The sequence below is a fragment of the Cheilinus undulatus genome, linkage group 19 (genome assembly GCF_018320785.1).
Source record: "Cheilinus undulatus linkage group 19, ASM1832078v1, whole genome shotgun sequence".
Taxonomy (NCBI): Eukaryota; Metazoa; Chordata; class Actinopteri; order Labriformes; family Labridae; genus Cheilinus; species Cheilinus undulatus.
In genome coordinates, this window is record NC_054883.1 from 32,093,407 (window position 1) to 32,349,686 (window position 256,280).

General features: G+C 40.2%; 1 protein-coding gene and 1 pseudogene across 1 annotated transcript; both read left to right on the top strand.

The window, feature by feature from the left end:
* Positions 1–31,433: 31,433 nt before the first annotated feature.
* Positions 31,434–242,546, top strand: LOC121527710 (sodium channel protein type 4 subunit alpha-like). Its single transcript, XM_041814736.1, has 31 exons — positions 31,434–31,556; positions 31,713–31,856; positions 36,974–37,092; positions 50,620–50,709; positions 52,347–52,475; positions 65,206–65,297; positions 69,015–69,257; positions 80,376–80,439; positions 119,711–119,852; positions 120,326–120,523; positions 121,315–121,485; positions 121,575–121,832; positions 123,955–124,080; positions 132,822–132,942; positions 133,966–134,204; positions 148,766–148,939; positions 151,590–151,751; positions 151,847–152,041; positions 172,698–172,838; positions 172,933–173,053; positions 174,674–174,855; positions 195,550–195,670; positions 215,869–216,023; positions 216,657–216,830; positions 219,901–220,023; positions 224,000–224,275; positions 234,663–234,716; positions 235,063–235,204; positions 235,356–235,456; positions 235,778–236,048; positions 241,240–242,546. Exons 1-31 carry the CDS (start codon positions 31,434–31,436, stop codon positions 242,544–242,546), a joined length of 5,958 nt encoding a protein of 1,985 aa, XP_041670670.1.
* LOC121527212 lies at positions 214,804–215,601 on the top strand (annotated as a pseudogene).
* Positions 242,547–256,280: the final 13,734 nt, after the last annotated feature.

Sequence of the window (256,280 nt, forward strand, 5' to 3'; positions counted from 1 at the left end):
CTTTTATGAAATGCTAAATGTTTTCTATTGGTGAAAGGTCTTGACTGCAGGCAGGCCAGTTCAGGACCTGGACTCTTCTACTGTGGAGCCATGTTGTTGTGATGGATGTGGTATGTGGTTTAGCATTGTCTTGCTGAAGTAGTCAAGGCCTTCTCTGACAGAGATGTTATCTTAATGGAAGCATATGTTGCTCTGAAACCTCTATCTACTTTTCAGCATTGATAGTGCCTTTCCAGATATGCCACACCATAGGCACTAATGCAACCCCATACCATCAGAGATGCAGGCTTTAGAAGTGAGCCAGGATAACAAGCTGGATGGTCCCTCTCCTCTTTAGTCCACAGGACATGGCGTCTGTGGTGTTGAAAAAAAAAAACAGATTTTGGTCCATCCGACCACAGAACAGCTTTCTGTGTCTCCTCAATACATTTTAGATGAGCTTTGATCTAGAGAAGATGCTGGTGTTTCTGGATCCTGTTCACATGTCTTCTTCTTTCCATGATCCAGCTTTAACAGTCATATGTGGATGGCATGGCCAACTGTGTTGACAGACAGTGATTTCTGGAAGTGTTCCTGAGCCCATGCAGTGATTTCCAGTGCCCCTGAGGGCCCCTGAGGGCCCCTGAGGCCTCATCCCTTGCTCACAGAGATTTCTCCAGATTCTCTGAATCTTTTGATGATATTATGCACTCTAGATGGTGGTATATTCATAGCTCCACAATTTTTAGACACAGTTTTTCACAGATGGTAAACCGCTGCTCTCTTTACTTCTGAGAGACTTTGCCTCTCTAAAATGCATTCTCCTCCAGCTGTTTTTCATAAGAACCTCTTACTTTTCCAGCCTTCTGTTGCCATGTCCCTACTTTTTGAAATGTGTTGCTGCCTTCAAATTAAAAATGAGCTTATACTTTTGATGAAATAGTAAAATAACTTAGTTTTACCATCATATATGTTGTTTATGTTCTTTTGTGAATAAAATATTGTTGCTTTTAAAATATGAAAATAATTAACTTCTGTTTTTGAGCGCCGTCTGTTTTTGGAATTGGGGTTGTTGCTATAATGCATGTCTGTGTCCAAACACTAAGTCTTTTACTTAGAGTTTAGGAAAGTTAAATTTTTTAAAAATGGCACATAAACAGTCTTAAATGCAGAACAGGATGCGATTAATCACGATTAACTCGCACTAATCCCATGCCATTGCCATATGGATCGGTCTATCTGGTGTGACAGAGTGATCTCTTCCTGGTCCCCATCAGGAGTGATGATGTGAAGTCTTCTGAATCAACCTGTGACCTGGACTAGATGTGATGTGAAGTGGAGCTTTCTCTTTTGTTCTTCTGCTAAAAAGAATTTTTTGCTGCCAAACTCATCCTGATTGTTCCTCCTCTAAAGGAGGATGATTATGGGTGCCATTCCTCCTCTTTTCTGTCATAAACTGACACAGTAATTTATATTAATAGACATCAGTAGGTTTTAATACTTATAATTTCCAGTATGTTCTGCTGGCTTGTGCATTAATGACAGACACCTACACAGCTCTGCTTAAACATTAGCTCCTACCATCTGAAACCATGGTTAGCCACGTGCTAACCATCTGAAACCATGGTTAGCCACAAACGTGGCGTGTGAGGGAAAGGGGGGCATCCCTGAAACTGAAATCTGAATTTAGAAGGCTGGTGGTGGGTTGCCAGGTTTGAGGTTACATCCCACATTTAAAGAACACTCTCCATCCCTGCTACTGTACAATGTGTGAACAAACAAACAGCTGCAGAATGCAGGGTTGCCAGGCAGACACGGTTGCCAGGCTTTTGTTTATCCCCCTTTTTTGTCTGTATCAGGGTCATTCCTTTTGGCAAGAGCTGCCTCTTCTGCACCCACACATACACAGACTCATTAGGAGTAGGATGTGGGACGAGAGAGAGGAAACATGAGTAACAAAAATCATCAAAAAAAGTGTCAACACAACTCGCTCGTGGCGAAACGCAACACAGCCGACTTAATCAACGCTGTGCTCAGTGGAGAGGATGGAGCAGTCGACAAATCTCTTCATGCACTCTTACATTTTCATCCACACTCTCCATCCGCTGCTTTTGGACATGATGGTGCTAATTACCCACAATGCCGTCTGGCAGGCTGCACATGTGTGTGTTGTAGAGTCGTTCTCCAAAATCAGCAGCTGATGACAGAGAAGCTGTCTGTTAATTCAAGACCTCCTCTTCAATCTCTTCTCATCCTCTGCTCGCTCTCCTTTTAACATCCTCTTTCTTTTCTCACTCCTTTTGTTTTCTTTTTTACAGGTTTTTATCTTTTATTTTTCATCGTTCAACCTGCCTCTGTCTTTTTATCTTTGTGCCTTTGTCATTCTCTCTTCTTTTTCTGCTTTTTATTTCCTGATCAAAGTCATTACTTTTACAATTTTCTTTCATTTCTTTCTAATTGACAGCTTTAATTTAATTTTCTTTGCTCCTTTTCTTGCTGTATTTTCTTGCTTTTATCCTTTTTCTTTCCCTTTTGTCCTTTCTTTATTTCTGCCGCTGATCATCTCGGACCTTTGTATCCTTTTACTACCCACTCATTTAGGATTGAGGCAATGCCATGATTAAACAAGGATTTATGCAATAAGCTGGCTAAAGCAGTGGTTCTCAACTGGTGGGTGGGGACCCAAAAGTGGGTCACGAATGTGTATCACTTTTTGGGTAAAAAAAAACAAAAATTCCTCAAAATGTCACAAGCAATTAATCTGTCAGGTTGCACAGGGATCAAGCATGAACAGTCCTTTTCAAGTCCAGCCACTTATTCTCTGTTAGGTTGAGGTCTGGGCTTTGACTCGGCCACTCCAGAACATTCACCTTGTTGTCTTGAAACCATTTCTGTGTAGCTTTCTCTGTATGCTTTGGCTCATTGTCTTTGTGGCACTGTTCAAGCATTCCAGGACTGACTGCTAAGAAGCATCCCTACAGCATGATGCTGCCACCACTGTGCTTCACAGTGCGGATGGTGTGTTTGTGGTGATGTGCAGTTTTTGGTGGTCTCATCAGACCAAAGAACTTTCTTCCACTTGACCATGGAGTCTCCCATATGCCTTTTGGTGAACGATTGTCCAGATTGAATTTGAGTTTTCTTCAACAGTGTCTTTCTCTCTGCCACTCTCCCATCAAGCTTTGACTGGTGAAGAACTCAGCCAACAGTTGTTTTCACATTGACATTAAATATGTTTTTTTTGGTACCTTTTTTCCTATTGTCAAAAAATCCAAATTATATTGACCATGATTAATGTATGAAATCAATAAAAGGACATCTTTTCTTCTGTCTGCCCTTGTTTTGTCGTCTTAATTCTCTCTCACTCCTTTTTCCTTATCTTTTTTCTGTTTTTTCTCTGCCCCGCCTTTCCAGCCTCCTCTTTTGTTTCCCTCCTGTCTGAAACATTCATCACTCCATTCAGCCAAACATTTCCACTCATCCTGATCGGTCGGATGTTTTCTGGATCTTCTCCTGCTTCCTGATTGGCTGAGAGCAGAGAGCCACAGGTGTTTATGTCCCCCCCTCCTCTGTCCATGTTGTCCTGATTTGTGATTTCCCCTGGGTGTGTGTTTGTGTGTTTGTTATGGGTGTGTGTTTAATTAGAGCTGTGAGAGACCAGGACGGCACTGGTTTACTCATTAACACTAAACTGGACTGATCTGTGTCCGATCTGTGGGGAGTGTTAGCAGCAGGAGCCAGTGATCAGCATCACCACTGTGGGATAAAATCAATAAAATCTATCAAAAAAGCATGGAAAAGGGGCAGAAATGCTCTGTCTTTTTATTGATTAAGTGGATCTAAAAATTTTTTTGTGGCATATTAAATTATAGGATACTTTAATACTTTTCCAGTATGAAAAATAGCCCACATGAGAACATGAAGCTGGTACTTGACTTTATTGTGAGTTTTCTCTGTGCTTCATATTGACAGGTATGGTTTGTGGAGACAGTTTTAATTTATTTTGATTATTATTGAGTTTAGTTTTGACACTAGGCAGTGCTACCATGCTAATTCTGGACAATTTATTGATGTGCTTTATTTTTGTGACTATACTGAGACAGCACTGTAAATTTTCTGGTATTTGAAGAGTCATTCTCATTCTCATTCTGACCGGGACAGAGGCAGTAGTGACCAGGGCCAACCAGGGCTCTCCTGATATCTTATTGGTTTCCTTTAAATCTCTGAAATGACAGGGTGTTTGCCTTGTCAGTCATTAACTAGCCATTTAAGCTGAGCACAACTTCACCTAAATTGGACTGGATTGACTCACTTTGATATCATAAAGGTCAAAGTGGCCCCCACTATCCTTAAAATTTCTTGTATGTGGCCATCAGTGGAAAAAGTTTGGACACCCCTGGCCTAGCAGTTGTGTTGCGACCCATGGATGTGGGTGGCCCGGGTTCAAGTCTGGCCTGTGGCTCCTTTCCCACTTTTCCCCAGCCTCTTTCCAACTTTACCCACTGTCCTCCTCTATAAAGATCAAAATAAAAGCATAAAGAGCCCACAAATATATCTTAAAAATCATCTGCTTTGTGTTATCAAACATGTACCTTTTTTTAGTATTCCCTTATTTCCTTTTCAAACCATAACAAGTTCCTTTTTCCATGGTTCGGTCTGCCATAGTCTTCAATCTACCTGATATTTTGTATTTTCTATCAGGACTAACAGGAAGTCAGTAACACAGAACAAAAATCCAAATAAAACAGAAACAGTGTAAACATCAGCTAATGCTGGTGGGACGAGGAAGGCCGGCCCCTTCTCTAGCTTGACAAACATGCAATGCAACCCCCATAAGCTTTGGCAAAATCTACTATATTTCTATGCAGATGACATTCAAGTGTGTTTTTCAGTGAAGTCCCATGAGACCCATCAGGAGTATTGGGTGATATAAACTATTTTCGTGATAGACTTCTGCAGCACCACGAACTCTGTCAGTTAATAAGTAAGGGTTGATTTAAGGCCAGCTCAGACTACATGAAATCAGCCAGATTCTGACCAACTGCAAATGCAACATGGTGGAATTTCAACAAAATGTGAGATTAATAATAACTGCAGAATTATGAGATTAATTAGTGGGGATCCTGAGCATCCACACTTTTGATATTCGTGTCAGCCATTTTGTTTATTATTCTTCTCCCGCAATGGCCATCTCCTCCTTCATACTTTGTCGTATTGACACTGTTTAAACTTTAAAAAATTCAGTTTCTTCGTCATTCAACTGCTATGACTTTTCTCATTTCTTTTATAATTTTTAAATGTTGCTATTTTCATGTTATTTTCAGCTATATCTATGCTTTTTCAGCCATTGAATGTAATTGTCAGCTACTTTTAGGCCAAAATCAGCTATTTTTATTGCTACTTTTAGCTATTTTTATCCTTTGTTGAGCTATTGAATGCCATTTTCAGCTACTTTTATGCCATTTTTTGCTATTTTATGCTTTTTTATGCTGTTTTATGCTATTTTTGTGCTTTTGGCTATTTTCAGCAGTTCTTCCACAATTCAGCTGTCAGCATCCCCACGCAAGTTCAACTTAAATTGCAATTTTTTTTCTAGTTGGAATTGGAAACTTTAATCTAATCATCATAATCTAATCACTACTCATTTGACAGCTTTAACTATTTAGTGTTGAAAGACAAGAAATGATCAACTATTGGCCATTCAGGACTTATTTTTTATTGTGGTATGCAGATAGATGTTGATTTAATTTGATTTTTTAGTAAATCACAAGTACCGCTTCATATTATAACATTTCTTTCCTTCAGTGTGATTTGATGCCATGATGTGATGTGTCACATGGTATCCAGGTATTGTATTAGGGATATATCAGTATCAGCAGATATTAACATTTTCCTGATATTTACAGCTGATTTATCGGCTGTTTATCATTAGTCACACTTGGTGGTTATGCCGACTCATAGTCAGATCATTCATTGTTTGCTGTGCTGTGTTCAGTGGGATATACTCAAGCTGGATGGATTTCTGACATGTTTGATATTTCGGTTGTAGACACTCTCACAGTGAGGGCAGAACAACGAGCAGAATCCTTAACTATGGGGTATTTTTTTGTTTAGTTAACTGTCAGAGCATCATGACAACAGCAGGAATGACTTTCTAATGCAGGTTATGTGTCATATCCTGTCTTACTTTTTTATATGCTATTACGTCATATTTAACCACATTCCTTGTCTTTGTACCCATCCTGGGGTGAAATAAGTAAATTGCATGCTTATTCTTAAACAAGTCTACAAGTTTTGTCGGTAAGGTCTTATATTTATCTGCCACAACAGAAGTGAAACCTTTTTAAATATCTGGTGTGTTTTTTTGCTGGTCCCACTACAGACACCATTTCTTTATATGTGGACTGTTCTGCTCCTGTACTACATTATCAAATTTCCCAGCGAATATTAATCGTATATATGATGTATTTAGTGAATTTTATGTACCAGTCACACTATTCAAAACCAATACATCAGAACTTGAAGTTTATTTGAACTAGTTAAGCCCTCAGGAAGCTAGCTGATGTCATTAACATGACAAGAAAGCCTGCAGGAGACGGTAGACAGATCATCCATCTGACCTGAGAGAGGCTAGACTACATTTCACTTTGATACTAAACAAAGAGGCATGGAAATTTTGCTGCAACATTGTTCCATGTAGTTTGGATCTAGTTACTTTAGAGCTTATATTTGTGGGGAGTGATCAACTTCAGAGGAGCTTCCAGAGAAATCCCGTCTTAAAAAATCCTATAAACTCATTCTTATAATTAAAGTATCAAACGTATTATTTGTCACCCAGAACGACTCACAGAGCGTTCGCTGATAGGAGCTCAAAGAACAGAAGAAACATCATGAACTCTGAGAGAAATCAGCCACATTTGACAAACATCTCTGTTTAACAGTTTTCTTTTCCTGCATTCATTTCCATAATTTAAAACCAGCCTGTCAATCACAAACACCACTCATTTAGCTATCACTAAATCATTTTAGACTCAGATCCTGGTTGTAAATTTGATAAAGCAGTGCCACACAGAGATGGAGTCACTCCAGCTCTGAATTGCAATCATGGATCACCTGGACTCCATCTGTTGCCGTGGAAACGACACAAACTCTCCAAAGCAAACAGGGACACAACCTGTGACATTTTTAGCTGCTCTTAGTTCCCCTCTGAGTCAAAGCCGAGCTTTTAAAACAATTTTTTTCTTCCAGTCTCCAGCTTCTAGAGTCAAAGAACACGGTGATTCAGCGGACTGAGGCATGCTTGTGTTTTGATTTGGAGGAAAATAATCTATAATGATGATGAGAGAGTTTGAAGCATGGAAATGAGTCAGGCCGGCTGCAGAGAAGATGATTTAAAACCAGATTTTGGGCCAGATTTCCCCCCTAATGATATGATTGTTTTACTGCACCCAGTTGCATCAGAGCCTCCCTGATACAATTAATATTTGCTGACATTGCAAATCAGATGGATTGTCCAGATTCCATGTCTGTCATCAGGCGAGTCCTTCTTGCAGAGCTTCAGTCTGATTGGCTAGTTCCCGGTCAGAGAATGACCAGACTGATCGTTCTCATTTGAGGAGAAAGAGGCTTTAGCTGTAGGCGTGGTCTCGTAAAAGTGACTGCAAACTTTATATAGTTTACTCCTTGACAGATATTTTCTGCAGTGCTGTGCATTGCCATTTACACAGTGAAAAATGTTTTCAACACAATGTGAATGCTGAAATTCCAAAATTTATTCCAAAAATGAACATCTTTGTCAGATAATGTATAGATATATTACCTCGTGGTTACATGTGAGGGTTAAGGGAGCAATGCTGACTGAAATCACTGAAGGCTAATGCTGCTATGTACTAACCTTGCAAAGCAGATGGATATGCCCATTTTCTTGTTTTTCATTGGCGAATCCATCTTGTTAAGTAAGTTCGTAAGTTCAGAACTTGACAACAATTCTTCGTTAAAAGAAGAACAAAGAACAGCAGTGAGTTGTTTTCTTTTCAAAAACGACAAAAGTCGAGTACTGACGTGTCTACAGTCGCCATGTTTCACGTTATTCCTCGGTAGCTGCACACGCGCAGCTCGATAGGGGCTACGTCACGTGTTTTGTTACTCTTATTGGCCCGTAGAGATGTGACAGACAGGACGTTCATCCAATCAAACTCCGAGTTTTTTTCAAATCCTCTGCCTTTTCTCAAATGTTTCCTGTTGAAGCTTTCCCAGATGGTTGTGTTTCACACATCCATCTGGTGTGTCAGGTTAGTTATGTACCTCATATGACTCAACTTCAAAAATAGTGAAATGTCCCTTTAAGTCAGATATGTTGTGTATTTACATTCAGTGTCAATACTGAGAATGTATCACCCATTAAACTATGAGCGGTGACTTTAGTGAGACAGATCACATCACCTGGCTTTATGAGTGACTTCTATGATTCCTGGAGCTGTTCAGTTTAAACATACAGTAAAATTTAATGTGATAATCATCCACTTTCACCCTGTTTCTAAAACAGAGTCACTAAACAGTTGTGTTAAAGTCTTTGTCTTTGCACACACAGCTCGCATACACATGCAAGGACACATAACTTTCTATTTCTGTGTCTGATTCTCTTATTTCACTTTGTTGTTCTCTCTTCATCAATCCACTTCCCCTGGACTCAGTCCCGTACAGTGTTAATTTTGGCAGCTATTTTTAATTTTAGTCTTAGTTTTAGTCTTTAAATGAAATATATTTTAGTTTTAGTCACATTTTAGTCATTTCTACCCTTTTTAGTTTTAGTCGACGAAAACTCAAAAACATTTTAGTAGTTTTAGTCCATAAAAAGTCCTCACATTTTAGTCTTTACTTTTAGTCCAAGCATTTATTTTCTTGCCTAAATCTGGTACCAAATCATGGTAGTGTGTTCTCTGCACCCTGCCAAACCTGGGGTCCCTGCTTCCTACAGCTGAGAGACAGAATAGATACGAATGCATTGCATTTTGACAGATTTGACAGTGGAGAAATGTCACAGATTTTGAATGTCCGACAAAAACCACATTACATTTTAATCTAGTTTTAGTCATCTTGACAAAAACTAAACTTAGTTTTTGCAGATCTATTTTTGTTAGTCTTAGTCTAATTTTTGTCATGGAAAAAAAGGCTGTCGACGAATAGTTTTTGTCATAGTTTTAGTCGATGAAATTAACACTGGTCCCATACAAGGCTGAACCCGTAAATACCTTCATTTATCTGCCAAGGTTTATCTGAATATTTGAATCTGGAGTTCACATTTTCTGGGAAAAAAATCAATGAAAACATGTTTTTTAGACACATTTCCCTCATAAATAGATTATTATAATGTCTTTTGTGGTCTGATTGAGTTTTGACATCATGTACCTGGGATGTTTTGGGTTTTTTTGAACGTCTTTGAAGGAAAATAAAGGTGTGAAAGCGACAAATGCCTGGAACCAAACATCTCTGTCTCAGTTTCTCAGCTCTCTTCTCCTCGGCACAAACAAAAAGGTCTAATCGTGTGTAAGGATGTTTGAAGAAGTGTTTTAATGTCTTGAAGTTTTACTGAAATTTGAAAAGCTAACTAGAGCTACAGCCTGGTGGTTTTACACAATACCAGGACAGTGAACGTGGGGGGGGGGGGAGCTGTTAAACGACCTTTAGAGATGACCACAAGCAGCCATGACAAACCTGTGCTTAAATACATGAGGACTTAGGTTGTTAAAGTGCTTCAATGATTCTTAAGCAGATATCTTCTCATCTCTTTATTCAGTGTTTTCTTTTGGTAATGTCTACATCTGAACGTCACGGTCTGCTCCATTCAGAGCCTGTGTTGAGCTGGACAGCTGGCAGCCTGACGCAGATTTCCTTTATTTCTCTTTAATGTAATCACCAACACAACAAACCTGCAGCTGAGCTGATAAAACATACAGCGATAAAATGTAACGATAAAACGCCAATAAACAAGGAACCATAAGCGCTAATGAGGTTCAATGATGCTAAAGAAGAGATCGGCTCAGAGAGGATGGAGGGAGACAGACCGAAATATAACAAGGAGAGAAAAACCCACGTCACAGAAGAACAGAAAAAAACAAATGAAGGACAAATAAGACAGAAGAGAGAAGACATGACTAAAGAGTGTAAGGATAAAGGAAGCAGACAGTCATCCCAGAGAAAAGCAAAGAAAAGGTAAAAAAGAGGAAAGGAAGATGTCAATTAAGCAAGGAAAGAAGCAGAGGAGGCAAGGATGGAAGGAAAGGAGTAAAGGCAAGGACAAAAAAAAGGGAAGAAAGAAAATGAAAGCCAGTGCTGAATGGAGAAATTAAGAGGAAGTCATCTAGGAAACAAGGACAGAGGAAAGGAGGAAATGAGAGAGAGTATTAAAGGAACTCAAGGGAAGATGAAAAGAGCAAAAAAAAAAAAAAAGAAAAATGGGAAAAAAATGCCAAAAAAAAATGCAAGGACAGAAAAGAATGAGAGAAAACAACAGAGGAAGCAAGGAGAGAGGGAAGGAGAAATGAAAAAGGAAACAAGGATGGAGGGATAAAAGGAACAAGGGCAGAGGAGAATAACATAGGAAAGGAGACAAAGACAGAAGTAAGGAATGAAATAAAAAAGGAAGCACAGAAAATGGAGGGAGAATTTTAAAAAAGGGGAGCAAGGCCACAAGGATGAATGGAGGGAATAACAAAGGAAACAAGGACAGAAGGAGGGTAGATGATGAAGGGAGTATATAACAAATAAGTAAGGAAAGAGAAAAGTAAAGTGGAAATAGAAACGACACAAAGACCGATGCATGAGCAGAAAATAGACAAGTACAACAAAGGAATAAGGAATCAAGGATGGATGGAGGACATTTAGGAAACAAGCAATGGAGGAGGATAACGAGGAAAGAAGGAAAGGACACAATAAAGATGGGAAGAAAGAAGCAAGGAAAAAGGGATTTTGAAATAAGGGAGGCAAAAGAGGGATATTAAGGTACAGAGGAAGGGAGGAAGGAAGGATGCAGTGAGTAAAAGATAAGGGACAGAAAATAGGAAGGAGAAAGTACAAATGTGGAGCAAAGATGGAGGGAGGGAGGAAGGAGACAAGGGCAGGAAGAGGATGACAAAAAAGCAAGAAAGTAGAGAATGAAAGAGTAAAAAAAGAGAGATAAAAGATACTCAGAAGGTACAAAAAGGAAGGAAAGAAGGAAGTGGGGAGATGAGGGAGGAGAGATATAAAAAACAAGCAAGAAGGAAGAGATAGTGGAAATAAAAATGACACAAATAGAGGATAAATGACCCAGAAAGGAGGCAAGGATGGAGAGGAGAAAGATGCAAGAGAAGAAAACAGGAAAGTACAACAAAGAAGTTAGGATATAAGGACAGATGGAGGAGATAAGGAAGGAAACAAGGAAAGGAAGTGGATGATGATGAAAGAAGGGAAGGACAAATTGAGGGCAAATTTATAACAGAAAGTGAGGAAGGAGGGATAGTGGAAATGAAAAGGAGGGACAAGGAAAGGAAGGATGGAAGGAAGGATGGAGAAATTTAAGGATAAATGGTAATATGAAAGTATAAAGAGCAGCAAGGACACAAGGATGAATGGAGGAAATAGAGGACACAAAGACAGGAAGAGGATGATAGCAAAGCGGGAATGGCGGGAAAACAGAATAAAAATGGCAGCAAAAATGGGATAAACGATGTACAGAAGAGGCAAAAATGAAGGAGAGGAGGAAGGATGCAAAAGTAAAAGATGTAGGAACAGAAAATGCAAGCAGGAATGCAAGGAATCAAGGATGTATGGAAGAAATAGAAGAAACAAGGACAGGAAGAGGAGGGCAAAAATAAGAAGGAAGGAAGGAAATAGCCATGGGAAATAAGGAAGGAGAGATGATGGGAATAAAAACTGAGGCAAAAAGAGAGATAAGATAAAAAATACTTAAATATAAAATAGGCAAAAGTGGAATAAAGGGAGTAAGGAAGGACAGATGAAAGGATGCAGTGAGTAAAAGATGCTGGAATAGAAAATAGGAAGAATGAAAGCAAAGAAAAGGGAGCAAGGACGCAAGGATGGATGGAGTTAGTTGGAAAGGAAATAAGAACAGGATGAGGATGACAGCACAGGAAGAGAAGAGAGGTGTTTGATATAGAAACTGAGGCAGAAAGGGGAAGAAAGACGTACAGAAGAGGCAAAAAAGAAGGAAGGATGGGAGAATGCAGAAATAAAGGATGCAGGAACAAATGGAAGGAGGAATGTACCTAAAGGGAGCAAGGACACAAGGATGGATAAAGGGAATAAAGGAAGCAAGGACAGGAAGGCATTGTCAAAGTGAAGAAGGGAAAGACAAACGATGAAAGGATGGTAGAACTGAAAAAGGAGGCAAACAGAGGGATAAAAGAGGCAAATATGGAAAGAGGGAAGGACGCTGCAGGAGTAGAAATAAGAAATAAACTGAGTAGGAGAGAAAGATGGAAACAAGGAATAAATAGTGAAAGAATAACTGATGCAGAAAGTGAGGACAGGAGAGAAAAAAAGAGCCTAAAGAGAAACTACCAGTTCTTAGGTTATTGTCACCTTGGTCTGTGTGAATAGAGGGTGTGATAAATCCCAGTGTCTTTGAACGTGTTCCTGGAAAGTTTTGGCGTCAGAGTTGCTGAGTTTTTTAACTTATTCAGTGAAGAACTGTTGATTTAACTCTAGATTGATCTGGTTTTTGTGGTTTATTTGGTCAGTTTGAGTGGGTTCTCTTCAGAGTCTGATGGAGATTTGACGACGTCTATAAAACACTTTATCTTCTCCACGACCTTGACCAGAATATGAACCGATGGCGTCCTCACATTTAGAGCGGACACTCTCTGACAAACTGCAGATAGATCATATGGAAATCAGGATACAGTGTGATTGGAGTCTCTGAGAGCGTCTTTTATTTCACACTCTTACTCCAACGTCCTCCGTTAATTAACCTCACCGCTACAGAAACACAATAATCTCTGTTTATTTGTTTAAAGTCATAAAAATTAGTTTAGAACACTTCCTTTAATTTTGCATAATAAAATATTTATTGAGCTAGTATATGAGTAATGTCGGTTGTTTTAGAACAATGTCATGATGCAGATTTGTAAAAGCTTTGTTAGGTCCATCCTCAGGAGAAGACACTGGCTCTGAAGGTGTTCATTTGTTGAATGGTGGTCGTCTCAGTTGTTTCTAGGTGGAGAATCTGAATGCTGATTGGCTGTTGTCATTAAAGGAGCAGATCTGTCTTACAATTGACCTTCAGAAAACCAATCGATGGGCCAATCAGGTAAAAAAAAAAAAAAAAAAAAAAAGAGAGAACTTAGCATTATCTCAAAATCAGTGTAATCTTTGACAGGTTCCTCGTTGCATCCTTCTGGTAGTCTAAATGATCTTAAAAATGACCAAAACAAGCTTTATGAAGCATTATTAATGATTTCTATCCTCATTCTGTTGTTCTAAAATAACAGCTGACTCAGCAAACACCTGTGTAATCATCTGTGATCACAGCGCAGTAACTCTTCAGCATCATTTAACCTCTAAAATATCCTCAGCTGATTGTTGGTATTAATTAATGACTTGTTCCAGCTTTTGCTGTGCAGAGGGCAGCGTTTATTCACCGAGGTGAAGAAAAAAGCCAGTCCAGGACTGTTAAACCCCACTTCTGCTCTCTGTCTGTGTGAAACAGACACTAACTGTGAGCTTTTAATGAGATAATAAAGGGACTTAGTACTTGTATTTGCTGATCGGTGAATTAAACAGGCCACAGGAGTTTATGCTGAGTTAAAATTGTGTTGTTTGTAAGTTTTTTACAGTGTAACTCGGTAAAAATAATCAGAACATAACACAATCTTCGTCACTGTCTGTGCCTCTCTACTGAAGCTGGGTGATACGGTTTAAAAATTAAATCTCAGCTTTTTTCACACCAAACTTGATTTATGACTTTTTTTTCCCAGATGTAAAATAAACTTAAACAGACTTAAACAGGTTTACTTTGATTCAATCAGTTTTTTTTTTCATATAAAAGTAAACTGAATTTTAATCTCTACTGGTTAAAGTGTCATCTTTAAACTTTTGAAAATTGCCCTGTTGGTTTTATTTACATGAACACTCAGGCTCTGAGAGGTTTTATCTGTTTAACCCTCTGAAACCAGCAAAGAGACACATGTTATTCAAAGCTAAATAACCAAGCCCTCTGCTTGTTTTTTTCCTCTGAAAACACTCCATTGTGCTGTTCTAGTGACTCTATCCACACCTTTGTAGCTCTGACAGAGCTGTTTCTAGCGGGCCTGGAACTTGGATGACTTTCCAGGGTCTTTAAAGATTAAATCCACACCAGTAACTCCAACATTGGATGTCTTTATTTCCAATTGTAAGTCACTTTACAATTGTTCCCTAAGCTAGTGGGTTAACCATATTGCTATATTGTCTGTTTGTATCCCAGAATGCATTGCAACTGGGCTGACACGATCAATAGTCGGCTGCTCTGTGGTCACATCATGCTTTGCTGAACAGCGCATGTGCAGAGACTCATAAACTTAAGAAGAAAGCCTGAATGACTCATAATAGAGAGAAAGAGACTCAGAGAGGTTGTGACGTGTCTCTCTGGGTCTTTGCTGTCAGGAAATGATTTAAATAATGGCTCAAATTCCCAGAAGAACAAGGACTTTTTTGTAAAAATGTGAATTGTTTGAAAACTATTTGTCACGAAGTAATTATTTTTTAACTCTTTGGTCTTAATGAGATTGGAGGACAAGTTTTTGCCAAAAAAATAGAAAATAAAAAAAAGTAGTCATTAATGTTTTCTGTGTTCGATACATCAAAATCTTTGATTTCAGATGAGTTTTTTATTTTGACTTTATAGTCCTATAACATTTTTTTTTAAACTTCAGTGACATTACTGCAGCACACATATTTTTAAAGCCCAGGTTGTCCTGTTGTTTGGATGTTTAGAGCTTGACTGTACTCTGCAGGGTTGATGTTTTATCAGATTTAAAGAAAAAAATTCCAGGAGAGGCACAATGGTTAAAATGTTAGCTGAGGGCTCAGAGGTTTAAAACACAGACTGATAATGCTGATGTCTCTCCATGATCGATGCAAGTAAACAGGACCATCAGAATAATGTTAATTAAATCTTTAGTGTCTCTGCTATTCTTTACTTTTGTCATCAGTTTTCATACTTTTGATGCACATCACAACCACAGTAAGAAAACTATGATTTCAGAATTTAAAATCTCAGTCTCCTTCATGAGCCGGGCCGATAGTCCGGTGTATTTAGTTTATAGGTAATAGTAGTCAGATAGGAGGTTGTTCTGAGTACTATAGAGGCCCAAACAGACAGCAGCAGGTCGGACTCAGCAGGACAGACTTGATGTTAACACTAGCAGAGCTCCACGTGGCCCACAGAGGACTTTGAGGTGAAGTCAGTGGCGTCAGAGCGTTCGATGCCAGAGGACCGGCTGAGCTAATGAGTCAGGTTGGCTCAGCGTGAAGGAGCCGGCCTGGACTGTCTGCAGCCTGAGCAACAACAAAGCACAAAGAACCAACTCCTGGCAGTCAGGGACGATCAGTCAGCCCGCCGAGGAACAGAAAAGCACCTTCAGCAGCAGACTGATCCAACTCCCTGTGACGGGCCGGGACCCAGGAAGCTAGTGGAGAACGGGACTGTCTGAGAGGAGGAAGAGAGGAGAAACTAAGAGGAAGATCACAATGTCTCCTGGATGACTCACTTAAATAACTGAAGAAACTGAGGTTTATATAATCATCCTTTCATACTCTAATCAAGACTAAAGAGCACTCAAAGTTAAGATTTCCGCTTTGTTCTCTCTGACTGAAGTCTGTACAGGAGGAGCTAAAATCCTGGACTTTTTAATCAAACACAAAGCACTTTTACCACCAACCACCAGGACATAAACACTCCTCTATTTTATTAAACATTTAAATGTAAACGCTCAACTACTATGCAGTTTCTATGGAAAAATTTGCTCTGCGGATCTCTTTACCCTTAGGGGACATTTTGTGGCCATTTTGTCATTTGTATTTTCTTTTTTGGATTATTTTTAATGTGTTGATTTTATAAAACATACATTTTGGAAGGCAAGTTTTTGTTTAAATAGAATTTCAAAATTTTGATACTAGAACTTATATCAGTAATAACTGTAAACTTTTTGTACACACTCTGCCTGTTGGTGACCAAAAATGCCCCACTGAACCCCAAATTTTTGATCCCCCAGCCCTCACAGTAAAAAACAATGCATTGTATGATGTAAGGCTATCATTCTCAACTCATTGCTTTAAATTTGTAGATTTTCTTGTTCGTCATCCAATGTCAGCCATTTTCCCATATTTGGCATGATGGAAAATTGCATGCTTTTTCCTGGTTTCCTTACATGGATGTCTCAGTCTGTTTTGGGGATTATTTAAATGTAATAATTCATAAAAATCACTGTTGGTACTCATAAACATATTCAAGGCTGTATTAACCCCTTTCAATGAAATTAACTCTGCAAGAAGTAGCTGAAAAACATGTATCTCTTGTTTTTTTTCTGCATTACAAACATCAGGGTTTTGTGCAACTCAATAATAATTTAAAGAGTTAAGTCCCTAAAAAATAATCAGTATTATTTATGGATAACAAGGTCTAATCTTGATTTTAAAATTAATGCAAAAATGTGAAAAAAATATATATATATTTATGCATGGTATTTTTATTGCTACTTACAGTGCTTAGAAAAGTATTTGCTCCCTTGGATGTTTTACCTTTTTAGTGATTTTATAAATCAATCATGGTCAATTTAATTTGTTATTTGGGATTAAAAAATTACAAAAACACCCCTCTTTCATGTCAAAGTGAAAACAGAGTTCTACAAAGAAATGGCAACAAAATAAAAATCTGTAATGTAAAATAAATGATTGCGTAAATATTTACCCCCTTTAAAGTGGCTGACCTAATTCAACAGAGATCCAGTTGGTGCTAGCAGTCTCACAATTAGTGAAACAGGGATCACCTGAGTGCAGTGAATGTGTCTCAGTGATTGCAGTATAAAGACACCTGTGTCTGGAAGGTCCTGCCGATGGTTAATCAGTATTCCTGGCTGCCATTACACCATGAAGACAAAAGAACACTTCAAGCAACTCAGAGAAGGTTATTGAAAAGTATACGTCAGGAGATGGAGACAAAAACATTTCCAAGGCTCTGAACATCCCCCAGAGTTCAGTTAAATCCAACATGAAAAAATGAAGGAATATGGCACACGTGTAAATCTGCCTAGATCAGGCCATCTTTACAAACTGAGTGAGCGTGCAAGAAGGAGAGAAGTGAGAGAGGCCACCAAGACACCTATGACTACTCTGAAGGAGTTCCAAACTTAAGCAGCTGAGATGGGAGAGACTCTGCAGACAACAACTGTTGGCAGGGTTCTTCAGCAGTCAAAGCTTTGCGGGAGAGAGACAAAGAGAAAGCCACTGTTGAAGAAAATTCAGATTCAATCTGGACTCCATGTTTAAGTGGAAGAAAGCTTTTTGGTCTGATGAGACCAAAATGGAGCTTTTTGGATATCGAACAAGATGCCAAGCACTGCTTATTACCACAAACACACCATCCCCACTGTAAAGCACGGTGCTGGCAGCATCATGCTGCGGGGATACTTCTCAGCTGCTGGCCCTGGAAGGCTTGTAAAGAAAGAGGGTAAAATTAATATTGGAAAATCCTGGAGGACAATTTTATTCAGTCTGCAAGAAAACAACGACCTAGGATAAGATTTATTTTCCAGCCAGACAATAAGCCGAAGCATACAGAGAAAGCTTCACAGAAATGGTTTAAAGACAATGAGGGGAATGTTCTGGAGTGGCAGAGTCAAAGCCCAGACCTCAATCCAATAGAGAATTTGTGGCTGGACTTGAAAAGGACTGTCAGGCCTGATCCCTGTGTAACCTGACAGAGCTTGAGCAGTTTAGTAAAGAAGAATGGAGTAAAATTGTGGAGTCCAGATGTTAGAGCCTGACTGAGACCTATCCACACACACTCAGTGCTGTGATTGCAGCAAAAGGTGACTCTGATAAACACTGGCATGAAGGGGGTGAGTATTTATGCAGTCACTTATTTGATATTACAGTATTTTTCATCAACAAAGCAAAATTATATTGACCGTGACCATAATATACCACATAATAAAATGCGAGAGTGCAAAAGTGCAGCAACAAAAAGTGCTATCTGTCAGTGAAAGTAAGAAAATAGATAAAAAGCAAAGCTAAAAAGTTACAAAACAACAAGCCCATGAAGCTCTAAAAGCATGCATATTAAAAATAAATGAGCACATAAAAGAAAATTGTTGTACAATTAATGTCTGATAGATGCTGACGGGAAAGACTTTCAGTGATATAAAGGATTTTATTTACTTTTTCTTTTTTTTTTCATTACAGACATAAGGGTTTTATGCAGTTAAACAAGCATTTAAAGGGTTAAATTCCCCCAAATAATCTTTTTTTATATATTTATCATCAGGTCTGATCTTGTTTTTAAAGAATAGTGCTAAATAAAGGGAAAACATCCATGTACAGTATTTTTATTGCAGATTTTGTGTTGTTTCCATTTTTGGTCCCAAACAAACTCAGTGTAAGATTTTTTAGGGAATTTAAGGGTTAACTAACAGCAGCTGCCATTGTGTTAGCATCAAGCTAACAAACTTAGATGTGCATCCTGATGCATTAGTTACTGACTTTTAAGAGTATTTTCCCTTAAAATGCACGGCCCTACTCCGTGCTGAAGGAAAGCTGTCATGGCAAACTCTGGAACTTGAAGTCACAGCAGAGGAGAGTGAGGTTCAGGGGAGCTGTTGTGGCAGAAACTGACCTGGTTTAAACTATCCAGAGACCAACTTTGCCATTTTGAGGGCTGTGCTGCTGGTCGAGCTGATAAAAACTTGTTTATGTAACAAGATTTGGACGAATCTGACACTAAATGTCAGATCAGTTTAAACAGCTAGGATGAGGAAACGTATAAGAGGAGACAAACAGAGAAGTTCTGAAGAGGTGAGGGTGGGAAGCAGACCAGAAACTACTTTAACTTTGCTTGACTTCTGTGAACGCTGCTTTGACTGCATGTGTTTGCTTGTTGCATCATATTCATCCACCCAGCATTAAAGTGCTCATACAGAGATCATAATACTAAAACAGCAGCCCCACCGTGGAGTAGGACCAGCTCCACCAGAGGTAAAATTACAACACTAGAAGCTTCACAAAGATGTGATTTTGCGTGCCTGTGGAGGTGTGAAGGTTCCTCGTCCAACACAGATCTTCGATGTGACGCATGGAGGCGGCTCTGTGTCAGGGTCACCCCCCCCCAAACCCCCACCCCCCTCCTCACCAGCAGCCCTCCCATCCCGAAGCCAAACGGTCCCTGTGGTGGCCTGCCAGCTCAGCTTGGCTCTCTGCCTGATATCAGTGAATCATTTCCTGCGCTGGGCAGCGGCTGGGTGCGTTAACAGCAGCAGCAGCACGGTGACAAAATGTGTTTTCTCCTCTCAGGCTAATTGAATTGAAGGTGCTGCATATTCACTGCTGCTTCTGGACAGCAGTGTCCTCTTAGGAGAGGTATTTCTGTGAGAGTTTTCGCTCTCCATCACGCCACTGTGACAGGACACTCCGCTTTTAGAGCGGAGCAAAAGGGCTGATGGAATTGGTCGTGAGTGATGCCACACCTGCTGGGAGCTGTCGTCTGTTTCCAGAGGAAGATCTTTTCGGGACAAAACTATAGAGAGCACAAAAAGAAATGGTAATCAACCTGCAAGTCAAGGTTGTGCATAACTTATACATCATAGCAGCATCCTGTCCCATAATGGACGTTTTACATCGTCTGCCAACATTCAGCGCCGCAGCTGCCGTATGCAGTTTTATGTTGGAAGGCAGGAAGTAAGGGTCTGAGGTCTGGCTGTAGCAATTAATGTCCGCCTTTTTATGAACCATAACCATCGTCTTTCCCCGACCAACTGTGTTACTGTCCTTGTAAAACCTTAAACATGACTTTAAGCCTCCTTAGAAACTTCAGGTCTGTAGTCACATTTTCAAAGAAAGGACATTCATGTTCGTTTCAGTCTGAGGCCTGAGTCCATAGAGAGGATCTTTTTTAAACTAGAAGCAGTGGGAACAAAGCTCTCTTCAAGCAACCAGACTCCATTTGGAAATTAAACAGCAATTCAACCTCCTCTAAAGTGGGAGTCACTGATTTTCTGCAGCCAGTATTGGTTTCGTTTTGCTTCATTGTGTGTCTTTGCTGTCTATAATAATTTTTAATATTAACCTTTAAGAGATCTGAGGGACATCTTGTGCAATTCAGTTTTTTTCATTCATTTTTCATTCAGTGGTTAGAGGTGTGCCCCATGGGTCTGGGAACCTGGCCTGGGTTCGAATCTGGCCTCGTCCCTGTTTCCGACTCTATCCACTGTCCTCATCTATCAAAATAAGGCACAAAAATGGCCAAAAACAAATCTTAAAAACAAACAAACAAACAAAAAAATAGCCTAAAATGGCTTTGCTATGCAAAAACCAAGACATTTGTTTCTTAGGACAAAAAATGTCCCATTGAAAACCATTGAAAATGCCACTTTTGATCCCACATTTATTTTAACATAAACTAAGGCATTCCATTTTTCAAATAATAAATAATTCATTTTGTGTGTCAGAAAATGTGGCATTATGTAAATAAACTGGCATTTATAGGGTTAAATTATGAAAAGTAATACACATCTGCTACACATGACGAGGACTGGAGTTGAGGACCAAAAATTAAAAAAAAAAAAGTTCATTCATTTTTAATACTTTTAAATATATCCAATGTCCTAAAAGGGCTTTAAGAGGGAGAGTGTGATTTTTTTAAAGGAGGGCCTGAGGGTTAAACTATTTCCCTGAATGTGTCACTACTTTAGGGATACAAGAGTTTCAGATCGTTTTTGTTTTTAGCGGACAGCAGAGTTCCAAAGAACACCAACTTTGGCATTTTTCTGTAGCTCTTCTCTGTGCAGAAATCCAATCCTGCCCCCCATCTGGAGTTCTTCACTGGAATGGGGCTTTGCCTGAAAACAATCTATTAGTCAGTGCATCAAACTGAACAACTTTCCTTTATTTTAGAAAATAAATAACTGGATGAAACATGTCGGTGGCATTTGATATCGTCAACTTGTTTGTCATGTAGAACAGGAAGCCAGAGGCCTTTTTTGGTACCCTAAGAGCTCAGATTAAAATAGTGAGAAATGCCTTTTAATGAAACTGTGGCCTTATTATTTATTATTTTAAGGATCTAAATTTCTTCCATGTTCCCTTCCTTCACAGGAATTAGCAGTTTAATTGCTCAATCATTCGACCACGCAGCCAGAAGACTAATTTTACCAGGCAGAAGTGTTTATTCCAGTGGCGTCTGATGGTTGTGGAGAGAGTGATGTAACAGCTGTTAATGGTTAAAAAAATCACCGTCCTCTTTAACAAAAGCTCTGTCTCTGCAGGGATCCTTTCTTAATGTTGTCAGACACTAAGAATACCAATCTGAGCCTGTCAGTGACAAAAACAAGAATTTTGAGTGGATATTTCTGTCCCCAAAGGATTACATTGCAGTCATTTCAGCCTGTTTTACAGCTGCTCGCTTCAGCAATATGAACAATTTTAACACGTTAAGTCATTTAGACCTAAAATTTAACAAAAAATGGAGCTGAGAAACAGTGATTTCGAAATGATGCTTTGAAAAAACAGATTGTATGTTGGATCCTTCATGTTTCCTTTCTCCATAATTGCACTCATGAGATTGCTCTGCCGCTGAGTCAAAAAAGGAAGGCTGCAAAACAATTAGGATCTACTTTTCAATCCTCACCAGAGGAGTTTCCTCTTTTCCCAGATGAAGTCTTCGTCTGGTGGATTTAAAGGGACTAAACAAAAAGCGGACAGCTTTGTGTGAATGAGTAGAAAAGGGCCTGATGCTCCATGTCGGTGAACATAAAAACACAAGCAGCTGTCATCAGTTTGTCCTGAATCTCTAAACCTGTTAACACATAAATCAGTCCATACTGATGCCTTACTGACAGCTCTGTCAGAGCTCCATGTTTGTGTTTTAGCAGTTAATGATCATCTGCTTTTTCCACCTGAGCAGTGAGAGAACATTCTCCTTAGCAAGATGATTAACTGACGAGTAACTGACCCTTTGTCAAGCCTGGCCCTTCTTGGATACTGTAACAAGAGTCTAGTCCACACGTAGGCGGGTATTATTTTAAAAAATGACCCCATCTGCACACGCTACATTTTCACAAACCTCTGTAAACACGAGAAGAGCAACCATGTTCCTCTGCTCTATTAAGTGCATTTTGGTTTCATGGATGAATTTCACGAAATGGAGAAAAGCTGTAAAAGTGACCTTCTTGGTTCGCACTGCAGGATTGCTTGCACTTGACTGCCCCATTTCTAACTCTCTCTGTCGATTACACAGACATGGAAAAAAGATTACAGAATTTGGGGGATGATCAGGTACCAGGAGTGTCAGACTGGAACATTTCCTCGATTTTCTGTCACTTTACTCACTCACAGACTTTTTAGCAAGGGTAGGGTTAGGATTAGCTTTTGTAAATTGGATCTAGCGGTGTATTAACATAGCTGTCAAAGCAGTCAAAGGCTAGCCAGTACAAAGCTCCATACCTCAGATTGCCCACATTCAAATAAAAGCACTAGATAACACACTATTTACGAGGGGAGCCTGAATTTCAGGGGGCAGAGGATTGAATTTTTAACAGTGTAGATGGCTGGCTATGCAGTTTGTGACTCTTGCATATTGTAAGGACACGATTTCAAAGGGGACATATTATGCAAAAATCACTTTTTCAAGCTTTTCTAATGCAAATTTGTGCCCCTGGCCTGTCCACAGTACCCTCAAGTACCAGAAAAATCCATTCCCTCCCCCCTCTCTTTCTCCACTTTTCAGAAAATGTGTGCGGAAAAAAGCCGTTCTCAGATTTTACCAGAGTGACCTCACATGGGGAGTAAGCACCCGCTCCCAGGTTTGGTTGGCCTTCCCCCACTTGGAAGAAAGTTCTGTCTGGGAGATTGATGGTTTGAATCTCAGTCAGGTCCTAAACTTTGAATAAAAGTGTCTGTAACATCAGGAGTGCTGCATCCCTTTCCTGAGAGGGGTGTGGTCAGGGGCGGAGTCAGAGAGCTAATAACCATTTAAAGCCATAGACACAGAAAAGGCTCATTCTGAGAAGGGCTGAAACAGAGGGGTTTTTAGACATGCAAAAACCCAATACTGGAGTGTTTTTCAGCAATAAACTTCACAGGCATGTTTCTGAGAACAATACAAACTTGTCTTAAAAGGGTAAAATATTTCCCCTTTAAGGATCATCGCTGGTTCTTTTGTTGCCACCTTGTCAGGTTTCTAGGCAAGTGGTTCTTCAACACAGGAATCAGCTTTGTACTGGTGTCTGACTTCTCCACAAACTTGACTCCTCACTGTGACAAAGAGCTGCAGACTGAGCACCAGGTACACTATCACCTCAATGTCCTCCTTTGTTATTGCATAGGACATTACAGTAGTTTAACGAGCTTTGCTTTGGCAACCCAGCCTATGTTAAAGAGGTACTATATCATTTCTCACAAAGTGGAAGTGATGCTGTCCAGCCCTGCCTCTTTCTGTAAGCTCAGGTTTGTGTCACTGTTCTTTTGACAGTATTCATCAGCAGTATGATTTATAAAGATGATCAAATAACATCACTCAGCTTTTGAAATGTTTGACTCAGTAGTCTGCAATCATAGTAGGACCGCTTATTGATAATGAGTAAAGGATAATTTCAGCAGCAAGAAGCTGCAAAAAAAGCTGAATGGGTGTCGTCACGATCCCACAGTAGGGAATGACCCCGACCCCCTAACACTGCAGTGTAAAATCACAGAGCAGTTCATCTCAGTACAGTCTGTTTTTAGCTGATGTCACTGCCTCTATTGAAAGTTAACAGTCAGTTAAATGCTGTTTTTCTGTTCATTGTGAGGTAAATTTACTAAATCAATCAGCAACAGTGGTCTATGGATCATTTAAAGTATCATTACAGAGATTTAAGACAGATTTTTTTCTCTCCTTCTAAGGTCAACAAAAGGTCAAGGGATAGGCTAATGGTGCTAAAGTTTTCCTCAATTCAGATTGTAGCATTTTTTTAAATATTTGAGGATCATTTCTCTTGAGTGGGCGTGGCTTCAGCTCATTCAACAGACACGCCCCTACAACCCTAGAGCAGATTTCACTGCCTCATTTTGCATTATTTTGAAGCTTAATTTTATAAACTTAGAGATGATTTATTTGACTGAAATTTAACCTGGGCATTCATAACACAGTGACCTGTCATACAACAAACCTAAATACAGATCTATTTTCACTTTACAGACTCTTTAAATTTACAGTAGGGCTCTATTGCACTTTGCAGAAGTGCTTTTAATTTTAAAAGAAAAAACTTTTTTTGAAAAGTATGATTTTATTTCTATAGTACTGCTGAAAAACTTTAGGTTTTGTATTTTTATGCTACTTCAAACTTTCATTATTCTCTGCATTTTCACTGATAACCAAGAAAGGAGACTCATACCATGCGTGGATTATATTGTAACTGCAATTGAAAATTGCAGTACTGTGCAGTATGATGAGTTGCATATTATTACTGAATTATGCAGCACTAGTGATGGAAAATGAAGTGCCTAGTAACAGAACCGAGTGGATTCCAGTCATTCTGGTACCACACATGGAAATGCACGATTAGACCTACAACCTGAGACTGTTAGTATGAGGAAAAACATCCGGTTTATTGATTGATTAATCTTTATTTATGTGTCATGCAAACAATTTGGCCAAACGTCATGGATTTATAAGACAACAGAGATATTGTTTTATTGTTTCAACAATTCACTTAAATGTAAGCCGACAAGTTGCACATTCCTTTTTGCAGCTCAACATTAAATCGTACCTTCCATTTTTATAATCATCTAACCAGAAAAAAGTCTACATTAATGGAAGACATTTTCCTAGATAGAACATTCCTCAAGTCCTCATGAATGGAGATCTAAAACTTCCAAACCTGAAGGTTTTAGCTATTTTTAACAGCATTTTAAAACTTCATTCATCTAGCAAATAAAAAAATATGTTAAAATGGGACACAAGTTTTTAAGCTTCCAAAATAACTTCTAAAATATATAGAAATGCCCTTTTCTCTCAGGATGTACTTTGTCAAAAGGATGTGAGTATTCTCGTAGTTTGACCTTATTTCTCCAACGTGTTTCAGACGAGATGTTGTAACGCGGCTGCTGCAGCGAGGAGAGAGAGCGAAAGAGAGAGAGAGAGAGAGAGAGAGAGAGAGAGAGTTTGTGGCTTTCCAGAGGTTGGGAGAAACGCTCGGAGGAGAAAAGAGCAAGCCAAGCGTGCGGCCATTCTGTTCAAGCACACACACACACACACACGCACACACTCAGCAGATGGGAGGGAGAGGGAGAGAGAGAGGGCACATACTGTATCTGATGAATAGCTGAAATGGTATGGAAATAAAGGAGGAGGGAATATTCATGCACCACACCAGGCACATGGCTGAGAACACAAACACAGTCACACATCCAGGAGAGGAAGGGCTGATGACACAATCACAGCAAACAGATACTTCAGCTCAGTAAACAGGATTATTTTTATCTTTCAAAGTTTGGAGCATAAATCTTTGTCTGCTCGACGTGGGACATGATGGAAACGCCTTTATGTTCACCATATCAGTATCATGAATCAAGCATGTTTATCAAAATGCATGAGTGGTTTTGTGGCAAAGACTTACACATTTTCTAAAATACTCAAGCCAATCAGTGAAAGCGGCTCTTACTCGTGCCGCAGCTCATCCCGTCTCTCTGCACGCCGATGCAAACACACTTTTCTTTTTTATGTGGCTGCGTTGTGCTGGAAGTGTTCCAGCCTGCCGACCTTCATGTAGACATCCAACATAAAATATGACTTCACTTCCTGAAGTCCTGCCTGCATCAGCTGATCAGCTCTCTTTCTATTAATCACATGAATCTGCAAAGTAGCTAACACTGAAACACAGAGGAGAAGCGTAAAGTTGCATAAATGGGCCTCCAATTTTTTCTCAAGTTTACATCCAGCTGGTGGACAGGGATCCTTTCACATCATAGTTGCCCTTTTCACCAGTTTACACAGAGCATCACTCTGCTTTGTGTGGGGCTTTTCCCCCGTCTTTTGTGACCTTTTTATTCCAATTTAAGGTTTTGTCACGCTGTGCATCAGACCCAAGCCTTCATCATCCAGGCAGAGTCTGACACACTGGGGCCCAAACTTTTTCTGCTGGGCCCCCTGCTGGGCAAACAGATTTATTTTTATTATTTTTTTTTTCTTTTAAGACATGTTTTGGCTTATTTTGGGTGACAGAAATCGTCACATCCAGATTAGAGCATGAGATTGACAACTGTTTCAGACTGGCAGCTGCCTAACAGCTGTGTGATACCTGGATTTAATTTCAGCATGCATGCTAACAGCTTCAGACTACCTGTGCATCCCTCACACAGGTAATAGGCACGTCTTACCTGCTGAGAATTTAGATCCAACAAGATCATCCAACAAGATGACTTGTCTGATCATGCAGGGTTCCTTCTAAGATAAATATAAAACTTGCCTCTGGATCGTAGATCTCTGGACTCATAAAGTGGCTTTAACACTGGAGGCTCAGTCCTGGATCTGAGCACACTTGAGCCCAAATGCGGTTTGTTTTGGTCAGTGTGAATGCAAACAAACCACGCTCAGGCGCCAGGTCTGTGCCCACTTGGAGAGGTGGACTCTGGCGCAGTTTGGATGAGATGTGAACGCAACCGCGCCCGGATACCTCTCAACATGGACCAGGCAGCTCTGTAATACTTTGGATCAAACAGGAAAAGTCCATTTGCATGTTGAGGTGAATTTCCTAAGTTGATCAGGAAAGTCGACTATCATCATTTTAGAGCTGTGGAGAGCTCTGATGGTCTCAGCAGCTCTGATCAGAGAGGGAGACGAGATTTTCTTCAGTTTGTTTAAAATCAATTAAAATCACATCCCTGCTGGTTTTCGGGGCTGTGGATTCCACTGACATATTGGTGCAAGGCAGAGTAGATTTATGTTCATGATTTATGTTCATGAAGATTCATAGAAACATGAGCTGTGCATACACCTCTACAGTCTCTGATTCTCCCCGTCTTCATGCATGTGTATTTCCTCGTGTTTACCAGTGTGTCTGTGTGCATGTGTGAGTCTGTCCCTGAGGGAGGAGCTTGTTTGGGCTGAGAGTCGTCTGTGTCGCTGTTTTGACCCAGAAATTAAAGAATATCTCTGCTCTCTGTTTTCAGCCTCCTCTCTGCACTCTCAGTGTCTGAAGCAATAAAATCTAATCTGCCTGATTTAGTTCCTCATCCTGCTCACATTATGATCTTTGAGATGTGAGTGAATTAGAGTTGAACCGTCAGTAAAGAAGCTGACTGCTGCAGGATACTGTTACTATGTGGAGTTATTGTGTCAGTCTGACTTAAACTGGACTTTTAAAATCCATGTGAACATGTTAGTCTTACTGAAATTAGATTGATTCAGTGTTCTTGATTATGCAGTTTGAGATCGGTTTAGTCTTGCATGGATTAATTTCTATCTGAACCAAAAAATATGCACATTGAGTCCATTTTTCTTTCCAAAGTTGCAGCATGTTTATTGAAAAGGCAGGGTCAATTTTTGCATTTTTTGCATGTGTCCAAGATGTCTCTATATATACACTCCTCATCAAAATGTTAGGCCAGTTGAAAAATTGCAATAATTTTCATTTTGTACTGTTGGATCTTAAGAAAGTTCTAAGTAGAGTTTCAAAATGCAAAAAGAAGAAATGGGAGTGAGGAAAGCAAATTTGGCCTTAAACTTTTGATCAGCTGATGAGCAGCCTTTTTCAGTTTGTTTTTTTCAATAAATTGCTCACTCAATTTTTTGGGTCTCACTCCCATTTCTTCTTTTTGCATTTTAAAGCTCTACTTAGAACCTACTTAAGATCCAACTGTGCAAAATGCAAATTCTTGCAATTTTTCACTTGGTCTTAAAATTTTGATGAGGAGTGTATATACAGTATATATTGTTCGCCTGTTCATCCCAGCGGCTGCAGCTCCTTCTCTCTCCCTCTACCTTGCACTGAATACTCACTTTTTACACCGTATCCTTTATTGTGAATCAGTTTCTGGTGTTTTTTGTTGTAATTTCGGTAGAACAGCCTTTTGCATGGATAGAAGTCAATAAACGTGTCATTTTTAGTGCAGGATCTCTAAGATTGTTGAACTCCTACATTCATATGACACAGAATAGTTCAGTTGAGTTCAGCAGTCTTCATTAAAACCTTCACAAAGTTGGACACCAAGCAGCAAACAACAACAGAAACACAATGAGTCCAAAAACAACCGGAAACATCATTAAAAACAGTGAAACCACTGGAAGGCAGGAAGTAATGAAAGTGTCATTTCAGTAATTTGATGTTTGGTGCAGTTTGAATTCAGCCTGAAGCTACAGGAAAGTGCACAAGTCCAAAAGATGGAGTTTATTAACACGTGGAGCTTGTAATCCTGCTAGTTACTGTAGCTATAGGTTCTCTGCAGATGACGTCATGCAGGAGTGGAGAACTCCCCTTGGGGGGCAAGCAGTGATTTCTGCATAGAAACTCTCCCAAATGCTATGTTTGGAGCTGTTTAGGATTAAGCCAAGAATTTGAAGTGCAAATATGAAAACATTCTTAATTCCAGAGCTACTTTTGTGTCCTGAAAGTAGTGAAATATTCAGGGAGGAAAAAGAGTAAAAGAAAAAAACTTGAGGGGAAACAGCAGCAGAGACAGATTCAAAATGATCTGTCTAAAGCCAGTCCAGTTCTGTCCTGGTTTAGTTCTCTTAACTCTGACCCGTGTTTCCTCAGCTGATGTCCGCCTGGTCTCACTTGTGGGGTGAGAGACTGAGTAACGGTGAGCTGTTCATGAACGAGCCTGTTCTATGAAACGGCTCTTTGTGAGCCTTCTTAGCTAGCTCCCGTTTGAGTACCAGTTTCCTTTCCTCCATTCTTTGTCGTTGTATAATCCACATTTTAAAAGTCAAACTGGAACCAAATGAGGAGCAACCAGCTCTACTGATCTGAGCCAAATGATCCAGATCTCTAAAAAGACACAAATCTCCCATCACAATGAGCATAATTCAGACACAGGCTTTAATCCATGTCTGCTGCCTCTTCTCTATAAGACTTTAGCCTGAATGTGTCCCTACTTTTGGGCAGACCTGCCAACAGAGTTTACTGGGCCCCTGAAAAACCCAGAGAATGGGCCCCCCCCTTGTTGTGATTTATTTATGATACCAATGCTTGTGTGTTTGATCAGTAGCATTGGTGCTAGCATCCTGGCTAACAGTTACTTCATTTAGGAGCTGCAAAGTGTGACAAGCTATTATTGGGTTCTGATGTGGAAATTATTAAATTCAGACGACTTTTCAACCCCTTTTCATTACTGTTTCTGCCCACTTTGCCACATTTTTTCCAGATTCTACCCATTTTTGCCACTTTAAGCCAATTTTTGCTATTGAACCCCTATGCTACTTTAGCTGTCCATTTTGCCCTTTTTTGTGACTTAAACTCTATTTTTGCCATTTCTTAACCACTCTTTATCATTTTACCAACCATTTTCACCATTGTAAGCCAAATTCTGTCACTTTTAGACAGATTCTACCAGTTTTTGCCACTTTCAACCACTTTTCACTTCTTTTACCACCTATTTTTACCACTTTTCTCCTTTCTTAACCAATATTTGCTGCTTTTAACATATTTTTGCCACTTCTAACCAATGTTTTCCAGCCTTTAACCACTTTTAACCACTTACTTCTTTACTCTTTTGACCCTTTTAACCCATTTTTGCATCCTTTTAACTACATTTCACTTTTTACCACTGTTTTTCTTTCTAAACCCATATTAGCATATACCCTTTTTTGCCTCTTTTAATCTGTTTTGCCACTTCTAACCAGTGTTCGCCACTCTTTAACACTTTTAACCACTTATTTCTTTCCATTTTTGCCACTTTTAACATGTTTTTGTCACTTTTCAGCCACTTTGAACCATTTTACCGCCCATTTTTGTCACTAAAAGCCCATTTTTGCCTCTTGTCACCCATTTTGGCCTTTCCTTTGCTGCTTTCACCATTTGAACACCCACTTTTGACACTCTCAGCCAATTTTTTTGCCACTATAAATCAAGTTGTGCCACTTTAAACCCATTTTCGTCACTCCTTTACCACTTATTTTCTGCCAATTTTTTCCACTTTTAAACCATTTTTGCCAATTTTTGTCTTTACTGTGCAATTATTTTATTATTTTCCCTTAAAGTTATTTCAATTTCCTCTACTTTATTCTCTGGTATCCTGACACTTGTGCACATCATGGCTTAGCTATAAGTCTGACATTACTTTCCAAATGGTTTAGTTCAATGTGCCATCCACATCATTTATATCACAAATAAAAATATTATTCTGTTTTAAGAAAATGGGTTCATATTTTGAAATGCCATCTCATCACCGTACGCTTGTTCATCATTCATCAAGTCGGACAAACAAGAGTGTACGTGACCGAGCGTCAGAGCGGGATGGAAACCAGGGGCCAAGGTCTCATCAGGAGCCCCTGTACATGACGTGTCTGAGAAAGAGAGAGAGAGAGGATGACAGCTTTAGATAAGAGTGGAAAACAGAGCGAGATTTCCCTTTGATGTGGACACACACAGACACTAACACAACACACACTTCAGAAATCAGATTTGGGAGCTGTGAAGAATAAATGCATGAAGGCTTGAAAAACGAGGCCTGTCTAATCATTCAATTAGGATCCAGGCAGATGGTCCGGACATGCACACACACTCAGACCTGTTACACACTCCCTCCTCTCCCCATGTAACCTTATAATCTCTCTCCCTCTCTCTCTCTCTCTGTCAGTGTAACTCTATACTCGATAGCCCTGTTGCTGCGTGTTAATGAGACACTATTGAAGGCCTGCAGGGCGCTGTAGTACCTGGACATCCTATAATTATCCTCCTAAATACATAAATACTGAAACAGGATACGGCCACATAAACATTACACTCACAAGGACCGCTGAGATTTGTTTCCACACCTGATCGTTCTGTTGAAACTCTAAATAACACCATTGATCACCTGGAGTATTTAGGGGTTTTTATTTAGATTATTTTGGGTAATATGCAAACTAAAGTGTTGGTTCCTGAGTCCTGTGGAGAACCACTGATGTGAGATTATGTGTCGACATGCTGATGAATCGATGGATGATTGGTAATATATTGATCCTTTCTCTCTGTCATCCACAGCTGGTATACTGGGCCAGTCAGCAGCACGATCAGGATGAGAAGATGGCTGGCTGTGTGTTTCCAATGGGACCAGAGAGCTTTCAGCGCTTCACGCCGGACTCCCTGGCGGCCATCGAGCAGCGCATCGCCCAGGAGGAGGCCCGACGCAACAAACATTACCAGGAGGTACACACAAACATTTGCACACAGCGAGGCGGCTTCATTATTCTTCAGTTAAAAGAGAAAAATAAACGACGATGAAGTGTTAAAACTTGAATAAAAGAAGAGACGTAGGGAGGGATTCTGGATTGTGTTCATGTTGTTGTGTTTTCTGTGTCTCAGGACCTGGGCGACGTGGTGCTCCCCACGCCCCGGCCCGACCTGGAGGCAGGAAAACAGCTGCCGCGCATCTTCGCCGACATCCCGTCTCATCTGGTGGGCGTTCCTCTGGAAGACATCGACCAGTACTACTTCAAAGACAAGAGGGTGGGTGACCCAGAGAGCGAGTGAGCGTGTGTGAGCGTGTTTGCTCTGGTGTTTGTGGGTGACAGTTTTTGGAAAACTCCCCGTCTCTTCTGCGGGAGAATCCGTAGAAGATGAATTGAGTCTTTGGTCGCCTACTTCACAGGAGAGCAGAGGGGAGGTGACGGCGTGTGACACAGATTGTGTGTTCTCTCTTTTTAAGCTCTTACACCTTGGGTGCTGTCACACCTATAGCTGGTTTACTTTGTTCCAAATCAGATGATAAAATGAATTACTGATGCATTTTACTGCTGGGTCACTTTGTGTTCACACTGGGATATAGTAAAGTAGGCCAGCTGATTGGCTGTTCTTACATTATTATGTCACATCCTGCTGCATGAGTAACAAACGCCATGCCCAGTCCACTGGTTGCACTTTGCATCAGGATGCAACATGGGTTGTTTTGCCCCATTGGTAAGGTCAAACCAAACAGTCAATATTTGTGCAGAAGAGCATATTTATCAAAAGACTATTAGTGCATTGTCAAAGTAAACTATCTTCCATGAAAGCATTAAAAATAGAAAAATTTCCATAGTAATCTAAGATCGCCAGTATTATTTTAGTTCTTTGCAAGAAATATAAATTGAAATATAATTGACTAAAATAATGTTTGACTAATAGGTCACTGGCGATGGATTCACCGCTACTTCTTGTGATCTGTTGAGCCCTCGCGCTATCGTGGGGAAGTGGGACTGCAAACACTTCCTTAAGAGTCTTTTAGCCTGGCCAGATCTTGCTCCTCGGATCACCGTTAATCTTTTCAGGATGCTGATTTATCAAGTGGCTCCTCATGTTACTCGTATTCCCCATGAAGTGTGTCACTGCAGTCTGGCAGTGTCTGCACACTGTCTTTTGTTTGTCCGTCTCTTTTTCTCCTTTCTTATTTATTGACACCAGGAAACAAAAATGTTTCCGCACATCAGATTTAAAAGTCACGGGAGCCTCCGCAGTCTCAAACACTTTTTCAATCATCTCTCCTTCGCTACTCCATGCATCCACCATTTTTTGCGCCATAGAATCAAACAAATAAGTGCAGCGCAAAGCATGGGGGTACGCAAGGGCCAATGGGAATTGTAGTTTCCCTGTCTATTAGCGCTGCTCCACAAAAAAACTTCTGCCCTGAAGACATACCATTTGAAACGTCACATCCAGGACGGGATTTAGACACTTCTGTAACCGCGGTACTGCAATATTACCGATACCGTTACACCCCTAGTAGTTATATATGAATATAACCCTCAACAGCCTACATGCAACTTTATTTCTTTTTCTACTTCCATGCCAAACTGTTCCTGTTAGGGCTTAACAATTTTCAAAAATCATATAATTGTGATTTTTTTTTCCAATATTGCGATTTAATATGTGATTATTATTAGACTCCTTATCTTATATATTTTAATAAATTGTTCTATATCATAACCTACATTCAGCAAGTAACACTCTCATTATACATTTAGCCATTTTTTTTTTTTTTTTTTTTTGCAAAATGGATCCATGGTTTACTTGGCAGAGAAGGCTCTGCTCAAAAGATGCTTCCTGGATTAGTCAAGCAGCATGCTTTGACTTTCCAGGGAGCAAATAGCTAGAAACCCCAATATGGATAGATAAATTTATGACAATGCATATTGAAAACAATGAAAATATTTCAGAAACAAAGAATCCATAGTAGGGTGAATCTAAATGAGGATGCAACGAGCTTTATGCTATAAAGGAGGAGGCTGGGGTGGAGGAGGTGAAGCTTTGCCAGCAGCAGCAGCGTGGTGTATCAGCATTAATACAAGTACATCATACTTTAATGGACTGCCCTGTTAAGAGAAGGAGCTGTGACTGGCTGTGAGAGCTGGGAGGCAAGAGTTTTTATCAGCTGGCTTTTAGCTTATTGCTGCTAAAAAATATCTAACTACTATTATTGTAGTTCATATTGCAAATTATATGTCAACTGCTTTATTGAAGGGAGCACCATTTTTATGTTTTACATAAAACATGAAAAGGAGGATTATTATAATCCATAAAAAAAGACACTTGAATGCTTGCATAGCATGTATAAAATTTCTGCTGCTGCAAAAATGAATGTATTAAACTGGTATTTTGACACATTTCAAGTTAATGAAATATTGCAACTTCTGCGATTTGTAAATTGCAGGAGACCATAAAGCGATTTAAAATAATTTGTGACTAACTGCCCAGCCCTAGTTACTATGACATGCTAACTGCTACCCTCTCATGTTAACGCCTAGCATAGAGCCGAGGAAAGCTCTGACAAGAAGACATTTAACTGAAGCTACAGCGGCTACTAGTGATGGGAGGCTTCATTACAGTTGTAAAAGATTAGACTAAAAGAAAATCATAATTAGTTTAACCAACTTATAAATCTTGCACAGGCTAATTTGATATCTGAATTTAACAGTTTTGCAAACTAACACTAAAATCCCTAATCTGCTTGCAACATCTCCCAGTATTGAATTGCAGGCATCATTAATTGACCTACATCAGTTGAGACGGATGTAGCCGTCACCAGCTCGAAAACGGTCCTGTCGTGTCATAAATCTTTGGTCTGGACTGGGCTGTAGCGAATGTTTCTTTGTGTAGATTTCAGACAGATCTGTTGAGCTATCTTTGACTTGATAATGAAACAACAAATGAACCCAGTGACAAAACTGACAAATATTTCTTTTCTATTTTAGTGTCTGTGTGAGTGAAGGACAAGTACAGAAACTGACAAAACTCCAAATATACACACATAAAAAAGTAAGAATAAAAAAATCACGACAAATTTTTACAATATTGACCAATTTTGAGACAAATTCAAGGTCTTCTTCAGCAACATATCTGGGGAGTTCTTTAAAATAAAAGTTTTTTTTATTTGGTTTAAAAATCTTCAACTTTAACTGACACTGAACTGTTTGTTTGGTCTGCTTTTTAAAAAGCACATCATTGTGCTTAAAATACAATCACAATATAAACCATCATCACAAACTTGTACAGCCTGGTGGTTTGACGTATCTGTCTGTCTATGCAGTCTAGTCTTCTGAGTGCGATATCTCAAGATCTCTGTGAGGGATTTTCCTCGGAGCCTCATAAACACCCCCTGCTTGTGAATGTGACATCTTCAGAACCATTAAGAGATTTTCCCTCCACTTTGCACAGATGTACTCTGACTTGTGGATAAAGTGAATAGACTTTGGAGGCTAACGTCAAACCCGACCCAGCACTTCCTCTTGACCTCAAATGTACTTTCACTCTCTGGTTATTGTAAACCTTGCAGAGGTGTAGAACCACCAGGTGGCAGTTCTAGTATTTTTCCAGATCGTGTCCATCTGCGATAGCTCCTCTGCCCTTCTCCCTTGCTGGTCTGCTTCCACATCAGAAACATTGCTCCGTGCCTGAGCAGCGCACTTGTATTGTCTCAAAAACACTGAGGAAAGGAAAGCTTCCTGGACTCATTTTACACTACAGGTCACACTTAACCGCACATACCCATTCAGTCCACATCCACACAGTAATAGTGAAGGCTTATATGTAATCAGTCCTGCTCTTTGGCATGGGATTCATGTAGTCATAGAAATAAACAAGAAAAACTCAAGGGAGCCCTCATTAGGGTTGAAATGACTTTTTTATTCATGGAATGGTCAAGTAGACCTAAAAGTTACACTTTAATGTAGTTCAGCATCAAGCCGTCACTTACTAATGAAGGCATTTAAGAAATCAGAAAGTGTTCATGTGCCTTGTATGAAAGAACAATGAAATTTACAGAGCGAGGTACATCAAGTGGTGCATTTCCAACATTCAATCATTAATCATTCTAACCATTAAAGAGAGAGCCTGGGAGATTTTTCTTGTATTCAAGTACCCTCTCCCTACTCCCACATCTACCATGCAGCTAAGAGGATGAAATAGTTAAGCGCTGCATGGATACAACTATTTTTAGAGGAGTCTGGCTGCAGATTGTTCATCTGAGACGGTGTATATCTCAGAAAGGACGCGCCGTAATTTAATGGTACGACATAGTTCTAGTTTTAGATTTAAAAAAATGTTATTCTTTAACAATTATGTATAGACATGTTTTAGAAGAAGTTAAATAAGCAGTGGCTTGCTTTGGCTTCGTTAGCTTCAGCCAAAGCTAACATAGCCGTGTAATTAACATTACTACATAAGCCAGTGTAGCTAAAGCTTTATCAAACATAGCTAAAGCTAACGTAGCTACTTAGAAACCATACCTTCATAGCTTACATAACTGATTTATGACCTTAGCATTAAGCATATTAGCTATATAGCTGTACTAACTACATAGCTATGTTTGCTATGTAGGTACAATATCTGTAGCTAGGTCAGCTTTAGCAATGTGAGCTTAAGGAAACATAGTTAAAGCTGACTTGCCTATGTTGATAGTGTAGATATGTAGCATACCTAGCTGCATAGTTAACGCAGGCACATGGCTTACGTAGCTATGGCGCTGCTTTGTGAGCTTAGCTTTAGCTATGTTTGCTTTGAAACTACTTTAGCTTTGTTATCTACGTAGCTCAGGCAGCTAACATAGCAACATAAGCTATGCCTGCTATGTTAGATTGTTTTCACGGAGCATGAGCTTTTTCCTGTGAGAAGACTGTTTACTCTGCTTTATTAAATTTATTGTAGTCAGATTTTGCGATTCAGGTTCTTAACTTTTACTTTTGGTATCCTGACCATTACCTTAACCCTAAATGGAGGTTTAATCCATTTTTATTTTGTTAGCTTTAGCATGTATTTCTGTTCTGAAATAGATGCAGTTTTAGATAAACAGTCTGTGAAAGTGGCCGTTAGAGATGAATGCTCTGCTGCCAGACGGTCTTAACTGGAGAGACATGTCTGGGGTTCATATCTCCAGTGTACCATGCTTAGTCAATATCAATATCATAGTGCATGAGTACAGTACACTTGTGATTAGATGAACCAAACTCTGGGGCACATTGTTCTCAGGTCTGGGTCTCTAATGTGAAACAGCTCAAATAAATGTTGTCTGAGGTTATTCTATATATTTGTATGAAAGTTCCTTCTTTAATCGAATAAAAGTTTATTTTTCTCTCTCTCTCTGTTTTTTGCAGACCTTCATAGTCCTGAACAAAGGGAAGGCCATCTTCCGTTTCAGTGCCACGTCAGCTCTCTACATCTTCAGTCCGTTTCATCCTGTTCGCAGACTCGCCATCAAGATCCTCGTCCACTCATATCCTTTCATTCTCTAACATGCACATGGACTTGATCTTCTGCTGTATGAGCTCCTGACATCTGAACAGAGCAGTGATGTGCTGCTGGCTGTGAGACCAAGGCTGCAGGGAGGTAAGAGATCAGAGGTCAGAGGTCGGACTCAGGGCAGCGTCCCTGCAGCGTGTAGGGGGGTTCAAGTGTGTCTGTGAGAGCGACCAGGCCACCCTGACGGCGGTTTGGTGGTTAATGTAAATAAACAGAAGCAGGCGTGGGGCTTCATCTCTGCCGGCGTCTGCAACTGACAAGTTGTTAGTTTTGTGTCATAGAACTTCGTACCCAGTGTTAAAGAAAAAGATTGTATCAAAGGCATTGTATCAATGAGATTGTTTCATCGATCAGGTCATACAATGTTGTTTCAGATTGAAACATAAATGTGAGTTGCTGCAGCATGAATGTGAGCGACTAACTGAAATCAGACAGACGGCTGCTTGCATTCATGTTGCCGTCGCTTGTGTAAGTGTTGCAGCTCTCTCCTCTTGTGTTGCATTGATTATGCTATGACATGCATTCTTGTTGCTGCTGTTTGCATTAAAGTTTGGATTATTTGCATTAAGATAATTTGGCTCAATGAATGCATGTTATAGCTGTTTGCATATGTGTTGTTGCAGTTTGTGTTCTTGTTGCTGCTATTTGCTTTTTCTTGTTGCTTCTGATTTTTTATATGTTGCAGGTTTTTGCATACTTGTTGCTGTGATCAGGTGAAAGTTTTTTGTGTTTGTGTTGCAGCTATTGCATCTTTGTTGCAGTTGTTTGCATTCAGGTTGCAATTGCTTACATAAGTGTGGCATCTATTGCCTTGTGCTGCTGTGATTTGCATTGGTTATGCTATGGTTTGCATTCCTGCTGCTGTTTCTTTGCATCTGTTTTGGGGCAATTTTAATTTGTAATGCTGCTATTAGCATTCGTGTTGTGATTATTTGCATTCATTTTGGTGCCATCTTTGTCCTTGTTGCACTCAAACGCATTTGTGTTTTGTGTATTTTCATTTACGTTGCAGCTGTTTGCATTCATGTTTTGGCTACTTACATTTGTGTTTCTGCTCTTTGCATCCTTGTGACAGTTTATGTTCATGATGATGCTGTTTGCATTCCCGTTGCAGATATTCACATACATATTGCAGTTGTTTCCATTTGGTTGCAGCTTTTTGCTTGGTGTAGTTTTGTGCATTTCTGTTTTTTTATTTGCATTCATCTTTTCTGCTAATGCAACACACTTTTGGCATGCATTTGTCTTAAACCTCCCTACTACTGATAGTTAGCAATTTGGACTCAGTTCCTTTAAATTGATCACTTTATTCGACTTCTTTCATCAAATCAATGAATTGATAAAGGAATCATTGCGTGTTAAATCTCTGCTTTATTAGATATTTTTTCTTGTGACGATTATTTGACATAATCTCCAGATTATTGCTTATAAAAGTAGTAAACATACTTTTTACCCTGAGGTTGTGGGATGCTTTAATCTGCTGGTAAAGTGTCATTGTGAGGGTGGTGTTTTTGTGTGAATCTGACTGATGGTTTGTTAACAGTTATATTGATACAGCAGCACGTTCACTGACAGCTTTGTGTTAACTGTTTAGCGGTTTGGAGGCTGTGTGATGACAGGTTGGCATACACAGTGCTGAGTGATTAGCTTTAGGCTAACTGTTTAGCTTATATGATGTTTAGAATGATCTTAAATGGCATGCCAACATGCTTAGACCGCTGAAGAAACATTATTCTTGTCAGGTTAAAGAGGAGTGAAGATATTTTTAGACCTGGGCTTTATTTTTTAAATATTCAGGACATGAATGACTTAAAGGTAGGGGAACTTTACTTCAGATTGGAGGCAGATATGTCTTAAAAAGTTTGCCATGTAAAAAATGCATCTCATATCTGCAGAGTTAAAGGCAAAAAAATCTCCACATAAAGCATCAGTCAACAATACAGAAAGTTTCTCTTCAGAGAGACATTTAAAGCCTAGTCCACACATAGTCGCCATAACTATGTTGTCATGTGTTCCTTGCATGTATATAAATACAGATGTTACAGAATCAGTATGGTTGGAAATGCTGTGACTGCAGGATATTTCCACTAACAGATGTTATATCACTCCCCAAACCAGACTCCATGGACAGAAACTTACCCTTGCAGGATGTGACAGTTGCTTTTTTATATCTGCTTTGATAAGGTTTGTGTGAGTTTGACTAACTTTGTGTAAGAGCTAAACTCAGAATTAAACCATCATGGTCTATGAGACAGAAGCACACCGAATTCTGACCCTACCATCTGAATGTCACAGACTCATCAGACCAGGCAGCGTTTTTCCAATCTTCTATTGGACAATGTTGGTGAGCCCGTGTGAACTGTAGCCTCAGTTTCCTGTTCTTAGCTGACAGGCGTGGTATCTGGTGTGGTCTTCTGCTGCTGTAGCCCATCTGCTTGGGTTCTATGTGTTGTTTTGGCTATTCTCTGTGAACCCTATTGGTGGTTTCAGTCCGAGTAGATCAGCAGTTTTTGAAATACTCACACTAGCATGTCCAAAGTCACTTAAATCCCCTTTCTTCCCCATTCTGATTGTTCGGTTAGAGCTTCAGCAAGTCGTCTTGACCATGTCTGCATGCCTAAATGGCTCAAGTAGTTAGCATTTAGTCCCGTTGTTCCTGTGAGTCATTTACAGTGCATTCAAAAAGTATTCAGACCATCTTCACTTTTTTCAGGTTTGATGGTCATCCTTCTGGAATTTTGTCCCATCTCCAACAGGTTCTTGGTCACCTCTCTAATTAAAGCCTTTCTCCCCCTAATTGCTCAGTTTGGCCTGCTGACCACCTTTTGGAGGAGTCCTGATTGTGCCAATCTTCTTCTGTTTTAAGAATGAACCCATTTGCAGACATAAAACATCCTAATTATCATCCATCTATAAATTGAACTGCTTTATCAGTCATATAGAAGTCTTGATTCAGAGCAGCCTTCAGTAAACAAGTACACAATAGCATACAGACAACAATCAATCTTAATAGTGTCAGAATGGACCCTGTATATAAATTTACTGGCTAATTTCGAATGTTGTTATCAGGATGAATTATTTACAGCAACAGAAGGGCAGTAGTTAAAAATGGATGCTTTGTTTCAGGCTATAAGGACCAACATTGTAAAATCTGCATTAAAGAGAGTGTATACAGTCAACATAAATGAAGAGGAGATAAAACAAAGGCTCGGGATGTTAAGAAAGCAATGAAACCTCAACTTCAACTACTATATCCGCATTAAATACATTTAGAGGAGCGATCAGAATCCACATCAAAAACACTGAAATCTGTTTGCATCCTGATTTCTCTCTGAGACGAGTTGAAGCGGCCGCTGGACTCTTTCCAGGCACGAGTGAAGGGATGACACAGTATTTACCAATCATGTCAGCTCTCTGTGAGAGAGAGAGAGGGACTCGGAGCGCTCTTCCTCTCGCTCGTATTTCTAAGCCAGATATCATCCTGAGCTGTCTGCTCAGCTATAAACATGACCAGTAAATATTTCCCATCAAGGTGGTCTCTACTCACACACAGGTGAATTAACACACTGCACACACACACACACACACACCTTATTTACGTAATCTGCCGTCTGATTGGATCTTAGAGTCTCATAGATGTACTGCACTGCAAAAACCAAGCAGCAGCCTCTGCTGTTGGAAAATGAAGCCAATGTGGATGTGCAAAACAGATGCAGTCTACAAGAGGTTGTCTGCAGAAGTCACCTAGATGAGCCATGTTCAAATGTGAATTTTTACAGCAGGAATAAACATGTTTATTTATCCCTGTTTAAAACCCATTTTGGTCTGTTCATGTCTTAATGGGCTCACTCTTTGCAGAGTAGATTTTTTCCTAACTCATCTGTTATGGCTTGAAGGGTCAGTGTAGTTTCTGGTAGGTCCATTTCCTGGTTGAAACCAGACTCAGAAACCAGAAGAAACTCTTGTTATTCCATTTTTTTTTTCCATTTTGACAGAGAATAGAAAAAATGGAAAAATTAGCTGTTTTCTTGTTTTTTAAATGTCTGTCACAAAAGTGGAAAAAAAACAAAATGAATGAAAAAATCCTTTTCATTTCCCTTATTTTGCTTTCTTGTTTTAATGAAAAACTTAAGGAAAAGGACATCATGGGACCCATTGGGAAAAGAGAACATTTCAAAATAAAAGCCCTCCTATTTGCTCTATACAACGTATTAAATTACATCAGTGGTAAAAGGTCTGGTGATTTAATAGACTATAGTAATATTGGGAAGAAAATTAATTTATAAGAATGAATAAACCTGGACTGCTAGGCTGCTTGACTGCTAGGCTCTTAAGTGAACCATAAGGTGTAAAATCAAACCAAACTTAACAAAACTAGACTAAAATACCCCCCCTCTAAAAAAAATCTAAAAAAAAACATACTAAAAAAACAAAATCTAAACAAACAAACAGAAAAAAAGTAACTCTGCCACAGTGTCTCTTTTTGGCGGTTCCACGCCTGAATAAAGATAAACGCTTGGAATTGTGACATTAAAAAAACAAGAATGACAAAAGAAAGTTAATTTGTAGTTATAAATATTTTTAGGGTGTTTTTTACTCACATTTGTTTCTCTCAGTATGTTAATCCTCTCTCTCACGGCGTCCATTACAATCACATGCTCATGGCCAATTATGCAAATTAGGGGTTGACGCCATTAACCACTTCTAGTGACTTTTAGGACAGCCAATAGCTACTTTCCTTACTGGGGAGTTGGTAACTCTGCCAGCAGAGTGGTTTCTGCTGCATTCAAAGAGGATGTGTGGACTTACCTTGACTTCCAAAACATTGAAGACACCGCAAACCTAAACAGGAGTTTAGTTGTTTGCTAGATGTGCCACGCCAGAGTGAAATACTCGGACTACACAGCATATCTGTGAGCTAGACAACATAGCGATAGCATCACAGCTAACGGCTAAAGTAGCCTGTTGAAGCCACCACTGGTCTCTACTAATGCAACCAAATCTTACAGTCAATACTTCGTTTTATTTGTTAGGACCTGCGTCGTCTTGATGTCGTTAAAAATGATGGCTTCCATAATGCGATAAATACACTGAGGCCTGTCACGTCATGCCCTCCCTACAACACAATCCAGCAGTCCGTAAGACTGGACATGAGGACCAGCTTGTCTCCAGTAGTCTCCCTCCGCAAACACTTTGACTTTAAGTAATGATAAACACACTGATATGACGTTAAATATAAAAGGTAAGACTACATTTACTCTATGTAATTTTTTCTCCTTTTCTTTCAAAAAAGCTTGCAAACATTTTAATTCATTATAGCAAATGAGGAAAATCCTCAAAAAGATAGTTAAAATGCTGGATGATGCTGGACTATATTTTTTTAATTAATAGTTTAATTCTTAAAATTACATAGCAGCTATATATATAATAAAACATGTATGTTTACAATAAAAAATAATCACGAAATATCGTCTTGCTCATAGTATTGTAATATATCTCAATATATTGGTATCAGCACCTCTGTGTTGCATTACGAATTGTATCGCCAGATTCTTGCTGATACACAGCCCTACTCATTGCATATGGCTCAAGTGTAAAGGTCCTTTTGCATGTTGGACTCTTTATTTTAAAGAATAAAAAAACACATCTTAAATTTCACATTTGATCTAGAAGGAGATGTTTTCCCTCCCAGATGTTTGCTTTAAAGCAGTGGTGTCCAGCCTGTTTTATCTGAGAGCTGGTTTAATACATGTTGAGATGGTTGAGAGGCACTTACATGGGTTTTCATGATGCATTTATGTGGTTCCTTCCTAGAGAACAATCTGTAAACCTCTTGGCAAGCGACTGAAAAACACCTACATGATCTACCTTACAGGTGTCTTGTTGGACATTGTTGTTTAAAGCATTCAAGTGATTTGAACTTGAACTCCAGATGTTCCGTTGAGACTCCTGATTGAAATTTTGGCATGCCGCCCGTCCCACGCCGCACTCAGACTCCACGCCGACGTCCGTCTTTGGCACCAGACGCCAACCCAATCTGACAGATATGACTTCACACCCAAAACTCAACAGCCCCTCCCCTCCCCGTCCTCTCACCTCACACTCATCTATTTTTACCCCGGACGCTGCTGCTGGTGTTGAGAGATGTTGGACGGGCGGACACGCTGCTGTTGTCGGGGGAATAAGTGGGGGAAGAGGTCAGCGGTGGAGGTGTGGCGCTGCTGATGTGCGAGCTGTGGGTGTGTTGTAATCAGACAAAAACAAAAATTAGAACCAGTGTATGGGGGGGGGGGGTCTCAGAGTGAAGTGGAGTTGTTTGAGTGTTTTTATGAGTGTGTGCCATCAAGTGTGTCCTGGATCTGTGCCCAACCACGCTGGCGCCACAGTGACGATGAAGTGCTGGTGTGAGGCGGACGCAGTCACATGATCAACTCTGCTAATAGAAAACAAAGATGAACAGGTTAGAAAGGAAAGACTAAACGCTGCTTTTCTCTGTATCGACACCACTCCCAGTCTGTGACTGAAAACAATGTTTGACTACATTTCCCACAGGGCCTTTTTGTCTGGAGGACACACAGTGGACTTTATGTCCCATGAGGCTTTGCTCTGGGACCACGTTAATCCATCAGACAGGCAGCTCAAAAGCCACCAGCTGTGACTCTGTGAGGACTGTCTTTGAGGTTGCTGGGTTGAATTGATGTTGTCGTTAGCTCGTTGACTTTTTGTTGTCGAAGCTGAGCTGTTGTGTTAGAATGTGCAAAGTTTGAAATATCCTCTGTAGGGCTGAAATATGCAGCACCTCTGTAATGTGTTACTTTGTTAGTGCAATTATTTTACTGGACAGTATTAGTGAGTGGCTGGTTTTGAAGAGTTTAGACTCAGGGCTCAAGGAAGAGCTGGGAGAAGAGCTGCCATACCTCTTCCTGTGCTCAGCTGTAGTTTTTTTTAAAATTCTTCAGTGTTTAATTCTCAAACACTTTCTAGTTAATGTGTGCCATCCACCTTAGCTGATGTTGGAATTAAAGCAAGGAGGAAAAGAATCCATATTGATTAAATTCTGCAGGTTTTGATGTCAAGGAAAACTTTTAGGGACCAGGAGCCATCACAGTCTGTGAGCTGTTAAACCTAGGAAAACAGGTCAGGTCAGGAATGGGAGCATATGCAAGTTTAGCACATCACCACGTCAACCTTGGTCCTGTACTGCTCTGGCCAATCTCCAGGCCTGTGCCCCATCTCTCCCCCTCCACAATACATGCATGGCCCTTGGCATATGGACCAGTCCACTGGGTCCTGGGCATCTAGTATGCTGTGAGCTGGATCAGGCCCAGGAAAGAGTGCCAGCTGTGGTTCCCAGATCAGGCTGCTGACCTTACCAATCCTGCTGTCCTGAGCACATCAGCTTTAGACACACAGTCTAACAACGATACCCAAAAATTCGCTAAGGAGAAATTGCCATCAGTCATTGCCAGGTCTCTCAAGAGTAAGACTTGAAGGACCAAGGCCTAAAGGACTGACTTTTGTCAGCAGGCTCAATTACCGGGAATGCCACACTGTCTTGCTCATCGAACCAGTCGCCTCATGCGTAAGTCTGCGGTTGGGCTTAGCCTCTCAGTCAGCGGATTGATGGATTATGCTGCCAAGGTAGGTGAATTGCTCCACAACTTCCACGTCAACCTTTAACATTGGTTAAAGGAGCTTTTGGTCCTATTTTGGCAGCTCGATATTAAGATTCATGGAAGTTATGGGATAGTTCACCTTCACTGGCAGTGTAATCCATCGATCAGCCCCAGGCTTGGACTGCAAATATGATGAAAGCAGGCTGGCCAAGGCAGTATAGTGCTTCCGGTCTGTAGGTCCTTGGTCCTCCTGGTCTTATTATACCCTTGTGAGGCCTGAATGCTGACTGATGGCCAAAAGCACTGGCCAGACTCCTTTGTGACAACTTCTTTAGTCTTTTGGCATAACTGGTAAGACCGTGTGTCAAATACTGATGTGCTCAGGAAAGCAGGGATGGGAAGGGTCATCTGCCAGATACGCTAGCTGCAGCTGCGCTTCTAAGGGCACCTGGCATGCTTTATCCTGGGTGCCCTGGATCAGGTCATCTGGGAGGATACCTGGAGAGATGGGATATGGGCCTAGAGCAGTCCTGGATGATGGCCATCAGGAGGCCAGAGAGTATAGGACCAAGGCTGATGCGGCGACGTACCGACCCGGCATATGCTCCCTGGAAGCATTCTGTGGGCGTGAAAAAGGCCTTTAGGTTTATCCAAACAATAAATATGACCATACCAGAATTGGCTGATCTCACTCTTAGGGGATTGCTTATTGGTTACAGATCATCTTTTTCAGGCAGCAGCACATCATTATCTCCCGTGTTCTGGAAGTTTAAATCTGTGTTTTTGTCAGTGAGGTTTGGTGTTTTTAACGAGAGGGATGTAAATCAGTTAGTAGGAATCTAAATTGTACTACTGAATATAATATTCTGAGCCCTTCAGTGTTTGAAACAAGCTCTTAAATAAAACCTGATGTTTAAGATGAGGATTGAAATGTGAATAACTTCTGTGAGGTAAACTGTGGGTGATCAGCGGGGTGTCAGACTGTCACATAAACACACTCTGGTCCACAATCAGCCCCCCACCTGTCCTCTTAATCGAGTTTCATATATTGTGTTATTGTTTATTGATGTCACTGTTGTGTCAGCGCTGAATCAGCGTTATGCTAATTATGTCGAATTTATGGGCCCAGTTCTGGAGGCTGTTTTGGCATGGCAGGAGGACTCTGATAGACTCTTCTCTCCCTGATCAATAAGAAGGGTGAAATGTCACGTTTATGAGGTGGTTAATTGATCGTTGGAAGAACAGGTTGTGCTGCTACACTGAAAACAAGCAAATTTATACATTTTAAACCTGATTGCTTCGGGATTTAGATCAGTTTACAGTCGTTCTTTAGATAGAAACCGTTAAAAACTACATTTAGGGTAATTCTTGGTCTGTCCTTCTATTAAAAATCCTTAATGTGTCAAAATATAAAAACATACAATCAACTAAAACAGGATTTTTTTTTTCCTTTTTATGAATGCTTTATATTTAAAATACATAACTAAAGGCAAAAAGCAAAACTCACTTTGTTTTAAAGTCTAAAACAGGAATGAAAACGTCCAACATAAAGTCCAAGCGATCAGTACTGGAGGGAAAGATGCAACGACAGGAAGTAAAACCAGCTGTGTACTAGTGTTGGCTGGTAGACCAGTATCAATACCACCACCAGTGAAATTGCTGCCACAAAAACAAGCTTTGCAACCTTTTCATCACTGGTTTTAATACACGCAATGTTTTGTAGTGCAGTTGCAGAGTGATATGTGATGGACCACAGCTCAGTCTGAGTCCAGTCATCAACATGTTTTATTATGACGTGAAAGAGCAGCCAGGTAACAAGATTAATGTCCCCTGTTTGTGTCTGTGTTATTAATGTGCAGCACAGTTATCAGGTAAAAAGTGTTGTCTCTCATCTCCATGTTTGATTTCTGTAGTAGCAGCAACATGCAGCGAGTGTGCTCACTGTCTGCCTGTCCGCTGCAACAGATCTACTCTGTTTGACTTGAGCCCAACAGTGCAGCGATTTGTTTTTAACAGCTTTAAAAAACTGTTCAAAGGTGTGTCTGAACTACAGATACCTGATACGTATTTTCTTGTACTGATAATCAATAATTTCCCACTCCTGATGGCTGATAACTAATAACGGTGGTATTTATTATATGTATTTATACACATTTATAGACTTTCTCAACTCTAATTGTATGTTTGACAATCATATAGAAATAAAATCCTATAATCTTCATTTGGGAACCACCAGAATAGACACATAATTAACGATATGCTGGTGGGCTGAACTTGCTTTATAGTTCTAGCATTTGATTTCGTTTAGTAATGATAAGAACGATAAAAATAAAACTTAGTTGTAGTTGCATATTTGATATCTAATATTTTCTTCCTGCTGTTCCTTGATTTTCTACTAATTAGGGGCCCCTCACTCCTGAGAGAATCAAGAGTCTTTTATTTTGAAAGGGTCTGATTGACATGTGGCTGATGGAGTGTTTTCCAGTCAAAGCTCCACCGCTGATGTGACAGAAGAGAGGAATGAGCGAGTTAGACAAATGTGGAAAGGAGGAGGAGTGTAGATCCTGTTGTGGATGTGGGAGGTGTAATGACATTACCTGTACGGTGGCCTGGGAGGTCCACAACAGCAGGGCTATCATTACGGCATAATTAGCTCGTGGCTCTGCGGCGGTGGCAGCGGTTGCAGCGGGGGGACATTTGTGTTGTTTGTCAATCTGTAACCGTATTATCTCGCCGCCTGCCGCCGCGCTCCAACAACATCATTATAGCCGGCACTCAATCAACAATTACCCTGCAGCTCCGGCAACTTTCAGCTGGAGTTTGGGCTGCGCTCGCACGGGGAGCGTGTTCCTCCTGCCAAATTACAATAATTATGATTCATTTATAGCTGTGATTGACAGCTGAGCCCGCTCACACAAAGTGTCTCCCACCTGAGCGCGTGTGGCTGCAGAACACGGCGGCTAAAGGCGATATTTAACATGTAATTCTGCCTTCTGACAGTTTGGAAAGTTACTGCTCCCCATTATATGATGATTAGACAAGAGTGGGCCCGTTCTCCCATCGCTGCTGTTAATGGCATATTAATTTGCTGTATTGAAAGTGGCAGGCGTCGGAGGGAGCGCTGAAGCACACATGCTAACGTGGCACAGCCTTTCAGTTCACTTCGTCTTTATTTAGCTCTAATGGGGAATCAGTGAAAGGTATTTAAAAAAAGCACATGTAAAATCACTCCAGCATGTAGGCGCTCAGAAACACACATCTCTGCATTTACATTTGAGGCGTTTAGCTGAGGATCTGCAGAGAGAGTCACAGTGAGAGAACGAGCCGTAAAAGCTTCAGTCTGTCCGTGGAGGACTTCTCCATTTTACATTTCAGCTCATGCTCTTTTTCCACACTGACTAAGAGCTCCAAATCACACTAAAGTGACTTCTTTAATTCTCTCCCTGGCACTCATTGTCCTTTAAACTCCGCCCACGCCATCCAAGAAACCATTTACTTACTGTCAAACCTACGGCAGAAGACACGCTTTTATTTCTGCTACTTAAACTTGGCAGAGTCCTCTTATACTGCATCCAATGTCCAGTAGAAAATGCTGAGGCACGCACCGCTGTTCTGACCAACTGACACCTTTACCCACAACCAGATGCTATCAACGCTTCTCCCTTATTCAGTCAAACTTTTTCAATATTTCTTTATTGTTTAAATAAAAGGTAACACAGTAAAACACGCTGTAATAAGAGAATAAAACACCAAAGAGAACCCTGCAGCTAAGATGAAATGACATCAATCGAACAGACTGAAGCACTATTCGTATGAGATCAGTAATACCTTAGGACCTCTAATAACTTATGAATAACCCCCCCTTCAGTGTTTGGTGTGGTGCATTTGCATGGGATAAGCAGAGTCTGTTATTTACCCAAATTTACAGACATTTCTGAAGAAAATCATGACAGTGCTGCAGCAAGAAAGCAGGGATTTTTTTTCTAAAGATGCAATGTTGTGCACACTGCAGTCTAGGGAAGAAGTGCACTCCATCACATTTTAAAGTCCATTTAAAGTGATAAAAAAAAAAAAATCACTACTTTAGGTTTGTTGTATGACAGGTAATTTTGTTTTGAACCACCAGGCCAAATTTCAGTCATGAATAATATCTCTAAGTTTATAAAATTAAGCTTCAAAATTATGAAAAATGAGGCTGTAAAATCTGCTTCAGGATGGTGTGGGCATGTCAGCTGAATGAAGCAAAGGCCCCCTCATAAGATATACAATCCTGTCAAATTTTTAAAATGCTCAAACCTGAATGGAGGAATCGTCTGTCTGCTGTGTTGCAACTCCATTTTCAAGCCACCAGAGAAACAATCACATTTATGCCAGTTTAGAGGTAAAAAGTCTCAGTTTCCTTTTCTTCCTGTTTTTAACTCTTCAGGAATTACACAGATCTCATTTTCTGATATGTCGCTTTTCTTGTTTTCTGAGACATGTTTGTTGTTACATTGCTGCTGAGCACATGGTATTTCTCTTCAAAATAAAAGTCTTCAATTATAACTAGAATTGGAGGCTTTTATTGTGACAGATTTGGCAGGAATAAACGTGTCTATTGGAGACTCGACTAAACTTTAGTATGGTGATGCTAACAGACATGAGGGATTGAACTGTGGCTGCTTTGAGAGGGACAAAGCCAAAGTCTGCTTCTTTTAATCATCCATGGCTGAAGATAAGTGAAATATGGATTAAAACACACCTTCAGCAGGTAAGATGTTTGTTCCTGGTTATTCTCTTTTGTTCTTTTCCTCCTTTGTCTTTTTTCTTTTTTAAAATTTATTTTGTCTTTCTTTTTTTATGCTTTATACTTTGGTTGTTTGAAATAAAAACATAAGATAATAAAAATAATAAAAAAGTGAAAAAATAGACAAGCACTCCAGTAAATAACCTGCTCCCTGACCTTAAGGCGACCTTTGATCAGAGCTTGGCTGCTTGGCTCTGTGCCAGAGCAGAGACAGAAGTTGGGGATTAAGTTTACTGTTTTCTGGCACAAATCTCTCTGTTGTGATGCTTTTAATGACCCGTAGTCCAATGTGAGTGATAAATTTGGGAAAGCATGTTAACCCTTTAAAGCCTGAATACACAAATTACAGCCAGAAAATTCTCATTTTTTGGAACTGAAATATTTATTTCACTTTCTACTGACATCCAAAAAATTTAAAATTTTCATAAAATTTGACATATTGTATCTCATTTGATACAGTAGGTGTTTTTGGTAACTGATAATCCCCTTGAGGGCATTTTTATCATTTATCAGATTGTATTCAGAAATTTTTTTTGTAATTTATTGATCATATTGATTAGATAGAGATATCATAAAAGTATGTATCAAATATGATACAACAGGTTTTAAGGGGTTAACTTTTAATGAAGGCAGTAACATTAGCTAACTCACAAGATGAACTACTCAGTGATTTTATATCATTGTAGCGTTAGGGGGCGGGGCAATTCATATAGTAACCCATGATGTCATTGGACCCTACATTTGCCCTGCCCAAATTAAACCTAGCTAAGAGAGGGTTGAAAAACTTTCGAACGGTCACACGTAGGGCTCAGTGTTTTCATGGTTACGGCGACCTTATTCCAACATATCTAGTGTGTTATCACACAAAAAATTGGACTTTGCCTCTAAATGGTCTCAGAACTATATTTCCTTTAATACTGGCCATAAGGAAGACTGGGATCTAAGGTTTAAGGCACTTCCACATGTGCATTAATTTTGAAGCTGCTTAAACATTAAATCATGTTATAAAATGTTTCTGAATGTATAGATATAAAAAGACTTGTGCTGTGTGTGTATGTGTTGAAACTGTCAAACTAGTTTTTTTCCTTAACCTGCTCACATTATTCAGTTTGTTCATCATGTGCACCATCCTGACCAACTGTTGCTTCATGGCCATGTCTGAGCCGGCGTACTGGGCCAAATACCTGGAGTAAGTACATCTGTTCCTCTGTTTGCCTCTCTCTCTTTCTTTTTCTCTTGACCAGTTGTGCGCACCAATCAGAATCACCTACGGGGGGTTGAAGGGGATTCCCATGTTGAAAGTGGCACTGCCAACAGATGCCTGTACTCTTTGTTCTGATGGTGTAATGGCATCCAGGCTGGGGAGCAGCTCATGAGGGAGGAGGAGGACGTTTGGCTGAGCATTTGGCATAAACTCTGGTACCAAAAAACAAACAAACATGTTTTTATCTGCAAGAAAACAAGATTGGTTATTTTTAAACCTGGACGTTTATGGTACTAAATAGCCTGATATACACAGAAAGTTTTGGCATTGCTCTTAAAGATTGCTTCACCAATTAGCCAAAAGAAGACTACCTCTATGTTTTGCATATCATGGGGAAGAGTGTCCTGATTGATGCTGAATAGGAGAGGTAGGGTGAAGTTCTGGGGTACATGGCCTTCCAAACAGAGATTTTCCAGAGGCACACTCCAAACTGAGTTTTACAGGAAATCTCCCAGAGCTGTGCAACTCTCTAACAAGATTTGAAAGTAACAAGGAGGTGGAGTTTGCACCCCCCAGTCCCTGAAACTGCATCCCACAAAGACACTTACAATGAAGACCTAACTAGGGGAGTACTCCTGATGCTTCAGCTGTCTAAAGGTGGCTAAGAAAAGCCCTCAGGGCTCTCGTTGCCGGACTAGGAGGAAATCCCTGCACAGCTAACATATTGATTATGACCATCAGGAGGCCAGAGCAGTACAGGGCCAAGGTTTTTTTTTACATTTTCAACCATTGAAGCATATTTATGTGGCTAAAAAGGCGAAGGCATCCATTTAATTTTACTCAGTTTTCCAGAGTTCTTGGGGAATTATTGTATTATATAGGACAAACAGCTTTGTTGCCCTCAAAAAAGTAGATAAATGCATTAAAATGAGGAGAAAATAATCCAAATTGACCAATTATCGTGTAAAAAAGAATAAAATAAAACAAAAGGTTATATGTGCATGTTCAATTTGGACTTCTGCTTGTAATTTGGTGAGTTTCATGCTGAAGCAGAAGTAATGTTAAAAAAAAATTTAATGACTGTGCATCGCTGTGTTCATCTATACTTCAACCACCTTCAGGTACAATGGGGTTCCCTGGTCTCTTGCACCTTTATTATGGTTTAAAACCCCTGCTTCAGACCCCAGCATGTGTAAAAATGGACCCAGGTCAAAGAGAGGCTGCAGCAGAATTTCATCATGGTCTCCTAAAAGGCCCATGTCCAGAACTGGAACTCTCTGAATACCTTTTTAACAGGGGTTAGTGGGGGAAACATGTATTTTTGCCCCGTGGCTTCCAGCTGTGCAGCTGCTGCTGACGTGACTGCCTCTCTCTCTCTCTCTCTCTCTCTCTCTCTCCCCTGTCTGTCCGTCTCTGCACGGTTGAGTTGACACCCCGTCGGGTTAAAACTTGTTTCTGGGGACAAAATAAATAAATGAAGGATGTTTGGCTGCAGGTCTGCCCTTGTTATTAATATTTATTCTGCTCTTTTATTCCTTTACTCTTTTTTAAAATCATCCTTGCATATCCTCTCCTGTCCTCTTCCATCCTCTGATTATTACTCCATTGCTTCCCTCTCTCAGGTACACGTTCACCGGCATCTACACGTTCGAGTCCCTCATAAAGATCTTGGCGAGGGGTTTCTGTGTGGGGCCCTTCACCTTCCTGAGGGACCCGTGGAACTGGCTCGACTTCAGCGTCATCGTCATGGCGTGAGTCACACAAACACTCAAAAACACAAAAACAGCCATTTTATTCACTGTTACACACATTTAACACCCCCTATTGGACCCCAAAACAATTGAGCCCTTATTGAAGAAGTTTAAACCTCATATTCAGTACAACAAGGACAAGAGAATGGGTTTTAGTGTCTTTAATTATAGTAATATTTTTTGCATGGTCTTGTCTCGCCAAATTTTGGAAAAAACTTTCCAAATCCTCATCAAAAGTCTTCCTGTTTTAGGAATAAATGTAGAAGCTGTTTGAGATACTTTAGATCCTTTTATTTTCCAGCTCTAAGTCAAGGAAACAAAAAAAAGCATCACCTGTAACTTCATTAAATTTACCTGAACTTTATTGTTTTTAAGCTACTCTACTCTAAAGATTTCCTGTATGTTTCACATTAAAAGCCCCTTTAGGAAAGGTGGGTTATTCCTTCATTTTCATCTGAGTGGAGAGCTTTTACCGTTTGCAGCAGTGAAGCTGAGCGGAGTTTATCAGTGACTTTTAAAGAGAGCAGCAGAGTGTGACAGGGCTGTGTTGTACTGACGGGATTAGAGCTGTGGAATTAAAAATGAAGACTAGCACAAGCCCGTCTCTGCTGCCCAGGAACACGGCGTCGAACACGTCCGGGTTGAAGTCAGGCGTGTTTGTTATAGTCGGACACATTTGCAAAGTCAGGAGAAACTCTGCGTCTCATTGAGCTGTCAGTCGAAGTGTTGGGAGAGGAAATAAGGAGAAAACTGGAGGCTGCAGCATCATGTGTCATTAATAAAGTTAATAAGCATGAGTCAGGAAAGTCCACGTTTCCTCAACTAAGTGGGGGAAAATGACACAGCACATTTACTCAGCAGAAAATTCTGTTTACATTTGGAGAATCTTGGAGTTAACTTTGATTTAAGACCTTTTTTTTCTCTAATTCTTCAACATTTCAAAATAAATCACTGCATTTTCACTTTAATTTGATGATTCATATTTAAACGGATATAAAACAAACTAAAAGAGCTTCAGTCGTCACTGTTTTTGCGGCAGAAACAGTGGAGTTTTGTGTCTGGAATTTATAGAAGGTTTGGGGATTTTTTTATTGGATATTTTGGATATTTTTGACGGATTTCATGGAAATCTGAAAGAATTATTTGATTTTTTGAGGGTTTCATCTTTTTTCTTTTTCCTTTTTTTTGGGGGGGGGCATAATTGAATTTGGGAAAAATAATTTGTAAATTTTAGGACTTTATGAAAGTTCTGGGGATTTTTTTAACTGAGTTTTTGGGATAAAGCTTAACTGAACCACTTGGGAATATTTAAAGAAATTTTGGGATACTTTGTATGAGGTACTTTGAAAATATGCTTTAGAATTTTCACTGAAATTTTGGTGAATTTCTTCAAAATTTCACATAATTTTATGAATTTTGGAAAGCAAAATTTCCCTAAAATTCTGAACTTTTGGTGGAACTGTTATTGATGCTAGGCTCTAACCAGTCCTTGGGACTCCTCCATCCCTCTCTCAATGACTGACACCATTTCTTACTGACCAACTGAGTCAAGTCATATGATTAACGTCGATCCAGTGCTGTCTTTTCTGCAGAAACGTGACCTTCAGGAGATCTACGGACTTAGTTTGTGATGAAAACTGCTTCCTTTTCAGTGGCGAGGCTGAGCGTTTAAACTTTTCAGGTACTATTGATTCCAAATAAGTAGAGGAACTAAAAATGCATTCAAACAGAAGCTCAGTTCTCAGGTTAAGGCATTTAGCATAAACCTGCGTATAATACACAGCAGATTTAATCAGGATGGTTATTTAAAGCTGTTTTGAAATACCCCTGGATTATTTCTATATTACAGCCCAACCTTAGTGGGGAGCTCCACAGCAGCTGGCCTCCCGCTCAATTCTATGAAGTATATTTTCAAGAGTTTAACTTAGAATTTAAATAATTTTCAGTTGGGAAAGTCAAAGTTATAGAGAGTCCTTGAAAGCAGCACAAAGGGAGAATTCTCCGATAAAGCCTTCTCATTATTATTTTAACACACTGCAGACTAATTTTCATGCAGTAAACAAGTCTTAAAGTGAAAGTTTTGATCAGTGAAATGATAATGAGGTGTGTAGAGTAAGTATGAAACCACCTGAAAGCTCCTTTTATGAGTCAGGAAGCAACATATTGCTGCTGTCCTACTTGGATTGAGTTCAGTGCAATGATTACACAATCCCCTCTCTGCCTTGGAAACAGCTTTGTGGAGCGTTTATCTATACTTTTAGAGAGGAGAAACTGCACTTTTTGAAGTAGACTATCACAGATATCCGAGGAGAGCTGAAAACCTCCCAGAAAAATGTTTTTGTTGGGCTCCTTTAAAGAGAGATAACAGGAAAAGTTGAATCAACAAACAGACACAAACTAGCAGCCAATATGGAAACAGGAAACTGGGAAAAAAGGCGCTCCACAGAGGGATGAGCGAATAATTTCCGGTTGGATGAGAACTGGATGAATATGATGACTTGACTCTGAGTACTTTTCTCTATGACAGCCCCACATTTTCTAAATTATGGGTTTGAAAAGCTTCCTAACTCCCTGAGCACATCAGCGAGCGTCAAACCGTCAATTCAACCCACACAGATACGGCGGCTCTGTCTCCTCTGCATGCCACCAATCTGATGCTTTGTTTCAGAGAAAAAAAGAAACGTGACAGTCCACTTCAGTAATTGACGGATTGATGTGAAATCGCTGCGGTTTGGTTTGGTTAGCGATCAGGCGGCGATCAATCACAGCTGGAGGCGTGCAGTGAGGGACGCCGGCGGGAAGATAAATGATCAGGAAGAACCGATCGGATCAATACTTGACCCCACAGCTCGGCTCTGAGGTTAGCACGCGGCGTAATGAAGAGGTGTCACCTCCAGAATGGCCGCTCTCTAAATTGAAGCATGCTGATGAAGGTGCCCTCGGACGGTGGGAGTCCCGTCGTGTCTGATCGGTTACATAATGAGACCCGTACGACCCGACGGCGAGGCCCTCAGAGGGAGGGCGAGGGGAGATGGCTCCACTTAAAGGACAAATCCGCCATTAAAAGAGTCAGGGCTTAAACATGTAGCTGATGATGTGTGCTTAACATTCAGGCCATCACTGTGCTGCTGGTTCATGAGGATATCAAAGATACTGTACCTTTAAATCCTGATTTATCACACTTTTACTGATACTAAATCTGTTAGGGATGTGACTCTTTTAGGTTCTTATCATTCCAGTCTCTCTGCATTCATGGGGTCATGATTTCACTCACAGCTGATTTGAATTCATCCAAGATGCAGAAAAGATGACAAGCAAGCAGGATTAAGGCTTTCAAATAGCTGCTTATTAAAAATTCTGCAAGAATTCAAAAAAAGCTAGGGCACTGTGTAAAATGTAAATCAAAAAATGCAATGATTGCCAAATTTCATAAACCCATATTTTATTAACAATAGACCAAAAACAACATATACAATGTTGAAACTGAGATGTTTTACCATTTCACAAAAATATTAGCTCATTTTGAATTTGATACCAGCAACACATCTCAAAAAAATAAAGACAGGGCCAAACCAGTTCAGGACCTAGACTCTCTTCCCGTGAAGCCATGCTGTTGTAATGGATGTGGTATAAGGTTTAGCATTGTCTTTTCTGAAAATAGTCAAGGCCTTCCCTGACAGAGACGTTGTCTGGATGGGAGCATATGTTGCTCTGAAACCTCTCTCTCACTTTTCACTTTTCAGCATTGATAATTCCTTTCCAGATGTGTAAGCTGCCCACACCATAGGCACTAATGCAACCCCATATCATCAGAGATGCAGGCTTTAGAACTGGGCCAGGATAACAAGATGCTCCTCTTTAGTCCACGTTGAGGGTTTATGATAAGACTTTAAGAAATTTTGACCACAGAACAGTTCATCGTGTTGCCTCAGTCCATTATAAATGAGCTTTGGTCCAGAGAAGACAGCAGGGTTTCTGAAACCTGTTCACATATGGCGTCTTCTTTCCATGATCCAGCTTTAACCGTCGTTTGTGGATGACCTGGCCAACTGACGGATATTTCTGGAAGTGTTCCTGAGCCCATGCAGAGATTTTCAGTACAGAATCATGCCTGTTTTTAATGCAGTGGCCCCTGAGGGCCCCTTCAGCCTTGTCCCTTGCTCACAGAGATTTCTCCAGATTCTCTGAATCTTTTGATAATATTATGGACTGTAGATGGTGGGAGATTCAAAGTCTTCACAATTCACGTTGAGGAACATTTTTCTGAAATTGTCACACAATTTTTAGGTTAGTTTTTCACAGATTGGTTCATGAGATTTGTTTTTATTTACATGTAACACAGCGCCCCAACTTTTTTGAAATTGTAATCATTAATAATCATTGATTTTTGGGAGTACTTTACATTCAGCTGTCACCGTTCTGCTTGTTCATGTGGATACCAATGACCCTGTACTGTTTCATCCAGTGAGGCGGGGCTGAACTACAGAGCAGGGAGACAAAATAGCACACAATTATTACAATTTAAATTCTTCAGTGTCTTACTCTCTGACCTAGAATGCTTCAACGCTGACAGACTTTATTAATATCCCCACATCAGACTTGAATGCAGAGATACTCCACCTTCTAAGGGGCTTTAAATGTAAAGTATGTACAGGAAATGATATGTGTAGTGTAGCACTTCAAACAATCAAATAAACAGAGAATTTTAACTCTTTTCTTTCTCATCTAAGAGCTGAAAACTGAACCCTATCTAGGTGATCTCAACCAGCCTGTATGTTAATTTACAGGACCATGCACAGAAGAAAAAAAACATAAAGATGTGAAACCCCTTTCACCAGAGCTTGGACCAGCTAGCATCTGCTACCTCAAAATAGCTCACAGTTACTCTGATTTCATGGAATAATTTCTAGATTCTTAGCTCTGAAAGGGAATGAAGGCTTAAGCTCTGATTGGTTTGATTCATGTCACACACAAAACACTGGTAGAAGAATCAGGAGACCTGCGGCAACTTCTCTGCACTCTGCTGGTTTTGTGTCCTGAGTTTGCACCTTACCAGTAATAACACTGACATGCCCTAAATCACTTTGCACATGCTTAGATAGTTAGACATCTCAAGGGGCTAATTTAGGTCTAATATGAAATGTGTGTCTGTGTAATGGTGGGGTCTTGTTTCTCTTACTTTAGCTGTGTGAGGACTTCTACCGACGCAGTAGCCTGTGCCCTCTGTGTCCAAAAATAATCTCAAAAAAGTCTAAAAGATGGCTGGTTTTGTTGTCATTCATTGAAGCAGACTTCTGCACCGTTAATGAGATATTAGGGGGAGAAAAATAACCTTTAAAATCTCATTTCAGCAGGACTATGCAACCAAAAATCACCTTTTTATGTGGTACCAAACCAAACTTCATTTGTTTTTCTCCTTTAATATCTTAGAGGAGTCTTTCAGTTTTTCACTGTGGTTTGTGGCATGAAATTAACACTTCAGCAGATTTAAACCCAACATGAGAGGAGTAAGTGAGATAAATGTGACATGTTTTAATGGCCCTGTAGTGAGACTGTGGAGATAATCCAGACTAATTAATGAATCTGTTAATTTAACCATTTGATTTAGTAGTCCAATAACAGATTATCATGTGAGAGTAACCAGACCATTAAGGATTCATCGAAACATCCTGTTGTACATCAGCATATTAAGAGTTTATTCACCACACATTCAAATATTTAAGGTACAAACTGCAGCGTTTAGGAGTATTCTAACTCCTCACATCCTTCAAAAGATTGAACAGGACTCCTTTAACGGCTCCATCTCTGTTAAGACATTTATAGAGCTCAACAGTGTCTGCCCACTTTTTGGCAGCTCTGGTTCTGGAAGTAAATTTCTGCATTTAAATCCAGCATTGACATTTCAAAAAAACCCCACATCAGTGTTTTTAATCCTGGAACTAAGCCAATCAAGTCCATAAATATTTGAGAGTATCAAACATTCAGCACAAAAATTGGGTTTCAAAATGGAGATGAAAGGCAAATTCACAAGACTGTGTGACTTTTTCTTAAAGATGGAAGAACTGCATATCCCACAATCCACCAGAGCTTTATGGTGGAGAACTGTGTCTGTCTCTCCTGGCACTAACAGCCTGGAGAGAGACACTTCCTGACCATAACTGTAGTGTTCACATTTATTACCACGCAGAATTAAAGCATCAATGAGCACTGAGGACATTTTCTGACATAGCAGCAGTTCTAAACTAGGGCTGAACAGTTTTGGTAAATAATCTGGTGTGATCTTTTTTTTTTTTCAAAATATTGCAATTTGATATGCAATTATTTTTTAAGTTCCTCATCTTTTTTTTCCAACCGAACCAAGCAATAAAATATTCAATATTTAAACCTGCACAGTATTACAGAAATTAAACAATGGCTGAACAATTTTTTGGGGGGAAAAAATTACAATTATTTAAACTCAAATTCAAGATGATTTTTTATTATCATTTTGATGAAGAAAAACTTACAAAATCAAGGAATATGTTTTTTCACACTATTAAAATAATGACACTTCAGTGATTGTATGATGTGTAGAGCATGACATCTATGTTGCAAAAAAGTAAGAAATTTGTATCTTAAAACACATTTCAGGTTGAAAAAATATTACACCTTCTGCAATTTGAAAATCTCAAATTGCCCGGTCCTATTCTAGACCAGTGGTTACCAACCTTTTTTCCTGGAGCTCCCCTACTTATATGTAAGAAACGCCTCCCTAAGACCGCTTACATTCAAAAAACAACATCAAATTTAATAGTTTCATAGACAAAACCCAAAGAAAATAGATTTATATATGTCTATAATCTTAGTTAATGTATGCCAATCTAATCTTGAGATCTCTAGTGCCTCTCCTAGGGGGACCTGGACCAGGGGTTGTGAACCAATTGTTCTAGACGATGACGATTTTCCAAACAAACCTGTATTAATTCTTTAACTAGAGTTAGCAGCAGCTGAATAAAATAGGAGCATTACGCTTGAAAATACAATAAAACAAATACAACAACACTTTAATTTTTTAGAATTTGTGTGTATACGGCTGCATGTCAATGCTTACAGGCATCGCAAAAATTTCCAGGTTTGCTGTGGGCTCCACCAATCAGAGACTCTGCTCTGACACTAAGGATTATGGGTACTGGAGTGCTGTAGTTTCTTTAGAATGAGGCTGATACACAAACCTTTGTTTTCTACATGAGAATATCTCATCACTTCACGCTAAGGTAGCTCATAGTACATCCACTCTGGATGGTTACGACATTATGGCTAATAATCAAATCCACTGTGGGAAAAATGAATGGGAAATTTTCAGGGACTGTGAGAAAGGCATTCTGGGTGATTGAGTCCACATGGTAAATTTAAAGAACAACATAATTAAAACAGAAATGTTGGAGTAAAATCAGCTCTATTTCCTTCCTTTGTTTGGTGTGTTTATGGTTCAGGGCCAAGCTGTCGCTCTAGTCTGACCACAGACACACACACACACACACACACACACACACACACACGACTAGAGTGGGCGTCGTCCTTGAACCAGAGGCCGTTCCGCGGTCAGATGGATCTTTAGCCGGACAGGGACACATAAGTCACCTGGTTACACACTCAGAGACACGCCAAGGATGGAGAAGTTGTTAACTGACTGTGTGGTCCATGTATGAACACACACGTCTTTAACTTCTGTAAACACGCACACGCCGCCCCTGACACATCACCCCTCTGCATCCCAAGCTTTATTAAAACCAGAGTGATGGTCAGTAAATAGACACACACATCCTCACACACACACACACACACTATAGATGTCTGATTGATGCTCCCTTCCCCTCCCACTTACTCAGGATTCCCATGGTAACAGAGTCTATCACCTCACAGGCTCCGCCTCCGTGTTACCGATATGGCGGCTGTAATGAAGTGTTAATGGGTGCCATCACAGACCAGCAGCGGCAGACTCATCTGCTGTGTTTTTACAGCAGTAAAGACGCCACATTTTCATTTTTTATCTGAAAAAACTCATCAATAAATATTTTATCTGAAACAACAGGTCATTAAATCTCTGATAAGTCAATAAAAATCTTAAAACCTTTGGAAAACTTCACTTTAAAGCACTGTAGAATCATGCCTTATGTTTTTCTTTGTGTACCACAGATATCTGCTCAAATCATAACAAATGCAGATATTTCCTGCAGCACAAGAAACTATAAAAGGCTTCCAAGGTTGCAAATATTGTCAAAACTCCACAACACAATAAGCATTTAAAGTTTGTCGGCCTTCATGTTTTCTCTGTGATATTTCCTTGAAATTTCCTGGCACACAGTGCCAATTTAAGACGGTGTGACAGGTACTGAAAGGTGTCAACCTTGTAACCTAGCACAATGGTTGCAGGTGAAAATGGTCCAGTGCTACAACCACTGGCTGTGGACACAGGCCCTGAGCCATTTTTCAAAGTAATACTAACGGCATGGAAAAACACACTGATTTAAACCATCTGACCTGTAATGATATGTCTAATGCCATGACTTAGAAAAAGTCAGGATGCCAGAAAATAAGGAAAGTGAAACTTGTTGAAGAACATTTCAACCCAACAATAACTTGTTGTAATACTTTTCAGCTTCAGAGGGAAGCTAGCGTTAGCCAGGAGGCTAGGACTCATGCTTCTGATCCAATATGCATGCATTTATATTAATAAATCCCACCTGGGGATGGCCCTACTCTGAGTTTCTCAGGGGCCCGGCCAATTCTATGGACAGGCCAGAAAGAAAATAAGACTTTTTAGTAGATTGGAGATTATGACATTAACTTAACCACAGAAAAAAGAGTTTGTTATGGATTGAACACGAATAAAGTGAACATTATAAAGTTAAACATTTGAAATCACAAGGTTCAGATGTCTTCTGACTTGTCCACTGAGCTGTCTATGAGACATTAAGGAGCAGTGGTGGACTTATTTTACATCACTGTGGCTGCAGAGAGACTACTGAAAGGGACAATAAAGCATGAGATTGATCATCTTTTAAAAATCAGTGCAGCAATTAGTGCAAAATCGTGGATCTTAACTAATCTTGATTAATGGGATTTATTTTCACAACCTATTACTTGTACATAGAGTTGGTATTTATAGCTGATATGAGCCTATATCTACAGCTGATATGTTGGTTTTAAATAACAACCCATATGTCGATTATTTCTGGTGTTCCTACCTGGAAGTTTTTCTTTACAGTTCCCAGATTCCTCAATAAAAGGACAAATGTCTGCTAAAGTTCTAAGAAATCATTACAAGGTCCCTAAATATTCTAAATCTCTTGTGAGTTGGTTTCACCTTTTTTAAAAATGAAGCTCAAAATGGATTTTTACCGAACTTCTCATATGCTTCAGTATTCAGCATTTTTAAGGCCAAGAAAATTTCCTCTTTCTGCTGTCAAAGGATATTTAATAACTCTAATCATCCTAAAGTTTCATAAAGATGATGGTTTTTACCAAATGACAGCTTTAAACATGTAAAACATGAGGAATAAATGTGGATTTAGCTCCATGACGTGCAGAGCAGGCCTGATGTTTGCCCTCTTTGCTGCGAAGTGTCTTTGCTTTATCTCCTGGTCATCTCTGCCTGCATGTAAACGGCCTGTTCTGACCGTCGTTCCCCCCTCCGCCTCCACTGTAATTCAATCAGCCTGCCAGTCAACGGCCGGTGAAATATGAGCCGTAATGGTGGGTTGTTAGCAGCTCAGGATCAGATGACTCCATCTTACAGGGGGCCAAAAACGTCCATCGTCACCCGGCGCCCTTCGATCTGTTTTTTTTTTTTTTTTTTGGGGGGGGGGGGGGGAGCCGGATGTTCACAGGGAGGCTGTGTACAAACATGTCATCTTATTCTCATTAGACACTTACTTTAGGAAAATGACTGCTTTATGGAGTTTTTATTGGCTTCAATCACAGCTGTGTTTAACAGATATCACTGCTTTATTTATCATTAATCCTAAAGAAGCACCTACATGGGCTTTATCTGAAATTAGCATTCCTCAAACGTGTGTAAGCAACATTTTAATTCACATCAGAAAACAATTTAGAAAATCATCAGTACAGGACTCAGTGTGAAACAGACCTTCATGTCCTCTTGGACTTCATGAAAATAATTAGAAAACTATTATTTGTATTTTCTTTCCTCCAATGTTTTTTTGGGCTTATCAGCAGCCATTAGAGCTGTAGTCAACATTAATTAATGTCAATGCCCATGCATTTTTTTCTAGTGCAGAGTGGATGTGTTTAAGTTAACATTTTTAGTTTTATAGAGAATTTAAAGGTAGTAAAACATCTCATCTGTCCCTCTTTATATTTAGATTCAAGACACAGTTTTTATTTCTTGATGTGTAAAAAGAAAAACACAATAAGAAACACAAACTTTTTTCTTTAGATATTTTAAGATATATACATTTGGACTTCTCTGTTATACGACCCTGTTTCCAAAGAAGTTGGGACGCTGTCTAGAAGGGAATACAAACACAAGAAATGATGATCTATAAAACAGTGAAACCCCATTAGACATAAAGCTAGAAAGGCGCTCATGCTTGTTGTTAAAAAAAAAATGTTAAAGAGTGACCTTGACCATGTCTCAGCTTTATTGGAATATGCTGCTGACATCAAAATCAAAATGGGTAAAACACTCTCATATTTTTGATTGAGCATGTGATGTTATGTTTTTGTGCTTTTTCAAATCAATTATAAGGGTTCAGTGTTTAAAATCATCACATTCTGTTTGTTTTTCACTCTAGACAATGTCCCAGCTTTTTTGGAAATATGGTTGTAATCTAGCTGCTTATAATAGTAATAATCCAAATTCCAGTACATGTTTTATATTTGATCATTTTGGTTCTCACAAAGATCTACCCTGTGCCCATGGCGGCCAAGTTTGTGTGATATCACTCTCAGCATGGGAAACTAAAATGTTGTTATCATGTTATACTTATAGTTTTGGGAGAGTCTGTCATCTAAATGTTTGAAAAGTGATGACAAGGACAACAGAAGCCCAGAGAGATCAGACCACATTTCATATTAAAAAGCATATTTATTTAAACTTACCTAACTTACTGAATTGTACTACTTCTGGATGGATGGATGGATGGATGGAAGGATGGATGGATGGATTGAGGGATGGTGGGATGGATGATGGATGGATGGATGGATTATTGTTACATGGATGTGTGGATGGATGGATGGATGTGTGGAATGATGGATGGATGTGTGGATGGATGGATGGATGGATGGATGTGTGGATGGATGGATGGATGGATGGATGGATGGATGGATGGATGTGTGGATGGATGGATGGATGGATGGATGGATGGATGGATGGATGGATGTGTGGATGGATAGATGTGTGGATGGATGGATGGATGGATGGGTGGATGGGTGGATGGATGGATGGATGGATTAATTGTTAACAGTATGACATGAAAATAGGTAATTTCCCAACCTGACATCAGCGTGACATCACAGGAACTTGGCCGCCATGAGATCACGGTCTGTTAAGTCTGGTCCATTGTCAGAGCTTTAAAATCACATATTTCTTAAACCATTTCGATCACTACAGTATTTTCAACCTTTGTTATGTTTTTCTCCTTTTGTTGTATGTTGACAACCACCACACTGCCCCCTACAGGCTGTTAACAGAGTTTATCAAAGTAGGGAACCTGCAGGCGCTGAGAACCTTTAGAGTGCTGAGAGCCCTGAAAACTATCTCAGTCATCCCAGGTAAGGCCTCACCACCACCACCACCAGGGGGCGACACGGGATAGACAAAATAAGCAGAAACACTCGTCGTCGTGACTTTCGTCGTGAACGTCCTCTAGTGTTCGTCCACTGTCTGCCATGTCCTGCAGTACCAGCCCTGCCCACTTCCCACTCTTTGCCCAATCAGGAGTCAGAGGTGTTATCACCTGATCTGAACTGAGGACACGATGGAGAAGGAAAAGTCAGATGAATGAAGCTGAACACATGAAACCGAACTGGAGATGTTGAATTTTATCAATGGCTGCAAAATTAATGAAACAAAAGATTTGGAGATGTTTGATTAGATTAATGGCTGCAAATGTCAAATTTCATGGTAGTTTGCAAACTGCAGACCAGAGAATTAAAAGCTGGGCAGTTTGTAAAGTCAGCAATTAAAGTAAGTGTTAATGTTTGCTGATAATTATACTCAGCCATCGTAAACATTTCCTGAAGGAGCATGCTGTTGCAATGACAGAAAACTTTAAGCAAGCAAAATGTACGATAATTAGCCTAACTTGCAAATAACATCCTCTAAGGTAAAATAATAAGCACAGAAGTCCTCAAAGTTTAGCTCCAAAAATCAGTAACCAAACAATTTCCTTCATAATGTGCTTTAACAACAAACCTCTGAGGATACTTAAATCAGAAGTTAAGGATCAATTAAGCTTGAATTTTCAGCCAAAAGATGTTTTAATAGCTTAAAGTTCTGTGAAAGTTCTCCAGATCAACCTCCATGTGAGCAGCTTCCACCGTCTGATTTCACCTTCATATAAAGTTGATGTTTGGCTTGAACCTCCACACCCGGCGTGTCTCTGCTGTTTCTCTCTCTGTATCTCCATTCTTCTTCTCTCCCTCTGTGCTGGCTCGTTGTTGCTCAGTGTGGTCATACCCTTCTGTGTCTGTCTGTTTTGTGCTTCTGTCTCCCGCCTTGTTGCAGATATGTGACTGAGTTTGTGGACCTGGGTAATGTGTCAGCCTTAAGGACGTTCAGGGTGCTGCGAGCGCTCAAAACCATCTCTGTCATCCCAGGTGAGGACGCCGACGCAGGGGAGTGAACATCAAATGTCCCATCTCAGCCGGAGCCTTCTGGAAGCTCTGAATCATGGGCTGTGTTTGAGATCTCATCCTGCATACCACCTACTGAATGCTATACACATGTTTAATAAAGTATGCTTAGGTGGTATGCAGAAATAAACGCTAAAGTTTTGTTGATAACGGCTGTGAGTGGACATCAGAGGCTCAGCAAACAGCAACTTTACTTAAAAAAACTCCTGAGAGGAATCTTACCAATCAAAGAAGAGGGAAAGAGGGAAAATGGTTTCTAAAATTCTCACTCTTTGATGCTTAAAAGTAGAAACTGAGGCCAGTTTACCATAACATACCCAGTTTATGAATAGGAAGGTGTTTTTACCGAGTTTTAGAGATGTACCTTCTGTTTCTTCAGACATGAATTTCTTTCTTTTAAAACAATCTGGGCTGGTAAAGCGCCCTAAAGACACTAATGGAAGAAGACAAGAAAGACAAAAAAGTAATGATACAAAATAAAGGCGAAAGTTAGTTTTAAACTTATGATAAAGCAAGTGGTCCCCATGCCACAGAACCAGATCCTTTCAAAACCAGGTTTCAATCTCCGTCCTGACCTTTCAGAGCAGTATTTTCTCTTTCTACAGTAAAATATAGTCTTGTATTTCCATCTGACACACACAAATAGAGAGACAGTTCAGTTTTTTTTTTTTTTTTCATTTTTCTTGGTCAGTTTAAAACAAGAGGAATGTACAACCCCAATTCCAAAAAAGTTGGGATGCTGTGTGAAGTGTAAAAATCATGTCACATCTCATAAACCCACATTCTATTCGCAATAGAACATAAACAACATATCAGATTGTACCATTTCATGAAAAACATGAGCTCATTTTAAATTTGATGGCAGCAACGCATCTCAAAAAGTAGGGACAGGGCAACAAAATGCTAGAAAAGTAAGAGGTGCTAATTATAAATAGCTGGAGGTTGAATTTGCAACAAATTATGTTAATTGGCAACAGCATGACTGGGTGTAAAAGAAGCATTTTAGAGAGGCAGAGTCTCCCAGAAGTAAAGATGGGCACAGAGGTTCACCAATCTGTGAAAAACTAACCTAAATATTGTGTGACAGTTTTAGAAAAATGTTCCTCAATGTGAAATATCATCAAAAGATTCAGAGAATCTGGAGAAATCTCTGTGAGCAAGGGACAAGGCTGAAGGGGCCCTCAGGGGCTACTGCATTAGAAACAGGCATGATTCTGTACTGGAAATCACTGCATGGGCTCAGGAACACTTCCAGAAATCACTGTCAGTTGGCCAGGCCATCCACAAATGACAGTTAAAGCTGGATCATGAAACAAAGAAGCCATATGTGAACAGGATCCAGAAAAACCACTGTCCTCTCTGGACCAAATCTCATTTAAAATGGACTGAGGCTACATGGAAAACTGTTCTGTGGTCAAGATTCAATTCTTATCAGAAACCATGGCCGCCATGTCCTGCAAACTAAAGAGGAGAGGTACCACCATGTTTGTTATCCTGGCTCAGTTCTGAAGAGCCTGCATCTCTGATGGTATGGGGTTGCATTAGTGCCTATGGCGTGGGCAGCTTACACATCTGAAAAGGAGCTATCAATGCTGAAAAGTAGAGAGAAGTTTTACAGCAACATACGCTCCCATCCATCTCTGTCAGGGAAGGCCTTGACTTTTTCAGCCAGACAGTGCTAAACCCTATACCACATCCATCACAACAGCATGGCTTCACAGGAGAAGAGTCCAGGTCCTGAACTGGCCTGCCTGCAGTCAAGACCTTTCACCAATAGAAAAGCAAAGAAGACCCAGGACTGTTGAGAAGCTAGAATCCTACATCAGACAAGAATCGGACAACATTCCTCACCCAGCTACTTCCCAGACATTGACAGACTGTTGTTAAAAGAAGAGGGGATGCTACACAATGGTCAACACGGCCCTGTCCCTACATTTTTTAGATGTTTAGCTGCCATCAAATTCAAAATGAGCCAGTATTTTTCATGAAATGGTAAAATGTCTCAGTTTTAACATCTGATATGCTGTTTATGTTCTATTGTGATTAAAATCTGGGTTTATGAGATTTGACAATCTCTGCAGTTCATAGTCAAGACTCAGAAACATAGATGTGTAGACGTTGCTGGCTAGCCTCTGTATGTCTCCACTCTGCATGTTAGCATGCAGCGCTAACACCTTCTTTTCAACATCATTACACATTAATGCTACGGTAGGTGGTTATAACCATGTCTGACACATGTTATAACATTAAAAGCATGTCATTTACGCAGCTCTGACTAAAAATATTCATACTGCTCATTCATTAGCTTACAGACGCTACAATATGAACCAGGACGATGCTGAGTGTACGAGCCAGCATTAAAACAAAAGAGATGGAGGCTTTGGACGCTGATGAGAACCGAGGGTGTCTGTTTCTAATGAATTACCTTAAAAGGAGAACTGGTTGTTTCTTTGATTTGGCGAGATTGGCCGAGGATTGGCGACTTGTCTGCAGCCTTTGTGTTCGGATGGTGTTTTGTTCCTGCTGTTTTTACCATATCTTCCTCTTCGTTTGTGTGTGTCTTTATCTGAACATAACGGGGAGTTTGCTGCTTGTTTTTTTTTCTGATTTCTTTTAGTGATGTTAATGATGACTATTTGAAAAAAATAAAGCTGCTGTCAGATAAAAACCCTCAGATTACAAGGACTGAGAAAAAGTAAGAAGATGTGAAACTTTACCAGGTTTTATGAAAATGCTTTTCCTCTAGATGAGTCATAATGATGAGAGATTTTCATCTAACAGCAGAGCTTTTTCTACTGCCTGTTAAACTATTTTTCTTTGATGTGCTTTTTTATGGGGATTTATCTCCTCTTAGTTACTGTCTTGCTATCAATGGCTGCCCTTAAAGTTTGACTATACAACATTTTTGCATCCCTCTTAAAAATTTTGCACAAGGTTAATTAACATTATGTCTCTGCATTTGACTCTTACTGGCTTTGGAGTGAAATATTTATGTCTATGGATTTGATCAAGTCACCACCATGTTAAGGACTGTGGCCTCCGTATACGGGCGTCTGCTGCTCTCATTTTTGGCCCTTCAATGGAGAAACTCACCTTGTTTGTACAGACAACTTTACGTCTGAATTTGTCCGTTTCAATTCAACAACTAAGTTGTAAAACTTCCTGGAAGCATTGTTGAATATGTCACAATTCAAGAGTGTTTGTCGTATCTGACTATCATATTTGTGCCTGTCTTTTGATGGCATATTGGTCAAAAATAGCCAAAGAGCTAAAGTTAGCAGCAGCTTGGCTCACAGCCCCTAAAACCCAGCTGAAGAACACCAAAGAAACACTGAATTGTAATCTTTTTCTGCTTTTTTAAGTCTTGTAAGAGTTCTTTGAAAATACTTTATTTCCAACAAAAAATACTTGTGAAATTGAGGACTGAGGTCATTTTGAGACTCGTTTGTCAAATGTAAAAGCCTCTCAAAGCATTTTTAATGCAGCTTAGATTTATCAATAATGCAGAAATCTGACCTACAAAATGCGAGAGGTCTTGGCTTCCCTTTACTTCATGATTCAAGCATTTTTCTCTTTAAAGGCAGCCTGACAATTTGACTTATTTCCCTCATTAAAAGCATTTTTCATCACTTCTATAAATATTAACCCTCTCTGCGTGCTTACACCCCCGCCGTCCGGTAGGCCTGAAGACCATCGTGGGCGCTCTGATTCAGTCAGTGAAGAAGCTCGCTGACGTGATGATCCTCACCGTCTTCTGTTTGAGCGTCTTCGCCCTCATCGGCCTGCAGCTCTTCATGGGAAACCTGCGGCAGAAATGTGTCCGCAGCACGGCGCACTGTGTCAACGACACCCTGCCATCCAACGCCTCGTTCTTCTGCAACAACAAGACCTGGGCCTCGCTGAAGGACTTCATCAATGACGAAGGTAAGAGTCGGACTCTGGATGGGAAGATGCTTCATCAGATTATTCCTGTGTTGCTGGTGGAGGTATTGCATGTACAGAATTGTCTTTGTCTGCTGACATTTTATGCTATTGTTGTTTGAATACCAGGATTAAAAACTAGTTCTAACCACAGCAACAAACACAGAAGTTCTGGACAGGAAATGCTTGTTTTTAGTTACCAAAAACTGCAGGTAAACATCTGCACATTGCTAAAATTGCACATATTGTTTCCATCCCAAACGTTGCCAGTATGATGGATTTTGTGTTTGTGATGCTGCAGTGATGACAGTAGTGTCTCAGCCGAAGAACACCACCACGCTGGCTCTGTGGTTACAGCTGACATCAATAAAGACACACACACACATCACGTATGTGACCTGTGTAAAGAGATGAACACACATCGACACACAGAGGTCAGCCGAGGTCAGCTGGTATGTACTCTGTTTGACATGTCAGCCATGTTGACCAGGAACATAATATGTGGACGTAGAGCACACATAGATGCAGGTCGAGGTCAGGGTTAAGGAAACACTTAACGCTGCTGTCAGATGAAACCTGAGCTGCACACCGTCTTTTCTCGCCATGAAACCAAAACAGTCGACTGCTGATGTGTCACTCTACATTCATCAAACACACAACGCAGAGACACTTTAACGCTGCAGATCAGCCAAGGAAGAAACAATATGCATTTACAGTGCTGGGAAAAGTATTCTCCCATTTCTTGATTTCTTATCTTTAGTTTCAGATCATCAAACAAACTCTAATATTAGACAAAGATAACCTGAGTAAACACAGAGGCAGTTTTTAAATGATGATTTTGATTATTAAGGGAAAAAGCCATCCAACCTTACCTGGTTTAATATGAAAAGTAATTGCCACATTTTTTGTAAAGCTGAGTTCAGTCACACTGTCCACACCCAGGCCTGATTACTGCCAGACCTGTTGAATCCCAAAATCCCTTAAGTAGAACAAGTCAGACAAAGTGAAGTAGGCTAAAAGATCTCCAACGCATCATGGTGCTACCTAAAGAAATTCAAGAATGGATGAGAAACAAAATCACTGACATCTATTAGTCCAAAAGGGTTACAAAGACATTTCTAGCCATTATCCACAAATGGAGAAAACTGTGAACAGTGGTGAACCATCCAAGAAGTGACCAGCATATCAAAACGACCCCAAGAACGCATAGAAGACTCATCCAGGATGTCAGAAATGAACCAAAAACAACATCTAAAGATCCAGTGTGGATGGAATGTTAAATATACTTTGATGACATCATCTTAAAAGGCAAGGATGGAATAATTCATCAGCTTTGATAAAATCCTCTTGAAAATCGAGATTGGAATGTTACATCAGCTTTGATAAAATATTCTTAACAGGCCAGAATGGAATGTTTTAAAAGCTTTGAAGACATCTTGAGAGGCAAGGATGGAATGTTTTGAAATCTTGAATAAAACATCCTTAAAAGTCAAGGATGAAATGTTTTGAAATCTTTGATAACATCTTTAAAGGCAAGGATGGATTGTTTCATCAACTTTGAAAAAATCCTCTTAATAGTCAAGGATGAAATGTTTTGAAGGCTTTGATAACATCTTTAAAGGCAAGGATGGAATGTTTAAACAGGCTCAATAAAATACAACATCTGAAGACTTGCAGGCTTCACTGACTCATTTAAGGTCAGAGTTCATTAGTCAACAATGAGAAAAAGAAATGGCATCATAGGAGAGTTCCAAGGCCAAAACCACTGCTGACAACAAACAACACAAAGGCTTGTCTCACATTTGACTACAAACATCCTGATGATCCCCAAGGCTTTTGGGAAAAATTCAGTGAACTAATGAGACAAAAATGGAACTTTTTGAAGGTGTGCGACCCATCCCATCTGCAGCATTTCATTAAAGAACATCAGACCAACAGTCAAACATGGTGGTAGTGTGATGATCTGGACCAGGACCTGGACCACTTGCTGTAATGGAAAACTGTTGTTCCTCTCTTTTTAATTGGCCAGATTTGTTCTCATAACAAGGGAAACTTCAGAAAAATCGACTGTAGCCTGAAAAATTAAAGCTGCAAGTTTGTTCATCAAATTTGAAAGCATGCACTGAAGGACTGCAGCTTTGCTAAAAGTGATTACGTGCAAATTGATTTCAAAAATAAAACACAGCTGGTGTGAGAAGGCCTTCATTTTGTTGAGGATTTTGTGCAACTTTAAATGGTGTACATGGATCCAACTAAACATACCAACACAAACTACCAGGATTCAATTGCCTTTTCATTCAAAGAGTAAACAGGATGTTGTTCTCACTTTGATTCATTCTACCTTACAAGTAAAGTAAAAACAGGAGAAACACAAACACCTGGTAGCTCAAAAACATAAAAGTAACTTGGATGTTTTAATCATTCTGTCCAGTTAGGAGCAGTGGGAGCAGATTCACGCTCCTTTAAAAGACAAAAATCCCCCTGTAAAAATCACCTCCAGGACAAACAGGCTCCCTCATTATCCAGAAACAGACGTGTAATGATAATAGGAGTAATGATGCAGCACTAAAGAAGAAGATGAGGAGGTCAGTGGGCCGCCTGCTCTGGTCAAAGACAAAAGTCAGGAGTTAACGGGGTCAAACTGTCAAAAATAAAGACAACTTACGGTTTACAGTGATAAAGCTTTGTCGGAACCAGACGCTCTTTCGCCAATGTTGCTTCTATTTATTCGTTTCCAGTTTGCTTTGCCATCCATCACATCAAACACATGTCCCCTGCAGGCTCCCGTATCGACCTTTAAAAGCCTGAAACCTGAGAGCTGAGAAGAGCCGGGGTGAACCGGGGCGGGACGGGCGGTGGAGCTCATCCCGTCAGGCTGATCAAAAAACAGCCCTCATTCAGAGATCAATGCTGGATGTTCTCCGTGCTAAACAATTCCCATCATGCCGAGATTCTGTCTGCTCGGAGCCGGCTAAAGGCAGCAGTCAGGTGTCTGACAAGACTTCAAGGATCTTGTTGGAGAGAGACACTTTGGTCAAACTTTCATCCCTAACTTCATGATAAAAAAAACTTGAGAAAAAAAATGCAGCAGAATGTGGCAGTTGTTAGTCTACCTCATTTAAATTGGCTGCTTTTTAAACTTATTTTGTATGATATCAAAGACTGATCATTTTGCCAAAGATGATACCAAAACCAGCTGTGAGATGGCTGTTTTCAAAGCCAACAACACCATGGATTAAATCAGTAATTCAACATGGGAGTTGCTGGTCTAGTGCTGCAACAATTGTTTGGTTTCTCTCACTAATCTTAGTTAATTGGGTAGGGAGAATAAAACAAGAAATGAGAAAAAAAAACAAGTGTGTTATAAGCAGTTTATTCCTTTGAAACATTTTTGTCAATATTTTTATTCTTTGAAATAACAAAATTTGAAACACTTACTTTTCAAATATAATAAAGTGTTTAAAGTTTCAAAGTGACCAAGAGAGCAGTAGATCTTTAACTCTTGTTTGTGCAAAATTACATCATTTATGTTTCAAAATAGTCTGGTTTAGAATTAAAGTACTACTTTAGGGGGCGCACCGGTAGTCGAGTGGCCAAGGCGCGCACCACAAACGCAGGTGACCCAGGTTCTAATCCAGCCCGTGGCACCATCTCCTGCATGTCTCTCCCCGCTCTCCTCCCTGTTTCCGACTCTATCCACTGTCCTCTCTCTAATAAAGGCATGAAAAGGCCAAAAAATAAATGAAAAAAAAAGTACTATTTAAGGCATTATTTCTAAGGGATTAATATTACCTGTGACCTCTGATAATTAGGGAAATACTCCTGACATCAGTTTTTGGTGCTGTGCAAAGTTTGTTTTTTTTTTAAAATGAAAATGCTTCATTTTAGTTTAAATTTTTTCAGCCAGAAAAAGTCATACAATCCTACATTTCTAAAGGTATATTTGAACAGTCACTCCTCATCTTATTCATTCAAGTTTCATGTTTGAGTACAAGTCAAGACCTTAAATTATCATTGCGTGAAGTCTTGACCAACCAGGCCATTTTACTCTGCACAGCTTAGGGAAAAGAGTTGGATTTGCATTTTTTCTCACCATTAAATGTTTCAGATCTTCAAACAAATTTTGATTTTAGACTAAAATAACAGCAGTGTCAGCAGTGGTGTTTTCCCATGATGCCATTTTGCCCAGTCTCTTTCTCAATGTAGGATTATGAACTCTGACCTTAACTGAGTCAGGTGAGGCCTGCAGGTCTTCGGATGTTGTTTTGGGTTCTTATGGGACCTCCTGGATGAATCATGCACTCTTGGAGTCATTTTGGTTGACTGGCCACTCCTGGAAGGTTCAACACTGTTCATAGTTTTTCCATTTGTGGATAATGGCTCTCACTGTGGTTCGCTGGAGTTCCAAAGCCTTAGAAACGTCTTTGTAACCCTTTTGGACTGAAAGATGTCATGGGCTTCATTTCTCATCTGTTCTTGAACTTCTTAAGATGGCACCATAATGTGTTAGAGACAGGTCTGGCAGAAACCAGTATACCAGTATCTCTTTTTCTTCCAAAGAAATTTGTTTAAGAAAAGCCCCAATTTCTAAGTTTGGCCAGGAAAGAGTTCATCCAAAATGTGCCTTAGAAAAATCACAAAGGATGTATCATCCAGTCTGCTGCTGTCAAAGACAAAGACACAAAGACTTTGTCTCTAATTTTAATTCAGTTCATTTGTTTCTGAATCACACAATACAGTTTCATTTTGATTCAGTGAATTAAAATGATTTTAACATTTTAGTTTTAGTTACTTCAGTAGTTTTAGTTCATTATTATGGCCTCTGAACAAAGTTTGTAATACATTGCAATTTCTGACATTTCTGACTGAAAATATGGACATGCTGTATGACAGCAGCAATAATTGACACTATGCATTCTTGTTTTTAAATTCTATACAAAGAAACTACTTTCCAGGTGGCCAAATTTGACAAGGGACCCTTTTAAGTGCCCTGTAAGTTAGCAAAACTGTAAAAAGTGCCTGCTATTTTGCCCTCTAAGATGGCCAATTTTAACATAGTGCCCTCTGTGGTGCCCGCTTAGTAGGAAAAACTGAAAAGTGCTTTTAAGGGTGGGCAAAACAAAACAAAGTTCCCTCTCCTACTCTAGCCTGCACCTCAGACATTCTGAGTTTGCCACAGCCTTGCTCTCCAGTCTCATACTGAAATTGCATCGAGAGAAAGATGAGCATTGTATTGTCACTCCTGTTATATGAAATAAGTTTAATGTTTCAAGCTTAATAATGGCGTCTAAAGTCATTGTTGGGACTGTTTTCTGATGCATTTTATTCATTTTGAATTGTCCCAATATGCATCAGCAGCAACCCAAACTAGGCTCCAACAGCTGATCTGAACAATCACTGATTATTGAGTGACACATGTCAAAGTGTGACATGTTTGAAATGTCTGGCTAAATATAACTGTTAGGCTGTAGGAAGCAGAGCAGAAACACTGCATGTATGAAGAGAGTAGAGGTGCACAAATGCATCTGGTTGGTAGAGTTTCAAGGGAGTAAAGAAAGTAAACTAGTCATTGGTTTATATTATTGATATACAATGACCTCCAAAGCCTTGGTTATTGTTTTTGACAGTAAAGAGATGCAGAAAAAGTTGCACGAACCATAAAAAAAAGATAACAATATTGATTAAAAACCCAATTAACAGATGAGAATGTGCACAGGATATGGATGGTAATTTGCCCTGGAATTTTAGTTTACAAATTACAGACATGGTTCATTAATGTGGGATTAAAAATGAAGACCCTCCATGATTGGTACAAGTGATCAGAGGTCGCCTTATCCCTTGTGAATAATGCTTTAACAGTCTACAGAGACATTTGTGTATCTATTAGTGATTAAGACTGTGAAATATGTAAAAATTATTGTCCTGGTTTAAAAATACCAAATCCCTCTTCAGCGTGCCTCATCACACTTCACTCTGACCTATAATTCTCCGTCATGTTCCTGCAGATTTCCATCATGTAAATGAATTTTCTCTCAGGTAAAAATGCTCGATGGGGAGGTTGAGATGTATTCAGGCTTGTCACAGTAATTTGCTGCTCTCTAGTTTGAAAAGAAATGAAATTAAGCCCACTCTCTCGACATCCCATGGAGACAATTTTCCAGGTTTCTGCAGCTCTGTAACAATCTTCTCAGACGGGGGTCGCTCTGAAAAACCCTTTATTAAATGTCAGTCTCTGGGCTAATATGCATGCATTTAAGGGGAGTTTTGGACACCTGAAGTTTCAGGTAACAACTCCACTGTTCCTATGTGCTTTGTGTGGGGAGAAAAATGCTTCGGTGACTAATCCCAGAGCTGCCTAACAGCCTTTCGGTTACTTTGAGCCCGTGAACAAAAGCACTCCAGACTTCTGAAGTTTTTGTTTGGCGAGCGGGGATGCAGCCTCCCCGATGCACTCGATAACAAATGAATGGCTACGCTCCTAAAAAGGCTTAAGTGCCTTTGGTGCAGCGGCGGTCAGACATGGTCAGAGCCAGACAGAAGCACCAGAGAAGCCGTTTTGTTTGTCAAAAGGGGGAAACGTTGCACATGTGCAGCCATAATAAAGCAAAGAAGAAGAAGAAGGCTTTGGTTTTTCTCTGCTTTGTTTTTCCTGCAACCAGCTGAAAAAGTTTGTTTCTCAGGGAGCAGCAGCATCTTTTTTCTCCCAGAGTGCATTTAGTGCGGTAAGAGCTGGACGCCCATGTTAATATTCTTCTATCGGCACTCTGTGTAATCTGTCATAATGGCTGCAGTTAAATACATGTGCTCTGAATCGCGTGTTGAATAAAAGATTAGTTCCTGTGAGTTTGTTCCCATCAGGCGAATGGATGAAAATGTCAAGCTAGAATTTAAGGTCAGCATGTCTGTGGAGGAAGTTTCTTCTGATATCTGTCAGGTTCACGTCTCCGTTATGTAAGGTTGACTCACAGACTGACAGCTCCTCACAAACAAAGCAGTAAAACCTCACTGCTGATGCTACAAGTCATGAAAAGAAGGAGGTTTTTTTCACAGTTACACTGTGTTTTTAGGGTGGTTTTAAAGTAGGGACATGGACCTGAACCTGGGTACATTTGACCTAGAAAGCTGGTCACATAGTGGTGGGGATGTTGTGTAAATGTGAGTAAAAACAGAATGCAGTGATTTCCAAATACTTTCAAACTATAATCAACTAAATACAGCAGAAAAACAATATATTTTCTGTTCAAACTAATAAACTTTATTGTTATTCTTTGGAAATACAAACTCATTCTGAATTTGATGAAAGCTGGGATAGAAGCGTGTTCACCACTGTATTCCACCACCTTTTCACTAACAACACTCTGAAAGCATATGGGGACTCTATTGTTACATTATTAGGGCCCCAGCATCGACCTAGGGCTGGCGAGAACCCTATTGTATCTGTATGCGTCATTTTCTGTCAGAATAATCGCTTATTTGGGGGCTTTAACAAGCTCAAAAACTCACCAGACTTTCAGAAAATTGCCCCCCTATGGAAATGTTTATATTTTGGTGGAATTGTAAAAGTGGCCAAAGGGGCCCCAAACGTGACATAGGGGACTGGATAAGAGCTACATGCATGAAAGTCATTACACATATATATCACAGTTAGACAAAAACAATCAAACAAACAAAAAAAACCCCCATCTGTGAGCCATCCTTTAAAATGTACAGGAAGCACACTACAAACAACTAAATGTCAAATTTTTGGTGTTTTTGGGCGATTAACAAGTTTCAGATTTTAACCAACTAGTCTGAGGGGTTTTATCTGATTGACTCCAGAATTTTTCTGCTCACACTAGTAAACCTGGAGATCTAAGGTTGTGCTAACTGTGGGTTTTCACCATAGGGCGTGGCCATGACCGGAGCCCAAACTTTCAGTACTTTTTGTAACGTTCTTGCAGTGAAAATACACCAATAATACCTTAAAATTTTTTCATGCTAATGTCAGTCATCACCAGACATTACAGGGATGATGATCACACAATGATCCTGAACACATTAATATATCAATATCCTTACTTTGTCACAGCACCCCCTTCTGGATATTGAGTGTTTCTGCCTCTAAATTTTTAAAGGATTTCCCTCTATATATTCAGCCCCTGCATACCATCCAGCCTAGGCTTATGATTTTTGGTCTGCATATGGGTCATCATAAGACCTACAAAAACGCCCCCTGGAGTCATACCCTAATCCCAACAGGAAGTCCACCAGCTTCATCTTAATTTCAAAATAAGGCCTTTTTGATGGTGCTGAATGACTTTGACCTTTTACAGCTTAAGTTAATAATATTCTTTGGTCTTCTGCTCTTTCTTGCAAGACAACGGTATCACACTGAACACGCTCACATGCAAACATCGTCATAGCGCCCCCTACTGTCAACAAGAACTGACAGGAATGGGTCATATCTGCATACTACACACAGGCCCTTTAAGGTCCAGCCCTCTTTCACTGTGAAGCCATGCTGTTGTAACACTACAGAATGTGGTTTTGTATCATCGAGCAATGGCAATGTGCTGGAAGGTGTAACGTTCTCCTTTGGAGGGGCTGAAGTGCAGGAAACTCCTGCTTCAGCCTTGCACCATGATTGTGATTACCAATTCACCTACTTACCTGTGGAATGATCCAGGTGATTTTGGAGCATTCCACAACTATTCTTGCTCCTGTTCCAACTTTTTTGGAACATGTTACAGGTGCCAAATTCAGGATGTGAGTGTAATTTAAAAAAACACCAAAGTTTATAAGTTTTAGCATTAAATATATTTTATTTGTGTTGTATTCAGTTCAAGATAGGTTGAAAATTATTTGCAAATCACTGCATTCTGATTTCATCGACATTTTACTTAATGTCCCAACTTTTTGAGAATTGTTCTGATACTTTACACAAATAAAGTTTATATCAGACAATTAAAGCAAATGAATCAATCATGTCTCGTGTGAAAACTCCCTAAACGCTCATCTCTTATTGTGATGGGAGACTCTTTGAAGCCTGGCTGGTTAAATTCCTTTACCCTCCCTCTTCCCAAAGAAACCACCACATCCTGAGAACCACAACCAAAGGTATAAAGCACTTGTTGTCTTCCTGCAGACATGCATTAAAAAGCTTTTATACCCCTGTGTGTTATGGGTGGAGAGACACCCAAAGTACTCCATGATGATATTGAGTCGTGTTAATGTGCTTGTAAGTGGTTTGTGGTCGGATTCAGTGTTAAACGCTCTACAAACAGCGGTTCTTCTAATGGGTTGGTTTTATGCTCAGATGGTGTCTAACAAGACCAGTTTGAGGAGTTTATTGATCCTGCAGTTACACAAAGACGCAGACCGATAGAAATAAAGGTAAACCCGGTGTAAAAGCAAAGTTATTGAACTTTAAAGTCCTCAAACTTTCACTGGATATTATTTTTTACACTTTTGAGGTCTGTATAAAGAAATCCAGACTGCTTGTTTTTTTTTTATTATTATTATGGGCTGCAGTTTGCTGGTACTCCTATTTCTAGTGTTTTCATTTTTATTTGTTAGTTTTGGTCTGGCAGTTTTAACAGGAGATGTGTGTGTGTGTATGTGTGTGTGTGGGGGGGTCCTATAGCACACCATTGGGTTGGCCTTTCCCAACGTCCCATTGTTGTTTGTTTAGCCGGCCTATTTTTTTTTTTTTTTTTTTTTTTAGTTTATTTTCTATCATTTACATTATTAAATGAAGATTTTCATCAATACAGCCTGGATTAAGTAAATTATTGAATGCCAACTTTCACAATAAGACGGTTGGTGTAATTTCATTCCTGTTGGTTTTTCCACAGTCAGCTGTGATATTATTAGAAAGTGGCAGAGTTTAGAAACAACAGCAACTCCGCCATGAGTAAGAAGACCATGTAAAATCACGGAGCAGGGTCTGAAGAGTTCTGAACTTCCACTGTCATTAATGTAAACACTCAAACTGTGCAGTGGGAGATTCATGAATGGGTTTCCATGGCCGAGCAGCTTCATGCACCCCTCACAGCACAAAGTCCAATGGCAAGCATTGGATGCAGTGGTGTAAAGCACACCCACACTGGAGCAGTGGAAACGGGTTCTGTGGAGGAGGGATAATGGTATGGGGCTGTTTTTCAGGGCTTGGGTTCGACCCTTTTCTCCAGTGAAGGCCAATCCTAATGCTTCAGCATACCAAGACATTTTGGACAATGCTATGATTCCAAATGTTTGGCAACAGTTTGGGGAAAGCCCTTTTCTATTCCAGCATGCCTGTGCCCCACAAAGAAGGACTATGAAGACATGGTTTGATGAGTTTGGTATGAAGAACTTGACTGGCCCACATAGAGCCCTGACCTCAAGCCCATCCAGCACCTTTGGGATGAACTGGAACAGAGATTGTGAGCCAGGCCTTCTGGTCCAACATCAGTGCCTGACCTCATAAATGCTCTACAGAATGATTGGGCACAAACTCCCACAGAAACACTCCAAAATCTTGTGGAAATCCTTCTAAGAAGAGTGGAGGCCGTTACAACTGCAAAAGCGGGGTACCTCCATATTAAAGTACATGGATTTGAATGGCATTATAGTTCCTGTTGGTGTGATGGTCACATGCCTGAATATTGTTATGTTTTAGCCTTGGTTATTTAAATCTAAAGAAGCCGTAACATTCAGTGCCTTAACGCCTGTTCTCCATCATTGCTCACTGACAGGGAATCCTGTCATTTCAACCTGTAAACCTGTACACTTTTTTGTGTTAAACATGTCCCATTTCAGCTTCACATGGCTGTAGTTGTGTTAAATTTCAGCCAGTGGAGCAAAAAGTTGTATTCAAACAGAAATGGCCAAACTTTGACCACCATTTAGGTTAGGATGTGATATGCAAAAACATTTTAATGAAAGGCCAACAGATATCTATCCATGTCAGAGCTCACAGAGGTCAAACTCTCCTAAATTAGCTTGGTGTAACCCTTTCTGGGAAAACACTGGCAAATTTACAGATTGCTGCAAGAAAGACCAGTGATGTCAACTGAATCCTGAGATCCGGGGTGTGTTAAAGGGAGCTGAGTGTATACTTTAAGATGTGAACCTAAAGTCAAATGTTTTGTTTCTTTTCAGAAAATTTCTACAAAGTAGAGGGTGCCAAGGATGCCTTAATCTGTGGGAACAGCAGCGACGCAGGGTGAGTGAACACTCTCTTTATTGAAAGTCAAAGCTGGGAAAGCGAGGCGGTGGATGTGGAAGTTTGAGATGAATACACCTTCAGTCTAAGGATGGAACTGGCTGAGGTTTTGTGTGAAGACGCCCGAACTGTGGTGCACTTGTAATTGAAGGTGATTGATATTATCACTTCGTTTGAAGATCTTCTTGTTTGGCGGTTTTTTCCTTAAACTGGAGGCCAAACTTGCATATTAGTATTGATCCAGGAGGTGGGCTTAAGGATGTCTGCTCCATAAAAGTTGGGATTTTAAAGGCTGATTCTGGTCTGCTGCTTGTGTCAATCAGCATGCTATCTACATTGTTCCAATTATTATGCATATACTGTTTTTGTTCATGTTTCCTAGTCTATGTAACTAGCAGTCAAAAGGATTTTTTTATTCCTCAACAATTACAGTGTAATCTGGATTTTGTTTGACATAATTAATACAAAATTACCAGTGTTGACAATGGCACAGAGCTTCTTTTCAGGATGCTCTGCAGGATCTCAGTAGGGTTGAAGTCAGGGGATAATGGTGACCACACCTGGATTTTTTCTCCCTTTATGCCCATAGCAGCCAAGTCCTCAGTGGATGCTTTGCAGCATGGGATGATGCATTGTCTTGCATGTAAATGATTTTACTCTAGAAGGCATCGTTCATCTTTTGATACCATGGCAGGAAATGGCACATATTTAGTTTAGGCACCTTAAAGCGGCCTACCAACTCACTTCCTCTGATTCCAGCTCAAAACATCACTCCACCCCCTCCTTGGTGACGTTGCAGCCTTGTTGGGACATGGTGGCTATCCACCAACCATCCAGAACATCCAGTGTAGCACGGCATTCGTCATTGAATAAAACGGTTTGAAAATTGGTCTTCATCTATTTCTAAGCCCACTGCAGTGGTTTCTCTTTGTGGGCATAAGTTAAGTGTGCCACACATCAGCAAGCCAGTGGAGGTTCCTACACCTTGAGGTTCTTGGGACTCCAGAGGCACCAGTAGCTTCAAATACCTGGTTGCTCATCAGCTGCTCTCTTAATAAGATGAATTTACCTACCAGAAACTTTCCATCATATCTGAATGAACCCGTCTGTGCTCTTTATCACACACAGATATTTTCACAGCATAATGATCTCATTTTATTTTTCCTGAAACATCCAGTACCTTTACTAAGATACTCCAATATTTCATGCTTTCATCTGCCGAGAAAACTTTCTTTTCCCCCATTTTTATTAAACCTGTGACTTGTTTAATATAGAAGAACAACCTCCTTAAGTATTTTCCCTTTAATTTGAAAAGTTTGACTGAAAAACTAAAAATCAAATGTCTGTTAAGTTGGAATCGTGTTTGCATTTTAATTCAGATCACAATGTAGTGCTTGATGAGTCCCAAAATGAAACTTCTTCCCGTTGTTTTTGCTTTATAAAAGATGGAATTTTTCCTGTGAATGTGGAGCTTTCAGCTTTGTTTTCAGCTTTGCTGTTGTCTGCAAGTTTGTAAATGACAGGAAGTAGTTGTTCATTATGTAGTTTACTCACGGTGGCTGCGTGTTTGTTGCTCTGACTGGCCCATAATGAATGTGACAGATACAGTGATTGTCCAATCACCCTCCAAGTGATTTTTTCTTTTGAAAGTTTCCACCCTTTCCCATCACTGTCTATGGGGTGTTACCTTTCTTGTGTGTCAGGTCAATTTAGAACTCACATCACCTTTGAATCACCTGTGACGATCACACGACTGTTATTGACAGCTGACCATCATACTAGTTAACTAATCTAACAGCCTGAAGCCTTGTTTACTTCACTCTTCTCTTCCTAAATGATCAGATAAGCACAAATTTGTCCAAAAATCTTCATTGTTCAGTCTCCAGCTTCTCTCATGTTCTGCCTCCAACTCTTTGAAAAAAATATTTGCTCAACTAAAGACTCAATCTGCTGTTTATTTGGTTTCTGTCTCGGTGATGAGACGGGAACATGATGAAGCCATCTTTGTTCTGTTTACATTTTCTAAGAGCTCAGAAGCGTCAGCAGTCTCCTCCTGATGCCGTCGTGGTTATTGAAGGTTAGAAGTGACGAGCGTCCATGTTGGATGAGTGACAGGAAAATAAAGAGACAGTGATGTTTTGGCCCCGTCCTCCCTGACACAACAAAAGCTTTCACACTTGTCTTCTTTAGCTCAAAGCTCGTGTGAAGCTCGGCAAAGACGGGGAGCTCGGGGATATTTATCTGGAAACTCTCTCACTGTTCACACGTGTAAATATTGAACCAAAGCTCACATTTGGCTCCAGGCTGGAGGAGGGACATATCCTGGGGCTGATGGGAGACGCTCGTGTGAAAAAATCTAAAGAGTTTGGTTTATGGTGGACAAGATTCTGCAGAGTGACCCCAAAGAACCCAGGAGGATCCAGGTTTAAATAAGACGAAGTCAGGATGTTTGAGATGTGGTTTTATCAGGGCATGATTTTAGGACAACACCATTTAAAGGTAAAATGTGTGCAAGTTTTGCAGTCTTGAGGCCATCTTGTTCATGATTCATGTGTTCCCAGGAGATGTGAACCAACCACGTCTCAGTTACTCATCGGCAAGTACATTTGTAAGCATTTCCATCCCTTCAAAAACTGTTGTTTCTGTTCAGTGAGGGCCTGTTTAATTCTCTAAAATTCATGGTAGAGGGGAAAGTAACAAGAAAGTCCTTACTGAGGGTCTAAAAATATATTAAAACATCCACAGCAGAAGGAGGGACTCCATTGTTTGTATGGAACATTAACAAATGTTAATCTGAGAGGTTGGGATGGCCGACTTTTCTTCTTCTCTGCAGGATTATACATGCATATCACCACCTACTGTATTGGTTCTGTCTGTACCCAGGTGAGCTCAGCAATCATGCTCAGGCATGGTACAAAACAATCATGCTTAATGGTAAAAACACTCTTAATTTCTGTAATGTGAATAAAATTAGAATTTTCACCATACTACAAATTTGATATCAAGTTTAGATATCAAGGCAACAAGATGATCTAGACACAACAAACTAGTGCATTAAATCATGCTCTATATTCCCAACAAGCACATGAGAAGGTTTGACATAAACTGTTCGTAGTGCAGTGTAAGACTGAACAGCTGAAGGTTGTTAAAAATGAGTTATGTTCACTTAAAAATCAATTTTGTGAGTTAATAAAAAACATTATTAGTTTGAAGTGAATGGTACTCAGTTACATTTAGTATTTCTTGTCATTGTACTCAAATGATTTAACAGTCACCCCCTGATCTGCAGAGTTTTCCCAGAATGTCTTTGAGCATTTTAGACTTTTGCACCATGAGTGAAGTTACTGACTCAGTTAGGGTGGCATATTGAACATGATGTAAGAGGACTTCCTGTTTCAGTTAATGTCACCTGTTGTTTAACTTGATTTATACAACCTTGAGTCCTATAAATGTTTGGGATTAAAGTGACAGAAATAAGGGAAAATTGCAGTAAATGGAGAATGTATCTTAACAAAATGTCCTTAAACTTGACTGGGATTTAAACAGAATTGTAAAGTTTTCACAGTGTAGTTTAACCCAACTTAAATGTCAAGTAAAATGGAGTTGCTATAACTGAACATGGCTAAGTCTCTGCTCCTAAACAAATACCATTTATTCTGTGCTGTTTTATTCAGTTACTTAAATTTTTTAAGGAATCAGTTTCCTCTAATGTCTTCAGGGTTAGGGTTTCATCAAAACTGTACAGACTGAGCAGCAAATCTCTGGTCTCAGGGCTGCAGGCCTGCCAGGACTGCCCTTCACTTTCAGGCCCATTTGCATTGGTGATGGCAACAAATGCTCTGGAACCTGAACATGTGGAGGAACGTTATGTTCAGAGATGAGTCCAGATTCTACCTACGGCAGTTGCACATATGCTGTGAAAGCGAACAAGTTAAACATCCTCAAAATATTTGTTAACACTGATTATGTCAAAGTTTTAAAGTAGTGATAATAGATTTTTTTGAGTTATCATCATGTCAATCATTATGCAAATTATCATTTATGTGGGATTAACTAGACTTTTATAAGTCACACTGCACTATGGAAACAGTCCTATACTTAATAATTCTGTTTACATCCAAATCAAAACCAGACTTTTTAAGTACTTTTCATGGTCTTCTATCACTGCAATTTTTCTTTTTTCTTTCAAATACTTTAATCTTGAGCATAGTGCCACCATAGGTGGTAAGGGACTACAAGCTACAATAAGAGATAAGTTCACACTGAACCAGGAAGTCCTCTTCTAACACATTTAGTATAGCATCTGTATAATTCAGTTGCCCTCTACAGGCAAGACTTATCTAACTAAGTCAGTAACTTCACTCATGGTGTGAAAGTGCCTAATGCTCAAAAGGCACTCATGGGAACAATGACAAAAACCCTTGATGATTGAGTACTGTTTACTTAAAATTAAAAATGTGTTCAATCAACTCAGAAAACAGAGCTGAAATAGCTATTTAAGATGTTTAAGTTAACACAGGTTCTTTTTTTTAACAACCTTCAGCTGTTTGGTCTTATAGTGTAGGATCAAAGTGTGGAGAAGACCTGGAGAACGCTGTGCTGATAGGTGCACCAATAAAGTGACATCTTTTGGTGGAGGCAGTGTGATGGTGTGAGGTGGCTCTGAATATCTCTGTCACTTCAAAAGCCTTCGTATCCATGCAGCACAGGCTAGTTTTACCCTCTGAGCAGCACAGTAGATATATAAATACAAAAAAAATGATAAATACGAAATATTGCTCAGGTCTTCTTTCTTCTTCTTGGTGGATTTGCAAACTAGCTACATGCATACCACCTTTGGATTGTGCACATGTGCAAGTGGGCTTGGTACAGAATGATGCTGCTAATGGGAAGGTTAGCAGGAGAGAGGGAAGAGTGCTGCAGGGGGTCTAAACTATGTAAATGTACCCTAATGTTGCCCTCGTTGCTCACTTGTTTCCACCTTTCTCTGGTGTTTTAAAGGGAGAGAGATCACAAAATATCTTCTACATATAAAATCGGCAGTGATCCATGGACTTCTGTTTGTGTTTGGTTCACTAAATCAGCTCTAAAATCTCCATCTCACTGGACATTTGAAGCTTGGCTGGCGTCCCTGCTGCAGAAATGAATGTGTGTTGTGTGTCATGATGGCATCATTTGAATGTTGCTGCAGGTGTCGACTTCTGCAGTGTTGTGTGACATGTCAGGATAGACTAGTATCCCTGCCGACCGTCCACGCTGAGAGCAGGACACTGACGGACACTGAGTGACATGGCTATGACAATACCCTGTATGTTTGTGTGTGAGAAAGAGAAAGCGTAATCCAGCTCTGAGTGCCTCGAGGTAAAACAGTTAGCCTCAGTTAGCCTGCAGCTAGCTGGCCATGCCATGTGAAACCTGTCTGAAACGGGCGTACGGGCTACAGGAGGAAGATAACTGATGTGAAGGAAGCATGCTAGAGGGAGAGAAGAAGAAGGGGGAGGTTCAAGGGAGGTGAGGTAGAAAGGAGGAAGAGGAAGGGTAAGGAGGAGATAACAGAGGGGATGCAAAGAGATAGGAAAAGAGAACAAGGGGAGAAAAGAAAGATAAAATGTGAGAAAACGAGATACATAAAGGATAAGGAGAAGAGACAGATGGGGCCTCCAAAACCAGGAAGAGGAAGATCGTCTTATCTCTGTGAAGAGAGGAAGAGAATTGATTCTGTACAAGACGAGAAAGGTGAAACTAAAGGGAGAGAAAGGAGGAGAAAAAGTAGGAAGACAGAAACAGATGGGTTTACATGGATAGAAAGGAAGTAAAGGAAACAAAATTGAGAGCATAAAGAGAAGGAATGAACAGATGGGGATGTCTTAAGCCAGTAATTAGAAGTACAGTGAGGTACATGCAGGTAAGAGGGGTTGGAGGAGTAAGGAGAAGTAAGATGGAGATGAAACAAAGGAGGAAACTTTAAAGTGAACTCCTCTAGATCAGCTTTAGATCGTCATATGGTCATTTAGGTAAACTGTGAGTGTCTGTGCATTTTAAACAGCCTTTATTCCATCAGCTAAAACTGCAGAGCTTCATCAAGGGCTAATAAAACTTTAGGACACATTAAATGCTCAAATAAATATTCTCCTCTTATACTAGCCAGCAGAAAATGTAAGAAAATGCACAGCACAGGAAAACAAATGTATATATAGATGGATGACGCATCTCCAGTTCCCTCTTTTGTACAACAGTGAAGCCAAAACAATCCAAAACATGGGCTCATGTATTGCTCATTCATAGTCTAGGTTTTAAGATTAACTGGTGAAGCTTCGTCATTGTAGGGCGTTTTTGAAAAGGCGTGTGTGGTAATGTGTCCAGGAGATACTTGATGCGTCAACATTTTGTGAGCTTGTTTCCTTTTAAAAATTCTGATAAGAAATGGAAACAAGAAAGCACTGATGGCTGAAGGCGGATCGTAAGATGTGGACCACAAATCCCACTGGGATTGTGGCAAGCTGCTCACAAAGCTTTTTTTAAAACTCACAGTCCAAAGCAGATAAACTACAATCATAATAAGTGCTTGAATTCTTTTTTTATTGTGATCAATCACAATTAAATGTAATTGTTGTGTTCCAAAATATTCAGTTAAGGCAGGTCAGCGTCTGTCTGCAGCCATGGTGATACAAAATAAGTCCATCACTGCTCCTAAATGTCTCATTTCCCTTTAAAACTCAAAGACAGCTCAGTGGACAAGGATTTTTTAAATGCTACAAATAGGGTGCGATTAATCATAACTAACTACAGAAATCATGAGATTAATCGTGATTAAAAATGGGTATCTTTCGACACCCCCACTGTTTAGTAAATGCAACTTATAAAGGGTAGTTTTTGTTGGATTAAGCAGTGGAACTTAACAGCTCATCTCTACTGGACTTGGAAATGTCTAGTGGGGCCACATCTCTGTGGGGTATGGGGATTAAGTTCTGCATTATAGGCTCTGAACATGCAACTAGGAGTAGATAGTAATTTTCTTTTACTCATTGCAGCAGGCTAAGTGAATCAACCTGGACATCCCTCTCCTAAACGGTGCATTCTAGCTCTTCCTGGGTGGTGCTGGCTTTACCAGACCATACGAGTTGTTTATTCCCACCAGCAACTTCTGGTTCTACACCAAAGACTGTGGCAGTCTTTGGTATAACATCCAGGGTTTCTACAGCAATAACAAACCTGTTTTGTTTCTTATGTTGGACTGAAATGGTAGCTGCCATGACAAGACACATCCCATTACCACAATTGAAATGAGAGAGTTTTTACATAAGGCATGATTGTTATTTACCGTGCATGAATTTGAGAATGTTGCAAGCACAGGCGTGAATATATATTTATGCTAGTGGTTGCAACAAGCATGAATGCATGCACGCACACAGAAACTATGTAATCAGTGCCATTTAATCAATGCAACAGGCTCCACTGGACAAAAAAAATCAAGACCTACAACAACTCTATGATCCAACTCCACTAAACAGCTGAACAATGAATATTGTAATGCCATCTAGAATGAAGCTGTCCATGGTGCTGAAAGTTAGTGCCATTAGTCAAGACATGCCAGTTGGCTACTTATCAGTAACTGCAACACTTTTCATGAATCACTCATATTAACCCTGCTCTTACCTTTCACCACAGAGCTTTTAGGAGACAGATATGTCTGCAAAGCAATCAAAATTACAAATTAAAAACCAACTCCACCTTCCAAATCAACTGCAACACCAGCTATAAAACAATGCCTTCCATGTTACTTTAACAAATTTGTTTGTCACTCACCAATTCTGTTAATGCTTGCTTAGGAAAGTGTTGCTCCTTGTAGCTGTCTGATTTTTTTTAACTGCTTGGCGATTGCATCCAGATTCCTGTTCCTCAACAAAATCTTGTGACTGTTCAGTAGAGCGATGTGGTTCAGTTGTACATGTCCCATCGTGGACCATAGATAGGTTTTCAGGTGCCACAGGCCAGAAAATGACCACTCTGATGTTACAGAGGACAGCTGATGCAAGTACTCAAGTACTCTCCCTGATCCCCTTTTGGGAAAGAAGATTTTGGAAAGAAGCTAAGGAAACCCTGCGCCGTTTTGCAACAACCATGCACAAATCAAGATTCAGTATGAGACTGACTTCCTCAAAATCATCCCAGATGAACTGTAGGATGTTTCCGCAGTGACTGCACAGTGCTGGGCATTCTCTGTGGGTTCTCAGACCCTGAAGCACCCACGGAATTGGCGCCTGTGGTTGCAAGCACAGTTGTGTATGTTCACGGTCCAACACAGCAGAGACAGTACGCACATAGTTGGTTTACACGCTGGTCAAGAAGAAGAAGACGGGGCAAACATGAATACTAATTGCGTCAGAATTTGTTTGCATTCCTTTTGGAGTCTATTTTTCTATTTTGGATGTTTTTTTATTGTTTTTAAGATGCCAACAACGACCATCTCTGAAACCTTTTTGATCTTGACTGTTTGATATCAATGATGCCTGATCAGGCCACCTCCAACTGAATATTTGCGATCACAAATGAGAGCAAGCAGACCAGCCAGATGTTGAATACCTTTACAGCCAAGTGGGATGTTGACAAAAAAGACCAGAATGTGGATCTGTACCAGCAGCATTAGTGCTTTTTATAATGTCTTATGAAAGACATACCACTATAGAGCTGATATTGATTACCTTCACCTTTTTTTCGATGTCACATTTGATCTCGTGATTTTCTGTGAAAACATTTGGTGGTAGAATTCTCATTGTGAAATGATCAATAGAACCACTAAAAAAATAGTTGTGAAAAATCAGTTGAAAACTGCCGCTATGTCCGTGGACTCACATTTTTAAAGAATATGTTTGAAGCTCAAAAATGTCTGGATCAGTGGTTCTCAACTGGTCCACCTCTTTAGCATCAAATAACCACCCATTTTTTATGAATATTTTGGATCATATCTAAATGGTTTTAATGAAAAATTAACTTTAGATGGAACAAAAGAAATGGAGACGTCCTTCAAAATAAAAGCACATTATGGACTTTTTTCTCGTAATTTTTCCAATTCCACTGTTAATGACTTTGTGACCTACTTTTGAGTTCGGCCCACCAGTTGAGAAACCAAGTGTCTCGTTCACAGCCAGCTTTAGCCTTTAAGATGCTTTACTCAAATTTTAACAGTGGTGTTGTTACAAAAGTAGGTGGTGTCATCCTTAAAAAATAATCAGTCTGTAGAAAATGCCATAACAATCCATCTGATCATTCTGAGGTTTATCTGAGCTTTATGTGGCTAACAAAATAAAAGTCTCAGATAAAACAGAGGAAACCAGTAGTCTTTTACAACCCTTCACAATAAAATGTTTGCTCTGAGCCAGAGTCTTTGAGCAGGATGAAGTAACCGTCTTTGTCATGCTGGTTGTTGAGACTGAGATGGTGGAAGATTCTCTCTCTGCAGAGTTGGAGTGAGTCAAAGCATGGAGAGCGGTTGAGTTAGCAGCCAGGAGTGAGAGAGAGAGAGAGAGAGAGAGAGAGTCAGGGATGGGCGAGTGAGCGAGCGGTGGTGACAGTGACGTTGATCACATGCTGTTTGCTTCCTGTGCTGAAGCTGCTCCGCTCGCTCATCATGCTGATTCCTCGGGCCTAAAGGCAAAGGTCACTGAGCTAACCCACTCTGACACACAAAACACACACTCAGAGACACACAACCAGTTACACACTAACACACACTGAGAGACACAACCAGCTGCACACTCACACACCGTCACAGCAGCTTCATTAGTGGAGTACACGACGTTTGTCATGGGAACACAAGATGACTCTGTTTGTCTTTCAGAGGAGAAACAGGGCTTTTATTTTGAAGAGAGAGATGCACTGACTGTGTTAAAAAAGAGTCATACTTGTACGAAAACTTTAAATAGCTTAGCCATGTGCTGATCCCAATACCAGTGTGGGATAGGATGATCTTAGATTGTGAAGAAATAGACCGTGTTGATGATCTACCTAATGTTAGAGATCATAGTATCACTAGTGTGCATTCTGTCTGATGCAGTTCTGTGCTCATACAATTTTTCTGTTTGAAAAGGAAAGTGAAACTGGAGACTTGCTCATTAAAGAGAACTTTAACTCTGTTACAAAGAGTCAATGTGTTTTTCTGAATAGTAAGATTGCGAAATAGACAAACACTTTATGACCAATGTAGACAAAGTTTGCAACTCTGAGGGTCAAAGTGGGAGAACAGACACAGGCAGGATTGTGGTTAACTCTATTATAACAGCCTGTTTGTTAAGGAATGACAGGTTAATATCAAACAGTTGGAAACACAATACAAAAGGACAGTGTTGATGCACTACACCATATTAATTTACCAAAAAGAGATTGTTAAAAAAACATTTTACAACATTTTTCTGCAATTGTTCCTCAATTTTTAGATCTGTTTTTCGCATATCAGTGAACCTGACAACAACCTGACATTTTTGAAAACTAAAACCACCAAAGACACCAACCACCCGTGCACCTGTTACTGTGCACTTATTCTGTGTTTAAAAAAGCTACTAAATATACACTTCACATGCTTGAACGGTGTTATATGGCTCTGACCCACAAGTAAACTGTGCAAAAATCCAGTATAGCCAAAATTTATGACAAACTTATATCTACAACAAAATATAACTGTGAGCTAACTTACTTCAACTGATGACTCCGTAGGTGGCTGTGCACCGCTGTGCGCTGCACAAAGATTTGCGTCAAAGGCACAGTGTCCAACTCGTTCAAAATGTCCTGATGGACGTGCTGCAGAGCCATGTGTGTCAGCCTTTTTTTGAGTCACGGTGTTCCTAAACCCTGTTTTCAACCACCTAAGTGTGGAGAAAGACTTCTCAGAAGAGGCCACAGACACGGGCAGGCAGAGGCAAACTTCTACTAACTTTTCCACCTCTCTCAGCAGCTCCTTAGTTTGGGGATGCAGGCCAACCAGAAAACCTGCAACACCAATGGCTGTTTTTAATCCCTTTTCTTTCGTAAGATCCCACAGAAGAGTGAGTTGCATGCAGGCAAGACTTGTCGATGTGACTGACTTTCAACCTAAATAGTTGCAAAATGCTCCTGCTGCTGTTTTTCATTAGCACCTCTTGCAGCCTTTTGTTGTACTGTCCCTACTTTTTTGAGATGTGCTGCTGAAAATTTCAAAATGAGCTAATATTTTTTTCATGAACTGGTAAAATGTCTCATTGTAGACAGTTGGGTTGCTTCTCTGTTTGGCATTCAGATGGTCGAGTCTGGGTTTGGAAGATGCCGGAGAACATTGCCTTGCCTGACTGGAGGGATATTGGTTGGGGACTGTTTTGGTGTGATGATCAGGCAGCTGAATACTTTTGTCCTTATAATATATGTTGTCAGAGTTAGGTTGTGTAATAATATGGGCCTATGACACTGGAAAATCATTTCTTACATTCAACACTTTTTGGAGGTATTTTACAAGTCTTCTGCAGAGATTCATTCATATCATATGAGGCGTTTTAAAGAATTTCACCTTTTTTCAGACTTCTCTGAACCATTTGAACACACTAAAGATTATCTCTGAGCATGCAGGCAGTGGATTTCTGCTTCTTGAGGAGTTGAGTGTGGTTGATCCTGCATTTTTCCTGCACATGTTTAATCACTCAAAGAAAATATGAGGAACATCAAACCAGCTGAGCGACGTTCTGTCATCTTTTTCTGTTCTGGTGAGTTCTCGTCTTCAGTAAGCGTGTCGACCCGGAGGATAAGGAGGCAGAGAGAGACTTGGTGACAGTGGGAGCTTTGTGCTACAACAGTGAACTGGAGGGTGTTTACATAATGAGCCTGTGTGTCTGACTGTGGCGGAGCACTCACTCCAGGTATTTCCTGCATTTCAGCTGCGTCATGGCCTCGTTTAGCCCCGGGAAATGGTACATTGGCCCGGCTAAAGCAGTCTGGCAGCATCTGCTCGGCCTCGCTGTGCGCTTTATCCGCCCCGCGTGAGGCCGGGGACGCCGCTCGCCCGAGGGGAGGGGTTAGAGAGGAAACAAATGTCCGAGATTTAAAAAGGGGACATCAGTGTGGAAGTGAGGAAAGCGGTGCCGAGGGTGAGGAGTGTATCAGCGGAGAAATGTTTGATTTAACAGCTTGTGTTAAGTGGCTGAACCAACAGAGAACTGATGAACTGTAGGGATGTTTGACAGACAAAGTTTCTGTCTGTACTTCTGCCCTAAATGTTCAAACATTCAAAGTCTGCATTTGGCCAAATATGAATCATCTGGTTTGTTTTCTTTGTGATATCAAAATAAACCCCTTATGGAAACTTGCTCCAGTGTTTTTTCCACTTTTAGATCTTTAGAAGACAGAGAGATCATCCCCTCTGTGTTGATCACATCTAAACATGACAGAAAATGTCCTTCAGAAGATGTACAGTACTTTGTATCAGAAAGCTTCTAATCATGTATGCTAAATTTGGCCCTTTTGGGCTCTGTAAAACCTCTCTTATACCCCAACACCTCAGCCATGCAGTCTGTCACAATACCAGAACTTTAAACTTCCACGTGATACCAGGAAAAGCAAGCAATCTCAATAAAAAGATGTTATCCTTGGCACCCAGTACTGGGTAGTTTCTTTGACTTATTCTTCACATAAATAAATGCTAATATTTTGGTGCAATTTAGAAAATGAGCAGGACTTTCTTACAAATTTTAGTAGCTTCTGTGTAACTGTTTTATGGAACAGATGTCGTTTTTCACATTTTTCAAACTTTTGGCATTTTATAGGACTAAAAATCACAGATAATGTATTTTTGCACATGTATTGGTATCTAGAGCAGTGGCTCTCAATGTGGGGGTTAGAAAATCAAAAAAATGTTCAGTTTAATCTGTGAAAACTATGTTGGATTAGTGGCATTGGTGCTAGCTTCCTGGCTAACAGTTAACTCATTTTGGATCTGAAAAGTGTCAGACTTAACCTGGCATGCCAGATGGTTTTCTTTCACACATCCATCTAGTAAACCTCTCATAGACAGCATTTGGGAAAGGGCAGAGCCTTTGAAATAAAACTCGGAGGGTGATTAGATGAACGTTCTGTCTGTCACATCTTCAGAGCAACAAAACGTGATGTAGCCACTTCCAAGCTGCACCCCTACCGCAGGAGTAAACTCCATAGAGAGCTGCATAACTCACTGCTGTTTTTTGTTCTTCTTTTAACCAAGGAATGTCGTCAAGTTTTGATAAAACTGGCACTTTAGCAGCATCCACACTAATGTCTTCCACCATAATTGCACCAGCCTCTGTTGCTGCTTGCTTACATCACGACTCCGCCGCACCTGTAAGTACTGCCCCTTGACACTGATTGGTCCCGTTACTTTCTAACCGGGTCTGAACTATTCAGACTGGAGCTTTGCAAGATGGATTCGCCAGTGAGAAACAGGGAAACGGGCGTATCCATCTGCTTTGCAAGGTTATGTCAAACTACTATTGGGTTCTAATGTTGAAAGTGCCACTTTTCCCACACATTTTGCCACTTTTCATCATTTTTGCACAATTTGCACTGAGTTTTTGCTTCTTTTTACCCAGTTTTGCCATTTTTAACCAATTTTGTCACATTTTAGCCCACTTTATCAAATTTTTTGGCACTTTTAACCCATTGCTGCTACTTTTAAAATCCCATTCCACCGCCTTTCCCACCAATTTGTTTTTTCCATTTTTTTAAAAATTTTGTTTTCAAGAAAAGGGATTTACATTTTTAACATGGCTATATACTATAGCAAAAAGCAATTCTAAGAAAGACATTTGCTGCTTTGATAAGTGGTTATTCAGATATTTTAAAAATGGTTATCACAAATGAGCTTAACAATGGACCATGATGTTGCTGACTTTCCTCCAGTTCGGCTGGGCCCCAGAAAGCTCTCCTCTTTATCCCCCCCTATGGGTGGTCTTGTCTGCACATGACTGTTCTTAAATGTGCATGTCTGTGTTAACCACCTCCAGGTACAGGGGGTGTCCCTGGTCTCTGGAATTTCCCCTTGTGAGACTAAAAAAGGACTGTCTTATCTAATCTTATCTTATCTTATCTATCTTATCTTATGTAAACCAGATTGTTTGAAATATACCAGTCTGGTTGAGGAGTTGATGGTTGGTCCTGATACTCGACCATTTGGAGCCTCTTCTTTAAACATGATATTGAAGAGAATGTACTAAGGCACTGAAATGTTAACGGCCTTATCTAACAGTGCCTACATACTGTTCTGCTGCGTGGTTGTCAGCCCGATCTGCTGAAGTGTTCAGAACAAAGTGAGCGACTTTCATCCTCTTGTTTTTGTGAATTTTGATGAGGAGAATCACCTTGCAGAAGTTTAAACCCAGCATCGAGCGCACCGTCACGGTTTTAATTGAGTATGTTGATGTTTTTTACCTCCGCGAGTCTTTGTGCCTCTCCATTTCCATCATTTTTCCCCTCCTCTGGCTCGCAGTCCAAGTTATGTTCTGCAGATAATTTATTTCATTTCAGATCTAAAACGAGAGCGAATGATAGAAAAACCCTGAAGCTCCATTTCAAACGAGATAAATCTGCTGATTGGAGTCCTGACTGACTGGATGGATTTCAGTCATTCCTCTGAGAGATGAGCCAATCCAGTTCAGCCACAATTCCTTTTAATTAGTCACAAACAAAAAGGCGAGAGTGCTAAAAATGCAGTAACTCTGAATTCAGAGCAAATAATGTCCACAATGTCCCTGAATATTCAGCTGTGTGCTTCGTTGATATGAAAAGGTGGAGCCGAGGGGAGCGGAGAGCCGTGACCTATAAAGTATGTGCGTGCAGTGTCATGTAAGCGGTCATCACCTCGGCTCAGTACGGATTCTGCTGACATGCCTGAAACATGCCAACCACACGGCCACCGACACAGAATGACAGCCGACCCCACGGCCATCCTCGTTAGAGATGCTAATTAGCCAGCATCGTTAGGGGCTCTCGTTATGGTAGCTCTGTGGCATGTGACCTGCAGGGTTGCTGAGAGGAAGTGGTTTCATGCTCAGAGGAAGTGATGCCAGGCTGGAGCCGCAGGGACTGAAAGGACAGGAGTATAGATCTGTTTTCACCAGGACGGCATCCAGGACGGTTTATTTACCCTGTTTTTAAAAAGAGAGACTCAGTCCAAGCCTGTATTTGTCATTTAATCATCATTTTTACATTTGAGACTTTAATGAGTGTGCTCCAATCACAGCCGCCAATATTTCCCTGCAAAATAAACAAAAAGCCTCCAACTATGATTGAAGGTACATCCAAAAATCCTCAAAGTCTTTTTTCAAGCGTTTAAACACAGTCCCTCCTGCATACAGTGAAGTGGAATCTCACTCCACGTCAGAAGATTCATCTCTAATCCTGCAGCCAAAAAGAAAGAGGGAGCACCTTAAAAATCCACTTCACTACTACTCTGTGGAAGATTTCCAACACGAGCAGAACAGACAAGTCTGCAGAGACCGGAGGGATGCACTCAAAGAGAAAAGTGTGCAGAAATCTCAAACTAGAGGAAACAGAGGCACCGTTTGGAGCTATGGGGGGAGGCTACGGCCTTTTTTTTTTTTTTTTTTTTTATCCAACCAGCTCTTGATCCGTTTAGTGGCTCTACCTTAAATCTGGGTTTCTTCCAAAAGACACTAATTTTGGCTTCTTGTAGGTATAATGTTTTGGTCACTGCTCAAAACGTGTTCCCACATCTGAGGATTTAAAGTTTTTAAGTACCACTAGCTTCTGTTACTGCCAGGGAAAACTCAGTTTAACCCTGATTCAGAGCTCATATCTAAACCATGTCCCCTTCTTATTTTCAACATGGCATGGGGTCGAATTCACCATTCAGTCATCCAGCACATCAAGGCTGGCCACACACAACAAGATTTTAAGCTCGATGTAAGCCAGACTTCCTCCTTCTAGACGTCTGGGCCCTGAGTTGAGGTTCATTGCATGGATTATTTTTCTTGATAATCCTTAAACATGTTTGATATTTATGGTTTAAAGCTGGACAGAAAACCCACAACAACCAATGAGAGCAGCAAGCGGACTAGGTCAGATGAAAATTAATTTGAAACTGTCCTCATGTCTGTGGTCTTCTCTTGTTCCACAAGATTTTGGAGTGTTTCTGTGGGAAATTGTGCCCATTCATTCTGTATTCTGCATTTATGAGGTCAGGCACTGATGTTGGACCAGAAGGCCTAGCTAGCAACCTCCTTTCCAGTTCATCCCAAAGGAGCTGGATAGGGTTAAGGTCAGGGTTCTGCGTAGGCCAGTCCCAGACCAAACTCATCAAGCCATGTCTGTATAGTCCTTACTTTGTGCACTGTGGCACAGTCATGTCAGAATAGAAAAGGGCCGTCCCCAAACTGTTGCCACACAGTTGGAAGCACAGCATTATCCAGAATGTCTTGTTATGCTGAAGCATTTAGATTGGCCTCCACTGGAGATAACCCAAAGCCTGGAAATCAGCCTGTAACATTATCTCTCCTTCACCAAACGTCATAGTCAGGCAGGTAACATTTTGCCAGCGTCTTCCAAACCCAAACTCACCCATATGACTGCCAAACAGAGACGCGTAATTGGTCACTCAACAGAATACGTTACCACTGCTTCACAGTCCAGTCTGTCTGCTTTACACCACTTCGTCTGACACTTGGCATTGGACTTGGTGATATTGGTGATGAGGCTTGCATGCAGCTGCTCGGCCATGGAGACCCATTCATGAAGCTCTCGCTGCACAGTTTTAGCGTTTACATGAATGCCAGTGGAAGATCAGAACTCTTCAGCTGTGGAATCTGCAGAATTGGAGACTTTTAACAGCATACTCCTTAACAGTCGTTGACCCTGCTCTGTGATTTTACATGGTCTTCCTCTTTATGGCTGAGTTGCTGTTGTTCCTGAACGCTTCCACTTTCTTACAATATCACTTACGGTCGATCTTATTGTAAAGCTGGCCTCCATGATAGTATCAACTAGGACAGTGGTTCCCAAACTTTTTTCATCCCGCCACCCCCCCAGGACCCACATGGAAAAAAAGCGACATATTACTGTCAAAAACACACATAAATTTGAATTGTTGTCATCTTTGGAAGCCAAACACAACAGACAAAACCACAAGTGTTATTAGCAAAAGACCTTGGTATGAACCATTGATATAGGTTTTAACATGATTTTTGGTAGTTTGAGTGAACCTAATTTTAACAACCTCAGAGTAGACAGGCCATATTGTTGCCCCCTAAAATCCCCTGAAATTTCATGTTCTCTCCGATGATAGATGCAAAAAAAAATCATAGAATACTGAAGTCAGCAGAGATTTAACCTTAGTGGTATTGTGTTGTCAGCTTGTAATCCCTTTGAACATATAATATCTCATCTGCAGATACTTCTGTCTTGCAGCAGAGTAAATTAATGGCATGCATGCAATGTCAAAGACACAGAGTATGTGGAATTTGTGGGTGAACCTCAGGGCATCTTTTTTAAGATTTAAAATCAACCAAAACAACTAAAATGATGCATTTTAGCATTTGACAGTGTTATATGTAGAAAATGTGTTTACTAAAGTTTAATGAAGGCAGTAAGAGTCTGAATGCATTAATTTACTCCAAATTCCTCTCAGCCTCTGCCTCAATGTTTTTAATGTATCAGTGACTAGGAGCTGTTTTCTCATCATCCCCAACAAATTCAGGCCGTAATGTGACGAGAAAATCCCAGACCAGATCCAAAGGTGGAGGCGGGGCTTTAATCATCGTTGACCCAGCTTCCTCTCACAAAGTCTCCGCTGTCATCGGAGCAGTTAGTGAGAAATATGGCCCGACCCGACTCTGAGGAAATAGCTGCCGAGGGGGTTGATTTTCCTGGAATACAGTGGGCCACGTCGCTGATATTCATCATTCCATTAGCCTAGCGTTCTCTGCAGCCGGTCGCCGTACTGATGCTCTACCCCCTCTGTGTTTGTGTGCTCCATTAAGTTATTTTAGCGCTCATTTCTGCTGCTTCTCATGCGTTTCCAGCTCTGTTTGTGTCTGTGTGTTTGCAAGCTTCATTTCCTCCGCTGATGGTAGACGCAGCTTCTGATGCTCCTCCAGCTCGCCGTATGTGTGTGAGTGTAACTTTACCAGTCTGTTTGTGAGCGTTCCAGAAAGCTCTGAGCCCCCCCTCCCTCTGACTGCCGTTATAAATTGTTAAAACATTATGTTAAAAGCTGCACTAATCAATAACTCAACGGCAGCATTCAAAACATTCTTCATTGTGGGGGTTGGTTCTGTCTCGGTGCCTGTGTGTGCTATATGTGTGTAGTTGGTGTGTAGTGGGAGCTCCCGGGGAGGCTGTGAGTGTGACAAGCGTCCGATGTTCAGCCAAAGTCACAAAGAGGCTTCCTCCACCTCATCCTCAGTCTACAGGGAGATAACTCTCTGTGTTCACTGATAACAGCTCGCTCTTTGTTTTTTTCCTCCTTACTGTTAAAACCAAAGAGAGGAGAAACCTTCAGGAGCATCCCGCTTCATTTCTGCACGGCCGATCTGTTCAGTCTGTGGTCAGAGTTCTTCTGCTTTATATACCTACATACTTTAACAATCCTGCTTTGGTAGTTTATTTCCATCAGCTTCAGAAATCCCATCACTAAAGATGTAAAAATTATTTTTAAAAAGCACACAAAACACATGAAAAAGAGTGTTGTATGGGAAAAAAGTCAGCATTCTGAAATTAAAGTAAAAATTCTGTTTTTCCATCGAAATTATTATTATTATTATTATTATTATTTTACTTTGTTGCCTTAAATCTTCTTCTGTAGAGTTTAGAGCATGATGCTAGATTTTTGCAGATACAGTCATGGACTGTATTGGTACCCCTTGAATTGTTACAGAAAATACACCATTTCTCCCTGAAAATGTTGCAATTACAATTTTTTTTTTTTTTTTTTGGTATCCACATGTTTATTTCATGTAGGTGCATTTGAATAATACAAAACAACAGAAGAAAAAAGACAAAATTGACAAAATTTTACACAAAACTCAAAAAATGGGCTGGACAAAATTATTGCCATCCTTTTAAAACTGTGAGTAAATCACTTTTTTCAAGCATGTAATGCTCATTTAAACTCACCTGTGGCAGCAACAGGCGCTGGTGATCTAGAAATCGCACCTGAAGCCAGTTAGAATGTGTAAAAGTTGACTCAACCTTTGTGTTGTGTGCCTGTGTGTGTCACACCAAGCATGGAGAAGAGAAAGAGGAGTTGAGTATTGTCTGAGGACTTAAGAAGCAAAGTTGTGGAAAAATATGAACAATCTCAAGGTTGCAAGACCATCTTCAGAGATCTTGCAATTCCTTTGTCCACTATGCGTAATATAATCAGGAAGTTTATAACCCATGGAACTGTGGCTGATCTCCCTGGACGTGGACAGAAGAGAACAACTGACAAAAGAATACAACACAGGATAGTTGGAATGGTGGATAAACATCCTCAGTCAACATCCACATAAATTCAGGCTGTCCTGCAGACTCAGGGTGCAAAAGTGTCAGCTCGGACCATACATGGTCATTTGGATGAGATAAAGTGCTATGGCAGGAGACCGAGGAGAACCCCACTGCTGACAAAGAGACATAAAAAAGCCAGTGTGGAGTTTGTAAAAATATACCTGAGTAAGCCTCAATCCTTCTGGGAGAACATTTTGTGGACAGATGAGACTAAGGTAGAGCTTTTTGGAAAAGTACGTCATTCTACTGTTTACAGAAAACAGACTGAGGCCTACAAAGAAAAGAACACAGTACCTACAGTCAAACATGGTGGAGGTTCAAAGATGTTTTGGGGTTGTTTTGCTGCCTCTGGCACTGGGTGCCTTGACTGTGTGCAAGGAATCATGAAATCTGGAGATTATCAAAAGATTTTGGGTTTAGTAGGGTCTAGTGTCAGAAAGCTGAGTCTGCATCAGAGGTCATGGGTGTTCAAGCAGGACAATGATCCCAAACATACCTCAAAAAACACCAAGAAATGGTTGGAGACAAAGCGCTGGAGAGTTCTGAAGTGCTCAGAAATGAGTCCGGATCTAAATCCCATTGAACCTATGGAGAGCTCTCAAAATTTCTGTTGCAAGAAGACACCCTTCAACAATTTTTTCCGGCTCATTTTTTGAGTTTTGTGTGAAATTTTGTCAATTTCGTCTTTTTTTCTTCTGTTGTTTTGTGTTGTTCCAATGCACATAAATGAAATAAACGTGGATACCAAAAATCATTTGTAATTGCAACAATTTCTGGGAGAAACTGTGTATTTTCTGTAAAAATCCCAGGGGTGCCAATACTTTCGTCCATGGCTGTAGCTGATTTGTAGATAGTTCCAAATTCATTCTAGCTGATACTGAGACTTGATGAGAGTATTCAGACCCCCTTCACTTTCTTTCCCAGCTTCTCATGTTGCTGCCTGATGCTACAGTCAAAAAAAAACTTTTTTAATTCTCATTAATCTACACTTAGTACCCCATCATGAGCAAGTGAAAACAGAATTTTTGAAATTTTTCACATTGACACATTGGGGGGAGAGCTTTGTGGGACCCGGCCAAACTGGGGTCCATAGAGGGCAGCAAATCATGGAATATTGAAAAGTTATCTGACGTTTATTTTTAACCTGAATAATAACCACTCTTATCACAGCAACAAAAAATATTTTTATTTATGCTGTAGCACAATAAAGCCTTTTTCCAAATGTGAATTGATTTTCAGAAAAAAAAAAAAAACTTCACCTTTTTATTAGTGTTAACACTGTGGATGGCTACATGGAACTAAATGATTAGGAAAGTCATGTCAGATGTCGAAGCTGAGCCATAATGTGCACAAATTTCAGGATGCACAAAGAAGAAAGAAGAATATTTTTTGGGAAAAAAAAAGTTGTGAAAAGAGGCAAAAAATGGATTAAAAGTGGCAGCATAAGGCAAACAGTGGCAAACATGGGTGAAAAGTGGAATAAATTGATTAATAATGGCAAAAAGGAAATTGCAGAAATCGTCAAGAATGGGGTGAGGTGGCAAAATGAAATGGCAAAAAGTTGTGAAAAAACAATGCAAAAACTGATGAAATGTGGCAAAATTGGCTAAGTGCCCAAATTGGCAAAAAAGTTGGATCAGTGGCGAAAAATTAGGTACAAAGTGACAAAACGGGTCAAAAACAGCAAAATGGGCAAAACATGGCAAAAGATGGCTAAATTGGGCAAAAGTTGCAAGATGTTGCAGAAATGGGCGAAACGTTGCAGAAAATTGCAAAAAGGGGCCAAGAAATTGCAAATATGGGCAAAAAACAGTAAGGAAATAAATAAGTGCCAGAAATTGGTGAAAAAGGGCAAAAAAAGAGTGAAAATGGAAGAAAGTTCCAAAAGAGTGCCAATACATTAGCAAAAAGTGACAAAAATGAGAGAAAGATGTAGCAATAATGGAAGGAAAATTTACTGCAAATAAACCATTTCAACATCAGAACCCAATCAAACTTAACAAACTTTTCAGTTCTAACATGAATTAACTGTTAGTCAGGATTCTAGCACCAATGCTGCTGATCAAACACACATGCACTGATATCATTAATAAATTACAAGTATGGAGAGCCCATTCTCTGGGTTAGTCAGAGGTCCGTCTGGGTTTATCAGGGGCCCATTCTCTGGGTTTATCAGGAGCCCATTCACTGAGTTTGTCATGGGCCCAATCCCCGAGTTTGTCAGGGGTCCATTCATCGAGTTTGTCATGGGCCCAATCCCTGGGTTTGTCAGGGGTCCATTCATCGAGTTTGTCATGGGCCCATTCACTGGGTTTGTAAGGGTCCCATCTGGTTTGTAAGGAGCCCATTCTCTGGGTTTGTCAGGGGCCTAGCTTTCTCTGTGGGCGGTCCTGGTGTGACGTCATGTTTCCATGCTCTATTATGATAAAAGAGATTAACCACAGTAAACTACTGAAATGTATTGTGATTAAAAAAGAGAACTGTAAGCTAGCCCTGGTGATCTCTGATGTAGAGAAATGTGCCACTGGATTGTCATCAATCTAGTTATCTAGTCATAAATTATTCTTTCTATGGTCTACGTAGAGGAAGGGTGGAAATTGTTTGAATTTGCTGCTTCATATCCAGAGAAGTTCCAGAACAGCGCTTCAAGAAGTCAAATACTTCAGCACCCAGAATGGACAGGTTTCACCGAAGAATGGGGACGAAAGATTCACCTTAAAAGAAAAAAAAAAGTCCAGGTGAAATCTTTTGGACACATAACAGTTTGGTTTTCCCCTTTATTTGCGACCATGAAGTTTAGGTGGAGGTGTTTTGTCTGCTCTTTGCTCAAAGTCAGGGAAGATTTCACCTCTTCTTATTGTTGTTTTCTGCAAAGATTTCATTCCTGTTCTTCTTCAGGGACTCCAGTAGGGTTTATAATAATTATCTGGTGACAGAGATGCAGAGGAGGATCAAATTAAAAGTCTTCATGAGAACACTCAGTTATAAGAACAGCCCACAGTGGAAGAATCAAATAAACTTTATTGATCCGTGAGGGGCGGATTAGGTCACGGCACAGGTGGAAACACACAGGTAGGCTGAGGAACAGGATGAGATGGTATTAAGGAACTGAAATTAAAACACAATAGCAAAGGAGGCACAGACAGCAGGGATTAAAGGGGGAGTCTGTCATTTTATAACCAGCTGTGTATCATTATTATACCTCTATATTATATGTAAATGAACTAGGGATGGGACTTTACAGTGGTTTATGTTCTCAAGCTTTTGCCTGCATGCGGAGTGGAAGAATCACAGAAAAACAAGGTCTCTTCAGCAGCTGGTGTCATGGTTTAATCAGTCACTGTGTTAACTGGTGACTTGGGCTTGCTGTCATAGTTATATCATTATAGAATATTGATATTCCTGTGTTGGTACAGTTCAAAGGCCTCTAAAATGAGAGTGAACCTGATTGGTGGGCAGAGATTGAGGTCAAAGGAGGTTAAAACTATCATAGTCAGGCATCCAAACTGAAATTATGTCTTTTGTAACTTGAATATTCTAGTTTCTGTTAGTTTGATATTGTGAAATAGATAAGCTCCATTTGTGTCCTTCCCAGGCTTCCTTACTAACCCGAAGCCCTCCCTGTATGTGATCAAACAGTGTGGCAGCAGTGAGGTCATTTTGAGGTAAATAATGGAGTCTGCATGAAAGATTAAACACTTCAGAGTCGGCCCAGAGACGGGGGGAGGAAGTGGTCCAAGAGAAATGAATATTTATTGACGGGTGGCTTTATTGACACAGAGCGAGTTGACACTGTTGACACGTGGGAGCAGATGGTCACTGGGCTGAGCGTGTGTGGCCGGATCGATAACCGCTCACGCCTGACTAAACGTGGCGAGAGATTTGACTGCTTACAAGAGACTCAGTGAAAAAAGAAGTACAGAAAAATTATAAAACAGATACTAGAAGCCATGTTTAGAAGAATTAACTCTGTAAGTGTGGACATGTTTGACCTCACAGTGTAATAACACTGCAGAAACTCTTGGTAAAAGTTGTTTGCAATCCTCTCAAGCTCAGTGAGGTTGGATGGGGGCTGTCAGGGGCCCAGGCTGGGTCCCTAAACCACTCCTGTGTTGTCTTGGCTATGATCTTAGGGTCATTTTCATGTTGGAAGGTGAGCCGACAGTCCAGTCTGAGGTCCTAAGTATTGTGGAACAGGTTTTTACCTCTCTTCTTTTAGCTTTCCCTCAACCCTGACCAGTCTTCCAGTCCCTGCAGCTGAAAAACACCCCCAATGGGCCGAATGGATCCATTAGTATGTTTAATTACTCCACTAACATCATGATGTTTTTATTCAAATATGCCTCCAGTTTGTGTTTGATTATTTATTGCATAACAATTTTAAAAATGAATGTAATTGCTATTATAAACCCTGTCACATGCAGATTACCATTTCTGCTTTTAAATCAAAAATGTCCATTAAAACAAATGAAAAGAAACAAAGTGAGAGGTGTGTAAAGATTCAAAAAGAGGAGGATGAGAACAGAAAGGAAATAAATCTGAGATGTTTCCATGGAAAGACAAAGAAAAGAAGAGCAGAGAGGTACAGAGGGAAGTGAGTTTATCTCCAAAGTCCCTCTGGAGTGAAAATATTGATCCTCTGATGGACTGACTGACAGGCTCCAGAGGTGATCTCAAGCCCACGTTTCTGCTCCTCCGTGGGCTCCTGGCCCCTCTGAGACCCCCTCTCCAGACGCCCCCTCAGACTCTATTTCTGTAGAGACACATTATCCCCCCTCCCCGCTATAAATCATTGGGACACAGCTGGTGAAATGAACATGACTTAGCACTCCGCCATATTCTCCAGGAACGCCAACAAGTGTCTGAATCAAAGCCAACGACGCTTCTTCTCATACCGACACACATAGCTAAGTAATGAGCCACCGGAGAGCTCCTTTCACAGGGACCCTAGCATGGCCCCCAGCTGTTGTCTGCAGCTCTGCTCTCTCTAAAATACACGTAGAGGAAAACAACGATCACATCACATGGTTAAGTCTCTGTTTCAAGGTAGTCTTCTCTGATGTTCTCAGTTACAGATTCTCTTGATTTAACTTGTATGTTTTAAGAGGATGGATCAGCCAAGAACTTCTTGGTTATCAATAGCAGTGGTTCTCAAATGGTGTGGCAAGGCAAGTCTAGATGTGGTGCGGGAATTTGTACAACCATGTGTGATTACTATGACTGGACAGCCTCTTGGAAATCAAACATTTTCTGTACTATATCTGGATTTTTCTTACAGTGCTTTTTTCACATATGCATGCTTTTTGGCTAATGTGGTGTAAAAATAAATAACAGGTGCATGAATATGAATTTTAGCATGTTTTTGTGTAGTTCACTTGTTCCCAAATGGTGCAGCATCGTGAATTTGAGCAACCATGTGTTTTTACTACAACTATACAAGATACTGTAAGAAAATCTAAAGAGGCAGTTTTGCATGGATTTGAAGATGGTGTGCTTTGAGGTTTTGGTGTGATGTTCAGTGTGCCTTGGGCAAAAAATGTTTGAAAAATCATGGATCAATAGGATGTACTAAGTATATCTAACATTCTTTAAATGAACCAAACTGTACACAGAGAAATGCTGTAAAACTCCAGACTGGAGCCTGGAAAGCCTCTTAGCCTTTAACACATGAGTTCTAAAAGGTTTTTGTAAAGAATAAAGAGATGTGAGGCGGTCCAGAGAAAGGTTAAGTAGCCCTTTCCCCCCTCGGCGTTTCATTATTAAAAGTTAAACTGTGCCTGACACTTTTCCTCCTAACTAAAGAAACTCTCCTCAGCAGCATTCCGACTGTGGTGGCATGAAAAGCTCCCGTCTGAAATAAATAGCACGCTGACATTTTCCATAATGACATGTAGACCATGAGTCTGCTGAATACCGAAGGAGGAATAATGTTAAAACAGTGAAACAGCAAAGAGATGTTAACTCTGAATAAATGCCAATGAAGCTCTTTATGGACTGGATGACTGAAACAAGCCACTGAACTGTTTCATAACAAGCTTTCATTTACATTCAGTCCATCTGTTTAAAGAAAGCTTATTTTCAGTATGTCCAACCATAGACTGTAGAAAGAATTTAACAAACCTGGTGTGACGTCAGCCGTCTGCTTACAATAGGTGGACTCAAACAGCTCTTGAAGCCAATCCGTGGCGGGCTCTCTATTGAAATTGCGGTCTCCACTGAACTTTGGATCAACCTAATGGGCACGCCCACTAAGCTCAACTTCCTGTCAGCTAGCTAGCTAGCATTCTGGTTGACAGAAACGTAGCCTCTACCTGTCGAGCTATCTGTCAATCAAAAGAGGCGCGCCAATCAGTACACAGTGAGGTTTTTCCTAAATATAATCTAAACCATTGTGGTACAAAAAGTGAGAGCACATGAAGACATTAGCTAATGAGACACGTTTGGTTATGAACCAGGCTGTAAACCAGTTTATTTCTAGGGTAAAACCGGCTGTTTAACAGGTGTTTTCTGCAAATAAGCAAAAAAAGAGACAGTTTTTGAGATTATGAAGTTGTTTCCATCGAGCAGTCCAGTTCAGTTCATTTCTTCGCATTTCCATCTATCATTAGTGCCCAACCTGGGGTCCGGGACCCCCGGGGGGCCAAAGATCTAAGGGAGGGTGTGAGGCCTTGTCTGCTTTGAGGCTGCCAAAACAAGATTTGCAAATATTGACTAAAACCATGAGAAAGCATTTATTAAGAAGATTACACAAGGCTCTTTTGATGAGAAAAGCATGCATAGGTCTTTATTAGGGTTTTATATGTGAAACAAATGAAATCTATGCTGATTTTTGACAGCAGTGTGTCACTTTTTCTTCTCTCTTGGGTCTCTTGGGTCCGACCTATCTATCCCAAAAAGGTGGCACTACACACACAACAATAGGGGTTTGCTCTGACGTTGCTTTCCACGGGCCTGACTGCTCTGCTGTAATTAGGACTATCAGGACTAGACAGATCCATAATGTTTCCTGGACCGTGGATATTGAAATGTGGCCAGAAATCATGTCTTCATAAATGTTTCCAAACTTTTCTGTACAGGTATTTAATCTGAGGATCTGCACCGACTGTGGCTAACAGTCCAGATGTGGTTATTAAAAGAAATAGCACTTTTCAGCAGAAATAAATCTGTTTACTGCTTTTTCCCTATTGATTTCTGGGGCCTTAGTAAAAGGCCAATTTGTCAAGAAACACACATGATGTGTGGTTATAAATCGTTTTTCTTTATTAGCAGTAATGACACTGATAAAGTCAGAGGCAGAATAAAAGAGGAGCTGGGGTGGAGGAGGGCTGTAAAAAGAGGCTTGCTGAGGGAGCAGCAAAGCATAGCCAGGCAAGAGCAGTTTACATATGGCAGCACGAGTGCGATTTGCCAGTAGTGTGCTTAGAATGTTAACTGATGAGGGCTTATGTAAAATAAGCTGATTTCAATTATATGGCAGTGCTTGACTTTGTGAACTAACGCTATATATGTATAGATATGGTTTTGGTGTGCCTTGAAAATTTGGCTTGATCATAGGTGTGCCTTATGCAAAAAAGATTGAAAACCACTGCTCTACAGAGTGAATGGGCACCAATTTCTACAGAAACACTTCAGAATTTGGGAAAAGTCTTCCTAGAAGAGAGGCTAACTTCACATTAAGGTACATGCATTTGAATACAATGCCATTACAGACCCTGCTGATGTAAAGGTCAGGGGGATGAATACTTTTGTTCATATAGTGCACTAATCATCAACTGGCGGCCCGGGGGCCATACCAGGCCCCCCAAAGCTTTCTGTCCGGTCCCCGAAAGATCATTAAATTCAGAAAAGGAGGAACAAAAGATGTTGTGCTTTTAAGGTTATCTTTTGGCTTTAAATGTCTGTTAAATCCATCCCAGAAACAATTAATATTGAAATAGTTTTAGAATCACTTAACATTTGATCTGTTTTTACAGAAATTTACTGTCATTATTAGTAGATATTTTTAAAAAAGGGCTATGGTTGTGCTGCAAAAATGACCAGAAAAAGCAGTGAAAAGGGGTTAGAGAGTAGCAAAAATTGGTTATAAGTAGCAAAATGGGTTGTGGAGTGGCACAAAGGGACAGAAATTGGCAGAAAAAGTTAAGAGTAGAGGTTAAAATGTGGCAAAAATTAATAAAAGATGAAAAAAAGGGGGAAAAGTATCAAAAATTGGCGACAAATGACAAAAATAGTGCAAAAAAAGTAATGAAAAAGGGTTAGAAGTGGCAAACATGGATAAAAGAGTGGCACAAAAGGATAAACCATGCAGGAAAAGTGGTTTGAATAGGTTAAAGAATGGCAAAACTGGGTTTAAGAGGTAAAAATGGCCTAAAAGTGGCAAAAATTGTTTTTTAAAGTTGAAAAAAAATGTAATGAAAAGGGGTTAAAAAGAAACAAAATTCGAAGAAAAGTGGCAAAAATGGATGAAAGAGTGCACAAAGGGGATCAAACATGCAGGAAAAGTGGTTAAAATGGGGTAAAATCTTGCAAAAATTTGGTTAAAGAGGCACAACAGGACAGAAAGTATCAAAAAGGGGTTAAAACTTAAAAAAAAAAGGAGTTAATATTGGTGCTAAATCACAATTGTTGAGGGCCCATTTTCTGGGATTTTCAGGGGCCCAGCCAACTCTGTTGTCAGGCCTGTCTCCTTGTTGCCTGCTGTATAATAGATAATACGGATGGATCTCACTGGTAATGTCTAAAACACAAATACTACTACAACAATATTTCAATCAGACCAAAATATTTCTTTAATTTTTGTTCATGTGAAAGTCTGGCCCCCAGAGTTTCTGTCGAGACTAAATCTGGCCCTTGTGCAAAAGTACTTGATGACCCCCGATATAGTGTTTGTGCAACTAGAATGCAATTCTCAGAGTTTGCAGCTTTAGCAGATCGTCCTGTTTCTTCATGTTCTGAGATCGTCCTACTATAACACCCCTATTTCAGAGTTTCAAAACAAATTAAGTTCCAAAATAAAAACAGTGATGAAATGGAATCAGCACTCAAGCATAATCATCATAATCATCTGCTAAAGCCTTTTCATGGTGTTGAAAGGTGCACTGATAATAGAGTCTAGTCATGTGGATTTGCGGTAGAATTAAAATGTCTCTATTTGGAGGTTTTAAAGCATGCCTACCCTTTTGTTTCTGCCTTCTTCCCTCTCTGTTATGTGATTGCTTTCAGCGTGCTCACATTAAACTCGTGGTATTCTTAAAATAAGAGTTTATGTAGCTAACCAATGTAGTGCTAACGCTCTAAGCTCTTGAGTGGAGGGTGTGAATCCTGAGCTAAAGAAGTCCGGGGTTCAGAGGGTTAGGGGCTCTGCGGCGGTTTTATTTTCTGACCTGCTGACTCTGAACGGGAATGTTGATGAATGTTTTTCTCAGTAACTTTGAACGAGTCCATCAGGATCAGGCTGCTGTGAACACTCATCAGCAGGCCGAGTGTCTGTGTGTCCTTCTGAGTGCTGGGTAATCAGGATAGTGGAGATGTTCTAATGATTACACATCGGAGACGGCTCTCTTATTAATGTGACCACACAGAGTTGGTGCTGGGCTCTGATCAAAGCTCTGGTTCTCAGCCAGCCCCTGTGCTGTGATGCTAACAGCTAAGCGACCCGCCTCAATAGTTTAGCTTCTATTTCAGGAGCTGCTGTGTCACTGAGGAGACATTAAACAGAATCACAGCCAGAAGGAGTTTTCTCTAACTGTCTCTGTGAGAAACACCCAGAGCAGCACGACGACCTGAAGTTAGCGTACGCTGTTTCTGAGCTTCAACAGAACGTCTCTAAACCATCTGTCCTGAGCTGCAGCAGCATCTCTGGCGTCCACTTTGAGGCTTCCTGTCAGGTGAATGGATGAATCTGAACAACAGGGCAGGATACTGTATACTAGCGGTGGAGACAGTTGTGACCACTGTGCCGTCACTATAGTGGACAGCAGAAGTACCACTGTCAACATTCAGCTACTATATGTTTCAGTTGACAATAACTTTCTCAGATGTATTTTGGAGCTTTAAACTCTTCAGTTTTACTCCATTTATCTCTGCTAAACTGCTCCAGCTCTGTCAGGTTGTACAGAGATCAGGCTCGAAGAGCCCCTTTCAAGTCCAGCCATAAATTCTCTAGCAGACCAGGGTCTGGGCTTTGACTTGGCCACTCCAGAATATTCCCCCTGTTGTCTTTAAGCCATCTCTATGTAGCTTTCTCTGTATGCTTTGGCTCATCGTCTTCCTGGAAAATAAATCTTCTCCCAAGCTGCAGCTCTCTGTCACACAGAATAAGATTGTCCAGGATTTTCCTATATTTTGCTGCCTTCATTTTATCCTCTACCTTTACAAGCCTGCTGAGAAGCATCTCTACAGCATGATGCTGCCACCACCGTGCTTCACAGTGGGGAGGGTGTGTTTGTGGTGATGTGCAGTGTTTGGTGTCTTGTCTGATGGCTAAAAAGCTCCATTTAGGTCTCATCGGATCAAAGAACTTCCTTCCACTTGACCATGGAGTCTCCCACATGCCTTTTAGTGAACTCTAGTCCAGATTTAATCTGAGTTTTCTTCAACAGTGGCTTTCTCTTTGCCACTCTCCCATGAAGCTTTTAATGCTGAAGAACCCGACCAACAGTTGTTGCATGCAGAGTCCCTCCCATCTCAGCTGCTGAAGCTTGTAACTCCTTCAGAGTAGTCATAGGTGTCTTGGTGGTCTCTCTCACTAGTCTCCTTCTTGCACGCTCACTCAGTTGTGAGGATGACCTGATCGAGGCAAATTTACACATGTGCCATGCTCTTTCAGTTTCTTGATGATGGATTTAACTGAACTCTCAGGGATGTTCAGAGGTTTGGAAATGTTTTGTCTCCATCCCCTGACTTATACTTTTCAATAACCTTTTCTTTAAGTTGCTTGGAGTGTTCCTTTGTCTTCATGGTGTAATGGTCGCCAGAAATACTGCTTCACCAGTGACTGGACCTTCCAGAGATATGATGATCCATAAGGCTGCCCACATAATTGTCTGTGCCCCTGAGAAACTCAGAGAATGGGCCCTCCCCAGCTATCATTCATCCTGACTAACAGATACCTCATTTTGGAGCTGAAAAATTTGTGAAACTATTACAAGGTTCTGATGTTGGAGGTATTTTTTGATGCTATTTTTTTACTCCTTTCCACTAGTTTTCTGCCCATTTTTGCCACTGTCAAACACATTTAATTGCTTTTTTTTCAACACCTCAAATGCATTTTCTACTGTTTGTTGCACATTTTTGCTGTCCCTCTGTTACTTTCACCATTTTTTTTGCCAATTTTTGCTATTTTCACCCCATTCTGCTGCGTTATTTGACAATGATTGTCCCTTTTTGCCACTTGTTGCCTGTTTTTGTTGCCTCTTTGCCAATTTTTGCCATTTTTACCCAATTTTGCTGCTTTATTTGCCAACCATTGTCACAATTTTACCACTTGTTGACTGTTTTATTGCCTCTTAGCAACTTTTATGCCACTTTGAACCCCTTTTTTTGCAACTTTTTGCCCATTTTTTTCCTTCATCTTTTTGCTAGTTTTATCTCCTTTTGCTGCTTTTTTCCAATTTTGCCTCTTTAACCCAATCTTGCTGTTTTTTGCTACTTCTTTTTGCAACTTTAAACCATCTATGATGCTTTTAACCCGTATTTGTAACTTGTCACCCTTTTTTGCTGCTTTTCAACCAATTTATAATATTATATTAATTATCGACCAATTATGCTGCTCGTTGCCCTTTTTGACACTTTTCACCCCTTTTTTGGTCTTTTTTCATAATTATTCAGTTATTTCCCTTATAGTCGTCTCAGTTTCTGATTTATTTCCTGGCATCTTGACATTTGTGCACATCATGGCTTAGATATGAAGTCTGACATTACTCTCCATTGTGCCTATCCACATTATTAACATTGAAAAGGCATTTCTGTTTTAAGAAAAGGGTTTACAGTTAGAAAAAAGCTAGATTGTACAACAGCAGTAAAAAAAAATACAGCTTTGATGAGAGTGGTTATTATTCAGGTGGAAAATAAAATCTGGTTGTCACTGATTAACTTTACAATGGACCATGATTTTGCTGACCTCCATGGGCTCTCCATTTTGGCTGGCCTACAGAAAGCTTTCTCTTTATCCCCCCCTCATATTTTGATAGGACATGCTGAAAAGGGACAGGAAATATGGGAATTGATCCTGCAACCAGTGCGTCAAGGACTCTATATAGACTAATCTGGTGCCTGTGGCACACAAGTCTCACATAATACTGATTATTGCCTTGCTGTATTCAAAATAAAAGCTGAGAAATAGAACCAAGATAGTTATTAAATACTAGTCCAGGTCTAAAATCCTCTCGAGTATGTTCCTGATGGTCTGTACATGTTTAAACCTACAGCCTCATGTTCAGAGTCTGACTGAGCTGTGCTGAATAACATGGAAAGTTCACACACAAACACCCCTCTGGTCTCTCTGTCTCCCTGGCGACGCTAAGTACTCTCTTCCTCCTGGATTCGAGTTTACCTGAGTGTTATAATTGGAGGTGTGTGCTGTGTGTCACTGTTTGTGTGTGCAGAAGGTCATGGGGAACAGAGCTGAATGGCAGCAGGAACATGAAGTGAACACGCAGACACAGAAATCCCCAGGATATCTACCAGAATACCTCTGTGTGCTTATTTGTCTCTGTCTCTCTGATGGATTCAGTCCCTTTGAAAGCACATTTATTCTAAAATGATGATGTCTAAAGCTTTAAAGGCTGAAAAAAGCACCCATTTGTCAATCATCTTCTGTCTGAAAACAACAGGACTCTTCATAAACAAATATTTTTGTGTTTAGGTTAGAAATATATCTGTTTCAGTGGTTTTGGTTGGTGCTGATTTCATGTATTTGTTTTCTCTCTAGGGGAATGCATGTTTGTTTTACAGGACTGTAAGTGTTTTATAATGCCATCTAAAAAATTATTTTAATAAAAGATAGAAAGAAAGGGCAACATAATTCACAATAGAACATAAACATCATATCAGATGTTAAGACTGAGGCATTTTACCATTTCATGAAATATCAACTCAGTTTGAATTTTACAGCAGCAACACATCTCAAAGAAGCAGGGACGAGGCCATGTGTCGCACTGTGTAGCTTCCCCTCTGTTTTCAACAACTGACTGTAAACATCTTGGAAGTGAGGAGACCAGGTGATGGAGTTTTGGGAGAGGAATGTTGTCCCATTCTTGTCTAATGAAGGATTCTAGATGGGTCTTCTTTGCTGGATTTTTCCTTTTGTGATGCTCCGAATGTTTTCTATAGGTGAAAGGTCTGGACTGCAGGCAGGTCAGTTTAGGAACGGACTCTTCTACTGTGCTGCCATGCTGTTGCGATGGATATGGTATGTGGTTTAGCAATGTTTTGCTGAAATATGCAAGGCCAATTCTGGGTGGGAGCATACAGTATGTTGCTGTAAAACCTCTATCTACCTTTCAGCATTGATAGCTCCTTTCCAGATGTGTAAGCTGCCCACGCCATAGGTATGCAACCCCATACCATCAACGATGCAGGCTTTAGAACTGAGCCAGGATAACAAGCTAAATGGTCCCTCTTATGTTTAGTCTACAGGGCACAGCGACAGTGGTTTCTAAAAGTAATTACAAATTCTGATTTATGTGACCACAGAACAGTTTTCCATGTTGCCGCAGTCCATTTTAAATGAGCTTTGGTCCAGAAAAGATGGATCCTGTTCACAAACGGCTTCTTCTTTCCATGATCCAGCTTTAACTGTCATTTGTGGATGGCACGGCCACCTGTGTTTACAAACAATGATCTCTGGAAGTGTTCCTGAGCCCATGCAGTGATTTCTTGAGCCCTTACAGAGATTTCTCCAGATTCTCTGAATCTTTAATGATATTATGGACTGTAGATGGTGAGATATTCAAGGTATTCACTATTTTACTTTGAGAAGTATTTTTCTGGTATTGTTGTCTAATTAGCTTTAAATTGAGCTTCCAGCTGTTTTTCATTAATACTAGTAACTTTTTGGGCCTTTAGTTGCCCTGTCCCTACTTTTTTGAGATGAGTTGCTGCCATCAAATTCAAAGTAATCTATTTTTTTTCAATGAAATGTTAGAATGCGTCAGGTATAACTGCATGTTGAGGACTTTCCTGAGCACATTAGAAATGCTGACAGAGCGTTAAAATCGTCTCTTTCCTAAAATCTGTTCTCTAACGGTGAAACTCTGGATGTTACAGGAAGAGTCGGGCCCTTGTTTCCCCCTCCTGTAAGTTTGAGTCTAATGGAAGAGTCTGGCTGGTTTGGAGGATCTAAATGTGTATGTGGAGGTGATGTAGGAGTGTAAGTGGCGGGCTGAGGGGCCCCTTCAGAGAGTGGGGGGGGTCTGAAGTGGCGTCCTTCCATTAACACAGAGCGAGGTGTGTGTGAGAGATAACTGCCGGCTCTCACACTCCGACACCTCATGTCTGCTTTTTCTTCAAACACACACTCCGTCAGCCCATCATACACACTTCACTGCCACTTCATCCACTCACATGCCACCATGTTGACTCACTCGCCACGAGACAGGCGGGCGAGCGGCTGGATGGAAGCGGACCAATCACGCTCACACATCATATACGGTGTTGGTGTGGTGACTTCATTCCCTGTATTTTAGGATTTAAGCCGTAATCTTTCTAATCTCTGCTGCTCATAATTCACCTGGCTGCTGTTACCGTAATACTCTCATCATCGTGCACCTCCTAATCTGATCAGCATTGATTGTTGTTACTGTAATGTTTGAATCAGCAGCTCCTTTTAATTTAGTTTTCAGGTTTAACTCACATCAGCGTGCCAGTAAACATTTGAAATGATGTTTTTATTGATTACAGTCACCCTAGAGTTTAGAGAAGCAGCTTTCCTGCTTTTTATTATCTCATCACACACTGTGACACATGGTTGTTTTTACCGTAATGGCTGGATAATGAGTTCCCTGTCATTCTCCTTTTAAACTGCAGTAACAGACTATTTAATGTTTCTCTCTGAATGCACATGTATCAATATGATCATGCATCATATAGTTATTCCTCATTAAGGTTTTCTTTAAAGGCCCTATTATGATTTCAAGAACTAGTCTGGTTTATATCAGAGGATCTTCACACAATTACAAACTAGACTTTATGTTTCTGCAGAGTATTCAACTCCATGACAGTGAAAGTACAGTGTTCAGGTAGGAGGGCTGGAGTGACTTTAGATCTTGACCTCCAAAATCTAATCAGTTCCACTGTGAGTCAGAGTGGACGTTTGTGGAATGTTTAAAGGGAATCTCTCCAAAAGTTTTTGACATATCATGTTCGCAAGAACAGTTCAGATGAACAGATGTAGGGACAAACAACCATAAATCTAAACGTACCTGAAGTGTAAAAAGTCTTTTAGTTCTTATTAGTAATACAATTCTGAATATTTTTGTGTTTTATATTTTTGTCTGATGAGGTACCTGTTTGCAGTATTACACCTACCAGATAAGATCATTAGTACGGTGGCCCTGGAGGTCATTTGCAAAGATATTTCACAAAAAATATGTATATTTATCTTACTTTAAAATAATTTCATGAATGTAAAATGACTGTATGTAGCCCAGAGAAAGTTTCACAAAAAAAAGAAAAATATTTAAAGGAAGTTAAAAAAAAAAAAAACACACACACACACACACACAAAATGGAAAAAAACAAGAAAGTAAAAAAACTTTCATCAAATTAAAAAAATCATTAAACAAGACTTTTACAAAACATGAAACAATACTTTACAGTGAGCAAAAAACATACAGTATATCACAGAATGTAAAATGTTCTAAAATCATAGAATCATAGAAATATTTTTCCAAATAAATAAATAAATAAAATGCAATTCAAGATGGAAAAATATAGTATAAAATAAAATTTTTATATTTTGCCAAATTTAAAATATTTCATAAAACAGGAATTGTACAAAAACAAAAACAAAAAAAACTTTAGTAAACAAAATATATCACAGCATGTGAAAATGTTTTATATTCCTTATAAATATTTTTCCAAATAGATAAATTAATAATACAAATAAAAAAATGAACAGATAAAATTAAATTCAAATTCTAGATGACAAATCTTCTATGTAATAAAATAAATATTTTTTACCAAATTTAAAATATTTCTTTGAACAGGAATTGTACAAAACATAGAAAGTACTTAAGTGATCAAAAATATAGCACAGAATGTGGAAATGTTTTAAAATCCCAAATATTAAAAAAAAAACTATTCTACTACTACTAATAATACTACTACTTATAATAATAATAATAACAATAATAATAACAATTATTATTATAATTTTCTTATTATTGATAATAATAATCATCATCATAATAATCATAATCATAATACTACTTATAATAATAATAGAATAAAATAAAAGTAAAGGAATACATCATCAAATAAAATGAAATATATCTATCCAAATCCAAAAAGAAAATGAAATAAATATATAAGTCCAGAAAACTTGAAATCATTAAACAAATATATTAACTAACAAACTAACAAATAATTAAATAAATTAGATGGGAGAGAAAACTCCCAAGTCTTTCATAAAAAAGATCACACAAAAAATCAAGAATCTACAACCAAAAAATATCTAATTAAATTTTAAAAAATATTAACCAAAGAAACTCCAAACAAAATCACCAGACAAACAGGAAAAAACATTTCATTAGAATAAAAACCTTTCAGGAAATTCAGTAATATTTATGTAACTGAGAAATATTTGACAAGATGCAAACAAAACTAAACCCAGGATTTTCCAAGAGTATAAAATGCTTTTGCCTTTCCTGAAATATAGTCATATTGTTCCTTTTTTTGTATTTCACAAAATATTTTATATTTATTTTTAATTAAATGTTTGTTTATTTTACTTGAACTGTTTGTACATTTTGTAAAATTTATTTTGGGACCTTTAAAAATGTTTAAGTCCCTTGAATTCCTTTTTGCATTTAGAGAAATACCTTTTCTTACATTTCGGGCCACCGTAGATACTCATGACTTATTTAAATTGAATTAAAATGAATTTCTAATGCTGTAAACAGAGTTGGTCTCATTAACCACACAGACGTTGTTCACTGGCTGATAGTTTAGTTGGTGGTTGTTTTTACCGTAGCGTTTGGATCATCAGTTTGTTTAACTCTGTCTGGTTTCTTAGCGTAACATGAAGGAGAGGTTGAAATGTTTTTATTGCATTAAAATTGATTGTTGTTTCTCTATTGTTTGCTTTAAATTATTGATTGTTTTTCCTGTAGGTCTGAGCTTTAACCTCATCAGTTCCCGTGTGTGGCCAGCTAATATAACCTCACATTTCATATTAAATTTGCATCACCCTCAGCAGCTCAGCAGTCTGACCATGATTGCTTTTGCTAAGAATGTTTTTTTGGTTTCATAACATAAATCCTATTAGTTAGGTTGTGATTTAAATGGCATGAAATTGACTGTTCTGGTTGAGCAACTTAAAGGTCAATGACAGAGTTTTTGGTGGCAGAATCTGTTCCAGAGCTGCTTTCTGCTGTGTTCAATCTAATAATGCTTCTGCTGGTGGCTCTTATAGAGGAAGCTAAGAGGGGGAGATTTGTGCTGACATGAAGTAAACAGACATAGCTACACTACATAGATGGTACCTGCTTTAAATGAGGGTCTTGGAGCGGTCTATTCAAAGGCTAGACTTAAATCTGATTGAGATTCTGTGGCGTGACTTTAAACAGGATGTTCATGTTGGAAAACCTTCCAATGAGGCTGAATTAAAATTATTCTGCAAAGAAGAGTGGGCTTAAATTCCTCCACAGTGGTCAGAGACTCAGCATTTAGACAAACAACCCTCAAAAACACCTGCAGGATTCTTTTAAACTTCTTATTCAGTATAAAAGTGAAATCTCTGATGTAACTGATTTCTGTCTGCATGTTTGTTCTCTTCTTAAACAGCTGCATTGTTTTACTCTTACATAACTAAAAGTTAATTTTTCAGTGTAATCAATGAAATAATGTTCCCATCTAATGCAGTGTAGTAAGGTGATAATAAATACAGGATGATTCAGAGACAGACACTGCTGAAAACCTCCCCAGCTGTGAGCGGCGGCCCAGCGGGGGCGTTACCAGCCGAGGCAGGTCAGCGCGGTGGGCTAAGGTTGTCGGTTTGAATCCCCAGACAGCGTCTGCACAGCGGCAGCCTGAGTGAGTCAGCCCGGCGCTTTCTGTGAGTCAGAGCTTTGTTCAACCAGAGGTTTGTTCAAGCTGCGCTCTTCGTGATTCTGTTAATGTCAAACTCCTCCTGAAGCACCACGACTCCTCCAGCTCACTCACAGGCTTCACATTTAGGATTTAACACTTTAAACATTTCTACAGGCGGGTAGTTCACTTCCACGCCGCACTCTCAGGGACTTCCAGGTCCATTCAAAGTTAAATGAGAACCAGAATCCTCCTCGTTTGAGCTCTTAACCTCGTTTGGTTTCACACTTCTGTTGAATTTAGGGGTTGGATTGTGTCTAATCTCTAAGATCTCCATGAATGATAAAATGAAACTCCAGAATCCTAAAAAGACCTGAAAGACCTCATAAAATCCTTCAGAGGTGGACTCTACTGATGATCCAGTACGACCAACAATAGCTGTAGTAGACGGACAAATACTTGATTATTAATGTACATTTTTAGTTAAAAAGTTAAAGTTAGAAAGTCCAGGCTGTAAAATTTACCAACAAGTCAAAATAGTTAGTCCTTTAGTTTACTGCTTTACTATATCTATGTCTAAAGTTACTGCTCTTCTGTTATTCAAGAGACGGTCATGAGATTCCTAATCTCAGTGAGGTTATCATTGTTAAATGAATTTAAATCAATTAAAATAATAATAAAAAGAAAAAGAAGTTTAGAGATAGAATCCACTAGTTTAATTTCTATTTTCCAAATTTTCACAAATCCAAAATTTTTATTCTCAAAGTGTGATCTGAAAGTCTTAAAGTTCTTTCTTTGAATCTTTATTTATACACTGAAAACTTTTCTTTTTGACATTTAAATGCAGTTTTAAAACTTTTGTTTTCAATTATAAAGTTTTATTTTCAAATCCAAGTTATTCAGAGGTTTTTTAATTTACTCACATTCCTTTATATCTGATCTGTTTGATCTGAGATTCTTCAGCCTTAAAACCCTCCTCCAGCTTCCATCCATCTATAGGAGATCTCTTTGTTTTCCTGCCCTGGGCCTCTGACCTCCTCTGTGATCAACTGTGAGAAGATGTCGTGCATCTGTTGCCGTTTGTTGCTGTGTTCAGACTCGACTCCTCCTCCTCCTCGCTGACCGCCTCAGAGCTGCCGTGTATCAGATGTGACTGTGTGGGCGGCGATGGATGTGATAGGATATGAATGTAGAATATCAATTATGATGAATGCCGTCCCCGCGCTACATGTTCCATCTCCGCGGTGACACGTGTGGGTGGGTCCCAGTGGCGAGGCGGTAACAAGCCTTCAGCCGTAAACAGTGAAGAGGAAACAGAGGGGGGTGTTTGGGTCGAGGAGGGAGGGGGTCATTTATGATTGAAATCTATCAGGTTTTCAGACTCAAACCTGTGCTGGAAGATTTCAGGAGTTAAACAAACATCACAGACAAATCTGAGTCCTTCATGATGGTGTTGGTGTCTAAAAATCCTGAAAACGCTCAAGCAATGACAGAAAAACACTGTGACAGCTGTTCTCTGTTTGTGTTACAGGAAATGTCCGGATGGATTCGACTGTCTAAAGGCAGGAAGGAACCCCAACTATGGCTACACCAGCTTCGACACCTTTGGATGGGCCTTTCTGTCTCTGTTTCGCCTCATGACTCAAGACTACTGGGAAAACCTCTACCACCAGGTGGGTCTATTCCAGAGGAAGGCTCAGACTCTCTTTTTCTCTCTTATTATGGGGTACTGATCCCGATCAGGACAAAGTGAAAACAGAATTGGAATCTTTTACAAATAGATTATCAATAAAAAACTGAAATGAAACATTGACATAAGTATTCAGACCCATAGCAACAACACTGTAAATGTAGCTCAGGTGCCTGCATTTCTCTGATCTTTGCTGAGATGTTTCTACACCTTGACTGGAGTCCACCTGTGCTAAATTAAACTGATTGGACATAATTTGGAAAGGTGCACACCTCTCTTTAGAAGGCCTCACAGCTGACAATGATATCAGAGCAAAAACCAAACCATGAGGTCAAAGGAACATCAGGGTCATTAGGGATTTAAACGCTTAAGATATGAAAAACAAAAATCTCTGGAGGATAAATGCCAGAACAAGAACATAATTTTGATCTTTTTGCTCGTGTTTTGTGTCTGCAGACACTACGATCGGCCGGTAAGACTTACATGGTGTTCTTCGTGGTGGTGATCTTCTTGGGCTCCTTTTACCTGGTCAACCTGATCCTGGCTGTAGTCGCCATGGCGTACGAGGAGCAGAACCAGGCGACCATCGCCGAGGCGTGCCAGAAGGAGCGGGAGTTTCAGGAGGCCATGGAGCGGCTGAAGAAGGAGCAGCAGGTAAACACAGTATTCGGCCTTTCCCAAACGCTGCAGATAGATAAACAGTTCTTTGTTTTTCTTGGTTTGGCCGTTTATTGAGACCTCACACACAAAGGTAATTTCTTTTTGTAAAACTGTAAAATAAAAGAGAATATATTTTGTCACTATACAGACTTAAAATAACATTTTCACTAAAACCAAACTGTACAGCACGTGCTAACATGATGCTCTGTAAAGCTAGCATACCATCTGCATTCATCTAACACAAAGTCAAAAAAAGGTCTGTTAGCTTGATGCTAACACATAATAGAAAATCCTATTTAAGGGCTAATGAAAATTAGCATCATGATCACAGTTATTTTGTAACTATAAAAACAGAAACTTAAATCACACATTTTCAACATACAGCCTCATAAGAAGTCCAAAACAACCATACTTACAGAAATGTTTCCAGCACTCTTTAAAAGTGAACTTAAAACTGCTAGCTCAAGCTGACATTAGCTGACTTCAGTCTGCCACTTAGCTGCATCCTCCTGCTCCTCTCTGAACTGAGTGACGGTAGCTGTGAAAGGCCAAAAAAGTCCAACAAAAAGACAGCTTAGCTATATACAGAACTGTTATAATTACATTAAATGCCCTTAGAAGGCAGCACATAGAGCTCCGGGTGTACTCGATTGATGCTGACACCAAACAGACACTAAAACCTTTAGCTCATCCACATTCAGGTAATTATCTCAACTAATAAATACATTTATGTGCCTGAAAAAAAATACTTTATTTTAATTTTTTTCCACCAGGTTGCGGCTCAGAAAGCTCTGGACTCGGACTCAATGATGTCACCTGAACTCTCTCCCTTTGCTCTGCCATTGGACCTCATGGAGGAGAGAAGGCGGAGTCAAGCACTGATGGGAGTGGCTGATGTGGAAGGGAACCTATCAGAGGAGAAGCTGCTGCAGGTGGACATCACGGACGGAGGGAAGGTGAGATGAGAGAAGTGATTGATTTTAACATTCAAAGAGAGTCAAGGGGTGTTCTGTAAATTTAAAACCTTTTCCACACCCTACTCCAGCCTCTCCATCCTCTCTTGGGCCGCTCCTTCTCCACCCGGACTCGGCGGAGCAGTCAGGTCTCCTCCATCTTTAACTTCCGTCTGAGGAGCAGGGGGTCCGAGGGGGAGATGGCGGACGACGAGTACAGCGTACCGGGTGACGTGGTTGAGGGTGTTGGGGGTCGAACCTACAGCGGCGGGACCTTCAGCGGTATCCTGCCCCACCCGTGGCCCAAACGAAGACCGAGCACCTACAGCAATGCCAGCCGGGGCTCCCAGGTGACCTGGAATATCTAGATCAGCCTTTCCTAAAAGTCCCAGACCGGTTTTTATTTGGTTGTCAACTGATGGAGTAAAATGCCTAAAAGAATCACTAAATTATCCTAACTACAATACTCAGTAGCAAAGCCTCTGAATAAATAAAAAAATGAAGCATATGCCAATCTTGAATTCATTTTTTTGTTGTTTTATTTTCAAAGCAAAAAACAAAAACATCTAAACCTGCATCATCAGTTAAAGAGCTTAGCATCTCTTCAGGGGTTTCTTTACATTTATCCTGCTGACTTAATTCATTTTAGCTGTGTACATTCACTCCATGATACATGGTGAGCTCATCTTTTATTCCAAAATAAAAGCCCATTTGTATCCATACAGTAGGTAAATTAAGACCCCAGTTCCAAAAAAGTTGGGGCGGTGTGTAAAATCTGAGTAAAAACAGAAGTCAGTGATGATCAAATGTCATATTTTTTTTTACAACAGAACATAAACAACAGATCAGATGTTGAAACTGAGAAATTTTACCATTTCATGAAGAATATTAGCTCATTTTGAATTTGATGGCAGCAACACAACTCATAAAAGTAGGGGCAGGGCCATGTTCACCATTTTGTAGCATCCCCTCTTTTTTCAACAACAGTCTGTAAACGTCTGGGAAGTGAGGAGACCAGTTGATGGAGTTTTGGGAGAGGAATGTTGTCTCATTCTTGTCTGATGTAGGATTCTAGCTGTTAAACAGTCCTGGGTCTTCGCTTTCTGATGCTCCAAATGTTTTCTATTGGTGAAAAGTCTGGACTGCAGGCAGACCTGTCCAGGACCTGGACTCTTCTCCTGTGAAGCCATGCTATTGTGATGGATATGGTATGTGGTTTAGCATTGTCTTGCTGAAATAGTCAAGGCTTTCCATGAAAGAGACTTTTTCTGGATGGGAGCATATGTTGCTCTGAAACCTCTCTCTACTTTCAGCATTGATAGCTTCTTTCCAGATGTGTAAGATGCCCACACCATAGGCACTAATGTAACCCCATACCATCAGAGGTGCAGGCTTTAAAACTGTTCCAGGATAACAAGCTGGATGGTCCCTCTCCTCTTAGTTGAATTTAAAATGTTAATTCATCTGACCACAGAACAGTTTTCCATGTTGCCACAGTTCTTTTTTAAAGAGCTTTTGCTCAGAGAAGACAGTGGTGTGTCTGGATCCTGTTCACATATGGCTTCTTCTTTCCATGATCCAGCTTTAACTGTCGTTTGTGGATGGCACAGCAGACAATGACAGACAATGATTTCTGGAAGTGTTTCTGAGCCCATGCAGTGATTTCCAGTACACAATCATGCCTGTTCTTAATGCAGTGGCCCCTGAGGATCCCTTCAGCCTTGCCTCTTGCTTACAGAGATTTCTCCAGATTCTTTGAATCTTTTGATGTTATTACAGACTGTAGATGTTGGGGAACATTTTTTTAATTGTTCCACAGTTTTGAGAAAATATAAAATACTCCTCCAGATGTTTTTCATTAGTACCACTTACTTTTCCAGCCTTTTATGTCACATCCCTACTTTTTTGAGATGTGTTGCTGCCATCAAATTCAAAATGAGCAAATATTTTTCATGAAATGGTCAAATATATAGGAAAACAGAGATTGCTTTGGTGGATGCTGCTACATTGTCCACATATCTCAGTGTCTTTAGGAGATGAGCTTCCCCAAAGGATGGCTTTACAATTACCCCTTTACCAGCACTAGTAAACTTCTTAGATTTGTCTCAGTAGAGGCCCAATTTTGAGTGTTTGTTGTTGTTTTTACCATTAGTTTTCGTGCTTTTCATGCCTTTGTTATAGAGGAGACCAGTGGGTAGAGTTAAAAACAGGAATGACTGAGTGGGGAATGACATGCAGATAAATTGCCAAGGGCCTTACCTGAACCAGAGCTGCCAGTGTGCATGGGCAGGACCTAACCACTAGACAATTTGCGGCCCATTTTGGGATGTTTTTAAAGAATTTTTTTCTTGCATATGTGATCAGAATATTGCATATTGCACAAATTCAGCAACCAAACTTTCAAATATAAACATATAGATGATTAAAATAAACTTTCTCTTTATCTAAACTCACTTTTCTTCTTGTTTCCAGGTTTTCTACCCAACTCTAAACGTCAACGGGAAGCTGTTTGTTGCCATGGACCAGAACGGGGTTTCCCCACCACCACTACAGGGGCAACTGCCTGCTTGCACCATGGAGAAGGTCAAGGAGGAGAGTGTGAGTACAGTGTGTGTCAGTGTCAGTGGAAACAATGGTGGTGTGCAGCGATCTGACACTCAGACATGTGAATTATGAATCAACGCTTTGCATAACTCCACTCTGATATCATGGGCTAAAGACACACGCATGGCCAAACTCCTATCAACCCTATCGGATAACAGAGCCATGGTATTCCCCGTATCTATGCACACACACACACACACACACACATACCCTAACACACATAGTGTCAGTGCGATGGCATGGCGGGCTAAAGCTTTACATACCAGCACAGCCACGTTACTGAGGTGTTCTTCCTAAACACACATCCTGAAACAGGAACACAGGAAGAGAGGACAGCACTGCAGGAACCAAACAACCAGAAACAGATTTAGTCTTGATTTCAGTCACCGCAGGCTTGAAAAAGTCACCTCATTAGTGATCCAAGAGAAGGAGCCTGACAACTTTAGATCAGTCAAAGATATACTGACTGACTGACTTGATCAGTGTGTCATGATCTAATATAAAGCCCAAACAGGCTAACAAGACTGCCAAACCAAAAGTTGCACTGATAGACCAACTGAGGACCAGGATAAAACTGTTTTAGGCATGCTTGGCTATGACCACTGACCCGTCAGTCCTCTCCTGCATTACATACTGTATGTATGTTCTGATCCTAGACCGGGGAGCTGCAGCTGCTTCAAAACCTCAGCTCAACAGTCATTACATCCATAAGAGAGGCTGATAGACTGCATGCTTCTCAAGACTGAAGGAGGAGGATTGCTTTTGTCTGATTTTGCTACTGCATGCTTCTCAAGACTGAAGGAGAAGGATTGCTTTTGTCTGATTTTGCTCCAACAAGTTGAAGAAATTTGATCAAAGATGGAGAACTTAACCATCCTGCACAGCTGGAGCATCCTAAAGGAGTCCAGTCCTGTCTGCATCTCTGACCAGTTTCCTGCATGTCAGGCCTTAAGGAATGCTTTGCCTTGTAAAACAAAACTTTTCCCCTGAGTCGGCTAAAAATGGTAAAAATTCCTCTCACAGCACTAAATAAATTTCCTATAACAGAGCATTTAATCCTAATCTGGACACCTGTGGCATGAGAGGATGGCATTTTTGGGCTTGGAGCAGTGTTAAAAGAAGTCCAAAATTACACACAGAGGTGCCTCAGTTCATGACGCGTGCAGGGATGTCAGGGTTCGTCTGATAGAATGGAAATGAAGAGGAACAACTGTAGCAGCTCAGACATGCTTAAAAGCCAACTTTTCACTCAGCAGGAGAAGGTTTGAAGCTCTATGAGCAGCACCATAGCACACCAGTGAGGAATCAGTCTTCATAGGCTCCTTCTCTCTTACTCATTCTCCTCTCTGGACTCTGTGAACTGATCCCAGGCCAGGGGACATAATCTCAGTGTTAGATTGGATTTTGTAAATAGACTGCTGTTTTACAACTGTAAACATTTGTTATCAGTGGCTACTAAAAGTGTTAAAATCTGAAAAAATTGTCATATGATACAAGGGCAGCATGATATTTTTGTCTGACTTGTTTAGATCACTTGCAGGTAAATCATCTGTCTATAGTAGCTAATTAGCATTTTTGTGTGTAAACATGCAGCACTCATTAAATGGTGCATGCATCTAATATTGGATAATTTATATTTATAACATTTCCAGTCTTTGGTCATATTGATGTCGCTAAAACATAGTCTGGCCATCTGGACGTCTCATTTGAGCAAATCTGGCCCCCGACCCGGAATGAATTTGACACCCCTGTTCTAGACGCATGCATGCGAGCTTTTTCATGCCATGGACAGAGGTAAAGTACCTCTGGGATGAGCAACACAGATGAAGCTCTACAGATAGACCCTATGCTGCAGCTATGCTCTCACAATCACAAGCTAGCTGCTCTTCAGCAGAGGAGGAAAAGGTTTGAAACAAACAATCTACTGATAGTTCAGTTTAAATCAGCATCAGGCAATGCTAAATCTGTTAGCCTGTTAAAGGCAATTTAAAAGATGCGTTAGCATCTAGCTAACAAATGCAGATGTGCATCCTGACTGGTAGCATTGTGAATCTGTACAATCCAGCAAGAGTCTTGAATGCAAAGTGCAATGCTGTCATTGGTGTGTGCTTTGGCCAGCTTTGCAATATTGCAGTGTGAACACAAAAAAACCCAAGAGAAAAATGCATCAGTGTATAATTTTAGCATCTGAATAGAAGAAAAGAAACCAAACTGCATATGTGAAAAAAACCCTTAAAGTCAGCTGTTTGTCTGTAAAATCCCTCTTACATACACAATAATGGTGCGTTCTGTCCTTTTGGAAACAAGCAGCAGATATGATAATCAGATCACAGTCACACTGCATGACTCAGTGTCCAAACACACTTACAAACACAGAGAGAAACCTCAGTGTGTCGGTGAAGATATATGTCTGTTAGTTGGACATCTTTTTTTTATTTTAAACACACTCTCACTGGAAGCTTCTGGTAGGTTAGGAGACAAGGGAAACCAGCCTGCAACATCAGAAACTATGTACATTTGAAAAAACATGCAGCAGATATAGAAAGGATATTAATTCAGGAGAAAATGCAAAAGCACAAAACAAATGCATTAACTAAAAATCAGCTGCAAATGGCATGGGCTCTGAATGTGCTTTCTCTGATAGATCATTCAGGTTTGTTTTAACCAGGAAGTTTAGGCATGAAGGAGAAAAAGTCATTGATATATCACCAGTTAAAGGCACCAATAGCTGGAACAACTGGTCCACACTTGAGCATACTACAGTTATTTTTATGCTTTTGAACACTGAACTCTGGTCTGCCTAACCTTGCAAAGCAGATGGATAAGCCCGTTCTGTGCCCGTTTCTCACTGGCGAATCCATCTGGCAAAGCCATCCGGAAGACATTAGCGTGGATGCTGCTAAAGCGCCAGTTTTATCAAAACTTTACGACATTTCTTCATTAAAGGAAGAACAAAGAACAGCAGTGAGTTGTTTTCTTTTCAAAAATGTCAAATGTCATGTACTGACATGTCTACGGTCGCCATGGTGCTGGTTATGCAGTCACCTACGGAGTTTAGTCCTTGGTAGGGGCGCAGCTCAACAGCAGCTACGTCACGTGTTTTGTTGCTCTGATTGGCCGGTAAAGATGTGACAGAACATTCATCCAATCACACTCCAAGTTTTTTTTTCCAAGGCTCTGCCCTTTCCCAAATGCTGTGTATGAGTGGTTTTCCAGATGGATGTGTGAAACAAATCCATTTGGCGTGCCAGGTTACAGTCTGCCCTTGTACTGCACCAACCTACAGAGCACTCCAACATGCCGATGTCAGTGTTGTCCTCTAATCAGATCACTTGTAAAGATATTGATCAGCTTCCCATTTACACTAGAAAAAGATCTTCTGTGGAGTCAAAAGTGGAGCACAGAATGGATTGAAACAGAGCTGCTGTCTGCCTGCTGGGTCTGATGATGCTGTGTTATCAATATTAAACCTACAGGGACGCTAAAGGCCTGGTGGTCAGGTCAGGGTCTATAGATGTGGGCAGCTGGGTTCAAGTCCGATCTATGTCCCACAAATGTAAGCCAGGAGGTTAACACTTACATCATTAAACCATGCATTTGTATTATCAAATCAAATGTGAGTGCCCTTTTTTGGGGCCGGGAGGAGGCCAGTAATTTCTGTGGTGAGCTTAGGTACCACATGCATCAGGTTGTAGATGTTTTGACTCTCTCTTCTGTAACTTTACCTGCTCTTTTTATGCTTTTGTTGTTGTGCTGTTGCCTGTCTTGGCCAGTTCTGATATGAGGTCGTTGCTGATTCTTAATATATGCATGTAGGGCATCTAAATGCCCAAAATGCATTATAATGAAGAATTTATCCAGGACACTGGTTTAATTTCCAGAACCTGCTTTAGTTTTGCAGCGTTCAGACTGACAGATCTGCAGTGTTAAATGTTCCTCTTTGTATTTTCTCCCTCTCACAGAAAAACTTTAGAAAAACCTGCAGCTGAGAGCCAAGATGGTTCGATGTCATGAGGGATTTCATTTATTTTCATACTTGTTTGCAGTCGTCCTTTTTTCCCATCAGGCACTGGGGTTAGAGTATCATGAGGACAAACGCAGCAGCTCCATGCCTGGAGGTGTTCAGGCACCTCCACCTGCTGACGACTTGGCCTCAGAGCTACACACTTATATAAGAAGAAGAAGAAAATGGAGTTACATAGAAGAGGATGAGGGATTGAAAGATGAGGAAAAGTTTAGTAAAAGACTGATAAAGAACTGAGAGTTTTATGAAATCGTCACCAAGTTTTACCTTTGGGTTTTTCTAATATGTGATCTGACAAAGAGCACCTACATAAAATGACTACATTTCTTCTTTCTTCTTCTTTTTTCTTCTTCTTTTTTGCTACCAGATTAAACTATGGAAACATGCTAAGGCTTGCCTAACCTTTATGTTTAAAATGCATACAGATACAGACAGAGCTTTCTGTCTGTCGCCTGTGTTCATTTTGTCAATGTTTCTGCACATATAAACACCACATGTTGCAATCCATGGTGGCAGTGTTGGGCAGCATAGCCAACATTTTATTCCACAGCAGAAAAAATTGACAATAGACAATGCTTTGTGGAAATGGCGGGACTTTACTTGTGTAAGTTATTAGAAACTAATATTACTTGGTGATAGCTGAGAACAGGGACAGACAGCTACAAGAGGAGATGGAGGACAGGCGGGCAGCAGTGAATGAGCTGTGGAGGTCTGTGCATGACAGCGACTTCTAATGGATTTATTTTAACATCCAAGCAACAGACATGTAGGCAGTTGAAAATGGTTGCATTGTTTAAAATGAGCAGGATGAGCCTTTAAAATGTTTAGAAATTCAGGAAATAACATCTACGTCATTGAAAAATGACAACCACGACCAAAAATTGACAAAGTGCCCTCCCAGACTCATGTCCGGTAGTGGAGAACATGCTGTAAAGTGCCATAAGTTTCAGAGTATCAAGTTAACTTTATTACTTTTTGAGTTCAGGGAATGCACTTTGTCAAATTTGTCCTCTTGCTAGCCTTGCTTCTGAACTGGACTCAACTGGACCCAAAAGTGGGTTATGAATCCATTATCTGTGGGTTGTTGATGGCTGCCTGAAAAAAGCAGTAAATCTTTGATGTGCTTTTATTTTGAGGGAAAGTCTACATTTTTGTTTCGTCACATATTTTGTTCCCTTTCAAGCCCAAACTGCCATTCATTAAAAACACATTAAACCCATTAAATCATTTGGGTTTGTTTGAAATTTGGTTGACAGGGAGGTGCTTTAGAGTCCTGACTCCAGGCCAGTTAAGAAACACTGACTCAGAGGGCACTTTGTCAAATTTTGTCCAATCTCTGTGCACTTTTCCAGAGTTTGTCAATCCAGGACAGAGAGAAGGGCACTATGCCCAATTTTGTCCTCTTTGGGGGCCCCACGGGAGACATTTTATTAAATTTGTCCACTTAAAAGGCACCAAAGAGGCCATTTTATTGAAGTCTACTAAAAGGGTACTTTGGAGGCATACTGTCACATTTTGTCCACTTAAAAAGCAACAAAGGTGGCACTGTCAAATTTTGTCTACTTAAAGGGCATCCTGGTGGGCATTTCATTAAATTAAGTCTAATTTTTGAGCAACAAAAGAAAGCTCTTCGCACATTTTTTCACAGGCCATTGAAGAGGGCACTGTTATATTTTCTACTCTTCAAAAACAGTACTTTGTCAAATATTGTCTTATAAGTGGGCTCTGAAACAGACACTCTGTCAAATTTTGTCCAATAAAAGGGTACTTTGGCAGCACATTGTCAATTTTTTTCTACTTAGATGGCATTCTAGGGCACTGAAAAAGACATTTTGCCACCTTTGGTCCATTTAAAGGGCACCAAAGAGGGCACTCTTGGTAGTTTGTGAAGTTAGACAATCTGAGACCAACTGGCCCAATGATTAGGTTAGGCTTTATGAATATAAGGGCTTCATGGCACAGGCAAAGATAAGCACCAAATGAAGTATACATCAAAAAATATTTGAAGATGAAGATGAGTATTTAAAGTAAATAATGTACTCAGAGTGCATAAAACAGGGAACCAGGGACTAATGGCATCCTAGAAGGCACTTTGTCATATTATGTTTACTTTTAGGGCACCAAAGAGGGCTTTTTCAAAAATTTGTCCACTTTCAGAATGCCGTAGAGGGCACTTAGTCAAGTTTGGCTACTTAGAGGTCACCAAAGAGGGCTCTTTGTCCAATTTGTCCATTTATTAAGTCAATTTGACAACAACTGTCAATATAGAGGACGCCAAAGAAGGCACTTTGTCACCTTATATCCATTAAAAGAGTACCTTGAATGTATTTTGACAATTTTTTTCCCTTAGAGGGCAGATACATCATTTTCATCTACCATAAAGGGATCCTTAAGGGCTTTTTTGCTCCTAAACACTGAGGCATTGTTGGTGGCAAGTGATCTCCCTGCTCCGCCTCTGAGTCCACTAGTGCGTTTGATGCCGGTGTGTATTGGTAATATATTACTATGGTTGTGCTTCACAAAACGTGAGATCCCTTTGCTTTGAAATTGGAGCATGTCGTTTTTTTAAGTTCTATTGAAGCAGAAAACATCTGTGTGTGAGAGACTGACAGAAAAGTGACGCTCCATTTAGTCTAAACTAAACGCCACAGTCAAACGTTTGCTCTGTTTTCAGCTGCTCTGACTTCACTTTGTTGTTTCATGTGGTGACATGAAGCATTTCCGTGTCTTTGTGTCCATGAAGAGCTCGTACCTGTGGTCCTGCTGTTTGCTCTGACAGAGAGACGAGTGGGATGAGGAACACCCTTAGCTTCTACGGAAATGTTACCATGACAACCCGCAGCCGCTAACAGAAGCTAAATTAGAGCAGGGCGGGCTGCTGTGATAGTGTGTGATTGTGTGTTTCCCTGGTGCTTCCCTGCCTTTCACAGAGACAGGATGTAGGCGTTGTCGTGGGTGGCGACCTTCAGGCCCATGCGTCACGTCTGATTGGATGATCAGTTCCCAGGAAGTGTTATATAATCACACCTGAGCAAATTAAAGTTCAGGTCGGTGAGTATCTGTGAGCCCTGAGGGGTCCAAACTCCCCTGAGGACAAGACAGGAGGGCCCTGGTGGATCTCTATACATTTATGTTCAACAGCTGTTAATGGTTCAAATCAACAGAACTTTATTTATAATGAAAAGATTGCAAAGGATGCTTCAGGAGCAAATAAACACTAGATTGATGTTGTGAAAATAAGGATAAGATATGACAACCTACTCCTCACAGAGAGCTACCTGAGTGTGGTTTATACTCCTGTTAAAGACACAAGCTTTTATGCTGTTAATCTCATTTTCAGCCACTAAATGTGGAATATTTTACTTAAATCTACATTAATTGCAAAATGACTACTCCTATGTGTCTGTATTTTACAGTTCAGTTCTTAGATTACATCAAATAGTAGTCATAGGTGTCTTGGTGGCCTCTCTCACTAATCTCCTTGCACGCTCACTCAGTTTGTGAGGATGCCCTGATCTAGCCTGATATACACATGTGCCATATTCCTTCCATGATGGAATTAACTGAACTGTGGGGGATGTTCAGAGCCTTGGAAATGTTTTTGTCTCCATCCCCTGACTTCTACTTTTCAAAAACCTTTTCTCTGAGTTTCTTGGAGTGTTCTTTTGTCTTCATGGTGTAATGGTAGCCAGGAATACTGATTAACCAGTCACTGGACCATAAAATACAGGAGTCTTTAACATGATGATTCCCAGGTCTGCCCACAGAATTGTCTGGGCCACTGAGAAACTCAGAGGATAGGCCCTCCTCAGTTGTGATTTATCGATGAAGTCATTGCATGTGTTGGATCAGGAACCTTTAGGGCTAACATTCATCCTGATTAACAGTTACCTCATTTTGGAGCTGAAAATTTTGTCAAACTATAAGTAGGTTCTGATGTTGGAAGTGTTTTTTCATGCTAAGTTTAACCCCTTTCCACAAGTTTTCTGCCCATTTTTGCCACTTCTTATTTCCACTATTAATAGCATTTTTTTTCCACTGCTTAACACATTTAATTATTTTTTTCCATTTTAAATACATTTATGCTGTTTGTTGCCCATTTTTGTTGTTTTTTGCCACTTTTACCCCATTTTGCTGCTTTGTTTGCCCGTGATTGCCACTTTTTTGTCAATTGTAGCCTTATTTTGCTGCCCAGTTTGAACCCCATTTTTGCAGCTTTTTTCCCATTTTTGCTTCTTCTTTTTACTAGTGTCTTTTAACCCAATTTTGCTGCTGTCTTTTCCCATAAATGCCACTTTTTTGCCACTTGTTGCCCATTAGCCCAATTTTTTTTCTTTTAGCCCTCTTTTCCCTTGTAACACCCACCTGCTTGGAGTGTTCTTTTGTCTTCATGATGTGATAGTAGCCAGGAATACTGATCAGCCAGTGACTGGACCTTCCAGACACAGGTGTCTTTATTCTGCAATCACTTGAGACACATTCCCTCTACTCAGATGATCCCCATTTCTCGAATTGTGAGACTACTAGCACCAACTGGACCTCTGTTGAATTAGGTCAGCCCCTTTAAAGGGGTGCATATTTTTGGATTTTTAGACCTTATGCTTATTCTTTGCTAATGTGACTCCACCAATCACACTGGTTTTAAGCTTTCATTTTGGAGTAGTCAATTTATAAGAAGTTGAGGTTCAGTCTTTCTCTGTGTTTGTCTCAGGTCCCCACGTCGACCACAGAGCTCAGTACGATGCTGCTTCCTCGTCCTTCATCCACGCAGGAGTCAGAGCGCAGAGGGAGGGCGCTCAGTGCTGCCAGCTACCTCACCGATGCCATGGAAGGTGAGGAACAACACCAGGAGTACTAAAAAATGTATACAGGAACAGAAAGTAAAAATGACCCAGGTATGGAGAAACAGATGGTCTGATTGGCTGAGCAGGAACAGAGAAACTCTCCTTTAGTTTTCACAATTTGTTGGTAAACTTGAGTGTGTTTCATTTCATTGGGGGCTGTGTGTTGTGTAGCTATTTCTGAATTTTGAATCTGTCTTTTGATGCTTCTTTGTGTACGTTTGGTCCGCCTGGACATGTGTGCTGAAACTGAATTGTGCAACCATGACTGAGTTTGTGCGTGTGGGTCGCTGGCCCAGCCAACCCTGGGGGATCGCTGGCTTTGTTTGTGCGAGAGAGTCGGAGAGAGAGAGGGAGTATATTATCCTGGTCACCCTCATTAACCATGAGATCATCTCTCTGCCTCTCTGTGTTTGATGATATTCATGTACCAAATTTTTGGGTTCACATCCGTCCAAATCAGCGTTCATGTGTTTGTGTGAGTGTATAATGTGTGTTTGTGTGGTAGTCCTGCTGAGTCACTGTCTCTCCCCTCGGCACTCGCTGCTCTTACAGAAGATCATTATACGGCAAAATACAAAAACCCTCTGCTGCCCTGCATCCATCTATACACCCTTCGTCCTCTCCTTCATTCCTTCCTTCCTTTCCTCCGCCCTTCATTCATTTATTCTCTCCTTTTGTGCCCTACATATTTTTGGCTTTAAATGACTTAAAGGTACGGGGAGTTTGGAATTGCTTCAATAGATCACTCAAGCCTGCAGCTTCATACTAGACTGTAATGGCTGCAATATTATCCTATTAGCAATTAAGGCTCCCAAATATATTCAGATACAATCAGGGTTAAACTGCAGAATGAGCCTTTATCATCACTTAATAACAGATATTATGTGAGATGATTTTAGTTATTATAATAATGACCATATATATATATATATATGTCTTATTTCAACCGGCTCTAGTCCCCATAGATTTTGCTCATTTATCTGTTTCTAACTCTGCTCTTTAATTCTGCAGAACTGGTGGAGGCCCATAAGAAGTGTCACCCCTGCTGGTACGTCTTTGCCCACCGCTACCTGGTGTGGGAGTGCTCCCCCTCGTGGCTGAAGCTGAAGCAGCTAGTAAAGATCATGGTCATGGACCCCTTCCTGGACCTCACCATCACCATCTGTATCGTCCTCAACACTCTCTTCATGGCCATGGAGCACTACCCCATGACCAAAGAGTTCAACAACATGCTGACTGTAGGAAACCAGGTAGGAACCATGATGATGGATGGATGGAACGATGGATGGATGGATGGATGGATGGATGGATGAATGGATGGACTGATGGATGGATCGTTGGATAAATGGATGGATAGATGGATGGATGGATGGAATGAACCGTGGAACCATGAATTTAGGAATGAATGGAAGGATGAATGGATGAAACCATGGAACTGTAAAACTATGGATGGATGATGGATTATAAATGAATGAATGGATGGGTGGAACCATTGATGGATGGACAGACAGACAGATGGATGGATGGATGGATTGAATGAACCATGGAACCATTGTTGTAGGGATGATTGGTCGGCTGATGGATCCATGGAACCATGGATGGAGGGGATAGATGGTTGGATGGATGATATATGGATGGATGAAATGGACTGGTGGATGCAAGGACAAACTGACAGATGAATGGTTGGGTAAATGGACAGATGGATGAATAATAAGATGGATATTGTGGCTATGAAGAACTATATAGACGGATTGATTGCTTAGTGGATGGATGAATAAAAGGGTAGATAAATGGATGGATTAATGTTGGTTAAAAAGTTCTGGATCGAGGGATCAGTATTCTGTGGATGGATCATTTTGATTCATGGTAAAATCGTTGGATTGATGCTTAAATAAATAAATAATGGATGGGTCTAAAATAAATGGAGGGATATATAGGATTACAGAGATGAATGAAGGATGCATTTATATATTGCCACCATATTTGGGAAATTTAGATGGAGCTCTTTCACCTGTGGCTGCTTTTGGTCAGAATCATGGCTGAAGCTTTTTTACTTCCTTAAATATGTCAATCATTAAAGTTACAGAGATCTTGTTGAAGAATTGAAATTTTGACCTCCTTATTGCAGCTTCATACTAGCTTTCCCTAGAAGAGCAGAGTTCAGCTGAAGATCTCATCTCTTGGTGTTACCAAGGATGATGGGCAAAGGAGTGTGTTGGAAACAACCTTTGCTCTTTGGACATGTCCTCAAACTCTGTTTTACAAAGTCAGAAACCACATGATTATTACAGCAGATACAGACACAGGTTCTGTTGTTTTCTGGAGAAACAAAGTGTGTTTTCTGTCTGTTTTCTGTGTGTGTGCAACCGTGTGAGTCTGAGGATTGGAGCTGACAGAAACGGGTCGGACGGCTGTAAACCAGCATGACTGACTCCACTATTTGACCCTGCAGGTGTGCTGACGATCTGACAGGACCTGATAGGTTGATGCAATATGGTAATTGGTTGACCCGAGGTGTGAAACGCTGATGTTGTTGATCACACCTGCAAACACACACTCACAGACTCGTAGGTGTCCAGTGGTGTCAGGTTTCCTCACATCAGGCTGCAGGCGGCCATGAACGGCACAAAATGGTAATGGAGTCTAAAAGTAGAAACAGAGACTGTAGCTCGGCCCGCAGCAGGGGTGTTCAATCTGTGGGGCCCTGCACAAAGTTTGGCCCAACTCTGCCGCTTGCTTGTTGTTTTGAATTAAGGACTGTGTTCAGCAAAACTGGTCTTTAAATGAAAATCAACTGTTTTGGTTTCATGGATGAATTTCACATGATCGAGGAAGGCTTTTTCACTGGGTTCTGTGCCTGAAAAACATGTGACAAAAAGTCTATGATGTGCTTTTTTTTGAAGAGTTTGTCTCCGTCACATCCTTTGTTCTATCTCAAGTCCAAACTGCCCCATTTTTCATTAAAAACACTCAGTTATGGTTGAAAAATTTAAGAAATTTGGGTTGTATTTAAAGTCAAAGACGTGGTAATGGGTTCTGATGATAGCTAGACCAGCACAGAACCAATAGCCTACCAGTTAGGTCCTTTCTTGCATGTCACTCCCCTCTCTGTCCTTGATTTCCTACGCTGTCTTTAAATTTTGTGAAAGGAGCTCTGACATTTTGTGTTACAGTTGTAAAAATTAAAATTTTCCCAATTTTGTAAACTGCTGCAGATATTTAAGGTAATGCAGGGGTGTACAAAACATAGAAAACGTGGATGGGACAGCTTGATTTGGGGTCTGGGGGTCCTCCCTCAGAAAATGTTAAATGAGGTAGATGTTTTATCCTGCATTGGGATGCATTTGAACATACACTATATTGCCAAAAGTATTCACTCAGCCATCCAAATCATTGAAATCAGGTGTTCCAATCATTTCCATGGCAGCAGGTGTATAAAATCAAGCACGTAGGCATGCAGACAGTTTCTACAAACATTTGTGAAAGAATGGGTGGTATTATAACAAAGTGGAAGCAATTGGGAACGACAGCAACTCAACCACAAAGTGGTAGGCCACATAAAATGATGGAGCAGGGTCAGCAGATGCTGAGGTGCATAGTCCACTAAGGTCTGCAGAGTCAGTTGCTACAGACCTCCAAACTTCATGTGACCTTCAGATTAGCTCAAGAACAGTGCATAGAGAGCCTCATGGAATGGGTTTCCATGGCCGAGTAGATCCATCCAAGCCGTACATCAATACAAAGTATCAGATGCAGTGGTGCAAAGCACGCCGCCACTGGACTCTAGAACAGTGGAGACATGTTCACCATCTGGCAATCTGATGGACCAGTCTGGGTTTGGCAGTTGCCAGGAGAACGTTACTTGCCTGACTACATTGTGCCAAGTGTAAAGTTTGGTGGAGGGGGGATTATGGTGTGGGCTTGTTTTTCAGGAGCTGGGCTTGGCCCCTTAGTTCCAGTGAAAGGAGCTCTGAATGCTTCAGCATACCAAGAAATTTTGGACAATTGCATGCTCCTAACTTTGTGGGAACAGTTTGGGGATGGCCCCTTCCTGTTCCAACATGACTGTGCACCAGTGCACAAAGCAAGGTCCATAAAGACATAGAGGAGAGAGTTTGGTGTGGATGAACTTGACTGGCCTGCACAGAGTCCTGACCTCAACCCGATAGAACACCTTTGGGATGAATTAGAGCAGAGACTGAGAGCCAGGCCTTCTCATCCAACATCAGTGTGTGACCTCACAAATGCGTTTTTCGGAAGAATGGTCAAAATTCCTATAAACACACTCCCAAATCTTGTGGAAAGCCTTCCCAGAAGAATTGAAGGTGTTATAGCTGCAAAAGGTGGACCAACGTCATGTTAAAGCCTATGGATTAAGAATGGGATGTCACTTAAGTTCGTATGTGAGTCAAGGCAGGTGAGTGGATACTTTTGGCAATATAGTGTATTTTGATGCTTTATTTGGCTTAAATGAAAAAAAAATTGTAAAAGAAGATGGTGAAAATAGAGTGATTACTGTTAAGGGCAACTATTGTTATTATAAGTATTACATTATTTAGTGTGCAGCATTAAATGTCCTTTCTTGATATTAATAGTCTTCCTGTTCCCTCCTCATCTCTCCATTAAGGCCTTTGCACACCAGACGCATTTTTTTTTCAGTGCAAGTTTTCACAGCAGCAACTTGATTGGGAAAATGTACCTTGTATGTTTTTAACACCACAGTTGATTTTTTATAAATTTCACTTTCAACAAGCACAAATCCAATCAAACAAAATGCTCATTATTCCCTATGGTAGAATTTGTATGAGACAGAAAGGAGAGCAAAAAAGTCCCCCTGTCCAAAACACAATATGTTTTTTCATTCAGCTGTTTGTGTAGTGCTCCCTATGAAGAAAGTCCCATACTACACCAGTGTTTGTCTCGTTAAGACTTGAACCAAAATCTAACCAGGAACAACTTTAGTCTGATGATACAGCTTTATTTTTCTGCAGCTCTGACAAAAATATTTCAGCTAGGACTCACTAATAAATCCAGTTTGAGTCCAATCATCCAGTCTGTCTCCAGTGTCAGAGCCATTAGGGGTTAAGTAGACTCAGGAGAGTCTGTGGGCTTAATGTACAGAGCAGCTCTATAGATAAAAGCACATACATCCTTTAGATGTGTGCACACATGGAAATACTGATACGTGAAACCCCGAGAGCAAACGACAACAACAACAAACAGTGGAAGCATTAGCAGACATCGATTCTGTCAGCACATTAATGTCCTGACATGATCCTCTACACACCACCTTACATAACACACACACGCACAGCAGAGGCTCTCCTGTCCGTCAGAAAGGCGAGCTAAATGCTATGTAAACATCTGTGAGGATTAGCGGCTTTATCCTCTAAAGAACTTAGCCACTCCAGACTGGAATCGGATACTGTTGACGTGACTCAGCCTTTATCTGCGACCTGAACGCCTCATAATTGAATCGAGTCAGAAGTTTGGACTGTTTACGCTGCACAAGTACAACACAGCTCCATCAAAGTGCAGAGGAGGAGAGGGCGACATTAGAGGAACATTATATAAGCACTGGTACTGTTGGCAAACCGAGGCAGCTTTAGGTTGGGTTTGAAACAGTCTGACCAGGTGAACAGATACCAACTACATCATTTTATTAAACTCAGAGGTTTTTATGGAATTAGAATTACAATACGAATATTGCTAAGTAACTTTTTTATGCATTGTTGTCATTTTGTAAATTCATATTAAAAAGATGTCTGGATTCATTTCCCCTCGTACTGACTAGTTGTAGCACTTTTTTAAAATTCATGCAGTGTTTCTTCATCAACAAAATTTTTCTGACACTTTTCACAGAAACCCCAATTCCAAAAAAATTGGGACACTGTGTAACTTGAGAATAAAATTAGAAGTCAATTATTGTCAAATCTCATAAACTCATATTTTATTCACAATAGAACATCATCATAAGCTGTTGCGACGAAGGCATTTTACCATTTCATTGTGTAGCATCCCCTCCTCTTTTAACAGCAGTCCATAAATGTCTGGGAAGGGAAGAGACCAGTTGATGGAGTTTTGGGAGAGGAATGATGTCCCATTCTTGTTTGATGATGTAGCATTCTAGCTGCTCAACAGTCCCAAGTCTTCTTCATTTTATGATGCTGCAAATGTTTTCTATTGGTCAAAGGTGTTCAGGACCTGGACTCTTGTCTGAAAATTTGGAAGTATTTCCTTCAGAATACCCTTTCTTATACAGCCCTCATACTGTGGAGTGACAGAACTCCATATTCAATGGGACAGGTAACAGTAACTAAGGGGTCAGAGCTTGGCAAAGGGTCAGTTCGATTCAACTTGATTTGATTCTACTTGAATTGACTCGCCTTTGGTTATATTTTATTTTTTGTTTTGATTTAACTTCATTTGATTTAATTAGATTTGTCTGGATCAGCTGGACTTGATTTGGATTTGATTGATTTCACTTGATTCCATTTGTCTGGATTTGATTTGAATAATAACTTCCAGGTTTTCCTCCACATGTTTTTTTTTTTTTGACGGTCCTCATCCTGCTGTGTTCTGATTTCTGATTGGACAGAGGAGAATTAAAGATTATGGGTTTTATCCACTCAGTCTTCTTAATTTTATGATGCTGCAAATGTTTTCTATTGGTCAAAGGTGTTCAGGACCTGGACTCTTCTTCTGTGAAGCCATGCTGAATGTGGTATGTGCTTTAGCATTGTTTTCCTGAAATATTCAGGGTCTTCTCTGAAAGAGATGTTGTCTGGATGGGAGCATATGTTGCTCGAAACCTCAATCTACTTCTCAGCATTGATAGTTCCTTTCCAGATGTTGAAGCTGCCTGCGCCACAGGCACTAATGCAACCCCATACCATCAGAGATGCAGGCTTTAGAACTGTGCACAAGCTGGATGGTCCCTCTCCTCTTTAGTCCACTGGCATCCGCAGTTTCATGTTGACTCAGCCCATTTTAAATGAGCTTTGGTCCAGAGAAGACGGCGGTGTTTCTGGATCTTGTTCATTTATGGCTTGTTCTCTCCATGATCCAGCTTTAACTGTCATTTGTGGATGGCATGACCAACTGTATTGGCAGACAGTGATTTCTAGAAGTGTTCCTGAGCCCATGCAGTGATTTCCAGGACAGAATCATGTCTGTTTTAATGCAGTGGCCCCTGATGGCCCCTTCAGTCCCTTGCTCATTGGTTATGACCTGTGAGAGGTGCACACCATACCTTTTTTTAGTGGAAACTAAACACAAGTAAGAACAGCTGCTTATGTATTGCAGGGATGTCGTCTAAAAATCAGAATTGGGTCCATTTACAAGAATGTTAACATTTTGGTGCTTTTAACTGGTCATCACTGTGTGATTTGTCCAACATACGGAGACAGATGGACGAGGCAGTTGGACCCAGCTCTTCAGAGAAGGCCTTTAGTCTTTTAAATTCAGACCTTCCCTCTCCCTCCTCTCTCTCCTCTCTCTCCTCTGCCCTTTATTCCCCCTGGAGGACTTTTGGACTCTGCAGATTTTTAAGGAATAAATTGAAAGTTTTTATAATAAATATTCAGTGGCTCCTATTTTGCTCTCATTTCTGTGAGCGTGTGAGTGAAAAATGAGGCTAAAGTCGGCCGTAATGAAGTTTCTTTGTGGAGAAATAAAACCAGAGAGGACGGAGGAGGTGAAACTCTATCAGACTGAGTATGTGTGTTGATGAAGGTGCTCTGTGTGCGATCCAGCTCTCTGCACAGTCTGAGCTTTTTTCTGGATCTTTATACACACAGACACGGTCAGCACAGTGGTGTCCTTGCTCAGAGGCTCTCAGGCAGAGATGGTGACACTAAAACACTCGGAAGTAGGATGTGTTTTTTTTTTTAGAGAAAACAATCTGTTCTTGACAAAATATGTGCATTTAGTGAATAAATAAAGATATTTTTAATGTTTTCAGTCAGACATCAGCATTTTCCACAGGATATCATCAGACTATGGTAGGGGGCTGTGAACTGTCTTGAAGGGTCTTGGGTCACGCCCTGACAAGAGTGAAATTTGTTCATTTTAAAGTTGAATCCATCAATTCTGAGAGCTCTGTGGGAGCAAATCTATGAAAATGTTCCTCTAGTTGGATGTGCCAGTTCCTGTTACTGCTGAAGTTACTGTTGTCCATAGGGTTGGGGATCGTTAATAATTATTGATATTTGTACCCTTGTCAATACCCTTATCAACTGAAGTCCTTATTGATACGACTAATGATTAGGGTGGATATCACTGGTTACCTCCTCAACTGATTTGTTTCTCATTCACAAAGTCCTGATTTGATGTGATTCAGCTTGATTTGTCTTGATTCAGTTTGACGTGTTTCAATAACTTTGCACAATTTGCATTCATTTTTGCATCTTTTGTCAGTTTGGATACATTTTTATCACTTTTTCCCACTATTCTGCCACTTTTATCACATTTCTACCACTTCTTAATCCCATTTTTTCCACTTTCAAGCCATTTTTAAATCCTTCCTGCTACCTGCCTGCTTTTGCCACTTCTACACCATTTTTTGCAGCTTTTCGCCAACCCCTCTTAAGACAATATTGCCACCTTTTCTGCTAGTTTTTGCCACATTTTACCCAGTGTTATTCTGGTTTTAAGAAAAGGGATTTACATTTTTGAGATGGCTTACGATTGTTGCATTGATAACCAGTTTGGCTGGGCACACACCCCATCCCCTTCTTGGCAGCTTTGTCTGCATATGACTACTCCTAAATGTGCATGGCTGTTTTCAACCGCCTTTAGGTACAGTGGGAGTCCCCAGTCTCTGGCACTTTTATTGTGAACACATTTTCTATAAATATGAAAGTATTTCCTTCAGAATACCCCTTTCTTATACAGCCCTCATACTGTGGAGTGACAGAAATCCATATTCAATGGGACAGGTAACAGTAACTAAGGGGTCAGGGCTTGGTGAAGGGTCAGTTCAATTCAACCTGATTTGCTTCTACTTGAATTAACTTGCCTTTGGTTATATTTTATTTTTTGTCTTGATTTAACTTCATTTGATTTAATTAGATTTGTCTGGACTTGATTTGGATTTGATTGATTTCACTTGATTCCATTTATCTGGATTTGATTTGAATAATAACTTCCAGGTTTTCCTCCACGTGTTTTTTTTTTTTTTTTTTTTTGATGGTTCTCATCCTGCTGTGTTCTGATTTCTGATTGGACAGAGGAGAATTAAAGATGTTGGGTTTTATCCACTCAGATTTTTATTATTCAGGATCCCCATGAAAAGACATGAAAGAAGCATCATAAAATGCCTTAAAACCATATAAACAGGAAGGTTAATCGTAGCCTAACTTAAGACAAACTTAATCCATAACAGAGCAGCAGGATTAACCTCCATAACAGTTCGATTAAGAAAACTGGGAGCTGAGTTTCAAGTTCAGCGCTGAGGACACAGGGAGAGTTTCTGCAGAGGGAGCGTGTGATTCATGGAGTGAGAAACTCCTCCGACCAGCTCCTGTTGGTGTCGACATCAGCACTCACTAATAACAGTAACATCAGCACAGAGGGGATGACGGCCCGTGTGAGGGTTTGTGAGTGAGACACGTGACTGTTTTTGTCACAGCCGGGCAGATGTAATGAGTAAGCAGCAGGCCACACATACACTCACATGACTGGCAGGTTTAGGCTGCTGGGAGCAGCTGGACAAATACAGTACGGATGTATTTAGAGGAAAATAAATCATTTTGAGTTGCCAGTTTGCAGAAAGTTTGATTCTTTCCTGAAATCAGCATGTTGTCAAAGCAGGCTGCAGCAGGAAAATGCAGCACTCTCAATTTTTAAATCAGTGCTAAATAGAATCCATAATCAGCAGACACTTTATTCGTTATGCAGCAGAATGTTTAGACGTCTGACTATTATGTCCTTGTGTTTTAGTTCTTTAAGTTGTGACTAAGACACTTCAAAGACAATGTTTTTAAAAGAGTGTAGGTAACCTGTACTAAGATAATCCTGGTGAAGCATCAGTGTCAGACGGGGCAGGAAGTGAAGTGAATCAGTGTGAATGGATGAAGGTTAGTGTGTTAGAGCTTCTGCATGGACCTGCAGTTATCCTCAGAACATTTCTACATCCATCAGCTTTGATCCCTACACTTCACAGAAAGATGACTTTTCCACATGATGTACCTGGTCTGGCAGTGATCCAGATCACTAATGACTTAGTCCTGCAGACCTCCTAATACAAACACACGAAGGGAGACCAGAGTCTAGAGGAGTCTAGGACTCAGACCAGAGTCTAGAGGAGTCTAGGACTGAAACCAGAGTCTAGAGGAGTCTAGGACTGAGACAAGAGTCTAGAGGAGTCTAGGCCTGAGACCAGAGTCTAGAGGAGTCTAGTACTGAGACCAGAGTCTAGAGGAGTCTAGTACTGAGACCAGAGTCTAGAGGAGTTTCGGACTCAGACCAGAGTCTAGAGGAGTCTAGTACTGAGACCAGAGTCTAGAGGAGGGTAGTACTGAGACCAGAGTCTAGAGGAGTCTAGTACTGAGACCAGAGTCTAGAGGAGTCTAGGACTGAGACCAGAGTCTGGACAAGTCTAGGACTGAGACCAGAGTCTAGAGGAGTCTAGGACTGAGACCAGAATGTAGAGTAGAGAAGGACTGAGACCAGAGTCCAGAGAATTAAGGTCTGAGACCAGACTATAGAGGAGTAATCAAGTTTGGCTTCTTCTAACCCTTTTGTTGTCATTCTAAACCATTTTTGTCACTTTTTCACTGCTTTTCACCACTTTTTCTGCCAATTTTTGACTTGTTATATCCTTTGGCATCCTTTTACCCTTTTTGCTTCTTTTCAACCTCTTTTCATCACCTTTTAAAACTTTTTCATCTCTTTTTCTTTCAATTTTTCCTTTTTTTTGTCTTTTGCGGCTTGTAATACTTTTTGCTACTTATAACAAACCTTTACAACTTCCAAATATTTTCTTGCCAATTTTACTGCCCTATGCCACTTTTTGACTCCTTTTCATCTTCTTTTAAACTCTCATCACTTTCTTTCTGCCCGTTTTTGACTTTTTTTCTGTCCTCTGCATATTTTATTCCCTTTTCACACTTTTAACTCTTTTTCTGTCACTTGCAACCACTCATTTTCCATTTTTAACCCCCTTTCCCCATTTTTTAAAACCCTTTCTCACCAATTTTTCTGGTAATTTTTGCCCCTCTTTAATCAATTTTTTTTTTAACTTTTGCCTTTTTATCCATTGTAAACCCCTTTTCATGACTTCTTTGCCCATTTTTGCTTCTTTTTGTCCTTTTTGCTACTTTTAATGAATTTGTCTTGTGCTGTGTTTTAATGCTATTTGATTTTTTTGTAAAGCACTTTGGTCACCTGTGGGGTGTTGTGAAGGGCTATATAAATAAAGTACATTTATATTTACATTAACATCTATGAGGTCTGACATTACCTTATACCTTATGGTTTCATTTAATGTGCCCATCTGCATTGTAAACATTAAAAGGTAATTCTATTTGAAGAAAAGGGATTTGCATTACTTTAAAGGGTTATTGTACGACAGCATGAATAGATTAAAAGATAACAGTTATTTTCTTTAATAAGAGTGGTTTAGAGTCAGGTTAAAATTAAAATATGGACACTGTTCTTAATTTTACATTAGACCATGATTTTCTTGACCTCCACAGACCCCCTAGTTTGACTGGGCCTCAGAAAGCTGTACCCTTTATTCACCTTTATAGGCGGCCTTGTGGTACAGGTCTGACTGAAACACTGCAGTTCAAAAGTGAACAGGTCTGGCCAAATACTTTCGTCCATGTAGTGTGCATTGGTTTTCATGTGAATGAAGAGGTTTTTAGTTACTCTCCAAATGTAGAGTCTGTGATTTGCATCTTGCAGCGCTGGTTCTGATTTGTGTCACTTTGTGAAGCTGTGATTAACGCAGACATCACTTTCCTCAGCTGTTTGCTCCCCCGGTTTGATCCTTTAAGCCTCTCTCTCTGCAGACCTCAGCTTGTCCAGCGTTCATGTCGCTCTGCTTTACATCACGTGTGTGTTTGATGTGTTAAAGTGTGTATCTGTCCACAGCGTATGTTTGTTTGTGTGCGTTTGTCCTTGTTGCAGCAGCGGCAGCAGCTCCGCTCCCTGCTTGTTGTTCCAGAAAGATGGGGATCCTCGATGTGACAACGGCTACGTGACACACGTGTGTTCACTTCTCAGCCTGCATGTTTGTTTGTTTATGTGCAACAGGAACACAAAAAGTGAGTTCTGGGATTTAATAAAGTGTGACTGAATATTTTCATCTTTACACTAAATCAGGCTGTCTCCGGGGTTACCTCTGCTGGAAAAGGCACACATACACACGCAGCCATGATCCTCTTATACGGGCTCATTAACTCTGTAGTGCGTTGATTAGCTCCTCAACAATCATGCTGTTATTATTACTGACATCAGAAGAGCCTCTCGCTCGCCCTCTTACACATGTGAGGGAGTGATGTGGGGATGAAGGAGGCCCTCGTAGGACAAAAGCTCTGACTAAGGAGGAAAATGTGAAATAAATCACAGTGTGAGAGTGAATCTTAAATAAATGAGGAGGAGGAGGAGTGGACGGCTGTTTCTGGTGACAGTCACTGAGGTGGTGTTGTGTTACTGATCACGGCAGCGTGCTGACGTCAGCCAGGGAGACGCTGATGAAGTTAAACTCAGCTCATCTGTCAAATATCAGCAGCAGCCTGTGGCCTCAAAGAGCCTGCCGAAGACTGCAACATGCCAGATCTGGACAGATCTGAGTTACAGTGATGTTAAAAATTATCCTGATTTCTTATTTTTGGTATTTCTGTCAGGACCACTTTGTCCAGAAACAGACATGACATGATATTAGCAGGTATTCATTAGCACTTATTTCTGTTATTTATGTTTGGTGGTGTGGTTCAGCTGGGATCCCTCTGCCTTTCCACAAGCCTATGTGGAAACCATTAACCAGGAACAGCACACGCTTCTGCTCTTCCTATGCTGATAAGGAAAGCGTAAGGCGGGAAGAGAAGCCCAGAAGACCCCAGAGCAGAGCAGGCATCCATGACAACAGAATGACAATGCTTAAGTCAGAAGCAGAATGGAGGAGGAGCTGGGGTGGAGGAGGGTTGCAGGAACAGCTTGCAGAGAGAACTGCAGAGTGTAGCCTGGCAAGAGCAGTTTAAATAAGGCATCATGAGAGCAATTAGCCAATAGCATGCTTAGGGCAAATACGCTGGCTGTCAGCTGATGAGGGCTTGCATGAGATTTTAATTCTTTCATTTATTAGGAGAATAAAGCCATCCAAAGCAACCTGGCTCTGTGTGAAAAGGTCATTGCTGCCTAAACCTAATGACTGGTTGGTCAACCCTTGGTGGAACAACCAATTAAATTTTTATTTATTTTATAAATTAATTGTATATTATATTATATTATATTATATTATATTATATTATATTATATTATTGTTAATTTTTTTTTATTATTGGCTTTGCTTTGGAAACAATGGTTCAATCCATTCATCTTAATAAAGCCATTTTGATCCTTTGCATTAAAGATTATGTTCATTAAAAACAGCACCTACTAAGGTGTATTAACTAAATAGAAAACTCACGTTTTGTTTTCATTCATACATTTCTCGTAAAGTCAGTTACCATGCAACTGGAGGGTTGTGGGTTCAATTCCCACATCCAGCATTTACATGCCAATATGTCCACAGTGGGACACTTAAACCCAATTTGCTCCCACTGCTTCATCTGTGGTGTATAAAAGGCTGGGGACTGAAAGTAACTAATTACATTTACTGAAATTACTGTAACCGGGTAGTTTTATTGTGTACCTGTACTGTTTTGAGTACATTTTGAAACCTGGACTTTAATTTCTACTCAAGTAAGTTTTAACCAAAGTAACTGTACTTTTGACAAATGCTCTTGTAGTTTTCCCACTTCTGTTGATTAAACAGTAGCACATAGTGAGTAGGGATGCCCGATATTGTCAGCAAGTGAATTATCTGTATTGTAAATTTCCACCAATATTAACAGCTGATATTTTGGCTGTGAAATGTGTCTATATCAGCTGTCAATGTTTGCCTGATGAACAAAAGAGTTAGTTGAGTTTTAGGCTGAACCAACAGACCTACATCACAGAAACCTTTACCATATCAAAGTGTGTTTTAAAGACTGAAATGTGTCCATTTTATTCATCATCAAATTTTAATGTGTGTGTTTTAAAGAGTGAAGTTTTAGTTCTAAACTTAATTTAAATATTTGTGTCCATATCAGCTAAATTAATTAGTATTTCCTTGCATATTTTAATGGCAACAATCCAGTATCATGAATCTGTAATTGAGAGAATAATTCAACATCACACCCCACAACTGCTGTTGTATTTTACTTTATTATAGAGGTGTGACTTTACCTGAAATCTGGTTGGAAATCCATAGTCTCATGTTGTTATTGACAATAAGAAAAAAACATTTTACTGTAAAACTCCTCTATATCTACTTATTTATCAAAGAAGACTTTAAATAAAATACTTTACACTGACTTCTTCATATTGATTTTGTATCCTGTAGATCTCTGAAAACTCTCAGAGTATCCATAACGTCCATAAGATATCCAGAACACATAAGACAAAAGAAACCGGGTTCGATAGAAATGGCAAAACGTCATCTGCATACAGTTACAGTAAATGCTCCTTAGCCTCAGCCTGAACCCCCTGAACCTTCAGATCCTGTTTTATTGCCACTGCCAGTTGTTCAACAGAGAAAAATAGTGGTGACAGAGTCCCACTGTGTCTCTGCAGACAGGAACTGCTTTGAATATTGGTACAAATAGAGCAATACAAAAAAAGCTTAAGTTTTTATTTGCCATTATAGTCACATAACTGTTTATATATTCCAGTAACATTACAGCAGCACACATTTTCTTAAAGCCCTGGTTTTCCTGCAGAAAAGGATGTTTGGAGCTTGACTCTGCACCACAGAGTTGATGTTTAACAAGCTTTTTAAGACAAGTCCAGACGAGACATGATGGTTAATAAACAGCTGAGGGCTTGAATGGTTGATCTCTCTATGATGAATAAGGTTATGCCTGAATTTATTTCTCTTCGTGGAGTCTGTGTGCTGATAGTTTTCCATATTTTTGATTCTTCTGAACCGCTATATAAAATTTCCTTTCTGGACAGTTGTAGACAGTTGAAGTTTCTTGATAAAATATGGCAACTTTGTGTCTTGAAAAACAACACAATGACGGCCAAATGACAAACTAATGTAGGCTGACACCCTCTGAATGTTCTACTGTGATAACCTGTAATAAACCTACTGCTAGACAACACTGGCAGTACAAAGCTACACAATGAGTGATGGTAGCTCTAAGAAGAACACAGCAGCTTTTTGTCCTGGAGAATCCCATTGTTGTTCAGCAGCTGACCTCTTGTTGGCTTTTAAGGAACGTTTGCACTTCAGCTGGAGTTATTGGAGGTGACACGTGTATGCGTTTGAGTCTCTTTGTGAGTGTGTGAACCTAACCCAGTCTGAAACGTCCTACCCTTTGGCTAACTCTGCCCCCCGTTTAGCTCTTCTATCTCCATGTGTGTTTGTGTTGTTGTGTGTCTACCTGAGTGTGGTTTGTATGTAGGTGTCAGAGCTGCTTCTACACTCTTTGGTGAGCAAATGACTCCCTTTGAAATACCAGATAAATTACCAGCGTGGATGTAAACCTGTCAGTGCACGGTTAGCCGTGTGGATGTCTGTGTTTAATCCTCTCTGTATTTTCGTGTCTGTTTGCAGGTGTTCTCTGGGATCTTCACAGCAGAGATGGTGTTGAAGATCATCGCTCTGGATCCCTACTATTATTTCCAAACAGGCTGGAACATCTTCGACAGCATCATCGTCTCCCTCAGCCTCATGGAACTTGGCCTGTCACATGTAGAGGGGCTTAGTGTGCTGCGCTCCTTTAGACTGGTAACTCCCACCACAAACAAAACACCTGAACTTCATAAAGTTATTACTAAGCATGATTTTTATTTTGATCAAGTTACCAATGAGCCTGTACGTTTTTCCATATATTCATTTAATGACATTACCCAGTGAGCTAATGGAAAACTGTTCTGTGGTCAGATGAATCAAAATTGGAAATTCTTGGAAACCACAGACACCGAGTCCTGTGGACTAAAGAGGAGAGAGACCATCCAGCTTGTGAATGAGGAACAGATGCATATCACTGTGTACTGAACACACAGATTTTTTTTAGATCACCAGTCTGTTAACAGAAACTCTAGTCTTCAGGGTTGTTCACTCACCTACTTGTGAACTGATTGCATTAAAGCAAATGATCAGTTCTAGGTTTTGCTTCGTTTTCATCAGATGTTGTAACTCAGATATTTGACAATTTCATGAAAAATATTTTTAATTTGATAGCAGCAACACATTTCAAAAAAGTAGGGACAGGGCAACAAAAGGTCCAGAAAGTAAGTGGTGCCAATTGGAAGCAGCTTAAGGAGCAACTAATTAACTACTAGTTAGGTTAATCGTTCAAGGTCAGTAACATAACTGGGTACAAAAGGAGCATTTAAGAGAGGCAGTCTCTCAGAAGTACAGCTGGGCAGAGGGTCACCAATCTGTGAAAAACTATCTAAAAAATGTGGAACAATTTCAGAAAATGGTTCCTGTTAAAATAATACTATGAATATCCCTCCATATACACTCCATAATATCATCAAACGATTCAGAGAATCTGGAGAAATCTCTGTGAGCAAGGGACAAAGGTGAAGGTCAGTATTGGACGCTGGTGATCTCGGGCCCTATGGGCCCAATGCAGTTAAAACAGGCATGATTCTGTACTGGAAATCATTGCATGGGCTTAGGAATATAGAAATCATTGTCTGTCAACACAGTTGGCCGTGCCATCCACAAACGACAGTTAAAGCTGGGTTGTGGAAAGAAGAAGCCACATGTGAACAGGATCCATAAACGGCACCGTCTTCTCTGGGCCGAAGCTCATTTAAAATGGGCCGAGGCAACATGGAAAACTGTTCTGTGGTCAAGTGAACCACAGACGTCAGAGAGGGACCATCCAGCTTGTTATCCTGGCTCAGTTCTAAAGCCTGCATCTCTGATGGTATGGGGTGCATTAGTGCCAATGGCATGGGCAGCTTACCCATCTCGAAAGGAAGTATCAATGCTGAAAAATAGAGAGAGGTTTTAAACTATTTCTGCAAGACAATGCTAAACCCCTACTAAAATCCCTATTTTTTTAGATGTGTTGCTGACATTAAATTGAGTTAATGTTTTCAAGAAATGGTAAAACTTCTCTGTTTCAAAATCTGATATGTTTACAAGGATGATGTTTGACAAACTCAATTACACATCTCTGGATAGAAGCACACATCTTTGAAGATTGTGCGTCTGTCTGTGTTGATCTCTCAGAGTGACCTTCCATGTTTTTGTCAGATTCTGCCAGAGGCGCACAGATACAGTAGTAACAGCACACATTTTATGTTTGCTTCTTTAAATCGTTGTGTTTATGTTAGGACGACCCCTGTGTATTTGCCAGGGTTGACTCTAAGGGCTCATCTAAACATTAGTCCTTTACACATGAATGATTTGACTAAAGTGACTTGTGCGCTCCTGTTCATTTCTTTGGATGGGGTCCATGTGAAGGAGTCCACTGAATCAGCTTTCAACATTTCCTTCATAGTTTCTGTCTAATGCAGGTCCAGGAAAGGAATTTGGCCGAGCTTCTTACCTTAAGAAGTTTTTCCTTTCCTTATCTTTATTTTGTTGGTATCTTTTGAAGATGTTTTCTCTGATGCTACCTTTAAACAGACTCTAAAAAAATCCAACGTCATATACAGGCACTTTAAACATCAACTACGTCAACTAATCTTTGAAGAATGTATGTAAATGACATGTTAGTTCATGCAAAGTATCTTATTTTATTTTATTTTATTTTCATTTTTATTTTTGCTGGCCGTCAGAGGCTGTTATATGGCAATAACTTTTGGAAACAGTGTCAAATGTTAAAACAAATCTGACACATAAGCCCTTAAGGACCAAAATGGCTAATTTCATACATTAGGCTACACACTTAAAATATGTGTTTTTTAAAACTTTTTTTTGTTCTTTTAAACCAACATCTCCTCTATTTATGAAATTTAAATAATCACAACTTTCAAGAAATTTAACCCTTTAAATGCCAGGTCCTGTCACTGTGTTCTCCTGTGTTTTAGATGGGAAAATGTGAAAAAAGAAGTTATTTTCAATATAATACATGCAAAGTACATTTTTTTCTTGCTGGTCTTCAGAGCCTGGTATATGTCAATAAACTGTGGCAACATTGATTTTTATGCATTATCATTTTCTGCACAATGTCAAATGGAAAAAAAATGTGACACTTAAGCCCTTAAGGACCAAAATGGTTCATTTCATACATTAGGCTATAAAATTATTTTACATTTATTTTTTTAAAGCTTTTTTCAGTTTATTTTTTAAACCAATTCCCTCTTAACTCATTAAAATGAACTCATCATAACTTTAAAGAAATTCAACTGTGTGAATTTATTCTTTGAAGAAAACCCTTATCCCCAACTTCCTGTGTTCCTCTTTCTTCTAGCTCCGTGTCTTCAAACTTGCTCGCTCATGGCCGACTCTCAACACCCTAATCAAGATTATCGGCAACTCCATGGGCGCTCTGGGTAACCTTACACTTGTCCTTGCCATCATCGTCTTCATCTTTGCCGTGGTTGGCATGCAGCTGTTCGGTAAAAACTACCAGGTAACGGCTCTGTCAGAAATACCAACTGGAGTTCACTCAGATTAATAGAAAGACACGCTAATGACATGGCACCGTATCTTTGTACCCTCGTCTAGGACTGCGTCTGTAAGATCTCCAAGGACTGCACTCTTCCCCGCTGGCACATGAAGGACTTCTTCCACTCCTTCCTCATCGTCTTCAGGGTGCTGTGTGGCGAGTGGATAGAGACCATGTGGGACTGCATGGAGGTTGCTGGTCAGCCACTCTGCATCCTGGTCTTCATGCTGGTCATGGTCATCGGGAACCTTGTCGTGAGTGACTTTTGATGATTGGCTGAAACTTTTGAAGATTTTGCTGCAAATTGGAACAAATGAGGCTGCTGGCATGATGTTTGCTGGGTTTATGGGCTCGTTTTTGTGGTATATCTTTGGTTTTTGTTGGAATTATGTCCTGAAAGTGCAGCCTTTCTTTCTCTATTCCCAGAAAGAGTTGTTGGTGTGTGGTTTTCTTTTAAATTTGTGTTAAAATGAGCAGGACTGAGCAGAGGTATGGGACAGGTGACCTTGTGCTAACTCTGTCTGAAGAATTGCTTGATTGAAGTGAGATCTACTGAGAGCTTCAGACAGAGGAAATGTTGATCTGCTGACCTCTGCTCTCTCCATCCACCTCTTCCTCACCCCCTGTTTGACCTCTGTACATTTACATCTGACTCACATTCATGCATCGCTGTTCTACGAGATTATTTTTTCAACCTTTGATGCCTTTATTAGATCTGACAGTTTGAGGCCACTTTCAAATTGTTTTTAGTTTTCATTTTTAGAAAACTTGAGTGTTTAGATCACATGACGGTTGGTGGAACAATTAGCATGGATGCAGCCACAGCAGTAGTTTTATCAGAGGGGGGCATGTATTAGTAGAATTAAGACAAATATCTTAAGCACTTTTAAAACAGTTGTAAGTAAGTTTTATTTATCATGATTTTACTTATTAGCCTTTATAATGAAACAGGAAATTGTTATCTATTCAAGCTATTATTCCAAAAAGATACACAAGGGACAATATCAGTTAAAATGAACCTTTTACCAAGGAGCTTATGGGATGCATTTTCTACATTACTAGACATGTGCCCTAGAGGAAAATGTATCATATTATGTTGACTCTGAGGGCAACCTTAAGCCCAATTTGAGATAATTTTGCCACCAGAAGTGCCAGAGCACTTCATGTTTTTTCCCACTGGAATGGCACCCTTGAGGGGTCATCAACCACAGGGGCATCCTAGAGGGCGCACTTTATCATGTTTTGTCTGCTTTGAAGGTAACCTAAAGGGCACTTTATCATGTTTTGTCTGCTTTGAAGATAACCTAGAAGGCACGTTATCCTGTTTTGTCTGCTTTGAAGGTAACCTAGAAGGCACATTATCATGTTTTGTCTGCTTTAAAGGTAACCTTTGGGCACTTTATTACATTTTGTCCACTTCAATGGCACATAAGAGAGCACTTTATCATGTATTTTGCTTTGAAAGGGTTATAGAATGCACTTTATCATGTTTTGTCTGCTTTGAAGGTAACCTAGAAGGCACGATATCATGTTTTGTCCACTTCAAAGGTACCTTAGAGGGCACTTTGTCATGTTTTGTCTGCTTTGAAGGTAACCTAGAAGGCACATTATCATGTTTTGTCTGCTTTAAAGGTAACCTAATGGGCACTTTATTACATTTTGTCCACTTCAATAGCACATAAGAGAGCACTTTATCATGTCTTTTGCTTTGAAAGGGTTATAGAATTCACTCTATCATGTTATGTCAACTTAAAGAAAATCATAAACAGCCCTTCCACTGTTATGTACATTGGGAGGACGCTCTAGGGGGCACTTCATCATATTTTGTCCACCTCAAAGGTACCTAAGAGGGCACTTTGTCTTGTTTTGTCTGCTTTGAAGCAAACTTAGAGACCACTTTATCATGTTTTTTCACTTTAACAGTGTCATAGAGGGCACTTTATCAGATTTTGTCCACTTTCAAGGCATCCTAGAGGGCACTTAATCATGTTTTGTCCTGTTTTTTTTTATGATCAAGTTTTTCTGAGTCTTAACAAACTTACAGTACACTACACACACAAAGGCCGGAGAGGGCACTTCATCATGTTTCCACCAACATACCCTAGAGGGCACTTTATTCTCTTTTGTCTGCTTAAGGGTCATCATGGAGTGTTTTATATACTAGAATGGCACTGTAAAGTCCACCAAGGGGGCAATTCCCCCTAAGTCCAATGCTTGGAGCTAGATGGGCCTCATTATGGTCTTTGTCTGGGGCCTGCAAAGTACTGAACCCTCCCTGGCCTTTGGACTAATTCTTTCAGAACCTGAAATATGAAAAAACACAAGCTTTTGAATTGATAAATATCCCTTATAGTCAGATATCTGAGTGACTTCTGACCTGATGTTACTAAATCTAATCTTCCCTTTTTTGGCCTCTGGTGAAATAACTCAAAGAATCTTTTTGAACTTTTAACCTTTTTCTCTAAAATAATTTTTTAAATGATCCCATTATCTTTGTCCTTCATTTGGCTGAATAATCACTCAGCTATGAACTCAGGAGAAAAGCCACGTTTTTACCTCCTCTGACTATACTGGAAGACTGATGGTCTCAGTTGAGTTTTCTTTTTGTTGAACAAGCGTAATTAAACACACTGCACTAACGCACTAACAACAACAGACACAGACATGCGTGCACACAGGCACCAAAGCAGAGAGCACTCAGGCTGCCAGACAATAAGAGAGGAAAGATTTCCTTTCTTCTGATAACTATCTGTCATCTCATCTTACACCGCACCCCCACAGACACACACACGACCACACGCTTCATCGCAGCTCAGTTTACCCGCCTCACTATAAAATGTACCACCCCACAACCGGCATGAACAGTCACATGTGTTGGCCTCTAAACACATCAATCAATCTGTTAGTGTGTGTCTTTAATCAGAGGGATTCAGAGCAGACAGGAGGTGGAAACTGGAGAAGAGAAAGTACCATCATCCAATGGTCCACAAATGCACAACAACACAACAACGACAACACAACAACACAAGGGTCAAGATGTGACAGCTTTTTAACAAGATCACTCATCCAAATGTGAAATCCGGTAAAGATAATGAAGAAAACTTTTTAAACTTGGGTCCAAGGCAGAGCTATTACAATTAAACTGCAATAAAGCCCACAGCAATTTTAAATTGCAGAGGTGCAATACTTTATTTCAACCTGATATGTGTGTCAAAATACAATGTTTTTTTTCTAACATAGATGTTGCGTTACAGCACTTGCTTACACAGCTGAAAAGGGGTTGACATCCCTTGTCTCCAGAGCCTCAGGGTGTTGGGTTTGCACCCACATGCCCATAAACTACATTGCATGTAAATACCTACGAATAAAGGATTTGCCAAGGGGGGTGAGTAAACTCTCTGCAAGGAAGCATTCTACACCCAACTTGACTCAGTGGTGGATTTGGTCCCCAGGGGTGAGGCCTTGGTCAGTGACTTCAGTGCCACCACTGGCCCTGGCAGCAAGGGCTACGAGGCATTCGTCAGTCCACACGGCTCTGGACAGTTAGACGTAAGCTTCTCAGTGCTCCTCAACTTTGTTAGCAGTTGGAGCTTTAAGATTGCTGGAATTTGGTTCTAGAGATCTGTTTGAGGCAGTGGAATTGGTATTCCAATTTAGGCATCACAAAGAAGGAAACGGAACATGTACTTGTAGGCAGATGCTGGCCAAGGACTACAACATTTTCCAGAGTGCCCAGTTCTTAAGTAGTGACCATCAGGTTCTGGTCATAACCCTGAAACTGTGGCTGAGGTACCACAGGAAGGCTGACTCTGGTCAAATCAGAATGGATGTTGGTTGCCTTGGAGAGCCAGACATTGCGCAGGTGTAGGCAGCTAGGCCTGAGGCCACTCTTGGAATACCAGATGCCTCTCCAGATCCTGAGTCTCTGTGGACATACTAAAGGTACAACACCCTGGCTCCTGCCAGTGGAGTTACCAAGTAGAAGGTTGGTCCATCTCTGAGGAAACCATTGATATCATTGAGGCGAGTTGCAGGGCAAGGCTTGAAGGCAAAACCAAACTGAGCAGGAGACCGAGGTGTGAGGCTGCAAGGGCAATGCGAAGAAATGCAGAGGTTCATGGCCTGTGTGAGACAATAAAGGGCCACAAGATATGCCCGTATGGCTTACAGGGCCATACAGAGCCTCAAGTCAGCTGTATCCTATCCCTTTGCTCTGCAGTACAGGCATCTGATGGCACAATCCTGACAGAGGAGTCAGATATCAAGGAATGATGGTCAAGCCACTTTGAGGAGTTGTAGCAGGCAGATATTTTCAAGAAAACTTGACAGGCGGTGAACAACCTGAAGGCTGGGAAAGTACCAGGTATAATGTAGCCTGCATCCTGGCACTTTGGGTCCCCATTAAATGCTTGCAGGAATTAAATAGAGGGTTACTTGCAGCCTATGTTAACTGCCATAAGGCGTTCAACTGGGTGAGTAGGGATAACCTCTTTAGGTTTCTGGAGCTCCACAGGATTCCATATTTTGCTTATCCTGGTACAGAGAAGGCTAAAGAGTGTGGTGGCTCAACTTCTGACTTCTTCCCAGTTGAATTTGGGGTGAGGCAGGGATGCGTCTCGGCCCCTACGCTCTTCAGTACCTGTATGGACTGGATAGCGTGGCAGGTAACAGGGGCAGAGATCATTTGGAGATGACATTTGCTGATGATGCTGTGATCCTTGCGGAGACTGTAAATGTCCCGTGGGGGCTCTTAACTGGCTGAGTGAGGAGGCTGAAGCATTGGGAATGTCTGTCTCCTGGGCCAAAACAAAGATCCAGGAGATCTGAGGATGCCTAGGATGCTGCTATTGAATCTGTGTCTGTGAATGGTGAGAGCGTGGACGTTGTAGAGCAGTTCACCTACCTTGGCAGTGCTATTCATCGATTGCACCTATGGGTTCACAAGGCAAGATGAGCAAAGGTCAGAGTCTTACTGTACTCTTGTGAGGCCTGAAAGTTGGACTCCAGCTGGACTCCTTTGTAACAACTTCCCTTCAGTGCACTCTTGGGTATTCTTTGCTAGACCATTTGTCTAATGCTTATGTTTTCAGGAAAGTGAGGACAGAAAGGGTCACCTGGGAGGATACCTGGAGAGATGAGGCATGGGCCTGGATTAGGACTGGAGGGTGGATATCAGCAGGCCAGAGCAGTACAGGACCAGTTGATGCAGCAAAGTGCTGAAACCAGCATATGCTACCATATCTGTCCTGGCCTAAATATTGCTTTATGGTTGATTTTTAATCAACAAACAGCTGCTAGATCACTCTCAGAAGTGTGAATTGGTAGGTCTGACCTGAAGTGTAAAGGCACTTTGAGTAGTCAGATGACTAGAACAGCATTATACATGTCCATTTAGCATCACAACGGAAGCTTAACCCTTTTTCTGAGATTAAAGAAGAAGGGGAAAAGGAAAGGGAAGGAGTGTAGTGAAGGAAAGAATAAGAGAGGAGGAGGCAGGGACATCTTTTGTCACTTTGTTCTCTTCTTTTGTCTTCTTTTGTTCCTTATTTCATTTTCCTCTTGTTCCTACAGTCATTTTCAGTCGAACAAAGAGTCTCATATTCAGAAGTCAGCGTAATAAGACGTTTGTGCGTGTCTGTTTGTGTGTGTTTGCGAGTGTGTGCACGAGCAGAGCAATAATGGAGTCCCATTCATCTATTTAGCTTAATGGTCTCATGGATATTTAATAACCAGCCTGATAGGCCAGACAGCTTACACACATGCACAGACACGCACATGCTGGCAGTCAACAGCCTCTTATTCTTCTCTTGTCAGTGGCAGGAACTGTATCTCCTCCTGCAGAGGGATACGCTGACCTGACTCAATGAATATCACCAAAACTGTGTGTATTTGTGTGTATATGAGTGTGTGTTTTGGTGTCATGATGACCGAACCGTTCTAATTCAGCTGATTTATTCCTTTAGAAATGGCCTCATTGTGCACATCTCAGCTCAGCCTGTGTGTTTGTGGAGGCATTCCTGCATGCATTCATACATGTGAGCAATTATGTGACCATGTCGTTGTTCTGAGGCGTAACTGTCACAGCCACGAATGCAGGTTGGGGAAGGACACAGAGAGAAAACAAAGGGTGGAAACAGGTCTAAAAGGAGAAAAGAGGAAGGGATGGAGATGAAGTAAGAGAGGAAATAAAGGGAGAAAATATCAGCTTGCAATACTGCAGTTCTGGTTGAATCTACACTGGAGCATATGATAAAGTTTCATGAAGTCCTATACTAGTGCTGGGCAATTAATTCGTTTCTAACCTTGCCAAGCTGATGGACTGCTCAGATTCCTAGTGGTGTAGTACTCGAGAACAGCCTTGGTCTTGAGACCAGAATGTCTTCCAGTAATTTGATTTTGCAGAGGTAAATCTGAGCGTCTTCGGAGCAACAGTGATCTGAAATCAGAGTCTAAAAAATTCAGAGCTTTCCAAACACCTTAAAGGTTAAAACCTCCTTGTTGTCTCTGATGGCGCTGATTTTGGCATTCAGGTGACAATCATAGCATCTCTACTGAAAAACATCAACATCTATTGTGATTGTATGTAAACTTTAGGGTGCTTTCCTGCAGACTTTGTTTCATCACACCTCCAGTGTGTTCATCTTTGTGTGTATCAGTTTTCATACATGTGTGTCTGCAGCTGCACAGTCTGACGCAGGTGAGCCGATGTTCAGTTTCTCTTTATGACAAATGAGCGTCTGAATGTGTTTCCCTGAGCCAGCGATTCAACAGCAGCACACCTGCCACCAGACACTCCCGCTGTACTCCCAATTTTACTTTTATTCTTCTTTCTTATTCGATGTTTTTTTCTACGTTTAATCATTATGACTCTTTTAAATCATCAAGCTGTTCAGAAACCCCAAATCAGCAGTTTGAATCCTCAAACTATATGCTTCCGGTGTGATTAATGGTATTAATTCTGTGTTTGATGAATGATCGTCACGTCTCTACTGAGTATAGAAACATCTGGAAGGAGACAAAAAATCTTTAAGTTAGCGTTTGGTGAGAAAAAGTAATGTAGATGAAGAAGAGGAATGCAAATGCACTTTACTTTTGATACCCAAACCTACAACCAATTCCAAAAAGGTTGGGATGCTGTGGGAAGTTTAAAAAACAAACAAAAGTCAGTGTCAAATCTCATAAACCCACATTTGATTCACAATAGAACATACAGTCCAGTAATCTTTTCTGATGTAGGATTCTAGCTGTTCAACAGTCCTGGGTATTCTGTGCTGGATTTTTCCTTTTCTGATGCTCCAAATGTTTTCTGCTGGTGAAAGGTCTGGACTGCAGGTAGGCCACTTCAGGACCCAGACTCTTCTATTGTGAAGCCATGCTGTTGTGATGGATGGATGTGGTATGTGGTTTAGCATTGTCTTGCTGAAATAGTCAAGGCCTTCCCTGATGAAGATGTTGTCTGGATGGGAGCGTATGTTGATCTGAAACCTCTATCTACTTTTCAGCATTGGTAGTGCCTTTCCAGGTGTGTAACCTGCCACAGGTACAAATGCAACCCCAAGCCATCAGAGATGCAGGCTGTAGAACTGAGCCAGGATAACAAGCTGGATGGTCCCTCTCTTTTTTAGTCTGCAGGGCATGGTGTTCCAAAAAGAATTTCACATTTTGATTCCTATGACCACAGAACAGTTTTCCATGTTGCCTCAGTCTATTTTAAATCAGTTTTGGCCTAGAGAAGACGCTGGTGTTTCTGGATCCTGTTCACATATGGCTTCTTCTTTCCATGATCCAGCTTTAACTGTCATTTGTGGATGACATGGCCAACTGTGTTGACAGACAATGATTTCTGAAAGTGTTCCTGAGCCCATGCAGTGATTTCAGTACAGACTCATGCCTGTTTTTAATACAGTGGGCCCTGAGGGCCTCTAGATCACTAGCATCCAATATTGACCTTCAGAGTTGTTCCTTGCTCACCAAGTTTTCTGCAGATTCTCTGAATCTTTTGATGATATTATGGAGTGTAGATGGTGGGATTTTCAATGTCTTTGCCTTTGTAAATAAAGCAACATTTTTCTGAAATTGTTCCACATTTTTTTAGATTAGTTGTTCACTGATTGGTGACCCTCCGCCCATTTTTACTTTACAGAGACTCTGCCTCTCTAAAATTCTCCTTTTATGCCCAGTCATGTCACTGGCCTGTTGCCAATTAACCTGACTAGTTGCAAATTGCTCCTACAGCTGTTATTTATAGGTCCCACTTGTTTCCCTGTCCCTAAATTTTTGAGATGTGTTGCTGTCATTACAATTAAAAATATTTTTCATGAAATGACAAAATGGCTGAATTTCAACACCTGGTATGTTGTTTATGCTCTGTTGTGAATAAAACGTGGGTTTATGACATTTGACAATCATTTACCTCTGTTTTATCTACATTTTACAGAACGTCCCAGTTTTTTTGTTATTCGAGTTCTGTTTTTTCAAAAGTTATTTTATATTTAAGATATTTTTCCAAATGGCTACTCTTACTTTTATGACACTGAATGGCAGGTAGGAAAAACTCTGGTGTTAGCCGCACTGAATTGTGGGAGATCTTTCTCATACACTGAATTGCATACTATGAATTTAAATCAGATATATTTTTGTATTAGAATTGTAGGAGTATGAAGTTTAATTATCCAGCCTGAAAACTGCTTATCATGCACCTTTAAACCATTAATGAGGCTTTTCTGTGTTGTGGGGTCAGTTTATTTCTAAGGTAAATTTGTGTCTTAATATGAATTCTGTATTCTGCACTCTCCATCCCATTTGTTCTGTATTTTCTTTATTTTTTAACATGATGCATCCACAGTAAAGTTTGTTAAAATAAAGTTCCTGTAGTGTGCCTGGGGAGACTTGGTCCCCCCGGTGTTCAGGTGCTGATGAAGGCGTGCAGCCAAAAACATTTGGGATGAATAAACACCGTTAGAGGGGAGAACAGTTGTCAGCCCAGGTGTTTGTGTATTTCACTTGACTTGCGTTGGTTATTATAGCTCTGAGGGTGTGCACCTCGCTGGGTGACTTATCTGAATTTGTTCACGTTAAATCTCCACATGCCACCGGGCACCGCAAGGAAACAAAAGGGGAGTTACAAAGAACTGGAGAGTTTCATCTTTCCTGGCAAATGACCAAAGTGGATTTATTAAGACAACCTTTGAGCATCTTTTGGTGTGGATCTGTAATGAAAAATATGGAGAAAGCCTTTGTAAATCCTGGAGACCACTCATGGGCAGCTTGTTATTCAAGTTCAATCAGACTTTATGTTCACTTAAAACTTTATTTAAACATTCTCCACCAGACTTTTCACCTGCAATCATCCTCAGCAAGTAGAACACATATCCAGTAGTTAATTCTCTCTTTTTGTTCGTGCATCTGTCTGTGCATCAGTCAAGTATTTGTTTATTTATTTAATTAACCAGGCTACAAAACCAGAGGGTCCTGGCTAAGACAGGCTGTAGCACAGTTAGTTGGGTGCATGTTTGCAGCGTGACAGCTATTGTGCATGCTCCATCGCTGCTTTTATACCAAGCACATGTATGCTTTGTGCTTGTTGTCTCCCTGCTGTCACCACTGTGTCTTTCTTCATAAATTGTACCTCAGTAACTCCATACAGGTGCCTTTGGTCTTTGAAGAACTGGGTCAGGAAAAATTCAGACAAAAGAGCAGCTTCACAAAAATGCCAAACCAGGCTTTTACTTCGAAAAGTAACAACCAGTAGTGTAACCATACTGGTTTTACCTTTCCTGTGATTCAACCAGTTTTGACACACAAAGCCCCCGCAGTGCATTTTGGCTTGTGACCTTCATCAAGGTCACCAAGAAACACATTATAAACATATTCTGCTGGTGTGGACATACATAAACAAGCTAAATATGACTATCTATAATATTTTTGTCTACTTTTGCTGAGAGATTCATATAGCTCGTGGAAAAAATAGCAGAGCCATCTGTTCTCTAGATTCCCCACGTGACTCCATGTAAGCAGTCTTAACCCTTTGGGCACCAGAGTTTTGTCAAGAAAATATTCAATTTTGATATCAAGATTTCAAAAGGCTGTAGCTTGAAAGTGGTTAGAGATAAAGGCATACTGTAAATGAGAAAGATCTTCAGTATGACCCAAAGTTTGTGATGGGAGTAAATCCACTCATCTAATTTGCATATTCTAAAATCACCAGGCAGACTCCACCGCCATTGGCTTTGCGTTTTCTCCCACAGCTTCTAACATGGCTGCCCCTATCTCCGCAATGTTTTTTAATTCCCTACCCCCATCACTATTCCCAGTGTGTTGACCCTTAATACCCCCACCACGTCCCCTCCTCGGCATTCGCCGATTACTCCTTCCCCACAGTGAAGAAAAGCATCGGCTTCAGTATGTGCTGCTTGTGGACTATCATGGTGCACAGACTCCCTGTCGCTGCTCACAGACGCATCGTCAGTCTCACCCATGGTTCCACCGGACGACTGAACGTCATGTGAAAGGGTGTATATTCCTCTATCCCTCTCGGCATTGTGAGTATTCTCACTACAATCGCTCTCTTTCTATCTCCAAAACTTTGAATAGAAACACACCCACAAATACTGCTGGGATTGAAGTTAGTCATGTCTGCCGTCTCCTGGTGTAAAGTGGTAACAACGTTAGGCACCATATTTGCAGCTATAGCCTGTTTAATTCAACAATGTTGCTTGTCACAATTTTGCAACTTTGGTGCTTAAAGGGTTAAATCCCTGACTTAACATGCATAATGAAATTGAAATCAAGCCGTGACACAGCTGAGTTGCAGCCGCCATGCACCCAGTATGAAATGGCCATTTAAATGTCCAAGGTTTTGTGCCTATTTCATCTTAAATGGAATCATAATTTACTGAAATCCTCATCATGCTGTTTGTAGAGAACTTCAAAAGTAGAGATTGAGACTGTAAACTTAGTGGGATAATGTTTGTTTGGTGCAAACAGGTCTGCTTCTTCCATAATGACCTGGGGATGATTGTCAACAATTCATACCTCTGATCTCTTTGGCTTTTAGTCATTCTCTCTCATATTTGCTTCCATCCTTTCCTTTCCTTCTTATTGTTCACTAACATGGCACATACTTTTCCCAGGAGGCTTTTCTCTGAGGGATTTGTTATGATGAGGAGGGGCAGTAAAACAGAACACCATCCTTTAAACTCATAAATAATAACAAACATATGCATATTAAATTATGGCTTGAGTTGGCTTTTATTTATCCCTCAAAGTGGGTTTTGAATGAACCCATGACTGTTGTCATAGCAAAATAATGACAAGAAGAATCTTGAGCACAAGTTTAACACAGTTTAATCCATTTCCAAGTTTTTTTTGTTTTGCAATTTGTTTTGTGTTGTGGGATGTAGAGGTAAAGGGATATACAGACGAGGGTTAGGGACAGGGTTATGGGATGTACAGTGCCTATAAAAAGTATTCACCCCCTTGAATGTTTTACCCTTTTATTGATTTTATAAATCAATCAAGGTCATTATAATTTGGCTTTTGTGACAAAAAGATTACAAAACACCCTCTTTAATGTCAAAGTGAAAACAGATTTCTTCAAAGTAATACCAATTAAAAATAAATATGTTATGCAAAATAAGTGACAGCATAAATATTCACCCCCTTCAAGTCAAGGCTGCAATCACAACACTGAGTCGGTGTGGATAGGTCTCAGTCTGGCTCAAACATCTAGACACTGACATTTTACTCTGTTCATCTTTGCTAAACTGCTCAAGCTCTGTCAGGTTGCATGGGGGTCGGGTGTGAACAGCCATTTTCAAGTCCAGCCACAAAATCTCTATTGGACCGAGGTCTGGGCTTTGACTCGGCCACTCGAGAAGATTCACCTTGTTGTCTTTAAACCATTTCTGTGTAGCTTTCTCTGTATGCTTCGGCTCATTGTCTTCCTGGAAAACAAATCTTCGCCTAAGCCATAGTTCTCTTGCAGGAAAAGATTTTCCTCCAGGATTTTCATATTTTTTTTTCATTTTACCCTCTACCTTTACAAGCCTTCCAGGGCCGACTGCTAAGAAGCATCCCTGCAGGGTGATGCTGCCACCACTGTGCTTCACAGTGGGGATGATGTGTTTGTGGTGATGTGCAGTGTTTGGCATCCTGTCTGATGGCCAAAAAGCTCAATTTTGGTCTCATCAGACCAAAGAACCATGGAGGATGCCTTTTGGTGAACTCTACTCCAGATTGAGTTTTCTCCAACAATGGTTTTCTCTTTGCCACTCTCCCATAAAGCTTTGACTGCTGAAGATCCCATCTCAGCTGCTGAAGCTTGTAACTCCCTCAGAGTAGTCAAAGGTGTCTTGGTGGCCTCTCTCACTAGTCTCCTTCTTGCACGCTCACTCAGTTTGTGAGGACGGCCTGATCGAGGCAGATTTACACGTGCCATTTTCCTTAATTTCTTCATGATGGATTTAACTGAACTCTGGGGGATGTTCAGAGCCTTGGAAATGTTTTTGTATCCATCCCCTGACTTGTACTTTTCAATATCCTTTTTCTCTGAGTTGTTTTGAGTGTTCTTTTGTCTCCACAGTGTAATGGTAGCCAGGAATACTGATTAACCAGTGACTGGACCTTCCAGACACAGGTTGTTTTTACACTACAATCACTTGAGAGTGATTCACTGTACTCAGGTGATTTCACTAATTGTGAGACCATTAGCACCAATTGTCTGGACCTCTGTTGAATTAAGTCAGTCACTTTAAAGGGGGTGAATATTTATGCAGTCACTTATTTTACATCACACATTTTTATTTAATTGACATTATGAATGAGTGAGTTATTTACATTGGCAGAGGAAATGGGAGAATGGCTCTTAACAGGTAGACAATCTGTCCTGTAATGACAGAAAGTAAAGCTGAAAGAAATGACATGACACATAAAAAACAACCATTTGAGGCAGAGAAGAATGACTTTTAATAAGAAGAAATGTCCAATTTAATTCACACAGTTTCTTCGAAGGTATATTCTGTCCTTTCTCTTCATGAGAAGAGGCTCAGCTGTGTTTTGCCTTTCTCGTTTCACAGATTCTGTGTGTGTTTGTGTGTGTGTGTGTAAGGAGGGTTGGCCCACTTCCCCAGGCTAATTGGTGCGATCCGCCTAACGAGTTAAACGAGGTGAAATCAGGGGATCAGGTGGTCCGCTGCTCCAGAAACTGATGCACGCACACACCTCCACACGAACAGATGGCTCTGACTGTCATCATACATAAACTTGTCCAAACTGATGCTTGGACATACGCAGTTTATTTCCATCACACTCCATAAACACATGCTGTGCTCTGATTGTTTTGGTGTTTAGAGGGGTTTTCCACCCACTACAGCAGATCTTTATTGTGGTTGTCTTGTTGGAACTTGATCAACCCTAGTCAAATATAAAGAGGCTGTAACAGGTGTCCAGTATCGCTCTACTTTTGTTTATTCATGTCTTAAAGGGGGCCACTCTCACAGACTGTTACTCTGAGACGATGACTTGTGAATCCAAACTTTCCACATGTCACTTTTTTAACCGATGATGTATTGTTGTTGTGATCATTTCATGTGTACATTATGTGTTCAGGTGGATTGGTTGGTGAAACTGCGGATTGATGCCATTCTTGGCCAGCTTTCCCTTGAAAAGAGATCTCTGATCTCAAGGGGACTAACTTGGCTAAATAAAGGTTAAATTAAATAAATGATACATTTTTGTTCAACTTTATCTATAACAAAGTCTGGCAGTTACATTCATGAAATAATCACATCACACACATTACAGATTAAGAAACATTTTATAGATAAAACAGAGAAAAAGGTCAGCGGTCTAATCTGGGAGTCAATTATGCAAAGACCTGTTTTAGAAATTGTTACATGGAGGGTAGCTCACTTAAGCTTGTTAGCTTTAGCTAATGCTAACAAAGCTAAGTTACTTTCCCACAAAAGCCATTGTAGCTAAGTGAGCTTTAGCAATGTGAGCTGTTTCAAATCTGTTGCTAAAGCTAACTTAGCTGCGTAGATAACAGATAGGAAATAGCTCGCATAGCTGCTTTGTGAGCTTGGCTTTACCTAGATTAGCTACATAGATATGTTAGCTATGTAGCTCCCTTATCTGCAGCTAAGAAAGGTTAAGCAATGTGAGCTTTTGAAAATGTAGCTAAATCTAAGTTAGCTGCATAGAAAAAGTACCTGTGTAGCTCACATTGCTACTTTGTGATCTTGGCATTCCATAAATTAGTTACATAGCTATGTTAGCTACATAATTCCCTTATCTATAGCTAAGTAAGGATTAGCCACGTGAGCTTGGCAAATGTAATTAAGCTAAAATAGCTGCATAGATAATGTACATACATAGCTTACATAGCTACTTTGGGAGCTTGGATTTAGCTAGATTAGCTTCATAGCTATATTAGCTGCATAGCTACCTTAGCTATAGCTAATTAAGTTTTAACAACATGGTTTTAGCAAACATAGCTACTTTGTGAGCCTGGCTTTATATAGATTAGTCATATAGCTGTGTTAGCTACGTAGCTCCCTTATCGATAGCTAAGAAAGGTTTAGCAATGTGAGCTTGGCAAATGTAGCCAAAGCTAATGTAGCTGCGTAGATAATGTACACAGCTCACATAGCTACTTTGTGAGCTTGGCTTTAGCTAGATTAGCTGCATAGCTATATTAGCTACATAGCTACCTTAGCTTTAGCTGAGTTAGTTTTTACAATGTGAGTTTTAGTCAACATAGAGCTAACTTGCCAACGCAGAAGATACAGACACTAAGCTTACATGGTGGCTTTGTGAGCTTGGCTTTAGCTCCGTTAGCTACATAACTATGTTATCTACGTAGCTTATGGAGCTAACAGAGTTATGTGAGCTATGCTGGCTGCTGGACGATGAGCTTTTTTCCTGTAAGCAGACAGTCTACTCGCTGTATTAAATATTTTCTACGCTAGCTTGGTATTATCAACCCCTGACACTGAGATGTCCTGAGATGTCCATATCCAAATTTGTTTGTTGTCCATTTTTGCTTTATTTTTTTTTTTTACAAACTACAAATAATTTAAGCCTATTGTTTTTGCTTTTATGTCTTGAAAAAAGACATTTTAGACTTTCAGTTAAGGGTGTCTTTCATGAAGTGCAATGAGAAATTTTGACTAGAAATCACTCAAATGCACTGGCATAGACTTGGTGTTTTGCTGCGTATATCAATGAATCTCTAGTTAAATGGTTCAAACCCTAATATCACATTTTTTAAATGCCTTGTTAATGATATAGGGATGCCTTTTTTAACTATATGGACCTTTAAAAGTGAAATTTTAGTGTCTTTGGTATCTATGGAGGCTTGAATATGACACTGTTGTTCAGATTTTCCTGTTATTAGTAGGTTAAACAGTTGAAGACAGTCTTTTGACAGCCAGCTGTTTATCGGTTGTCACAGAGCAGTAAGGTCATTGGTTGAGCTGTTGGGGCATATTGCCATGTTCCCCAATCAACATCATTGATCCATCTGTGTTTGGGTGGAGCTGCAGCCAATCAGACAGTGGCTCTTTCGTACGGTGACACCGGGCATGTGACAGCCGGACACCGATCTGCAGCACAAATACGCACCACACCAGCTGAGATCAATACACACAGAAACACACACATCATGACAGTTAATTTCCCTCACATAAACATGTTTGAAACACACACAGTAACACACACTGACACTCCCAGGCATTGTCTAAAGTTGGCATTGATCTGAATTGACACGCTCACTAAACAGAGCCATGTTTCTGTGCAGTTGTATTGATTAAATGTGTGTTTATCTGGAAGTTTACATATGTTACTGGACAGCTTCAAACTAGAAGTCAATATTATAAAACTACAATAATCAAAGGAAGTATTGTATTTTATTTCTAGGTTAGAGAATGATTGGATCTCGAATTAAGAAAAAAGGTGTTTCAAACTACAACCTCTATTCCAAAAATGTATGGGTGCTGTAAAATGTAAACAATAAAGAAGTCAGTGATTGTCAAATCTCATAAACCCATATTTTATTCAACAGATTCAGAGAATCTGGAGAAATCTCTGTGAGCAAGGGACAAGGCTGAAGGGGCCGTCAGGGGCCACTGCATTAAAAACAGGCATGATTCTGTACTGGAAATCACTGCATGGGCTCAGAAACACTTCCAGAAGTCACTACCTGTCAACACAGTTGGCAGTGCCATCCACAAATGACAGTTAAAGCTGGATCATGGAAAGAAGAAGCCATATTTGAAAAGGATCCAGAAACGCTGCTGTCTTCTCTGGACCAAAGCTCATTTAAAATTGACTGAGGCTACAAAGAAAACTGTTCTGTGGTCAGATTAATCAAAATTCTTTTCAGAAACCACAGACGCGGTGTCCTGTGGACTACAGAGGAGAGGGACCATCCAGCTTGTTATCCTGGCTCAGTTCTAAAGCCTGCATCTCTGATGGTATGGGGTTGCATTAGTGCCTATGGCGTGGGAATCTTACACGTCTGGAAATGCACTATCAATGCTGAAAAGTAGAGAGAGGTTTCAGAGCATATGCTCCCACCAAGACAATGCATTTTTGTGAATATGAGATGGGTTTATAGGATTTGCCAACCATTACATTCTGAATGTATTAACATTTAACAAAAGAAAACTATCCTCACTCATCTCTGTTGTTCTGTTTACACACAGTCACACAGGGGTCAGAGATCTCTTCCTGTCTGATATTGACCCACTGGCCCGGTTTCCTCTTACATAACCACAAACTGGAGAGCTGCTGGTTCCAGTCGAGGCGTTATGTAACAAACAACCAGCTGCAGTGTGTACTAGTGTGTGTTTTTGGGAGTGTGAAGGTGTCAGTGTCGTTTTTTTATCAATATGTGAGTGACAGACACAGATGGAGAGATGGAGAGATGATCAGCACCACAAAATCACGCTCAGAGGTTAATTAGCTAACTTGTTAGCTGGTAAATATGCACATTTTTGTCATGAATAAGGCACATATAAATTGTGAAATTAAACAAGTAAGAAAAAGTGATGCAAGTAAGAAAAAGTGAAACCAGTGATGCACCAGTCCAGCTATCTAAATGACTAGAATAGCAGTGTTAAATGAATATCATACTATTCCTCACTGTGAAATTAAACTGGAATTCACGTATGTGCAGCATCAGGCATTACAAATGTTTTATAGGTACAGTGTGTACATTTTGGATGTTTGCAACATCTTACCGTCAGACTCCAGACTGCAATGTTCACTTCTGGTGGTAACTGTTGCAACCAGTGGAATTTCAAAAAAGGGAATTCTATTATTTGGTCCCTTCTGTGCAAGATTCAAATATCCAAGATGGCGGAGTCTGTGGAGGGGACCCTCCCTATGTATGAAGTTAATAAAAGCAAAAAACTTCATATATTTAGGGGATTAAACACTTATTTAGATAGTCCTACTCATGAATATTATGTTCCACCTTTCCGAAGTTTGTTCCAAAATATTCTACAAAGCAAAATATTTCACACTGCTCCTTTAAAACAACTCTAAATAAATTTATATTAGCTGAAAAAGTTAATCTGTATACCCTTATAACCACATGTCCAAAGCAGCTCAATGTGTGGCTCCTTCCATGACTTTCTTTAGCATTTCTCTCAGAAAGTCATATTATCAAGTAGCTACTGTGTGATCCATGGATGTTCCACTAAAGTATCCCCCCAAAAGGGGAGCTGGATCCTGCCCGGAGAATACACAGGTGCCCGTAGAAGCGACTTTCCATCCCTGTTTCTCTGAGCATGTCTGCTTTAGACAGGGTCTTGCCAATGATAACCAAAATGAGCTGAAGAGAGCACGTCACAAAGGAGTCCAGCAGGCGCCTCTGGAAATCAGTCAGCATCCAGGCCTCACAAGAGCCCAGCAACATAATGCAGGCCCAGTCTGTAATGACCGTTAGCCTGTAGCATTGCACTGTGAAGCCATAAGTCCAAGTATCTGCAGTGAAGCTTGGCACTTTTACATCCATGAACTATGCTAATGAACTACTCAGGTGACAAAGCTTACTGCCTACATCAGTACAGCTTTGTTTCATTGCCCTGTTTTAGTCATTTGTTTAAACTTGCAGTTAAACTGCCTCCACTCCACATGTGAGCTGTGAATGAATTGCTCAAAGTTTTAGAAGTTGTCTTGAAGTTGTGCTTGAAATATATCCAGCCTCGCCTTGTAGTTGTTGGCTTTCCTGATGCTTTGGGTACACTGAGAACTATGGATAGTGACAGAGTAGGAGTTTGTGCTGGCTGTAAAAACAGGATCTCCTACAGGTGAGCTATCAGCCTCAATGATTGGTGTTATGGATTTGCACATGGTCACAGAACTGGATTTAGTTGTTTGAGTGTAGATCGAGCGATATCAGTCATCAGGTCTGGATCAGCCCATCTTTAACATAAACTGAGTACCTGCAGAGCGACGTTCAGGACAAATGCAGTGAATTTAGTTAAAATAGCAAAAAAACATGTAATTAATAAGGTTCCTTATCTCCAGCAGCCCGCGTTGCGTCTGTGTGCGTAGGTTTGATGATGTGAGTCTGTAATCAGAAGAAGAAAACACCTGATCCAGCTGACCCGGACGTGCTCCTCTCGTACACTCAGCTGTGGTTAAAGAGAAGCCAATCTGCCTGAGAGCAGCACTCAGGCTCGGTGATCAGTTACAGAGAGTCTCAGGCATTATTCATCACACACTGAATAATCAACCTGCTCGGAAACTATGATACCACAGAGAGAGGGAGGGGGGTCTGATTCACTGAGGGCAAATGGAGCAGGGAGGAGCATCTGGAGGGTTAACTAATTGTTTGTTTTCTGGTTTATACACAAAAGTTGAGCTTTATGATCTTAACATGTTTTTCATTTACACTTTGAGGAATCTGTCAGAAACATGAGGGCCGATGGTTTACCATCTTAAGGGGATGGGAAACTTATTTTTCTGTACATTGCCTTCGTTCACAGTCCAGCAGCTGCAGAAGGAAGATGGAGTCAGAAACAAAAAGTTAGCCATTGATTATTAGATTTACTTACACCACCAATATGTTTAGTGACATTCATGTATTTCCTGATTTAGATGAAGCAGCCACATAACGAGACTAAAGTCTACAATCCATTGGTTGCAGAATAGATTCCCGATCCTGACAGATGTTCGGTGCAGGTCTTCAGCCATTCTCTCCCCCACATTTCCTGTCTCTTTAGTTCTCCTATCAAAATAAAAGCAAAAATCTTTACTGACATGAATGAAAACTAAATCCTGACTTCTGATAGTTTTTCAGTTAAAGCCTGCTGAAACACTTAAAACACCTTAATGCATATCCAATTCCAAAAAAGTTGGGATGCCTTATCTCATAAACCCATATTTTACTCACAATAAAACATAAAGAACATATCAGATGTTGAAACTGAGACATTTTACTATTTCATGTAAAATATTAACTCATTATGAATTTGACAGCAGCAACACATCTAAAAATAGTAGGGACAAGGCCATGTTGACCATTGTGTAGCATCACCTCTTCTTTTAACAACAGTCTGTAAACATCTGGGAAGTGAGGAGACCAGTTGCTGGAGTTTGGGGAGAATTTTTTTTCACGATCTTGTCTGATGTAGGATTTTAGCTGCTCAACAGTCCTTGTTTTTTTTCTGATGCTTCAAATTTTTTCTATTGGGGAAAGTTCCTGGCATTTCAGGACCCGGACTCTTCTGTAAAGCCATGCTGTTGTGATGGATGTGGTATGTGGTTTAGCATTGTCTCACTGAAATAGTCAAGGCTTTCCCTGAACGAGACGTCTGGATGGGAGCAGATGTTCCTCTGAAACCCCTCTCTACTTTTCAGCATTGATAGTGCCTTTCCAGATGTGTAATCTGCCCACACCAATGGGCACTAATGAACCCCATACCATCAGAGATGCAGGCTTTAGAACTGTGCCAGGATAACAAGCTGGATGGTCCCTCTCCTCTTTATGTCCACAGGACACGGCATCTGTGGTTTCTAAAAAGGATGTCACATTTTGATTTATTTGACCATAGAACAGTTTTCCATGTTGACTCAGTCCATTTTAAATGGGCTTTGGTCCAGAGAAGATGGCAGTGTTTCCAGATCCTGTTCACAAGGCTTCTTCTTTCCATGAACCAACATTAATTGTCATTTGTGGATGGCATGGAGGACTGCGTTTACAGACGAGGATTTCTGGGAGTGTTCCTGAGCCCATACAGTGATTTCCAGTACAGAATCATGCCTGTTTTTAATGCAGTGGCCCCTGAGGTCCTAACATACCTATTTATCTCTACTTAACATAATTATCACAGAGCACATAATTGCAGAATAATCCAAACAACTAATTTGCTTCAGTAATGACAGTTTTCCTTTGCAGAACTGAAAATAGTTCATATGACTTCCTAGAAGTTTAATTCAAATACAGTGTAGGGATCACTGGTTGTCAGTGAGTCATTTTGTACATGCACCCCTGCATATCTCTTGCCCTTTAATTCCACATTCTCTGTCTGTGCAATGATCCATGTTTGAATGCACTCGTAACCAAATTGCTCACTTTCTGGTTGATCTTTGCAATTCCACAGCAGCATTTGCCAGAAGAACTACTGTGCTCTGCTCTAGATACATGCCAAGTATATTTGAGTGCAGGCTGCTGTGAAAACATCTCAGTTCACTTAGGACAGATTGGCCTGAACAGAAACCAGAGCAGACATAGTATCTGGTCAGTTATCAAAGATAACAAAAACTTTTATCCAGAACAATCAAAGTTAATGGATAATGAAGACCAAATCCCTTTCCTATTATTTATTTTTCAGGCTGAAATTTTTAACCATAACATTAAAACTGTCTTTCTCTCTTTCTCTGTCTTTCTGTCTCCAGCTGTTGAACCTCTTCCTGGCTCTGCTCCTCAGCAGTTTCAGCTCTGACAACCTGTCAGCCCCGGACGACGACGGCGAGATGAACAACCTTCAGATTGCCATCCACAGGATCACCAGAGCTCTGGGCTGGTGTCGCAGACAGGTGTGGTCCCTCCTCCTGTGAAGCTCTCTTTGTGATTATGCTGAAGGGTCATCAACTTTTTGCCACATTATTTACCTCTCTGTCTGTGATTCAGGTGGTGGATTTCTTCAACGGGAACCTGAAGCGCCGTCGTCAGAAGAGAAAAGAGGCCAAAGCCATGATGAAGCTGAAACGGCTGAGTACCATCCACACGGAGGCCAACGGAGCTGTCATAGGTAAATCTTAAAATTTAACAGGTGAACTTCAACTGGTGTTTCCAACCTCTTCAGCTCTGAATCCAAACATATGAATTTTAGTATGGCTGAATCTTTGTTATAGTGGTTCCTGGTTCAAATCCTCATCTGAGTTTGCATGCTCGCCCCTGTGCATACATGGGCTTCCTCCCACAGACCAAAGACTTGCTTGTTAGGTTAAATTGGGATGCATCACATCCAGCTCCTAATCCCACCAAATGTGACAAGCAGTATTAAAATAAGAGGGACAGATAAATTCACGATTTGACCGAGGCCACATGTAAACTCAATGCATCCACAGATCATTGAATTGTTTGTTTTGAAAAAAATATCAACATTCAGATGACAACCACCTTGAGCACAGATCCACAGAAATGACTAAAACACTGTGGTGTACATGCCAGAACAGTGGTTGGCTTGGTTTGTTTGTTACCTGAGCCTACATTTGACTGGTCTTACATATTTTATTACACTAAAGGTGAGGTATATAAAAGTGGCCCTGTCGTCCTTATATGTTTCTGTATGTTTCTGTATGTGGCCCTGGTTGGCAAAAGTTTGGACTAGAAGTAAGATATTCACTCCAAGCCTGAGCTGAAGTTGGACAGGATCCCTTTGAGACCCCCCCCAACCTTGGCTCCAGGCTGTGTGGGGCTCAAGGGGAGCTTTTCTTCTTTTTTTTTTTTTTTTTTCTTTTTTTTTTTTAACTTTGGAACAACTTTTCTTGTGTAGACCCACTGCACATATTACAAGACATGCTGGGTTGTTTAAAGTTAAATAACTTTTGAACCACAAATCGTAGCCACTTAGTTTTTCCTCTTGAAAACCGCCATTCTAATGACACTATCCATGCCTTCGTAGCTCTTACAGAGGCTTTTCTTGCGAGCCTGAAACTTGGGTGACCTTCTGGGGTCCTAAAATATTAAATCCACACCAGTGTGTCAGATATTGAACGTCTTTTTGTTCTTTTTAATCCATTTTCGATTGTTTCTACTGCTAGCTTTGTATGCTAACCGCCATTTTGTGTCTCATGATGCTTTTAAATGGGCTGTGAAAACCTGAATAGCTCACAATAGAGAAAAGAGAGACAGAGAATCTGGGATGTAGCCCTCTGTGTCTCTCCTGAATGGCACAAAAAAGTGCACACAATTTTTTGTTAATAGGTGAATATTTGTAATATTTTTTGTCACAGAATGATAACTTTCACTTTTTAGTCCCCAAGAGATAAGAGACAAAGTCTGTGCAAAAAGTTCTCAGTTCTCAGAAGTAACTCAGTTTACTAGTTCAGTGAGTGAACAACCCTGAAGACTGTAGTCTCTGTTAACAGACTGATAATCTCCAAAATACTCTGTTTGCTCTGAATAAAAGTTTGGAAACTTAATTATAAAAACACTCCTTGTTCACAAGGTTGCAGACACTTAAATATAGGTAACAGGACAGCTGGGCTTGGAGAGACCGTGCATGGGTTCAGGCAGCGTTGGGCTGGAAGTTTTGGGCCCTATCTAAGCTCTGATCTGCTTATCAAGAAATAACCAGGGCCCAGATGACCTTCATCTTAGGCTAAATGTTTTTTTATGATCCTTGATTTAAATCTGTCTGTCTCAGGCCGTCATGTGGAGAAGTACGTGGTCCCGGAGGATGACAGCTACATGACGAACCCAAACCTGACCATCAGCGTCCCCATTGCCCCCGGAGAGTCTGACGTGGAGTTCCCAGAGGAGGAGGAGGAGGAGGAGGGGGAAGAGGAGCAGAGCGAGGGCTCCGAGGGGGAGGACGAGAGGGAGGAGGTAGGGAGGAGATCTAACTGTCTGCTCATCTGATGCTGTGGTTTTTAAGTTCACACAAAAACACGAACACATGCACCTGTGGGTGACGTAAACAAGCTCAGGTGTGCCAGTGTGAGTCAGCGCTTCTTCCCCCGGAGGTTACCATCTGTGGTAACCGCACCTCTATCAGCTGTGGTATTGTCCAACACAGAGGGACTAAACATGAAAACAGGAGATTGTTTACCATGTTTATCATAATGATTACTCACTTAGACTGGCGACACAATTTTGCTGGCATGAAACGTAACATGTCTCTCAGATTATGGCCTGAGTGGTTGCTATTGTAGCGTCTTCCTCTTCTTCTTGACGGGTTTATAAACAAACTACATGCATACTGCCACCTGCTGTATCAGACTGAGTACATGAAACAACTGTGCATAATGTGAAATCACCCGAGAAATACAGTGGATAAAGTAAGATTGAGAAAAGGAGAGATGATGTGCTCTGAGAGGAGAAAATATGAAAATGAAAAGGAGGCTTTTAAATCCAGAACGGATGGACAGTTACATATGAATTTAAATCTTCATGCCTTGTATGGTCTCAAAAAAACAAGAAAAGAGGAAACCATTGCTTCAGCTTTTATTTATTTATGTATTTTTCAATTAAAGCTTTCTTTTTGAATGAGGCCCTTTTTAAAAGCTGTCTGTATGTATGCAATGTTGTGTTTAAGTAGCCTACAAAGCAGAAAATGATTTATTATAACATTGTATTGGCATGGGTTTATTGTTGCGATTTTGTTATAACCTCCATTTTTTAAAGTATTGTTAACAAGTATTATTATCTAGACCAGGGGTGTCCAAACTTTTTCCACTGGGGTCACATCCAGAAAGTTTTAATGATGGCGGGGCAACTGTCATAGAGCGCGCCTTTATCATACTAAAGTCTACTCTAACTTACATAAAGATGTGCTTAGTGGTTGGAAATGCTAAAATGGCTAATTAATGGCTGACAATGCAAAGGGACTCTAGGCCTATCAGATATTGGTTGGCCCTGGCTATTACTGGATCTTCCTTGGTCAGAATGAAAATTGACACTCAGTGTTGTCTCAGTTTAAGTCCCAAAAAATGCACATTAACAAGTTGTCCTGTCAAAATGTTTGTTTACAGAATTAGCACAGTAGCACTGCTCATAGTGCTGACACTAAAATATACACAAATCCAAATAAATTCATCCCTTATTCACAAATGTAATCTTTTTCTGTGTTTGCTTATTTTCAGATGAGTATAGTTTTTGTTATTGTCCCTGACGAGCCCCCAAGGTAACACAAACCTATACTTGTCAATAAGAGAACAGATAAAATATACATTAGAGTGAAGCATGACCTTCATGTTCTAATGTGGGACATTTTACACTCATGTTATAGAATTTGCTGCAGGCCAATTAAAAAAAGGCCAAGGGCCGCATTTGGCCCCTGGCCATAGTTTGAACACTCTTGATCTAGACTAAATCATATTATGGGTTAAATGATAGGATATGTCAAACAGGACCTCATATAATTTTAACTGACAACCCCTGGTCTGGTGCACTGGTTCTCCATGTGGGGGACCGGACCCCTCTGGGGGCCACAAGACACTCATAAGGGGTCGTGAGATGCCTTAAAAATGTTTTCAAATGATTTCAAATAGTATTTTTTACTCATTTTCATACACATACAGTGCTTAACAAATTTATTAGACCACCACTTAAAGTAAGGTTTATGCCACAGCTGCCTAAATTAACAGCACTGGTAATTACCAAAATCATTTTTTATGTTTCTGCAATGGTTAATACACCAATATGTAGAGCTCTTTAACTGAAAGGATATTTTTAATGCTAAAATATAATTATTATTGTTATCCATGAATTTTCAAATGTACTGGTTTACAAAAAACTGAAAAAATAGTAAAGCACATTAATATTTCTTGATTAATACATTAGATTATAGTTATTTACTTGCATTCCTGAAGAGAAAAATGAGTTTTAGTGGTCGAATGTTATGCTTGATAAATTTCTGACTTCTCAGAGAAGCCCAGTGAGCCGGCTCAAATTTGGGTTTGAAAGGTGAATTCAGTTTGAAATTCCTCATTCCTGTTCAAAATGATGAAACATGGAGAGCTCACAAATTTGTTAAGCACTCTATGTGAATACCATTAGTTAACTGTAAAATAAAAACCTGGTGATATGGTGAGATTTATGCTGAAATCAAAGTAAAATCTTTAAGATGTCAGTCTGCACACAGCTATTCTTGAACGTGCATGGCTGTGATCAACTATGCTTCAACCATCTTCAGGTACAGTGGGGGTCCCGGTCTCTGGCGCCTTAATTTTGGGGGCTGAAAAGTTAGAGAACCCCTGGTCTAGTGAACAGTCAGCTTTAGATTAATAAAACCTCTGAATTTGAAGTAAAGTTGAATAATTGACAACGTAAAACGTGCAGAAAGGCTGAAGCAATAATAGACCGCCTGTCCCTCTTTTTCTATAAACAGTCTCTTTCTTAGGGTCCAATTCATAACACACAATAAGAGGGTCCCTGGGATGGAATTGGAGACCTCAGGCAGTGCATTATGGTCTGGCATTTTTCTCACTTTGCAAAGCAGCCTCTGTGATGTGTTTGTGCTAAAAGGGTGTATATTAGTGGGTGTGAGTGTGTTGTTGTGTTTCTGTGTGGTTACTGTGTGCCTTCTGTCTCTCTTCGTCTCCTCATATGATGCAGTGTTTGTGTTTATTGTATATTTCTTGTTGTAGTTGTGTCAAATTTGTTAGGGAGTTTGGTGCATTCTACAGCCAAAATGTGTTTGTGTGTTTGTGCATGTGTGTGCGTGTGTGTTTGTGTTGAGCTGAAAACAAGGAGATGTTTAGTTGTCTCCAGTTTCCTCTCTCTGTGTCTAACATGAAATGACAGATTTGTGTCATGCTGGGTTATGTGTGTCTGTGTGCGTATACACCTGTGCTGACTCAGTTCATCATCACCCCCTCCTCTTTAATCATGTCGTGCACCTGTTCTCTCTCTTTATGCCCCTCTATCACTGTGGTTCCCAACCCGTGGGTCGGGACCCCCGGTCATCTCATGACATAAACCCTAAAGTATTCTGAGAGGAATATTTTTTCTCTCAGAATAATTTTTTTCTCTAAATACTAATATTTTTACATAATTCCTTTGTTAATTGTCTTTTGGATCATTTCACAATTGATGTGTTTTATGTCAACAGATCATACCTAGCTACTACACGATACAGATATGATACATTACAAAAATATACAACATGATACACAATGATACAATACAGTAGGATGTGATAATATACTGTACGATATGAGACATTGATATGCTATGATACTTTGATACGACATGATTGTACAAAACAGTATGATTAAGTATGATACGATACATTATGATACAATGCAATATGCTATCGTACAATAAGATACTATAAGATACAATGCATTATGATTAGAGCCATCAAAAGATTACATTTTTTAATCATGATTGATCCCAGGATTTCTGTAGTTAATCACGATTAATCGCACCCTTTCTCTAGTATTTTAAAATTCCACTATCTTGCATTTTAAACCATTTTTGTGTCATTTTGGATTTTTCTAATGTGTTCAACTAAGTTTAATTGACTTCTTGTGTGGATATAGTCCTACTTTATTGGTAGATCAAAGATTTAAACATAATCTTAACTGCGGAAAAAGGAACTTGTCATGGATTGTGCTGAGTCACAACATCCCCGGCACAGAGCCGGCTGTAAACATTAGACAGCAGCTCTTACGCAGGGATGATGTAGCAGGGTTCTCTGGTCGACTAGTGACTGGGTCCCCTTGGTTCTGATCATAAAGTCAGTAAAAACAACCAGACAGTCAGGACTCAACTCATGCTGTTTACGGTTACATAATCATCCTGTTATGTTTATTTTATTTACCCGCCCCAGTGGCTGATATGATGAGCAAATTCACCCGACATTGCTCAAAAATACCTAAATTTTGCTGGTGACAGGTGCTGATTTCCCACCCTGACTAGTAACCTGTGTGTCATTTGCGAACAAGCCAGATCTGAGAGCCAGCTTGTTTATGTAAACAGTCTGAGAGCTGGTTGCCTTTCTTCCATTTTTTTGTCACTGAAGAGACAAAATAAAGACATAACCTTCCTTACACATATCCTCCACAGGTGCAGGTGGATTTATTTTCAAATCCACACAACTTAAGTTCACTAAATTTGTTTCAATCAAAGGTCAAAACACTGCTAAATTTGGAGCCAAAATAGGACTGAATGAAGAGCTGTTTGTATCTGATGTTCCTGAGATAATCTGAACATCTGATCCGCATCCCTAAAAGGAGATGAGATTCCCCCAAATCAAAACTTCTGATGCTTTTTATTGCTGATTGACAAGGCTGATGTCTGATTGCACTGTGGAGTTGCAAGAAATGTGTTTGGCTTGAGGCATTGGAGGGCAGGACTTAGTATTCAATAATGTTTAAAATCAGCAAATAATCCTTTACCATGAATATATTTAAATGTTTAAAACAGAACAACAATGTTTTATATTTTATTTTATTTTACTTGATTTATGTTTAAAATAGTCAATTAAAACATCCATTGCATAGAAGGAGCTGCAGATGTGGAGTTATGCAAACAGGCTGATCTATCCCTCTCCTTTCTAGCTTCACTCTCTCTCTGTGTTTGCATGCTGCAGGAGTCAGTTAGCCATGAGGTGATACATGCAAATACAGAGAGAGCTGCACACATGCACACAGGCAGAATCACACATTGACCTGATGTGAAAGGGCAGCATAAATAGAACAAAACTCTGGAGCATATTTTTCCCCCCAAAACGCGGCTGTTAGTGAGAGAGAGAGAGAGAGAGACAGAGAAAGAGAGGGGGAGACGGGGGTTAGGACATAGGAAGTGAGCCAGAGACAGAGAGGGGGAGTCAGGGAGCATCACTGCTTTCACAACTCTTTAACATCAAGCTTTGTTTTCAGGGTGTATGTGTGTATTTCAGTGTGTGTGCATGCCTGCTAGTGTGTATGTGTTGGTGTGTGATGCAGCCAGGCTGTTTTGTGTCTCTCCCTCTGAAACATCTCACTTGCTTTACTTCCTCTTCTCTTAATTGAGTTGAACGTTCAACATAGAAAACAAAAGACAGAATCGGCCCCATGTTGACCTGTTTGTTTGTCCTTACTTCCCTATTGATCATTTTCTTCATCTCTCCCATCTCTTAATATTGCTCTGAATTTCACCTTAATTCCCCACAAACTTTAGACCGAGCCATTTTAAAGTGACAGCTGGTGGTTGAAGGGGAGTGTTTCTCTGACATGACATGGAACCTTCTGAACCATTTAGCCCTAACCACTGTGGATTTAAAAAGATCATAACAGTAAAAACAAGTGATTGTGAAGCCCTTTAAAACAGGGAGGGAAGCTGTAAGTGCTTTACAGTGAAGCCCAGTTCAGACCAAAGATTTTGTCTGTATGAGACAGTTTTGCAGCGCCGCTGGGGATGGCTGCAGCCATCCGAACTGAGCTGTTGCAGCTCCTCTGAAGCCGTTTGATGATGTTTCCTGCAATTTAGCTCAGCCAGTTGCAGACAGCTACTTTTAGAATGGAAATGTAGAATATTAGTGTAATCATTCGTCTCCTCCATCAACTGTGAGCAGGTTGTGCAAAGCTATATGAGCTAATACATGAGAATTTCAAGACTGAATTTGTCAGTGGAAAATAAATTCTTCTCAGCAGATATACTATATGGACAAAAGTATTCATTCGCCTGACCGTTACATCAACAGGGACTGTAATGACGTTGTATTCAAATCCATGTAATTTAATATGGAGTTGGCCCCAATTTTTGCAGCTATAACAGCCTCCACTCTTTTTGGAAGGATTTTCACAAGATTTTGGAGTGTGGGAATTTGTGCCCATTCATTGTGTAGAGCATTTATGAGGTCAGGCACTGATGTTGGACCAGAAGGCCTGGCTCACAATCGGTAGCTGTGTTTCCATTACAGTTCTTTGCAAAATAAAAGCAATATTTCTTAAATTTTGACTAAGTACAATTGTGCGTTGAATGTGTTTCCATTGAAGGGAATTTTGGGCATGAGCCTCGTAATTCTCATAAAATCTCATCTCATGTGACTCCACTCAAGGAAGCTGGATGCTCAAAACCTGTTGCATGTTGGTATGGTTATGATTACATCTGCAGCGGTTGCCTTGACAATTTTGAACAAAAGACGAAGGCAACGGACGATAGCTCAGACGCAAAGTCCATATGTATGGCAAAAGCTACGTATTAGGGTATAAGTTAACCTGACATGGCAGATGGATTTGTTTCACATCCATCTGGGAAAGCTTCAATAGGTAACGTTTGAGAAAAGGCAGAGGCTTTGAAAAAAATTTGGAATGTGATTGGATGAATGTTCTGTCTGTCACATCTCTACGGGCCAATCAGAGCAACAAAACACGTGACGTAGCTGCTATCGAGCTGCGCGTGTGCAGCTACCGAGGAATAACGTGAAACATGGCTCTATAGACATGTAAGTACTCGACCTTTGTCATTTTTGAAAAGAAAACAACTCACTGCTGTTCTTTGTTCTTCCTCTAACAAAGAAATGTCTTCAAGTTCTGATAAAACCGGCGCTTTAGCAGCATCCACGCTAAGCTCTTCCGCCATAATTGCACCGGACTCTTGCTGCTGCTTGTTTATGTCACAACTCTGAGTGCTGCCCCTAATCGCTGATTGGTCCTGTCACTTTCTAACCGGGCCCAAACGGTTCAGATGGGAGCTTTACAAGATGGATTCACTAGTGAAAAACAAGGAAACAGGTGTATACATCTGCTTTGCAAGGTTAGGTATAAGTATGATGCTAAGAAAAGTCTTGGTCTCCTCTTCTGTACACACGTACTGCGCCATGTTGTCTCGGAGTGAACTGGTCATGTGACACCGTATGTTATGTCCTGTGATGTGTAAATGCAGAAAAAGTGTTTCCATTATCACACTTTGCGATCGAAACATCTGTAAAACCTCCTCATGAGAGCGTAAAAACTTTTGAGTGATATTTGAGGAGTTTTTTCGGAATTCAGGTGTCTCCATTACCAGTTTTTTATAGCTCTATTTAGATTTTGCGCATTTCTAAGGGTAATGGAAACTGTTCCAGTTCATCCCAAAGGTGCTGGATGGGGTAGAGATCAGGGCTCTGATCTCAACAGTCAAGTTCTTCCACACTGAACTCATCAAGCCATGTCTTTTTAGTCCTTCTTCGTGCACTGGGGCAGTCATGTTGGAACAGGAAAGGGCCTTCCCAAAACTGCCTCAGTGTTGGAAGCATAGCATTGTCTGAAATGTCTTGGTATTATGAAGCATTAAGATTGGCCTTCACTGGAGATAAGAGGTCTATACCAACCCTGAAAAACAGCCCCGTACCATTATCCCTGCTTCACCAAACTTCACAGTTGGCACAGTTCAGTCATGCAGGGAATGTTCTCCCAGCATCCTTTAAACCCAGAGACGCCTGATTGGTCACTCCACTGTCAGTGTCAGTGCGCTTTACTCCACTCCATCCAACTGTTACTGTGGCTGACCTGTTATGGACCACTGGACCAGCCACCATCCCATAAGGCTAAAAAAAAAATAAAACTAAAAAAATAAACTACCTACTAAATATTTAAAAGAAACAACACAAAGGTAGGACTGGCTATAGGTATGACTAAAGTACAAACTGAAAAAAACCCCCAAAAACCCAGCAATGTAAACGTGGATGGGGACATCTCCACTCTCAGGTGTGTTGCAGCCTGCAGGTAGAGGGAGGAAAGAGGCCAACACTTGGCATTTGACAGGGTGATGTTAGGATTGCATGCAGCTGCTCTGCCATTGAAACCCATCCATGAAGCTTGTGCTGCACAGTTTCAGTGTTTACATTAATGTCAGTGGAAGTTCAGAACTATTCAGCTGTGGAATCAGCAGAGCGTCTGTCACTTCTACACTGCAGGAGCCTTAGCGGTCGTAGACCCTGCTCTGTGGTTTTACGAGTTCTTCCTCTTCATGGCTGAATTGCTGTTGTTCCTAAACTTTTCCACTTTCTATTAATATCACTTGAAGTCTACTGTGGAATATCCAGGGCTGAAATTTTACCAACCGTCTTATTACAAAGATGACATTCATCACAGTACCACACTTGAAGTCACTGAGCTCTTCAGAACGACCCATTTAGGATCACAGATGTTTGAAAATGGAGACTTCATGGCTAGGTGCTTGTTCGTTGCAATGGAAATGATGCATCATGTCCTTTAGTTGCTGTTGCAGAGTGAATTACTGTGAACAGTTCAGCCGTAGTTGAAAATCTTTGATCAGAACTAAAATTGACAAACCTTTTTCTCAAGTGAAAGTTTAGATGAAAATTATTCATTTCTCAGTGTAAAAGACAACACATCAGGAAGTTAGAAATAAATCTGTGATATGAAAAAACTCTGGCACTCTGTAGTATTGTAAAGGCAATATTTTCTCTGTCACCACCTCCTTTAATTCTGGGCAGGTGAGCAAAATCAGGCACAGAATTGTGCTCTTGATTTGGATTTGAGTGCCTAAGAAATGTCTCTGTTGTCTTTGCTAAGCAGCTTGGTTCTAGAGTAGCCCGCTCTCGTCCTCTTTCTCTCCTCCTTGTCGAGGTCACGCTGACTCTGCAGCTTCACTAATATCATGTTTGTATGACTCGGACCTCTGATGACTTGGTTGTAACCTTTAGGGCTCTACCATGATCACAGTGACTCAGGCGTGACTTCAACGTGACTTTTACCGGTTGGAAATGACCGCTGTGCCTCAGAACTTTCTTGAGTCAGATGCTGGTTCTTGTAGTTCAACTATTTCTGTTCTAATTTATTAGCTTTATGACTTATGGGGAAGTTAACATCTGAAACTAGGAAGAGTTTTGTCTTTTACCGCCGCTGTATATGATGCTCCTTTGACAAGCCCAGTCCCCTTTTTACTCATCCTGTCCACAGCAAAGACATGCCCAAGCTAACACCATGCATTTGACCCTTCTGTCCTGTATTTTGAAAAGGCGGGGCGTTACTCATACAGCTTTAGTGTCATCATAGATAAAGCTCACAGACTTCAGCCAGAGGAAGAATCAACACAGACAAAGTTTGGGAAAAATACAATGGAGCACTTTTTGAATTTAACACAACTGGATGATGTTGTCTTGTTGGTAGTTTGCTCTTTTCTTACTCCATATCTTATCACATATTTGTATCATATGAACACTGTAAATCACATCTATCTCTTTATATAGTTTTTTAACCAAATGGGTCTCTTCCTCTGATAAAGGGAGTCAAACTCAACACATGCTGACACACGTCTGGTGTTCAAGGTCAAGCTCAATGGCATCTCTTTTGTCTGGGTCTTTTCACCCCTGGTAATATGCCTGGAGACTGCCATCAGTTTTTGAGCCCTTGGGACTAAAGGTGTGGATTATTTCAACACACTGGTTAATCAGTATTCCTTGCTACCATTACACCACGAAGACAAAAGAACACTCAAAGAAACTCAGAGAAAAGGTAATTGAAAAGTATCAGTTAGGGGATTTATACAAAAACATTTAAAGGCTCTGAACATCCCCCAGAGTTCAGTTAAATCCATCATGAAGAAGTGGAAGGAATTTGGCACATGTGTGAATCTGCCTAGATCAGGCCATCCTCACAAACTAAGTGAGCGTGCAAGAAGGATACTAGTGAGAGAGACCACCAAGACACCTATGACTACTCTAAAGGAGTTCCAAGCTTCAGCAGATGAGATGGGAGAGACTCTGCAGAAAACAACTGTTGGTTGGGTTCTTCACCAGTCAAAGCTTTATGGGAGAGTGGCAAAGAGAAAGCCACTGTTGAAGAAAACTCAGATTAAATCTGGACTAGAGTTCACCAAAAGGCATGTGGGAGACTCCCTGGTCAAGTGGGAGAAAGTTCTTTGGTCTGATGAGACCAAAATGGAGCTTTTTGGCCATCAGACAAGACCCAGTCACTGCACATCACCACAAACACACCATCCCCACTAAGAAGCACAGTGGTGGCAGCATCATGCTGTGGGGATGCTTCTTGGCAGCTGGCCTTTAAAGGCTTTTAAAGGTAGTAATGAATGCAGCAAAATGTAGGAACATGCTGGAGGAGAATCTTATTCAGTCTGCAAGAGAACTAAGACTTGGGAAAAGATTAATTTTTTAATTTATTTGGTTAAAAAACAACATGGTGACATTTCTTAAACATCCAAGAGGGTGAACACTATTTAATGGCACTGTATGCTAGGACATCCAGAGCATGACCGGGGTTGTGTCAGTCCTCCCTCCTGCCCAAGCTTGCCTGCACATTGCTATATCCTTTAAGGTAAATAGCAACTTTGCTGTGGCACAACAGTTTCCATTACTTTTAGTTTTTCCTGTCCCATCATTTTGTCCTCAAAATTTGAGGTTTCTTTGAAGGTAAGGTTATAAAGTTAAAGTAGGTATTTCTGGCTCAACCTCACCAACTTTCATGGTACATGGAGGGTGAAAAAAAGTCTCGGAGGAAACACAAAGCTCCAGCAACTCTTGTATTTCAGAGAACAACTTATTAGACAGACTCATTTTGGCTTGTAGCCTTCATCTGGGTCATCTGTTTCCTCAGGGATCGTTGAATTTGGCACAAACTTTTACTGAGGAGGCACACACAAGGCAAGTCCAGACACACTTGTACTCCAGAGTCCATTTTTTGACTAGTGTGATTGCCCCAAACCTGATCTTGCTCGGCCCTGGGAGAGTTGGGAGAGGCTGGCTTCGTCTAGGTACAGTTGCATATGCACAAGGGCAGAATAGACATAATGTATAACTCACACATTTGCAGAGGTGTCAAGTAACTAAGTACAAATACTTTGTCACCTTACTTAAGTAGAAATTTTGGGTATCTATACTTTACAGGAGTAATTATTTTTCAGCCTACTTTTTACTTCTACTCCTTACATTTTCAGGAATTATCTGTACTTTCTACTCCTCACATTCTAAAAATAGCCTCGTTACTCCTATTTCATTTCAGCTTGTTTTCATTCCAGCTTTTTTTCTCCCTTACATTACTTTTACTTTTATACTTAGTTTAAGTAGTTTTGAAACCAGTACTTTTACACTTTTACTTGAGTAAAAAGCTTGAGTTGATACTTCAACTTCTACAAAAGTCTTTTTAAACCCTAGTATGTATACTTCTACTTAAGTAAGTTCTCTGTCTTCTCCCAGAGAAAGTGCTTCTTGTAAACTAAAACCATGCATACTGCCTTAAGAAATGTTGACGTTTGGATAAGAGGTATCTGGCTTGGTTGGGCCTTGAGAGTGTGAGTGGAAATTGAGGAGGGGGGACAGTTGTGTTTTTGCATGCTACGGGGTAACTTTACCTTATGTGAGAGTTGCCTTAGACTCAGTGATAAACTTCTGGGAATTTGATGGTCATTGATCAGGATGTCTGCATGTCAGTCCCATCCTTGTGGACAAAATATCCCTGAAGTTCTGTAAGTAAATTCTGTAACTCTAGACTAATCTGTCATTTTATTTATTGATAAGCAACCCTTTTGTGTCTGTTTGTTCTGCTTGCTATTGAAGATTTCATTAAAGGTTAAATCAAAGTTGTGAAGCATCTGACTAGTTTAAGTTCTTTAGTATGTGAATGTTGTCTTTGATTCTGGAGGTGCTAAAATGAATTTGTCCTGACTTTTCCACCTCTATTGCATCTACACACCCAGTTTAACTCAGACCTAGCCTTGGCAGCTTGAATACAAAACTTTAAAATGACCCTTCTGACTTCTTCAAAGGGCTTTACAAGTTGGATAAGTATGTAACTGTTTAAACCTAAATTTAAGACATTACTCTGTAATTCAGACACTGTCTCAGGTGTTTAGTTTTAATATCTTTTGACCAGGTATTCTTTCATTAAAACTCCCCTATAAAGTTTCAGTAGATCCGAAGAAGAAAGAGTTGGACGGTGATGTGGAGAAAGTGGTCAAGGAGTGAAGTGATATTGCGGCCTGCCAGAACCATCTCAGGTTGCAGGTCAGGCATATCAGTTTGTTTTTCTTTAGGGCAGGACTAAACCCTCATCTTAGCGACAAGTTAACACCAGTCTGATGGTTATTTATGGTCGTCTCTGCTTTCTTTACATGTCCCTGCTGTGAGATCATTCACTAAGGACTTTACATTCAAATAACTATGCAGATATTTATCTGAGAAAATACCAGACAAGTCTGAAATACTACAAGGATGACTCTATTTTTGTTGTCCTGTAAACTTGATCCCATTTTCCCGCTGACATTTTTCAGGTTGGTCAAAGTTAAGGCTGCCTGCCAAAAGAAACAAAGCATATAAAAGTGTCACCTAGAGAGCAGTTTTAGTGAGAACAGAGCCAGTGCTCTCACAATGGAAAAATTTGATTAAGCATACCCTCGGGTTCACTTTGGGTGGATATAACCAATAAAGTAATGTTGGAGTTGTCTTTTTTTGGTGAAAATTTGATAAAGTGGCTCCTTAAACGCCCCTCCAGTAAAGAAAACATTACAAACAGCTTTTTGGATGCATTTCAAGCAGAGGAAATTAGATAGTGAACCCTTAGTGACCCTTGGGGTGCTATGTAAAATATGTAAATATAAACAGAATGGAATGGTAATTCTTTATACCGTATATACGTAACTGAGCGTCTGCCTCCAGTGTCAGGCTGGTGTATTTGTGACAGCAGCAGCTTTGCCTGAAGCATGAACACTTTTACACGAAGAAGACAATGCTCATTACTCTGATGGTGATATTAGATTAACTTTTATCCTGTAGGGACGTTACAACCCCCATTCCAGAAAAGTTGGGACACTGTACAAAAATGTAAATAAAACAGAATGCATTGATTGCCAAATCTCATAAACTCTTTTTTTTATTCACAATAGAACATAAACAAAATATCAGATGTTTACAGTGAGACATTTTACCATTTCATGAAATATATTCGCTCAGTTTGAATTTGATATAAGCAAGACATCTCAAAAAAGTGGGGAAAGGGCCATGTTTACCATTATGTGGCATCCCCCTTTTTTAACAACAGCCTGTAAATGTCTTGGTAGTGAGGAGACTAGTTGCTGGCCTTCAGGAGAGGAATGTTGTCCCATTCTTGTCTGATGTAGGATTCTAGCTGCCCAACAGTCCTGGGTCCTCATTGCTGGATTTTTCCTTTTCTGATGCTCCAAATGTTTTCTGTTGGTCTGGACCGCAGGCAGACCACTTTAGTACCTGGACTCTTCTCCTGTGAAGCCATGCTGTTGTGATGGATGTGGTACGTGGTTTAGCATTGTCTTGCTGAAATTATCAAAGCCTTCAGTAACAGAGACACTGTCTAGACGGGAGCATACTGTATGTTTCACAGGACATGGCGTCTGTTGTTTCTAAAATTTATTTCAGATTTTGATACATCTGACCACAGAACAGTTTTCCATGTTGCCTGAGTCCATTTTAAATTAGCTCTGGTCCAGATAGAGATGAAAGTGTTTCTGGATCCTGTTCACATGTGGCTTCTTCTTTCCATGATCCAGCTTTAACTGTGATTTGTGGATGAGACGGCCAACTGTGTTGACAGACGATGATTTCTGGAAGTGTTCATGAGCCCATGCTGTGATTTCCAATACAGAATCATGCCTGTTTTTAATTCAGTGGGCCCTGAGGTCCCTGAAGATCAAAGCATCAAACACTGACCCTCAGCCTTGTCCTTGCTCACCAGGTTTTCGGCAGATTCTCGGAATCTTTTGATGATATTATGGACTGTAGACGGTGGGTTATTCACAATTTTATGTCAAGAAGCATTTATCTGAAAATTTTCCACACTTCTTTGATGCAGGATTTACACAGATTGGTGACCCTCTGCCCATCTTTACTTTAGATATACTCTGCCTCTCTAAAATGCTCCTTTTATGCCCAGTCATGTTACTGACCTGTTGCCAATTGACCTGATTAGGTGCAAAATGCTTGTCCAGCTGTTTTTCATTAGTACTACTTCCTTTTCCACCCTTTTGTTGCACAGCACCCCAACTTTTTTGGAATTGAGGTTGTAGATTTTGACTTGAGACACTTCTAGTAAGGTCTGGAGTGTACTCTTTTTTATTCTCTATAAAGACCTAACATTCATTTATAGCGATGCATCATACTAACAGCATAATATTGAGATATATTTATTATGTTTTTTGGTTGCTGATCTCTTCTATCAGCCTTGGGTTTTCTCCATTTTTGCTGTAGCCTTTGGTCAACGCTAAATGACTCCCAGCTGGGACCTCCTGTTAAAGAAAGTTCAAGATAGTGAGATTATTGTTTTGACCCAACAGAGCAGTCGGAGCTAAAATACAGAAAGGGCATCTTTTAACAGCTGCCACTGTAAACTCTTGAGTCAGACCTTTGACCGTGGACGTTGACCGCGTCCACCTCCAGGAGCCGATTCAGGCTTTATGAGACAGTAAACCCAGGTTCAGTGATTTATGATGCCATTAAAGCTCAGGTCAGCTATTTAATCATTACATAACCAAACACGGGGTCTATTAAAACAGAGTGCTGCAGCAGCTTAACGGCTTCTATTTACAGTGAGATGTTTGTGTACAGAAAATAAATTACAGACAACAGTGCTGGAGGAGAGGAGAGATGGGGCGAGAGATACTGAGAGAGGGGGGAGAGATAGCAATGGTAAAAAAGAGAAAGAACAACTGGGTGAGAGGAAGAGATAACAAGAGAGGAGATAAATGTGCATCCTTTTCTGTCTCTTGGCCTCAGCTGTTGTATCAAACAGTACTGAGATGGGCTAACTGGCTTCTTTTTAGCTGAAGGGTGGTGTGTGAACCAGTGCTTTAAAGCCAAAGCTAACTTGTTGATCCCTGACCTTTACTTTGGTAAACAAAGTAAAATAATGTCATAGTTTTATTAATACCTTCAACAGTTTTCTTACAAGGGTGCCATAAGGGTTGTAGATTCTTTCTGTGTGACTTCAGCCCCCAAACTCTTCAAAGTTTAAAGCAGTCGTATCGCCCGTCTCTAAACACCTGAGCGTAGATGTTTGTGTTCCTCTGTCCCTCCAGGTGTAGCCTTTCCGCTGCAGCTGTGTGACAGTGTGAGCGCTGTCTGTGTTTGTGTGTCTGGCGCCCTGAAATGGCAGCTTGTAAACCCGACAGCGTCCCCCGCTGCTCGTCTCGCCCCCTCAGTCTCTCTCTGTGGCGGCCTTTGACTTGTGTAGAGTTCAGGACCCGGCTAACATGTGTACAGGTGTCTGCAGAGACAGGTGGAGGGAGGCCGAGCTCTGCTTTGAATTTTCTGTCTGCTGTGAAATCGTCAACATCAAACAACCTCCTTCTTTCTGCTCCGTCCTCCTGTTACACCCACTGCAGCCTGGAGAGTCCGACTTACATCACAAACGCTCTGCAAACAAAAAACATAAGGATGACTTTATAAAGCAAGGATGAAATATTAAGCTATTTAAAGGTACATGCATAGAATATTTTCAAAGAAAAATCTGAAGTAATTAGAAAATGATTACTCAGAGAAAATCCTTTGCCTAAGATTTCTTTTTGGTTGAACTGGTCCCTCAATATTGGTCAAATATGACATAACAGTATCTACTGCCCCCTTTGTCCATATTCATAAGTAGATCTACTAAATATTTGGGATAGGACACCATACAATACAATACAACTTGATTACACACCATACCTTACCATAACATGTGATCTTATACAATATGATACAATATGACACGATACGTTACGATATGATTTGATACATGTCACGTTGCAACACGATTCGACACAATACATCCACGTAATCCACAAAAACGTCACGCACTTGGACCTTGCTCATTGGGTCCGATGCGTTTTTATTGCCTTCACTGCGAAAATTCGTAGAAGGTGGCAAATAGTTTTGCACTGCGAAACTGTCTCTCCGTCACTTCTTTAAAATCCCCCTGGATCCATCCGGACAGAGAGCTTCATTCAGCACCCATTCATGCGTCGTAGCACTGGTCCACGTTGGAGAGATTGAGAGCAACTTTTTAATTCTGTCTCTGTTATGACCTCTGAGTAGCTTACAACTTACGCCTTTATCTGTTATATTTCCATAGCTGATATCCACATTACACACCTGCAAACTACAGTGTTTTAAGTTTGGTTTTGGGAGTGGGAGAGAGGGAGGAGTTGGACGGATGTGAGCGAGCAAGAGAGAATAAAGCAACAGGCGCCAATCTGAATCATCAAGCACCCACCTATCTGTTATATTTCCATGGTTTATATCCACATATTAAATGAGCAAACTTTGGTGTTTAAAGTAAGGTTTCAGGGCGAGAGAGGGAGAGAAAAAGAGGGGAGGGATCCGACAGGTTTGAGCAAGCGAGGAGGAAGTAGCGGTCACTGTTGTGAATCATCACTCACCCATTGAAATGACTTGGACTGATGCGAAATTTCACATAAAATCGAACCTGTTCCGGAAAAAAATGACGGAAGAAAATTTCGGCATCAGTGTGCAACCTTGATTAGAACAACATGAGCTCGATTTTCTTTTTTACATCCAAAAAATTTGGACGAAATAATCAAATCCAGTGTGCAAAGGCCTTAAGACTAACAAAAGTAGATCTTTGATGACTAAAACTGACAAAAAATAAGTTTAGTTTTCATCAAGATGACTATAACTAGACTAAAATGTAATGCAGTTTTTGTTGGACGTTCAAAATCTGTGATAATTCTCCACTCCGTCAAATAACAATGTAGCTGTAGCTATTCTGCCTCTCAGCTGTAGAAAGCAGGGACCCCAGGTTTACCAGGGTGCAGAGAACACACTACCATGATTTGGTACCAGATTCAGGCAAGAAAATAAATGCTTGGATTAAAGACTGAAATTTGAGGACTTTTTATGGGCTAAAACTAGACTAAAATGTTCTGAGTTTTCGTCGACTAAAACCAGACTAAAACTAACAAGGATAGAAATGACTAAAATGTGACTAAAACTAAAAAAGATTTCATTTAAAGACTAAAACTAAGATTAAAATTAAAAATAGCTGCCAAAATTAACACTGGTACTGTATTATAAAGGGTAGCCTGTTTTCTAAACTTGTGAACTCATGAGAAACATGAAACATTAAAGCAAAAATGCAGTATACATATCACTGCAACTGTGGGCTGAGCAGCAAACAAGTTGCAACATCTATTTGATAAAAAGTGAGTGGGTGCGTCTTATCCCTCCCTCCTCCAAGCTCTGTCTAGGACGTCCGATAGGCATTTGTTAGTTACTCTTAAAATAGTTTTTTCTTGCAGAGGTTTGCAGGTATTTTTTTAACTTGTGTTTTATTTTTTTTATTCATGTCAAGATGACTGCATCCATCAGTCGATTTTTCCATCTCATCCTTACTTTTCTCTATCTTCTTTTTCCTCCACGTAGATAAAATATGACTTAATTCTGCTTTTGTTTGCACAAAAACGTCTGACTGTTGAGACAAAGCGTGCCGTGTTCATCCTCATTAGTGGCCTGCATGCCAGTCTTCCTGCCTAGTGAAGACGAACAACGTTAGCACGTTAGCTCTGGGTAAATTAAATGTGTGCTGTCACTGAGGCAGCTGCAGACGGAGCCACCTCAGACAAACTTCAGCTGTTCACCGAGGCTGTTTAAAGAGAGAAGGAACAAAGGGCCAAGAACAGAGTGGACTGAAGGAATTTACAGCTACATTAAGAGTGTGAGTGAGTGAGCGCTTCTCTCTTAAATAATGGATTAAGTATCTATAAAAAACACCCACAGAGGAGCGTTGAGCGGGCGGCTGTTTGTGCGGTAATGTTTTAATCGATCTTAAAAAAAACAAAGAAGCTGGAGCATTTCCAACGTAGTTTGCAAAGAAGGTGACATTACAGAAAAAAAAAAACTAAGATTTTGACCACAAAGGAACTCAAGATGGAGGGGCAAGAAGTAATTACAGTTCTGTGCCATTTACAGCTGTGCTTACTAGTCTTTTAAGAACTTTATAGTCCAGAAAATGGTATTTATGGTTTAAAACCTTTGTCTAGAGCCCATTTCAGACAAGACAAGTTGACAGTTTACATCCAATGAAAGGTCCCCACACCTGAACCCAAAATGTGATAAGTCCTGTCATTACATTCTTTCAGTATTCTTAAAGTAATCAGATTACATGTGATTTATGGATGCAAACATGTCTGACTGCCTTCAGCTGCTCTCTAGCTCAACAATACCAACAGAAATACATTTAACCTCCTCATTATGGGCGTCGGCTGTCAGGAGGTTATAGCCCAAGTCTGCTGTGGGTGTGCGTCTTTATCCAGATTATGTGTGGATCCATTTTCAGGTGTAAGTGTGTCACAGATTAGGTGTGTATTCTTGTCCGTTTGGCTTCACCTTTGTGAGTTTGTGTGTCCAAGGCTGGCATTGGTCACGGCGGCCGCTCTCTGTTCCCAGACTCTGAATGTATTCATGAGTTAGCTGTTGACTCAGATAGTTAGTTCACCTGTCCTCTCTCTCTCTCTCTCTCTCTCTCTCTCTCCTGCTGTGCCTTTGTCGAGACATTTAACAAAACTTGCCAAATTTCCTCCTCATCCCTCAGCAGAAAACCTCCCCCCCATCCCTCCAGCTCCCTTGTCCCTTTGTAAAGTTAAACTCCCATGATGTTTAGCAAACAGTGGCGTTTGAAGTCTGCAGGGATGGGGGGGGATTTCCTGACGAGTAGTTTTGTCCAGATCTGCGAGTCAAAGTGAACAGACGGCACTTTTCCTGGCAGTGGGAGGGAGGTTTGAAGGTGAAGCCTGAGTGTTTTCTCAGCCAGGATTCCTGCTGCTTATGTAACATCAAATCTGACTCATTCAGCCCTGACTGCATCAAAATGATGCTGATGATCACACAAACACACTATACTTTACTCACAGCGTACCTGGAGCTGCACGTGAGCTCAGACTAATACTACAGCTTACGTAAGGATGTTTTATAACTTCTGTATCCACTCTGTTAATGTCCAATCATTATTATAAACATTCATGGCAGAATGGGTCATTGATGTATGGGTTTTCCCTTTTAAATCCTTATTAATCACTATTACTTTTATTACTTCTTTTGGATTTGTGATATATACACTATATGGACAAAAATATTTAGCCACACTTGTTAGTTTTTGCAATCAGGTGTCGTGCCATAGGTGTAACCTAGCCGTGCAGTCTCAATTTGCAAACATCTGTGATCCTTAATGGGTCGTTCTGAAGAGCTCAGTGGATGCCAGCTTTGCAATAAAATGTTAGGTGAAATTTCATCCCTGCTGGATATTGCACAGTCAGCTGTAAGTCATAATCTTAGAAAGTGGAAGCATTTAGGAACAACAGCAACTCAGCCAAGAAGCAGAAGATCACGTAAAATCAAAGAGCGAGATCAATGACTGCTAAGGCTCACGGTGTTAAAAGTCCCCTGCTTTCTGCTGATTTCATAGCTGAAGAGTTCTGAACACCCACTTGGATTATTATTAGCACAAAAGCTGTGCAACAGGAGCTTTATGAATGGGTTTCCATGGCTGAGCGACTGTATGCAAGCCTCACATCACCAAGTCTTACACCAAGTGTCAGATGGAGTGGTGTAAAGCACACCAACACTGGACTGTGGAGCAGTGGAATAATGGTATGAGGCTGTTTCAGGGTTTGGGCTAGACCCCTTATCTCCAGTGAAGGCCATTCTTAATTCTGCAGCATACTGAGACATTTTGGACAATGCAATGCTACAATCAGTGTAGCGTATATTTAAAGGAACAAACCTAGAGATCACATGTTGATATTACTGAGCTTCAAAAATGCCTAAAGGCAAGTCTCTGCCTCCTTTAGGTGTAGAAGTGCAGTTAGGTCCACAGGTATTTGGATGACATGGTTTTTAGCATTTTGTTTCTATAGTACATCCCACTATAATGGATTTGAAATCAAACAATTAAGATGTGACTTAAGTGCAGACTTTAATTTAAGGGGTTTCATGAAAATATGGTGTTAACCATCTAGGTATGACAGCCATTTAATTCAGAGTGCCTCCATTATAAGAGGTTCAAAAGAGATTCCTGATGTGGCATGTTCCTTCTTTACTTCAAGACAAATGAAGCAGATCAGATGTCTAGAGGGGATTTGTTGAAGCTCTTGGAAGGAAGTCCAAGGAGGTGTCAATGCAAGTAAAGGAGGCCATAATTAGTTTGATAAACAAATAGAATTATCTTTCAGAGATGGCAAACATTTTAGGATTTGCTAATCCTCCAGCTGTAATAGAGCACCGTATTGGGAGGATGTTGTTCGGGTGATTTTCTTGTGATGCATGTCAGGTGTGGAACGTGCATGCTTGAGTTGCCTACCTGGAGTAGCCTGCAGGTGTCCTTTAATTTTTTGAAGAACAGAGTCAAATGTTGTTATACATTAAAAAGTATGCAGGAGTGCATGTACAAAATGACTCACTGGCATCCAGTGATATAGGGGTATGAGCATTTATACTTTTCAGGGGTTCGTGTTTAGTTGTTTTTCTGTTTGAGTAACCTAAACTACTTCTCTCTAAAAGCCCCAAAGCCTTTGGAAGAGTTTACCTAACTGCTTGTTTAGATAACCTAGATACTTTTCATAAAGGTGGCATGGCTCTGATTGGTTGTTTCCTTGTGTTTTGTCCAGCAGAAAGATGATATCAGCCTATCAGAGGGCAGCACGGTGGACCTGAGGAAGCCAGGAGAGGAAGAGGATGAGTACTCAGAGATGGCTGAAGAGGCAATGGACCCAGACAACTGCTTCCCTGATGGTAGGAAAACAAACTTACACACTCATGTCCTGCAAGAGTGTTAACTTTGTTATTATCTGTCGTGTAGGAAGAGGCATCTTCTGACACCCTTCTCACTTTGAAATTTACATTTTAGATCTTTCAACTCTGCAAAGATGGAATCTGAGGCTTTATTTTCAAGCCATAACTTCTCTGACCCCCTGATGCTTAAAGTATAACTGCTGTTACATTGCATCTCGCTACATGCAATCACCTACAAAACACCAACAAAAAGTTATGCCCTCTATGAAGTTATATCCAAAAAATGTCCAATAAAATCACATTCACAGTCATCAAATACCAACACTTTTTCATGACCCCCTTTGGCATTTCATACTTTGACAAAAGACGTCATTATATCTGTCCTTTGTTACTGCAACCATACACTTTCACATGCTAAACATGCACTGATTCCACCTCCTTCTTTGCCCTAATACTTTCATTATGAGATTTATGATCTTGTTCTGACTAACCCGGGTGAAACACAAACACCTTGTTTCCTTCCTGACTCAGCCTTTTCCTCCCCGTGCACAGAGATTTGTCTTGGACTCAGATTTGCACAGCTAGCATGACCACAAACAGAGACATACTGTAACAGAGGAAGGGCTGGGGGAACACTGGAGCAATATATGCTTACCAACAGATGATGAAACCCCAGGAGAGGTGATATAAGCTGTGACGGGTTTTATGTCGCAAAAAGAAAGCATTTTTATCATTCTCTATGCTGATGACATAGTGGTGTACATTTGGGAACTGTTCAGCAGTTTCAGCTCAGCTTGTTTGAAGTTTACTCAGATAAAATGGTCAAAAACTTTGCCGGACAGTTTCTGAGTTCATGCAGGGTGAGACAGGAGAGTCCTTGACCATCCTGAGCTTGTGAGGCTCTAGTGAGCCTGATGCACCTGAACAGGTAAGTCGAAAGCATCTTCTTCTAGTCATTTTGGAAGTGGCTTGGTGATGAACTCTGCCTATTGCTGCCCTCTTTCTTCTCCTTAAATGCATTGTTTAACCATTGGGAGACAACCTTTAGTCAAGCTTTGTTTGTTCTTGTTTAACTTTATAGGCTAAGCCAGTGTTTCCCAATATGTGGGCTGTGCCCCCTGTGGGGCCCCGTCCCTTCAAAAACTGCTGTTTCTGCACACCATGGGCCCATTTCAGCCTCTGAGGTGCACAGTAGATGTGAAAGTAGATAGAGGGTCATGTTGGTTTCTCAAAAATAATAACGTCCATGGGAGCAGGATGGTTCCATTAGACTTAAATGAGCATCAACAATTGTTGCCTCAAGAGGCTACCATGGCTGCCCCCTTCTTCATTCTTCTTCCTGGCAGAATTGCAAACCAACTATGAGCATACTGCCACCTCCTGTATCATGCATACATACACAGGCACTGAGTGATGTTACTGATGTAAAAGCAGATCAGCAGAGGATAGTGGAGAAGGGAGCAATTGCACCCAAACACAGTCAGAGTTTTCAGTGTGGTGTCAGGGTGATCTAGAGGAAGTCTTGACCAGACTTCCATGACGGTCTAATCAGCATTAGTTATAATTTTTGTGTCAGTTAAACTCACATTTCCTGTAGCCTTACAGTAGCCGTACACTCAGAGAACAGGTTAAGTCACATGATGATTTCATAAGCCGATCCCATCCCCCTCTTGGCCCAATACTTTCATAATGAGATTTATGATCTTGTTCTGACTAACCCAGGTGAAACACAAACACTTCCTTTCCTTCCTGACTAAGCCACTTTTCCTCCTGGAGCTCAGAGATTTTTTTTTTTTTAAGTCTCAGTTCAGCGCTGCACGGCCGTGGTACAGAGACAAAGAGGCATGGACAGAGATGGTGAAGGGACAGATGTATGTTTTTATATAATAGCTGACTCCACATCAAAGTTCTGTGAGATAGAGGTGTTCTTCTAACTTTTATTTGTTTATTGATATTGCTCAATTGACTTTCAGAGGTAAGCTGAGGTAAAACCAAAAAAGCTTGGACAGAATTAGGCCAGCCAGCCGGAAAACCCACTCCGAAGAACAAACACAGAAAAAGCATCCCCAGCTGCAGTGACGACACAAGACTCCAAGGAGGACGAGCACTCCTACAGATGTATTTTAAACCAACTTGAACTAAAATAAACTCTGACCTTATGTAGATTTTCACCTGGATTTTTACCCTCATGCACCCAAAAGTTTGTTTTTGTTGTGCATATAAAAGTTTCTGCTTTGCTTCACTGAGAACTTATGCAATATTCACAAGGTGAGGCTGAAAGTTATGTTACAATGAGGTTAAAATATCCTGAGCCCTGTTTGCATGTAGTCAATATTAGCAGGAGCCTCTGATAATTTTTTAATCATTGTGAAGGATGTTGGATTTTAAATCTTTTGCAAATCGACAAATCAAATTATTGACCATATTTCAGTCTGCACAGACTTCCATATGTAATACAGTGTAATACAGTCTGCAACTTTTTCTGCACCTTTTTGAAGTAAAATTGTAGAGGCTACACGGGAGTTGGCAAGCAATAGATTTTAAAAAGCTTCAATAAGCTATATAGTACTTCTCTTTTAGTTTTTTTCTAGATTTATAATAATAATTACAATATAAAAGTAATAATAATAAATGACTTGACTTTGCTTAATTTACTTCCTTTAAACTATTCAAATCCACACGTGCATCACTGCTTTCTTAACACACAGCACTTCTGCTCTGCCTCCCGCAGCTTCTCTTTACATGTACCTGCTATATGTCAGTATTATTCATCATGTATGTAATGCATATCACACTTTGCATTTTAAAGGTGTCATTCAGTGTTCAGGGCTCAGGCTTCCAGGGCTGATCTGCACGCTTGTTTTTGGTGTTCATCACAACAATCCAAAATCAATGGAGAACAAAAAAACTTTGTCAGCAAAGCTGCAGAAAACTGTTTAAACTATGACTGAAGAGATTCATATTACATGTAGGACATTGCACTTCTTGCATACATTGAAGAAATTTTTTTTTTGGGGGGGGGGGGGTGTTCTCAGGAAATGATGGATGTGGCGCTCCTGAGCTTCCTCTCAGCTGGTAACTGAAAGGAAGCTCAGGAGAGGAGGGCAGAACTTTCGTCCAAGTGGGGAGGACCAACTGAATCTGGGGGTGATGCTTAATCCCCACATGGCATCATGAGGGGAAAATCTGAGCATGGCTTGTTTAAGCACACATTTTCACATTATGTCCCCTTTAAAGGTGCAATGCACACTGAAATTCTCTGGAGGTAAATGCCACTACTGGTGACAAGTAGCTTATACAAGGGAACTGCTAAAGTACCGAAATATCCCTTTAAAGGGGACATATTATACAAAAATCACTTCTTCAGGCTTTTCTAACACAAATATGTGTCCCTGGCCTGTCAACAATCCCGTCAAGTACCAGAAAAATCCATTCCCTCTCCCCCTCTCTTTCTCCACCTTTCAGAAAATTTGTGCTGAAACAAGTCATTCTCAGATTTTACATCTAGTGACCTCACCAGGGGCCTAAGCACCTAAGCACCCCCAGGTTTGATTGGCCCTCCCCCACTTGGAGGAGAGTTCCACCCTCCTCTACTGATCCTCTCAGCTACCAGCTGAGATGCTGGATAGCTCAGTTGGTTACCCTGCAGACTACGGTCTGGGAGATTGATGGTTCGGATCCCAGTCCAAGCTTTGGGAAAAAAAAGTGTCTGTAACATCATCACGAGTGCTGCATTCATTTCCTGAGAGGGGTGTGGTTAGGGGCGGAGTCAGACAGCTAATTACCATTTAAAGCCACAGACAGAAACGGCTCGTTCTGAGAAGGGCTGAAACAGAGGGGTTTTTAGACATGCAAAAATCCAATACTGGAGTGTTTTTTCAGCAACAAACTTCACAGGCATGTTTTGGGAACAATGTAAACTTGTCTTAATAGGGTAAAATATGTCACCTTTAACAGGAGAGATGTTACAGTGCTCAGCTTCCTCTTGTCCTTTCTGTCTGATAATGTGCAGAGATGCAAAGATGACAAATGCAACCTCAGTGCATGATGGAAGAGGATGGGGCAATCATTCCTGAGTTTATTGATCACAAAAGGCTCACTATAGATCTTAAATATGCAAAATAAATACATGGGAAAATAGGCTACACGACTACATGAAAGCCTTGTGTCATGTACTCTGGCTGCATCAGGAGCTTTCTGTGTATATACTTGCTTATGTGGAATGCATTGTTCCTGGAGAATACAGAGTTCTAAATTGCATGTGCATTCTGACATACTGTATATCTGGTTGGTGTGCCTTTTTTTTAAATAATTGTGTTTATGGCAGCGTGTGCAAAGGCTGCAGAGGCAGCAGTATTTAAATTAGAGGTTTGTGTGTTGTACTGGTTTAGGTCATAGAGAGTTTGGACAGAAAGCTTAATGACTGCCAGCACAAAATGAGATTCAGCGCTATGTTACAAAAGTTAACTAGGCCTTTCCTCAGTAATATCCATAACTTAAATAGCTCTTTGCATTTTAATATTATCATCAGGAATACATAAAAACAATGTAAAGAAATCCTGTCTTAGCTTTTCAGCAGCTGCAGACCTGAAACTTTATCCTTGAAAGATCAGGAAAATCAACATGTCATTGCTGCTGATAAAGCTGCTATCAGAAGTCCCACCCCTTCTTGATTTTGATTGGCCAGTGAGGTAGAAGTGACATTGATGAGCATGGCATTGTGTTTAAATTAATTGTGTTGAAATTTACTCTAAAGATGTTCAAGACTTGCACAAAAAATACACAACGCAAAATCATCAATGGGCAGAGAAATAAATGGAAAAATGTCAGTTTATAAACATACATACAATACATATTGACTAAAGTCAGAATTATCGGGGAAAAGGTGCCAATATTTTATATATTAAAGACATAAATGTTAATATCAATCAGAGAACAGCTACCCTGCCTTCATACAGTAACAGGTTATTTTCCTGTTCACCTCCAGAGACAGGCATGTTTCCTGTAAGAGGTGCACAGTGAGAGTACGGCTGCCAAACGGCAGATGTTGAATTAACTTTGATTCATTTAGAAGATTGATGCGTCCATCGCAACTGTCCCAACACGCCGCCCGCTTCTCCCTGATTCAGCAGAGTCCTTCACAGCAGGCAGACGTTTGTCACCAGCTGGACTCACATCGACTTCTGGAGCAGAGACAGCCGAGGGATGAAACATGAACAAAACTCGTCCTCCGCTTGGTGGTTCAGTCATCAGCATGTCTGTGTTAGCAAGGGAGATACATGAGGAGGAGCAGGCAATGTCAGGAGAAGAAGCAAAAGAAAAGGAACTGTACAAAGAGGGGAGGAGCAAAGAAGACGAGAGAGAACGTGAAAGCAATGAAAGAAGGAAAAAGAAGAGATTTGCAAGGTCAAACAAATAAAAATAAATGGGAATGAAGCAATGATAGAGATAAGAAATGAGAGGCAAAGATGGACCAAATCAAGAAGAAAGGAAAATCACTGCATATTTTATCACACCCAGCATAATTGTTTTTATGCTGTGGCTGAGCATGATTCTCTCCCCTAAAATGCAGCAGAACATCCATGCCATCGACAGATCATATATGTGGCCACAGCATTAACAAGCACGTGGTGCTGATAGCAGGGATTCACTCACCTAAAATCTGCCTCATGTATCCATGCGTCTGCCTCCAGAGTCATGCTGGTGTATCTGTGCTGGCAGCGGCTTTTCGTGTATTATAAACACTTCTACATGAAGACACAGACTCTGTCTTCCCTGTTCTGCTCTCTCTGACTGCTGATGGTGATATCAGATGAACTTTTATCCTTGATCAGTCAAGAAACTCTAATTCCACAAAACTTGAGACACTGTAAAATGTAAATAAAAACAGGTCAGTATCTGTCAAATCTCATAAACACATATTTTATTCACAATAGAACATATCAGATGCTGAAACTGAGACATTCTACAACTGACTTTGATGGCATTGACACATGTCAAAAAAGTTAGGACAAGACCATTTTTACTATTGTGTCTACTATTGATACTATTGTATCCCCTCTTCTTTTAACAATAGTCTGTTAATGTCTGGGAAGTTGTCTGGGACAAGTTGCTGGAGTTTCTGGAAAGGAATGTTGTCCCATTCCCAGTAGAATTCTAGCTGGGTCGTCTGTGCTGGATTTTGCCTTTTCTGATGCTCCAAATGTTTTCTATTGATGAAAGGTCTGGCCAGTTCAGGACCTGGACTCTTCCACTGTGAAGCCATGCTGTTGTGATGGATGTGGTTTGTGGTTTAGCATTGTCTTGCTGAAATAGTCTAGACCTTCCCTGATGGAAGTTGTCTGAATGGGACCTCTCTGTACTTTTCAGCAATGATAGTCCCTTTCCAGATGTGTAAGAGTCCCACACCATAGGCTCTAATGCAAGCCCATACCATCAGAGATACAGGCTTTAGAACTGAGCCAGGATAACAAGCTGGATGGTCCCTCTTCCCTTTAGTCCACAGGACACAGCATCTGTGGTTTCCAAAAGATTTTCACAATTTGATTAATCTGACCACAGAACAGTTTTCCATTTAGCCTCAGTCCATGTTAAATGAGTGTTGACAGACAATGATTTCTGGAAGTGTTCCTGAGGCCATGCAGTGATTTCCAGTACAGAATCATGCCTGTTTTTAATGTAGTGGCCCCTGAGGGCCCAGAGATCACCAGCCTCCTATATTGACCTCCAGCCTTGTCTCTTGCTCACAGAGATTTATCCAGATTCTCTTAATCTTCTGATGATATTGTGGACTGTAGATGGTGTCATTTTCAAAACCTTTAAATTTCACATTTTTCAGAAACTTGTTCCACAATTTTTAGACACAATTTTTCTAAGATTGATGAACCTCTGCCAGTCTCTTCTTTTGGGAGACTCTCTAAAAGACTCCTTTTGTACTTAGTCATGTTACTGACCTGTTTCCAATTACCCTAATTAGCTGCTAAATGCTCCTCCAGTGGTTTTTAATTGTTTTTACTTACTTTTCTGGCCTTTTGTTTCCCTGTCCCTACTTTTTTGAGATGTGTTGTTGCAGTAACACAAAAGGAACTAATATTTTTCATGAAATGGTAAAATGTCTCAGTTTCAACATCTGATATGTTGTTTTTGTTCTATTGTGAATAAAATATGGGTATATGAGATTTGAAAATCATCACATTCTGTTTTCCTTTAATTTTACACAGTGCCTCATTTTTTTTTTTTTTTTTTTTTTTGGAACCGTGGACATACATGACTAACATCACACATGTTGCAATGTGCCTATTTTGCATGCACACATCCCGGTGGATCAGTAATTGATAGATGGTTAAGGCCTCGTCAACAGTGCAGCATTTTGGGGTTTTTTTGATGCACAGTGCTGATGTGCTCTGAATTTATGTTCCACGTTTAAGAACTGATGCATTTTTGTGCTTGAGAGATGTCATTAAATTTTGCTTAACAGCACACTGGAGACTTGATTAGCGTTTTAATAAGCTCAAACTGTTTTTAAAATGTCATTCACATTTTAAGAAAGAAGCCTTAAAATCGAAGCATGTAAGTTTACATGAAAGGAGCCTGTGGAATAGTTGAGAATAAGAGGGAAGTATAAGTGAATGAAGGGATGAAAAGTGGAGGATAAAATGAAAGCTGGAGGAACATCTAAGTTTAGAGGACAGGAAATGTGAGTCAATGATTTTTCGGCTTTGACCTTGCTGTGATCACCACATTTTGGGGACAAAGAACAGATTTGTACGTCCCGCATGCTGCTGCTGCTGCTGCCGCTGCTGCCTCCCTCCCTCCTGACTCAGCTCACAGTCCCCTCTCTCTGGACCAGTAACACCAGTATGCTGACACAGCTCGGTGTCACTGTGTGCGATCATGTGTGTGTGTGGGAGCCCAGGTTCCTGCCAGTCGCCCAGCTGCTGCAGAAGTAGGCCAGAAAATTGACTAACAACAGCAGGCAGACACCAGCTGTGTGAGTGTGTTTCCAGAGATGCAGAACGGCCGTATGGAAGTTGGGCTAAAACAGTGGTATCTGCAGGGTTTAGAGTGGTTAAATAAAGCTGTAGTTTTGCGTTGATACTGCCATATACAGTGTGCCCTAACAGCATGCAAGTGTCAGATATGCATCGTGCCTTCCACTTTGCATCCCTTAAATGTTTAATCCTCTGGGCGGTGGTTTAGGTCAGCTGGTAGAGCAGGTTCCCTTAAACAGAGGCTACAGTAATGATGCAGTGGTCACACGTGCAAATCCCAATTCCAGCATTGTTTGGTGCATACTCTCTCTGAATGCATTTCCTGTCTTCTTTCAGCTGTTTTTTCAAAAGAAAAGCAAAAGCCTAACAAATAACATAACATAAATATACTAGATTCTCCCCTTTGTTCATTTCTGTTTGAACAGTATGTCATTCTGCACTTTTCTCTTCAGGATAGAGGAATAAAGTTCGGTGCTTTGTCTCATGACGTTTTTGTCCATCTGAATATTTCTGCATCCCTTTTAACACAAGTCAGAGTTTTACAAGGATGCACCAATGCATCAGTTTCAGTAAAGTGATGATTATTTATAAAGCACATTAGATGATAGCACCTAGTAGAATAAAATACAAAACTATTTACAACACGGGGTAAGAATAAGACAGTTTAAGGCTGAGTAAGGGAAAGAAAGTGCTTCATGTACTCTTGCACTGTGCTGGAGTGTAAGTGTGAGGCTGTGAGGGGGAAAATCAAAATAAATGCACATGGGAAATTGTCTTGGTTACAGTTAGAGTTAGCCTACAATAGTATGATGGTGATGCACCTCGACTCTCAACCGCTTGAATCCAGACTTAGATTTCTAGCCAGTTTGAAGCAGTGTGGGGCAGGTCTAAGCAACACTAGAAGTGTAGGATCCAGCAATTCCATGTGGGTAAAGACCCTGTAAAGTGAAATACAAATTTTTTGTTTTAGCACACTAGGTATGTTGGATTATAGTTGTTGTACACATGTGAAAACAATGAGATCTACGGTACATGTGACTGAATTGTGGATTTAGGCTGTTAAAAAGATTTTCACCTCTTTCCTGGCTTGATTTAATTGGGCGGGGCCAATATGTGGGCATGTGATGTCACGAGCCTCATTTGCAGCCTCATTACCTCCACCAAGGAGGTTATGTGATCGGGTGGGTTTGTTCCTTTTTTAGCAACATAACTCAAAAAGTTATGGACAGATTTTGATGAAATTTTCAGGAAATGTCAGAAATGGCATAAGGAAGAACTGATTAGATTTTGGGAGTGATCCGAATCCCCGTCTTGATTCAGGAATTTTTTAAGGACTCTGTACTATTGGGAGATAGGGCTAATGGCGGAGGTCTGCGCTGTTACCAGCAGCATTCTGGGTGTGCTTCTGTTCAAAGTTTTGGAGTTTATAGAGTTCGCCCGGTCGAGGAGACGAGTCAGAGCGTAACAGAGAGAAAGACAGCGAATTGTATCGAGAATACTTACAATGCTGGGAGGAATAGAGGAATATTCACCCTCATCCATGACTTCCAGTCATCCAGTGAGACCATGGGTGAGACTGTCAGTGCATCTGTTGGCACCGGCAGGTAATGCTTCCACCATGACAGTCCACCTGTAGCGAAGCCAATGCTTTGCCTCACCGTGTTTTCTACCCACCGAGGAGGGAGTGATTGGCAAATGCCGTGGTGGGGGGCACATGGGGACAGATCCAGGAATTTTTTAAAAGACTCTTCACCATTTAGAGAAAGGGCTAATGGCGGAGGTCTGTGCTCTCCAAGTGTTTTTCTAGTTTTTGATTATATCATTTTTTTCCATCTAAAAAGTTGTCTGTGGCTCGTAAACCAGGGTGACATATATCAGTAGAAAGTTCTGGGACACATGACATCATTAATGCTGTAATGTTTATGTAGCTGCAACACTTTATGAGACATAATGGGACTGAAAATTCATCCTCATTTGTCGTGTATTACAAGCTGCTACTTCAACTTTACTGCTCAGGAATTTACTGCTTGAATACACAACAGCACACATCACACCAGCACAAGTTGGTGCCTCTTTTCAACTGCTATTCCCCTCGTTAGGTCATAACTGTGCTCTGTTAAGCAACTAAAACATGTGGAGCACTGATTTGTCTCTGAGAACACTTCTTAGTAAGGACAACAGGTGAGAGGAGGAGGACAACGTTTAGATCGTCATGCAGGAGGATGGACTAGACCTTTTTCCCTTTTATGATTTTTTTTTTTCAAACTCTGGCTTATATACCAGGAAACTTATAGTCCAGATTCTGCAATGATTTATTTCGCAATACAAAAACATCAAGCAAGCAGTGGTCAAAAATTTGCTGAGGGCCATCCAAAAAGATGGCCTTAAAATGTTGTGGGACTGAATCCACGTTAATCTCTTCCCTAGCAGCCATTGTTTACAGGCTTGCAGTCTTTTCAACTAAACCACACCTGTAGCTACCGCCTCTTTCTCCTCAAATGATGCCGATTGGTCTGGCCAGCCACAAGCATGTTGGCTTACAGCTTTGCAAGATGGATCCACCTGATGACAGACATGGAATCTGGACAAGCCATCAACTTTACAGGGTTAAAAAAAAAAACAACTTTATTTCTATGAGGCTTAAAATCTTGAATATGTGGTTTTAAAGAAAGCTGCTGGTCAAACCTGTAAGACTTAAATGTTGTAGCTGGTACTTTTTAGTTTATAGAAGGGTTAAAACAGGAGCAGCATGAGATAAAATATGAGAAAAGGAAGATTCCAGGATTCATCAGCAGTATTTGCTCTTTATTTACGCAGGCGCTTTTTATCTTTATGGTCACATTTTGTGAAGTTTGCGGATTTATCTGCTGTGGTTTCTGTTCCACGTAAAGCTGCTGTTCTGTCCATGAAGGATTGTGACTCTCTGTGTCTCTATGAGTGTGTGTTTGCGAGTGTGTGTTCCCTCACGCTGTGATTACAAAGCACAAACAGCAGCGCGCCTCCCTGCTGCTCTCTCGGGCTGTCACTAAGACAGAGTGTGTGTGTCGGCCTGAATGGCGACGATCCCCCGTCGCTAATTATTCATCACACAGGAAGAAAGGTCGGGCGGACGGGAAAACCTCAGCCAGGCGAGCTAACGAGTCGGAGCTGCGGCGTAAAAGAAACTCCTCCGATGAATGAAGGTCAGCGGGCCGTTCGGTGATACAGTCAGACCAGACAATGGTGCTTTAGAGCGGGTTAAAAGGAGGATATAATTAACTACAGCTGAGAGGAAGGGTCCAAAATGTACTTGACCCCAACTTTTAAAGGAACATTCTGCTAAAGAATTAAAGGAAACTCCCAAGCACTTTCAGACTCTCAGAAAAGTCATTTATTTGCAAAATTTTGGTTCTAGACCTTCAACAGGCAACCAAAGTTATAACTGTGGCACACGCTGGGTCCGAGTTTTTCACACGTTAAAAAAAAAATCAAGCTCATGTTGTTTTAATCAAGTTTGCACACTGACGCCGAAATTTTCATCCGTCATATATTTTTTCGGAACAGGCTCAAATCTATGCGAAATTTCGCATTAGGTCATGTCACTTAAACGGGTGACTGATGATTCAAAACAGTGCCCTCTGCGTCCTCCTCGCTTGCTCAAACCTGCCAGACCCCTCCTCTCTCTCTCCCTCTCGCACTGAAACCTCACTTCAAACACCAAAGATTGCCCATTTATTATGTGGATATCAACCATGGAAATATGACAGATAAAGGCATAAGTTGTTATCTACTCACAGGTCATAACAGAGATTGAATGATAAAGTTGCTCTCCATTTCTCCAACTTGGATCAACGCCATGAAGCATGAGCAGGTTATGTATGAAGCTCTCTGTCAGGATGGATCTGGCGGGATTTTAAAGGAGTGACAGAGACTTAGACTCGCAGTACGAAACAATTTGCCACATTCTACAAATTTTCACAGTGAAGACAAATAAAAATGAATCCTGCCCAGTGTGCAAGGTCCAAGTGCGTGATGTTTTTTCGGATAATGGATCCGAAAAAAACGCATCCGAAAATAACGGACGCAGTGTGTAAAGACCGTTACTGTAGGACCCTACTAATCAAAATGGGTCCCTGCAGAAAACGTGCTAAAAAATCATATGAATTAACTTTTTTTAATTAAAACTTAAGTCTTTTAAATAGCTTCAGCCCTAATCAGAATTATACAGTTTTTATATGGACCCTAGCAACCAAAACAGGTCCCTGCAGAAAAAGTGCTAAAAATAATCATGTGAATTAATGTTTTTTTCTTCTTTTAAAGCTTAAATCTTTTAATTAGCTTCAGCCCAAGTTTTTATTCTTTTTTTTTAATCTTTAATTATTTCAAAATGACCCAATTGGGTCCGGGGCCCCCAGAGGGTTAATCAGCCTGACACACGCTCATAGATGCACATGAATAAACACACAAATACACTATATTGCCAAAAGCATTTGCTCACCTGCCTTGACTGGCACATGAACTTAAGTGACATCCCATTCTTAATCCATAGGCTTTAAAATGACATTGGTCCACCCTTTGCAGCTATAACAGCTTCAGCTCTTCTGGGAAGGCTTTCCACAAGTTTTAGGAGTGTGTTTATGGGAATTTTTGACCATTCTTCCAGAAACACATTTGTGAGGTCACACAGTGATGTTGGATGAGAAGGCCTGGCTCTCAGTCTCTGCTCTAATTTGTCCCAAAGGTGTTCTATCAGGTTGAGGTCAGGACTCTGTGCAGGCCAGTAAAGTTCATCCACACCAAACTCTCTCCTCCATGTATTTATGGACCTTGCTTTGTGCTCTGGTGCACAGTCATGTTGGAACAGGAAGGGGCCATCCCCAAACTGTTCCCACAAAGTTGGGAGTATGGAATTGTCCAAAATCTCTTGTTATGCTGAAGCATTTAGGGTTCCTTTCACTGGAGCTAAGGGGCCAAGCCCAGCTCCTGAAAAACAACCCCACACCATAATCCCCCCTCCACCAAACTTTACACTTGGCACAATGCAGTCAGACAAGTACTGTTCTCCTGGCAACCGCCAAACCCAGGCTTGTCCATCAGATTGCCAGATGGAGAAGCGTGATTCATCACTCCAGAGAACGCATCTCCACTGCTCTAGAGTCCAGTGGCGGCGTGCTTTACACCACTGCATCTGACGCTTTGCAGTGCACTTGGTGATGTATGGCTTGGATGCAGCTGCTCGACCATGGAAACCCATTCCATGAAGCTCTCTACACACTGTTCTTTAGCTAATCTGAAGACCACATGAAGTTTGGAGGTAGCGATTGACTCTGCAGAAAGTTGGCGACCTCTGCAGACTATGCACCTCAGCATCCGCTGACCCTGCTCCGTCATTTTACATGGCCTATCACTTCGTGGCTGAGTTGCTGTTGTTCCCAATCACTTCCACTTTGTTATAATACCACTGACAGTTGACTGTGGAATATTTAGGATTGAGGATATTTCACCACTGGACTTGTTGCACAGGTGGCATCCTATCGAAGCACCATGCTGGAATTCAATGAGCTCCTGAGAATGACCAATTCTTTCACAAATGCTTGTAGAAACAGTCTGCATGCCTAGGTGCTTGATTTTATACACCTGTGGCCATGGAGGTGATTGGAACACCTGATTTCAATTATATGGATGAGTGAGTGAATACTTTTGGCAATACACCATTATTTTCATGCAGATGCAGTGTGTTTTTAGCTGACATTACTGCAGAAAAGTTTATTTAAATAACCTCAGATGTTCTTGTAAAAATGTAACAAAAATTCCAAACACTTCAGTCCTGCACACAGACACTAACACACACATCTGTGCTGACAGCGGGCGTTAGATTAGCCGCCCCATTGGTCGTCTAAATGCCAACTCATTGGTTAATGTTGTGGAGCTGCACGTCACGCAATAGAGAGGGAATCAGGAGTATTTGTGTGTGTTTCTGCTTCACTGAGCGCCAGGTTTGGCCTGCAGAAGCTGCAGCGGTGGCGTTGTCGTCTCTTGCTGAGACGTCTCAGGTGTGCCTCCTGCAGCAGACAGAGTTTACTGCTGCAGCATTAGTGACTACCTAAATCTCTTTTTATAACTTCCACTGTTTTCTAAGGCTTCTAAATCATTTGAAATTTTTTATAATGTGCATATACAGTTTAAGAGAGCCGACAGGAATTATAGATGTTGATTCTTCATCTGCTCTTAAAAACAAATGAAAAAAGGCTGAGAATTCATGGCAGCATAGTAACAGAAATCCTGTTTGTATAAGGAAGCATAAAGCTCCCATTAAAGGGTTATTCAGCAAGATATAGTGACGTTTCAGTCAACATGCTCTTAGTGTGCACCTTTTTGCCTGATTTTGATTGTAACTATTTTAGCGATATTTTAGATATAGAAAAGCTAAAAGAATTTAGAGAAAACAAACCCGATTTTGGTTAAGGACCAAAATAATGATATCATGCAGTGATAGCCTATGAATCTGTGATATAAAGCATACAGTAAGGTGCAGCTTCTTTGCAGTCTGGAAAACTGAACTTTGGTGCCGGACTGAGTCTAGAACAGATAGAAATGAGAGTGTTTACACGAGGAGAACGTCACATTTATATCAAGGCAATGAGGCTAAATCCAATCACCTGGCGGGGGATCATTCAGCAGCACTTCTGAGTACTGATCAATATCCGATCGATGCAGCTCACAGCAGAGAGCGAGCACGACCAAAGGAGGCGTCGTCTCAGCCAACAGGTGATGTAATGAGCCGTTCAATACGGGTTTATTGCAGCAGAAGTGTTTATTAAAGCTGCCTTCAGTCCGAGCAGAGGGGGTTTCCTCTCACACACGTTGATAATAACTCTGCCAAGTGGACTGATTGAGTGTCGGATTACCTCTCGCTTGTTTTCATTGGATTACTCAACCTGCGTATCGCGGAAAAGCCTATTAGTAACCATGGAAACAGAAAGCCAGGGTAATCAAAGCTCTAATTAGAGAAGCAGGCGGACGCTGCAATCAGCCGAGTGAGGAGTGGCTCAGACAGAGCTCGCTCTTTTCCTGCCAGTCAGAGGAAACTAAGAGAGACATCAGCCGCACAAAGTTAGTCTGAATATCAATCAGCTCCTGATAGGTTAATTAAGCTGATATCTGACATGTTTGACAGAAAAACGCTGCTAAAGTGACATAAATCCTCTTAACATGAATGTAAAGGTCACTGTTGACTTGGGTGAAATCCCTTAGACTTTGTACTGCTCCTTTATTCTCTCTGTGGTTATCAAATAAACCCTCAGTTGTAACAAGGATAACAGAATACTTCAGGTCATGACTGAAGGAAATATAAAGAGTCTCATAGTACGTCTGGTGCAAAATGTCTTAAGCATGCAGCTGCAGTGTCTTTCTTATTTCAGATCTGACCCACATGCCGTTTTAAAGCCCAATGCCACCGTTTTTAATGGTTTTCACTAAAATCTAAAACAGTTCTTCAGATAATCTCTCAGGTTAATTCTATCAGTGTTTAGCAGCAGGTTGACCCGTCCACCGCCAAACTGGACGCTCAGATGTCTCCCCACATGCACACACATTATTCCTCCGTCTCTGCCGTCCTTCTCTGTCAGCTTCCGAGAGACCATCATGCCTTGCTGGAGGGCACGTCAGCATCACTCACTCCAGCAATCACTCCTCCGAAGTTCTTGATCATGAGTGAACGTCAGGTTGCGGTTCGTCGTCCCGGTCGCCCTCGCAGACACGCTGATTGAATTCTGAAACGTTAGCGACGAGCATTCAGAGCTGATGGGCGGATAACGTGGAGGGACGAGAAAATCTGATTCTCTTCTTATCAGCTCTCACTCAATGGATCATTCAGAGCAGGAAGTAAACCTCAGAGAGATTCAGGAGATTCAACAGGCAAACGTTGGACACTAATGAAGATGATTAGTCGTTGAATCATCGGATTCAGATCAGTTATTGTGATCTAGTTGTTGTTATTGTTTTTAGAATGATAAAAGTTCTACACATACAGGTAACAAAGGACACTTTAGATATAATGATGATTTACTGGCTGTACTTCAGCGGAGAAAGGTCTTGAGAAATATGAAGCTAGAACAAAACACAATGAAAGGGTTAATCCTGATGTGATATAATAAATATTATTTATGTTTAACCCTTAGAGATCACACAGCAAGGATCCGTGCCACAGGCAGACCCCTTGTAAGTTGCTTGATAACATTTGACCCATAATTCTTAAGCTTTTTGTTCTGCTGTTCTCATGATAACTTTCATGCCTTTGCAGCTCTTCCAGAACATTTTCTAGAAAGCCTGGAACTTGGCTGACTTTCCAGGGTCTGTTAGTATCCCAGAATGCATTGCAGCTGGGCTGTGACAACCAGTGGCAAGCTGTTCCATTGTCACATCATGCTTTGCTGAACAGTACATGTGCACAGACTTATAAACTGTAGAAGAGAGCCTGAATGACTCGTAATAGAGAGAAGGAGACACAGAGAGGCTGTGATGTGTCCGTCAGAGTCACTGCTCTTTAAATAATGACTCAAATTCCCAAAAGTGCAAGGACTTTTTCTGTAAAAATGTGAATACTTTGCCGATTTTTTGTCACAGAATGATTATTTTTTAATTCTTTGGTCCCCAAAAGATGGGAGAACAAGTTTGGGCTAAAAAAAGAAAACTCGTAGTCATTAATGTTTACTGTGTTTAATACATACAAATCTTTGAGTTTTAATTTCCGATTAGATTTTGCTTTTGTCTTTATGGCCCCATAGCTTTTTTATGAAACTCAAGTGACATTGCTGCAACACACATATTCTTAAAGCTCATGTTGTCATGAAGAAAATTATGTTTAGAGTTCATGCTTGTGCACAGCAGGGTTGATGTTTTACAAGCGTTTTAAGACAGTAAGTCCAGATGAAAAAAAAAAAAAGTTGTGAGCTCTAGGGGTTAATATTTATGATGAGAAATCTTAATGCATGGGAGGAACAATAAAGACAGCCATAAGCAGGAATTTTAGTACATGAAATAGCCAAGGAAGCAAGCAGACAGCAGGGGGAAGCACAACAAACACAGCCATGGCAATGACAGCAATGACTTCAAATGTGATGCAAAAAGTTGGATTGATGTCAGAAATAGAGGAACAACTTCTTGATTTGTGGCAACAATTGGGATTGTCATGCCAATTCTGGGTGTTCAGCTGATCTCAATTAACGCCTCCCTGCTCCATCAGCAAATCACAGCTCCTTCTCTTACACAGTGGTGTTTTTAAATGTGATGACTTCTCACTCATCCCTGCTTGCATTAATGCTGATGCATCATGGAGCTGCACCTCCTCCACCCCAGCCTCCTCCTTTATAGCATAAAGTTTGTTGTACCCTCATTCAGATTCATGCTACCATGGATTAATTGCTTTTGAATTCATTTTATTGTATTCAATATGTGTTATCATAAATGTATCTAATTAAATGGGGGTTTAAGTCAAAAGATGCTGCTTGACTAATCCAGGAAGCATCTTTTGAGCAGAGCCTTCTCCATCAAGTAAAAACTGTAGATCCATTATGGAATAAAATAGTTAGATATATGCCAATAATGTTCCTGACTGAAATACGGTTCTCTTCTTCTTAAAGAGTTAAAGTAAATTTGCTTTAAAAACCCCTCCTATGCTGTCATTGTAAATCTGTTAAACTCTGACACAGATACAGAACATTAATGCACACAAATACACTAAGGGGGGTTCCTTGTAGGCAGGCAGAATCTTCACATCTGTCAAAGAGTCAGAGGTTATGCAAGACAACATGCACACACTCACAAACACACACAATTACACACAAACATACCAACTAAAGGGATAGATAGAGCACTTAATGCTTCAGGTCATCTGTGAGACAAACAAAGCAGACGTGACATGACTGTGAGTTTGTGTGTCCTGTAGTGGTGCAGGACAGACTCACAAAACCTGTGCTGTTTAGCTTTTGGATAATAAATCCATGTGTTTTATGAAACACAACTATCTTTGATTCTATCAAATGTACAACATGTAGATTTTTTGCACTGAAATGTCTGCATAGATTAAGAAATGTTGTATATATCTTTAACTGACTGTCAAAGACTGCTATACGGAAATGTGCTCCATAGCAGGAAGCTGCTGTTCTGTTGCTGTTTCTCGTTTATGTTTTGTGCTGCTTACTTGACATGGACCACGATTATTCTCTGACATCAGCTGCGTACAGCGAGTAACTCTATACCCAAACCATGCCACAAATAAGTTATGCACTTCTCAGCTCTGCTGCTTATTAGATATTTTGAACTGAGGAGTCTTTTCATTAAAATGGCACTCCACAAGGTGTATTTACAAAACAGTAAGCCAAGATTTGTGTTTCATGGATGAATTCCACATAATGTGGGAGAAAAGCTGTTTAAAGTGGCGTTCCTGATTTCTTAGCAAAGCTTTCTGAGTAGCTCACAGCACAAGGCTATATTTTATCTCCAAGATTAACTTCTCTGTGTCTATGGCTTCATATTACATCTGTGACCCTCTGAACCACTGTTAACTTGTTGTTTGTGCCACTGGGTGTGACGCAATGTTAAGGGATTTACCATCAGAAGTTCAGAGTTTGTCAGTCTGCTTTACATGGATTGGCACATGCAACAGTTGCTGCTGAAAGTAGACCATGCATGTGCAAAGATGGATCAGAGTACAGAATCACAAAGATGAACTAGAATGGGAGCATTTGGCTGTGGAATGAGCTGCATATGTGCAGAGCATCAGATTGCTGCACAGACAGAGTATATGGAATTTGAGGGTTAGATTGATTTACCAAATGAGTGCTGCACTGCTACAACCAGTGTGGTCTGAAACCATTCTGGCAAATGCACTGTTTAACACTGGTATACACTGAGAATTATGCAGAAATGCATGTACAAAATGACTCCCTGATTTAAGGAGGAATTAACCAGAGTTTAGTAGTTTAAGCTGAAAATGTCTGTCCACAACCATGACATGCCAAATAGACTGTTTCATATCTCCAATGCATTTCACATTCATCTGGAAAAACCTCTGATAGAAAGTGTTTAGGAAGGGCAGGACTTTTCAAAAAATTCTAAGAAGATGATTGGACGGTGATTTCTTCCTGTATTAAAGATCACCAAATGGCAGATGATGCTGGTGGGAGAGGAGGTTTTTGCGGAGGTTTGGGTGCAGGTGGCCGCATTTGGTGACGCGGGCACTGCAGAGGCTGTGGCAGGGGCTGCAGTGCTCAGGGAGGCAAGTCCGAGGACATGGAATGGGTGCCAGTCACCAAGCTGAGCCATCTTGTTAAGGACAAGAAAATCAAGTCCCTGGAGGAGATCTACCTGTACTCGCAGCCCATCAAGGAGTCTGAGATCATTGACTTCTTCCTGGAATCTGGTCTGAAAGATGAGGTGCTTAAGATCATGCCTGTCCAGAAGCAGACCAGAGCTGAAAAGCACACCAGGTTTAAGGCCTTTGTTGCCATTGGTCACTATAACAACCATGTTGATCTGGGGATAAAGTACTCCAAAGACATGGCCACAACGGTCTATGGAGCCATCATCCTGGCCAAGCTGTAAATCGTTCCCTGTTGAGGAAACAAGAAAGGAAAGCCCTGCAAGATGACTGGTCATTGCGGTTCTGTCCTGGAGCGTCTCATTCTTGCCCCCCATGGTACTGGCATTGTGTCTGCCCCTGTGCCCAAGAAGCTGCTCATTATGGCGGGTATCAATGACTCCACCAGGGGCTGCACTGCCACCCTTGGCAACTTTGCCAAGGCCACCTTTGATGCCATCTCCAAGACTTACAACTACCTGGCCCCTGATCTTTGGAAGGAGACAAAGTATTCTTACCAGGAATTCACTGACCATCTGGCCAAGACTCACACCAGGGCATCCTAGCAGAGAGGACAGGCCATTCAGGCAGCTGCCTCCTAAACTTTTCATACAGAGAACTGCCAAACAAGAGTTCTAAAACATCAACAACAAAAAAGAAGGTGGTTGGACAAATGTTCTGTCTGTCACATTCATTAGAGGCCAGTCAGAGTGACAACTGTGAACTGGAAGTTTTTGCATGTAACATATTTATTGATTTCATTTTTGATCTGGTCAGTTTCATTTCTAAGAAAACTCATTTTAACTCTCTCTCTCTCTCTCTCTCTTTCTCTCGCTCTCTGTGGTTCTGTCACTGTCTCTCGTCCTCAGTGTGTGTGGCGAGGTTTCAGTGCTGTGACTTTGACACAACAGCGGGCCCTGGTCTGTTTTGGTGGCGAACGAGAAAAACCTGCTACCAGATCGTGGAACACAGCTGGTTCGAGTCCTTCATCATCTTCATGATTCTCCTCAGCTCCGGAGCTCTGGTCAGACACTTTCAGCTCACTGTGTTTGCTAAATTTACTTTATTTTACATGAATAACTTTAAATGGACCATATCCCCCTGGCAGCCATGTTCCTATGACTTCACTCTACCAGATGTTGAGATTCTCATGACTTCTTTCTTTGACTGTATTCCGATGGGAAAGCAACCACAAAAAAACAATCAAAATTTAAAATCCAGAGAGAGATCAGACCGCATGTCACAGGAGCATGGCTGCCATGGGAATATGGTCCGTTCTAGTAACTGTCGGTATCTGATCCATACCCGGAAACCTGATTTGTACTGCGCATGTGCAGACATATGTCTACATCCTCTCGGCAGCCTATAGAAGCTAGGTTAGGTTTAGCATTTTAATTTCCACTGGTTAGATTTAGGGGTAGCTCATCCAGGTAGGTTTAGATTTTAATTAATTAGCTTCCTGGGGTTAGGTTTAGCATTTAAATTCCACTGGTTAGGGTTAGGGTTAGAATTAACTTATGTAGACGCGGATGTAGACGCGTGTTTGCACATGCGCAGTACAAATCAGGTTTCCAGGACGGATCAGGTACCGACAGTAACAAGCAGCTGCCACAAGACAGCAGGAGAAGACCTTACTCTTCTCTGCTGCCCCCTTCAGGCCTTTGAGGACATCTACATCGAGCAGAGGAAGGTGGTGAAGGTGGTGCTGGAGTACGCAGACAAGATCTTCACCTACATCTTCATCCTGGAGATGTTACTGAAGTGGATCGCTTATGGCTTCAAGAAATACTTCACCAACTACTGGTGCTGGCTCGACTTCCTCATCGTCGATGTAAGTTAATGACTGCATTCTGATTAACTGCTTTTGTTTGATTCTCTGTTAAATGTTCAGGCGGTTTTTGAAAGTTTTTTTTTACCCACTTGTGCATCAAAGAATAAAAACTATCAGAAAAAAAACACTTAAAGTTAGAAATATGATTAAATATGTGTTTTACCTTGGCTTTAAATGAGTGTACTACAACCAATAAACCACTGAAATTTCACAGTATTAGTTTGTCAGTGTAAAGAAACGTGTGCAGACGTGTATAGGGGGTCTCATAGAGATATATCGGGCATAATGGACTCCATACATTAAAGGAGAGAGAGAGACCTAAAGAGACAAAGAGATAGAGAAGTCCCAACAGCCTCAGGCCAACAGATCGACGGTGGCTTTTTAACCTCTGCACACACATAAAACCACGCTCTCTCTTTTTCACTCTTCAGGGCAGGATTATTCAGAGATAGAGTGACATGTGGTTTATGATGCACACCATACATATGCATGCATCCAGACGGAAACCCTCTCTCTCTCTCTCTCTCTCTCTTTCGGCTGTTTTCTGCCTCGCCGTCTTCATAAATGTCTCTGCATGTTGTGATGTTTTTCCTCTGACTGTAATGGCCTGAAGAGAGAAAAGGAGATGAGTTGAGTCACAGAAGTTAAACCAGGCAGATCTGAGTCAAAAAAAATAGCGTGGTGTTAATAACAGAAAGAGAAAGAAGTGAAATAAACACTCATCCTTTAATTGAAGCTGCATGTTTCAGATGTTGGCCACTAGAGGGCAGAAAAAAACACAGCAACATTTCTCCAATGTTATTATGGTCTCAAGCTCTAGTTTCAAGTCTTCTGCATTACAACATGATGTTTTTTTTTTAGTAAACTATGGTCCCATTTACAGTCAAATAGATGCTAACTTGCGTAAAGTCATAGCAGCACTCATCCACTCACACATCTGTGTTCACTTTCATCAGAAGGAATTTATAACAGGAATCAAGCAAAGGCTGCATCCTGTAGAGCAGTGGTTTTCAGCCTTATTAGGCACACCTTATCCGTATCTACAGTGCCGTGACAAAGTACTTGCCCCCTTTCTGATTCCTGATTTTTTTTTTTTTTTTTGCATATTTATCACACTTAAATGTTTCAGATCATCAAACCAATTTTTATATTTCACAGAGACAACCCAAGTAAATACAAAATGCAGTGTCTGAACGATTATTTAATTTTTTTGGGGGGGGGGGGATCCAAAGTTATCTGGCTCTTTGTGAAAAAGTAATTGCCCTCTTGTTAAATCATGAGTTAGCTGTGATTAACCACAGTTCTTGGAAAGCTGAGTTCAATTTCACTGGACAAACCCAGGCCTGATTACTGCCAGATTTGTTGAATCAAGAAATCACTTAAATAGAGGCTGGCAGACAAAGTGAAGCAGCTACAAAACCTCAAAAAGAAACGCATCATGCCATGATCCAAAGAAATTCAAGAATAAAAAATGAGAAACAAAGTGATTGAAATCTATCAGTTTGGAAAGGGTTACAAAGACATTTCCAAGGCTTTGGGACTTCAGCGAATCCCAGTCAGAGCCATTATCCACAAATGGAGAAAAACTGGGAACAGTGGTGAACCTTCCCAGGTGTGGTCGGACAACCAGAATGATTCTAAGAGTCAACGATGATTCATCCAGGAGGTCAAAGAAGAATTACAATTACTTTTTCACAAAGGGTCTGATAGGTTTGGATTTTTCCCCCTTGAAAAATTAAATAATTATTCAGACACTGCATTCTGTATTTACTTGGGTTGTCTTTGTGAAATGTAAAAATTAGTTTGATGATCCGAAACATTTGTGTGAAAAATATGCAAAAACCCCCCCCCCAAAAAAAAACACAGGAATCAGAAAAGGGGCAGACACTTTCTCATAGCACTGTATACAGAATAGCCTCTTAACATTTTACAGTGACTTAAGTTGTTGTATAGTTTTAGCAATAATGTATGGTTGCACATATTCCCAAGGCACTCCTCGATTAGCCTAAAGGTACACCAGTGTGCTTTGCCACACCATTTGAGAACCACTGCTGTAGAGGGCACCCATAATGAGGAGAAAAGGGGAGCTTTTCAGGGACCCAGCCACATGCTTTTGTCAAATTTGTTTTCAGTTATCTTGATCATTGTAGCTTTGCATGCTTTCTCCCTCCATGTTTATCCTTTACTCTTTTTGTACATCTTGAGAGAGAGATGCTGAAAGACAAAGGGAAGACCTCATCAAGTTCTAATTAAACTTCAGTTCTGAAAGTGTTGTAACTAAGCATCTTCAGGTTAACAGCTCCTGTGTACCAAACCCCCCTCCCCCCGTAGATCTCAGTGGTGGGTCTGCTGGCTCAGTACATCTCTGTGGACCAGATCACCACCATGCGGGTGCTGAGGACGCTCAGAGCTCTCCGTCCTCTCCGGGCCGCGTCCCGCTTCGCTGGTATTAGGGTAAGAACACGATGGAGCTCCACCCAGTGGTGAATCTGAGAGCTGCTGCTCGGTGGTGAAAATCAAACGCTCGTTTGGGGCTTCGCTGGCAGTAGAAGCTTCTAGAGAGGCTGTGGTTTCTGGGTTTGACAATTTACTGATTTAATCACCTCTGTCTCCAACAGGACAAATAATGGAGTGATTAAAGTTTTATTTTCACATTTTTAGGGTTTACTAAATTTGATTTTCCATCTGCAGACGTTCCTGATGAATGCTTTGGGAACATAAACTTTTCCTTTCACAGCTCAGAGAGTCACAGAGCTGCTGTTAACCTCCTCTCAACCTCTAAGAGATGTTAGAAACCTCTCACGTCGCTGCCGAAATCACCTTTAGCTTGTTCTTTTTTCTCCTCTTCCCCATCCTCTTCTGTTGGAGTCATTGGTCAGCTGTTATCTGAACACCTCTGCTGAAATCCACAGCTCTGATTGGCTGATCCCTCCTCTGTTTTTCTTTCTCTTTTATTAGAATAGACGTTAACTGTCCTACGTTTCTCTTCCTTCCTCTTTCTCCTCTGTGTCTGCCTTCTATCCTTTCCCTCCTCTTCCTCCTCTTCTCTCTGGCTCTCTCTCTCCTCCAGGTATCGCTGGTCAGTTTGGTGGCTAACACGTTGGGTTATTCAGACTTTGCAGCCATCAAGTCCCTGCGGACGCTGCGGGCACTGCGGCCCCTCAGAGCCCTCTCCAGATTTGAAGGCATGAGGGTAAGAGTCAGTATTAATGAAGAACAAAAAACACACCTGGACACCTGATTTAGTTTCCAGAGGAGCGCCTGGTACCTCTAAATCTAACTCACCTGAATATTTGAACTCTTTGAAGAGGATAACAGGGAAAAATATAGATTTGCGTACACTTACCACAAAGATACATGTTTGAGGTCTCAAGTAGACACTGGCTGCCTTTTCATCATGACAGCTGGCTGAGCTCAGGTTATGCTGAGTGTTATGTTTGCTTCATCTGTACAATGATCCACATGTGAAGTTCACACCCTCTCTAGTCAGTCTTTGCGATTCCATAGCATGCACACCAGCCCATTTCTGCCAAACCATGTCAATCCACCTGGAGAAGATTGATGCATATAGAAGAAAAAACATCCAAAGCATCCGGTCAACTTCAGAATACAGCACAAAGTGCAGACTCAGGTCAGGCATGGGAGTTCATATGCTGGTTCGGCACTTCGCTGCATCATCCTTGGTCCTGAACTGCTCTGGCCTTCTGATGGCCATCCTCCAGGCCTGCTCCAGGTCCATGTGCCGTCTTTCCAGGTATCCTCCCAGCTGCCCCCTTCCCAATGCATGTGGTCGCCCCTGGCATCGAGACTAGCCCACAGGGTCCTGAGCTCCCAGTATGCTGTGAGCTGGATCAAGATGCGCCAAAGAGAAGTTGTCACAAAGGAGTCTGGCCAGTTCCTCTGGCCATCAGTCAGCATCCATACCTCATGAGAATATAGTAAAACCAGGAGGGGCAAGGACTGAAAGACTCTGACTTTTGTCTGCATGTTCAGATATTGGGAACACCCCACTGTCTTGTTCAGCAAACCCATCACCCCACGCAAGAGTCCAAGTCTGCAAGTCAGCCTGGCAGTCAGCAGATCAATGAATTACTGGATTAATGATTCTTTGGTCAGGGATGATTTTAGGAATAGAGATCAATTCCTCTCTGGTTTGACAAAGAAAAATGGTGTCCAGATGTGTTATAAGCTCTCTACCCTCTCAGTGTTTGCTGCTTCCTGATTGGCTCATGTCTTTGCCTCGTGTCAGTGTTTTCTCGTGTCTTTGACCTGATTTATTCCTCTTTCAGAAGCAAACATGAGTTTGTTTTAATGTTAAACTCCGAGAATGTGTCTGTTTCTGCTTTGCATGACCGAAGAGTTTTTTCTTTACAAAGTGGAGAAGCTTTTATCGTCCATCCTGTGTCTGTTTGTATAATATCAAGCAGTATTAAGAGCCTTCTACATGACAGCTCTTGCCCACTTTACAGGGGCTGCAGGGATAAAAAATCTGCAACAAGTGTCAGAGAAAAAATTCAGCTGTTTAACAGGAAACTTTTAGGAGTTTGTGCACGTATGAGAGAGGCCTTTGTCACCGAAGAATCATAAGAGTCAGCATCCTGCTGTGAGCTCAGTCTGCAGAAAGAAAACTAAGATTATTTAAATGTTTAAAAACAATATAAGCTCAGTTTTTTAATGATTTATATCAAAAATGCAGAAAATTTAAACTGCACATAATTCAAAAGATGTGCTAAGAGAGCTGAAAAGCTAAACTTCAGGTTTATCTCAGCGGAGAAAAATTAAAACCTGAGTTTAAGCTTTAGATTGAGAAGTAAAACTCTCAGACTGATGTGTCCAGGATGCTGACTCTGGTTCACATCAGATCCATGACCTCTGTTGCATGCTGGGTAAAAACATCCTCACTCTCACTCTCCCATGACCCTCTCCTCTGTTCTTTGTCTGGCTAATAAGATTAGCGCTCATGTCAATTTACAATTGCTGCTCGCTCAGCACCACACTGCTCACTCAGCAGGGGATTCTGGGTAGAAGAAGTGCATTGTGGGTATAACGAGGAAGGCTGGAGATGAAGGTGAATTTGTTTTCTAATACTGTACAAACATCAGCTGACTCAGCCCTTGCCAACGGGAAGGAAGACGCTGATTCCCCTCATAATATGAAGTTTAAGGAGTAATCCTGATTCAGTCTGAGTGAAAACACAAAGAAAACCAGCGTCTCTCTCCTGCTGCGGCTCGGAAAAGCCTGGAAGTCAAAGTTATGACACTAAATATCTTCATTCTGCTGATATGATATGTTCACCACTTTTATATATACCAACAATCCCTTATGTTAATTGTCCTTTGTGGGCAACTTTTGGAAAAAATGGGGGAAGCAAATATGGCTTAATTAGTGGCAAAAAAATGGAGGGAAAAGGCCCCAACATCCCCAGCATCACCAACATTCCATCCTTGCCTTCAATAATGATGTTCTAGAAGTTGGTGAAACATTCCAGCCTGGCCTCTGAGAATGTCATAATATCTTTCAAAACATTCCATCCTTTCCTTTTCAAAAGGATTTTATCAACGCTGATGAAAACATGCTTCCTTGCCTTGAAAGATGTTATCAAAACTGTCAAAACATTCCATCCTTGCCTTTTAGGAGGATTTCTCATTGCCGATGAAACATTCCATCGCCTTTTAAGATAACATCAAAGCTTTTAAAATATTACATCCTTGCCTCTTAAGATGATGTCATCAGAGATGATAAAACATTCCATCCTTGCGTTTGAGGATCTAATCAATGATTTTGAAACATTCCATCCTTATATTTAAGAATCTTTAGATGTTGTCTAGGTTCTTATGGAACCTCCTTGAGTCATCCATGCACTCTTAGAGTCATATTGGTAGGCCGGACACTCCTGGGAAGGTAAACCACTCTTCCAAGTTTTCCTCTTTTGTGGATAACTGCTCTCACTGTGGTTGGCTGGAATCACAAAGCCTTAACCTTTGTAACCCTTTCCAGATTGATAGATGTCACCAACTTTGTTTCTCATCTGTTCTTGGATTTCTTTAGATGGCTCCATGATGTGTTGGAGATCTTTTAGCCTAATTCACTTTGTTAGACAGGTTCTATTTAAGGTTTGGCAGTAATCAGGCCTGGGTGTGGAAAGTCAAAGTGATATCAGCTTTCCAAAAAATGTAGTTAATCCCAGTTATTTCATGATTAAAAAAGGGGGAGCAATGACTTTTTAACATAGGGTCAGGTAGGTTTGGATGGCTTTTTTCTCTTAATAAATGAAATCATCATTTAAAACTGACTTCAGTATTTACTCAGGTTACCTTTGCTTAATATTAGAATGTATCAAGTGTAAAAAAATAAGAAATCAGGATGTGGGAAAATACTTTTTCACAGCATTTTAAATGATCTTTCATCTCCAGCCTGCCTCCACCCAATACTTGGTCTCAAACTTTCCCGTTTGAGTTTCTCTTCCTACACTGTTGTGATCCAATGCTGGTCTGGTACTCAAACAAAATTAAGCACATGGGCACAAACTCTGATCATGCAAGGTTAATAAGACTAATTTCTAAAAATAGGTCCCCTCTGAAAATGTTACTTGAGCTGCAGTTCTTTGAGTGTCCAGTAGGGGCTGTCTGCTGCTGTGAGTCAACCCCCCTAGAGCTCCATGTTAAAATGTCTTACTTTACAGCAGGAATAAACATGTTTACAGCCTGGTAGTGAAACAGTTTTGGTCACTGAAGCTCTTGTCTGTTTAGGACAACAGAACAGGCAGAATTTTCTTTAATTTATTTAAATGATATTAAGTCTTAAAATCCTGCATATTAAAGGGTGTGGCTTAAATTAGTTAAAGACCTTGTGTTCTCTGCCATGTTTGTGGTTTTATGTGCATCTAGGAGAATATTTTTCATAGTTCCTTCTTTAAGAGAACTCTCAAAGAAGTCTGTTCTTGGGTTGCTGATTCATGTGACAATCACTGGGGGGGTAAAAACCTGTTTAAAAACCGTCATTTGGGGGTCAGATTCTGGTGTTCCATGTTGTCAATGTTGAGCCTGACCAGCAGTATACTAACAACCTGATATCTACCTCTCAGATATAGTTATGAGTATGTACAGTATTGTATGATAATATTTGATTTTGTTGTGCATGTGTGACGTTGTGTGTCTGTGTCGGTGCAGGTGGTTGTGAACGCTCTAATCGGGGCGATTCCCTCGATCATGAACGTGCTGCTGGTCTGCCTCATCTTCTGGCTCATCTTCAGCATCATGGGTGTCAACCTGTTCGCGGGGAAGTTCGGTCGATGCGTCAACCGCACAGGTTACATCTACGAGTCCACCTTCATCAACAACAAGTCCGAGTGCGAGGCGCTCAACGACACCTCGCAGTTCTACTGGACCAAAGTGAAGGTCAACTTTGACAACGTCGGGGCCGGATACCTCGCTCTGCTGCAAGTGGTGAGTGACCCGCTGTGAGCTGTATTTGCTGTGTACAAATGTGTGAAGTTATTACTCCCTCCTCCACAAAGGCTTCAAATACTTCAACACCCAGAATGCACTGGACTTGCTGGCTTCCAAGGCCACCCATTTTGAAAGGCTTGACCAGAGCTTCTGGTGTGTGATGTAGTAAATACAATGCAGGTTTTTCATGTGTTGACATTTTTCAACATTAATTCCACCTTGCAACCAGAAACTGAATATTATTTTGAAATTAATTCCGTTTGCTATAAATGATAAATGTGTGACAGGCCTGTCTTTAGATCAGACGCTGCAGAGGTTTGAAATATGAGACCTGAGATAATCAGAGGGTTTCAGATTTGTTAAGAAACTTTTGCAGCACTTTTTGAAAGCATCGTGAAAACACCTTCAGTAATTTTAGCATGTCAGGTGGTAATCAGAGAGGAAACTTCACTGCAGAGTGAATCATGATTTATTAGGAGCCTTTTAAGAGGCTTTTAGTCACTTAAAACCACCTCAGAGCGTGGGCTGAGGCTTCTCCTGCCACCGGATTGAAACACAAAGAAATATTATCACTAAACTCAGAGTTCTTAATCTGTTAAACACAACAACAGCAGGTTTTCAGCAGCGTACTATTCACCTAGACACAACTTCTGTTAGTAAGTCACTGGATCTCTTTATTTAATTACAGTCACAGACTCTCCACAGCAGTGAAACAGCAAACAAAATTTTGAATTAAAGAAATTGTAATTAAAAAAACTGAACAAACACACTCAATTGAAAAATTAAGTATTCGATCTGGAATATCAATATAAACAACTGAAACCAACCAGAAAAAACAAATAGAGAATAAGAAAATAAATGGTCATACAGTTAAAGAAGTCAAAAAAAGCAGTTAAAGGAAATAAAAATCCATTAGAAAGACATTTAAGCAAAAAAAAGCAATAAAACAAAACACCAAGTAATAAGAATAAAAGGACATATAGTTGCTTATGAAAAATAAGACTTACCTTTAAAAGCAATTAAAAGACACAAACGTATTGTAAGCAATATATAAGGGGTTACTACCACTGAAATAAAAACAAGAAAAGCTACAAAAACAGTACAAGTTTAAACCACCTGATGAAGAAAAAGAATAAAATCAGGTAAATACAGCAAAAGTGGTACGATCCAATCAAGGCAATAAAAGCAATTAAAGGGATGCAGTACAAAAAGAATAAAAGAAATAAAACAATAAAATAAATTTTGTAAAATAGCACCAAAGGCAAATAAAAAAAGAAGAGACAATGCAGTCAACGTATAATATGACATTTAAAAGTAACAAATAAGAAATTATATTTTTAAAGGAAAAGCAATTAAAACAAGACTTGACAAAACATCAAAGCATTGCAGCAAGAATTGATAACACAACAATGAAAGCAATTAAAGATATGCAAAAAATAAAACCTGATTTTAGAAGTAAATGCATTAAAAGCAATTAAACTTGACAATTTAATCCCAAGCAACTAAAGCGATAAAGAAGATTAAAGCCATTTAACACAACCATAAACAAAAACAATAAAAAACAATAAGAAAAACAAAGAGATTAAATGAGAAAAACTAAAGTAAAGCAAAAAGCGAAAAAAGAATATTTAAGAAACATGACATTCAACAACAAATGTTAAAATCAATCCTGAAGTAATGAAACAAGACGAAGCAAAATGCAATAAGAAATGCAACAAATTAAAAGCAAAAGAGAAAAATGAACCTTTATTGAACCTGATAAAGACCTACTGACTGAGATCTCTTTCACAAGGGCGACCTGGCCAAGAGGTCAGCAGCACACATCATAATAAATAATACAGATAATAAACAACATGTTAAAACAAGAATAACTGAGAATTACAGCATTTTAAAGAGCAGGAGTAGGAATCACAATAACAATTGTGTTGTCTGTAATTTAAGATAGAGCAAAAGTTTTCTAGTGAAATGAGTTCTGTCAGTTTCAAATCAGTCTGGAGAGTAAATGAGAGTAAATGTGCTTGAACAGCAATAAAAGCTATAAAGTCATCTAACAAATAAAATCAGATTTTAGCAACAAAAAGTAGGAGCAGTAAAAGCAAAAAAGTGAAATACAAAGGCAACAAGAGCAAATTAACAAGATAAGAAAAAATCACAGCAAAAAAGGCAGAGAGTATACAAACAAAAGCAAACAAACAAGATAAAGCAATAAAAACATAACAGAAAAAGCTATCTAGAGACATTAAAGTTATAGAAAAAAACAAAAACAGTACAATTAAAATAAGCAAAAAAAAAGCAATAAAATCAAAAGTATCAAAAAAGGTAACAGCAATGAAAAAAAGACAAAAACTTAAGATAATTTAAGTAATGCAGTATGATTAAATTATTTTAAAAGTGATCAAAGAAAATCAAAACAACAATTATACAAATTTAAAAAAAAAAAAACGGGATTAAAATGGGGTTAAAAGAATAAAATAATAACAGGGAAAGAAAGTAACAAACAAGACTAAAAGAAAGCAGTAAAAGAAGACAACAAATAAATGATACTGTTGTTTTTAGTTCATTATCACCTCTGTCCAGTGGTTTGACCATCATGTTGTGATAATTTGTTGTTTTCTCTGCAGTCGTTCAGCTCATAGAAACAGAAAAACAGACCAATAACAGCAGAGGCAGACCGACATCTCCTATACTTTTGAGGAGAAATTGAGTTTTTTGTTAACGGAGTCTGGAGGCATTGAGGCAGAGATGTGAAGGCAGTATCTGGTCAGAAAACATCATGTCTGTCTTTGACTTTAAAGCTCTATCTGTATTTGTCCTTTCTGAAATACTGCCAGACAACAAACCCTAAATATGAAAAAAGGCCTGCCTAATACCCGTTTTTAAAAATGCCCTTTCAATCAAAGATGTAAGGATTTTTAACCATAGCAGCAGTTACAGATGAAGAACTTAGTGTAAATCTGTCAGCAGAGAGACAAAGAGCTTCAGGACCAGAAACAGGCACAAAGCGAAGAGTCGTCTCCCGCACGACGCCTTCAAAACAAATTAAAACGGAGCGTCTCCTCCACAATACGTAGGAGGATTGACTTTTCTGCTCCCTTCCGTCCATTTGCCGTCTTAAGCCTTAATTTTCCTCCCACACCTGTTCTTTATCGCCCTCACTTTTGACTTTTCCACTTCTGCGCTCAGCCTGCCTCACTCTCTTTGTCTCCATTTGTCGTGTTAGCTTTAATTTCTTTCCATTGCTGTTCACTGCTCCATGGCCATCCTTCTCTTTGTTTTCTCGCTCCTCTTTAATGATATATTTTCTATTCTTCTTTTATCAAACATGTAATTATGAAGATGCATCTGTTAGGTTAGAAGATGGTAGATGGAGACAAAAGTCTTTGGAGTAAAAAAACAGATAAACCGACCTTATACATGTCATTAGGAAAACTGAAGAGAGAAATCATTATGGTATGATAAAACTGGAGAAAACTTAGAATATTTAAGAAAAAAAAAGTAAAAATGCAACTGTTAATAATTTTTAATGTCCAAGCAGTGCATATGTTTGTTTATTAAATCTTATATAACATAGTAAATTACAGCAATAAGCAGTTAAATGGACAAGTTAAAATATTTAAACAGTATTGACAGTATCCTTTTAACCTCCTAACTCCTCCCATTAAACCTTTGTTATACTAAATTTATATTTTCTTTTATTTTAACTCCAAATTTGTTTAGAGGGCATCAATGCACTGTAGCATTTCTTGTTTTTATGTTTTATGTTGATAGGATATGATTAAATTTAAACAATGATACAACCCCATTTCCAAAAAAGTTGGGGCACTTTCCAAAATACAAATAAAAACAGAATTCAATAATTGGCAAATCTCATAAACCCATATTTTATTCACAATAGAACATAAATAACATATCAGACGAGACATTTTACCATTTCATGAAAAATATTAGCTCATTTTGGATTTTATTACAACAACACATCTCAACATCGTAAGGAGGGGGCACCAAAACGCTGGAAAAGTAAGTGGTATAAATGAAAGAAAACAGAGCATTTTCCAACTAATCGGGCAAATTGGTAACAGGTAAGTAACATGACTGGGTATAAAAGGTGTATTTTAGAGAGGCAGAGTCTCTCAGAAGTAAAGATGAGCAGAGGTTCAACAATCTGTATAAATCTGTCTAAAAACTGTGGAGCAGTTTCAGAAAAATGTTCCTCAATGTAAAGTTGCAAAGACTTTAAATTTCCCACCACCTACAGTCCATAATATCATCAAAAGATTCAGAGAGTCTGGAGAAATCTCTTTGAGCAAAAGACAGGACTGGAGGTCAGTATAGGATGCTGTTGATCTTCGACCCTCAGGCATGATTCTGTACTGGAAATCACTGCCTGGGTTCAGGAACACTTTCAGAAATCACTGTCTGGCAACACAGTTGACCGTGCCATCTACATATGACACTTAAAGCTGGATAATGGAAAGAAGAAGACATATGTGAACAGGATCCAGAAACTCCATCTTCTCTGGAGCAAAGGTCATTTAAAATGGACTGAGTCAACATGGAAATCTGTTCTGTGGTCAGATGAATACTTTCTGAATTTCACAGACACTGTGTCCTGTGAACTAAAGAGAAGAGGGAACATCCAGCTTGTTATCCTGGCTCAGTTTTAAAGCCTGCATCTCTGATGCTATGGGGTTACATTAGTGTCTATGGCGTGGGCAGATTACACACCTGGAAAGGAACTATCAATGCTGAAGAGCAGACAGAGGTTTCAGGGAAGGCCTTGACTATTTCAGCAAGACAATGCTAAACCACATACCACAACCATCACAACAGCATGGCTTCACAGGAGAAGAGTCCAGGTCCTGAACTGGCCTGCCTGCAGTCCAGACCTTTCGCCAATAGAAAAGATATGGAGCATCAGAAAACGAAGAAGACCCAGGACTGTTTAACAGCTAGAATCCTACATGAGACAAGAATGGGACAACATTCCTCTCCAAAAACTCAATCAGCTGGTCTCTTCACTTCCCAGATGTTTACAGACTGTTGTTAAAAGACGAGTTGACGCTACACAATGAGAACCATGGCTCCATCCCTACTTTTTTGAGATGTGTTGCAGCCATCAAATTCAAAATGAGCTAATATTTTTAATATCTCAGTAATGCTGTTTATTTCAGAGGCTATTGTGAATTAAATACGGGTTTATGAGATTTGACAATCACTGACTTCTGTTCTTATTTACATTTTACACAGCATCTCAACTTTTTTGGAAATGGGGTTGTATTATTGTTTAAATTATATCCCATTATATCAAATACTTTATCCTAACATATATGATAGTAGTGTGGTGTATTAGATTATATTACAACATATTTAATAATATATTTAGTAGAATATTTGCTCCTTCTCTTTGCCCCTTTTTTAGTCTTTTACGGTAAAATAATGTGCTTACATGGTGGTGATTTAGGTTTCAGGTTTGAATGTCTTTTGAATCGGTTATTAAGAATGAATTCACACAAAATAGTAAAATAAAGATTGGAAGAGAGTAATCTCCATCATTTTAACTCCTCTCTCTTAATTTATGCCTCACAGATTACATTTGTCTACTTTTTCCTTTTTACCCCTTTTCACTCTAATGTCTATCCTTTCCTTGTACTTGTTCATTTCTCTGTTTTCCTTTTAATCCTTTGTCTATTTCTATCTTTTCTCTGTCTTTCTTCCTGCCTACTTGTCTCACTGTCCTCCGTTATTAAACACAACACCAACGAAGCAAATTACAGCCACTGCAACTCCACTCTTCGTCCTCTTTTTTCCATCTCTCCATCGCTTTACTTTCTTCCCTTACAGGCCTTCGTTTCCCGCCTTTCTCTTTTTCTTTCTCGCTCTCTGTCGCCCACCATGGGAGTCCTGAGAGCCTCCAATCAATCAGCGTCTGAGAGGCTTTTATTTTTAGAGCGACTCCAGCCAAGTAGGAGGGAAACGCAGCGATGGATGGAGAGAGAGGGAGAAAAAGTAGAGGAAGAGAATAAAAGCTTTAGGTAACAAACAAAGAGACAGAAACAGCAAGAAGGGAGGAATAGAGGGGTGGAAAACATTCAAATGATGGAGGGAGAGAAAATTAAGAGTAAAAAGATGGATAGATGTAGGAAAAGTGGAGAAGGTAGAAGATGGAGGAAATATAAGTAAGAATCAGCAGCAGACCGCAGGGATTCAAACAGTGCACTCCAGCAACTCATTACTTTAATATCCACCAAAATTTAAACAATATGTCAAATGCATTATAGGTTCCACAAAGTAAAAGCTCATTTAACACCAGATGAGCTCAAACCAGCAGCTCTAGAAGCGTGAACTCAGCAAACCAAGTTTTACCAAACCAAGTTCCTGGGGTCATCAACTACATTTGTACTAGGGACAGATTTTGTCTTGACAAGCACTTTAGGGCCCAGACTTTTAAATTAACTAAAATAAAAATAATTATTTTTGTCCACATAACATATGATTGTATTTGTATGTTTACTTTCTGTTAGCAGTGCCTTTAACCTCAGATACAGCTGGCCCTGTGCTTATTCATGTCTGGCAAATTTATGCTCATGATAAAACTCAACATGGACTAAAAACATTTTGAAATCATATTCATGAGTTTGTTATACGGCAGTGTCCATGGCAGCCTTGTTAGAGCATCCTCTATCCCTCTGTTGTGCTTGAATCTTCGGTCCAGACCCTACATGACAAAGGACCCCTGTGTAGGACAGTCCTGTGACTCAAGGGCCTGGAGGGCCTGGCTTTAAGGTGTTCTTTGTTGCAGATAACAACAGTCTTGTAATGATAGATTCTGTTCTGCTCATACCAACAGAAGGTCTTCAGACTTTCAACAGGTGGTAAACGTGAAACGCTTCCCTGTACAACTCTGATACTGCTGAGATGATATAGGACAGAAGCATCTGCTTCCTTTCTTTGTCTTTATGCTTCGGCTCTACCTGCAGTATTTTTCTGAAAGCTGCCAGTGAACTTGGAGCTCTTGTTTCTTTGACAACCACGACCTGCACATTTCCTGCACTTGAGAGAATAAGCGAACAAAAGAACCTCGATGCAGCTTTCCCATTTTAGCAGAAAAATTAGCAGACCTACAGAGAGCCAGAGAGCACCATGGTAACACCGCCGCTGTTTTTCTCAATGAATGACCCACAGGCCCATATAAGGACATCCTTCCTCAGGTGGGCGGAGACAACGGATTGAGATAAAAGAAAGGTGAAGGGAGAAGAATGAGCAGGAAGAAGGAGAAAAGACGTAAAAGAGCAGATTTCTTTAGTCTATGTGGGCGTCTGTCAGTCAGACCTGAAACCAGCTTTCACCACGGGTTACCTAAAACCTGTTATTATTATGGGCTGTCAAATATGGGGCATGCTGTAAATATGAAGAGTTATAAATTAATTTGTGATAATTACAGCAGAAAAAGTCTCATGAGGCTACAACACAATACCTGCAAACAATGCCACAACTGACACAAGGATGCAACTATAAATCCTTCACAATAAGCAGTGATAAATCTGTCAACAAAAATGATGATGAAAAGAATGTCAACAACTATTTCTCCTTGATGAAGGAGAGAAGGTAGACATTAACAGCAAAATATAAACCAATATTTAGAGCAAATATAGGCCAAATATTTAAGGCCAATGTAGGCTGATATTAACTACCAATAAAGGGCGATATTTGCAGCCAATTTTGGCCTTTATTAACAGCAGATATACATCCAATCTTGGCTTATATCTAGAGGCAATAGAGGCTGATACAAATTACAGCTATAGACATAATTACAGTCAATACGTTAAAAGCAGATATACAGCCAATTTAAGCTAACATTTACAGCTTATTGGGCCTGACACTTGCAGACTGTTATAGTCTGATATTTACAGCCAATATTCACAGCTAATATAGGCCAACATTACGGCAAATATAGGCCACTATTAAATGCCTATATAGTCTCATATTTACAGCCAATATGGGCTCATATTTACAATCAATTTCGGCCAATATTTACTGTCAGTATGGGCTGGTATTTTACAGCAGATATACAGCCAGAACAGGCTGATATTTAAGCTGAATATTTGCCAGTTTTAAAGGCCAAAATAGGCCGGTATATACAGCAATAGGTCAATATTTTTTTTTTTTTTAACTTTTTATTTGTAGTTTTTTAAATAGAACAAGAGGCAGGCGTAATAAAACATTTAAAAAAAAAAAAAAAAAAAAAAAAACCCAGATAATCATGAGGTCTTGGATTGGTCCAGACTAGAGGGCAGCAAAACTGCCTCATTCAAATGCAGAGTGCAAAACCTTGTGGTTACAATATACACATATCTATATATGTAAACACATACACTGATATACATATCCGTACAAACATACAAACACATGTGGCAGTTATCAAAACACCAGTAAAGCACTAGCTGGCCAAATAAAAGTTCCATTTTTCCCATCGTTTCTCTCCAAGCTCTTTTTGAAGTCGTATAGAATGAGTCATCTGTTCCAGAATATGCAGCTGTTTTACAATGCTAACAAAGAGACCAGCCGATGGACCATTTTTCTGTAACCAGCACTTTGTAATGGCTTTTTTGCTTGCAACAAGCAAGATTTTTAGAAGATAGGTATCATTACTATTGAGACCATTAGGAAGATGTCCAAGATAGAGGGATGTAAATGTTGTACTGATAGTAAAACCCAAAATTTTTGAAATAATTGCTGCTACCTCCTTCCAGAAGGACTGAATGAGGGGACAAGTCCAAAACACATGGGCGTGGTCAACCTCAGTCTCTCCACAATCCCTCCAGCAGGGAAGCTGGTTGCCTGTTTGCTTTGATCTCTGTTTAGGAGTAAGGAAAAAACGTATCAAGTTCTTCCAACAGAAGTCCCTCCATGTCCAGGAGTTTGTTGAAGATGACCGTGTCTCCCACGCTTTTAGCCACATTTCCTCTGTTATTGTAATAGGTCAATATTTAAGCAAATATAGGCAAATATTCAGAGCAAATATAGGCTGATATTTAAGCCAATGAATACCAATATTTATGCAAATATTGTCCACTATTTAAAGTCAATATAGGCTGATATTTATTATATTTACAGTCAAGGTAGGCCAATATTTACAGCCAATATAGGTTAATATTTAAGCTAAATATTGGCTAATATTCATGGCCAGTATTGGTTGTTAAATACAGCCATAGGCCAGTATTTCAGGCAATTATATTTAAGGAAAATACAGGCTGATGTTTACAGCCAATGTAGGCCAATTCTTAAGGCCAAAATAGGCTGGTATGCAGTGCAGTGGGCCAGTATCTAAGGTGACTATTGGCCAGTATTAAAGGCCAGTATAGGCTGATATTTACAGCCATTATACACTTAAGATAAAGGTGAATATTGGCCAATATATAAGGCAAAATAGGCTAGTATGTACAGCAAAAGGCCAATATTTAAGGCAACTATTGGCCAATATTAAATGCAAATATAAGCTGAAATTTACAGTCAATTTAGTTTAATACCTACTGCCAGTATCTGCTGATATTTTACAGCAGATATACAGCCACTATAGGGCTAATATTTAAGCCGAATGTTGTCCAATATTTAAGGCAAATATTGGCCGATATTTCATGTAAATATAGGCTGATCTCTACAGCCAACACAGTCCAATATTTTTGGAAAATATTGACCAATATTCAAGGCAAACATAGTCTCATATTTGCAGCTGTTATAGGCTGATATATTCTGCCAATATAGTCCAATATTAACATTAATATTGGCCAGTATTTAAGGCCAATACAGGCTGATATTTAAAGCTAATAAAGGCCCATATTTACTTGTAATGTAGACTGATCTATACATGTGTTACAGATCAATTTTTACAGCAGTTTTAGACTCATATTTACAGCTGGAATAGGCTGATATTTACTGCCAATGTAGGCTGGATGAAAACTGTTCTAACTGCTGGACTAAATCACCAAACCAATAACCCAATGCTTTAGTTTGGCTCTAATTGTTGCTTTTTTTGTTAGCTGGGAATGTCTGCTGTTAGCATTACAAATCCTCAGTATAAGGAATGTGTTTATAGAAACTTCTTCAACTTTAACATATATTTCAATGTCACCAGATGACATAAGCACATACTGTAGGCTTCACATTTATGTGGTTTATAATTTATGTGTGGCTGAATAAGTAGCTTCTCAAGCCAGTCTAGGATCAAGTTTGACCTGTGGCACCTTTCCCATGTTTCCTTCACTGTCCAGTCCTCTCCAGAAAAAAACCCATAAGGCCACACGTGTATCTTTAAAGGTCTAGTTAACACAAAAAAATAATTTACTGTTACTAATTGATGTCTGGTTCTTTTTTTTCTTTTCTCAAGGCAACATTCAAGGGCTGGATGGAGATCATGTATGCAGCGGTGGATTCAAGATCTGTAAGTTTTAGAGGATTTAATTTTCTGTGGTCTGTTTGTTCTCCAGATTAGACAGGATTAAAAAATAAACTACAACAGATAAGTTCAAAAAAGCGGTGTAAAAGATTGAAAGTGAAGGGAAGGAAAAGTTAAGGAACTGACTAGATGAGTTTTGTTTGAGTGAGATTAATTTGCTAAAACTGGAGTAAAACCAAGAACCAAGAGATTTTAGATGTGACAGGAAGTGATATAAAAGGTTGGCCAAATAAAATGAAATAATAAGAAATAAGCTGTTTTGACAGGGGGTTTAAAAGTGAAGAGGATGTGTAAATCTTTGTGAAGTGATGAATGTGTTTGCTTCTGCTAGGTGGAGGAGCAGCCCATCAAGGAGATCAATCTGTACATGTACCTCTACTTCGTCATCTTCATCATCTTCGGCTCTTTCTTCACCCTCAACCTCTTCATCGGTGTCATCATCGACAACTTCAACCAGCAGAAGAGAAAGATAAGTACCACAGGAAAACAGATGAATCACATACCACATGATTTATTGTTTTAATATATTTATGAACTCCTAACAGTAATCAGTGAGGCTGGAGTTAGCAGAGCAACATGCTGCAGGTCGGTAAAAATAACAGCGTTTGCTCTTTGTTTACTTAGGAGGACAGGACATCTTCATGACAGAGGAGCAGAAGAAATACTACAACGCCATGAAGAAACTGGGATCCAAAAAACCTCAGAAGCCGATCCCCAGACCTCTGGTATAAATATGAAAGATAAATGCACACATGGACAAATCCCACCAGGGCCAACAGAGTCATTAAATATCTTAATTTCTGCTGTTTTTGTCATTTTCATAGACACATCTTGGAGAATGGACATACTGTCCCTGATTCAGTTTAAGCTGTTACCCTAAACATATTTCAACATGTTAAATATAAACACATAATAGATTTTATAATGTATGTAGAGATCAGGAAAAGACTGACAGGCCACAAAAACAGAGTAATTTAAACCATAAAGGAAAAGAGAATAAAGTAAAAACTGCTAAATGTAAAGGAAACCTCTCTCCATCCTTCCAGAACGATCTGCAGGGCTTCTTCTTCGACCTGGTGGGGAGGCAGGCGTTCGACATCATCATCATGGTGCTGATCCTCTTCAACATGATCACCATGATGGTGGAGACGGACGAGCAGTCACCTCAGATGGAGAACATCCTCAACAAAATCAACTTGGGCTTCATCGTTGTCTTCACCATCGAGTGCCTCATTAAGATCATGGCCCTGCGTTGCTACTTCTTCACCGTCGGCTGGAACATTTTCGACTTTGTAGTCGTCATCCTCTCCATCGTTGGTGAGTTTAAAAATGTCCAGATAACATAGAGTGAAAAGCTTTTCAGGAACAAAATATCATCATACAGCAGGTTTAGAGGTTTTACCAAGAATAGTAAACCCCACCACAGCAACAATATTTAGGTCAGGGGTGTTAAGCTCAATCGCAGCGGGGGCCGGATTCTGGATTTAGGACTAACCTGAGGGCCTAACAGGGTCACCTTTTTAACCATACACTGTCAACCTTTCTTCACCGGTAATAACATATGAAAAAAAAATCTTAGCACTGATGATAAATGATTTTGACATTTAAAAAGTTAAAAAAGAAAAGTTTAAAGGCTCACAATCTGAAAAAAGTAAATTTATTAGTTCACAAAGGTCAAAACATGGAATTGAAATTGAAAAATAATGTTTTTTAAAGGCAAATATATTAGAAAGAAAGTCAAAATCATGAGTTGAAAATATGAGGTAAAATACAAAATAATTGGTTAAAAAGATCAAAATGACTTAAATTTAGAATTATGACTCCTAAAGCTCAAAATATCATATTAGAAGTCAAAATTCTGAGCTGAAATGCAATGAAATTACAAGTCAAAATCCTAAGTTTGAGTCGGAATTGTGAGATTCTAAGTTGAAATTTTGAAATTAAAACACAAATTAATTTATTTTCCCATATTCCTAACTTCTTTTCTAAATATTTTTACTCCTTACTTTTTCAGATTTTGTGACTTAACAAGGACATCTTAAATCTTCAGGGATAACTTCACATTTTTATACCTGAGGAAATCTGCAGACCTCAGACTGATCGGCCAGTTATAACAGATATATGAAATCATCTTGCAGGCCAGATTTAACTGTTCCACGGGCCGGATTTGGACCCTGGGCCTTGAGGTTGACACCTGTGATTTAGGTAGTCCACTAGTCTGGCTGGTAGCTTTCCACCAGCTCCTCACTGGACGTAAACATGAAAAGTATTTAGAACTAGAAAATGCAAATATTGTTGTATGTAGGCTATTAAGGGTTATTCCCATGTATAACTACACAAGTAAAGTAATGAGCAGTCACATAAGCCTGATAATAATCTGCAAAAAAGACTGAAGACTAACAGAGCTAGTTGCTAACTTTAGCCCCACTCTACTGAACATATCAGCATCACATTATAAACCAAGTGACCCTGGGATGAAGCTCACTGTTTTCTGAGGATTTTCTCCTCTTTATTCTAGTCTGTTATATGCAATTTAAATGTGATTAGCCGAAAAAGAAAATACTCGCCTGAGAACATCATGAAGAACATGCACAAACGGCGTAACAAGCAAATCATCAACATTCAATCTGACAGCTACAAATATTTTCTTTTTTTTCCTCCTGCAACAAAGATGTATTTTTAGGTTGGCAACATGACCACTCTGTCATTGGAAAACGTCATTATGAACATTTCAGAACTTTTTGAATCCTAAAAAATATTGTCATTTAAGAAATGAGCCACTTCTGACCATTTTTGCATTGTTTGCTTTCCTTTTTTTGCCACCCTACCCCATTTTTGCCACTTTTTGGTCTTTTTAATCACTTTTAACCCATTTATGCCATTTTTTGTTTCACCATTTGAACCCAATTCTGCCACTTCTAACATTTTTTTTATTTTCAGGCTTCAGGACATTTGTGCACATCATGATCTAACTACAAACTTTCCCAATAGTTCAGTGCAACCATCCACATTGTTAACATCAATAATAAAAGGGTAATGTAATGTTCCTGCACACATAAACCCAAAAAATGCCTTGCTAGCTTAGTTCTGTTATGACTAAGATATCTGCTGGGAATAATTAATTCTACACACACATTTTAGCTACTACAGCCCTGAATTTTTCTCGTTCTAGCTGGATTAACTCTTGCCTACGTACACAGGTGATGGAGGAGGCAGGAATGTTTATCAGTATGAGTTTAGCCAATTAAGTATTCTAATTTGAACAAATATTGTTGGCATTTACAGCCTCTCAAAACCAGACTTCTAATTTACCTTTTCATATCATCCTGCTTGTCCTAAAACCAGCTTTCTGAAAACTGTCAGATATTAGCTGGGACAGTTCAGTTCAGACAACTGAAATTGGCATCACTGATGTTCTTAAATGGAGTCATAGCATCTCGACTCTTTGGTCTGAACAGGGCTTAAATTAATCAGTAAGTGACATATAAACAGCTCTGCGCTGCAGGCTGATGTGATAATTACATAGTATAACAAATCCATAAATAAATGTGTTATTGACACTTTTAATCGTCTACCTTATCAATTTCTTGGAGTTCTTGTTCTCTAGAAAAGTCTAAAGCCTCTCTGCTTAAATGATAGAGGATCTAGTCCAGTAATTGGTATTTGTGTGTCTTCGTGAGAGCGTGTGATGGCGCTCTGACAGTTATCCGTCAACAAACTGACCATCTGGGTGGCCTTGATGTTTTACCCCGCATCAAGGTCCCATGTGGTAGTATACACGCACTTAGACCTCAAACAGAAAAGTGGACAGAGGCAGCACAGAGCTGCCTAAGCAGGTAATTTAGCTATCAGCGTTGTGACAGGGTTGTGTGTGCGTGTAATTAAGTGTGAGCGTGGATGTTTGTTGTGTGCACACGCTCAGACGAGGCTGCCTGGGGGGAGGTGAAGGTAACAGCAGCAATCAGAGCTGCCAGAGGGCGGTCCCTGGAGACAAATCAAACATGATTGACCCGTTACATCAGCTGTGTATGTGAGAGAGAGAGAGACATGTCAGGATGGGGGGGCGGCTGAGTTGATGTACGATGTGATGGTGATTCCCTCTCAACTCCCCCCTGCTCATCCCTTCCATCACCCATAACTCACCGTGCAGAGACGGCTGGAGATAGAGCTGTGTTAGTGTCTATGTGTGCGCGCTGGGATGTGGTGGGGGTCTGGTGATGACAGGCCAGCTCCTCTTTGACTTTATCATTCCGGGATAACAAGGAAAAGACGGATGAATTACAGTGTTTGACTTGCTGTTGCAGGGGAACGACAGCTCAGCCCTCCAGAACCAATTTCTCACGTTGTAATCACAGCAGAGCTGCCACATAAAGACCGAGACATCCACATGGAGAGCTTTTACATGATGTAACTCACAGGAATGTCCTCAAAAAACAGAAAATCTTCATCTTCTAATCAGTGATAGGAGAAAAAATACTACAGAGAGAGTCTCCTGTGTCAGAGTCGCTGTAGATGAAGTCTATCCTTCAGGGTAACTCCATAAATCATATTAGAGATTAATCCTGTTTTTTTATTATTATCATGAAGTTAGAAATATGGATGTTGCTAGGAAATAATTTCACAAAAACTAGGGTAAATTGCTCTTATTAATTGCAGTTAATTAAGGTCCACAATTATTGCACAACATTTCCACATCCCAATTTATCAAATGCTTTGTTGTCTCTTACAGCACACTTTAACTAATCCATTTCAGCAACATCATATTAGTCCACCACTGGTTCTTAATGTCTCTTTTCATGTTTTCCCATTTATTTGGAATAAGTGGGACCTGATAAGTATAACACAGAACAAAATTATTATTTATTTACTTGTAGGAAGTAATTTTCACAAAGAATATTGTTTAAAAAAGGAGGTGTCATTTTTCTGATAATGGACCACAAAAATTTATTCAGGCCAAGTATGAACTAAATTGGAAAATTTTAGTTAAAACTACTAGAGCTTTCCAAAACATAAAAAACAATTTCCCCTAAATTTCATAGACACTGCAATACAATTCTTTGGAAAGTCTTCAATATATATATTTTTTTAAATCACACCAAAAAAACTTAAAATATTTACCATGTGTTTCAGTCAAACTTCCTGAAAAAGCCTAAGAATAAAAATACACATTTCACCAAAAATTCCAGGAAAATTTGAAAGCCAATTCCACCCCAAATTTCCAAACAATTTGCATAGAACTGACAGATAAATTCCCTGAAAGTTCCACAAAAATTTTGGAAAATTTAGATATTTCCTGCCCATTTCTTTCTTTCTTTTTTTTTTTTAAAGATTTATTTTTGGCCTTTTTCATGCCTTTATTAGAAAGAAGAAGGACAGTGGATAGACTCAGAAATAGGGAAAAATGTGGGGAGAGACATGCCACAGGCCAGATTCAAACCCGGGCCGCCCGCGTACATGGGCAGCGCCTTAGACCACTCGACCACCTGTGCACCCCTGCCCCCAAACTTTCTGACTGAATTTCCAGATATCTACAAATAAACCCCGCAATTTCCTATGAAAATACCTGCCATTTAAACCATGTCCCTCCAATACCTCAAATAAAATACACCAAAATGTGCAAAAATATGCCCACAAATTTTCACAATTCCTGACCATTTTTAAACAATTTCCCCCTACATTTCAAGCAAATTATTCAAACTTCTATGAACACTCTGGACAATCTCAAAAATTCTAGAGGCAGAATTCATTCCTATCTTTAAGAAAGCTGAAATGTAATGTCCTTAAAGGTCAAAGGGGTTAAAAAAGTAAACGTTTTTTTTAATCTTTTGACAGCCGTACTAAAAAACAATTTTTCTGTGGCTAATCAACTGCGGTAGGCATTCCCAACCCAACTGACCCAGACCTAAAAATCTTCTGGGGCCCACCAAAATCCCTGGTATGACCATAACATGAGACTCAAATATTTATAACCATACTTTTATTTCACAGAGAAACTCAATACAGCTGCTTTATTAATAACTGTAAACGTACATTATGGCCCAGAAGACATTAATGTTTCCAAAGACACTTAAGAGTTCTTAGAAATTGGCAGGTGAGTTTAGTGAAGTTGCACCAATCCAACACCACTTAAACCGTAACACCCGCTCCAAACATTAGACAAAATAAATACTAAAAAGGTGACATGAGTCCAAACTTCTGTGTTCTTTTAAAACTTGAAATAATATCACACAATCAAGTATTTTATGATAATTTAAAACATGATTCAATGTGGTCTAATTTTAAGTAACATTTTTATGGTTTTGTTGTAAATAACTCTCATGGCCCACCTGTGGTCCCTTTATGGCATACTAGGTGTATTAACTGCAGTCACCAATATGTGGACCTGGGACATATCTCCTCTGATACTGCTGTTAGTACTGGATAATGTATAAAATCAATTTTACTCTAAATGTCAGAGAGATGAAGTGCTCATATGTGTCTAAGAGATCTTTCTTCTTCTCTTGTCTAGGTCTCGTTCTGGCTGACATCATTGAGAAGTACTTTGTGTCGCCAACACTGTTCAGAGTGATTCGACTGGCCCGTATTGGTCGGATTCTTCGTCTCATCAGAGGCGCTAAGGGCATCCGGACGTTACTGTTCGCCCTCATGATGTCCCTTCCTGCTCTCTTCAACATAGGGCTCCTCCTCTTCCTGGTTATGTTCATCTACGCCATCTTCGGCATGGCGAACTTCGCCTATGTGAAACGGCAGGCGGGGATTGACGACATGTTTAACTTTGAGACTTTTGGGAACAGTATGATCTGCTTGTTCCAGATCACCACCTCAGCAGGCTGGGACAGTCTGCTCAGTCCCATCCTCAACAACTCCCCTGAGGAGTGTAACCCCAACATCCCGCACACCGGCACCACTGTGCGGGGGAACTGTGGGAACCCTTCAGTGGGGATCACCTTCTTCGTCACCTACATCATCATCTCCTTCCTCATCGTGGTGAACATGTACATTGCCATCATTCTGGAGAACTTCAGTGTGGCTACAGAGGAGAGCACAGAGCCACTGAGCGAGGACGACTTTGAGATGTTCTATGAGGTTTGGGAGAAGTTCGACCCGGAGGCCACGCAGTTCATCGAGTACGCCAAACTGTCAGACTTTGCCGACTCGCTGTCGGAGCCTTTGCGCATTGCCAAGCCTAATAAGATCAAACTGATCTCCATGGACCTGCCCATGGTTAGCGGGGATAAGATCCACTGCTTGGACATCCTCTTCGCCTTCACAAAGCGAGTCCTAGGTGAGTCAGGCGAGATGGACGCCCTGAAGCAGCAGATGGAGGAGAAGTTCATGATGGCCAACCCGTCCAAGATCTCCTATGAGCCAATCACGACAACTCTGAGGAGGAAACAGGAAGAAGTCTCTGCCACAGTGATCCAGAGGTGTTACCGTAGACACCTGGTGAGGCGGCAGATGAAGGCGGCTTCCTACTTGTACCGGCAGATCACCACGCCTCGGCATGTGGGAGCTGAAGGGGACGACGGCGGCGAGGGAGCATTCAGTGAGGAAGCACCAGAGAAAGAAGGGCTAATCGCCACTATGATGCGAGAAAACTATGGCTCTAGTTTGTTAGGGATAGAGCGCTCTGAGACTATTTCCTCCACCTCATCCCCGCCGTCCTACGACAGCGTTACACGAGCAACGTCAGAGATTTTTCACCCGCTCGCAGTTAAGACAGAAACAGTAACTGTAGAGACAGCAGGCGGAGAACAAAGCGAACAATCACCGTCAAAGGTCGACCCTGACAGACAGCAGGGAACTGGACCGTAACGGGAACCAAAAAGCAAAAAATTTAACAAATGAGGATGTCCTTGTTTTGGGTTAAGCCTGTTTGATCTTTTGTTTACTGAATGTACCATAGCTGAGAAACGCTAAGATGGTGGCGGAGATAAGCTATGAGGAACGAACTGCAGGAGGCGTCGAGTGAAGGAGCAAGCAAAGAGGAATATTTACTACCTTTAATGTCGTTTCCTGTTCCCTGTGGACTCAGCTCGACACTTTCTTTTTCAAGGGAAGTAGAAAAACTGCAACAGCAATCCGTCAATTCGACTGCCTTTGTTGAGGTAAAAGACAGAAATCCCTTTGACCTTTTGGGTCTCTCTTTTGGGTGAATTAGAGCGGAGGGTTTGCAACACTGACAGACCTCTGACCTCGGCTTTGGTGGGTCAGAGGGATCAGAACAACTATATCAGATTTATCCATCATTTATTGGCCTGGGGGGGTCTGTGCCTTCCCACATTTGATCAATATTCTCAGAGTACGCCTGGCTGTAAGAGTACGGTGTTCCTAGCGGTGTTTCTCGACACGTTGACAGTCGACAGACTGACTGAGACTCGAGAGAGGAGGGAAATAATGACAACGTGATTTCAAAATGTTTTCGTAGTAAAAGTATAACTTTGTCGATGTTACCAGTCTTTTAATAGCGGTACGATTATTACTATTTTTTATATTTTTTAGCGTAAGTTGATGAAAAAATGAGCAGTCTCTCTTTCGACTTTGGAGCAGCACTAGTTAGAAGAAAGTGGCTGAACTACCACGTTGTGATTGGTGAGAGGAGAGGGTGCGGTACGGAGAAAACTCAAAAAACGTCACCTGTTTTTGTTGGCTTTTTTCTCTCTTGAGTTTACATGTGCTGTCACGTTTCACCTGGACAAAGACACATAAAAAAAAAAAGCACCTGGGATGTTTTTATTTTCCTCTTAAACCTTTGGAGAAAACACCAAAAACAGAGAAGTGCACAACGAGATTTTCTACACAGTCTCAGAGTCTTTATGTGTGTTTTTGCCCAGGTCGTTAACATCTTCATGTTCGTCACTTCTTTTGCCAGTGGGTGATTTGTCTCCAAGTCCGAAATTTTGTTTGATTCCTTTTTCTTTATGAACAAACTTGGACTGCATATTTATGCTGCATTATTTTCCCAGTAAGAATAAAAGTATAGAAAAAGGCTCAATCCCATTAGCCCTCTTGCCAGTAACACGTAGCCCTAACTGTACTTCAGTTAGGACCACTTTGTCAAGGAACACGACACCTATGTGGAAAGCATCAATCAGGAACAGCACATGTTCCTGCCCTTGCCATGCCTACGAGTAAGGCCTAAGGCAGGGAGAGAAGCAGCTGGCAACCCAGAGCAGATCAGGCATCAATAACAACAGGATGACAATGATTAAGTCAGATGCAAAATAAAGAAGTAGCTGGGGTGGAGGAGGGTTTGCAAAAAGCAGCTTGCAGAAGGAGCAGAGAAGAGTAGCCGGCAGCATGGGTGCTATTAGTCATTCGCGTGCTTAGAATCCAACCAGCTGGCCATCAGCTGATGAGGGCTAGCATGAGATCAGTTGATCTCAGTTGTACGGCAGCATTCAATGGAAAGGGGGGCCCGATTCTTTAGGTAATAGAGGTCCTGTAACCCTCAAATATAACTTCCATTTTTAACATTTAGGCCATTAAAGATAAAAATATTAATTATAACATGGAATATGAACTACATATTTTCAGGATTTTGACCTTTGAAATGCCACTTTGATTACATGGTGTCACTGTTGTGTCTTACAGAAATATTATAAAGCTAGATATTTTCTATGTATAAACGACAGAGGGCTGGGTGATTTTAAAAAACCATGGTCCTAGACCATGATTTTAAAAAACTGATGATTTAAAAAATATTAAAAATTATCCTTCAAAGACAGAGAGGATTTGAAATAAAGGCCTGCCTCCAAATAACAAGCCTCCTTTTTACAAAGGGCTGATACCTCCTACAATTCAATAAAGACCCCGATTGTTGTTGGAGAATTTATGGTAATTTCATCATTAATGAAACTTGAATTATACCAATCATTCTATCAAATTAATGTTAGTTTGTCCACTGATTATGTGTCAGGGTCCTGAAGGGTTGCAGTTTGTAGGGGTTTCACCATGGCTCTTTGTGACGCTGATCCAAGAGGTGAGGGGCCCTTGAAAACAAAGGGTTAAAAATGGAAATGGGACTGAGCCTGAGTCTTGTAGCTATAGTTAAAACCGTATTTATCTATGTTACATAAATTCACAAGGATGCAGTGTTGAGATATTTATTAAAAGTTACGCCAAATCAAGTATCTATACGATGTCCTTCAAGTTAAATTGTTATTCTTTTAATCAAAATCCAAATTAATTTGTCATTTATCTGATACAGTTTTATCCATATCATAATACCCTCCAGGCATGAAAACCTCAGGTTAATGGACCTTTTTCAAAGTAAGATAAAGGATCAGTCTGCAAAAAGTGTGCAATAAACCATCAATCTTCTCAGCTGAGCACAGACGTATCTTATCATGGACATCTCTGTGTTCACATTGGAAATACTTCTACTATTTGTTACGCTTTTCTTAGAAAAAAAAAATATATATATATAAATCAGGGTAAATATCGTCATTGAATGAGCTTTGTTTTGCCTATTCATGTAACCTTTGTTCACCAATGACCCTTTTTAATTATATGGATGTTAAGCAAAAAGGAACTGAGCAGAAAAGCGAAAACTGTAGTTTTTGAAATCCTTAGCAGGAAAATGCAGCACTCTAATGGGTCAAATCAAGACGCTGTTTTCCTCCCACCGCTGACTTTTTTGACAAATCACCCGCTGTCGTTTTTAATCCGTCTGGTCAGAGTTTGGCCGAACATTCACAGGATCTCAAGCCAGAGTCTCAGATCTTGATTGGTTGAAGATCTTTGAGGTATGGACTGGCTCTGACCGGAGTGCGACAATCAGCTCAGCACATACCAACAAGATTTTATCCTGTTTAGTTTTAAAAAATGCTTATAATATGGAATCAGTTATCAGTGTTCTGGAAAAACCTCATCCCACACAGAAGTCTGTTAATCTCTTTAAAACCCCTGGATATGTGATATTCCAGTAACCCTGCAAAACTTCTCCCTTGCAATTTGCACTTCATTTGTCAGTGCCTCTAAAAGTGTGTTTTCCCCTTATGATAGCGCTTTTATTTTTAAGTCTAAGAAACAGGAGTGTGGTGGCCGATATTAGCTTTTTTATGTCGTCTTTAACCGCTATCTCCTCTTTGAAAAAAGAGCTAATAAACTCTGTTGCGTAAGAAAAGTGGGAGAAAAAAACCCTGAAAATCCTTCTGTTAGACACTCCTGGTATCTTCTCATCCCGTTTTCCTTGTTCCTCACACGTGTCAATGAAAGTAACAGGGAGGAAAAAAAGATTGGGGCAATGGTGGAAAATTTAGCACCGCATTGTGCTGCATTGTTGGCAGCCTGTCAGGCTACAACAATAGGAATCAGTGCAATCAAGCAGATTTTGTCCCTGATGTTTGCTCACATCTTGTGTAGTCAGGACATGCTGACATAAAGCACGGATACACTATCTCTACTTTTTAAATAAGACGCTCCTGATACCTTGTCATCTCCCTCTTTCCTTGTTCCTTGTCCATCGTGGGTGACAGAGGAGAAAAAAGGAGTGGAAAGATGCAGCAACATATCGGGTTGCATTGGCTGACAGTCTGTCAGTATACTGCAGTAGAAATCAGTGTAATTTAGCGAATGATTTCGATGATGCTCACTCACGTAGTAAGGACACGCCGTCACGTCAGCGATACAGATAGTATTATTAAGCCACTATCTCCACTTGGAAAGAAATAAGCCTTTTTCAATAGAGAAAAATGATAGAAAATAAAGGAAATCTTCCTATTGGCCATGTCCATCACCTTTTAAATCTCCCTAACTTTTTGTCTGTCATCCATGCACGTAAATGCAATCAACAGAAAAGATATAAACAGGATGAAGGGCTAAAAATAATATCCCATGTCACGTACGTGTCTTTAGGACAGTAAAAGAAACCAGTGCAACCCTAAAAATTCCACACACTAATCTACATGTAAAATTGCACTCTGTGGAGCAAATTGCGCTTTTTCTAGTCAGTCTCTGCAATTCCACAGCTTGCACTACAATCTGTCTATTTCCAGTGGAGACCATTGCCAAAACACATCAATGCATATAGAGCAGATTAATCCAAATAGGATCATCAGAGCAGGTACATTTGACAATATAACACAATATGTGTACACAACTGGTGGCCCAAACTGGTCATTAGTTAGTCATAGGGTCACAGAGATCATATAATGCCAAGAAAAGTTAATTTTGGAAGAGGAAAACCCTAGGATTTTGTCTGACAGCACACATCCTTTCTAGAAAATCCAAACCTTTTAATTCCCTACCAAACTCACCCATGGTAGGAGAAAAAAAATCTGAGAATAATATCAAACCGAACTGCAAATCAACCTCAGAAAGGGAGAGTAATCTGTTTTATACATGCTACTTTCGCCTTGGAGTGCTGCGAGAACTCTGAGTTCTCTGGTTATCTTGTAATCTCTAGTCTTCTGGTGCTCAGCACTGCACACCTGTAACACTGCAGACGTGGATATGTGGAAACTCCATGAGATCAAGCTGAATTTGATGCTAATGTATGCTCATGTCACATACTGAATATCTGACGAAAAAAATCAGAATAACTATAAAATCTATCATCACTGTAGAACTGTAGATCATCTACCAAAGTTATAATGACAGTCAACCAGCCTTTTTTTTTTTTTACCAAATATACACACCAGTTTGATTTCAAAGCAGCTGCAGATGACCAGGCTTTTCCAGAACACTGATGTGTGACTCTTGGCACCTTTTTGCTTCTTGTTTCTGTAAAATTTAAGAGTTTCATTTCAAATTTGTGGAGATAAGTTGCTAAATTCTGCTTGACTCGTACGCCAAAGTTCTTGTTTATTATTTAACTTAAAAAGAAGAAGATTTGTAGATTTTTCCCCGTGGAGGTAAACTCAATGTAAAAAGCGTCCATATTTGCAGGAATGCACAACAACATGAATCACCAGTGATTTGAATTTTAGGGCTTTTAAGAACCTATTGGGTTTGAAAGGAGACTCTTAAAATTGGAGAAATTTATTTATTTATTTATTTATTGACTTGCTTTATTGCTTTATTTTTACTTATATTGTTTTTTTTATTACTTTTGCACGTTTTAGCTGGAGGCCAAACTAAACGGCTCTTTGTCCATTTTGCACAGAGAACTCAAACAAAAACCGCGTCGAGCAATAATCGAAATCCTTTTGAGTTTGATGACACTTGACTTTACACAAGCTTTATCTCCCTGTATGAGCCTAAAAAAAACTCCAAATGCACAAATTCAAGTGGAGCGTTGGGTGGATCCTGGTTTTCCCGATGCAGCATCGGCAGTATTATTGTGGTACTACAGGTAAAAAAGGCGAATACTGTGGCATGAAGCGGCTGTGAAGAAGTGTCTCGGCTCGTTTTTATCACAATGACGTGTCAAATGTGCGTGTACAGCATTCGTTCAGTCTGCTTTGAGCTCAATATTTCGAACAACCTCTCTCTCTCTGTCTCTGTTGTCGTGGTCACCCAAGGGATCTTTACTAAACGCTTTACTAGACTCATATAGAAAAGGAAAAAAAAAAACTTAACTGGCACGGTCTGGACTCTATTTCTACTAGATTCTATTGAGAATAGAAAACCATATAACTAGGTCAATACTTAAGACACTGCTGAACTCTGCTGCGAGGCGTATTTCAGGTTGCAGTTGTGCTGAAGGGCTGTTTTCAGTAGCAATAGACCCAGAGTGTGCCTGCTACACATGAACCCCAACACTCCAAGCCATGCTTTCCCATTGGTTGATTGATAACGTGCTTGATTGGTGAACTGGTTGATTCTTTGATTTCTTGACTGGCAGATCGAGTGATTATTTGATTGGTTTTCACATTTGGTCGGTTGATTAATGAATTGATTCTTATGCTTATTGATACTGAAAGAGGTTCATGGACCCCCCTCATTTAAGGATGTGACTCTTCCACATAACTAGTCGCACAAAACAGCTCAGAGACTCAACTGGCTCATTTGGTTCTCCATTTTCAAAGTTGCAAACAGTCCAAGAGGTTCAGATTCACCAAAGTTTGCAGGAAAACATCTTCAAATGTCTTCTCTTCCTATGCAGAAATGCTTTGTGAACTGGGGGATTTTTAGTCACGGTACTACAAATGTTTGCATGGGAAACCAAGGCTGTCCATAAGGGGGGAAAGAGGAGAGCTTTTTGGGGCCTGGCAAAACTGGGGGCCCATGGCAGTCAGGAAAATCATGGTCCATTGTAAAGTTAATCTGAGACAACCATATTTAATATTTAACCTGAATAATAACCCCTTTTATCAAAGCAACAAAAAAGTAACTGTATTTTTGCTGGAGCACAATAAAGCATAATTATAATGTAAACCCCTTTTTTGCTCATGTTAACAATGTGCATGGGCAAAATTGCAAAATATTTGGAATGTGATGTGAGACTTCATGGCTAAGCCAAATGTCAGGATGCCAGAGAATAAAGCAGAGGGAAGTGAAATAACTTTAAGTGGAAACTAATGAAATAATTGGGGAAAAAGGCACAAAATTGGGTCAAGAAAGGCAAAAAGGGGCAAAAACTAAGTGGGAAAATGTGGAAAGCAGGTAGAAGTGGCAACATGGGGATAAAAGAAGCAATGGGGGTCAAGTAATGTGAAAAATGGGTTAAAATGGGAGGGAAAATGGTGAAAAGCAGTTAAAAGTGGCAAAAATAGGTTAGAATAGGCAAAAATGGGTCAGGAAAGGCAAAATGGGTGGAAAATTTGATGGAAAAATGGTGAAAAGTGGTTTCAATGAGTTATAAAGTGGAAAAATGTAAGAAAAAAACTGCAAAAAAATGAACAGAAACAGTGATGGAAAAGGGTGGCGTAAAAAAAAGTAATTTCAACACCAGAACCCAATAACAGCTCGACACACTTTTCACCTCCAAAATGAAGTTACTGTTAGCCAGGACGCTAGCACCAGTGCTACTGATCCAACACACATGCATTGATATCAATTAATCACACCTGGGGAGGGTCCATTCACTGGGTCGATTGTCTATTACCCTTAAAAGCAGGAGAAAATTCCAAAATGACAGAAAAAACATTTTAACTGCAAATTGGGGGATTTTAAAAGGCAATTATAAGGATGTGATTAATCACAATTAATTACAAAAATTCTGAGATTAATAATAATTATAATTGTATTTGTTTGACAGCCCTAATCTTTACCATTTCACTGGTAAGTTGAGTATTTGTTATGGTAAGTAAGTCAGTCAGAGAAGATGCCAGTCGTATTTTTGCTTCACTTCTGTACCATGGGAGAGTTCGAGATGTATCATCCATCTTTTTAACCTTGCAAAGTCCTTGTATCAGCCAGATTCCATGTTGGTCATCAGGCCAATCCATCTTGCAAACTCCAGTGGCCAAAATTTAACAGACCAATCAGCGCTGTTCGAGGAGAATGCGTGATTAGCTTGGATCCATCTTTATAACAGTGCAAAGCCAGTGGATCTGCCTGCATCATCTTGCCAAGCTCATAACTGAAACGTTTGTGTAAGTCTGCAAAATTACCAGACCAAAAACTAGGGAGTACAGCCATGGTGTAGTTGACTTCTTTTCATGACCAGCTTTGGCATGATATTTATTTACAAACTGACTCCACCGTCAGTAAACAACAGCAGCGCCTGCCTTTTAGGCTCATGTTATGTAGTTTACTTAATGGCGCTGCGTAAACACACTATATCATTATGTCTTATGGCTGTGATTGGACTGTAGAGAATGTGACGGACAAAACGCCCAATCACCCTTCAAGAACTTTCTGGAAGGTTCCTCACATACTAAACACTTTGCATAGGCGTTTGCCTGAGATGGATGTGAAATATTACATGCAATGCATAAGTAAAAGGGTCTAGCATCTTTATATAGGGCCAAAGTATTTAAACATTCTCATACTGTACTTCTGTGTTTCATGGTATTGGTTCTGAAGCAAGTAAGGAGAGAAATATGTGCCAAGATTTTGGTGAATTTGAACCTCAGACCGGTTTGAGCCCTGCACAGAAACAAACATTTCATATCACAAACATGACAGAAAAACGATCTGACATCTTTTAAAGTAACCCCAAATTCATGTGATCATTTAAGAAAGCTTCAGAAACAAAATATGGAGAACAACAGCAGCAAAACTGGAACTTTTACACAAAATACAGGAGGAAGAAAACCTACTGTACTCTGAGCTGTGGGTCAGACCACGAAGTGCTGCTAGGGGGTTTGGAAGAGTCCATTTTAGACCAGAAGGGGGGTGTAAAATCACAAACTCGTCTGAGAATCTCTGCTCCTCCCTGCCTTCTTTTCCCCGTCTCAAAACCAAAAGCTGCTGTGTCATCTTTGAAACAAAACAACAAACACTGACGTACCAACGCGGAGGAAATGCACAGAGAACAAGTGGTTTCATTGTTCATTATTATTACTATTGTTACTATTAACTGTGTGATAAATGCAATACAACAGTCATGTAAACAGGCAGTGAGTGATGCTGTATCTTATTTACAGTACGAGGATAATAATAACAATGATGTTCTGACTTTTTCGTCGTCATTGATTTGTTTTTTTTTTCCAGGCATCCTCCCACTGCTTACATCACCGTCGCCCCGTTTACACCGCTACTGGTTTCACAACGGTTGTCAAACTGGTTTCTCCAGGTTTTCGGCATCATATCAGTCTCCCGGAAACCTCATATCTCGAGAAAGTTGCCTTTTTCAGGAACGAAAGGGGAGATTATGCTAGACGTTTCCCCTCCTGACTCATGATGAACAGTCTTTGAACGTTTTCTCATCCTTTATATCGATTTTAGGACAGTCTGCTGACGCTTCTTCCAAAACAGCTGTAGTTGGAATTTATATGTCGGAGATAAGAGGTTTCTTGATGCAAGAATTTTTATATGTTTTTGCTGTAAAAAAGAGATGATACACGTTACAGTTAGAGGAAGAAACCTTGTAACTCCGAAGGACTAGGTCAATATGCAAAGGAAAGGAGAGGAAGTGGCGTACGTAGGTCAAAATATTCCTAACATTGTAACTGAAGCAACTTTTTAGCATTTTAATGTTAATTGATAAACAACAATTATGACAAGGTTACAAGGTTTTCCTCTGACTTCAGCGGTAGTCTCGCCCTGAAATCGTGTCGCCGGTGAAACCTCGGTGTAAAGGAGGCGAAAGCTGTGCCTCAGTGACCCCACTTTGGTGTTTTAGAGACAATAACAATAATTACAACAATATTATATGAATATATATAAATATATATATACTTTTTAGTACTTTGAGTTGAAATACTTTTTAGTATTTTGCAAATACATGTCTCTGTATATAAAACAAAAGCCTCCTGTAATAAACCAGAAAAAAAATTTAATACTGAACCTGTTGTGGTGGTTTTATTTTCTTTCACTCTGAATCCTTGTGCCGTCCAATCAAACAACAACCTCAAAAACAAAGCTCTGCATCTCTCTGGGTTATCAGCAGTCGTGGCTGGTACTTGAATCTCCAGTGAAGGGTTGCAGTTTCCCCACAGATGGACCACATTAGTTTGTTAGCTTGATGCTAACACACAATGGAAAATGCCCTTAACAGGCTAATTTGACCTTTAAGGTCATTTTAACAAGGAACACTAATATTCTGACTCATCACACTTAAAAAACAACACCATATTCACTTATATACACTATATGGACAAAATTATTCAGTCACCTGACCAATACACCATCAGGGACTGTAATGCCAGCGTATTTAAATCCATGTACTTAATTATGGAGTTGTCCCCCTTTTGCAGATATAACAGTCTCCACTGTTATGTGTGTTTCACTCTGTAGAGCATTTATGAGGTCAGGCACTGGTGTTGGACCAGAAGGCCTGGCTCACAATCTCTGTTCCAGTTCATCCCAAAGGTGCTTGATGGGGTTGAGGTCAGGAGTCTGTGCAGGCCAATCAGGTTCTTCCACACTGAACTCATCAAACCATGTCTTTGTAGTCCTTCTTCCCCAAAGTGTTGCCACACAGTTGGGAGCAGAACATTGTCCAAAGTATCTTGGTATGCTGAAGCATTAAGATTGGCCTTCACTGGAGATAAGGGCCCTGGCCCAAACCCTGAAAACAGCCCCATACCATTAGCACTCCTCCACCAAACTTCACTGCTGGACCAGTGCAGTTAAACAGGTAACGTTCTCTCGGGGTCTGCCAAACCCAGATTCACCTATCTGGTGAAACATTGCACATAGGTGAACTGTAATGGACTTCCAGGCTACTTTCTTTGTATCACAGAGAATTATATTCATTGTAATGAAGAGTCGAAAATTTGCATGCATAATAATGAGTTGTTTGAAGTGCAGATCTTTATACCTGAGCTGGAAAATATGTGACCAGAAATATGGAACGTTTTCATGTAGACTTTAATTGCACAATTAATCTAACTGTTTCTTATTTTCTCAGATTTAGTCAAATCGATATTTCAAACAAATGTTATTAATTTTCTTCAGTGAACAGAAGGTCTGTTGTTCTCCCTTGGAGAGTGGTGAGGCAGCTCTCAGACACCCCCAATGGACCAGTTCCTACTGTTCATAAGTTTTTATCCCTGAGTTTTATTTTATTGTTTGTCCAACTTTTAAAATTGGTTTCCACTATGATGCTTAAGAGGAGAATAGATTTTTAGAGTATGTCTACATTAAGCCTCGTCAGACAATTCTGGATCAATCAGGAGATATGAATTAGTCTAAAACGTCTGTCTCTTTACTTCTTCCAAGAAACGCTTTCAGATCGACCCACAAACTATAAAAGACACCAAATGTAGCACCAATGGTTAAACTAAAGTTTACAAAGTCCTCCTAGAAGTTGAAGGGGAGAGAAAGTTTAAGAAATTCAGGTTTCACTAAAGAGAGCAGTGGCGTGTTTTTAAGACACGAAGCAGACGTTACATCACTCTCTGAGGACTCCACTGATGAGAACAGTCATTGAACTTTGTAGAACAGATGAGTTGGTGGTCTACCACTGCCTGTTTATGCTCTGAGCAGGGCTTTCTCAGGCATGATTTAAGGCACAGAAGTTTGACATAGCAGTGATTATAACTACGTTTTATTCAAAACAATAACTGGGAATTAAAATATTAACAAGATGTATTTTCACTTCCATTTGATTCTCTATAATTGTACATTAACATTTCTCAATCTTTCCCCTTCGGGTCCATATCTACACCCAGGTTTTTCTTTCCTTTTTGTGATGTCAGCGGATGAGCGGAGCATCGCAGCTCTAAAGGACAGGTTTATGGCTTTTGGTGTCTCTCTCTGCATTCTGGGTAAGCTCCAGCCCCATGGCAGGTTGCGTTTGCACACAACCTTGACTCCTCACGCTCGTCTGCATCCGTCTTTCTGTAATTTCATCCCTGCATCGCACGCTGGACGCGGGATCTCTTTGCCAACGCTGCCCACTTGTGTCATGAAGCCCGACTCGTGATGTAATGCTGCCTGACTCCATGTGTGAGTGTCAGAGCAGATTGAGGTTGACACTTGTAAAATCCGTCTGTTGTGTTGCTCTCTTCTTCTTCATGTCCCTCAGCTGTGGTTCCTTGTCTTCCTTCGGTCAACACATCTTTTTTGGCTATTTCTAGATTAATCACACAGACCATCCTGCAGCACCAGATAGGCCTTCTTATATGGATTAATCCGCCACTGAAAGTAGTCCCTAATCAAAACTGTCTTCTTTTTTCTGTTTAAACCACAGCGACAAGCTGGGTTGTTTTCAAAAGTTTTACATCTCAGGAGAAACTAAATGTCTGAAAGATGGACAAACATGTTGTTAGCCCTTTGTTTTCACCACGATTTTGTGTTTTTATCAAGGACAACTATGTTTAACCGCACATTTAACTTTTTATAACACCTGAACTTTTAAACTGTCATGAGGGATACCTCGTTTTTTTGTTTAAGATTATAAACTCAACATTAGGGTGCTGTTTGCCTGGCAGTCGGGTCACCAGGCAAACAGAGCCCCATGTTTGGAGGCTGTTTTTCTGGGGGGTGCAGTCTGGGCTGCAGCTGCTTTCCAGTGTGTCTTTCTCTATTCAATTGTAAAGTTAATCTGTGTTAACCATAGACTGTAGAAAGAACTGGACAAACCCCGTGTGACGTCAGTCGTCTGCTTACAATAGGTGGACTCAAACGGTTCTTGAAGCCCATTCATGGAGGCTTCCATATTGATATCGCAGTCTCAGCCAAACTTTGGATCAACCCAGCGGCCCACCCACTAAGCGTGACTTCCTGTCAGCCTGCTAGCTAGCATTCCGGTTGACAGAAACGGAGCCTCTGCCTGCCAAGCTGTCTGTCAATCAAATGAGTCGCGCCAATCAGCTTTCATCCTAAACATAATCCAAACGACTGTGGTACAAAAAAATTCACCCCCCGTACAGTGGGAGCACAATAAGACACTAGCTAATGAGACATGTTTGGTGTTTTGAACCAGGCTGTAAACCAGTTTATTTTGTGTGTCAAAACCGGCTGTTTAACGTGTGCAGACGGAACTTCCAGTGTTCCTGCAGCCAGCCTCAAGGAGACACTCGCAGTATAGCAATTTTTTGCACTTCCACATTGGCTTCATTTTTTAGGACCGGAGGTTGCCGCTTAGTGTTAACATATTTTATATTTAACCGAATAATAACCACTCTTGTCAAAGCAAAATAAATGAATTAAATTTATTTTTGCTATATTACAGTCTAGGCATTTTAAAAATGTCAACCTCTTTGATTAAAATAGAATTACCTTTTGACAAAAAAATGGGTGAAAAAGAGGCAAGGATGGGTAATATAGAAAAATTGCATAAATGGGGTAAAAGTTGCAAGAAGGGGGAAAAAGTGGCAAAATATGGGTGGAAAGTGGCAAAAAGAATTGGTAAAAATGGCAAGAAAAAGTGGTAAACATGAACAAAAATTGGCAAAACAAACAAACAAAAAACAATGCAATAAAATGTGGGCAAATGGAAAAATGGGTTAAAAGTTGCAAAAAGTGTCCAAAAAGTAGCATAAATGGGCTCAAAGTGGCAAAAAATTGGCAGAAAGTGTCAAAAATGGGCAAAAAGCATTAAAATTGTTTAAATGAAGCAAAAATGGACAAAAAGTGGCAAAGAGCAGCTAAAATAGACAAAAAGTTGCAGAAAGATGATGCAGAAATAGGCAACAAAAGAGGAACAAATGGTTAGAAAAATGACAAGTGGGTGAAAAACGATAAAATTGGGATAAAAGTGGCAAAAATTGATAAAAAGCAGTAAAATGTGCAAAAACATGAAGTGTCAAAAATACGCAGAAGATGTCAAAAGGCGGCTGAGTAGGCAAAAAGTTGTAAAAAGATGTAGAAACACTGAATACCTGTGGGATCAGCTTGGACGAGCTGTTTTTGCCAGAGTGACCAACACAACCTCATATCATGATTTGTGATAAATACTGGTTGAGGAATGGGATGCTGTCCCACAGCAGTGTGTGAGCAGGCTGGTTCCAGGCTGTTGTGGCTATGTATATTTCTCCACACACTTCTGAGGCTCCTTTCTGTTAAATGAAGAAACTGTCAAATTGCCGATACATCTTGTTTCTTCAG

Coding starts and splice junctions, on each gene's coding strand:
- LOC121527710 (XM_041814736.1), top strand. CDS start 31,434: ATGGCTGGCTGTGTGTTTCCAATGGGACCAGAGAGCTTTCAGCGCTTC. Junction 31,557..31,712: donor GCAACAAACATTACCAGGAG/GTACACACAAAC, acceptor TCTGTGTCTCAG/GACCTGGGCGACGTGGTGCT. Junction 124,081..132,821: donor AGAAGGTCAAGGAGGAGAGT/GTGAGTACAGTG, acceptor TGTTTGTCTCAG/GTCCCCACGTCGACCACAGA.